Below are 288,358 nucleotides of genomic sequence, written 5' to 3' on the forward strand. Positions count from 1 at the left end.
ATTACAAATTTTGGGGTGCTTTTTCTCTCATGTTCCTTTTGAAAATTAGAAACTTTAATCTAAACGTATATATTATTGGAAAATTTTAATTTTCAATTTTTTTTACTGCCTAATTGTGAATATTTTCCTCCAGCCCCTGTAGGGTTAAAATGCTCATTATACCCCTAGATTAATTCTTTAAGGTGTGTAGTTTCCAAAATGGGGTCACTTATGGGGGTTTTCAGGATACCAGACTTCTAAATCCATTTAAAAAAAGAACTGGTCCCTAAAAAAATCAGTTTTGGAAACTTTCACGAAAATGTGATAATTTGCTGATAAATTTCTAAGCCCCATAACACCCTAAAAAAGTAAAATATGTTTACCAAATTATGCCAGAATAAAGAAGACATATTGGTAATGTGACTTAGTAACTTATTTATGTGCTACGACTTTCTTTTTTTAGAAGCAGAGAATTTCAAAGTTCATAAAATGCATTTTTTTAATTTTTCATGATATTTTTATGTTTTTCACAAAAAACACACAAAGTAGTGACCAAATTTTGCCACTAACATAAAGTGCCATATGTGACGAAAAAACAACCTCAGAATCGCTAGCATACGTTAAAGCATCACTGAGCTATAAGAGCATAAAGTGAGACAGGTCAGATTTTGAAAAATTAGCCTGGTCATTAAGGCCCAAACTAACTGCAGCATGAAGGGGTTAATATCATTTCTGACATACAGACATACTCCTCCTCCCCTTCTGCCCACTCGGTCCCTTCTGAACAATGCAAAGCCCTGAATATTGACAGCCCAGTCATGTGAGGAGTCCAGCCATGTCTCAGTCACACCAACCACATCAATGGACTCCTCCAGAACCAAGGCCTCCTGCTCCCCCATCTTGCTGGCTAGACTTCTGGCATTAGTAACCATACACTTTATATTACCATCGTGTTTAACCGCTTCATTATAAGAAATTGTATCTGAATTGTAGCTGAAAGAAAACATCATGGTGGTCTGGGCCGGATGGAGAGGAAAAGGGGAAGTGACGCTTCAGATCAAAGAAGACGTCACCTGTGAGTTGTTTCTTTTGTATTTTTTAGAACATTATTCAATAGGGGTGCCCTGGGGTAAAATAAAAGGTTAGCCATAATACTCACACTGCTTCTCCCTAGCAAAATCCCCCTATTAACTGATCCATGTGTTTCTACATGTTCAAAAATCATTGGCCACTGGCTGTGCATCGCTGCGTTTAATAGTGATGTGCGACTGATGGCTGATCGAGCCTTATAATAGGCTCTGTAAGCGAGCGCCCATCTAGCAGAATGGCGCTACTTACCTGGGATATCACATTATGTAATATGGCCCTAACACAGTAGGTAAGAAAGCAGAGAAAGTGCTGGGTTCTCACTTTGCGTTATTAACACAAACACAACGTGAGAACACTGAGCCCTCCCCTCTCCTGTCTTTAGGGCCTGGCATCTTCCTCTGCACTGCAGCCTCTTGTGACCATCACGTGCACAACAGAGGAGGATGCTAAGCCACACTGCCAGGAGTGAGAAGGGATCTGTGCTTAGTCGCCTACAGTAAGCGGGCATCTGTATAGATCACGGTATAGGTTTTTTGTTGGGGGGGGGGTGGGAGGGGGCCCCTCAACAAGATTGTCGCCCTGGGCCTCCACCAACCTTAATCCGGCCCTGGCTGAGCGGCCTGTCAGCTCAGACAGGCTGTATCGGGAAGCATTCAGAGTGCAGGAGAAGACCAGGAATATTTTACATGTTTGGGCAAGGGCTGCACGGACATCGCTAATGATGTCCGTTCAACCCTTGCTAAATGTTTATTGGTCCGTGTAATAGGCTCAGTTAACAGCGCCAATCTAGCCGATCGGCGCTGGTTTAGAATATTCATCTGGTCGTTATTGGCCAGCACAATAGCACCCTAACCGTATCCCATCTTGTATCCAGGCTAGAGGCAACCAATAGGGTATTAGAGAATTCTTTCAATGGTAGCATCTCCCAATAAACTTACCATTTTCCTTTAACACTGCAATCGTTTAAATATAGCATTATTACTTTCACTCATATGAAGTTTTTGTCAATGTCTATCTATCTAAGCCATTTTGACTACGTAAAAGGGGGAGTTCAGAGGGTTTGCAACGCTTTCACATGTATCAGATTTGGGAAAGAATATCAATTGAGCACAAAACATGATACCTACCTGTAGCCTGTAACCTGTACACTGGGAGCTACTGTGCACACCATGACCTTGCGCTATATTTGCTCCTCGCTAGAACATCATCTAATGTGACTCACCGTTCAGATGAGTCTGCGTCAACGCTGCAGAAAGTTGTGTATTCTCGTTTCTGTTCCCTCGAATGTTATTTGACTTTTTACCATTAATTGTCTGCTGGGGATTGGGAATTGTCAAAACAAAGTTTTTTTGCCACATTCCAGTATGATTAAGTACATGATTAGGCAAACGCAGTAACATCTGTGCCGAGCTTATTGCTATATAAGCACTACCATGGCTTCTACAACATATGGTTATAATAAAGCTGATTATTTCTTTTAAGTGTAATTAAAACTTATTTTCTTTAGTTCTATGTACATTGTGAAAAAGGATCAAGCAGCGCTGATGTCTTATTTTGTCCTTCTAATTCAGCTGATCCGATTATGCCATCATGTGATGTACGGGTTAGCTTTTGTTTTTTCCTTTATGGGAAACCATATGTTTTGATGATTATATTGACTCACGTCGGTCCTATATTGAAGACTATTACTACAATGTCTTCTTACTGGAGGTGGCTCCTTACTGTGTGACCTTACTATTAAGGTTGCTGACCGGAGATGAGTGAACCTCAGGTTTGTCCGAACCCGCACGCTCTGCATTCGATAACTGGTGGCTGAAGAAGTTGGTTGCAGCCCTAGGGAGTCCTGGAAATCATGGATAAAGCCTAAAGGTTGTATCTATGTTTTCTAAACACCTTTAGCATGGAACGATGGCTAATGACTGCGTAAGGAAACTTTATACATACCTCTCCACATTCCCGGTGTTCTCCTAGCTTCTGCCCACTCCCCAAAGCCATCGCTGGAACTTCAAAGCCGGTCCCTGGAGTGACAGGCCGCTCAGCCAATCACTGCACTGGTAAGTAAAAAGCTTTGTTATTTTCTATATGCAGCAAGGATTGCATGGACATCACTAACAATGTCTGTGCAGACCTTACTGCACAATAGTCGAGCCATGTAACAGGCTTTGAAAGCAATATGGAATATAAGGCCGTGTAAAACAGCCCTTAGGGCAGCATCCAAATTCTTCAGCAACCGGAAATCAAATGCAGAGTGCTTGGGCTCAGACAAACCTGAGCATGCTCGAGGTTCGCTCACCTTTACAACATAGTCCAAAGTCATAACACTGAACCCTTAGACGACCAATGATATACCAGCACGGCATGGTGGCTCCTGTCACTATCCCATCAGTGTGACTGCAGGGGTCCTGATCAATCACCATGACTGCAGGATGTACACTGTTTACCTCCATGCTGTCAGTTCCCTGATTTTCTCATAGAGTCTGCCTCTGTCAGGCTCTATGAGAAGATCACAGATAACACTGATCAATGCATGCATTAAGTCCCAGGGAAACTTAAAAAGTGTAAAACAAATAAAATAAAATAAAAATAAGTTTGCCATAACACCTCCCATCAGATTAGGTCTACATTTTATTCTCCAGCAGGAAAAGGACCCCAAACATCCACCCGATGTCACTCAGAACTATCATGAGTGTATAGAAGATCAGGGAGTTCTGGATGTGATGATATGAACCCCCAGACTCTGATCTTATTATCATCATCCAGTCTGTCTGGGATTACATGAAGGGACAGTGCTTTACTTTTTTCAGAAATCTTAGGCTATTGTTCACACTAAGTGCAAAAGACAACAGTTTTTGCAGCAATTTAATTTACTTTAATGCAATGTAAGTCCAATGCACACGGTGCAAAAAATGATGGATGCTGTCTGCATGGATGTCAAAATAATGATCATGATGATTATTTTCGGACATCTTTTGTAAACACCAGTCATTTTTTCACCTTCCTTTCACTGTTTTAAATTGAATTTACTATTAAATTCAATGGATTTTTCAATTAAAGAGACACATCCAAAGGCTGATCAGTCCACCTGAACTAGAATAATGTACCAACAGCCATCATTGTACTGACGGGTGGCCAAACAGCAAAATGACGGACATCATTTTTTCTTTTCAAAAACAGAATAAACATAGTGGGAACATTGCCTAATTTTGACATGTCCTTCAGAATCTATATACATTATAAACTAAATTCATTACACGTTGCATGTTGTAGCATAGAACTTGCACCATACTGTCTCTGTGAGGCCCCCTAGTGGTGTGTCTGTGCTTCTCACTCTATTATAATCATGTGACACAAGACATAAGACAAAAATACTGGATCTGACTATGAGCCCAATGTCCCCATATGAGTGAAGACTACAGAGAACAATTCTTTCTATCAACTCCATACTGAATATTAAGAGACACATAATTAATATTTCATCCCCCTCTGTCTGCAGCATCAGCCCCTCAGATGCTTTATAGCGCAGTGAGAGGAGATGAGATCTCATTGCAAGAACTACATAAATATCCCAGGAAATAAAATGGGATACATATTAGCCGTTCTGTAGCCAAGGATAAATAACTCGCCGGGAATATTATTTCTCCGCGCCGGGTAATTAGGAGCTCTGCTTATGTTCTTATAGCAAAGTATCAGAATAGCAAATTATGGCTGACAATGTTTTACATTATGCGAGAACATAACAATGTATATTAACCAAATAAAATATAATTAAGCTGCCAGAAATGACTAGAAGTGGAAACCGTATTGAAGTGTGAAGTGCCATGCGCTGTAATGGATGGCAGCGACATGCATCCGACTAAATATTAGTGTAAGAATCAAGCTTGTCACTTCAACCCTAAAGAAATGGGATGTTTTTCTCCCTTTTTTTTCTAGTCTAGGAATAACAGATGTAGCTGAGCTGAGCTTGTAATTTAACTCCTTGATGTCACATGGTAATTTACTCTTAAGGACTCTTAGGGTGCTTTCACTAGCAAAGATTTTTCCTCCGTGGGGCGGCTACAAGTGAGCTGCGATCAGGGGGATCGGCAGCTGGTTTGCTGCGTGGTTCTACGGCATGAGAAATCGAGCAGATAGGCTGCATGAATGATGCTTGTATCGCTTGTGCAGTCCTGGAAACTGACAGCACAGATATGTATATAGGATATACATATATCTGTGCTGTCACTTACCAGATCACACAGCAGTCTATACTTCCCAGCCACAATGCTTTTGATCCGGTTTCTGTCTCTCTGGTCCTTGCGCTGGATGCATCTTCAGGCCCCATCTGCTCTGGCTGTCAATCATTCTGGAGGAGGCGTGGCCTGTAAGGAGGCATGTAAGATCACAGACAGCAAGGCTGTATACACTGCTGCCTGCGATCTGGAAACTGACAACACGGATATATACATATCTGTGCTGTCAGTTTCTCTGTCTTTCTTGACCACACAAACCCCTGTTTACACAGGAAGATGTGTGGCAAATCAAGTTTTTAGTTTGGGCGCCTGTCGCAAAAGCCCTGTACTGTAGAGTAAAGTGGTAATGAAGTTGTATTCTAATGTATTACCACAAGATGTCACTATGTCTTATTATGTATGTTGCACAGCTGTAGTAAGTCAAGAGTTACTGTTGTATTTTGTGATTCTGTTCACCAATGAGAGATGCTCTTCTCTTTCTACCTATCTCTATTCTCTTCTCTTCTATGCACTCTCTTTCCCACCACTCACAGAAGCTGTTACACACACCCTGTAGAAAGTAGTCACATGACAAAAGAAAACAAGCGGGGCGCCTTCTAGTGCAGCAAGTCAAGGTCAAATAGTAAGAGTTCAAGTGGCGGTTAACAAATGTATGCTCACCTGGATGGGTTGTACATAATCTAGGCACAACACTATTGAGAACTCAGGTAACACCACAGCCAGCTCCAGGTGCCTCACAGACAAGCCGAGAGGTGTGAACAATGGTAAACAAGCAGACTCTCAGCAGCGACCAACTGGGATAGGGAAAGCCTTCCAATGAGCCCGATGCAGGTGTCAGAACATCCAGGAAAACCTGCTTGTCTACCAAGTAGTCACATGGAGAGAGGAAGTGTAGGACCAATTAAGTTAGTTCTTTTCTGATTCTCAGTGGAGCAAGACACACCGATCAGGCATCCCTGATGAACTTAGACAGGAGCCTGGCTCTGCCAGGTTCCCTGTCCGGGACAGACCAGCTGTGTTAGTTGACACGTATGGAGAACTTTCTTTCTTTCTAAAAGCTACACTTAAAGTCAAGATGCAGTGCTAAACACTTAAAGGAGGACAAGTTATAGAACACCTCAACCCACGCCGTGAACCTCTCTATACAGTGCAGGGCAGTATCCTAAAAGCAGAGGAACTGACCCGGATAGAGCTTTCCATAGCCAAGGCCTTTGTACTCTATCTCGCAGCGCTGGTGACACCGGAAAATGCTCGGAAACTTTGCTCAACTCAGGTAACCAAAACTGGGACTTGTGTCACCAATGTAGGATGGGTACCCCGACACTGCAGGGCCGAAGGTGGTTTATAATGACAAAGGTCGAAACACAGGCACAAGTATTCTTCTCTTCTCAAGTATCTTCAAGTATCTCTTCTTACAAGTTCCGGCAGAGCACAATAAAATTGGGTTGGGGCTCTCCCGACCAACTCTACTCAACCAAACCAGCACTGCTATTCTACCTCACCACTTCAGCATCTCTCAACACAGATTCAGTGAACGCAAGTCTGTATGCCAAAAGTCACTTATCATCTTATTACCCTGTATTATAAGACTTGTCATTTTATTTATTCTACTGGGAATCAGTGATCATTGCACCAGCACCCATTTACAATGGCTACACCGTCCTTTTCCCCTTTCTGTGGGTGGCGGTACCTACAGTCCTGGTGGGTCTTCTCTCCAATCCGGACCACCGAGATAAGAGCCTAAGGAACCCATCACAGCCCGGCAGGTCACCGACCATTGGGGATTAATATAGCAAGCCACACACTAAAAGCAGGTACAACCCCATACCTGTGTGCTGAGTTAGCACTGGTGGCACAAGAGAACTCTAACTGGCTGAGCTATATTCCAACCACCGACATAACATCATCCCGTCGTTTGGGTACCACACAAACCGGTGCACCCACCACACACTGCCCCACCCCCAGAATGCTGATCCAGCTGCCCCCGAATGGCCCTCTCCACTGATGTTTATTAGAAAGGGTCAGCCAGCCAGGGGTGGATCGGTGCACTGGGGGTGAGGCAGTGCTCCTTACCGGACAGTGGCCTACATTAAAACTGCTTGGTGGTGTCACCTACAGTGCTATATCTATGCCACTGTATGCCAAATAAAAGAAGCCAGATCTGTACACTGGTACTGTATACTCATCTTAGCTACATCTGTAAGGCCATCAAATATCAGGGGCACAAGAACAACACATATGTTTTAAGACAACATATATCTATAAACCTATTTCTAAGATGTCAGGGTTAGATACAGTGGATGGGCTCTGTGTATGGTAACATCGTTCTAAAATGCAGTTACCATATAAAATTCTAATACTAGCCCTATATAGTACAGTTACTTCTCTGTTGTTTTCTCTAAATACCATTGTTATGAATGTCAGCAGCAATGGGTAGAATAGACAGAAAGACATGGACAGTGAGCCCTGCTGTTCCCGCCCACTGTCCTTGCCTACTTGCCACGGACAGCCCCATGCAGCTGTGGACAGCCACGAGGATAGTCCCTGCTCTGGTATAGGTGATACAAAAAACACGGACAGACAAGCAAACACAATAGATCAGTGTGGATACTAAAAAAAAGATACTAAACCCATGAAGTCTCAGCCAGTACAGACACGGCTTAATGTGTCCATCAATCACATGACTGCCCTCTCTGTGAGCACAGATGACCTGGGAAACACGGGACTTCCTGTGTTTAGACTCTTCTGGAAAAAAAAAAGAATCAGAACACAGGAAGTACCGTGGTTTCCATGATAACTAAAAAATAATAATAATAATAATAATGAATATAAATTACAAACTTGCTTTCTATCACATCTACTGCTGATTTAGGTTTTGAAAACCTTTGCAAACAGTTATCAGCTAAGTTGCAGGTATCATTTGTTTTATCTCCTAGTCAGCTATTTGCACATTTCTGCAGATCTGAGTTAGATATAAAGCTGACACATTCCCTTTAAGCCAGAAATCCGCTGCAATGGGAATCTGGGCACTGGGCAAAAATATAGATTTGGGCCCTAAATGCCCCATGTTAGCAACACCCTTGTGTAAAACTTTATGTTATTGCAAATGCAAGATATCTGTATAAAGTAAAGTTTGGCCAAGACATGTCAGCCACTAAACCCTTTAAGGGTGTGTTCACACATACAGGATCTGCAGCAGATTTGATGGCACAGATTTGAAGCTGCAGATTTGCTTTGAATCAGCAACTTCAAATCAGCGCCATCAAATCTTCTGCTAATCCTGTATGTGTGAATGCACCCTTAGGGTAGCTTCACACACACACACACACACACACACACACCGTATGGCAGCTGATTTTCCGCAACGGATCCGCAGCAGATCTGCAGCTGATTTGATCTAAATTACTGAACACAGCATCAAATCTGCACCATCAAATCTATTGCAGATGTGCTGTGGATCTGCTGCAGATCTGGTGTGTTTGAAGGCACCCTAAGGGAATGTTTACACTAACTATATTGCTGCAGGTTTCACGAGTTTTGCTGTAAAATCCACTGCAAATCTGATTACCCTTAAAGTCTATTGTACTCTATTCTCAAATTTCTCATTTTCATTCCACCACTAGAATGGAGTCTGTAGTCGTGTAAAACTTACAATACTGTGCTGCTGTTACATTAAAAAACAATAAAGAAGCCATTCTTAGAGCTCGGCCACACTAGCGTTTTTCTTAGTTTCTAACGGGTCCGTCCATATTAATTTAACGGGTGAGCATAAACTGATGAGCAGACTGATGCAAACTGATTGCAAAATGTTCATCTTTTTTTAATGGTCCGTTTGTATTTTGACTTGCTTTGCATCAGTTTGCATCCGTTTGCATCAGTCAGCATCCGTTTTTCTATCAGTTTATTTTTCTTCTTTGGTTTCTTGCTGCTTCTGCACATGCTTAGTGTATAAACGGATGAAAACAAACGGATGCGAACGGAAATACCTGCAGTTTAGATCCGTCCTCATTGACTACAATGTAAAAAAAAAACGGAAGTGCACTTTCCGTTCGTGATCCGTTTTCTTAAACGGAAAGAAAAATACTGCAAACATAATTTTTTTCTCCGTTCAAAAAAACGGATCTTGAACGGATTGCATGCAAATGGAGCACTATTAGGGCAAACGGAGCACACTAATATATCATGGAAATTTATGGGGATTTTACGGATCCGCCAGTTTCTGTTTTGCTTACTCCAAAACAGAAAAGGTAGATGGAATGGTGCCGGATGGTCAAATGCTGATGTGAAAGTAGCCTTACCTGTCCATTCTCCTCTGGTGCCCTCCTGCAGCATCTCCAGGTCCCCTGCTCAGTGATGGCCTGCTCAGCCAATCGCTGGCTGTGGCGGGAAGAGCAGTGATTGGCTGAACAGGCCATCACTGAGCAAAGGACTTGGAGACATTGCAGGAGGATACCAGGAGAGCCTGTCTTCTATCTATCTATCTATCTATCTATCTATCTATCTATCTATCTATCTATCTATCTATCCATCTATCTATCTTTTGCAACAGCTGGAGGGCTGCAAGTTTCCCTTCCCTGTTGTAAATCTTCATATTATCCTAAGGGTCCTAGGCATGCCTCCCCCTCTTTAGTTGTCCCCCCCCCCCCCCCCACACACCTTTAATCTGCCCACATGCTGATTTACATGGTGTATACACAACCATGGTACTTATGTATATTTGCCTAATACAGAAGAATGCTGGCAGTGCGGCAAGAGAAAATACAAGGTCAGTTAATTGTAATATTAAACATATGTGTGGTTGCTTAAATTTATATATTTAGCTTGAAAGTCACAATTGAAGAAACACTTTCCACATGTCGAGGGCGGTGTGTACAAATCCCTAAATGCAGGGAAAACATTGGCTACAAATTCCTTACATGACGTAGATATAAAGCCTGCAGCATTGAGTGTTTACAAGCCATGTACAGATAACCTGGTCACTGACTATTCCTAATAAATAATAATATGGAGAGATGGAGCCACTTCTCATTCTCAGTTTTAAAGGGGTTGTTCATTCTTTCGCATGTTGTGTGTAATCATAACATTAATTGTGTCTGTCCCGTTGTTGTCAGAGAGTAAAAACCTTCTCAAGTCTGAGAAATGTCCCTTATCTTGTATGATGTATAGAGGTGAGAAAACTTGCTAAAGGTTTTCCAGGCAGTCCTCAGGTTGCATCCACCTTCTCCAGGCAGCAGGATTCAAACACCAATCGTTTGTGTTCTTGCCAACAGGAACTTTCGGCAAGTTCGCTCATCTCATCCTCGACTGTTAGCAACTTACCTGACTTTGCATCAGCAGCGGTCTCCTGTGCTCAGGGCGCGCGGACAAGACGCCGCTGATGGTAATCTGTACACTGACCTATTTCTCTGCTCAGGTTGCCTCTGTTGTGTTCTCTGGCAATTGCAGGGTTAACCTTGGTTTGGCTTGCATTCTGTGACAGGCAGGTTTGCTCCCAGTGTGTGTGTGTATGTGTTTCAGGTGTCTCTGGTTGGAGATTAGGGGCTGGGCCAATCCTGTCCTGAACCAGATTCCTGGTTCCTCATATAAGACAGTCTGTGTCTGCAGGAGTTGCTGGGTATTTTGGTGTGTATCAGCTCCCTGGTTTGTATTGTCTCCTGTTTCTGACCTTTTGGCTTCCTGGACCTTCCTTGTTTGCTGCTTGCCCTGATCTTCTGCCTGTGTTCTGATCTTGCTTTTGCCTTGTGACTCTGTACCTCTGCTACCTGACAGTGTATGACCCGGATTGCTGACCTTTCTTTATTGTGTTTTGTTTGTCTTGTTTTGTCTTGTGTTTCACCTACTCAGTGTAGGGAACGTCTCCAAGTTACCCGCTGTCATCTAGGGCAGATTGTGGTAAGTAGGCAGGGGCATTGGATTGGGTCAGTTCAGGGCTCACTTGTCTGTGTCTCTGCTCTTGTACCTGACTAGTCATTACATCGACTTCCTGCAATACATGAAGCAGCTGCTAAGTATGGGAAGATTTTTAAATAGAAGTAAATTATAAATCTATATAACTTTCTGCAACCAGTTGACTTAAAAGAAAAGTATTTTTTGCCAGAGTACCCCTTTTAATTGCACTAAAATGGCTTAACCATGGCAGCTACATTAGTAGGACTATTAGGGCTCATTTGCAGTGAGAACTGCAAAAAAAAACACAGCAAAAAAAGGGGCTTTTTAATGTCACATTGCTTTCTATGGGTGAAGCCATTGTTTTAAGGGTTTCTGCATGCTCTTACGCTGCATAACCCCAGGCCAATAAAGCCTGCTAAACACCAGCAGAAAGCTGCATGTAGGTTCCTGTGTTTCCACCCCTAGCGAGCTGCGTCTCTGCCCCAGGGTTTTTCCACCCCTGGGGAGCTGCGTCTCTGCTCTTGTGTTTTTCCACCCCTGGCAAGCTGCATCTCTGACTGTGTTTTTCCGCCCCTGGGGAGCTGCATCTCTGCCCCTGTGTTTTTCCGCCTCTGGGGAGCTGCATCTCTGCCCCTGTGTTTTTCCGCCTCTGGGGAGCTGTATCTCTGCTCCTGTGTTTTTCTGCCTCTGGGGAGCTGCATCTCTGCCCCTTTGTTTTTCCGCCTCTGGGAAGATGCATCTCTGCCCCTGTGTTTTTCCGCCCCTGGGAAGTTGCCTCTCTGCTCCTGTGTTTTTCCGCCCCTGGTGAGCTGCATCTCTGCTCCTGTGTTTTTCCGCCCCTGCTGAGCTGCATCTGTGCTCCTGTGTTTTTCCACCCCTGGGGAGATGCGTCTCTGTCCCTGTGTTTTTCCACCCCTGGGAAGATGCATTTCTGCTCCTGTGTTTTTCCGCCCCTGGGGAGATGCGTCTCTGCGCCTGTGTTTTTCCGCCCCTGGGAAACTGCATCTCTGCTCCTGTGTTTTTCCGCCCCTGGGGAGCTGCATCTCTGCTCCTGTGTTTTTCCGCCCCTGGGGAGCTGCGTCTCTGCCCCTGTGTTTTTTCCCACCTGGGGAGCTGCATCTCTGCTCCTGTGTTTTTCCGCCCCTTGAAAGCTGCATCACTGCTCCTGTGTTTTTCCGCCCCTTGCGAACTGCTTCTCTGTCCTTGTGTTTTTCCGCCCCTGGGAAGCTTCGTCTCTGCTCCTGTGTTTTTCCGCCCCTGGGGAGCTGCGTCTCTGCCCCTGTGTTTTTTCCCACCTGGGGAGATGCGTCTCTGCTCCTCTGTTTTTCCACCACTGAGTAGATGCGTCTCTGCCCCTGTGTTTTTCCGCCCCTGGGGAGCTGTGTCTTTGCCCCAGTGTTTCAGTCCTTGGATGAAAGTGAAACTAGAGTAGAGGAAAGTATGGCAACCGGTTGGCAGCGAGGTGCAGGTGCTAGTCAGCGAGCTGCTTACTTGGTGTCTGGGCATGCTCGGGTCCCTATAGGGTGGCCTAAGAAGGAGGAGGATATGTCACCATGGCCCTTTCCACCACTGCCCAGCTACAGGGAGGCTGTCAAATCTGGCTGGAAGTTGCACAGGATCCTTCAGCATCATGCTGAAAAGCTGGATCCGGCACGGATGTTGAACTAAGGGACTGCAGACTAGTAATTTGTAGAGAGGCCCGCCCAGATGCCTCAGAGCATGCAGAAAGCCGTGACTAGTTATGGACTGGACACCGCCCAGATGACTAGTTCCCCCCTGTCTTCATGCCAGAATAAAACTATGTTTTTCGCTGAAGTCCACATACCAATAAAGACACAGTACATGGTAGGGAAGCTGTGTACAATTTAGTATTTAGTGCAGCTGAGAGCTATATAGTGCTAATTGGTTCCCTTTGAGAAAGTTAAAGGGTATGGCTTTCTGAGAGACCTTCTACATGGATGTACCCTGTTTGTTGGTAGGCTGCAGCAATCACCTGGCCAGGTGTGCTGACACTGGAGCCTTCTTCTGTCCCCATGGAGTCAGAGGACAGGGACTAAGAATATCTCCTGCGCCATTGTCAAGCTCTGGTTGAGACACTTGAGGGCCTGGGTCTGACACCTATGTGCCTGGTCATTACGCCACCTATGTGGCAGTATAACTGTCTGTTGTTATGGTGGGTGTTTAGTTTTGTTAGGATTTAGTGTCTTTTATAAAGAATCATATTTGGCAAATATTTTTTAACACATTTCACGAAAATTCTCAAAAACTTGAGCCAATCTGGCAAAACTGATGACATATTCAGAATCAGCACCCCAAAGTTACCCTAAATTCGTTGAAATATCTTTGGCCCAAAAATGCTGTTGACCTGTGTAATAGATTGATTGATAGATAGATAGATACTGTAGATAGATAGATACTGTAGATAGATAGATAGATAGATAGGAGATAGATAATAGATTGATAGATAGATGATAGATAGATAGATAGGAGATAGATAATAGATTGATAGATAGATAGATATTTTTTCATTATCTATTGCATCCAGTTTCCTTGGCTTTGCGTGATTGTCAATGTCTGTAATGTTTGCAATGCTATTGGTTGAAAGTATAGTCCTGTACCTATGGGCCAGCTTGAATCTTATGTCTATGGCCATGTTATAACAAGAGGAAACATTTTCAGATATAATGAAAGGATTTACCACTGTATACAGGTATATACATCAAAGAAGGGATTTGCATATTTAACAAGCAATTAAAAGAGAGACACTTACCTGACATGTCCTGTATACTATTACAATTTTAGCAATTAAGGTATAACACTCATATAATATAATATTGTGCTACTGGGGATGTTACTTTTTTCCACAAATGCCCAAATATGCATAAATGGTAAAGCAGAGTGCTGGTTACAGTCCTTATGTTCTTTCTATAGATCTCTAGAGGACTTTTATAATAGACAATACAAGTACAGCGCTCCCTGCAGAGCTACATAAGAAAACACTATTATCATTCTGCTTCTGGAGACACAGTGTGGGATCACTTCCTTATAAAATAATTATGCAGAGAGAGGAACTCATTTACATAGTGTGGCCTGGTCCTTTGTCTTATCACTTGTGTTAGAAAGGGAAAGGGCAATAGAAAAGAGAGAAAGGATACATATGAGAGATAGATAGATAGATAGATAGGTAGATAGATAGATGATTGATTGAAAGACAGATAGATAGATAGGAGATAGATAGATAGATGATTGATAGACAGATAGATAGATAGATAGATAGATAGATAGATAGATAAATAGATATATAGGAGATAGATGTAGATAGATGATAGATAGATAGATAGATAGATAGATAGATAGATAGATAGATAGATATGAGATAAAGATAGATAGATAGATAGATAATAGGAGATAGATAGACAGATAGATAGATAGATAGACAGATAGATAGATAGATAAATAGATAGATAGGAGATAGATAGATAGGAGATAGAAGATAGATAGATAGATGATAGATAGATAGATAGATAGATAGATAGATAGATAGATAGATAGATAGGAGATAGATAGATAGGAGATAGATAGATAGGAGATAGATAGATAGGAGATAGATAGATAGATAGATAGATAGATGAATAGATAGGAGATAGATAAATAGATAGATGATAGATAGATAGATAGATAGATAGATAGATAGATAGATGGGAGATAGATAGATAGATAGATAGGAGATAGATAGATAGATAGACAGAGTGATAGATAGATAGAGAGATAGATAGATAGATAGATAGATAGATACATAGATAGATAAATAGATAGATAGGAGATAGATAGATAGATAGATAGATAGACAATAGAAAATTCTGCAGCACACCAGCTCAAGTGTAAAAAATATGTTTTGTTTGTTGCAAAAGTGCAAAAAATAGAAGATGCGACGTTTCGATCTTCTCACAAGATCATTATGAAGCATAGTGGGAGGTTACAATTGGTGCCATTTTATAGTTACCAAATTACCATATTCAGTAGTGACATCATGTGATTTACATATCATAACAAATAAAATAAATACATATATACATAATATACAGTGCATTTGAAAGCATAATCATGTTCATCAATATCCTGTTATCACAGGAAATAAAGTGCAAAGTGCCGATCTGTGACGTGTACAGTGCACAAAGTGCAAACAGGCTTAATAATGATGCAAAATAGTTCATATGAATTGAGGGGAGGGCGCAGGACACACTCACCACCATTGATGATTGATAAAGATCTGTAGCACATGTTGGAGTAATGGAAGAGTATGACGCCGGCTTGGCGTGGGGCAGGAGGCAGTGCGCATGCGTAAAATAAGTCACGCCTCCTCCATAGGCAGTTCATTGGAAGCTTGAAGTTTGCCGTCACCTACGTAACGGTGCGTGTTAAAAACTGTCCCGGGTCCCACGGCAGCTCATTGGTAAGGTTCCCCGACGGTTAACGGAACAGAGCCACGGCTTGGATCAGAACGACCCCGCTGCTACTCTACCCGCTGCTCCCGTCCTCCACATCTCTGTAGTAGACAGGGGCACACCTGCTGCATACTAGTGCTGCTTGCTGGAGGGTCCCCGACTTGAAGGGTTAATAAAGGGTTAAAAACTCCTGGTGCTACGAAAGGTGGTATTGAATAATAGTTGTGCGTTCCAGCAGCCTCACGATCTAAGTAAGAAAAGAAGAAAAAATATAAGAATGAATATATACATTATATACAAAACACCTCGGGATATCAACTGAAAGAGGACAGGGGAAGATAGTTCAGTTGCACATTTTTTGATTTACCTTGAATTCAATATTTAATCCTAGGGGTTTGAGTGTCTGTAATTCATATATCCAGAAAAGTTCTTTTTTTAATAGTATGTTCAGACAATCACCTCCCCTCTTGAGAGGCGGGACGTGATCGATTAGCATGAATTTAAGGTCTCGTTCTGAATGACCCTTTTCAAAAAAATGATTGGAAACTGGAAGATCTTGTCTTATTTTACGAATAGTCTATCGGTGGTGATTTATGCGAGTCTTAAAGTCGCATTTTGTTTCTCCTACGTACAGTAATAGGCATGGGCACCAAAGGACGTACACTACGTATTCTGAACTACATATCAGGTAATGCTTCAGGGTGTATGTTTTCTGTGTCCTGAATTTGAAGTAAGAAATCACTGGTGTATGCATGATCTAGCACATGTGGCATGTTGTCTCAAGACATGGACTAAAAAGATGGAAATTTGGCTGGTTATTGAGCCCCTCCCTGATACGATAGGTCGGTCAGGGGGGTTTTCAATGCACTTGTGTATTTTAGGTAACAAGTAAATTAATGGTGTTACAGGATAGAGGACAGTAAGAAATGACTGCAAATCCAAATCTATGACATTATCACTATAAGCTGATTCAAGACAAACCGTAATCTTTTTTGTAATTTCCCATTTAGGGTCGTATGTCATGGAACGATATACAGTCACATCAGACAACTGTCTCTCTGCCTCCTGCAAGTAAGTGACACGGTCAATTACCACTACTGCACCACCCTTATCCGCAGGTTTTACCACTAGTGTGTTGTTGTTGTTGTAGATAGATAGATAGATAGATAGGAGATAGATAGATAGATAGATAGATAGATAGATAGGAGATAGATAGATAGATAGAATAGATATATAGGAGATAGATAATAGATAAATAGATAGATAGATAGATAGATGATAGATAATAGATAGATTAAGTAGAGCTATAGAGCAGGATAGATAGATAGATAGATAGATAGATAGATAATATATATATAGGAGATAGATGTAGATAGATAGATAGATAGATAGATAGATAGGGTCCATTTACACAGAAAGATTTAAAGCCAAAGTCAGGAATATATTTGAAAACATGAGAAATCTCAGGCTTTCCTTTATGACCTGTTCCCTGTTTATAGTCTGTTTCTGCCTTTGGCTTCAAACTTTGGCATATAATCCTTTTGTGTAAATGGACCCATAGATAGATAGATAGATAGATAGATAGATAAATAGATAGATTAATGGTAAAATAAATCCCAGGTAAATATTTTAAACCAACACTCTAAATAATAAATACATAAATTGAATAAATACATAAAATTGAAAGTTAAAAAGGGGCATGGAATTTTGGCAATTTTATTAAACATTGTTTAAACACTAAAGTTTAAGGGAATCTATAAGCAGGCTAGGGTAATGCCCAGATTTACACATTGTATGGAGCTGGCAGTGTGTGCTGTGTATATTGTGTAGTGGCCCTGCAGTGTTACTGCCACTGAAGTGAATGGGAGCTGAGCTGCAGCATACAGTCATTACATAAGGCTTCCTGCTTTATGTATTGTGTACACCTGGGGTACCAGCTGATTTATGGAGGTGCAGACTGCTTTGAGAGCTGGGTTTAATTTAGTTAGTTGAAGTGACTGTCTATCTGCATGTTACTGGCTATGTTATGGCTGTCATTACAGAATGCTCTTATGATGCAACTCCTGTCTCATGTCCTGATATTTATGCCATAGAGGGGACCCCCTTATTGGTAAGAGAAACAACAACCAGAAATAGGCGGCACTACAGGTCCCAGCTATCCTATTGCCTATTACCCGTAAATAGCAGCAAAACCGGAGGTGCTAGTTTCAATGTGCATCAGTAATTGAAATATACAATAACAAAGAAGGAAGTTGAAACTGCACTCACCGTGAAAAATGTCTTCATCTTTATTAGTTTTTCATGATGAAATCGGATAAGTGCGGACACAGTGCAGATAGTGCGGCGGCAGACGCCAGGGAGGTAAGGTGACAGGCTGTTTCATGCCCTTCCGGCGCTTCTACGGACCATCCTCCTTTCAGACGTCATCACGTAACTTAAATACACTCGCTAATTGTGACGTCAGTGACATGTGAGTAACAAAAACACATAAAGTATATACAATTAAAAACAGAGTGATACTACAACTAATGCGTTACCAAAAGAGGCTACGATCTACTCTTTCATTTAAACCTCCCGGACCCTCTGCTTCTGTACGGATAATCCATGCCAGTTCAGTTTTTAATAAATTTTTATGTCTATCTTGCCCTGCTTTCGCATATTCTCTTTCTATGCCTGCAAAAGTTAGAACAGAGGGATCGTTATTATGGCTTTCTTTCATATGGTTGATTAACCTAGTAGCTCCCATACCGGTTTTAAGAGAGTAAATGTGCTCTCTGAATCGGGTGCACATTGCTCTCTTTGTTTGGCCGATATAAAAGCGGCCACACGGACAACGGATGCAGTAGATGACATGATTTGTTTTGAAACAAATAAAATCTTTAATGTTTATATTTATAGCATTTAGGCAGAGGTTGGTACTTTTTATCAACGCAGGACACCACCTACAGGAACCGCATCTGAAGTTTCCTTTTAACTCATTCTTCAGCCAGTTTTCTTTTTTTGTGGTGAACTTGCTATGAATAAGACTATCTTTTAGGTTAGTACTTCTTCTGAATGTTACAAATGGCTTATTTTCTACCCATTCTCCAAGACTTGAATCCCCCTCAAGCAGACTCCAGTGTTTGTTTATTACACTACGGATTTGTGGGGCCATGGGTGACAGTCTGAAAGAAAAAGCAAACCTACTATCCTTACTCGCTCTCTTGCGTTTAGAGGTACTAGTAAGAAGTGTTCTTCTGTCTTTCATTTTTGCTTTGAGACACGCCTCGTCCAGCAAGGGTTTAGGATAGCCTCTCTGTAGCAGGCGTAGAGTAAGATCGGCCGCCTGCCTCAGAAAGGATTCCATACTGCTATTTATTCGGCGTAGCCTCAAGTATTGGCCATATGGAACAGCTTTTTTAGTGGCCTCAGTATGATAATTTTTGTAGTGGAGGAGGGTGTTACATGAGGTGGGTTTTCTGAACCCCTGTGTCTCTAGATTATTCCCATTTTTACTGACCATAACATCTAGGAATTCCAATTTCTCTAATTCTATCTTATACGTAAATAGCATATTCATGGTGTTGTTATCATTTAGTGCATGCACAAACCCACTGAAGTCTTCCTCCGTCCCTGTCCAGATTATAAATACGTCGTCCACAAAACGCACGTATTTATAGATGAATTTGAAAAAATAATTAGAAACGGAAAAAAAAATATTTCATTTCAAAAACTGCCAGAAATAGATTGGCCACACTGCAAGCCACCGGAGTGCCCATGGCAACTCCGGAGACTTGCAGGAACCACTGCCCATCAAACTGAAACACGTTATTCATCAAAATCAGCTCCAATGCTTCACATATGAACTGTATGTACTCTTCACTTTTATCTGTTTTTTCAAGCAACATTCTAATGCCCTATATGGCCAGTCCCTGTGGGATCCGGGTATATAAAGATTCAACATCAATTGATGCCAACAGGAAATTTTCCTCACATGCACAGTCCTCCAGGACGCCCAACTAATAAAGATGAAGACATTTTTTACGGTGAGTGCAGTTTCAACTTCCTTCTTTGTTATTGTATATTTCAATTACTGATGCACATTGAAACTAGCACCTCCGGTTTTGCTGCTATTTACGGGTAATAGGCAATAGGATAGCTGGGACCTGTAGTGCCGCCTATTTCTGGTTGTTGTCTACATTTTTGCTTTCTTATGCTATGGATGGTTGAGCGCACAGGAGACACAACTTATCCCAAGACTGCCTTTTAACCCATTGTGAAATGGACGCACAAGAAGTCCTAATGGACGTTGTAGCAGCTGATACAAATATGGACATTGCTCTAGGTGCAGGGCGAGCAGACGCCAGTGAATATTTTAAAACATGTGATACTAGTGACCCACTACAACTGATGAGCACAAAGCAGCTCGAATATAGGATCCAAATGTTGGCGGAGAAAGAGATGCGTCTTTTTTGGACAATACACTCTGTACTAGGGTACCAAGAGGTTTAAGATGTTATAAAGAAGCCTCCCAGTTCACTGATGATCCAGAATTTATGACTGAATGGACTGATTTGCATTTGGAACATTCCATGAAAATCATGAAATTAGTAAAAACAAGAAATGAAAAAGAGTATGCAAAAGTAATCGGGCTAAAATGGAATTAAAAACACGGATGACGGAGGAGCAACAAAAAAACTTTTTTGCTAAACTGGAAAAACGATTGACCGCTTTACAAGTGACTATAAAGGAACAGAAAAGAGACAAATACTTAAGAGATAAGACAGACTATGAGACAGACAGAGTATTTGAAAAGAAGAAGACAAATAAAAAACAACGAAAAAATAAACCTAATGCCCGCTCACGTAGTGAATTCTGGACAACGGATTCCGACTCAAGTGCATTGGATCCAGGGACAACGCAACAAAATCAACCACAAGCAACCACACAACAAATCCCCCCTTTAGGCGGAGGACACGAAGGGGAGGAAGAAAGAAGAAAAAAGCAATATGGAAATTGGAGGGGGAAAAGGAAAACTGTGTCTTGGAGACATTAGATACTAACACCATTAACATTGTAAATTTATCAGATCTAGTCCTGGATGATGCCATGATTTCTGTCCTCTCGAGGGGTTTAAACTTTTGTCTCCCTGAACCCTTCGACTTGACAGAATTTGAATGGGACTTATTTCTATCTCTGCGTAAACTGAACTTAAAGAAATTTTTCTCTGATAAAAGTAATTCCAATGTGTTAAAATGTGAAGGAGAAATACAATCCAGAATTGGCCCTCTGGGTTTTATCTCACCTGTTTTGGATAGTGAACAAGAAAGGGAATGCATTAGGATAATGGCAGAACTAGCCGGTGAACTTAACCCTATTACCCCCCTAGAAAAGAATGAAGTGTTCAGCAGAGGAGTGAAATCCAACTTTTCTCCCCCCATTTTGCCTGGTAGCAATTTAGATGTCCTTCATAAAAGAATTTTGGCCGATGTAAAAGCCTTGATCTATCCTGATATTCCATATAACCTAAATAAAGAGGAATGGAAGGCTTTACAAGTTTACAAGTGCTGAAAAAACGTGAGGACATCATAATAAAAGGTGCAGATAAGGGGGGAGGGATTTTCCTAATGCAAAAAGAATATTATGTAAATGAAGCAATGCGCCAGTTAAACAATACGGCAAATTACCAACGTCTTTCAGCAGATCCATGAAACAAAATCCATATGAAGCTACAAACCTTCTTACGTAAACAGGTAGAAAGGAAGATTATCTCAGATAATACTGCACGCAAATTATTCCCATCTAACTTTAAAGCCCCTTGCTGGTATTTCTTGCCAAAAGTTCACAAAAACATGCACAGTCCTCCAGGCCGCCCAATTGTGTCAGGCGTGGGCTCTGTATTAGAGCCGCTTTCACGCTATATTGATTGGCTACTTATCCCCTTGTTAGAGGGGGTCCCCTCCTTGGTAAAAGACACTACCAAATTTTTGGGCGTCCTGGAGGACTGTGCATGTGAGGAACATTTCCTGTTGGCATCAATTGATGTCGAATTTTTATATACCCGGATCCCACAGGGACTGGCCATAGAGGGTATTAGAATGTTGCTTGAAAAAACAGATAAAAGTGAAGAGTACATACAGTTCATATGTGAAGCATTGGAGCTGATTTTGATGAATAACGTGTTTCAGTTTGATGGGCAGTGGTTCCTGCAAGTCTCCGGAGTTGCCATGGGCACTCCGGTGGCTTGCAGTGTGGCCAATCTATTTCTGGCACTTTTTGAAATGAAATATGTTTTTTCCGTTTCTAATTATTTTTTCAAATTCATCTATAAATACGTGCGTTTTGTGGACGACGTATTTATAATCTGGACAGGGACGGAGGAAGACTTCAGTGGGTTTGTGCATGCACTAAATGATAACAACACCATGAATATGCTATTTACGTATAAGGTAGAATTAGAGAAATTGGAATTCCTAGATGTTATGGTCAGTAAAAATGGGAATAATCTAGAGACACAGGGGTTCAGAAAACCCACCTCATGTAACACCCTCCTCCACTACAAAAGTTATCATACTGAGGCCACTAAAAAAGCTGTTCCATATGGCCAATACTTGAGGCTACGCCGAATAAATAGCAGTATGGAATCCTTTCTGAGGCAGGCGGACGATCTTACTCTACGCCTGCTACAGAGAGGCTATCCTAAACCCTTGCTGGACGAGGCGTGTCTCAAAGCAAAAATGAAAGACAGAAGAACACTTCTTACTAGTACCTCTAAACGCAAGAGAGCGAGTAAGGATAGTAGGTTTGCTTTTTTCTTTCAGACTGTCACCCATGGCCCCACAAATCCGTAGTGTAATAAACAAACACTGGAGTCTGCTTGAGGGGGATTCAAGTCTTGGAGAATGGGTAGAAAATAAGCCATTTGTAACATTCAGAAGAAGTACTAACCTAAAAGATAGTCTTATTCATAGCAAGTTCACCACAAAAAAAGAAAACTGGCTGAAGAATGAGTTAAAAGGAGACTTCAGATGCGGTTCCTGTAGGTGGTGTCCTGCGTTGATAAAAAGTACCAACCTCTGCCTAAATGGTATAAATATAAACATTAAAGATTTTATTTGTTGCAAAACAAATCATGTCATCTACTGCATCCGTTGTCCGTGTGGCCGCTTTTATATCGGCCAAACAAAGAGAGCAATGTGCACCCGATTCAGAGAGCACATTTACTCTCTTAAAACCGGTATGGGAGCTACTAGGTTAATCAACCATATGAAAGAAAGCCATAATAACGATCCCTCTGTTCTAACTTTTGCAGGCATAGAAAGAGAATATGCGAAAGCAGGGCAAGATAGACATAAAAATTTATTAAAAACTGAACTGGCATGGATTATCCGTACAGAAGCAGAGGGTCCGGGAGGTTTAAATGAAAGAGTAGATCGTAGCCTCTTTTGGTAACGCATTAGTTGTAGTATCACTCTGTTTTTAATTGTATATACTTTATGTGTTTTTGTTACTCACATGTCACTGACGTCACAATTAGCGAGTGTATTTAAGTTACGTGATGATGTCTGAAAGGAGGATGGTCCGTAGAAGCGCCGGAAGGGTGTGAAACAGCCTGTCACCTTACCTCCCTGGCGTCTGCCGCCGCACTATCTGCACTGTGTCCGCACTTATCCGATTTCATTATGAAAAACTAATAAAGATGAAGACATTTTTTATGGTGAGTGCAGTTTCAACTTCCTTGTTTGTTATTGTATATGTTGTCCAGTATGTCTCCGTCCTAGTCATGCTGGCAGAAGCTAGGATAGTGTATTTAATGGACTTTAAAAATATGTTATTTGAAAGAAAATGAATAAAACATCATGCATTGCATTAGACATATACAATACATTAGATATAATTTTTTATAATTATAAGAAAAAAAACTAAAACAAAAAATTAAAAATATAAAAAAATGATAATCATTAAAATTTGTATTCTTTATATTACTTTTACTGATGCTTTTTAGTTGAGTTATGGATGTTTGTTTTCTTTCTCATAAATTCAATAATAAAAGTAAACAATTAGAATTATATGGAGTAATTTATAAAGTACCAACTAAATGAAACCTTAAAATAAATGATTAAAAATCCTAATCAGTACAAATTTCAGGTCAATTAGATTCATAATAGGCTGAGGCTGTTTCGTTCCATGTTACCAGTTCATTTCTGTCGTGTTTTTCTTTCTGCTGAAAAAAATAAATAAATAAATAATTTTAGCTGAAAATAAATTAAAATTATATAGCTAAAAATGAAATAAAATTATATTTAATGGCTTTTAAAAAAAACTGAGATCCATGAATTAGAACATCATCCAATTAAATGGAACATTTCAACAGCCAATTCTGATTAAATTATTATATTAATATATATTATATTAGTAAAAAGTAGTAAAAAAAACAAAACAACAAAACAACAAAACATAAAATACTTTCTCGTTTCCAGCCATTTGGACAAAAAATACATTTTGTTTTTGTATATTCCATATATACAGTTTTTTTTCTCTGGCGAATTAAGAAAATAAACACCCCCTATAGGGTAAAAAATTTAATAGATATTGATCTGAAAATAAAATGATGTTTACTTCCTTTTATTAACCAAGCACAGGAGCATCTTACCCTGCTATCTCCACAAGAGTTACTATGGCAATACCTGAGAAAGGATTTTTGATAATTAATTGCTTGGCTCTCCATGTAGACATTGAACGCTTAGTCAAGGATATCCATTTAAGACAGAAAAGGGAGAAAATAAAAAATATTAAATAAATGCATTTTGAAAAAAACCTCTTTAAACTAATGTTCCTCAGTGAAACCATGAATTACACCGGCAGAATGTTTGAGCCAATATCTATCCTATATTGACGTAAGGGAGCTAAAGACACTATATTGTACCATTACAGACATATAAAATAGATCCTATATAAGGAGCAGGCCTTTTTATAACCCAACATCCCAATGACTTATAGACGAGACGTAACTACTTTAAAGTCTACAACATTAAATCGCTTGATTGGATTTTACCAATTAGCAATTGAACTATCATTAACCTATGGCTTTACTGAGACATTATACCACCGGTGAGATGCGTTAAAGCTGTGGCCGCCTCCTGAATTGAAAAAAATTGGCCACATTTTTTTGCAAGGTTTGTCAGGTGAGTTGTAAAGAATTAAAGAAATTTAAAGTGGTACTCCAGCCCTTTTTTGTATAAATTGCTGCCCTATAATAAAGATCCTTACACGTCCACAGGATCCTACTGAATCTTGGGGTCCCTCACTCACTGCAGCTGCCACCACATTAGAGGTGGAGCCATCTCGGCATTGACAGCCTGCTTAGCCAATCACAGACTCTAGCAGGATAGCACCTTGGCCAGTGATTGGTTGAACAGGCTGTCAGTGGTGGTGAATGTGATCAGCGGGGGACTTAAAGATGTCACAGGAGGGCCACAAGGGAGCATGTTTAGGTAAGTATAGGATGTTTATTATAATCTATATAAGGACAGCAGTATATAAAAAAATGTTGAAGGGCCAGAGTACCCCTTTAAAGTATGATTTAAAGTTATAAATGCAATTTTAAAACACTGTGAAGCCCAACTATGTCAAAGGTTTTCAGTCACATGCTTCTCCTGCCTTGTTCTAGTGATAGGTGGAAGTCCTAACTAGAGATGATCGAACAGGGGAAAATTTTAGGTTCTATAGAACTCGAACCTTGTCAAACCTTCTGCATTTGATTCCCGATGCCTTCCCGGTCCGTGGGGAAGGAGGAGACAGCCCGGGTACCTCCTGGAATTCCGGGATATAGCCTAGGTAATAGGCTGTATTCTGGAATTCCAGGCAGTACCCGGGCTGTCTCCTCCTTCCCCATGGACCGGGAAGCCATCGGGAATCAAATGCAGAAGGTTTGTCAAGGTTCGAGTTCTATAGAACCTAAAATTTTCCCCTGTTGAATCATCTCTAGTCCCAACCCCATCAAAATTTTTCACGTGTCAATTTTTTTTTGTGTCAGACATGTTAAACAACCACATATGACAAAGTTCTTGGCTGCTATTAAGAAGTAACAAACTTTCAGGGTGTTCTTACACATTCAGGTTTTCAGATGCTATTTTGAAGCTAAAACTAGGAATAAATTCAAAGAAATCGAGAGATGTAATATTTGTCTTTTATACTGTCCTTCCAATTATAATCCACACCTGTAGGGAAAGGGGCCACCGGGTTTCCAGCTGATACATCATTATCAAAATAGCAGGTGTAGATTTCATTTTCAGTCTTTAGATACGACCTAGATGTGCCAGAATTATTGACGATGATCTATTCACCAAAAAATAATATTAAAAAATAAAAAAACAAAACAAGTGGAAGCACATACATACATATAAACATATGCATCCAACCTCATATGGTCAATAAATTACTTGATTAAATGATTATGCTTGTCATGATTCATTTTGTTTGCCTGTGAATTATGTCTAGTTTTGTTTTTTTTGTTTATTGATTTCTACTGTGTTTTGTGGTCAGTGATTTAACAAAATAATGTGTATACTGTATGTGTTTGGTTTTGCCTCTTTGTATGTGCTTCCTCTTTCTTTTAGTAAATCGATTGGCCTAAAGTTATCAAGATGTGAAAAATACAAACTGGTGTAACCACAGCTCAGCTTCCGTTTTACCAGAGCTGAACAATGAGTTGGGATTTGGGCCATCTTTATAAGATGGGAATATCCATATAGGCTGAAAAAAATTGGGCGTTGGAAAAATTTGCTAAAGAAAAACCCTGCACTGGTCCAGAAAGACTGTTGTTGTGAATTGCATTATAAGTAGAGATGAGCGAATCGCCCATCTAAACGAAGAGAAGTGCTTCATTTGATCAGTGCTCCGCTCATCAAGTTGGCTGCCTTTCAGCGCTGCTCCACTCCCTGCTACTCTACCCTGGGTGCTGGGGAAAAGCTGGATCCAATCCTGGGAAACGGGGAGAAGTTTCACAGGATTGGATTCAGCTTTTCCCAGCATCCTGGTAGTAGCAGAGCAGCACTGAAAGGTTGGTGGCCTGATGAGCGGAGCGCTGATCAAACAAAGTGCTTTGCTTTGTTTAGTTGAGCAATTCGCTCATCTCTAATTATAAGTTTGTTCACCGCCATCTTGTTTGCAATAGTTTTGCAACTTGCAACCAAGACTTCCAGTCTACTGTCATTTTCCACTTTAACTCTAAAGACTTGCCACCTTCCACTAGCCAGGAGACATTACACATGGTATGCTCTTGGGGAACTACTAGTACCAACGTGCCAAGTGCAAAACCTTCTTTAATGCACCATCTCTAGCAGTGTGGGAAGTTTAATGGAAAGGGTCTCAGCCACTGTGAATATCATAACCAGACAATTACAGAAGACAACCTTTCCCATCCTCCTGCTAAGTAGCAATTGAGCCCAGTCACTTTACATTGCCCACGAGAGATTCTATGTGAGGAGGGACTGGCAGGGTCTACTACTATGGGCTGTATTACACGGGACAATTATCGGTTGTAAAATCGTTGGATTGTTTGCATATAAACGATAATTGTTTAGTGTAATATCAGGCAGCAATTAAACGACCAACAAGCAATCGTTGATCGTTTGATAGAATCTGGACCTATTTTCATCGTTGATCTTTACAAATCGTTCGAACATCGTTCAGTGTATTAACACGTTGTTTAGTCGTTCCCTGGTAGGGTGAACAATTTAAGATCGCTCATCATAGCGGTTGATTGAGAACCCCTTCAAGACCGAGACATAGCGCTTTTATTTTTTCCACCTACAGGGCTGGTTGAGGTGTCATTTTATGCACCATAATCTCTAGTTTTTATTAATATCAATTTTTATCGCTTTTTTTTCTGATATATAATTTTATTTATTTATTTTTTAGAAATATTTTTTGTTTTATAATGGGCAATGCGGTATGTTAAACTTTTATGGGGGGGGGTTATAAGGTTTTTTTAATACTTTTGAAAACTTTTTTATTTAATACACTTTTTTTTTTCACTGTAAAACATGCAATCATGCAATGGAGATAGCCCCGTGATCAAGCTGCCACGCGAAACGTGCGTTGGGGAGGGAGAGGAGCCATAGCCACCGGACATCAGGTATACGTAGCACCTTGCACTTACACTTTATTGAAGCTGGGCACTTTATTTTGTTAGAAGTCTACAACATACACTTATGTGATTGTGGCATTGGAGTCCATGTTAGTGGTACTAGTCTATGGATTGCACTTGCACTTTATTCAGTTTTCCTCCAATGCTGCCTATTGCTTCCAATATACTATAATGGTCCAGGTGTAAGCTGTGGTTTATTTATGTCATCTCTGCACATCTACTTTTAATAAGTCTCTTATGTATTTGTTATCAATTGAATAAAGGAATATTTATATTTAATAGTTGTTTTATATATATTTTTTGGTGTGGGCCATTTCTGTAGGATTCACACAAAACATGCAATCATTAGATTGCATGTACTGATCTATGCTATGGCAAAGAATAGTATAGATTAGTGTTATCAGCAATCTATGCATAGAGCCTGCCTGAGAGCAGACTCTATGCATGGATGGCCGATCCGACAGGATGAAGGTAAGAGGCTTCCCCTGCCCGTCGGTACAAGCGATCGTGACCCTTGCAGCCATGCAGCCATTCCTGATCACTCAGTCACAGGAACTTATCCTTTCACCCAGTACCTTAAACATCGCAGCTGCCTGTCATTATGCTGGGCTCCCGGAACACTGATGTGTGCGGGGCGGCTTTTACTGCAGTGGTCCCGCACACATCAAATCCCTTCACAGTCAGGAATGTATATATATATATATATATATATATATATATATATATATACATACATTCATTCCTACTGCACGGGGTATGTGCAGTAGGAACGTTTATATACCGATTACTGACGTGAAGGGGTTAATCACTGAAAAATCTTCCAGTGATGAAGAGACTAACCTAAGAACAGCTGTCCATTTAACCAGTGTAATTTATAGATGTATTTTTTTTTTTTTTTTAAGAACTTCAATTCTACAGTCATTATGGACCCCAAAGAGGAGCCAGTTTGAGGATATAGTAAAGCATTGACTCAATCTAAATTCCTTCAGTTTTGTATATAATTCCAATGAACGAGAGTGCACTAGTTCAGGACAAGAACTTCTCCCCTTTGTTCCTCTTTCTGTATATATAACATTTGTTCCATAGGTACATGAGACATAATACAAAGCTTTCATTATTAGTGCATACCCTCTTGGTTTATAAGTGACCTAGCTGGATATACGGATTTATCATTGAGTGATGTTTCTTTTTCTCTTCTACTTAATTGCGGTTATTAGGGCCCACCTGATGCCAGCTACAATAATGTTACCGCCATAGAAGAGCGCATTCAGCAAACCTATGTGAGCCATAAGATTCTGCTGTCTGACATTGATGAACACAGGCAAAAAATTGTGTGGCAAACCTTTTTATTTTGGGAGAATTGGAGTCACCCAACAGGTAAAGGTAAACTAAAAACGTGACCTTGTAAAGGAATGTTTTTTACAGCGGTGCTTACAAGAAGCAGAGATATTAAATCGATATACAAAAATGAAAGGTTCTTGTTCCAGCAAATAAAATGTTTTTTTTTTTTTTTTACATTTCTCTAATATAAATGTATTAAAGTGAATAACATTGCCTTTCTTTTTTTTTCTTTTTACATTAGTGCAAGGCCCTTTTTTTTTCAATGCCACCGATTTTTCACAACCAGTGCCGCTCGCTGCTGCCGCTATTCCATGTGGCAGCAGGGAGCGGGTGAGTCGGGGGGGGGGGGGGGGCAGGGAACTGCGGGGGGGCTGCCCGGGGGATTGCTGATTGTCCGGGCAGCCCATAGGATACAGCAGCGTCTGCTGCCGACGCTCCTATTCCACGAAGCGATGGCAGCAGATCATTGCTGTATCAGTCGTTTGTCTTTCAAAATATTTGAAGGACAAACGACGCAACGATAAGCCAACATGAACGATGTCGGCTGATCGTTGCTGTCAATTCCACGGGACAATTATCAGCCGTAACGGCCGATATCGGCCGAATACGCCGATGATCGTTCAGTGGAATAGGGCCTTTAGTTTTAGCCCTAGTGGTGAGAATGAAAACTGCAAGATATCAGGATTATTTTATTTTATAGATAGAAAAATGAAAAAATTAAAAAGAAAGTCACCAAAAATTCGTAAAAAATATGTTTAACATAAAAACATTATTAAAACAACAAGTCATTTTCTAATCACACCTTCCCTTTAAAGCTATAAACTGAAATACAGTTCAAAACTAAGGACCAATTCTTATCTGCACGAGTATCTATACACAGTATGAGGTCTTTTATGTTAAATTTAAACCCTGGTTAAATAGACAAGACATACACTGAAGCAGTTGCAAAATTTCTTAATGTATTTTGTACAGTCTGCAATGCGACAATGCGTTGTGGCAGGGTGATGCTGCTCTATTAACCTTCAGATTATCCAGCCTTCTAATGCATGTTTATTTCTTGCAAATTTTAAGGTTGACTTTAGCAAACCATACAGTCATAATAAAGGTGAAACACCGTATGACCGTAGGATCACTATAAAGACGCTCAAAAACATTGATTCAAGTGCATGCAAACATAACGTCCAAAAAAGTGATTATTGAAGCATTAACGCACCGCAGGGGTTTGGGTATTACACTATCAACTAATCCCACCATTAGAGGGCTAATGAGGCATGAAACACAGGGGGGATAACTTGTGAAATCAAGTGAGACTGTCTTGGCTGGTTGGGATCACATAGAAACTTGTAATTCCTTCTATCCACACTTCCACACGCCAGGCTTAGTAACTCAATGGTGTTGAACTTTTGCCAACAATCTGTAAGTCTGGTAAATTCAGGCACAAAAAAGAAAATATATAAGAATTATAAAAAAAAAAAAATCTAGATGTTAGAAATAGTAATCTGCTTAGTAGAACAAATGGTTAAAAACATTAGTAAAATTAGTAAAAATTAGTAAAAAAAACCAAAACAAATGTTATAGGTTCATATTTACAGATGATATAATGTACAATCGTTAGTTGTGTTGTGTCTCATATACTTTACCGTAATATCTCGGTATTCCATAGTGCTGTCATAAAGCTGCAGTATATTGGAGCCACACCTATCTCAGGTACAAGGGTTCTGCCACAATTATCTATGGTGGGACGCCCTGATAAGTTTGGGTGATTGATACTATACTATTTTTTTGTATATTTTTGTAACATTTATTTCACACTACCTTTTTTTTTTACATATGTTTTGCAAAAAAGGGAGGGAAAACGGATGAATTTTTGTGCATCCGTTTTGATCTGTTTTTCTTTAATTATTAAAAAAAAAAAAAACTGATCAAAACGCAACGTTTTTTTTACGTACTCAAAAATGTAGCTGACTTTATTTTTGTGTATGTTAAAAAAATGGATGTTTTTTCTTTTTTTTTTTTTTTTGGAAGTCAATGGAAAAACGGATCAAAAGGTATGCACACAAATGTTTTTTTTGCAAGGCAGGTCATAGACATGTCATAGATACAGGAACAACCATGTGCAATTTATAGTGCTGGCAGAGGTTACCGTTACCTCTGCAACCTTGTGAAGCCTTATACACACCCCATAGGCTGCCTCCCTTTTCTTATTTATTTACATGGGGCCATGCTTCTTCTTTAGGAGACTGCCATAATAATATAGAGAGTTCTATAGACCATGAGAAAGGTAGATCTCCTCCAGAAGCAGGAGAGCTGGATCTCTATTCCCATCAATTGGAGGTAGTGTCCTTCTAAGCAAATGCTTGGCCGTTTAGGGCCCTATTCCACCGGACGATTATCGTTCAGATTATCATGAAATCGTTCGAATCTAAACGATAATCGTTCGGTTGAAATGCAGTTAACAATTAACGACCGAACGAGAAGTCGTTGATCGCTTTATAGAACCTGGACCTATTTCTATCGTTGCTCGTTTGCAAAACGTTCGCAAATTGTTTGCATTGAATAAGAGGTCGTTCGGTCGTTCGCAGTAGATACGAACGCAATAGCGAAGAAATAGCGAAGAAAAAACGATCGCAGATACGATCATAAGTAACGATTATCGTTCCATGGAAATGAGTGAACGTTTTCAGGTCTTTTGCAATAGCGGTCGTTTGAGATTGTTAATCGTTAACGATTATGCGAACGATAATCGTCTGGTGGAATAGGGCCCTTGGAGAGTCTTGAAGTGTGGATAGGGAAGATCAGCCAAACCATTACCTTGTCTATGAGACCCCTTTGGGTGATCTCCCCAATATTACCCCCACTCAGACCCACATCAAAAGCCTCTTACCCAGCCACTCAGCACCCTGCACTGTAATCACTAGCGCCAAGCATCCATAGACTTTTGGAGGAGATTCTGGTTGACTGATAATACCTAGTCTGCTAACTTTAATAGGTGGTCCGAGAGAACCAACACTTTTCCTCCTTGGAGGAAATCAACTTTTTTACAGGAGGCTGCATGCTTGTTTCATTCCCCCTTAGGAATGAAAGATGGAATGATTCCCTGGTCACAACTGTAATTGACAAGATATTCCTAACCTACTGTACAGTTATTTATTATATATGTATATATTGTTAATTATTGTTTGATGTCTGTTCTTTATGTAAGGCTAAACAACTTGACCGCTTTATACCAAACTTGGCACATAGGTAAGACAGTGACTTTGGAAGGTTTTAGACCTGGATCCAACTGTCTAGGACCTACTATTCTTGGAATATTCTCAAAAAATTAAACAGCAAAGCAAAAACTTGGGTAATTGTGCCAGTAATTTAATATATGTGATCTTTTTATATTGATGGTTTCATTTCTTTTATATAACACCAACTTTTTCCCCTACAGTTCATTGTATGTACTCAATCATTCAGTCCAACCCACTTGAAGCCCCATCACTCAGTCTGACAATATCCCACCATGCAATGCATGACAATGACTAAAGATAAATCACACCATTCGTTCATAAGGACAATGTTGTTTTTGAATAGGAGGTGTCCTATATAACAGAGTAGTATAGCAATTGCCGGATTACTCCTGTCACATGTTTCCTGTACCTGTTTGAAGGTTATAGATGAGCAAGTCTCAGTTTAGTTGAACATTAACTCAATAGACTCTGTGCTGTGGGACTGCAGGGACCCCATATGCCATATGCATAATGCTTAAGGCTAATGCTCAAGACTTCTGGGGGAACATCTGCATGGTTTATATGTTTTCCTTAGTTTTTATGGGCTTTGCTTTATCTCTATGAAACAAATGAAAAAAAAAAAAAAAAAAAAATAAGTTTTGCCGTGGCAAAATTCCTGGAATATTTGTTGTATTTGTTGTATTCCTGGAAAATTGTATTTTAAAATGGAAAACTATAGAACATATAGAATTGTACAAAATATTGATTATTTAATTCAATGGTTTTACTATAATCACTTTTTCATGTTCATGCATGCCTAAGACCCAATGTATATAATCCTATTTAAAAAATAAAATATAAAAAATAATATTATATATATATATATATATATATATATATATATATATATATATATATATATATCATATTTGAAATGCATATTTCACACCTCCAAAACACCATGATAATAAATTTACGTAGGCCTATGTATAACACCATATAAAAATACAGAGGTATACAAAGAGCTACAAGAGTATATCTGACCAATATTTTATCCATTCACATTGTTTTTATACAGTGATATGGCTCCCCACAGTGCACTATGGGGCCCACAATACATTTCTGAGCTTGGTACTGTGTCACAGACAGAAATCTACACCGTCGTCTTCATGGGGCCTCTTCCTAATAATGACCTGTGTGGGATTATTTCCCATCTCCCATAGCTCTTCTGAAGGCCTGATAGAAGCTGTAGGCTGGAAGCCAATCTTCTGTATACTGCTGCCTGTTCCGTAGGACAAGAGCAGATGACTTATTAACGGATTAAATCAACAATTCCTAGATATATATCAGAAAAGTTTACTTGAGATACTTCTCCATATATTTGACCCGATTCTCTTTGGAATCATGCTGACATGGATTAGCAGGAGATTGCCTCAGCCCAGTAAATGCTGCCCGTCTACATGTTACCCTTAGGTCTTTCTTTGTTTTACTTTAGCCCCCGCTGCAGACTCCGCTCGGAATCCCGCCTGCCTCAGGGTTTCAATGGGATGCCAATGGGATTCCATCTGGAAGCTCTATCCAGAGATCCTGTATGGCTCATTGATAGTGATGAGTGGATTTGCCGAACTGTTTGGGTTTGGCAGTGTTTGACGAACGTTCAACATTTGATTTCGGGTGGCTGGAGAAGTTTGATGCCACCCAGGAAAGTCCTGGAAAACATGAATACAGCCATAGCCCTAGGGCAGCATCCAACTTTTCCAGTTGCCTTATATAGTAAAGTTCTCTTAGTTACCCATAGCAACCATTCACAGATCACTATCCCCCTATATGCAGCTTTGTTTCATAACCTGTTGCCCTTGGTTAAAGGGGTACTCCAGCTAAAAGCTTTTTCTCACTAATTGAAACACATTACAAAGTTATATAACTGTGTAATATGCTTCAATCACCTATCTTCCCCCCTTCACTATCTTTTCCCCCCTAAATTCCCCACCAGGAAGTGAAGGAAACTCATTCTTACCTAATGACTGTTGACCCCAGGCTTTTCTGTGGCAGCCATTTTGTGACAATGACATCATCAAGAGGGAGGCGGGTCTAAGCCCTGTTAGGCCAGCCTTCCTTTGTCAGATGACTCAGGTTGCTCAGCTTTGATCTGCTGAACAAGATGTAAGCCATCTAACAGTTTTACAGAGTCAGTTAGATATCACAGGAGACAAATGCATCATGGGAAACCCCAAACCAGGAAGTAAAGAAAAAATGAAGCCATCAACTGGAGTTTCAAGGACCTGCAAATAGTGGGAAATTTAAACGGAGACAGACTCTGGAGGGATGGTAAATGTAAAAACTATGTTTATGATTGATTTTTTTAATCAGCGCCAGAGTATCCCTTTAAGTCCCCCCAAACATCCTACCTTGGGACGCTCATGCTCAGTTTAATTGCAGTCACCTGATCTGTCCCATTAGTACTGGCAGTTGATCTTCACTTCCTGTGCAGCAAAGGGGATTGCGGGAAAGTGTCTGCACTGTTGGTCACAGTACAGAGAGGAAGCACAGGCATGATGGGAATTGTAGTTTTGCAACAGCTAGAGGGCTGAGGGTTCCCCATCCCTGGTCTATAGTGAGAAATCCAGGTTCTGTTTGGGGTCCAACAGTGGGTGGGTTACATAGTACAGAGGACTCGATGGTAAGCGCTTCAATGCTGCTTTTGCTATATAGCGAGACTCTGCCCCCTGCTGGTGTAATGATTTGGGGAGCCATCACATGACGGTTGGTCGCCCCTAGTAGTGTTACAAGATACATTAACAGCTCAGTGTTATGTACGGGACATCCTATAGCCATGTATATGTTGCCTCTCTATATGTTGCAGGCTGACATTGTTTAGCAGGATAATGCTCGCCCACATATAGCAAAGGTTTCCCATGAACGTCTCCAGCAGATCCCAACATTTCCGTGGCCTGTCTGGTCACCATACAGTATATTTTACCAATTGAATCCTTATATGATCGGCAGGAACACCACATCTGGTAACATATGATAGGAGTGTGTAAGATCTGCAGGCCCAGCTGTAACATCTATGGGTAAATGTGCTGCAGGAGGCCAGGAACCTGCATATCTCAATGTATCTTGTATCCAGGCTAGAGGTGGCCAGACAGGGTACTAGAGCCTCCTTTCAATTGTACAGTTTCCCCAGTAATCTCGACCCCCTCCCCAATATTGTGATCACTTACATTCAGTATATCATCATTACAACACACATAGAAAGTTTCATTCAATCGCCGTAACTCTGACATCACTTAAAGAAGTTGTTTACCCATTTTTCTTTCAAATCAACTGGTGCCAGAAAGTGCCAGGGATTTGTAATTTACTTCAGTTAAGAAATCTCGTCTTCCAGCACTTATCAGCTGCTGCATGTTCGCAGGAAGTGGTATCCTTTCCAGTCTGGAGAGCAGGAGAGTTTCTCTATGGGGATTTGCTACTGCTCTGGACAGTTCCTGACATGGACAGAGGTGGCAGCAGAGAGCATTGTGTCAGACTGGAAAAAATACACTATACAATAGAAGTAAATTACAAAGCTGTATTCAGTGTATCTAGTATCTCCTCTCACATCAATCTAAACATATATATATATATATAATATCTCTTACCATGGCATAACATGGACATCTGTCCTTATGTCCCAGCATACAGTACACAGTGCTACAATATGTCATTATGTCGATGTTTTCACAAACTTCATGAAGTTTCCGCAACAGACGGAAAGTGTCAGTCGCTACGTCACACCGTGTTTACTAGTTTTAATCCGTTCTAAGAGCCGGATTTGTTCCATCTAGGAAAGCATATTGAGCGTGTTATTCAAACCTGGCCAGGAATGCAATGAATGGTCGGAATGCTGAATTGTGTTAGAGATCCAGTCATCACATTCCATCCTGCTATGACCCCGCCGCACTTTTCATTTCTGATATAATGTGTAACGTCACTCTAAAGCTCCACAGTGGTCTGGCATCTGCATTGGCCGTGCTAGAATTTCCTAGCTGCACCTAGCATTACAATGGCAAGTATGGGAAGGAGTGGACAGCAGTCAGATGTAAACTATCTTGCTGTCAGTATTTCCAGCAGCTGTCAATCACTGCACAAGACACCCCTGAGGGCCAAAGTCACTCACTCTAAAGGCTTGTCATCCTGATAGAGGCTTCACAGCGGGAAGCATTGTGGGACAGGTTACCTGTCAATTCGAGTTCTCCCAGATCTACAGCTATAGACTTTGACTTAAACAAACAAGCAGGGAGGTTGGAAGCCATTCTTGAGAAGCACACTTGGAATTTGCCAGTCAATCGGACAGAAGAACAATACGTAGAACAATGGAATTAGCATCCAATTTGTATCAAATCCCCATAGGTTCAAGCCAAAACCATGTTATCCCTCTTGCTCACTGCAAGCTAGAGAAAAACTAAGCCGTGTAATTCTGAAGCTTCTGACAAAGACGTGTTATCCCAAACTCCTCTAAGGAGATTACAATGGTCTCGGGTTGTTCAGCTCACGGACACCTCTTTTCTCTTCCCCCTTCAGATGCTTGATTGACAATACCCTGGGAGATGTCACTTGACTTGTATCCACCATTGTCCAGCCCCATTGCATGAGAGCTCCGTCCTGTGTTGTTTTTCAGGTGTTCCACATAGTTGTCATGGAATGGGAGCAGGGATCACATTGCTAACATCTCAACACCAGTTGGTGTCTGTTAAAAAAAGGGGGACAACAAAAATCATTTACAATTCCATTAGGTAAAAAAGACACAAAAACTCAAAAAACAGCATGTGTGGAATGTCCGTGTAATAATGCAATTGACAGTTTTCCTCTGTTTTCCTGATGGCACAATGCTTTCTTTGACGGCCTATGAAAGGGGGGCATTGTGGGACGTGACTAGTGGCACTGCATACATTTGTGAATGTTCTGCATAACTTGGATTCTATTTAATGCCATAGTTATAAAATATCCCGTCAAACTCCTTTACCCATTGACCAAGGGGCGCTGGTGTATGGAGACCTAGTGAACTTACCCAATGTGAAGTACAGTGCTAATCATTATCTGCTATTACACTGAATGCCATTGAGTTCTGCATGTGCGCCTTTCTCAAACATATATTTTCATACATGCATTCCCGACGGGTCAGTGCACAATGGTTGCATTGTCTTTCAGTAGTGATACATGTTGGGATCAAATGGCGCTGGGTTTTAACGTTTGCACAATGAATAATTGGCTAAAAATCAGTTTTATGAACAAAATGTTAAATATCAGCTATTAAATATATATAAAGTGGGGAATAACCTGGAATGATCTTATAAAGCTGCATAAGGCACACATTCTTCTTTATACTGCATACAGATCTCAGCTGCTGCACAGCAGCTTTTTGAAGAAGATTTCAGAATTTGTCGGTTACTGATTAATTAACACAAACCGCTTCCTAAGGGTATGTACACACTACTGAATCCTGACGGAAAACCCGTTGCAGATTCCACAGCTCGCAACCGCTCGCAGACTCTGGCAGCCGCACGCATTTCCGCCCGTGCCAAAGACTCCATTCTATGCACAGGCGAATTCCACCGTCCATCCAAAGAATGAACAGGTTCATTCTTTGGACAGACGGTGGAATCTGCCCATACATAGAAATGCGGAAATATGTGCGGCTGCCAGAGTCCACGAGTTGGACAAAGCAATTTTCCGTTTTCACCAATTAACGATTAACAATTGCAAACAGGTGCTCCCAAGTCAGAGACGAACTGGCTTCGTAGCTCCATCATAGGTAATTTTCGATGTAGCGGCTGTAAGGCCTGTGCATACATGAGACGCACTAAAACTAACGTGGCGTCAGCTACAGGCCAAACGTTCCAGATACGTGAGTTTGTCAATTGTCGCTCAAGGGGTTTGGTGTACCTGGCTCAGTGTACCTGCCCCAAGGACTACATTGGAAAAACTGTCCGCGAATTCAGGAGACGAGGGTGTGAACACATCAATGACGTTAAAAACGCCAAGAACACCCCCGTTGCCCGCCATATGAGGGAGGCACACGGGGGTGATACCACCCAACTTAGCTTTGCGGCGTTGGAGGTCGTTCGACCGTCAATTAGGAAAGGAGACTTTGATAGGAGACTTCTCCAGAAGGAGAGTCAGTGGATCTTCAAGTGTAGATCCACGTCTCCGAATGGATTGAATGAGGCATTGTCTTATGCATGCTTCATCTGATCCACCTGCCTACAGTCATCAGGACCAAGTTTGGGTCCTTCACATATTTATTCTGTATTGACCTGATTATAGACCTAAATGTCCTGCTTGGTATCAGCACGGGAATGTGCCACCAGAAATTAATTATTAAGCCCAAACTCCTAGGTTGGATGGGCTAGGACTATCTAACAGCGCATCTGGGTGGTAGCTTTTTATATACCACCCCTCTATATTTTGTGAGTTACCGCTTTTACATTATTCACATTGTCCGTTTTATTATGCGTTATGTTCTCAATTGGTTATTTGATACCATAATGTTTTTCCAATACCTTTTGCCTCCCGCTGAGTATTTTCTCCTTCCCCCGCTTACAGCTGTGGACTGTATTAAACCGACTAATCATTTTCGGATAGACAGTGCCCTCATGGGAGGGAAGGGGTGCTTAGAGTAACATTTGTACAAACCAGGAAGGTGTAGGTGTAATCGCCATCTGTTGGGAATCGTGTCGCCGTTTTGTAGGACGCCATTTTGTTGGTTATACACGGTATCAAAGTGGATAGTATGGCGTTCCTACGTCATATAAGGGGCGTATCGGCCCTGAGAACGCATCCGCTGTATGGCGGCACCGCGAGCCCACCCCCCTCTTGGATCACGTAGTTGAGGGGAGGATCGGTCCGGGATTTGTGACCAATCAGGTGGGTCTTTGAGAGATCTCGTGATACGAGACACCGCCCACTTACGTATACGGGAGGGCGGTACCTCCCTTTAAAAACAGCGCGGGAAGAACATAGAGCTGTAGACGCATTACCATCATCCGGCGTCTATCATGTCCATGCGGTGATTTCTGACTGCGGACGATTATCAACTTCCTATTATCGGGTCTCCTGACGATTTAGGATTGAAACGCGTTGAGACCGTGAGACCGACACCTGGGGGAAATCGATGAGTATAAGAGCCTGTATTGGCCACCCTATTTTACCCAGATGTATCAGTGATGTTTATCATCTGTCTATCAAGGACTTGTGGTTATGCCAGTATGTTGGACGGCTAGGAATGATGTCTCCTAAGTTATGTTAATGCATCCTGAGAGATGCGGGTATCTATCTATGAGACATAACAAATGTACTTAGTCTTTAGGGGTAATTGTGTGAGTGCAGAGCCCCGAGTGTCAGTCCACACCACTGACTTATCGGCACCATCCCTGTGTACCTGGACCGTGCGATCTGGTAATGTGGCAGCTTGCCATGTCGCTGTAGGTTCCAGGTAGGGCTTTGTTTGAGCAATTTCGGAGTACTTTAGTGGTTTATAGACTGAGTGTGCCCTCACTCCTGACCTACTGGAGTTCATAGCTTCATCTTTTTGGGTTTCACACTAGTTTTGTTTTGTATTGTATGATTCAAGACACACATACCCCCATATCTAGGAGACACGTTGATCCACACCTCTAGGGATATACAAAGCTTTGTATCTGGCTGGATGTCCACATTTCATCACCTGTGTGTGTATGTGTGATCCTACCTTTTTCCCTGCTCCCTATGACTCACACTTGGTGAGATTATACCCATGTCTCCCCTTTTTTTTTTTTTTTGAGTAGGTACTATCTATATCACTAGTACATATCAGCTTAGACAGCCAATATCTAGTGAGACAGCCTAGCTCATCAATCAGCACAGGGTTACGCAGGAGTATAGGTTAGGTTCCAGAGCGGGGCCGTCCTTATCAGGGCGTCCACTCCGCCTAGGGCAGGGTATAGAGGGAGAAGGGAGTATAGGGTGCACTAGGTCCTGCCCCTCATCTTTAACCCGAGCCCCTTCCTGACACCCGGACCCACATATCATTGGGGTACACACATCAGGAATCGCCCTAGCGTACCAACCATTGCTTGGCATATATGTGTCTACTGCAACCATTGTGGAGCAGTTTTGTTATTATATTGTTAGTAGTTTATGTATGTAATTTTTTAGCGGATAATTAATAAAAGGTAAATTTTAAAATTCCCTTTCTTTTGGTAGCTTTTGGGAATGACATGCAATCATTCAATATAATACATGGAACGATAGTCCTTAGTTAAGATCCCCATTGCAATTGTAATTACGATTGTTTATGTGGTGTCCCACCAGGGGTGTTTCTTGTCTTACACCTGTCGCAAAAACTTTATACTCCAAAGTAAGGTGGTGATGAAGTTGTATATGAGTTTCGCCACCAGATGTCACTATGTATAAAATTGTATGTATTGCACAGCTGTAGTCATTATAGAGTTACTGTTATTGTTAGGTGATTCTGTGTACCAGTGGAGATGCTTCTTCCATTTCTACCTATCTCTGTTCTCCTTTCTCTGCGCACTCTCTTCTTCACCACTCACAGGGACCCTTACACACCCAGTAGAAAGTAGCCACATGGGGAGAGGAAGTGTAGCGTCAACCAGTCAAGTTAGTTTCCCTCTCATTCTCTGAGGAGTAGGACACACACAGACCAGGCATCCCTGCTGTACTTAGCCAGGGCCTGGCTCTGCCAGGTTCCCTGTCCGGGACAGACAAGCTGTGGAGTAGTCAGAGACACACATGTATGGAGAACTTAGAGACTTTCCTTTCTACAACTATAACTGCAAACACTATGCAGTATTAAGCCACTAAAGAAGGACAAGAGATCACCCCAGCCCATGCTGTGAACATCTCTTAACAGTGCAGGGCGGTATCCTAAGGCAGAGGAACTGTCCCGACAGAGTAAAGCTACCGTAATCAAGGTCTATGTACTCTCGCAGCACAGGTGAAACCGGGACACACTCGGACACTTAGCTTCACCCAGGTAACATTGTCTGGGGCTTGTGTCACCCTCACAGGACAGGGCAGGAGGTGGTTTAGTAAACACAGGTACAGGTATTCTCTTCTCAAATCTTCTTCTCTTCAGTACTCTTCTCTCGAATGGAGCTGAATTGTAATACCACACACAACCTGAGGACAAGTGTGGCGCTGTTTTGGCAAGAAAGTACCTGTGCTTTTTTTTAATCCGAGATAATGCCCTTAACCTTATCAACTATATAACTGTGTAACATTTGTTTTTTTTATCAAGTTCACTTACCCCGTTCTAGTGACGGGTAGAAGCAGCCACATGTTTAAGACTGGGATACCCCTTTAGTTCTTGGGGACTATAAGATAGATATCCCTCCCCTAGGACAGGCCATCAATGAGTGGAGCCACACTAATCTCGAGACGGTCCCCTTCATTGTTTATATAGATTCCTAAGCTTGTCCATATGGATGCCTATGACTGGTAATACTAATTATATAGCCTTTCCTGTCTGGAGCCCAGGAAAGCTGGATGACAATGCGAGCGATTGACATACATCCGTCTTAGAAGCGGATATAACTAAGAAAACATTCAAGAGAATTCATCATGGCTTTGCAGAAGAACACATGTCAAGGAGTTTTGTAGTTTGATAGATAATGATGTCATGGAACACAAGGTTATTGAGTTTTTTCTGTGGAAATACCTTTTAGACTCCTACGTAGCTTCTATTCACTGCGACGGTCACAAATCTTTATATAGGTCTCTCTCCATGTCATACTGTCTGTATAAGACTGAATAAGACAGTGATGTCTCAGCTGCAGACAGAAGTATGAGTCCCTGAAGAGCGGCTCTCACTTGTAATGGAATTTATATCTGCAAAGTTTCTGGGACCGGAATAGCTTTCTATAGGGATTTGGAGGGAATGAGTGAGAAGATATAATAATAAGAATACACTGTGTCTCAAGAACCTCACCAGAATGATAGGTCGGACTTGGCTTGTTGTTTTCCAACCTTCAGTAATAATTGAAATAAGAAGTATACGTTCAATGATATAATGGTCCTAATGTTACCACGTGTAGACTAGCTTAGGATAGTTACCCAAATTAAAGGATGCACAGACAACAAGAAGGGGCATCTGATTCCTATTAGGGGCTTAGCATTCAGTTCTGTGGTTTATTTTGGCGGAATGACAACAAATGGAGTGAGAGTAGGGAGTTTAGGCGTTAAGGCTATATGTACACAGTTACACATTTAAAAAAAGTTTTTAAAGATTTTGGGGGAGATTTATCAAACATGGTGTAAAGTGAAGCTGGCTCAGTGGCCCCTAGCAACCAATCAGATTCCACCTTTCATTTTCCAAAGAGTCTGTGAGGAATTAAATCTGATTGGTTGCTAGGGGCAACTGAGCCAGTTTCACTTTACACCATGTTTGATAAATCTCCCCCTTTCTCTGTGGGTCCTTATTAAAAAATTTTTTTTTACTGTTTTAAAACTTCTGTAACCAGTAAAGTAAAGTAATTCTCTACCCGGGTCCTGCATTGTCTGCTGTGGCGCCCAGGGCTGTTGCCCTAGGCACTAAACCTGAAGACACCCCATCTTTACGCACCTATTGGCGATACCAGACCTGACCAATACCACCATACCCCCCACCCCCCTGGAAAAGACACCAGATTTACTGGCAAGTCTGAACGGGAGGAGGGAAACTAAAAAAATTAAAACAAAAAAAACTGTTTTTTTTCTGTCCCCCTGCTCCCTGGTGCTGCCCCCCTGCAAGGTGCTACCCTAGGCACCGGACCACGGGTGCCTAGTGGTAAATACGGCCCTGGTGGCGCCCGGAACACCTCCCCGCACTCTCAAAAATACCGCTCTGCAGAAGCCTGTTTTGCCTACCAGCTCTGGCGCCGCCTGCAGGGTGACGTCACAGTTACCCAACGACGTCCCTGGACACCACGGGGCTGCATCACTGGCCAGATGATGGTGTAACAGCTGTTGTGTTGCATATGTGATTTCTTGACTGGCAGAAAGCTCTGCCAGTCAGGGTTTATGCTGTACATGTGTTTTTGGGGATCAGGGGCCCAGTCCAATTCCACATAGTCCACTATGACATTAAGTCTAGCTTTACCCTTAGCAAGCTATTATGCATTATTTTGTGTGTTACCTTTGGCTATCTGACTCCTGCACCTCTACCCTGACTATCCTGGTTCTGCGGTTCTGCACCTGCTACTTTACCCAACTATCCCATTTGCCTCAGTTGTTGTACCTTTGCTGTCCTTTGGTTTTGTCCCAGCTACCTGACTGTGCGCTATTGTGTTTTGTCTGTCTTGTCCTCGTTCTGTGTACCACTTTATCTAAGTTAAGCACCGTCACCATAGTTGTCCGTAGCCGCCTAGGGCTGATAGAGGCAAATCGGGGTGCTCGATCACGCTCAATGTTTGACCGAACACCTCATGGTACATCAAGAGATGAAATATGCAAACATTAGAAATAAAAAATGTAATAGGTTAACCAGGCACCGTCCACTCTGCCAAGCAAGAAGCACCTGGTTAAATACCTGAGTCTCCCATTAATTTAATAAGGTTTGTTGCTCGAGTTGGGCACATTGAAAAATGCTGATGAGTAATTAGTAACGGGCACATATCTGTTAAAGGGGCATTCCCATTATAGTTTGCTATTCCCTATCCATAGCATGAGGTATAAGAAGCTAATTGTCAAGGGTCTTACTGTCGTTTTCAGTGCCAATCCCGAGATTTAAAGGAGAGGTCAGCGCACTTGCATTTCTGCTCATGTTTTTTTCATTCTTTATGGGTCTGCTGAACATTTCTGAGCTCAGACGGCTGTATACCTTTAAAAGTCATGGACACCTTTGTGGCTAGGTTCATACACCTTAAGGCTAGGTTCACACTATGTAAGTGCCGCGGAAATCACGACCGTTGTTACAACATCCGTGATTCCTTTGGCACTTACGTAGTGCTGCAGCCTGAGAGAATACCGTCCGGAGTGTATACACATAGTATACACTCCGTCCGGGATCCCTAATGGCGCCCTAGAAAACTGACATGTCAGTTTTCTGTGGCCGCTATTCACTGAATAGCGGCTGCAGAAAACCCTGTCAGTTCACACAATAGAGCGAGCAGCTCTGGCCGCTCGCTCTATTGTGTGCTGTGGGAGATTCTGATGCGGGCGCAAAGGGATGCACCCGCATCAGAACTCTGCTGCCCGAAAGTTCATCCGGCCGGTACTGCAGTACCAGCCGGGATGATCTTTTCAGAGACTGGCCGTTCCGTGACCCGTGACCGGGACTTTGCAAAAATAGGTGGAGAATTTTTATTACTTGGATGGCCCCCATCAATTACCGCTGTTGTTCTATACCGTGTGTACACTGCTGGCCCATTAACCATTGACTTCAAAGGAGCACATTATTGAAAATACGGCCGTATTTATGTCTCAAAATTATGGTCACATTTTGCTTTTATTTTACAGTGTGTGAATATATTCTGAATGTATTTTTTAGTCTTGCATTGTTCGGGTCTTTATTAAAAATGATGCATACTTTCTCTTCTGCAACCTCTTTATTTTCCCATATAGTGCTGCTGCTGTCTTTGGGCCCTTTTTGCCCATATGTTTATTTCTACATATTAGCACCCTCTCAAGCAGGTATACGAATACTTCAATCAGCCAGTTATCCCCAATACTGTGAATAGGGAATATGTATTTTTTTACATTTAGGTCTTAATTGCTATATAAAATTATATTTTCACATTCATGTTATTTCTGTTTCTTACATGTGAAAAATACTTATTCTAACCATCTACATTTACAACAGGAAGTCCGGCCACACTACTAGATCTATGTTTACACCTATAGTGATCTGCAAAATGTAACGTGAGCAAATACTCTATCTCCTCCTGTCACATTTTCTTTCAGTGAATTGGGAATAAAAAAACTTGGGTAGAAGGAATGTGTTCTGGGAAAAAACATCCTTGGACCCTGTTTCATTTCACATTATAGTAGTTATATTTAGACTCTGTATAGTTATCACATTATACTTGGAACTGCCATTTGCTTACTATATGTTGATATTAAAGGGATATTCTGCTTAAACATAACATTTCATATGACATGGAGAGAAAGGAGCTGCTGCACATCACACCTATGGCTGACACTAATGCCACTCGGCTATATCCAAAAACCAACGTCAGGATGTTGGTATATAATTTGATCAAACCATATTGCCCCATATACCACGTCTCCTGGTTCACATGGGTCCCAACACCAACGCCACACTGTGTAGTTCAGCGACCACTAACCCCTCAAAGCATGCACAAACAGGGAACGGAGGCCATGGAATGGCCCTGCAACCCAAATGTCACAGGACCAAACCCAAAGTGCCCCCCCCAAAACCCAGCAGGCACCACCGGCGGAGAAAGCTGCCGCCAAACAACACAAGTATGAATATGGTCATGTACTCATTACCATCATGTACCATTACTGCTGCAGATAGAATGGGAAAGATAGGAGGTACTGACATATGAGCACAGGTGTATTCTGCTAATTTGGGTCATGTGGGTCTTATGAAGAGAAATGCCAACTGCTCAGAGGGAGAAAAATAAAATTCGACATGGAGAGAAAGGAGCTGCTGCACATCACACCAATGGCTGACACTAATGCCACTCGGCTATACCCAAAAACCATTTCATATGTTGCTGCCCATGGTAAGACTAATAATTCATTCTATACCTGTTATTATCTATTCAGTCTCCTTCCCCCAGTTCTCAGCTGCTGCTTTCTGCTGAAGACACAACTGTAAACTGTATCTGAGTTTTCCTCTCCGTCTCCCCCTCCTTCCCCCTCCCCTTTGAGACAGCTGATGTAAACAAGTCCCTGGCATGGTTTATCTGCAACTTTGTAGCTTCTTTGTAATGTTGGGAGGGATAATCTGATGTCAAGTTGCTGATGAACTCACTGTGAATAACCCTCCCCCCATTGCAAAGTTGCAGATAGGGACTTTTTTACATCAGCTGTCTCGGAAAGGAGGGAGGAGGAGAGGGAGACAGATAGAAAAACTTACACAGTTTTTGGGGTATTTAGCAGAAAGCAGCAGCTCAGAACTGGGGGAATGAGACTGAATAGATAATAAAGAAGCTACAAAGTTGCAGATAAACCCTACCAGGGACCAGAGTGCTCCATCCATGCTGTGTGGCTTTTACTGGGTTCTGGGTTATCCCCAGGTTGTGTGTGATATTATACAGTAATTTAACTCCATTCACTTCATTGGAACTGAACTGCAAAACCACAGAGGGGGCAAGGGCCCTTCATTTTGAAATAGGTAGAGGTGGAACCAGCATCTATTGGACATTCATGTGCACCTTATGGACTTTCCTGTGGTTAGGTCATACATATACCAGATGGAAAAAACCCTTTAGTCCTTAGGTTTAACATAATCTCAGTGTCAATAAGAGATGCTTTACGGTAATTAACAAGCCCATTTTACTGTATCATTGTTACTGCTCTACGGTATACAGTATACAATATATGAAGATATATTTCCTTGAAAATAAGACATCTCCTGAAAACGAGACCTAGTAGAGGATTTGTTGAACTGTAAAATATAAGGCCTTTCCCGAAAGTAAGACCTAGCAAAGTTTTTGTTTGGACACATGCCCACCGAACAGTACACCAGGGCATACAACTATGATTCTTTGTAGCCCGTCGCTGTTGTCCCCCTACCTTCACTGTCTGTTACAGAGCATCTGCATGCAGGGCATAAAGACTGTCACCTGTTGCCAACCCAGTTGTCCCCTACCGCCAGATGTAGAGCTGCACCCAGTCTACCGTTATCCTGTCGCCAGCTACCATACCGTACACTGTCCCTGCTGTGCTGTATGAGTGGAATTTGGTGAGCTCCCCCTGGTGGCTGGAAGCCGCCATATTGTACATTCTGCCCCTGCATGTGACATGTGAATTATTCTTCATGGAAAAATAAGACACTCCCTGAAAATAAGACCTAGCACATCTTTGGGAGCAAAAATTAATATAAGACACAATACTTTTGGAGAAACACGATAGATAGATAGATAGATAGATAGATAGATAGATAGATAGATAGATAGATTCATGGATGTATAATTATATTGACCAGTAGCTTATAACAGTGATAACTACAATTTACTGAATGCATTTAGCTGCATCTATAGCTGTTGCCACTGTTTGAATTGTTGTTATACATATATCTAATTCTTTCCCATTTGCTTGGGGCATCTCACATGACATTCCCAAATATGGTCTCACACTACAAGGCCGTTCTTATTGCTTGCAGTGACATAACAGCAAAGGAATTATAACAATATAAATAGAAGCAGTTTGCACTGTGAAACATTAAGATGCTCCAAAAAGCACAGACATAATAAAATGCATTAAAAAAAAACAACAACTCATAGAGAGAGGACAAAGCTATGACTATTCATCATGCCACACTGCAGTCACTCTCCATGTGCTATCAAGATAAAGAGATGATACATGGACGATGAGGATGGGAGTTTGTGTCTGGGCTGTGTAGAGTATACAGTAATGCACACAGCAACATAAATAAGATGGGAAGAAATAGGAAATACTGAAAAGCATTGCAGTATATCAGATCTTGAGGACTGAAGGATTGACACAGAGAAGTCAGACAGCAGAAAGCCTCTGGCTTCTTCTGACACAAAAAGGAATGGCGTTCCAGGATTTCAGAGCCCCCCTCGGCCTCTGGGCCCCATAGCATCTGCTGCACTGCCTATGGCATTAAATATGCCCCTGTTTCTGTCATACACAGCTGAAGCTACTAAGTGCTGCAGATGTATTAGAGCTTTATCAGTCACTTTATACAATGCATTTAGCCAAGCTCATAACTGAGCATTTGCAGTCTTCTTTTAAAGTTTTTTTTTTTTTTTTTTTAATTTGGTCCTATAAATAGCAGATAGCAGGGCTGTGTTTAAAGGGGTACTCCGGCACTTAAAAACTTGTTAATACTTGAAGCTTGATATTGTGCTGCCCTTATATAAAACATAATAAACATCTTATTCTTAAAGGGCAACTCCAACGAAAATTCCTAGTACTTATCAGCTGCTGTATGTCCTACATATCTATGTCTACGACAAACAGCAGCTGATAAGTACTGTAAGATTTGAGATTTTTTTTTAAAGCTTTCTCGGCCAATCACTGTTTGCAGTGCTGTCCCGTCTCAGTCAGTGATTGGCTAAGCGGACTGTCGCTGCAGAAATCGCAGAAGTGGAAGTAGCTGTTTATGTTTTATTTAAGAACAAGACATCAAAAGTTTTTAAGTGCCGGAGAACCCCTTTAATGTGGAACAGGTCCTCCATTGCAAACGACAATCTTTTTCCCCTGTGTGTAAAGCTACTGCTGCAGCCGTGGCTGGTATGCTCCGTGAGCTGCACAGTAGATCTATACTGTGCTGCTGGGAACCATATCAGCACAATCATGCTAATTGGTTCCCTGATTAAAGGGGTTGGACACTTTATAGTAAAATAGTTCAGTGTACAGTATTAGTAACTGTACTCACTGCATATACTGACAGCAGTTCCCTATATACCTCATAGACCTGAAATCAGACTCCAGGTTGTGCTGTCCTGCTCTGTGGTTATTCTGTCCATAAGATGGCTGACATAGAGGAGCATGTGACCATGCCCCGCCCCCCAGTGTCAACCACTGAGCCTGTATACGCTTATGGAGGACACTGGGGGGGGGGGGGGCATGCTCACATGCTCCTCCATGTTGGCCATCTTATGGACAGACTCACCACAGAGCAGAACAGCACAGCCTGGAGGAGATTTTAGCTCAATGTGGTACACAGGGAGCTGCTGTCAATAAGGGCTGCAAGTACAGTTAATAATCCTGTACACTGAACTATTTTACTATAAAGTGGCAAACCCCTTTAATAAGCCACCCACACATGCCATCTATTGTACTGTATAATATATTTTAAAAAGTTATTATTCTTGGAGAATGTATTACAATAGTGCTCTAAAACCAAGCATAAACTTTGATGTCACTGGAGAATCTTTGCTTATATTACATGGGGGTCGCTGAACATATGTAGATGTGATTGAGAAATGTATTTAACAGGGGTAAATCACATAAATCGATGTTAAACTAAAATGCCTCATAGATGTCCTTGTCTGTAAGCAGTGATAGTAGATGGCGGATCAGCCGGCTTGTTCTGATCATCTGGTTGTTGCAGTGGATGATATCATTGCATGAAAATTGTAAATGAGGGGCTTATTAGGATAGAACTGAGGACGGGGCAGAGAAATCTCATTTCAAAGTAATCTTCTCCTCTAAAACAGGGAAAGAAAGCAAGGGTGTACTATAGGGTAATAACATAATAACAAGCAGGAGGGGAAAGGGTGAGCTCAATGTGAACACTACGTCTACCAGCGTATGTATGGCACTCAAGCAGTCAAACTCTCTTCTGTTCAACGCCAAAGCCAGGGGGTACCGGATTGCTCAAACAATCCAGTACAGAGTTCTCTGTGGCGATGCAGTGTCTCAAGTTATCCCTTGATGCAGGCGGATGTAATATTAAGAGCTACTTTATTCAGTGTCTCTCAGTAACACAACGCATTTCGGGGTTCAAAGACACCTTTCTCAAGTGTACAAGATGGCATAACATGTTTTGGGGTACTAAGACCCCTTTCTTAAGTGTTCAAGGTGGCATGAGGCGTTTCGGGGTAATAGTTCCCCTTTCTCAGGTGTACAAGATGGCATGGCGTGTTTTTGGGTACTAGGATCCCTTTATCAAGTGTACAAGATGTCTTGTGCACTTAGAAAGGAGTCCTAGTACTCTGAAACGTGTCATACTATCTTGTGTACTTTAAAAAGGGGTCATAGTATCCCAATACGCATTATGCCACCTTGAACACTAAAGAAAGGGGTCCTAGTCCCCTGAAATGGGTCATGCCATCTTGTACACTAGAGAAAGGGGTCATAGTACCCCAAAACACGTCATGCTGTCTTGTACACTCAAGAAAGGGGTCTTGTACCCCAAAATGTGTTATGCCATCTTGTACACCTGAGAAAAGGGGTCCTAGTACCCTGAAATGCGCTCTATTCTTTAGACCTATAGTACTGAATCTTCTATGAACTCCTCTGTATAAAAGAATTCTTTTTCATGAGATCTATGCCACATGTGCTGTCAAAGTAAATGTGTTTTTATTCTTTTACTGAATGTTCTTGACTTTTTCTCACTGGTAACAGGTGCTGCGTAATATAACCAACATGAAAGCTGTTGAGTAGCTTAAAGGTGTATTCCAATCTCTTTCCATTACAAGCTGATCAACAGCTGTCTGACTGCTGGGACCCTCACTCATCCTAAGGACAGAGGTGAAATGTGCCCAGAATGAACAGAGTACAGCACACTTGTGCAGCCATTCATTCTCTAATAGGCTTCCAAAGCACTGAGCTCTGCGCCCAGTACAGTCTAAAGCCAATATTGTTCCTGCTCAGAGTCCCATCAGTTTAAACTCCACCAATCCGCTTGTTTTCCCATATCCTGATCATAGGGGATAACTTCTTGAGATAGGAAACAGCACCGCTCTTGTCTCTAGTTTGGGTTCAAGTTCTGTAACTCCATTCTATGGAAATGAATGAAGCTTAAAGGGGTTATCCAGCGCTACAAAAACATGGCCACTTTCTTCCAGAGACAGCCCCACTCTTGTCTCCAGCTTGGGTGGGATTTTGCTGCTCAGTTCCATCGAAATGAATGAAGCTTAATTGCAAACCGGACCTGAACTGGAGACAAGAGTCGTGTTGTCTATGAAAGAAAGTGGCCATGTTTTTGTAGCGCTGGATAACCCCTTTAAACTTGATATGCACTTAAAAGGGTTTTCCAGAATTAGAAAAAAACACAACTTCTAGTGATAAGCGAATAGTGAGATATTCGAATATTCGATATTCGTACTAATATCCCGTGAATATTCGATCGAATATTCAATCCCATTAAAGTCTATGGGAACAAGTATTCGATTAGTGAAAAACATCTATTTGACCATTTGGAGGGTGAAACCGGAAGCTTGGGGATTTGAACGCTTATTGAATATTTATCGAATATTCGCTGAATATTTATAGAATATTCGTACCAATATCGAATATTCGAACATCTCACTATTCGATCGAGTATCTATTCGATCGAACAGTATTCGCTCATCACTAACAACTTCCAGGTTGTTTGTGCCAATACAATTGAGCCTCTTTCACTTTAGTAAAACCGAGCTGAAAACCCCACACCCAAACTAAGGACAAGAGTGGCGCTGTTCCTGGAAATGTTTTTGTAAACCTGGATAGGTTTATTCCAGCATTATTTCTTTTCAAAAGTAGGGCTGCCTTAAAAATAAAAAAAGCATACTCAACTGCCCTGAACCCCCACCATTGCTCTGGACTGGGTTCATTCCTCTTTGCTGCTTCTTGCTTTTTCTGATGTGACAACTCCAGCTTAAACTGTTACTGAGACTTGTTACCGCTGTGTCCCATCACTGGCTGAGTGGGCACTTTCTGCTGGGTCAGCACATCATAGTAAGCAGGCAACAGCAGTGAGCAGTGAGAACCAGCTGCAGGGGACTGAGGCATGTGAGTATGCTTTCTTTTTTTAATTTCAAATAGACCCTCACTTTTAGATCTATTTCAGTGAATGAATATTCTTTTTTTGCCAAGTTTATATTATATATATATATATATATATATATATATATATATATATCTGTGTGTGTTATTACATTGTCTTATACTTATTAAAGAATTAAAAAAGTGAAGTAATTGCTGTTGCTCTGTTAATAGGAATATAGATACATGCTCCTGGAGAAAGGGCAGAAAATCCATACAGTTACCCTATTGTGAACATACTGAGCTAGCAGAGCTGAAGATGTAGCAGGTTTGAGGACAATGCGATAGAGCCATAAAATATAATGAGATGTTTTAAATCATATACTCAGCTCTGCTACATCTGTTCTTGCATAGCAAAATAGCTGAAGGATCAGCTCTATACATAGCCAGAGGGTCATTATCACTGAAGTATAAGGGCAATGTTTTGTAATGTTTTCTATAGAAGTAATTTCTCATTTCTATTTCTTTTCTAGAAATGCCGTTCCCAGTGAGCAGGAAATCCATCTAAACCTATTAAACAAAACAACAGCATAAAATATTAACACACCAACTACAGGCCGATCTCCCTCTTGAACTCAGACTTTAAAATCTTCACCAAAATATTGGCCACTAGACTAGGTTATTGGCTACCCTCCCTCGTGAATGCAGATCAGGTTGGGTTTGTGTCCGGCAGACAGGGTGGGGACAATACCAGACGGGCCATTGACATTATCGATGCAGTCAACCAGCAGTCAGAGAGGGCAGTGCTTCTTAGTCTGGATGCAGAAAAGGCCTTTGATCGCCTTGGCTGGCCGTTTATGTTTGAGACCCTAAAACGCTTTGGTCTTAGGGGACCCTTTCTGACTGCAATTGAGGCATTATATTCGACCCCTACTGCAGCTATTAAATTCCCCCATATGTTGTCTAGAACCTTTCCAATTCTGAATGGCACCCGACAGGGCTGCCCGCTGTCGCCCTTATTATTTGTTCTATGCATCGAGCCCCTGGCGGCGGCGGTTCGCAATTGCCCCGATATACGTGGGGTGTCGGTTAGAGGCAAGGAATTCAAAATTATGCTTTTTGCCGATGATGTCCTCCTCACCCTGTCTGACCCCGTCACGACCCTCCCTGTCTTACGCGACCTCCTCACTAGATTTGGAGTCCTATCAGGCTATAAAGTTAACACCACTAAATCAGAAGCCATGCCCTTAAATCTGCCTGCCCACCAGGTCACACATCTGCGCTCTGTATTTAAATTTAAATGGACTACATCTTCCCTTAAATATTTAGGCATTCAACTGACACCCTCGTACACTACCCTGTACTCAGCTAACTTCCCCGCTCTATTTAGGGACATCAGAACTCTCCTCTCTAAATGGACCTCCCACTTTATATCTCTCCTGGGTAGGGTCGCCTCGGTGAAAATGACCATATTGCCCAAATTGCTTTACTACTTTGAAACTCTTCCTGTAAGAGTACCTCTCTCAGAACTCAAGGCCCTTCAGAGGGATATTTTTAAATTTATCTGGTCATCAAAACGGCACCGCATACCTAAGTCGGTAATGATGAGTAGTAAGACGCAAGGCGGGCTGGCAGTTCCGAACATACTCCATTATTACTGGGCGACCCACCTGCGACAGATTCTTGCCTGGTCAAAGTACTTGGCCTACAAGAGATGGGTGGAAATTGAGAAGATCTGGCTGGCCCCATTTCACCCCAACTCATTTTTGTGGCACTCCTCCCCCCCCCCCCTCCGCACATCTCAACCTACTGGGGCCTATCCGCTTTACCCTGCATATCTGGTCTTCCTGCTATTCTAAATTTGGGCTCATCTCTAAAGCCTCTCCTCTACACTCCTTTCTTCTTTTCCCTAACTTTCAGCCGAGTTTACAGTCCCATCCTGTTAAACTGTGGGGTTCGAAAAAACTTTTCCAATTCGCTGACATTGTAGACCCACTCACTCGCACTCTCCTTCCATTTGACAGGCTCGTGGATAGGGCGGAGCTACCGTCTTCAGAGGGGTTTATGTATTTGCAGATACGACATTTTATGATGTCCCGCCTGGGAACCCTCACGGTGACCAAACCCTCAGCGTTTGAACAACTGGTGAGGTGTAATACCTCCACTGCTGGATTAATTTCAGATATTTATAGTATCCTCAATTCCCCTGTGGGTGATTCCCAGGTTGGTCATGCGTATATGTCCCGTTGGGAGACGTGGTTGGGCAGGCAGCTTCCACCAGAATGCTGGAATGTGATTTGGGAAAGGGCAGCAAAATCCTCTATATGTACCACCTATAAAGAATCGCAATATAAACTGATGATGTTCTGGTACCACACGCCAGAACTGCTCAATAGGCTGAATGCTTCTATCTCCCCGACGTGCTGGAGATGCCTTGGTGCAATTGGTTCACTTTTCCATATTTTCTGGGAATGTCCTCTTATTGAGCAGTTCTGGAGGGATGTCTGTGGTATGGCCACTACAATCTTCCACACAGAGATCCCCAGAGACCCTGCTATATGTTTGCTCAATCTCTTCCCCAAAACTTTACGGAAGAAACAATCCAAATTATTACTAACCATTTTGACTGCTGCTAAATCGCTGATTGCGAGGGGATGGAAACAGGTCTCGCCCCCCTCTATGAACTGTTTTATTGCTAGAATGCAGGAACTGCGCTCCCTAGAAAAACTGACTGCCTCTCTAAACAATAAGATGGAAATGTTTGACTCAGTATGGACCATGTGGGACTCTTACCTCACCTCTCTTACGACCGCCGATGGAATACCCTGACAGTCTACTTCACCCCTTTTCCCCTCCTTCCTATGTATCTCCTGTCTTGTGATTTGTTGCTATGTGTTATCAGTGTACCTTATTTTCGAGCGGATTACCTTGTTGGATCCGCCCGTTCTTGGCTAATACTGTTTTGTAATCCTCCAGCCGTGTTTCGGCCCTGGTATTTTTACGATGGTTGCAGAAACTACATATATTCCAACTGTTACAGACTATTGTTGCAATTGCTCTATGTCTGCATTACCTCTCTGGGCTGAGGTAAAAGCCTTACCATGTGTGTGCTTTTGTGTTTCATGGAAAAATGTCAAAATCTTTAATAAAAATTACAGTTATAAAAAAAAAAAAAATATTAACACAATAATTAGTAGGAAAGTTTATCTCCATGCTGATAACAATAGAAATAAAAGTAACTAATATAACCACAAGGAATGAGTTTCTAGCACCACCCAGTGACTATAGTGGTGTACTGCAGCATGCACTTTTTTCAAATACAAAACTCCGGTGTTCTATTTTACAGAGTATTATAGTGTCTTTGTTGTCCTGTTGTAGATGCCAGGGTGATTCTCTGGGGTTGATGCTCCTGCATCCTGAATGTAGATGTAAACTGTAGTAGCTAAAACAACGGATCTGTCAGCACCTGCTCTCTTCTTCTGCAGCTCTAGTCGACATCACTTTGTTCCACTTTAAGTCTGTGTTCACACAGTGTATATTTTAAGACAAGAACCGCCATTGTTGGCTATAAAAAGAATGTCCGTCCTTGCCTGTACTAAGCAATGGCCGTTGTTTGGTACGGCCGCAATAGTAATTGACATGTCAATTATTTCCGGCCACTAGAGAGTAAACAACAGCCATTGTTCACACTTTGTTCACAAAATGTATGTTTTAAATAAATGTACCATTAGGAATATTGCTTTTTTTACATAGTAGCAGATTGGTGCTGGTGTGGGGCTCTAGGTGGTCCGATCCTTTTTTTAAAACACTGTCTGGATCCTGCGCTTGTCACCCTTCTTTGGGCGGAAAGATAGGGGGAGATTTATCAAACTGGTGTAACGTAGAATTGTCTTAGTTGCCCCTAGCAACCAGTCAGATTCCACTTCTCATTCCTCACAGACTCTTTGAAAAATGAAAGGTGGAATCTGATTGGTTGCTAGGGGCAACTGAGCCAGTTTCACTTTACACCATGTTTGATCAATCTCCCTATCAGTGTACAAATTCACAATCCTGACTTTGCCAGGTATGGTGAGAAGAATAATGGCTAAGCATAAGTAAATGCACAATTGTTTAATGTGTAAAAGAACAGCAAGTCTGTAACAATCTAGGGGCAACATCTCAGTACAAAGTTGATAAACTGCAAAGTAAACTTTAAAGGGGTTATCCAGTGACAATCTTTTTCTTTCAAATCAACTGGCTTTAGAAAGTTATATAGATTTGATATGTACTTCTATTTAAAAAATATCAAGTCTTCCCATACTTATCAGCTGTTGTATGTCCAGCAGGAAATCTTGTTTTCTTTTCAGTCTGACACAATGCTCTCTGCTGCCACCTCTGTCTGAGACAGGAATTGTCCAAAGCAGCAGCAAATTCCCATAGAAAACCTCTCCTGATCTGGACAGTTCCTGACAGTGACAGAGGTGGCAGCAGAGAGCACTGTATCAGACTAAAAAGAAAACAACATTTTCTGCAGGACATGCAGCAGCTAATAAGTATGGGAAGATTTTTAAATAGAAGTAAATTTAAAATCTGTGAACTTTCTGAAACCAGTTGATTTGGGAGGACTCCTCTCTGTTTGCAGCTTAAGGGAAGGATATTATACAGAACGTGAGAGTATAGGGTGAAGAAGGAGAGAATCACATGATGTGCCCTTTATTGTCTCATTTGAATATGTATAATTCTCTAAACATTTTAGGATAGAAGATACTTATATTTCAGGTGTTAGGCTGTCTAGGATCCCTAATACTTAATCCAGGTGGGAAAGCTGCTCATCTCTCCTATAGAGGTTGCAGGGAAAAAAATGTACTACTACAATGAAGCCCAGCACAAGGGAAATACAGGGGTCTCAATCAGGGGATTACCTTGTATGAGGTCCGTATTCCCCATTAAAACAAAAAGGACACTTCAAAAAGCAAAGAAACTGGTTTATATAGTAATATCCTTTCTACGTGTGATCAGCAGCTTATTCCTATTGCATTGCATATCCTAGAGTGCCACCTAGTGGCCATATAGATTATATTCTTTAAAAGGACAGACAGATTTTAGCATTTATGTATTTTGAGTTTCTTAATAGTAATTTTGGCTTATAATACATATAACACTTTTCACACCATTTTACTGAATTTTATTACACTGCTTATGATTTAGATTTTTTTTTTTTTCTGGTTTTATGTAATTCCGAAGCATTGTAAACGTTCTGGTGTTTCAACTTCTCTCATGTCAAAAATGTTTGCTCTTGTCTTATAAAACATTTAATGGAATTTTTTTTTTTTTAGCAAGTGGTGTGTGTGTGGTGTGTGTGGTGTGTGTGTGTGTGTGTGTGTGTGTGTGTGTGTGGTGTGTGTGTGTGTGTGGGGGGGGGGGGGGGGGGGGGGAATAAAAGAAAGTATTTGCTCTTACCTCTCCTGCTCCAGAACTGGTGACTGCACACCACTGCTCTGGTCCCTGGGTAGGACCAACTAGGTTTGTGAGCATTTGATTTTTTTAGCTCTTGGGCAGAATACCCCTTTAATGTAGCCATATAGAAAGTAGACAGCTATAGCCAGAGGATTATACAGATAGTCACTTGTTTATCATGAAGTTGTTATGGTTCATGAATAGAGATGAGCGAAACGGGTTTGGGTTCCAGTCCATCCGAACCCGAACGTTCGGTATTTGATTAGCGGTGACTGCTGAACTTGGATAAAGCCCTAAGGTTGTCTGGAAAACATGGATACAGCCAATGACTATATCCATGATTTCCACATAGCCTTAGGGCTCTATCCAACTTCAGCAGCCACCGCTGAAGTTGGGTTCGGATCGACTTGAGCATGCTTGAGGTTCGCTCATCTCTATTCATGAATTGTTGAAATGTAGCTTTCCGTAATACCTGGCATTAGTGGTATTATCTGGTCATGTTTTGGCGGTATTACATAGTCATAGCCAAAACAAAGCCTAAAACCCACAGAGAAAAAGTTTTAGATAGGGGGTCTGGGGCGGGGCCAGGGAGTGAGGTGCTGCAGGTCCAGGGCACGGATGCTCTAGGCCCCACCTTATTGAATAAAATGTGTTTTTAAGCATAATGCTGTCCCTAGGAAAAAGGCAGATTCCGGGACCGGACATGGCATGATGAAGGCTACAAAACCGTATCGGCAGTTTGGGGTGGGTGGTGTCCGATACAGATTCACTTTAAATGTTCTCATAGTCTTAGAACAAGTAAGAAGGTGGAATTCCCTTTGGTAACAGGTCCTGTTCGGACACCAATCAGGCAGGAGATAACTTTGTTCACGCTTCTGCTTGTTTATATACTTGGACCTATCTCTTTTTTCTATGTGTTAAAAAATGATTCCGATAGCAGGTGCAGCCAACAAAAGGGCAACATGTCAGTAGTCAATGGTGGGCTGGAGATCTGAGGAGGATGGGAGAGAGAACCAATAGTCACTTTGTCTAAGAGTCCTATTATACAGCAGCTCAATCGATAATGTAAATGAGTGCCAAACTGCTAGATCGGTGCTCGTGTACTGATGATAGTAAAGCCCTAAACAGCTCTACATTACCTCTCCACGGTCCTGGTCTCCATTCTTCTGCTTTCACTCCTGGCGCCTCGGCTGCAGCTTCAGAGCAGCCTCTCTTAGCTGCCCGGCCACTCAGCCAATCACTAGCTGGGACTGTCACAGAGACCAGTAATATATATCAGTTTATTAAATCATTAGCCGTTTGGATGTCAAGACCCAATTGTTTAGGGACAGACGTAAAGACATAATCAGCGGACGATTGTTGTCACCAGTTGATCGTTGTCTTTATTACACAGAGTGATAATGGGCAGAATTGGCCTGATTAGGTCGATTATCGCTCTGTGTAATAAGTCCGTTAGGCTGGGTCCACACTACGTTTTTGCTATAAGTTTTTTTCATCCGTTTTTGCAAAAGAACGTATGCAAAGCGGATGGAAAAAATGGATGTATTTGTGTGCATGCGTTTTGATCCATTATATGCGTTTTTGACTTCCATTATAAAAAAATCAGATCAAAACACATCCGTTTTTTATAATGTACACAAAAACGTAGCTGACCTTACTTTTGTGTACGTAAAAAAAACCGGATGCATTTTGATCTGTTTTTTTTTATAATGAAAGTCAATGAAAAAAACGGATCAAAATGGATGCGCACAAATGCATCCGTTTTTTCCATCCATTTTGCATAAGTTTTTTTTTTTGCAAAAACGGATGAAAAAAAACATATAGCAAAAATGTAGTGTAAACCCAGCCTAACTCTGACTCGAGTTAAACCTTTGGCATCAAGTCCCTCAATAAAGGGACTGCTCAGGGAAACCATGCCACCATTGTGATAAATAAAGTGACTGTAGCTCCATCTGGCATCCCTGGGAAAGCAAAACATATGGTATGGATCTACCGCCTAATAATTTATCTAATATGTGTCAACACCGCAAACTCTGAACTTCTTCGCCTTATTTGCCTCTAGAGACAATCGACACTTTAATTTAATCAGTACAGCAATGCTATGTTATTTATATGTACAATCCTCTGTTTTTTCCTACTGTGTAATATATTATTCTGCATTATGCATTATCTCTTTCAATTTTTATGACTTTAGTAACAAGATTAAATACCTGAAAGCTTAATACTGTACATTTTCTCTTTTGACTATTTGCAGTTTCCAATAAAAGAAAACCACTGCAGGTTTAGGCTGACATCTAGTGGACATCTTTAATATTACCTTGTAAAATTTGCAAAAAATTTTTTTTTAAGCTTAATAATAATAATAATAATAATAATAATAATAATAATTTTTTTATTTATATAGCGCCAACAGATTCCGCAGCACTTTACAATTCTGGAGGTACATACATAGACAAAAAATCGACATTACAGAGATACATATAATTATCCATACATGAGGAGTGAGGTCCCTGCTCGCATGCATGAGCTTACATACTATCAGGAGGGGGTGCGAGACAAAATGGCAGAGGGGCAAAGTGCATCGTTGTTCTTATGGTCCAGCCATCTTTATAAATAAGGCAGAACTTATGTTTTCAGTAAACATTAAGGGTACGTTCACACTTACCGGATCTGCAGCAGATTTCATTTAAATAACTGAACACAGCATCAAATCTGCTGCGGATCCTGTAGGTGTGAACGCATCCTTACATAGAATAAATCAATGATATATAATGTATGTGTTTGTTACTTCTGTAGTTATAATTAAAGTGTCACTGTCATTAAAAATAAAAATAACAAAATAAAAAATTTAAAATGTCATCTGGCGTGTGAAAATTGATTAATTGGGTTGTGTGTTGTATATACCATCCTAAGTAAAAAGTAAAGGAACAGTAGGTGAGAAGCAGGGCTGTGCAATCCTGATTCCAGATAACCATAGAACAGTGTCCGTTTAGCAGGAGCTACAGTAACACAGTGCAGACCAGATTCAGAATCATTTTTCCGATATAATAACAAGCAGAATCCAACAATCCCAAGGTGGAAGGAGCAGACTTTTTAACCAGTTTCTGTCACTTACTGTGGGTTTTTGCTGAGCCTTGTAGATCCACAGAAAGACCCTCACAGTAGTGCAGAAGAGTGGTCTTCCAGAAGCGTCCGCCTGTTAAAGGGACAATGCAGAGAAAATACAATAGCAGTAAGAAAATATAATGACATTTTAACCCTTAGAGCAGTGATTTTCAACTTTTTTGAGCCGCTGCACACATTTTATACTTAAAAAATCCGGGGGCACACCACCAACCAAAATGGCACAAAACAACACTAAAACAGTACATATTATACATATAGTTAATAATATAGATTATAAATGTATTTATACTCAGTGTGAAACCTGGGCCTGTTTTCTTCTCCCCCCTGTGCTTCTCTCCACCATACTTCTCCCCCCTGCTTCTCTCATGTGCTTCTCTCCACCATACTTCTCCCCCCTGCCTCTCTCCTGTGCTTCTCTCCACCATACTTCTCCCCCCTGCTTCTCTCCTGTGCTTCTCTCCTGTGCTTCTCTCCCGTGCTTCTCTCCACCATACTTCTCCCCCATGCTTCTCTCCACCATACTTCTCCCCCATGCTTCTCTCCACCATACTTCTCCCCCCTGCTTCTCTCCTGTGCTTCTCTCCCCCATGCTTCTCTCCACCATACTTCTCCCCCTGCTTCTCTCCTGTGCTTCTCTCCACCATACTTCTCCCCCCTGCTTCTCTCCTGTGCTTCTCTCCCCCCTGATTCTCTCCTGTGCTTCTCTCCCCCATGCTTCTCTCCTGTGCTTCTCTACCCCATGCTTCTCTCCTGTGCTTCTCTCCCCCATGCTTCTCTCCTGTGCTTCTCTCCACCATGCTTCTCCCCGATGCTTCTCTCCTGTGCTTCTCTCCCCCATGCTTCTCTCCTGTGCTTCTCTCCACCATACTTCTCCCCCCTGCTTCTCTCCACCATACTTCTCCCCCCTGCTTCTCTCCTGTGCTTCTCTCCCCCATGCTTCTCGCCTGTGCTTCTCTCCACCATACTTCTCCCCCATGCTTTTCTCCTGTGCTTCTCTCCCCCATGCTTCTCTCCTGTGCTTCTCTCCCCCATGCTTCTCTCCTGTGCTTCTCTAACCCATGCTTCTCCCCTGTGCTTCTCTCCACCATCCTTCTCTCCTGTGCTTTTCTCCACCATACTTCTCCCCCTGCTTCTCTCCCCCATGCTTCTCTCCACCATGCTTCTCTCCACCATGCTTCTCTCCTGTGCTTCTCTCCACCATACTTCTCCCCCCTGCTTCTCTCCTGTGCTTCTCTCCCCCCTGCTTCTCTCCTGTACTTCTCTCCCCCATGCTTCTCTCCTGTGCTTCTCTCCCCCATGCTTCTCTCTACCAAACTTCTCTCCCCCCTGCTTCTCTCCGCTGTTTCTCTCCCCCATCCCCAGGTTTCTCCCCCCCCCCCCTCCTCCTCACCTCCTCCGAGATGGTCGCCGCTGCTGTCCGCCTAACCTACTGGCCACCCGTAGGGCCCGGACGTGCTCCTCCAATCAGCAGAGACTGGGAGCGTGGTGCGGTGCTGCGCACCACGCAACCGCCCACATTATAATCTGCCACTGATCGCTGCGCATTGCCAGGGAACAAAACACAGGGGCACCATAGTTTGGGGAACTTTCCCTGCGGCACACCCGAACAAGTGTCGTGGCACACTGGTTGAAAATCACTGCCTTAGAGGACCGGGCCAATTTAAATTTTTGCTTTTTGTTTTTTCCTCCTTGTGCTTTAAAGGCCATAGCACTTGCATTTTTCACCTAGAAACCCACAAGCCCTTATTTTTTGTGCCATTAATTGTTCTTTGTACTATGACAGGCTGAATTTGTTCATAAAGTACTCTTCAAAAGCAGAAAAAAAATTCAATGTGTGGTGAAATTTTTTTTTTTGTTTACAAACTGACTTGTTATATATGTTCCTCAAGTCGTTATGATTACAACGATATGTAACATGTATAACTTTTATTTTATTTGATGGCTTTTAAAAAAATTCAAACCATTGTTAAATACAGTGGTACCTTGGTTTAAGAGTAACTTGGATTAAGAGCGTTTTGATTTAAGAGCTCAGAGTTTTTCAAAATTGTGACTTGGTGTAAGAGCATTGCTTTGGTTTAAGAGCTCCCTGTACTGGGTGGGAGGGGGAGTGGGGGAGGGGCATGGTCTGCATAGCGGGGTCTATAGCACTGTACTCTGACCCAGAAAGTCTCCCTCACCTTCCAAATCATGGCTGATCCACTTCAGGCTGGGGCTTACATCAGGGGACAGGACTGTGGAGGTAATCTCTCCATAGCTGTAACCCCTCTCTGAACCGGACAGAGAGTGCTGCATGTATGTGCCCACATCTGCCCTGCTCATTCCTTCATGCTCCCTGCAATCTCTGTCAGCCCTTGTGTTTCCCATCCTCTCCATTCCTGCTATTATGTGTCTGCACTTACACCTATACCCACTGCTATAATATTTCTGCACTTACACTCATCTATACCCACTGCTATAATGTTTCTGCACTTACACTCAGCTATACACACTGCTGCTATAATGTGCCTGCACTTACACTCAGCCATTCAAACTGCTATATAAAGTTTCTTCCACTGTCCTCCTGCACAGCCCTGTGATTCTCACTTCCTGATTGGTCCATGCTTAACACATCCCTTCACCATTGCTATCATGTGACCACACAGACCTCTGACAGCAGCCCTGCTTCTCTATTCTAGCCTGTTGTACTACGCTACTGCATTGTGGGGATCTGCATCTCCGTTCTGTATCTACAAACTGCTGCTGTGTTATCAGGTTTATGCAGTTACTATACATTATACACCACATGCTGATTGCTATACTGTACAGTAACTTATAATATCACAGATTCAGCTGTTTCTCATTGTTTGTTTTATCTGTTACATGTTATTCAGAAAAAAAAAATCATCATTTTGGGGTGTGGAACCAATTGTCTGCATATCAGTGATTTCTTATGAGAAGATTTGCTTTAGTTTAAGAGTGGATTTGGATTACAAGCGCGGTCCCAGAAATTATGCTCGTAATCCAAGGAGACTTGCCCTTTGGGAGTCTGGCAATCGGCATACTGCTTCCAGCTCCGGTTTCTGGCAGTTAAGAGGTTATAAGTGCCTTTGAGTTACTGCAAGTTTTAATAAATTCTGTGGCCAATCACCGTCCAGCAAAAAGTTAACAGTTGTCTGTCGTTATTCAAGGTATTTACTGGGCACACACTGCACTACACTTTGGGTGGGTTCCGCCTGTCTGCATGCTCTGTCACCTTTGACCTATTCAGATATCTTTCAATAGTGGAGGAGGCAATTTTTTATGGTGTTATCTTTCAAAGTAATGCTGTAAAAAAACACACACTTTTCTGCAGCCTCTTTATTGCATTACAGACAGAACAGGAAGTCTCAGCGTAATCCTAAAGGGGTTGTCCGGAATTTTTTCAATAAACTAGCACCTAGAGCATGACCCCTCTGCCTGTGTTTTCTTTACTTCCTGTGATGTTGCATTCCCTTTCTGTTTCCTGTTCCTGCCAGTGAGGGAACAGTGAGTCATCAGGTGGGAGGGGTTACACATCCACATTTCTTTAGCCACACCCCTGCAGGAGGAGCTAACATCTGAGCCCAGTAGAAACTGCAGCAGTAAGGGCAGCATGACATGGAGGAGCCCAGAAGCTGATAGCTATGTTGTGGGGGCACAGAGGTTAGCCATGTTGTGGGGGGGGGGGGCACAGAGGTTAGCCATGTTGTGGGGGGCACAGAGGTTAGCCATGTTGTGGGGGGCACAGAGGTTAGCCATGTTGTGTATGGCACAGAGGTAAGCCATGTTGTGGGGGGCACAGAGGTTAGCAATGTTGTGGGGGGCACAGAGGTTAGCCATGTTGTAGGAGCACAGAGGTAAGCCATGTTGTGGGGGGCACAGAGGTTAGCCATGTTGTGGGGGACACAGAGGTTAGCCATTTTGTGGGGGGCACAGAGGTTAGCCATGTTGTGGGACGCAAAGAGGTTAGCCATGTTGTAGGTGGCACAGAGGTTAGCCATGTTGTGGGGGGCACAGAGGTTAGCCATGTTGTGGGAGGCACAGAGGTTAGCCATGTTGTGGATGGCACAGAGGTTGACCATGTTGTGGAAGGCACAGAGGTTAGCCATGTTGTGGGGGGCACAGAGGTTAGCCATGTTGTGGGGGGCACAGAGGTTAGCCATGTTGTGGGGGGCACAGAGGTTAGCAATGTTGTGGGGTGCACAGAGGTTACCCATGTTGTGGATGGCACAGAGGTTAACCATGTTGTGGGGGGCACAGAGGTTAGCCATGTTGTGGGGGGCACAGAGGTTAGCCATGTTGTGGGGGGCACAGAGGTTAGCCATGTTGTAGGTGGCACAGAGGTTAGCCATGTTGTAGGTAGCACAGAGGTTAGCCATGTTGTGGGGGGCACAGAGGTTAGCCATGTTGTGGGGGGCACAGAGGTTAGCCATGTTGTGGGGGTACAGAGGTTAGCCATGTTGTGGGGGCACAGAAGTTAGCCATGTTGTAGGGGCACAGAGGTAAGCCATGTTGTGGGGGGCACAGAGGTTAGCAATATTGTGGGGGGCACAGATGTTAGCCATGTTGTGGGGGGCACAGAGTTTAGCCATGTTGTAGGTGGCACAGAGGTTAGCCATGTTGTGGATGGCACAGAGGTTAACCATGTTGTTTGGGGCACAGAGGTTAGCCATGTTGTGGGGGGCACAGAGTTTAGCCATGTTGTTTGGGGCACAGAGGTTAGCCATGTTGTTTGGGGCACAGAGGTTAGCCATGTTGTTTGGGGCACAGAGGTTAGCCATGTTGTGGGGGCACAGAGGTTAGCCATGTTGTGGGGGGCATAAAGGTTAGCCATGTTGTGGATAGCTCAGAGGTTAGCCATGTTGTGGATGGCACAGAGGTTAGCCATATTGTGGATGGCACAGAGGTTAGCCATGTTGTGGGGGCACAGAGGTTAGCCATGTTGTGGATGGCACAGAGGTTAGCCATGTTGTGGAGGGCACAGAGGTTAGCCATGTTGTGGGGGGCACAGAGGTTAGCCATGTTGTGGGGGGCACAGAGGTTAGCCATGTTGTAGGTGGCACAGAGGTTAGCCATGTTGTAGGTGGCACAGAGGTTAGCCATGTTGTGGGGGGCACAGAGGTTAGCCATGTTGTGGGGGGCACAGAGGTTAGCCATGTTGTGGGGGTACAGAGGTTAGCCATGTTGTGGGGGTACAGAGGTTAGCCATGTTGTGGGGGTACAGAGGTTAGCCATGTTGTGGGGGCACAGAAGTTAGCCATGTTGTAGGGGCACAGAGGTAAGCCATGTTGTGGGGGGCACAGAGGTTAGCAATATTGTGGGGGGCACAGATGTTAGCCATGTTGTGGGGGGCACAGAGGTTAGCCATGTTGTAGGTGGCACAGAGGTTAGCCATGTTGTGGATGGCACAGAGGTTAACCATGTTGTTTGGGGCACAGAGGTTAGCCATGTTGTGGGGGGCACAGAGTTTAGCCATGTTGTTTGGGGCACAGAGGTTAGCCATGTTGTTTGGGGCACAGAGGTTAGCCATGTTGTTTGGGGCACAGAGGTTAGCCATGTTGTGGGGGCACAGAGGTTAGCCATGTTGTGGGGGGCATAAAGGTTAGCCATGTTGTGGATAGCTCAGAGGTTAGCCATGTTGTGGGGGCACAGAGGTTAGCCATATTGTGGATGGCACAGAGGTTAGCCATGTTGTGGAGGGCACAGAGGTTAGCCATGTTGTGGATGGCACAGAGGTTAGCCATGTTGTGGAGGGCACAGAGGTTAGCCATGTTGTGGATGGCACAGAGGTTAGCCATGTTGTGGGAGGCACAGAGGTTAGCCATGTTGTGGATGGCACAGAGGTTAGCCATATTGTGGATGGCACAGAGGTTAGCCATGTTGTGGGGGCACAGAGGTTAGCCATGTTGTGGATGGCACAGAGGTTAGCCATGCTGTGGGGGGCACAAAGGTTAGCCATGTTGTGGATAGCTCAGAGGTTAGCCATGTTGTGGCTGGCAGACACAGAGCCACCATGCTGGTCAAAAGACACTTGTAGGAAGACAGACATTTCATGCCTATAATTAGAGTAGGCGGAGCTAGATTAAGAGATGAGGGGGTGGGGCTATAGGCTTGCAGAGCTGTGATGTCACTGCTGACCCCTGTGACCTTGAAGTCCTTTATGTAAACAAACACAAATTCAAAAAGCAGCAACAGAGGAGGCGGCCGGGGACACAGAGACGAAAAATAGAGAAACAACTAAGGAAAAGAGACAAATTAATTATTCCCTTTTCCAATAAGAAAGAGTGAGTGACCATACTGCAAACTGCATATATTTGAAATTCTTAAAAAAAACATGTTTAACCCTTAGGGGACACAGCCAGTTTTCATTTTTGCGTTTTCGTTTTTCCCTCCTCGTGTATATAAGGCCATAGCGCCTGCATTTTTCCACCTAGAGACCCAAATGAGCCCTTATTTTTTGCGCAACTAATTGTCCTTTGCTAAGGCAGATGTAATTTTTGCCTAAAATGTGCCGGGAAACCAGAAAAAAATTATATGTGTGGTGAAATTGAAAAAAAAAACGCATTTCTTTTATTTGGGGGAAATGTGTTTTTACGCCATTCGCCCTGGGGTAAAACTGACTTGTTATGCATGTTCCTCAAGTCGTTACGATTAAAACGATATGTAACATGTATAACTTATATTGTATCTGATGGCCTGTATAAAATTCAAACCGTTGTTAACCAATATACGTTCCTTAAAATCGCTCCATTCCCGGGCTTATAGCGCTTTTATCCTTTGGTCTATGGGTCTGTGTGAGGTGTCATTTTTTGCGCCATGATGTGATCTTTCTATCGGTACCTTGATTGCGCATATATGACTTTTTGATCGCTTTTTATTACAATTATTCTGGATTTGATGCGACCAAAAATGCGCAATTTTGCACTTTGGGATTTTTTTGTGCTGACGCCGTTTACCGTGTGAGATCAGGAATGTGATTAATTAATAGTTCGGGCGATTACGCACGCGGCGATAGCAAACATGTTTGTTTATTAATTTATTTATTTATTTTTATTTATAAAATGGGGAAAGGGGGGTGATTCAGACTTTTATTAGGGGAGGGGGTTTTGTGTTATTAAAAATACTTTTTTCTTTTACTTTAGACATATACTAGAAGCCCCCCTGGGGGGCTTCTAGTATATGCACTCTGATCTCTCATAGAGATCCATGCAGTATAGTTATACTGCATGAATCCATGAGATCGGTGTTCTATTACTTTTGGCTGCTGCAGCCAAAAGCAATAGAATGCCGAGCCGGGATCAGCGCCATTACGGAGCAGACCCCGGCCCGGTATGGATGCAGGGATCGCCCCCCCGCAATCGCGCCGCAGGGGGGCGATCCCCCCACTAGACCACCAGGGATGTATAACCGCAAGTATTTAGAAGCAGCTGTCAACTTTGACAGCTGCTTCTAAGTACTTAATTAGCGGGCACGGCGATCGGACCGTGCCCGCTAATAGCCGCGAGCCCGGGCTACTCGCGGCACCCGGGATCGCGGCAGTTCAGAGGGTGGTCGCCGCGCGACCCCCCTCTGAACTCCCATAGCGGCACGAGGACGTTAAATAACGTCCTGGTGCAGCTATGGGTTAAGGGTGCGTTCACATGTATAGAATGATGGTACAGATTTGAAGGTGCAGATTCAAAGCAAACCATATCTGGGCCATCAAAGATCTACAGATCCTGCACGTGTGAACGCACGTAACATAGCAACTTGATTTCAACAATAGATATTTTTCCTGATGACACATTTCCTTTATTATGACTGCTGATATATACATATATATATATATATATATATATATATATATATATATTAGTGGTGCCTTGGGTTACGAGCATAATTCGTTCTGGGACCATGCTTGTAATCCAAATCTACTCTTAAACCAAAGCAAATTTTCAAATTTTCATAACATGTAAAACATATGAAACAAACATTTATAAACAGCTGATGTCATATTATAAGTTATTGTACAGTATAGCTATCAGCATGTGGTGTATAATGTATAGTAAGTGCATAAACATGATAACACAGCTGCAGATCCCCATAATGCAGTAGCGTAGTACAACAAACTAGAATAGAGAAGCAGGGCTGCTGTCAGAGGTCTGTGTGGTCACATGACAGCAATGGGGAAGGGGTGTGTGTCCAGCATTGACCAATCAAGACTGACAGACTACAGGGGGCATGAAGGAATGAGCAGGGCAGATGTGGGCACATACATGCAGCACTCTCTGTCCGGGGAGAGAGGGGTTACACCTATGGAGAGATTACCCCCACAGTCCTGTCCCCTGATGTAAGCCCCAGCCTGAAGTAGATCTGCTATGATTTGGAAGGTGAGGGAGACTTCCTGGGTCAGAGTACAGTGCTGTGGACCAACCTGTGGACCAACCTCCCACTCAGTACAGGGAGCTCTTAAACCAAAGCAATGCTCTTAAACCAAGTCACAACTGTGAGCTCTTAAACCAAAATGCTCTTAAACCAAGTTACTCTTAAACCAAGGTACCACTGTATATATATGAGACACAAGAGTGACAGCCCGCTCAGCCAATCATGGCTTGGGCACTGTCCCTACTCAGTCAGTCAGTGATTGTTAGGGCTGAGTGGGCTGTCACTTTCTGCTTAGCTAATCACTGACTGACTGAGGAGGGACAGTGGCCCTAAAAAAATCTCAAGTCTTCCAGTACATATCAGCTGCTGTATGTTCTGCAGGAAGCGGTCTACTTTCCAGTCTGGAGAGCAGGAGAAGGTTTCTGTGGGGATTTGCTACTACTATGGACAGTTCCTGGCATGGACAGAGGTGGCAGAAGAAAGCACTGTGTCAGACTAGAGATGATACACCACTTACTGCAGGGCATACAGCAGCTGATAAGTACTGGAAGACTGGAGATTTTTAAATAGAAGTAAATTAAAAATCTTTATAACTTTCTGACACCAGTTGATTTGAAAGAAAAACCAAACAAAACAAAAACGCCTCCTTATCCTGTTCTCAAGCATCTTCCCTCTCCCTGCAAAACTCTCCCTGACTTTTACCTATTGGTTACAACTCTGAATCTGGTCCCTGAGCTAGCTTCAAGTCTATGGAGGGAGGAGGAAGGAGGAGGGTGATAGGACGGGGAGTGCAGAGAGGGAGAGAAAGACAGCTTGAATAGTAGATATCTGCTGCAAAATGCTATATACAGTGGTCCCTCAACATATGATATTTATTGGTTCCAGGGCAACCATTGTATGTTAAAACCATTGTATGTTTTGACCAAAATTCTATGGGGACCTGGCCCAGGTAAAGAGCAGCACAGGACATGTAGTATCACACTATACTCAGAGAATCACTAGTAGACAGCCAATGTCAGTGTGTAATGAAGGTCACACAGCTTTCCCAGAATCCTGTATGTCAGTGTTTAATGGAGGTCACACAGCTTTCCCAGAATCCTGTATGTCAGTGTAATGGAGGTCACCCAGCTCTCCCAGTATCCTGTATGTAAGTGTAATGGAGGTCACACAGCTCTCTAAGTATCCTGTATGTCAGTGTAATGGAGGTCACCCAGCTCTCCCAGTATCCTGTATGTCAGTGTAATGGAGGTCACCCAGCTTTCCCAGTATCCTGTATGTCAGTGTAATGGAGGTCACCCAGCTCTCCCAGTATCCTGTATGTCAGTGTAATGGAGGTCACACCTTGCAGACTTTACTGCACCAAGCAGCAGAATTACTATAGTTTAGGACCTTATAGGAGGGAAAAGGAAAGGAAGTTGCTGGATAAGTGCGGAGCCTGAGATGTTTGTCTGGCAGGTTCTGAAGTGACGAATTGTAGCTGCGAGAAATCATCATGGTGGTCCGGTTGGAGAGGAAAAGGAAAATGACGCCTCAGAACAAAGAAAACGTCACCTGTGAGCCCCTGTATGCTTTGTTTCTTTGGCCTAGTTTAAAGGCCTTTGTGAAAATTTCTTAAAATTTAATAAAAATTTATGAAAATAAATAAATAAAAACTTCGGTTCGGTTCAATCTTAAATTGTCATTTGAGCAGAAAACCGAAAATGATGGATTGTCAGATATGTCTCATACTGGGCACCAACAGCACCCGAGGGACATCATTGACTTATATTGGGATCTGTTATCTTCCATTGTGATGTCTATTGTTTTGATGGAAAGAACAGAGATGCATGTTGTGATCTTCTTTCCTTCAAATATTGTTTTTTGTTTATGCCATGGTAAACTTTCTCCTGTTCTCATTACTTTCACTTGAGCTAAAAGATATCTATAGGGGGGCCGAAAAGTTAGCAAGTGTGAGTAAACTTTCATGTTGCCTTAATGGTCAGGAGTAGAGTTGAGTAAACTTTGGGCATGCTAGAGTACATCCAAACCAGAGTGTGCAGCATTTGATTACCGATGGCTGCTGAAGTTGGATGCAGCCCTAGCTGCCTGGAAAACATGGATACAGCCATAGGCCATAGCTGTGTACATGTTTTCCTCTATTCACACATCAGTATATTTTTCAATCCGCAAATTTGAGTTTGCATTTTTTTTATCCCCAATTATCTCCAAAATTCCATTCGTAATTTTTCAGCAAAAATGAAAGAGTGTACATAATAATAAATTAGTCACTATTTGCGGGTTGCGGATCTGTATTTCTTGTGGATCGTATTTGCAAAAATACAGATGTCAGAGAGTTCTATTGGTGTGTCTGTGGAGGAATTTCAGTCCACACTAAGGCTTGTCCTTTTTTTCACGCCCCTGTACACACCTACGGAGGTGTGAATGGGGCCATTGAAATACATCAATCCTATTTTCTGTCCGTAATTGAATATCGGTAATTGCGGACAGAATTCCGAATGTGTGTTAAAGACCTTAGGGTTGCATCCAACTTCACTAGCCACCGCTCAACAAATGTTGCACGCTCGGATTTGGACAAACTCAGGCATGCTCGAAGTTCGCTCATCTCTAGTCAGGAGTATGGATCTGCACCTAATTTTAATTTTGACTGGAATTACCCTTTAAAGGTTAGCCCTACTAATTGTCTTTAAAGAATTGTAGGCAAAGATCCCTAATCCTTCATTAGGGAAAACAGTTTAATGAAGATTAAATGAGACTATGCCAAGAAACAGATGTCAGGTCTTAATGATACGTTCAAGGGATTGAAGTCGGTGGTAACATAATCTATCACATTGGAATCATTGTGACATCCAGAGTCCCTGGCAGAGGATTTACTGTACATGATCCATAGTGTCTTCCTCCACGCTAATAACAATGTTTATTTTGGTAGCTGGAGATACGTCGCAGCAGCAGGTGATATCTCTAATGTGCAATTATTTCCCTGAACATTTTTTTCGTATTCTACAAAATCTCTAATTATTTCCGGAACTGATTGTGCGGAATGGAAGAAAGATGACTGACACTTGTCTCTTACCACCAAACATCCCGTAATTTCTGCTAATTACTGACAAATTAGAGAAGAACAAAAGCTCTATTATTAGATCTTGTCACTCTGTGACTGGCACAGACGGTGATGGATGTCATTTACCTGTAATAAAGTACAAGATCGTCTCTTTGTGCAAAACTTGAACTTTAGTCCAGCCTGTTACGTTTGTAACCTCAGGTAACACAATGATTGTAGGGCTGCACATGGTTCTTTGTTGTCCATGTGATCCGCTGTTGGGGAATTGCCTGTAGAGTGTTGGGCATCAGCCACATCATGACGATTGTACTTGTTATGCTGATGCAGTCAGGAAATTTTTAATGGTTTTAAGGGTTTGTTCACACTCTGCGGATCTGAGGGTGCAGATTTCAGCTATTTATTTATATTGCTTAAATCTGCATCATTAAATCTTCGCATAAAGTCACAGATATAAAATTTGCTGCATGTTAAAGGGGAAATATCAGCAAGCTACAATAATCTAACCTGCTGATGCGCACAGGCACGAAGGAGGAAGGTATGTCTCTTACCTTCCTCCTCTGCATCGTTCCTCTGCATTTAGTAGTTGAATCCACGGCCTGGGGCATTAAGAATACAGTCTCACTCCCATTGCACCAAGCCGACCCGCTGCTTCTAATTGATACTGGTATTGAACCAGCCGGTGGGCTCTGGTGTTTTGGGGCGACTTGTCACGGTCCCTGGTGTTATAGCATGCTTAGTTATGCTCTAACAGCTGCCTAGGTTGTAATAGTACACAGGCTAAGGTAAGTATATAGATATACATATAAGTGCATTTGAATAAGCAAAACAATAAAAATATATAGTAAAAAAATTTCCCTTTTTTTAAAACAGCTGTAAAGAAAAAAAGAAAAAGTTCTGCTTTTTCACACAGCTCTCTGACACAATTGTTGCACGTCAGGGATCAAGTTAACCATGGCTCCAACTCATGGTAAGCCTGGCTACATCTGTATATGTACAAAAAAATAGATTCGACATGAGTACAACTTACATGGCAAAAACAAACTGTATGATGCTAGCTCAGCTGCTGAGCTTGCTTCATAGTTCAGCTGGACCCACTGGTGTACCGCTACGTCATGGGTCCTTAAGTGACAGCCTCTTATCATGTATCGGTTCGTCATGGGTCCTTAAAGGGAATCTGTCAGCTTGTGGGCCCTACTTAAGGTGCTGACAGTGTGATGTAGCTGGCAGTCCCCTAGTAAGCATGGTTACTTTTGGTAATATTCCATGCAGTGTATTACGCACAATCTCACATCTCCTACTGTACTAAAAAGGCAAAGAGAAGTTGTTTATGCCACACTCTGTCACACCTCACCACTTCTTCCTCCTCCCTCTCCTTCATAAATAATTAAAGCTGTCCGGCCTCCTGCTGGCTCAGCTGTCAGCCAGTGTCTCTGATTGCAGATCAGTCCTCTGTAGGCAGGTTATATCTAAAAGAAACACTAAAATTTTTGTTTAATCTTTGCGGTCTAGAGGTAGCTCCCCTGTCTAGAGACCTTTCAGGAGTTCATTCTCTGGTTCAAATCCCCTGATGGGAATTAAATATAGGTCTTTATTTTTTTTCTTTTTTCCCTCATTATTGTATAATTTTTAAGCCTATGTTCACACACAGTATTTTTGTTTAGTATTTTGGTCAGTATTTTGCAACCAAAACCAGGAGTGGATTGAAAACATAGAAAGGCTATAGAAACACTGTTGAAATTGAGTGGATGGCCGTTGTTTTAAAATAACAGTAATTATTTGTTATTAAGTGGCTGCCATCCTCTCAATTTCAACAGCATGTGAACATAGCCTTTCTGTGATTTCAATCCACTCCTGACAAAGTACCAGTGCAAATAAAATGTCAACTTTTCTGTCAACTAGCTTTGATTAGTTACGGCCTGGTCTCTGCCCTGATGACTAGCTCCCGCCTCTCTCCCTGCCTCAGGAACCGCAATAAAAGTGATTTTTTTTTTTTAAATATACAGATGCCACTAAATACAACACAGATATGGTAGGAGAGCTGCATAGCAGCACTATTTGGTGCAGCTGGGAGCTATATCAGCACAAGCATACTGATTGGTTCCCTTTAAAGTATAATTGTCATTTAAACTTTTTTTTGCGGAAATAGTACAAGTGATTTTAAGAAACTCCTCTGTTTAAGGTTTTATCAGGCAAAAAAAAGCCTCTTTCTGTACTCATAAAGCGGTTTCCCAGCCCCCCCCCTCCTTATTTCTTAACTGTGCATTATCAGGCAACCGTCTTCATTACAGAGAAGTAAAGTGAAGACGGGTACTGCTGTGTCCATTATAACCTATGGAGAGGGAGGGGCTGAGATTGATGAGTGAGCAGGAAGGGCAGACAAGCAACTGTACAATTTGGAGACTGTCTGGGCACATAAAATGCTGGATTCACAAGTCAGAAAGGTTAGTGCTAGTCTGGGATCTTAATGAGAGATGATTGCAGGATGTTGTTTTGTACAGCCATGCTTTTCTCCTCTCCGTACTCACTCATCTCCTCTCCATACTCACTCATCCCTCTTGACCTCTCCCATCTCCATAGAGCATAATGGACACAGAAATCCTGCTTCTTCTGAAGTTAGGGGGGAGGTAGGAAAACAGCTTTTTGAATACAGAAGGAAACTTTTTTGCTTAATAAAACCTATTACAGAGTTTACTAAAATGCACTATTGATGTAAAATTGTACTATTGATATTTATTGATTTCTGAAAAATGACATTTAAATGACCGTTACGCTTTAAGCATTTGTCACAGTTACTAGGTGTGATATCACAGCACTATACCTGAATGAACAATTAGCCATGTCACAGTGATTCCCAAGGTTGTGTTGTAGAAAAGGATGGTGGGCAGTAGTTTGATGTAAAGGGCACATCTATAAACAATTCCTACACATCTTTGCATATCAGTAGGATATACTAACACTTCATTATAAAAACCTCTTTAACGTTCCCCCGATCCACTTACGTCTTCATTACTATCCCTATAGGATCAATGATTATTATTTATCATCGTGAAGTTGAAACATAGTTAAATTGGAGGTCGTAGATATCTCTTACTATTTGTTAAAGTAATTGGTATGATAATTAAAACCCATGGGAGAAATCTGCCTGCCTTTAAGATACTTTTATCTAATGTCACCAAGCCTTGGGAAAATAGACCTGCCCTTTCCCAGTCAAAGTCATGGTATAAAGGGGAAATGCCATTAGGTTTTTTTTACCCGGCTTTTGATCCTATAACAAGAAAGAAGCAAGGCCACTGCGCAGAGCATATACCTTAATATATTAAAAGACGCTAATAAAGCGTTTCTTGCCTTTAATCTCAAATTTGCTCTTTCAAACTTCACATTCAGCGGAATTTATTCAAAAATGTACAAAATGCCTCAAACCATGTTAAATATGCATTAGATAGGCACAGTGGAAATCATATTCATAGGGATAATAATAATGTCATGTAATCACTCAGTAGGTTATCAGGAGTCAGCTCTGTGCAGTCCCCTTCACCCTGGCTCCAGATGGTCCTAATAAGTGCTGTGTTTCATCTGTACTTAAACTCCTACAGGTGTCTCGCTCTGAGCTCTGTGAGCCTCAGGCATCAGGACTATTCAGTGTATTATTATATGTAATACGGACATGCAGAGAAAGGAGCTGTTGCACCTCACACCTTGGCTGACACTAATGCCTCTCGGCTACATTTAAAGACCAACGCCAGGGTGTTGGTATATAATATGATCCAACCATATTGCCTCATATACCACGTGCAGGTCCCCTGGAGTCCCTACACTAAATCAACACTGTGTCGGTCAGCGACCGCCAACCCCGCAAAGCAAGCGCAACCAGAGTAGGGAGGCCACGGAATATCTATATCATAAAAATGAAAGTCTATCTGTCTGTCTGTCCTTCTATCTGTCTGTCTGTCCCATATAGACTTCCAAACGCCTGAACCGTTTGACCCCAAATTTGGCCCACAGATACATTGGGTGCCCGGGAAGGTTTAAGCGAAGGTCCCGTCCCCACCAGATGTACAGGAGGGGAGGGGGAGGGGGAGGGGGAAGAGCGGCCCCATAGAGATGAATTGGAAAATCTCCACACTGCACACACATAATTAGCTGCAGCTGCCCAGAGAAAACGGCAGTTGGGAGCCTTAGCAACCAATAGGATTACTGCTTTCATTTTCACAGGGAGTTGTGGTTGCTAGGGAAGCTGCCTCACAATAGATCCACAGAAATAAGTGGTAGACCCCCTACTCCATCTATACAGTACATGTATACAGAACTCCCTACTCCATCTATACAGTACATGTATACAGGACCCCCTACTCCATCTATACAGTACATGTATACAGGACCCCCTACTCCATCTATACAGTACCCCCTACTCCATCTATACAGTACATGTATACAGGGCCCCCTACTCCATCTATACAGTACATGTATACAGGAACCCCTACTCCATCTATACAGTACATGTATACAGGAACCCCTACTCCATCTATGCAGTACATGTATACAGGGCCCCCTACTCCATCTATACAGTACATGTATACAGAACTCCCTACTCCATCTATACAGTACATGTATACAGGACTCCCTACTCCATCTATACAGTACATGTATACAGGACCCCCTACTCCATCTATACAGTACCCCCTACTCCATCTATACAGTACATGTATACAGGACTCCCTACTCCATCTATACAGTACATGTATAAAGGGCCCCCTACTCCATCTATACAGTACATGTATACAGAAACCCCTACTCCATCTATACAGTACATGTATACAGGGCCCCCTACTCCATCTATACAGTACATGTATACAGGACCCCCTACTCCATCTATACAGTACATGTATACAGGACCCCCTACTCCATCTATACAGTACATGTATACAGGACCCCCTACTCCATCTATACAGTACATGTATACAGGACCCCCTACTCCATCTATACAGTACATGTATAAAGGACCCCTTACTCCATCTATACAGTACATGTATACAGGACCCCCTACTCCATTTATACAGTACATGTATACAGGACCCCCTACTCCATCTATACAGTACATGTATACAGAACTTCCTACTCCATCTATACAGTACATGTATACAGAACTCCCTACTCCATCTATACAGTACATGTATACAGGACCCCCTACTCCATCTATACAGTACATGTATACAGAACTCCCTACTCCATCTATACAGTACATGTGTACAGGATCCCCTACTCCATCTATACAGTACATGTACACAGGACCCCCTACTCCATCTATACTGTACATGTATACAGGACCCCCTACTCCATCTATACAGTACCCCCTACTCCATCTATACAGTACATGTATACAGGGCCCCCTACTCCATCTATACAGTACATGTATACAGGAACCCCTACTCCATCTATACAGTACATGTATACAGGACCCCCTACTCCATCTATACAGTACATGTATACAGGGCCCCCTACTCCATCTATACAGTAAATGTATACAGGACCCCCTACTCCATCTATACAGTACATGTATACAGGATCCCCTACTCCATCTATACAGTACATGTATACAGGACCCCCTACTCCATCTATACAGTACCCCCTACTCCATCTATACAGTACCCCCTACTCCATCTATACAGTACATGTATACAGGGCCTCCTACTCCATCTATACAATACATGTATACAGGACCCCCTACTCCATCTATACAGTACATGTATACAGGACCCCCTACTCCATCTATACAGTACATGTATACAGGACCCCCTACTCCATCTATACAGTACATGTATACAGGGCCCCCTACTCCATCTATACAGTACATGTATACAGGACCCCCTACTCCATCTATACAGTACATGTATACAGGGCCCCCTACTCCATCTATACAGTACATGTATACAGGACCCCCTACTCCATCTATACAGTACATGTATACAGGACCCCTTACTCCATCTATACAGTACATGTATACAGGACCCCCTACTCCATCTATACAGTACATGTATACATGACCCCCTACTCCATCTATACAGTACATGTATACAGGGCCCCCTACTCCATCTATACAGTACATGTATACAGGATCCCCTACTCCATCTATACAGTACATGTATACAGGACCCCCTACTCCATCTATACAGTACATGTATACAGGACATTAAAGGTATACAGGACCCCCTACTCCTACTATACAGTACATGTATACAGGGCAGTATTACCAGCTGCTGCTGCCATAAGTGCTAAACCTGAGGACACTCCATCCTCACTCACCAATTAGCATCAGGATTGGTAGGTAATAGCTCCAGACGTTACATTTAACACCGCCACACCAGAACTGACCAATACCGTCATACTGTGACTGGATAACATCGTCATACCAGACCTGACCAATACCGTCATTCTGTGACTGGATAACACCATCATACCAGACCTGACCAATACCGCCATACTGTGACTGGATAACAATGCCATACCAGACCTGACCAATACCGCCATTCTGTGACTGGATAACACCACCATACCAGACCTGACCAATACCGCCATACTGTGACTGGATAACACTGCCACACCAGACCTGACCAATACCGGCACACTGTGACTGGATAGCACTGCCATACCAGACCTGACCAATACTGCCATACTGTGACTGGATAACACTGCCACACCAGAACTGACCAATACCGCCATACTGTGACTGGATAACACTGCCACACCAGACCTGACCAATACCGCTTTACTGTGACTGGATAACACTGTCATGTCAGACCTGACCAATACCGCCATACTGTGACTGGATAACACCGCCACACCAGACCTGACCAATACCACCATACTGTAACTGGATAACACTGCCATACCAGACCCGACCAATACCACTATACTGTGACTGGATAACACCGTCATACCATACCAAATAACACCGCCACACCAGACCTGACCAATACCGCCACACTGTGACTGGATAACACTGCCATACCAGACCTGACCAATACCACCATACTGTGACTGGATAATGCCTCCATACCACACCTGACCAATACCGCCGCACTGTGACTGGATAACACTGCCATACAAGACCTGACCAATACCGCCATACTGTGACTGGAGAACACTGCCACACCAGACCTGACCAATACCACCATACTGTGACTGGATAACACTGCCACAGCACCTCCACAAATTCTATACTACAGGTATACAGAACCCCAAACTATACACTACAGGTATTCAGGACCCCAAAACTATACACTACAGGTATACAGGAACTCCACCAACTATATACTACAGGTATACAGGACCCTCATACTATACACTACAGGTAAACAGGACCCCCGAATTATATACTTCAGGTATACAAGACCTCCACCAACTCTATACTACAGGTATACAGCACCTCCACCAACTCTATACTACAGGTATACAGGACCCCGTATACACACTGACACTTTATACCCGGGCAGCGCCGGGTACATTTTCTAGTACAGTATATAATAAGGATCAGATACTGACAGCAGATAGCCAAAATGTTAGGATTGGGACAGGGAGACACAAGGACAGGTGAGCCCTGAAGCTGGCACCCGCCCCACTGCCCCTACCTGCTTGCCTCAGATGCTCTAGCAGCAAACGGACAACTTGCAGGCAGTCCCTGATCTTACTAAAGTGGATACACAGAACAATACAAGACAATACACACACAATAAGGAAAAGTCAGAGAACCAAGTCAAAACCAGCCGAGCAATGAAGTACCAAGTCGTGTCCAAGGGGATAGTCAAATAGTCAAAACCAGAGGTCAGGTAACCAGAATATGAAATGCAGGGAATGCTAGCTCAAGTATCACTAGACAAGCCAGGAACTTTCACAGGCAAGGCATAGTAGACAGCTTAAACACACACAACACCTATGCTGCTCTGCCAGGGGAGTGGAACTCTGGCCTCTGCTACAACACAGAATAGCAGAGCCGAGTTGGTAAAAAACACAAGAAGCAGTCCAGCTGCTATGGGCGCCGACGTCGCGCCCGTAGCAATTGGCCTGAGCGATTATGTATGCTTTGACCGCATGCATTGGCGGTGTCAGGAGTCGAACGCATGGCCCGAGTCCTAACAGAACCCCCCCCCCCCCTGAGGAGGGGCCTCCAGACCCTCACTAAAACCTCCAGGCTTAGCTGGATGTTCTAAATGAAATTTTTTTAATTAGATCAGGGGCATGGAGATCCCGAGCAGTTACCCATGTGCGCTCCTCTGGACCATACCCCTTCCAGTGTACCAGATACTGAATGGTCCTGCGGATCTTTCTTGAGTCAAGAATTCTTTCTATCTCATACTGTAATTCACCTTGGACCACAACTGGAAGGGTAGGAGGACAAGTGACTGTAGGTGGAGTGTATTTCTTGAGGAGGTTTTTATGGAATACTGGATGGACCTTTAGTGCTCGGGGTAACTGTAACCTATAGGAGACTGGATTAATTATTTCTATAATGGGAAACGGACCGATATAACGTGGAGCAAACTTAGCTGAAAGAACCCTTAGACGTAAGTTTTTGGTGGACAACCACACCCTTTCCCCTACTAGATACTGGGGACCAGGACGACGTTTACGATTGGCATACTGAACTTGTTTTTGTTGGGAAACGGTTAGAGTCGCAAGATTCTCCGCCCAAACTGTGCACGGTTTTTTGGTGAGTTCCGCAGTAAAAGTGAAGTGTGACTCTTGATTGGGGACTGAAGTAAAGCGAGGATGATAACCATAGTTAGAATAGAAGGGGGTTTGCTGTGTGGATGTGTTGACATGGTTGTTTAGAGCAAACTCAGCCATGGGTAGATATTGAGACCAGGTACCTTGATTATCTGAAACATAACATCTTAAATATTGCTCGAGTGACTGATTGGTACGCTCAGTTTGACCATTAGTTTCTGGGTGGAACGCAGAGGAAAATGAAAAGGAAATTTTTAATAACTCACAAAAAGCCCCCCAGAACCTGGAGACAAACTGAACTCCTCGGTCCGAGATGATGTTAGAAGGTACTCCATGTAGACGGAGGACATGACGAGCAAACAGTTTAGCAAGGGTTTTAGCAGTAGGTACAGTAGTTTCTTTAAAGCAACAAGATGACACATTTTGCTAAAACGATCAACAATAACCCAGATAACAGTTTTACCCTGTGAAGGGGGAAGATCAGTTATGAAGTCCATTGACAGATGGGACCATGGGCGACCCGGTAGCGGCAGAGGATGGAGCAGACCCTCTGGCAGAGACCTCGGGGTTTTAGCTCGGGCACATGTCTCGCAGAATCTGACATACTCTCGTACATCCCTCTGCCACGAAGGCCACCAACAAGAACGAGACAATAAATAGCCAGTCCCGGCTATGCCAGGATGACCAGCCAATACCGATGAATGAAATTCCTTAAGCACTGCCAATCTGAGGTGTACAGGGACAAACAGTTTATCATTGGGTAACTCAGCAGGTGCGTGATCTTGGGATTTCAAGATTTCCTCTTTTAAATCAACTGACATACTAGCAAGTACTATGCCTGGAGGTAAGATATTTTCTGGTTCCACCTCAGGCACGTTACAAACACCAAAGCTTCGGGACAAGGCATCTGCCTTAGTATTTTTGGACCCTGGACAGTATGTTACCACAAAATTAAAACGGGTAAAGAACAATGCCCAACGAGACTGATGCGGATTTAGCCTTTTAGCATTGTCCAAGTACAACGAGTTCTTATGGTCAGTTAATACAGTTATTTGATGTCTTGCGCCTTCCAGGAAATGTCTCCACTCCTCAAAGGCCCATTTGATGGCCAACAATTCCCAGTTTCCAATGTCGTAGTTGGCCTCGGAAGTGGAGAATTTCCTGGAAAAGTATGCCACAGGTCTTAAATTGGTATATGGCTCTCTTCCCTGAGAAAGCACCGCCCCAACACCAGATTCTGAAGCATCCACCTCAACAACAAACGGACTGTCCAAGTTAGGATGCACCAAGACAGGGGCTGAAGCAAATCTCTCTTTTAACTGAGAAAAAGCTTGTTCTGCTTCTGGAGACCAAGAAGCTGGATTCGCTCCCTTCTTAGTTAACTCAGTCAATGGCTTAACTATCAATGAGAAATTACGAATACATTTTCTATAAATGTTGTCAAAGCCTAAAAACCTTTGAACCTCCTTCAGTGTAGTAGGTTGTGCCCACTCTAGCACTGCTTTTACCTTACTAGGGTCCATTAGTATTGCATCTGGGGTGAGGATATACCCCAAGAAGCCTATTTCCTTAACCCCAAAAAGACATTTTGAATATTTGGCACACAGAGAGTTTTTTTCTGAGCCTGGATAACACCTCACGAACATGCTTCTGGTGGGACGGCCAGTCTGGTGAGTAAATGAGGATATCATCCAGGTATACTACTACAAATTGACCAAACAAATCACGAAAAATGTCATTTACAAATCTTTGGAAAACCGCTGGAGCATTACTTAGGCCGAAAGGCATCACAAGATATTCAAAATGCCCTTCGGGAGTGTTAAAAGCGGTTTTCCACTCATCACCTTCCCTGATCCTGATTAAATTATATGCCCCCCGAAGGTCTATCTTCGAGAACCAATGGGCACCTACTACCTGGTTAAGGAGATCAGGAATCAAGGGAAGGGGATGCTGATCTTTAATGGTTATTTTATTTAGTTCCCTGTAATCAATGCAGGGGCGTAATCCGCCATCCTTCTTTTCCACAAAGAAGAACCCAGCTCCCATGGGCGATACAGACGGCCGAATGTGACCCTTCCTCAAACTGTCCTGTATGTATTGGCGCATCGACTCTCGCTCCGGGGGAGTCAGGTTAAAGATCCGTCCTTTAGGAAACCTGGCCCCGGACACAAGATTGATGGCGCAATCATACGGACGGTGCGGAGGCAAGGCGTCAGCAACAGTCTCATCAAACACATCCTGAAAATCATCAATAAATTCAGGTAGAACCAACAAATCAGAAACTGAACATAGGGACGGACAGACTTGAGTCATGTGGGACTCACAAGAACTACCCCATTTGACTAATTCAGACGACCTCCAGCTAAAAACTGGATTGTGGAGCCGTAACCATGTTAACCCTAGAATTACGTCTGCAGCAAGTTTGTCCATCACAAAAAAACTTATCTGTTCATGATGGAGACATCCAACCCCCATGGACACCTCAGGGGTACGAAATTTAATATTACCTCCACTTAAAGGGGCAGAATTAGCACCTGACACAGCAAATGGGTAACATAATGGAATCAGCTTCAACCCAAAAGACTCAGCAACTGAAGCATGAATAAAACTCATACATAGCCCCTGTACTCCTATCATCACTTTGCACCCCTACACAGTATACTATTCCCTTCTACTAAGGTCTGTTCATGTACCTTGTGCAGAACAGTCTCAGACACAGATGTGAACCTATCCTAACATCAGGGGCGGACATAGACTTAGACATAGGGCCCCTGTGCAAACAATTTGCCTGCCCCCCCCCCTAAGTAAACCAGTAGGGGCGCAGTATATGTAGAAGTAGAAGTCTATATAGAAGTATATGTAGTGCAATCAACCCCGTCCCCCAGCCCGTGCCTATGTAGCAGGTGAACTCTTTAGTTACCATCCATCCCGTTCCCATCTGCCTCCCTTCCTCCCTGTGCTGCCCACTTATGTGCCTTCCTTCCCATGTTGCCCGCTCATGGGCCTGGCAGGCCCCTCCATTGTCCTGGGCCCCTGTGCAGCTGAACCAGCTGCACAAGTCATATGTCTGCCACTGCCTAACATGTAAAGATATAAAGTATTATACATACCCCAGCAAGTAATGGATGAGGGAGCCTATCTCTTAGGCTAGGGCCGGGAACATGGCTGCCATCTTGAAAGCCACTAATAACAAAGAAAGCTGCTTTGTGTTCAGCTTCAGCTCTGATAGACCCCTCTTACCCATTACTTGTTGGGGTATTTAAAAACTGTATGTTATTTCACTTTTTATTTCTGAAATAAAAGTGTTCCCTGAGACTTTTGACTTAGTTTGTATATAAAAAGTAACTGCAACAATATAAGCACTTTCTACAACACAAATGTGGTGGCCTTCCATTATGTCTATATAGCGGACATGTGGGAGATAGATAGATAGAACACAGTGTACTTATACTGACATATACCATCCCCCATGTATTCATAATACATAGGGTTAAATAGGGTTATTAGCTGTGAGGCAGGAGACAGCAGTCAGTCACTTAACATAATTCACTGCTTTTCAGAGCCACTGTCTCTCTCCTTTGACAGGTCTGGGATCTGAGTGCTGAATACAGCTCAGCCTTATATCAGAGCACTTCAGGCTGTTCAGTCTTTAAAGAATCCACTGTTTGTATGTCTTGCAGCTGAAGACTGGCTTGGCTGACCACAAGTATAGGCAAAAATACAATAAATGCTGCTGAATGTGTATTTTATCAGCACAGGAGAGGTATAGGGGGAGAGGGGGGCTCTTTAAAAATGTATGGCGTGGTATTGTATAGCAAAGAAAGCATTAAATATGCATCAACTAAGTACAAAGGCCTGAAGAATGAATACTGTTACAGAAGAGAGGTATAGTCTAGTTGTAGTGATGGACAGGTTGACCTACAGGGTTAGGAACGAAAGGTTAGTAAAGAAACATTCTGTGTTAAAAATAATTCCAATGTTCGTGGATTGGAAACAGGAAAACGGTGGCACGTTTCCTTTGCTTCCCCTGCCTTTGGTTGCTAAATCTTAAAGGGTATCTGTCACTATGGTGCTATCCTCAGACCGGCATGCAGTTTAGTTCCTGTACATGTGACCAATGCCAGGAGAGTTTCCATCCCCTGATCTGGAGGGACAGGTGCTTATACATTCTAAAGAGCATCTCTGCATAAACATATCAGTGCTTTGCTGTCCACATGGGCTGATCCTGTCTCTTTTAAAGTGGTCTAATAGTTTTTATAAAAAAAAATATATATAAAAAAAATAATAATACATTAAAACATTTGAACATTTTTTGTTTTGTGTTATGTTCAGTCAACCACAGGTGCCTCCGCTCTACCCTTCTTACACTCCCTCACCCTTACTTACTGTCACACAACCCTATATAGGATAGGGGTCTTCTTGTCATAAGGGGAGTTGTAGTTAGTTGGAGAGTTAGTTAGTTCTAGTGTGGAGTTTAAGACAACCAGTATGCAGTGCTAAACACTAGAGGTGGGTAACCGGACACTAGGACCAACCCTTGTCAGGACAGTCACCCCCTAAGGAAAGGCAGAGGAACTGATCCCCAGTAAAGCAAAGAAGCACTAAGCCAAAGAACTTTACTGACACTAGGCTATACTAATTGGGATAATTTTTATTAATTACCTCCACCCAGAGACAAAGACCTGGGACTTGTGCTACCTGACTTGGCTGTCTCTGAACTAGTGTAGGCAGAAGGCGGTCAGATATCTAAAGACATATCTAAATGTTAGTAGGCAAAGTTCTACACAAGCTTTTTTTCTTTCTATCTCAAGTCTACCTCAAGTGTCTATTGTATTATTGATTTTTGCACTTAGCATTTGTAAGCAGTATTGTTGTATCTGGAATTGCACCAAAGCTTTTTAGGTAAAGTTAAACCACTGGTTAAGTTGGGACTCTTGCCATCTCTTGCGCTGCATCCTGCACCTCACACCAGTTCTACCAAGGACAGGTGCCCGGAGGTGGGTACTACCAATCCTTGCCACTGTGACAAGTTGCCCCAAAACACCAGAGCCCCCTAGCTGCACACAACATCAGCAACCAGCACCCCGGGCAATGGTATATGTGCAAATGTTCACTTCACCCCCTTGTCATGTTACAAGGACTGGTCTATCGGCTGATGTGTGTAACAGCAAACTACACAAGATCAGCCATTGTGTATGGAATAGATGAGAGATAAAATAAAGTTAGTCAGTCTGTAAATAAAATAACTTCATGTTTGCACATTGAAAGTTTACAGTTCACCATATGATTGACAGAAAAGTCATGAAGACGCTGCACAATTACTGCTCCGAGACATTGCTCCCGAGCTCTCAAGACACAAGAACATTTATTTAATTACTCAACAATCAATCTGTAAAAGCAATACAAAAATGTTGACCTTTCCAAAGTAAATGTCAACATCAATATTTGTTCTTTATTTAATGTAAAACATTGCTGTGAATGCGAAACCCAAATACCTGTCAGAGAACAATGGTAAAACAGTGCGCCTTGTGAGTTACATAATACAATAACATTAGTATAGAACACACAGTGTTATTCTGCTGCGAGACTGCCTGTCAAATCCATGAAAAAAACACCATAATCTGAACAGAGTTGATTTTTCTAGACTTGATCTGATAAAAATATCATCTTTTGCAACCAAAACAGCTCTGACCCATAATGGTCATCCACCTTCAATAACTGACGGCCAAGTGATCGTTCAGCTGTCAGTTAAATCTCCCGTCCAACACCCGCCCTCCTCATACACAGTAACTTTCGTCATAGACAAGTACTCTCGCTGTGGCTTATCTCTTTCTCAACAAAGGAGTTGACTCTGATATCATCTGTGGGGGTTCATGATGGTCTCACATATCTTAGACTGATGGCTGAATCCACCACGAGTAGAGGGTTCACCCATCAATAGTATAAAGTGAATGGGGGGCCTTTATAAAGGTATCCTGTGATGTTTGGCACCAAGACATTAGGTTCAAATATGTGCCCACTCAAGAGCATTAGCCAAATGTGCCCCTACATTAGTGTGTCTATTCCAAGGGCCCTTCTTCGTTGTCCTTTTTAGTTGACCCTTTAGTATCTTCTCCCTAAGCGCTTTCTTGTGAGTCTACCCCCAGCTGCCTCTTCTCCCCACTGTGGCTATTATAGGTACAACTGAGAAATTATCGTAGGCACCATTGGGATCACTTTTATCGTTCGGCTTAACTTAGTCAACCTATTCTAATGTTTGTTTCCTTATATATGCTACGAATTAACATAGGCCTCTAAGGTGCCACTGTGCTGTGTGTAAGTCATTGTAAAGTTGTAGGGTTAATGTCAGTTCAGTATTCCTACAGTATGAGGAAGAAACTTGCAACCAACAGAAAAATACACGATCCTGCAATTTTACCATCAATAATCATCAACAATACTCTAGCAGATAGCATCTCATAGTGGTGCACATTAAATGGAGTTCCTGACATGCTCTAAACAATGGTTCCACCTATTTTTTAGATGCTGTTTGGCATTATTTCCTTGCAACTGTGAAGGCTAGGAAAGCCAAAAAAAAAAATAGCATCATGTTCCTGGAAGCAATCCATGAATATAATTCCCTTGTGAATGGTGTATTGTCCTGCTGAAAGTGTCCTTCTGCCATCGGGTAAACAGCTGCAATGTCCAAATATTAATCCACAATTATAAGTGAACCCAAGCCAGTCTATAGTACACCACCTTGACCAGCCAACCCACCATCTAGAAAGTATTCATGCTGCTTGTACCAACCCCCCCAGTTTTCAGCGGAATGGACAACATTTTTGCTCCAGTTTTTACACCCTTTTACTCACTGGAGCCTTTGCCTTTCTTTTTTCCTTACTCAACAAAAGGGAAGTGCAAAAAGAGTCAGTGGAGCTTCATTTACCAGTCTTGAGACATAGGACTAGTCAGATATCCCTCCAGGGAAGGAGTGTCTTCTGGAAAAAGACCACCAAAACCACCATAATAAGTGCCCTTTTAATCAATATCCAGCTCAATTTGTGAGTCTAAGGATATGACAAGAGTAGGGATGGTCCAAACTCTCCGAGGTTCGGGTTCGTATGAACCCGAACACTTGGCATCAGATTCCCGCTGTCTTCCACCTCCGTGGAGAGGGTGGATACAGTGGGAGGACTGCCTGGAAAACTGGGATACAGCCTATGGCTATGGCTGTACCCCAGTTATCCAGGCGGTCCGCCCGCTGCACGAAGCGGGCAGACAGCGGAAATCATTACCGAGAGTTCGGATTCGTACAAACCCGAACCGAACTCGGTTTGGACCATCCCTAGACAAGAGAAAACCAAAGCCAGGTATCCATCCACAGACAGCTGTTTCAGGGTGTTGCCCCTCATCAGTGTGGATTAGGATTCTGTCTAGGAGGAAGCCATGCCTAGTAAAGCCATACGGGAAACAGATCTTTTGCTGGTCTCCCTGCGATTAGTGATCTGTTTACAGTATGGCTTTATGGATTTCTTGTTCTCCAGTGTATTCAGGCCTGTAAATTCTGCAAAGGTACCCTCTACACAGTGGTTGGAGAAGTGCTACTTGCTGATGTGCCTTGCTGACTCTTGTTTGGTCTTCTCTGATACTTTTGAGGGACTAGCTTCTCCATGCAACCCCAGGGCCTCTACAACTGAATGGTAGATGAGAGTTGGAACTTCATAGCCATGAGTATAGGTTATTCCTTCTATTCAAGGCTTATTGCAACTGTAGCCAAGGTTGTCAGAGTCCCCTCAACAGTGTGCCTTGCGTAATTAGAAAGCCCATCTCCTCTCCTAGAAGCCTCCTAGCCTTATCTCAAGTCTAAACTTCTATCCAAAACCTAACAGAGAATGCAAAAATGTAATCTAGACTAGCAAAAGTGTATCTCTATTCAATCCCATCTGCTAAAACAATATTTAAAAAAAAAAAAACTCACTTAAAGGGAAACGCTGGCAAAGCTTCCTCTCTGGAAACGCACTGTGTAAAAAATGCTCTGTACTGTTTCTTTTAGAAATCTGCCAAGTAAGTGTTGCTGGTTAAGTTACTCTGGACTGTGCCTGTTTATCCTGCACCACTACCCTGCAGAGAGAATACTGGGACAACCTTTTAACAGATGTGTGTTGGGACCTAGGTAGGGCTACTACCACTCTGAGTGCCGCAACGGTATCGTACCATCAGCCTTTACAAGTAACACCTAGTATCCCTGGGTTTTCACAGACCCTCATAAGGTTTTTGAAATGCAGGTCCTGACTTGTTTAGCGCTAATGACCATGTATCACTGTACTGGGTAAAAGCCCACAAGGGCCCTATAATGGTATTCATATTGTTTGTCATCCCAACTGATATCCATTTAAAATATTTAGTAATTTTCTAGAAAAAGACATTACCTAGGCTGAGATTTACAGGTTATTTTTAAGTTTGGAGGAAATGATCTTTAATTTTCGAATTCTGACTAAATCAATACTGAACATTAAGTTATTGTTTCCTATGAAGATTCCTCTCGCTGGAGTTATAGCCAGTCATAATTCACATTTATCTGCGTCTGCTATCTCTGCTTCTCCATAGGCCCATTAGGCTCCAGAGTATCAGACAGGGAGATTAGAACTGCAGAGATAAGGCACCATCATTGTTTCACGGAGAGAACATATTACCTTGTAAAAGGGCAGAAACTATTTTTTCCCTGAAACATTTTTCATTTATTTAATAAAAATTGAGATGTTTATTAAACTGTTTAATAATGGATGGGTATGAAATAGCCATCTCCCTATATTCTCAGCAAAAATATTTCTTTAATTTCATAAGGCTACATCATATTTTGGATCTACAAGATGAAGCTTTTTTTTTTTTTTAAATAATAATAATAATTTTGCATAACCACCTTTTTCACAGTTGTATAAGGGTTTGGTTTTCACAGGAAACTATATTTTTTAATGCTGCTGTTGAAGTAAAATCATCGGGAGTGGGGGCATGGAGGGGTGGACAAGTGGGTTGAAAATAATAAACAAGTAAATTCACCTCTCTTAGTGCCTTGTAGCATTGCTCCCAGGTCCCATCACAGTGGCCGAGGTCCTGCAGCTCTGCTAGCTGTAATGTCACATCCCTGGCTTATCCGCTCAGCCAATCAGTGACTGGGGCAGGACACCACCCAGTCCCTAACTGGCTGAGCAGACAATCGCTCAGCTGCGCACTGACTTTGAATGCTCACGGTGAGGCGCGGGGGAGAGGTTGCTGTTTTTGTTGCTCTCCCCCCTGGCTCAGCTATTACGGTGGTGTGGTAGCTGTGTGGGTCACTTGGGACTAGGGGGATAATACAAGCCCCATGCCTTGTTATCTCGGTTGAGCAGACTCCTGGGGTTTCCCAGATGTCCAGCGCTTCGCAGTGAAATACATAGACGATCCATACTTTTGTTCCACTGGGGTCAGTTCCAGTGACTCTGGAGGTAACTGCCCTGCACAGTTTAGAGACGTTTACTGCGTAGGTAAGGTGATCCCTGTTAGGCTAAGGTGATCCCTGTTAGGCTTCTCTCCTCTTGTAAAAGCTTGTTATTTGTTATTTGCTTGTTATTTGCTTAGCTGTGTCCCTGTTAAAGGACCTGGCCAAAGCCATGTCCTGCCATAGCTTCTCCAGTGACTTGTGTGTCTAGCTCTTTCTCTCACTGAAACTCCAACTAGACTGACAAACCACTACCACCAGGAACTAGGTTTTAACCTCAGGGGTTTATCTAAAGCTGTCTGTAATTGGTGGGCTATGTGTGCGTAGACAAGAGAGCGAAAGGGATAGGTTAGAGAAAAGAAGGGAAAGCACCTGCACCTGTGAGTGGTCAGTAAGGCAACACATGACACAAAACAGTTAACCCCTGGAGGACTTTAGCTGTGCATAAGGTGGGTTACACAAAACAACAGTAGTGACACCTAGTGGGAAAAAAAGCAGATAGCTCATCCCACTTGTGCAAGCCCAAGATAGTAACCTTACTCTGGTGCAACAGAACTTAGGGTCCCATACTGGGTCACTACAACGTTACTGATGGAAGAGCTGGGTACATGACATACTTGGTTTCCAGCAGAAGATGACAGCCGGCTGCTGTAAATGGCACCCGGGAGCGGCGCAGCGGAGGCACAGGGATGGGTGAGTATACTTGTTTATTATTTTATCTCAGTACTGGAGAGTATCAACTTCAAATAGTAGCTGGAATCCATTGGGGCTAGCCTCTGGTACCTTCTCCCTTTTGGCCCTGATTAATGTGTCTCTATTTGGGTACAGGGAGAGATTTAGACATCAAAGCTGTGAGGATGGGGAGAAGATGGCCGCAATATCTTGGGGCCCTGTTTATAGCCAGCTCTATAACTATGATCCTTGTCGATCAGATGATTGAAGTATTTACCACACTCTTGCGAGTCCCGTGCCTCTTCTTTTTTTACCAGGTATAGCTCTGTGGACTGCAACTCATCACAATAGTCTCTTTAATCACCCAATCGGCAGGTGAGATGGGAGTTACATACTTTTTCTTGCAACTTCATCTACAGTAAGAGTTAGTTTATATTCTGTGTGTCCATGCAAGCCCAGAGGCTATAAACCCAAAATGGTATGCCTGTTCTCTCTACAATAGTCTAGTATCCACTCTGGATCGCTTACTGTACAAACATATTAATTCAGACCTTGAGTAGTCTGTCATTATTTTCCTTTGGTCCTTCTTTCTGAATGATCTATGGTAAGACATTGTACACATAAACTGCCACACGCTGCTTGTGAACTCTATGGCTGTTCTACAAACGACAAAATGTCACCCTTGATATTGCTTTGACTGCCAAAAAAAGCATCTCTCTTTGTGCTTACCGTAATTTCAAAATCAGACAGCTGTAGATTGGGAGTTTATAATACATTTCATTATATGGTAGGAAGGCGAACAGGTAGGAAGGCTAACAAACAAACGCGTAAATGGAAGCAAATGATTCACGCGGCTCACTCAGGGTGTATAATTCAGTCTCCCGCTAACATAAATAGTCAGATTGAGGTGCTCCCAGCCGGAGCTGTGTATTTATCCTAGCTTGTCTGGGCACATCTGTGTTTCCCGGTTCATGAAATATTAATACTTATTGATTGTTTCCTTATTTATTTATTTCATTAGTTGTTGCACCGAGTCATTCAGCAAAGCATTTTACTGCAAATCCCTGTGCGGCGCTGGGTATAAATTTACAATAGGATAATGACGCTGGCTCCACAGATGACTTGCAAATCAAACTTGTAATCAGAGAGCGGTTCTATATTTCAGAGGAAGCGACTAATGCCAAGCTGCGGTGTATAAAACATAAAGCAGAATTAAACGTCAGGAGGTGGACTGTTTTGGTTGACTGCGGGGCCTCTGGGTTCTGAGTTTCACAGTTTTGGTAGAAATTTATCGGAACTCTAATTACATAAAGAATTAGAGTGACAAAAAGTAAGAGTTTGAATTTAATGGACTTTACTTTTTGAAAAGCTTTTCTGGGGATTAAAGGAAAAGTCCGGGGTTGGCTGTAGCAGAGTCCGGAGCGGAGAGCAGCAGAGCCCAGCGCTGGAGACAAGGAGGCAGGTGCAGGTTGTTATTTTCAGCCACCTGCTCCCCGGCTCTTTTGAAAAAAAAAAAGGGCTGATCCCGGACCTCTCCTTTAAATGGGTTTTACAGAATTAGAAAACATGTAGTAGCTGCTCCCCCCCCCCCCCAATATATAGCGCCATACTTGTTTATGAGCTAGAGCTATATTGGGCAATACCCCGACAGGAGGATTCCCCTTAGATCCTCCAGGACTCATAAATACTCAGGTATTAGCAATCAACTTTACTGCATTCGCAATGGCCAAAGAGAGAAATAAGCAAGACTCGTAGGCTTGCAGACTATCATTCAGTCTAAATTATAAATCTACTCTTCTCACCATAGATTGCCTCCAACTGCATGAACCTTCTTCAGCCACCGGTAATCAAATGCAGAGCTTTTGGGTTTGGAGGAACCCGAGCATGCTCGAGATTTCTATTGGCATTTCTATTGGCTGTACAGGAGCCTCCTGAATGTATCCAGACAAATAATGCCAAGAGAGAAACAAATCAAACATGTAGAATTTCAACTTCTTGGCTATTTTAGAGCTCCAGAGATGTCTGGTGGTAGCTTAACTCTTAGGGTATGTGCACACTAAGGAACCCGGGTGGATCACCTGCCATCCCCACCTGTGCCATAGACTCCATTTTACGGTCAGGCAGATTCTGCTCCTGCCTTCCGTCTGAAGAATAAACAGGTTCATTCTTTGGGTGGATGGCGGAATCTGCCTGTGCATAGAATGGAGTCTATGGCACAGGCGGAGCTGCCCACGGCCACGAGTGGGGGTGAGCTACGGAATCTGCGGCAGGAGATTCCCCTGGGTTCCATAGTGTGCACATACCCTGACTCCACTGCCTGTTACTGGCTTGAGACAGCTACTAAAGGTGTACAGCCACCATGTAAGGAGGGGGATGTTGCCTTCTCTAGAGTAGACCCCTCTCTCTGCCGGTATTTATCTTTGTATCTGCGCCCTGCTCAAATCGCATTTTGTAAATGTTTTTTTTTTTCTGTCAAATTTATGACCAGGTCTGTACTCTAGAGCTAAACACAAAAAGAAAACTAATTATGTTTCTGTGTTTGAGTTAGCAATTACATTCAGTGTAGCACACGGATAGTTTGCTTATTACAGACGAGATAGGAGTTGAACCTTATGACCGTTCTACAGAGATAAGATAAAAATTATTTGGTGTCCAATAGTAGAGAACATGGGAAATCAGACTTTCTTATCTGGATGCAATCAAGGTAAGTAAAAAAATACAATACATGAGATTATTAATCAGTGTCTCGCATTTGATGAATTATATTATTTGTGTTTTTATTAAAAGGAATACATAAACGACATTCTCTTTTCCCGCCATGTGGGTCTGTTCTATTTTTTTTCCTTTTTTTTAATCTTTGCTTCTTGTCTGGTATCTTGTTTGTTTTATCACTAATAAAACAAAGTAACAAGAACCGGGCAGAAAACAATGAGAAACAGCTAAAGCTTCTACTTTTCTTTTTCTTTTATAATGTCTAGCCTTAATATTTATTGTTTTTAATAATTTCTTTGTTTTAAGGAGACAGTAAGAGCCCTATTACACAAGGCAATAATTGACTGAAGAGTCAATGATCATCGGGTGATTGTTTCTTCAGGTCCAGATCTAAAATCAATGCCCTCCAACCGCGCATCGTTACGAGTAGTAGCCATGAGCAGCTGGCGGCTGCTGATTGAATACACAGTTAATACATTACCTGTCCACATTCCTGGTCTCCGCATGTGTCCTGGCACCGAGTGCTGCAGTTTTAGAGTGGCCTGTCTGAGCTGACAGGCTCCTTATCCAATCACTGACTGCAGCGGTCTCGATCAGTGATTGGCTGTCAGGTCAGACAGGATGCTCTGAAGCTATAGCCGCAGGATCTGGAAGCATACAGGGTGCGGGAGAAGATCAGGAGTGTGGACAGGTATTGTATGAACAGTTTGGGCAAGGGCTGCACGGACATCGCTAACAATGTCTGTGCAGCCCTTGTTAAACGATTATTGGGCTGGGATCTAGCAGATGGGTGCTTATTTACAATATTGATCTGGCTGCCATCGGTCCATGTAATAGGACCCTAACCTTACAATGAATTTGATTACTTGTCCTTTTAGACAGACAGATAGGAGGCAAAGGCTCAATCAGTCATGGGGCCATTTGATTTTTCTTTAGTGGTCGCATTCTTCCGTGTGATGCGAGGCCGAAATAACCAATAAGCTTGCTTATTCAGTAGCTGGGTATTTTACCCTGGCAGATCATTGGGCATAAGCCTAGCTAGTAATACTCATTGGCCTGTGTAAAAGGGTCCCTAGTTTATGTTATGAATGTCAGATTAGTGATGGGCTGACACCTGACAACCCTACCAATCACCTGATTGACAGGATATACAGCTAAACAGTTATTGTGTAGTTCTCTTTCTCGGTTAAAGCAGCTCAATTCTCATTCACTTTAAACTGGTTTTCTAGGCACTAAAAAGTGAACATGGCTGGAAGCAGTTGGATCCATTCACTGTGTAGTGGTAGTAATGTGTAACTGCAGCTCAGCTCTCATTCACTTTAAACAGGATAGATCATCAACCACTGATCAGTGAGGTGCTGGCACCCTGCACCCATCTGTCAGCATCCCAGTATCAGCTGTTCAGCACCCACACCTCACAGTGAATGGGGCCATAAGCAGATCCTTCTACTGTGCAGCGGTGGCATATTAAAAAATATATATTAAAAAATACTATAATATTGGAAAATTTGCATAAAAATTATGATATGGTCAAAATACTCACTTGCCTAAAAATTGCGCACACCGTGTCAACTGGGGTATATGTCAAGTAAAAGCAATGGGGGCAGGGAATTATTTATCTAATTTATCATGATTTACACCTGCTAACATATAGATAAATGATTACTATATACATGTTGGAAAGTGGTTACATAAGTAGTAATATATAAAAATTACCATAAAATACAATAAAAATGGAAAAGAAAAAAGACTTTCTTGATCACTACTGTAATTTAAGTTTCTGCATTTAATGTGTGAAACTTAACAGCACGACACCTCCCTGACTTTTCAGCAATCTCTTTTAATGATCACTAATCAATACCAAGAAACCGGAGCAAAAACGACACATTACTCATACATTATATCTCAGTGAGACATTTATCTTTATTAAAAACGCAAACATTTCAATTAAAACTAAATCATTTCAATGATATCTGGCCTATTAATTAGTGATGATTGCAATTACTCTATGACAAAGCGGCATATTGTGATTGAATGTTATGTCTGTGATCAATCACTGTCCATCATCCTTTCATTAGAATCAATTTATATGGCGTAACATTATTGCCCAGTATGGTACAATTCTCATTGGGTTGGAAAATTCTATCTATTGGAATAAGTTGTTAAAGCCTGGAGTGAAAGTATCTATCTATCTATCTATCTATCTATCTATCTATCTATTTTTCTATCTATCCATCTATCTCCTATCTATATATGTACTTGCGTTCGGCCCCGGCATTGTCCAGTCACTTTCCTTCTCTGCTGGGTTTCACTGCCTGTCATGCGGCTTCTGCTTTTTTTTCTTCAGTTCCAGTTCTAGCCTGTAGGGTGTGCACAGTAGAAACTTCTGCTATTTAAAGGGACAGTGCACATGCCCACAGCCTGTTGCATTCCTATCCCAGCTCTGTAATACCTGCTTAAAGGGAATCTGTCTAGGACCTGACCTGTCAGTGTGCTTTAGGTGGCAGTCCCCTATTGAGAATGTTTACTTTGGCTAATGTTTCCATGGAGGCAGTGGTCAACAATATAAAATCTCCTACTGTAAAGCAAGAGTCAAAGAGGAGTTGTGGTATATCACCTGTGCCGCACTCTGGCATGCCTCACCACTCTTTCCTCCTACCTCTTCTCTATAAATAATCTCTGAGGCCTGGCCTCTTGTGAGTTTGTGCCATATTTCTGGTCCATGCATGTAACACTTGTGGCTATGATGATAGCGAATACAGGAGGTGCACAGCCTCTGACATCAGCATCACATGGTCAAACTAAGAAGATGGAGTGAGCACTCAGGAGGCCGGGCAGCAGAGATTATTCGTAAAGAAGAGGAAGGAGCATGGCATGAAAGCTACACTACACTGCGGTAACATGCCCAGTAGGGGACTGCCACCTAAAGCAGTCAGTACCTTGCTTCAGGGCAGAAAGATGACATCTTTACCCTCCCCTTGGTGCCTCAGAGTTTTCATTATTCCATAGAATACAGGTTTGCTGAATCTGTTCCTAAATACAGTGTATGATGTCTACCTATGTACCTAACTGACTGTTCAAAGCCAAAAAGGCGTGAACGATTATCAGCCTCACTTGGCCAATTAATTATCAGTCATGCCGATAATCATTCAGTGTAAAAGGGTAATGATCAGCTGACATGTAATATGTTGGCTGATTGTTGTCTTTCAACATGTTGAAATATCATGATGAGTCTGATGTGTGTTGCTATGTGGAACAGGAGTGTCGGCAGCACACCACCGCTGACTTCTTTGGGGAGCCCGAACGATCTAAGGATCAATTGGTCGGCCTCCTCCTGCTGCTTCCTGCTCACTGTCTGTGCGTGTAATACCACACAGAGACAATGCTTATGAAGCAATCTGGGATTCTACTGTATATCAGTCAAGTTTCCACAGATATTTTTCATTGTTTTACATGTTCTGACTGCAATAATTTTTTTTGTCTACAGAGCTGTTTGTTGGCTTGCTTTTCTTGTGGTGCACTGTTATGCTTATTGCTACTCTTTTGGATAGTTGTGACTTTTTGATCACTTTTTCAAAAATTTTTAGGATATATATAATTTTTTAATTTAGAGAGTTTGCTATGGGGTATAAATAACATAGGGCCACATCGATCAAAGCTCCCCCTTAGCCCACTTCATACTCATTTCTCAACATTAGTATGTACTTGCACATCAAATTTCAGGAAAAAACACAAAAATTATATATATATATATATATATATATATATATATATATATATATATATTTATATTATTATTATTATTATTATATAGTCACCTACCATGGTCTCTTTGGGGTCCTCCTAAGGCAACTTCTTTTTCTCCCTCCATGAAATCTTAAAGGTGATTTCCAGTGATCCCATACAAAAGATAAAATGCACAAAAAGCATAAAGGTGCACTTGCCTGTCCCCCCACTTATTGACACCTTTCCCACTTGTTTATGCTGCTCCTAGCCCCATATTCAAACTTTTAGAAATGATCCCAGTTTTACATCACGGCACCCATTCAGGAAACTACATATCCCAGCATGCATTGCACCACAGAGCCAACTGCCTGGTACCTGTCCGTTTTGTAGTATCTGCCCACCATTGGCTCAATCTGCTTCGGCTTTGTGCAATATAACAGTATCTATCTTTCTGTCTATATATTTGTCTACATAGATAGATTAGCAAAAGTGAGAGAGCGAGAGAGAGAGATATGAAACAACAGTGTCTCCTTTCCCCTATACTACTCAGGAGAGGCTGTTGTTTCCCGGCCCTTGGCCAGGTGATCACTGTGTGATGCCAGTTGTGGGTGAGGTTCCAGATGAGAGGAACAAAAGTGACAGAGATCACTTAAGTCAGGATGTGCTGCAGACAAAAGGCCCTATTCATGTAATAGAAACCTATATTATGGGTGGGGATTGAACAGGGTTAAAGCTTTCTTAACCGGAGTTCCTCTTAAGTAGGATTTTATCAAGGTTTTGAATTGGTAATTTAAGGGCCCACTAGTTCTTTACATTACTCATTGCACTTTGCATCAGAGAGCCTTGATTTTTTAAATGACTATAAAAACCACACCCAGTAGAGGGCAGCCTAGAGATTACCCACATTAAAAGCACTGAAACTGATTGAAATGTGATTTAGTTTAGTTATAGATTTAAAGAGGCTGGAATTGCTAAAAATGATTTGCACTTCTATACTACATTTTTTTTTTAATAGATGGAAAACAATATATACCTTGATATGGATTGATGGAAATCCATTTGGCACTCCTGGAATATTTTAAAGGATGTAATATTGATGGGAAGGAACAAATGGCCTGTTATATGAGATGAAGTAGGCAACTGGCCAGGCTTTCAGTATTAGCATTACACAATGACAACTCTGGTATACTCATCCAAAATTATATTAGTTTCTCTTAGTCATGAAACACATTGATTTAATTTTAGAAAGCCGCGGTTTGTAATGCTCCGACACAAATACGCATCGGCGAGAACATTTTTGTTCATTTTCTTGACACCATATTATATTGAAGAAATCTAATATCAATCATTTTGCCATTAACCTCCTGTGCAATGCTTATCGAGTTTCCATGCAGCATTAAGCCTTGTCAAATGACTAAACCAAGTGTACTGCCCATTATCATAAGATGGTTCTGCAAAGGTCATTCATCTCCGCGATTGTGTTGTCATAAGTTTTAGGTTATTGGCATATTTTATCATATATTTCATTTGTCTAAGTTTAGTCTAGTGGTTTCCTTGATGTTAACCTTATTGTGTAGAAACTTTTAACTACCTGGAGTGTTTATAGCAGATTGATACTACTGATGGGCTAGGCAAGGCATGTACACTATCATATGTGCATGGTGAGTGCCTGAAAATCATTGAACTGCTCTAAGGGCACGTTCACACTATGGAATCCTCAGGAATAACATCCCGCAGATTCCGCCGCTCGCCCCCACACGCTCCCGCTTGACTCTCTGCCTTACTGTCAACTCTTTGGGCGGATGGCGGAATTTTCCCGAGCATAGAATGGAGTCTATGGCACGGGCGGAGAGTCAAGGGCGAGGGACGGAATCCATGGGATGTTATCTGAGTTGATTCTGTAGTGTGAACGCACTCAAATTCTGCCAGAGCTGAATAGGCAAAGAATTTCAAACAAAAAACTTTTTTCTTCAATTCCTCGCTCATTCCCCAAACTGAATCCCCTGTGTTGGTAAAACTACCCTGTGTATATATCTGTATGTGTACAAGAAACCCATCATATAATGTAGTAATACTGACTGACATATTTCTCATCACTTTGTTACCTATAAATATAATATAGTGATCCCTCAACTTACAATGGCCTCAAGATACAATATTTTCAACATACAATGTTCCTTTCTGGACCATCATAACCTGAGACCAGATTCAACATACAATGCTACAGAGAGTCCAGATCTGCGGAACATGTAAAAAAGACTAGCTGATCGACCAAAGAAAGCCGCCATTTTTCTGGTAAAACCCCAGTATTAGTGAAGTAAGTGCATGTACTGGTTGGCTGTCTGGTATCTTCTCTCAATACAGTGTGAACTTACTTGTCCTGCACTGCTGTGTGTGTCTAGTATCTCCTCTGTACAGTATAATGTGATACTACATGTCCTGTACTGCTGTGTGTGTCTAGTATCTCCTCTGTACAGTATAATGTGATACTACATGTCCTGTACTGCTGTGTGTGTCTAGTATCTCCTCTGTACAGTATAATGTGATACTACATGTCCTGTACTGCTGTGTGTCTAGTATCTCCTCTGTACAGTATAATGTGATACTACATGTCCTGCACTGCTGTGTGTGTCTAGTATCTCCTCTGTACAGTATAATGTGATACTACATGTCCTGTACTGCTGTGTGTGTCTAGTATCTCCTCTGTACAGTATAATGTGATACTACATGTCCTGTACTGCTGTGTGTCTAGTATCTCCTCTGTACAGTATAATGTGATACTACATGTCCTGTACTGCTGTGTGTGTCTAGTATCTCCTCTGTACAGTATAATGTGATACTACATGTCCTGTACTGCTGTGTGTGTCTAGTATCTCTTCTGTACAGTATAATGTGATACTACATGTCCTGCACTGCTCTTTGCAGCTCTTTCTGACTGTTATATGTAAGGACTTGCTGTATCCATATTAGTTATCTGCTTATTTTTCTTTAAATTTAGAACCAATTACCAGTTTTCCATAGAGTTTTGGTCTCAACATACAATGGTTTCAACATACAATGGTCGTCCTGAAACCAATTAATATCGTATGTTGAGGGACCACTTTATTAGGTTTCTTCTACAAACTATAGTGCTTTTGAAATCACTGTTTTACAAGTCTTAAGTTTAAAGGAGAACTGCCACAGAATAATAAACAAACTAAACTTACCTATCCCCGTGCCCCTTACCGCTGTTCCCAGGTCCAGCTAATGGGCGTCAGTGACCTTAAGCTCTCCTAGTTGTAGCGTCACATACCTACGGTAGCTGAGTGTTTGCCCCTCAGCCAATCAGTGGCTGGGCCATGGTGTTGCAGCTGGAAGAGCCGGAAGTAATCTTTGGCTTGAAACTGGGTACGTCACATACCAGATTTCCAGCCGAAGATGACTTCCAGCGGAGGTCAGCGGGACCAAGGAACAGCACAATGGAGGCATGGAGACAGGGGAGTTTAGGTTGATTATTATTTTCCCGCTACCCCCGCCTTCCTCACTTTTTAAATTTGGTGGGACTTCTCCTTTAAAGGGGTTTTCCTGCGATGAAGCTTAAATAAATGTATTTTCTTCTGCTTCTAGTGCAACCTGTCTACTCTGTTGTCTTCATTGCCTTATTTGTTGGCTACTGTATATCCTTTAACGGATTTCCTTTTCCGACTGTACACTCTAGCTGGGCATTTCCCCCAGTTCTGAACTTCTGCTTTCAGCTGGAGGCACAGAAAACTGTGTGTGAGTTGTTCACTCCGTCTCACTCTGATTTCCTACCTCCACCCTACCTGCCAAGATGGCTCATGTAAGCAGCCTCCCTGGATGCCTGTCTCTGCACTCTGTATTGCCGGGAAAGTTAATCACAGTGAGATCAAGTTCCTGGTGACCTCAGATTTATCCTACTGGCATTACAGATTGCACACAGGATGCTGGGTCCCAGGGTGTCAGAGATGTGGTTTACATGAGCCATCTTTTAAGTGAGGGGGAGGAGGGGGTTCTAAATGGAGACAGAATGAACAGCTCACTTGTATAGTTTTCTGTGTCCTTAGCAGAAAGCAGCAGTTTAGAATTGGGGGAAGGATATTAAAAAGATAATAAGTATGGAACAAATTTTTAGTCTACAACAGAGGGAATGATTCAACATGTATTTTACCTAACCAGAAGATCCCTTAAGTGTGCCTTCACACGTACCAGATCGCAGCGGATTTCACACAGGTAATGTATGCTCCGGGCTGCAGGCGGTGGGGGGTTACAGGTGCCAGGCAATATATCCGCAGCGGAATGAAAATTCTGCTACGGATATGTAACTCCATTGAACTTCCCACTACCTGGATTTGCAGCGGATTTCGCTGCAAACTCACAGCGTGAAATCCGCTGCCAATCCGGTACGTGTGAAGGCCCCCTTAATATGAAATAAAATTACTTTTAGAAGTTATCGCTTACTGCACCTTATTTTTATTCTTTTTTTTCATGAAGACAACCCTACTTCATGTACCCTATTAGAGCATATGAATAGGAAGCAGGAGCGTAACTAGAAATGGAGGGGCCCCATAATAAACTTTTGATTGCACCCTCCCCCCCCGGCTGACCACTAAACCTTCAAGTGTAGTCATAACTTCATAACTGCACTCATCAGGAGGGCTTGCAATTAAAGGGACATTTGCAGAACCCAAGAATCCTGCTTGGCCACTGAGTGCTACAAATGATGACGGCCCAGTGTATTGCAGGAGCGAGCCACGGGCCCCCTGATGCCTTGGGCCCCATAGCAGCTGCGCCCCTGATTAAAAGGAATGCCATTCTTCTGAATGACCACCATGTAATACTAAAGTTCTCCATTAGTGACCACTGCAGTGGTTTTAGCTGTTTGACCTCAACTTTTTGAAGAGCTTGTCTAAGATATGAGTTTCCCTTTAAAAGGGAACTCGGATTAAGAGAGATTAAATCTTTTTCAATCACCACCCATAATCTAATCTGGTTTGTAATAGGTATTATATGAATTGGGACATTTGTCTGCACTGTCCTGTACTCCTCTGCTTTGTCTCACAGGTACCTGTTTACTCTATTATTCATAACCATATGAAAGTCTAAGGAAATCCTGGTGTTGTATATTTTTTGACTACTGTATTACTCATTGTGATGGATTCTTTATTTGTAATACTGATGCATCTTCAGTGGTTTGTCTTATGCTCCAGACTCATGTAAGATTTAGATGACACAGGCGTGTTCTGCTTTTGGATTTAGCTCCAAAATGCATGCGGATGACTATATCTATGTATAATATTAACCAACAGAGTTACAGTCCATGGAAATATGTCTAGTATTGATTTTAATTGTAGCTGTTCTGTAACCCCTGACTATTTACATTGTTATGGATTATGCGTATTCACATGTCCTGATCCTGTTGTGTATACTTGCTTCATGTACTTTATAGAGATTGCCTTGTTCATGGCAATCTACAATCTACATTGATCTGGAATTGAACAGTCATTTCTGAAAATAAAATGATCAGCGAATATCTGAACTGTAGCAATAAATAATTCACTTTGCATGGATTTAAAGGGAATCTGTCATCTGGAAATTCAGTACCAAAGAGCTGACAGTGTTACATAGGACTTGAGGAAAGGACACAGATTATCTTTCATTTATCCGTCACTGACTGAATTCTGCTAATAAAATGCTGTTTTATGATGCAGTGCACTTTGCACTTTAGAGCGCTGAATCCATAGACCGCACCTCTTTAGCAGTTTACAACAGCATAAAACAGCATTTTATTATCAGATTACAGTCACAGATAGAGAAAGGAGATATATTCTGGGTATCCTTTCCCCAAGACCTATGTAACCATGTCAGCACATTGTTACTCAATTTCCAGCTAACAACTTATTATAGTATAATAAATGCTTTTATTTGTAATAATGCTTTTATTGTATAGCACACACAGATTCCGCAGCACTTTACATAGTTACATAGTATTTTTTGAGCCAAATTAAGGGTAGCTCCACACGTACAAGATCCACTGCGGATTTCACACTGCGATTTGCAGCGAAATCCACTGCAGATCCGAGTATAGTGAAGTTCTATGGGGTCCCATACCCGCAGTAGAATTTTCATTCCGCTGCAGATATGGGACCCGGACCCTTTAACCCCCCCCCCTCCCGGCTTGAAGCATACATTACCTGTTCGGTGCTGCGGCTGAATGAAGCTCCCCTTCCCTCGCTCACCAGCCAATTAGTGCTGCTGTGCACTGATTGGCTGATGAGGAGCGAGGGGATCCGGGAGCTTCACACAGCAGCGGTGGCGAGCAGGTAATGTATGCTCCGGGCCGGGGGCTGCCCTGGAGCATACATCACCTGCTCCAGGCTCTTTCTTGCTTCGGAGCCTTCCAGCATCTCCGGGGGTCAGCCAATCAATGCGCTGCAACGGGGAAGCCCACTGACCGCCGGGAGATGCTGGGAGGCCCTGAAGCAAACAGGAGCCTGGGGCAGGTGATGTATGCTCTGGGCTGAGGCTGCGGGGGTTAAAGGGGCCAGGTTTTATATGTAACCCATAGATCTTCACACTACATGGATCCGCAGCAGATTTACTCTTCAAGTCCCCTTGAGATTTTTGAGCCATTTTAAGGTATTGTGGTATACTTGAAAGGCAGAAATTAAACCAGTTCTTAAAACCATCTAATGTATAGAAAGCTTACTGTATATTAGGATTAGAAGAGTATCTTGCAGGTAGATGAGTAGTAGGCCTGGACCTACTTGCATAGCCGGGCCTATTAACTGCTAGGATGTGAGTTTTTTTTTTTTTACTGTAAAATTGCCTCCCTCCTACATCTAATATGCAAAAAACACTGCAGAGACACCATCACGTGTCAGTGAGCTAGCTAGACCTTCCTCCGGGATAGAACAACCAAGCCAAGCAATGTCTCCAGTCAAGGAAGCCAAGGAAACCTTGCTTGGGTGGTTTCCTTGACTGGAGACATTCCTTGGCTTGGTTGTTCTATCCCGGAGGAAGGTCTGGCTAGCTCACTGACATTGAGACACATGATGTCAAGACATGTGATGGTGTCTCTGTGGTGTTTTGCTTGATCTCCCTGAGGTCAACCAGCGTCCTTTTTCCCTCCTACATCTGACATAGACATAGTGGATTACTGTGTTGGGACAAGGACCCACTAGCTTCCTTCCCAGCCACAAGCATTTGGGCTTTCTGTCTACAAGACTAGACACAGGAGTGATTTGGTGACTTTGTAACACCTACCTGCACTATGCCACTTACAGTGCAGTCCCTATTAGTGGCTCAATTTTAATGTGAAGAGGGCACTTAAGGGGTACCTTTTATGTGTGGAGACTTTAACACTGCACTTAAAGCGAATGTACCTGATGGTACATTCACTTTAAGTGTTGCTCATGAATAGAACAGCTCCAGCACAGGGAATTCGGTGCTGCTGCTCAGTTCCCGCACACAGCGCTGGTCCAATACAGAGCACTGGCCCAGGCTGAACCGCTGGAGACAGACTGGCCCCCAGTTTAAAGAAACCCCCTGCCCCTCTGTGACCCGGCTCCATTAGAATGAATGGAGCCGCATTATAGAGGGGCAGGGGTTCTCCCGCCGGCGGGCTGGCTGTCCCGCCTTCGGTTCTTCAGCCCGGGTCACTGCTTGATAATAAAGCGACGCTGTGTGCGGGAAATGAGCCGCAGTTAAAAATAAGAACTGCGGCACTGGCTTCCCTGTGCTGGTGCTGTTCTATTCATGTGCAACACTTAAAGCGAATGTACCCTCAGGGAAGGGAATAGGGAACTTTATACTGTGGCTGTATAGGGGCAGACACTGTTATTCAGATAAGACCACAAAGAGGCACTATTGCAGTGTTTCAGAACCTGTGCATCACTGCTGTATATACATATATGTAGGTCAGCACTGTTGTTATGTGTAATACAGGGCAATCTGTGGATGATGCAACTAATTGTTTTCTTTCATAGCAAGCACATGCTGAAGGAGCTGCGGGGGTTAAGTGTATATGTGAGAGATTGTACAGTATATGATTGAAAGGAAGGTTGCCAGTAAAAGTTTCCCTCCAGTTCTAACCAATCCTGTACTGGACTAGCTCAGGCTGCTCTCCACCAATAGAGAGCCCCCTTATAGTCTATAAGTAGAGGTGGAGAGAGGCCTGTGCTCAGATTAGAACTAGACTAGCTCAGATTAGTGCAGTGTGGAGAGGCAAACAGATGGTCCAAAGTGGTTGGAGAAGTGTTGTATGCCAATGTACCCTGCTGTTTCCTGCTCAGTTTCCTTAGGATAAGTTAATATACAAGCTCTGCCTAGTCATGCAAACCTGGGACCTGTACTACTGGACTTGTACCTGGCCACCATTGATGGATCATTCATAACCGTGAGTACAGGTTTTCATTTTTATTCAAAAGTATCACAACTGTAACCAAAGAGGGAGATTTATCAAACTGTTGTAAAGTAGTTGCCCCTAGCAACCAATCAGATTCCCCCTTTAATTTTTCGAAGAATCTGTGAGGAACGAAAGGGGGATTCTGATTGGTTGCTAGGGGCAACTAAGGCAATTCTACTTAACACCAGTTTGATAAAACTCCCCCAAAGTCTTCAAAATCTCCCCAGCAGAGAGCTGTGCTTATTGAACAGGTCCCCTCCTGTTAGTTTTCTCACCTCAATTACAAGTCTTCTTACTGAAAATCGGAGACTTTCCCAGACACCTCAAGTATTGTCTATTTTCAGACTAACTGCTAACGCAGGATTCTCCCATTACTGCAAGTGTCAGAACTTGCCTGTTTAGCTGCAGTTGTGCATTCTGCCAGCTTGCCGCTACACCTAGGGAAACATTCTGCCAGAGACTTCTGGGGTAACAGGTGTACAGCCACTCTGGGCAGGGATTGTGTCACATGGGGTAATAGGACGGCCAATCATCTGCGCGGCGGTGTCTGGGCACTCTTTATAAACCTCCCTGGATCACTCAGCTTAGCTTTAATTAGAAATACTAATCAGCTGCTGTATGTCCTGCAGGAAGTGGTATTCTTTCTAGTCTGGAAAGCAGGAAAGTTTTCTCTGGGGATTTGCTACTGCTCTGGACAGTTCCTGACATGGACACAGATGGCAGCAGAGAGCACTGTGTCAGACTGGAGAGAATGCACCACTTCCTGCAGGACAAATAGCAGCTGATAAGTACTGGAAACCTTAAAGGGAACTAATCAGCCCAATCGGGCTGATATGGTTCCCTGAACCGCTGTATACAGCTTCTGCAGCAGCCGCGGCACGTACTGGCCTCTCTGACTGTCAATCATCCCTCGGAGCGCGCTGACAGGCAAAGAGCGGTGACAAGATACGCCCAGGTGACTTCTTCCCCGCCTGTGCCTGTCATGCGCCCGGGGGATTAAACTGCTTTTTATCGGGTATACAGCTACTGCTGCAGCTGCGGCCGGTACGTCCCTGTACGTGCTGTAGGAGTTGTATACAGCAGTTCAGAGAACCATATCAGCCCGACTGGGATTTTTTAATAGAAGTAAATTACAAATAACTAGTGAACGACCCCTTTAAGACCCAATTTGTGCTTTATGTATCATAGGTAAGCGAGTATTTCCAGCTACAATCATTTGGCCAAGATACAGACATGGCATCTATTTATCAGTATGAAGAAATCTATCCAGCTCTCATGGTTTCATAGACACACACAGCCTATTCCTCTTCCTTTGCAAAATTCCTGATTTAACATAGACGTCAATCTAACAGGGATGACTTGTAGTCTGTAAAATCTGAAACGGGGCCAATCCTATACAGTAATATAAGTTATACCATCTGTCATTTATAATAATAATGATGTTTCTGGCTGAGGCATCAGGGCCGAGCTGTGACAATGTCACCTATATGTTCATATGTCAGGCAAGAAAATGCCCCAATATTCTAAGTAGAGCTTCCCATTGATTTTATCTCCTTTCATCCTTCTACATTATGGTTCCCCGCAGCCGTGTGTATGTGAGCCGGGGAAAATGGCTACCTTCCAAAAGTTTATTTTTTGTAACTCTTATAATAGGCATAAAGAAACTTAAAATGCATATGAAAAGCAGTCTTGTGGATGACACAACACATTATTTAAGCCTTTGTAGAACTGTATAAAGTTTATGATTCACTGCTTCTTTTCTCATTATTGTCACACTTCAGTACTGTGATATCATTACATTTAAATTCTGCCTGGCTTCCTTCATGTTTCTAGCAAAGCCACTAATCCAGTTCACTGCCACCATGAATTTATCAGATCTGTCTTTTTGGCATTCAGAGACACAGCGAAACCATCACTGATTGGTTCTGACCACCAGAGGGCGATATTGTCAATGTAATGTGATACTAAGACGGGGAAAAAATACATATTACAATCACAGATGTTCTTCTAATCATTATTTAGGGTTCTCTTTCTAGACTGCCAGCTATGTCAGTCATTGCTCCTTTATATTACAAGCACCAGAAGCCATGGCTTCATATCATTTATACGGGACGAGTGCATGCGGTTATTTTCACATTTAGCTTCACAGTTCACGCTATCTCTTGACAGAATGAGAACACGTTTTGTTTTTTTTTTAATCTTTTTGACGTTTCCCATTTTATTTTATTTTTTAAGCACAAATAATTCTGTTTGCAGCTGATATGTACATTTATGCATGAGTATCTTACAAGGTATACATTACAATAGATACCTGTATGTCATGTATTGGGTGCTAGGGTTTTAGGCTATTATTATCATATATAAAGGAATTTATGCAGATACAACATATTCCATAGACTGTGAATAGTGAGATGTGCATACAGAACATAGTCCTATATGCCATAAAGCCAAAAGGAAAGAGGAAAGAAAAGGGAAAATGAAGACATTATCAATGACATATTATGGGGTAGACCTCCTCCTCCTTGTGTGACATTGTACATTTGCTGTTTTTTTTTATTGCTCTTCTATGTTTGTATTGGGCCATGTAATGTTGTGCAACCCATGGAATTTTTTTCACCTGTAGTTGTAAGGACTGTGGACCTAAATCATATTACCGCCATGCTTTGTCAGGAAATAAGATGGAGTCAACAACAGCGAGGGGGCCTTACACTAAAAGTGACTGTGACCAATTTGGTGCAGAATTCTGAGCCACAGGGCTAGGAGTAGGGGGCATAGGAAAGTGCTTAAAAGCATGGAGTTTGGCTGAAGTAGAAGTGAGAGAAGCTTCACAGAGCCTGTTATCTGCTGTAAGATTGCTGGTGTAAGCTAGAGGTTGGACCCTGGATCTTAAAGAGAATGATTCTAACTGCTGATAGCCCCGATTGCACAGGAGACGCTGAGGATGCAGGTATGTCTCTTACTTTAGTTTTCGGTACTGTTGCCATGTACTTAGTCATTTATTCCACGTTGCGGTAAAACCGCTAGAGGCACTGCCCCGCCTCCATAGTTCTCATCCAGTGGCGGGCTGTATCAGTGCTATGGGGGTGGGGCAATGCTCCTAACAGTCTTACTGGACTGAGAAGTAAACTACGAAGTGCATGGGAGCAGCGCCGAGGATGAAGGTAAGAGACATACCTTCACCCTTGGTGTCTTCTGAACAATAGGGGATAACCTGCTGATAGTTCCCCTTAAAAGGGAGCATTTTCAGCTGCAAATATTATCCCTCTTAATGAACCCGGCCTGCTTGCACTTCCTGCTTTGGGTGGAGGGCGGGCACCTTTACAGGTATTGGCTGCTCTGGCCAGCATTGTTGTGCCCCTCTGCTGTTCCTTCTGCTATTGTACGTTTAGCTCTGCTATTCTGTGCGGGGCTCTGCTATGCCAAGTCCCATCCTGACAGCCTCACAAGGCAGGGAGTGTGAAGATTAGTTACTATACATAAGGTGGTTGGTCAGGAAAGCCCGAGCAGTGAGGGAGAGAGTCATCAGCCCGGCCATGCTGATAACAAAGAGAGGTGGTCGGGAACCTAGACAACAGCTGTAAATATTGCCTAGCAGGGAGGCAAACATAATAAGGTAAATAGAACCAATTACAAAGTTTCTTAACTTTTAACAACCAACTGTTTTAGATATAGTTGTTGTGATGAGAATATCCCTTTAGGATACAGACACGACGGATCCGCTCTGGATCCCAGCCCTGTAATGTCTATGGCCGGACATACTGGCAGCGTGATTGTCCTGTTAACCCCTGGCCGGCTGGAGCTTATACATTACCTGCTCCGTGATCAGGCTTGCTTCAGGTTGCATCCGGCTTGCTGTCAATCAGTGTGCTGCGGGGAGGTCCCGCTGCGAGTATGTCTGCCCATAGACGTTAGAGGGCAGGGATCCTCCGAGGATCTCACTGCGGATCCGTTGTGTGTGTTTGTACCCTTAAGGATCATAGCACTGTATACAGCAGGGTTGTCAAACTCAAATACACAGTGGGCCAAAGTAAAAAAATTGGAGAAAGTCGCGGGCCAACCATGATATTTAATGAGGATTGCATGCAGCGTTTCTAGCACTGCCTATCCTAAAGTAAATGTCTCCACATGGTAGTTACCCATTATATCCCTCAAGCAGTAGGTAATCCCATAATTGTGCCCCATGTATTAGCTCCCCCATAGTGCCCCACATACTAGCCAGGCCTAATATTAGAGACCTACATAGTAGCCAGCCCTTTCAATACTGTCTTATATAGTAGCCAGCCCCCAATAGTGTCTCGTATAGTAGCCAGCCCTTTCAAAAGTGCCCAATATGGTAGCCAGCCCTCCCCAATAGTGCCTTATATAGAAGTCAGTCACTAAAATAGTCTCTCTTATATAGGAGCCAGCCCTCCCAATAGTGTCTTATATAGTAGCCAGTCTTCCCAATAGTGTCTTATATAGTAGCCAGCCCTCCCCAATAGTCTCTTATTTAGAAGCCAGTCCCTAAAATAGTCTCTTATACAATACCACCCCTCCCCCATAGTTTTATATATTAGCCAGCTCTCTCCAATAGTCTTAGAAAGTCGCCAGATCTCCCAATAGTCTCTTATATAGAAGCCAGCCCTCCCCAATAGTCTCTTATATAGTAGCCAGCCCCCCAAATAGTCTCTTATATAGAAGCCAGCCCTCCAAATTGTCTCTTATATAGTAGCCAGTCCAAGCGGCTGTCCGGACCACCCATATTATAATCTGCTGCAACGTCAGGTGGGCCAGATTTAATGCTGAAATGGAATAGAATGGCGGGCCAAAAATATTGGCACTGTGGGCCAGAGTTTGACATGACTTGTATACAGTAAGGCCTCTGAGGTGTCTTTAAGAAAAAGCCTCTTTAATGTTTAACAGCATTCGTTCTTATTTGGCCATACTTTTAGCAGCCATTTTGTAGGCTACTGCATTGTTATTCCATTCAAGTCAACAGAGCAATGTTGCAGTACTTTGCACTGCTTCTACTAACGGCATGGTGATGGAAGGACTAGCCTATCGCTGAATAAGTCCAAAAACTTGAAATTCAGATTACATGTGTATCCATAGACACTATGGGGAAGATTTATCAAACATGGTGTTAAGAGAAACTGGCTTAGTTGCCCCTAGCAACCAATCAGATTCCACCAAAGAGTCTGTGAGGAATGAAAGGTGGAATCTGATTGGTTGCTAGGGGCAACTAAGACAATTCTACTTTACACCAGCTTGATAAATCTCCCCCTAAAATTTGTGGAAGGACTGGAAAACATTGAAGAACCAGTTTATACAGTAAATAGAAATAAAATATAGATGTAAATGAGGCTTTACTGACCATAGCTTATAATTTATTGTTGTGTTATTGAGGTTGCTTACAAGTCCCCCCCCCCCCACACTAAAGTTGCAGGCATTCCCAGGGTTTGATTTCACAAGACCATAGGGTTCTATAATGATAACCTTAAGGTCAGCGTTAGAAAAACATGTCCGCTTTCTTTCAGAGACAGCATCACTGTTGTCTCCAGTTCCGGTGTGGTTTGCAATTAACCCCTAGATGTCCCAGGATGTAACTGTACGTCCTGGCATGGCTAGGGGAGTTCAAAGGAGGGCCGAGCGGCGAACCCGCTCTGAACCACCACTATATTCAGCCCGGGACCGTGGCTATTAGCGGGCACGCTCAGATCGCCGAATTAGCGGATGCAGCTGTTGAACTTTTCCCCCATACCTGGTGGTCTAGTGGCGCCCCCCCCCCCCCCCCCGTGACATGATCTGGCCGGTGGTCCACACCATAGTGGCTCTCATCCCGGCTTGGTAATCTATTGCTTTTTGCTGCAGCAGCCGAGAGCATTAGAGCACCGATCTCATAGAACTACATCATTGTGTATTTATACTAGATTTACATAATAGTGTACTTATACTAGATCTACATCATAGTGTACTTATACTAGATCTACATCATAGTGTACTTATACTAGATCTACATCATAGTGTACTTATTAATAAAAAATCCTCCAATAAAAGTCTGAATCACGCTCATTTTATAAATAAAAATAAATAAACATGTTTGGTATAGCCGAACTATTAAACTATCATATTCCTGATCTCGCACAGTACACGGTGTAAGCGCCTATAAAATCTAAAAGTGCAAAATTGTGCATTTCTTGTCGCACTTAATCCAGAAAAATTGTGATAAAAAGCGATTAAAAAGTCGCATATACGCAAACAAGGTACCAATAGAGAGAACACATCATGGCGCAAAAAATGACACCTCAGACAGCTCCATAGACCAAAGGATAAAAGCGTTATAAGCATGGTAATACAGCAATTTTAAGGAACATATATATTTTTTAAAAGGTTTTAATTTTTTAAAAGCCATCAAATAAAATAAAAGTTACACAAGTTACATATCGTCGTAATCGTTTTGACTTGAGGAACATAGATAACATGTCAGGGCAAACGGTATAAAAACAACCCCCCCCCCCCCCCCCCCCAAATAAAAGAAAATTTTTTTTTTTTTTTCAATTTCACCACACACCTAGGCAAAAATGCCATCTGCCATTGCAAAGTACAATTAGTGGCGCCAAGGGCTCATCTGGGTCTCTAGGTGGAAAAATGCACCCGCTATGGCCTTATATACACGAGGAGGATAAAACGAAAGCCCCAAAATTTTAATTGGCCAGGTCTTCTAAGGGTTAGAGCTGGTGTGGGGTCCTTTTTTGAACCGTTGCCAGTTTCCCTCACTGGGCGCCAGTCTATTCCTGAGCCCTGGCCCAGCATGAAGCATTGGGGGCAGGCCTGCTGGCCCCCAGTGTAACTATCCCCCCTCCCCTCTGTAACATGGCTCTATTAGAATCAATGAAGCCAAACCACATAGGGGAAGGGGTTTTGTCACATTGGGGACCAGCAGGCTCGCCCCCAGTGTCCCGGGGCGGGACGGTGGTCGGGAATAGACTGGAGCCGAGTGAAGGAAGCTTCATTCTCTTTAATGGAATTGAGTTGACAAACCTACACCCAAACTGGAGACAAGAGACACGTTGTCTATGGAAGAAAGCAGACATGTTTTTCTAACACTGGATAAACCCTTTAACCTAAAAGAGCTAAATTGAAAAGTAATGAAGAGGTCACAGTGCCCATTCATTTTTGCGGCACCTTCATGGCTTTTCCCTGCACTTTGGCGGTCTCACCTACTGGCTGCACAGGGAATTACAACTGGCCCCTTCCTGTTGAATACAACTGTAGTGTACCAGAAAACTGCATAGCTGAATAAACACTCTGATCCTTTAATATTCAGGATGGGAAAGATTCCTAAGGCCAAACCACCCCAATAACCAATTATAAAGTTAGCAATATGCAGTCACATCATGAGATGGTAATAAACTTTGCTTTTTATAACCGTCATTGAAAGTAGAATAAAAACACAATAAAACCAAGTTCCTGTCTTTCCGATGCACATTGTAAAAGCCAAGTGATTGACTTTCATATACATAGCAAAAACTTCAATAGACTCAATTAACTAAGTCCCTTATCTTGTCAATTAATTTATTAGTGAGAACGCCAAACAACGTTGTTGTAATAAATGAATTTCAAACAAATATATTACCTGTCATCCTCCCCGCGAATGGAGCTCCGGGTTCACGTCTATTCAACCTTACGGTATAATTTAAACTGATAATAGGTGTCTGTCATGCATCATATAATTTGCATAACTTATTGTTCCATCTTCATTGAGATCATTATGACAATTAGATGGGGGAAAAGAATTCTATTCGTTGTAAATTAAAAGATACATAGCAAAAATTGGATAGAAAAGTGTGAACTAGACATAAGCAGCAGGAGGGCCGCTCCATGGTTGGTGCTACAGATTTTTTTCATGGAGGAAGACGCAACACTATGAATTAGTAATTGTGTAATAAGGTAGATAAGGTAAAGACATTGCCATGGTTACTGGCTATTGTCTAATGATACACTGCAGGGACATGGCAATACGTAAAAGGTGTGCTAAAAAACAGGCTTCTTTTGAAACCTTTGATGTACATTTCATCAGATTTGATGGGAAGAATAATGTTTTATGAAGCACAATACTTCATATAACAATGGGAGATGCCATGATGGAACCCCAATGAAGCACCATTGTCAATAGAGTTCTGCAGGAGATGCCATGATGGAACCCCAAACATTGTGAGTTAAAAGAGTTCTGCAGGAGATGCCATGATGGAACCCCAATGGAGGACCATTTTCAAAAGAGTTCTGCAGGAGATGCCATGATGGAACCCCAATGGAGGACCATTGTCAATAGAGTTCTGCAGGAGATGCCATGATGGAACCCCAATGGAGGACCATTGTCAATAGAGTTCTGCAGGAGATGCCATGATGGAACCCCAATGGAGGACCATTGTCAATAGAATTCTGCAGGAGATGCCATGATGGAACCCCAATGGAGGACCATTTTCTAAAGAGTTCTGCAGGAGATGCCATGATGGAACCCCAATGGAGGACCATTTTCTAAAGAGTTCTGCAGGAGATGCCATGATGGAACCCCGATGGAGGACCATTGTCAATAGAGTTCTGCAGGAGATACCATGATGGAACCCCAATGGCGGACCATTGTCAATAGAGTTCTGCAGGAGATGCCATGATGGAACCCCAAACATTGTGAGTTAATAGAGTTCTGCAGGAGATGGTGATATTAATTGTGCATCTGATCTGGGATCACTGTCATTACTCCGGTCCTGTCTGTTTTGGCAAATACATGTCATGCCCATGAAATAATAATTTTGGAACATCCTTTCTTCTAGCTCTGTGATGTACCACCCTCTGTTATTCTTACTAGAGATGTAGGGCTCAATAGACAACTGGGTGTTACCAGTTGGGGGCGTGTCCTTACACATGCATGTCAGCTCTGATTGGATACTGTTTTAACAGTGTAGAGACACGCCCCAAATGGTAACACTGAATCGGTACTTGAGTTACATAGTTACATAGTTAATACGGTTGAAAAAAGACACATGTCCATCAAGTTCGACCAAGGAGGGGATGGATACAGGGAAGGGGGAGGGGTGATAGGTTCTATACATATGCATCTATATTATTTTGCTCTAAGAACTTGTCTAGCCCTGTTTTGAAGCCCTCTACTGTTTTTGCTGTAACCAGATCCTGTGGTAGACTGTTCCACAGATTCACAGTTCTCATGGTAAAGAAGGCTTGTCGCCTCCGGAGATTGAACCTTTTTTCTCCAGGCGGAGGCAGTGCCCTCTTGTCCTTTGAGGGGGTTTTACCTGGAACATCTTTTCCCCATATCTCTTGTAGGGGCCATTTATATATTAAAATAAGTTAATCATATCTCCCCTTAAACGTCTCTTCTCCAGACTAAACAAATGTAATTCTTTTAATCTCTCCTCATAACTAAGATGCTCCATTCCCCTTATTAGTTTAGTTGCCCGTCTTAGTACCCTCTCCAGCTCTAGAACATCCTTTTTATGAATCGGGTTCCAAAACTGGACGGCATACTCCAGATGGGGCCGCACCAAAGCTTTATAAAGCGGTAATATTATATCCCTGTCCCGAGAGTCCATGCCTGTTTTAATGCATGACAATATCCTGCTGGCCTTAGAAGCAGCTGACTGACATTGTGTGCTGTTCTGTAGTCTATTATCTACAAGTACACCCAGATCCTTCTCCATCAGTGACTCTCCCAGAGTAACTCCCCCTAGGACATATGATGCATGCGGGTTATTAGTACCCAGGTGCATAACTTTACATTTATCCACATTGAACCTCATTTGCCAAGTGGACGCCCAAACACTCAGTGTGTCTAAGTCATCCTGTAGCATCTGCACATCCTCCATAGACTGTACTGTACTACAAAGCTTGGTGTCATCTGCAAAGATAGAAACATTGCTGTTAATTCCATTCTCAATATCATTAATAAACAAGTTAAACAGAAGAGGGCCCAGTACTGACCCTTGGGGTACACCACTTATTACACCACTTATATTTTTCTAGTAAGAACAGGAATGGCACTACACAGAGCTATAAGAGAAGTTATTTCATGGGCATCACATGTATTTGCAAAACAGACTGGGAGTGGTAATGGGTCAACGTTTTTTGGCCGGACCTCCTGCATATGTAATGTGTATGGGAGTGTACCCTATAATGTGAATGTGATGTCTCCTGGGGATTCTTTTAGGGCTTATTCCACTTTTCCCATGGGAAATACATGCAGGCTTGGTCCAGTCTGTATGAAGAATTCAGAAGTAATACCTACTGGCTAAACAAGTGTTCTTTTGATGTGAAGGAGGTGAAGGAGGCGAGATCCGTTTCAAGTCCGCTCAGATCCCACCTCTGTCACTAACTGGCTAAGCGGAGCAGAGACGTATCGTCTCGGGCCCGCGTCAGACACCAGAAAGCGGCAGGGAACCGGGGACCAAGGCGGAGCGATGCGGGACCCGCCACTGGAATCGGGGAGGTGAGTGGACGTCTCCCTCAGCCACCTCCTCCCCGGTCGCAGCAAAAAAGTGCCCCCCCACTGGAGTACCCTTTTAAAGTAAACCTGTTAGCAGCTTTTTTGCTAGCCAAACAAATCAATAGGGATTCTTTCCCCGATTTCAGAGCTATAACTCTTATTTCAGTCTGTTGCTCCAGTGCTCAGATACTGTATAAGCTTTAGAAATGTTAAGAGTGAATTAAGAGCTGTAGCTCCCGACTCTGGGTAAGGCTGGGTTCACACTATGTTTTTTTCATCCGTTTTTACAAAAAATGCATGCATTTGTGGGCATTAAAAAACATCTGTTTTTTTTATCATACACAAAAAAGTGGTCGACCACATTTTTGTGTACGTTAAAAAAATAAATAAAAAAAAAATAAAAAAGAGGCGTTTTAATCTGTTTTTAGTTTATAATGGATGTCGATGAAAAAATAGATAAAAATGGATGCATTTGTTTTCTCATCCATTTTTCGTGGTTACTGGTGTCATGTTTCGACACTGTGTACACCAAACATCTGGAAAGTATAGAGCAAATACAACATGGATAAGAATAGTCATAAAATGCATGCCTCACTTTCTGGTGCAGAATTTTGGTGGAAGGGTGTACCCGCCAAAGCAGGTAAAGAGAACAATAACATCTAACATGTCAGGTTGATGGTACATTAGTCCAGCTGAACATTACAGGACATAGGGATTTTGCCCACAAGGCAAGTCTACAGATCAGCAGTTAACTCACAATCTGCACAGCTAAAGAGTTCAATGATTCAATTCTGCTGCCTGCAGCCATGACTGAGGAGACCTTAGGGATGTGCAGCATACAACATACATTTGACTCAATAAAAGTATCAGTATGCAGAAGGCTCCCAAGCTCCCTCTGGTGACAGATAGAATTTTGTCATTTATTATTCCCATGTCTGTGCAAGTTTTTCAATTTAGCAGAAAATCTAAACTCTGAAATCATGAAATAAATCAGCACAGAATGTGAGATATAAAAATCGTGGAACTATAAAATGAACATTCACTTTAAAGGGATTGTCTAGAAGAATTAATCTTTATTTTTTTTAAGAGATTGGCTGGTTTAAAACATGAAATAACAGTTTTGCCACTCACCGATCACCTGCCACTGCCAATCCAATGCTGCCCGCTACCTCACTAATCTCCGCTTTCTGGTACTATTTACGGTATTCATTTCCTCTATTGGCCATGCCATGTATATAGGACGAACAGGAGAGATAACCGTTGGCCAAATGATTGTTCGACCAACAATTATTGAAGGTGTATGGATACCTTAAGACACAGTGGAAATGCCTTTACAGTAAACCACTTGACACACTGATGATCTGCCTCAGCCAGTAATAGGGGTATTCCCATCTCAACTAATGTAGTGAAAGAGGTACTCCGGCAAAAATCTTTTTCTTTCAAATGAACTGGTTCCAGTAAGTTATAAAGATTTGTAATTTACTTCTATTTAAAAGTCTTAAGTCTTCCCATACTTATCAGCTGCTGTATGTCCTTCAGGAAGTGGTGTATTCTTTCCAGTCCGACACAGTGCTCTCTGCTGCCACCCTTGTCCGAGACATGAACTGTCCAGGGCATGAAAGGTTTTCTATGGGGATTTGCTACTGCTCTGGACAGTTCCTGACATGAACAGAGGTGGCAGCAGAGAGCACTGTGTCAGACTGGAAAGAATACACCACTTCCTGCCGGACATACATCAGCTGATAAGTATGGGAACACTTGAGATTTTTAAACAGAAGTAAATTACAAGTCTATATAACTTTCTAAAACCAGTTTATTTAGAAAAAAAAAAAGATTTTCGTTGGAAGGTACAACATTTTGTTTACAAGTGGAGATTGGGAGCAGGTTTGTGGGTTACTCTCCCTTTAAGAATACTTAGTGGCACTACTTAGCAAAAGGTCAATGACTTTTGGAGCCTTTAGGACACTTGAGTATCTCTGACTTAGGGCAGCATAGGGGTAAGGTTGCATTAGAGAGAAGTGATATGACGGACTACTATGAGGGGGACTGTCCATACAGTACTGTACTCTGCTAAAGAGGGTTCTTACAATCTTAGGTCAGTTACGGTGACTTTAGAGACTTGATAAGAGAGAGAGAACTAGTACTTTCTGCAGTTGATCCATTAAACTGTGACGTATGCAGAACGGCACGTCCAATAGTATCTGTCCCTAGTGTGTTACTAGGAAAATCTGACCTTTGACCTTTGGCCAATAGGACTCAGCGAAAGCAGCGAGGCACAGAAAATGCAGCTTTTCTCTAAGTAAAGATTTGATTTAAAGGGATTATCCAAGATTAGGGGTAAAAAAAAGACTATTTTCTTGCAAACAGCACCATCCCTGTCCTCAGGTTCTGAGTGGTATTACAATTTTGCATCATTCATTCAATTGAATTGACCTGTAAAACCCACACCCAAAGTGAGTACAAGAGTGGGGCTGTTTCTGAAAGAAAGCGACCATGTTTTTGTCACCCTTTTAGTTCTATTTCTCCAGATACTAGAGCATTTCATACTGTAGGACTTACAGTACATATCTGCCTCCTAACAAATCCTAATATTATCTACAGCACCGACCTTATAGTGTCTCCTGCATCTCATTTATGAGCCAAGAACTCAATCTTCTGTCCACATGAACGGAGACATTTCCTCCCGTATACAAATAGCGGTTTGTTAGTCAGATAATCGTTCTATATTTGTTTTATTCCGCAGAATGATTCCAGGATACGGATGATACATTTGTGTCAGCAAGGAAACGGTATTACTCCACTTTCTGTCATTTCCACTGGTGTCTGCATAAACTTTAAACGTATTTAAGTCCTGTGTCTTTGATGCAAATGTAGTTACCATAAATTCATATTCAAATGATCTCCTTGCGCCAAACACGGCAAAGCAAAAAATGAAAAATAAGCAGAAAATGATACATGCAATTATAGCGTGTGGCTCAAGTAATTTGAGCTCATTTTATTGATCTATAGATCCATGTTCAAAATAACATTCTCAAGCAAATGAAGCAAAGCAGAAAGAGGAGAGAGTTGTGTAATGATTTATAGCTGAAATGACTATGTATATTAGCCTAATGTCAGCGTATACGTTCTCAGCTATAGCACATACTTTTAATGCAATGATACAATTTAAAGTGATATTCCACTCAATGAGAAAAGCGATTTGGAGAAAATTTCTTTTCACGCCGTTTCAGCCATGGGTGAAATTCCTATTAGTGCACTATATATAAGGCCAAATTCCTATTCGTAATTCCCTTTCACACTATATATATGGCCCAATGTATATAAACACCTCACCTGATGGTATCCTAACTAGAGATGAGCGAACCGGGTTCGGGTTCGAGTCGATCCGTACCCGAACGTTCGGTATTTGATTAGCTGGGGCTGCTGAGCTTGGATAAAGCTCTAAGGTTGTCTGGAAAACATGGATACAGCCAATGACTATATCCATGTTTTCCACATAGCCTTAGGGCTTTATCCAAGTTCAGCAGCCACCGCTAATCAAATGCCGAAAGTTCGGGTTCGGATGGACTCGAGCATGCTCGAGGTTCGCTTATCTCTAATCCTTACCTAAAGTCCATTTTACATGGGGCGATCTCCTGGAGCAAGCGAGCACAAACCGGTAAAATCAGAGTTTGTTCGATCCTGGTTCTCCGCTCGTTGACGGTCCTATTACACACGCAAACAGAGAGTGGATAAGTGCAGGGGAGGAAGAGGTGGCATGGGGAGCTGTGGGGGTGGGGGGGGGACTCCACTCCTGATCTTAAGGTCGTCTGGGGAGCCCATAGGAGATAGCGGTGGTCTGCTGTTCCTATTACGGGAAGCGACAGCAAAAGATTGTTGCTAAGTTGTTCGTCTTTCAACATTTTAAAAGACAGCGATCAGCCGACACTGTTCATGGCAGCTAATCATTGCCTTCTATTACAAGAACAGATTGTCGGCCATAATGGCCGATAATCTTTTCTTGTAATAGGGCCCTAATAATTCAGGTGCTTCAGCTACACCCATCGTGGATAGGAAAATAAAATTAACTAACCACGCAGTAAAGGTCCTATTACAATAAGCGACTATTGTCTGTATTCGGCCGATATCGGCCGGTATGGAAGATAATCGCTTTGTGTAATAGTGCATGATGTAATAATGTGTAATAATACATGATGTTGACTGATTGTTGTCTTACAACAGGCTGAAACACAAATGATCAGCCTAGCAATGATCTGCTGCCGTAGCTACGTGTAACAGGAGCGGTGGCAGCAGACTGCCGCTATCTCCTATGGGCTGCTCGGACGATCTGATGATTACCCAGGAAGCCCCCCCCCCCCCCCCCCGCAGCTCTCCGCACTCCCCATGCAGCATTTAGCTGCGCACGGAGGGTGGAGAATGAGGAGCTTACCTAACAGGTCGGCACCTGCTTGCTCCTCTGAATCGGCCTGTGTAATAGAGCCTTAATTTGATTTCCATAAACAAATTATAAAAGTTAGTGGTGGGGATCATATGGAGAACTCAATGATTTCAAACATAGCACTAAGGAGAATGCTTTAGCAGACTTCAATCCATTCCAGAATTCTATTTATTGCATAAATGTACAAAGATTTTTGCAATTGTGTACAGCTGGGATTCCTCTTAAAGGAACTGGCCAGTTTCTAAAAAAATTCATAAGCATAAACTGATAGTAATGTTATGGCTCCTACTTACAGTGACGATCTCCTGTTATGCCTCACTTATGAAAAATATGGATCTCCTCCCACCTGTCACCCTGTCCTTTCCGGCACTTGCAATTAGCTATTCCATCCATCGGATGGCCGAGCACATGAGCATGCTTCTCTCCATTGCACCTGTATATGCCTATGAAGTATGCTAAGGGAGCACCATGATCACATGCTCCTTCATGATTGGCCATCTTATGGACAGTATCTCCATTTTCAAGTGCCAGGAGAGATGGGGTTACAGGGGGGAGGATTGTCTTATTTAGAGTGGAGCACAGCAGGAGCTTCTCACTGTAAGTAGGAGCCATAATATTACTAATAAAGGGAGAAAAAAAATCTACTTTTTAAAATCAACTGGTGTTAGAAATTTATATAAATTTGTAACCACATGCACAATACAAAGCATTTCAGCTGTCCCGAAAAAGTCCCGAAAAAGTTCACAAAAAAGGGGAATCATCAGAGAGACAGAAGGAGGGGGGGGGGGCAAAGTATTCTCAAGTGTATTGCATCTCTTGATTCACTCCTCCGAAAAATCATCTGAAAGCTAAGATTCAAGCCAGAGGGTAAAAAAATTAGGAGAGCAAGGACAATAAGAAAATTTCAATGACAAAGACGAGCTGGAGTCAACATTTTTTTTTTTTTAAATGAAAGGACTATCTGCCATCTGACCAGCCCCGAGTCCCCTGCTGAGCTCCAGGATCTCCTGTGCAGCTGACGTCATGACCTGGCTGATTGACAGTCTGCTCAGCCAGTCAGTGACTGGGGCTGGACATTTCTCCAGTCACTGATTGGCTAAGTGAGCTGTCCATCAGCCGGGTCGGGTATTTTTCCCCCGAGTCGTGACGTCATCACAAATGTCTTCCAGCGGGGCTCTGAGATTGGTCAGGCAGTGCATCACGGGCACAGGGTTTCAGGGTTTGCGATTTCAATGAAGCACACTGAAGATGAAGATCCAGCCCTGGGGTGTGCTGAAAGAAAAGAAAGATGGAGAAAGAGCGGCTGCAGGCCTAGGTTACAGATGCTCTAGGACCCCCTCATTGACACAGTGCCACGCCAAGCTGCCAAAATGAAATTTGTTTTTATCTTGAATACCAACCTCATGAAACAGGCAGAAGCTTGAGACCGGGCATGTCTTGAAGACAACAAAATTGTACTGGCAGTTGTGTGTGTGTGTGTGTATGTGTGTGTGGGCTTATATGGCAGTACAGATCCGCCTTAAAGCTAAGTCTAAGAGCTTCTCATAGCAGATAAACAAAGTGCCCGGTGAGAAGGGGGAGCTATTTCCCCTCACTAGCTTTCAGGAGAGGGAGGTAGGGATGAGACATGACAGCCCTAAACCTGAACCCATACACTGACCCTACCTACTTGCCTACAACCACAAAAAGGAGAGTCAACAAGCCAAAGTCAAAACCAAACGGGCAACGCAGTGCAAAATCAGAAAACAATCTGATAGTCAAAGGTCAGACGAGAGGTCAGGTAACAGGTGGAGCAAGCAGAGGAATTAGAAACGAGGATCGCAGGAATAGACAGGGTATGAACCTTTAAAAGCCAGCTGAGAAGGACTGGATCAGCTTTCTTTTATGAGGATCAAGAGCCCTGTCAAGATCTCCATTGGACCGGCGCTCTGATTCTCAAGGTTCCGGCCAGGCAAAGGAAAATGTCAATCAAAAAGACTTGCTCAGCTGGAGCAATTAAGTCTAGCAGAGCTCAGTGTAACTTCTGCATTGCCGCAAGGTGAGAAGCAAGCGGGTGTGTCACACAAAAGTAAAAACAGGCCCAGTTCACACCAGGCTACTGCACATTCCTGACACTAGCCTTATGCTAGGAAGATATAATAAGGTAGTGGCTGGAGTTTCTCCTTAACTTTATTGAACACTTACTAACTTGTGATAATATATGCAAACTTTTATAAAAAAAAAATATACAAACATAATTTATTATTATTGGTATTATCATCATTATTTTCTAGTCATTATTCCATCTCCTTTCTTAAAATCCAAACTTCCTTCCAATTAGAGACATGTTTGTACGGCGGTATGACTCTCCATACCGAGCGTAGCTGAGGAATCTACACTGTCGGGTGCTTTCACTCCTTCCTTTCTTCTTACCAGCAATTGTCTGTCACTGTTTGTTATATACTTGTTTAGAAAATATGAATAACTCAGCTAATTAATGTAGAAGCGAGACGTGTATATCAGGACTGAGTATAATGAAGTATTTTAGGGCTCAGACACAAAAGGAATACACAGGGTATGAATTATCGTAGATTGAGCGCGTACTGCTACCAACGTAGATAAAACTGAGCCGTCTTCTCTCCTTGTCAATAAACTGGATGCCGTTGTAAATTCATTATGCTACGAGGCTACAACACGTATCGGCTTAAAGAGGACTCAGTTTAATCAAGCTCAGATTTGTTTATCGCGCCATTGTCAAAAAGTTCTTAAGGAAATGTCTCAATTAAAGATAAAGCTAGTATAATTTATTATATTGTTGCCATTTCTGTATGGAAGTTGACCATTGTTTAAACCAAGTTTAGTGATATCCTTTTGCCAAGAGAATGAAGGAAGTTTTAGCTAATAGCTTACATTTAGTGAAGATGTTCATTTTATATCCATTTTGAAACTGTTGTTGTATAAAAATGATGAAATTGCTCAAAATAAAAATAAAGGAACAGTTAAAAACCATAGTATTATACCAAGTCAAATAAAGGGAAAAAAAAGTTTTTAAATCAAATGGTAAAGTATTTTTTTAAAACTCAGGCCTTCCAGTAGTTATCAGTTGCAGTATATCCTGCAGTAGGTGGAGTTTTCCTTCCTGTCTTACACAGTGCTCTCTACTGCCACCTTTGTCCGTGTCAGGAACTGTCCAGAGCTGGAGAGGTTAGCTATGGAGATTTGCTCCTGCTCTGGCCAGTTCCTGACATGGACAGAGGCGGCAGCAGAGAGGACTGTGTCAGACAGGAAAGAGTACACCACTTCATGCAGGACATACAGCAGCAGATAAGTACAAAAAGACTTGAGATTTATAAATAAAAGTCATTTACATGAAGGGAATGGGTGGGTTACAGGACCAGGACAGGTTATCAAGCTTGGGGTTATTTACTCTAGAAAAAAGACGTCTTAGGGGCGATCTGATCACAATGTACAAATATATGAATGGACAGTACAGAGATCTTTGTAGTGATCTTTTTACTCCTAGGTCTGTAACCATGACAAGGGGGCATCCTCTACGTCTAGAGGAAAGAAGATTTCATCATCAGCATCGACGCGGGTTCTTTACTGTACGAGCGGTAAGACTGTGAACACTCTGCCACATGATATTGTCATGGCTGATTCATTAATTAAGGTCAAGGGAGGCCTGGATGCTTTTCTTGAACAATATAATATTACAGGTTATGGGCATTAGATTTCCGGTGATACGTTGATCCAGGGATTATTCTGATTGCCATTGGAGTCAGGAAGGATATTTTTCCCTGTGATGGGGCAATTGTCATAAGGGCTTTTGCCTTACCCTCGATCAACAAAGTAGAGTTTCTCTAGGTTAACCTGATGGACTCTTGTCTTCTTTCAACCTTACTAACTATGTTCCTATGTAAGGCTATGTTCACATTACGTAAGTACCGTAGTAACCACGGCCGTTGTGACAACACATAGTATAAACTCCGTCCGGGATCCCTAGCAACGCCGCAAGAAACTGACATGTCAGTTTTCTGCGGCCGCTATTCAATGAAAGTCCTGTCAGTTCACACAATAGAGCATGCGGCTCCGGCCGCATGCTCCATTGTGTGCCGCAGGGAATTCGGATGTGGGCACGCGCGGATGCTCCCGCATCTAAATTCCGTGGCAGTAAAGATCATCCGTCCGGTACTGCAGTACCGGCCGGGATGATCTTCTCAGACTTCCCGGACGGGTCACAGAACGGCCGGGCCATGGAAGGGCCGGTGTCTTAAAAAGTGGGAACATAGCCTAAGTCGGTATCATTTTCTTTTTCCCCTCTGTATTATTTTTTTCCCTCTGGTGTACCACTTTTAACATAACACAGCCCATCACAGCCCAGCACCATAAGCCTTGATAGCCATTCACCATAAAATAACAGAATTGGTCTGCCCAAGTTTATTCATAAATATCACATACACACATAGTCTGGAGGTTTGAATACCATGAGGTTTGGTGGTGGATCAGTGATGGTCTGGGGAAGCACAATGAAGAAGTACTATGATAAATCTGCAATTTTCCCTGCATTTACACTTCTAAAACATTTCAGTGTCCACATGATAGCCAATAATACCCCGACTACTGTTTGGTACCAAGATGAAATCCTCAGAGCCATTTCCAGAACTTATAAAGTAGACCCTGGGTTTCTCTTGATGAAGAACAATGCCGAACCTTAACGTGTACCTGTCGTTATAACTTTCAAAACCTAATAATGGAAAACACGGCACTTCCTGTGTTCTGACTCTTTATTTTCCCAAAGAGTCTAAACAAAGGAAGTCCAGGGTTTCCCAGGTCATCTGCGCTCACAAAGAAGGCAGTCATGTGATTGATGGACACATTGAGCTGTGACTCTCTGTACTGGCTATGACTGTTTATTTAATCAGCACAAGACTAAAAATCTTCAGGAGACTGTACCTGGATACAGTAAGTATTGCTGTTATATAGCTGCCTTTTGGAGACTAGACCTGGCTACAGTAGTATAGATGTTATATAGCAGTCTTCAGGAGACTGGACCTGGATACAGTAAATATAGCTGCCTTTAGGAGACTGGACCTGGATACAGTAAATATAGCTGCCTTTAGGAGACTGGACCTGGATACAGTAAGTATAGCTGTTATATAGCTGCCTTCAGGAGACTGGACCTGGATATCTGGTAAGTATAGCTGTTATATAGCTGCCTTCAGGAGACAGGACCTGGATACAAGTAAGTATAGCTTTTATATAGCAGCCTTAAGGAGACTGGACCTGGATACAAGTAAGTATAGCTGTTACATAGCTGCCTTCAGGAGACTGGACCTGGATACAAATAAGTATAGCTTTGTTTTACAACATGATAACCACAACAACAAAAAATCAATGTATTTTACAAATTTGCTTTATATCACACCTACCATTGATTTAGACTTTGAAAGTTATAATGACAGGTACACTTTAAGTCCCTAGAGTGTGTAGGTAGTAGAATGGTCCTCAAGTTGCATCAAAACCACAAAGTAGTGTCACAGACTGTTCAGAAGCCTTACTAATGCCTGTGCACAAGCTGACATTGACAGATCTGTGGTTAGTTCTTTAATATGTTTGGAACAAGTTCAAGGCTTACTTGAAGGGTGGTTCATTTACTTTGCACTTTCTTAAAGTGGTGTTCTGGGTATTACTATTTATTTATTTTCTGGAACATGATTTGTCAGGAACTGCAGGGCTGCACAAGTCCTGTTCCTGGCACAGTTACATACTGCTAGAGCTGCTGCAAGCTGCGTTAGTGATACAGAGTCTCCCTTAATGTCTATTGCATACATTACTGTTGGTGAAGAAGCTTGTGTCACTAGTGCTGAAGCTGCGTGGCAGTGATAAATGTCAGTCACAGGCCAATGAGATTAGCAGATGACCTTGTTCTCTAGGCGGCATGGTCCCTGCAATATGGCCCTATGTCTCCGCATGCATTCTGGTTGCATCCTCAAAAAGATACATCACCCCCTCCCCATCCCCTACCAATATAACAGTATTATAATATCTTCATGTAAAATAATTGAAATGAATGTGACAAGATTTGCGCTGTTTTTGTAAAAACACGTTTTGCCCTAATTGTTGATGACTGATTTTGATATTTGTCATGGAGTGTAAATGCTAAGAACACTTAGGTTAATGAAGTAAAATTCTGAATTATACAGTAGGTTTGTGCTGTTCTATGTAAATTGCTTCTCGCATAGAATTTCACCATGAAAATAGTCTTTGTTAAATATTTACCACTCTTATAACTACATAGAAATTGTACAATTACAGAATACAAACCGCGTGACCTCTGAGTTATCTGCCCTTTGTCTACATATTCCTCATTATATATTGTGACACTGAATATTTTCAGGGTGTTAAACAAAATGTGATATTAGATGAAAGGAATATGAGAAAACACATAACATGGTATTTCAAGTGTATATTGTATTTAGTGAACAAATGTTTGCTATGATTATAAAAACAGAAGCTTAGAAAGGGAAGCGGAAAAAAAACAAAACAGAAATGTCTTCCTACTTTTTCTGTAAAATGTGCAAAAGCTGACTTTATTCTAAGGGCCCTATTCCATCAGATGATTATTGTTCGCATAATTGTTAACGATTAAAGATCTCAAACGACCGCTATTGCGAAAGACCTGAAAACGTTCACTCATTTCCATGGAACGATAATCGTTACGTATGATCGTAATTGCGATCGTTTTTTCTTCGCTATTGCGTTCGTATCTATTGTGAACGACCGAACGATGTCTTATTTAATGCGAACGATTTGCGAACGAGCAACGCTAAAAATAGGTCCAGGTCTTATAAAGCGATCAACGATTTCTCGTTCGATCGTTGATCGTTAACTGCATTTCAACCGAACAATTATCGTTTAGATTCAAACAATTTAACGGTAATCTGAACGATAATCGTCCGGTGGAATAGGGCCCTAAGTGTTGTCATATTTGCTCTATATAACATTTTTTATACCAGTTTTATTTTATTAAACCATGTCCTCTTTTGTTAGGCCTCCAGCTGCTATAGTATAGTAACTAGAGATAAGCAAATCATTTGAAAATTCGTTTCGCAAAGTTCGCGAATATTCGCACGAATTCACGAGCATTCCCGAATTACATACAAATGAATTTCATTAAAAATAGTGGCGAGCGAACATGTTTGTAAATGTTCGTATGTTCAAAAGAACAAAAGAATGCAATACGTTACTGCAAGACACACTGAAGCCAAACCAGGCACCCTCTTCTTTGCCGAGCAGGGGACACCGGGTTAAATGCTTAAGTCTCCCCTTGCTCTCAATTGGTTTGTTACTCAAGTTAAGCACTCAAGCATTTTAGTGCTTGCTCAACACAAGTCACTACACATGTATGGTAAAGGCAATAGGTCCCATGGATTTATGGTAATAATTACTTAGACCCTCTTATGAGTTATAAAACCAATGTTCTTACTGTGTCTTCCTCAGTGCTTTCCATTACTGTAAAAAATAGAACTGTCCCCATAGGCTGCATGCCCATTGCCTTTAAGTAGGTATTGGGACTGGATACAGCCACAACTAGTTCCATGCATGCTCCGGCCTCGGCATGCTGGTGAATACTCTGTTGCTGCTCGGCTTCACAGAAATATCGCGTCTGTGTCATAGCCTCTTATCCTTGGCGAGTTTGAAGCTGTGAGGTATATTACTATTAATTCACATGAAAGCTTTCCCTCAAGAGCCTGTTATTAAATATGAAAGTTATAAAGAGGGGTCCTGTTAGGACATAGGAGGGGTTATCCCACAATCAAAACCTATCCCCTATGTATAGTATATGGTATAACTAACTAATAGAGATGAACGAACCTCGAGCATGCTCGAGTCCATCCGAACCCGAACGTTCGGCATTTGATTAGCTGGGGCTGCTGAACTTGGATAAAGCTCTAAGGTTGTCTGGAAAACATGGATACAGCCAATGACTATATCCATGTTTTCCACATAGCCTTAGGGCTTTATCCAACTTCAGCAGCCACCACTAATCAAATGTCGAACGATCGGGTTCTGATGGACTCGAGCATGCTCCAGGTTCGCTCATCTCTACTAACTAACTATAATAATCTGCCTGCTGGGAAACTCACCAATCCGAAATATGAGGGAAAAAATAAACGGAACGCTCCATCTAAGCACCACCTATAGATATTGGATAACTTTGGCTTTTGGGATAACAAGGCGGCAGGTGTTTTTTTTTAATATCTATATGATTGATGCAGGATTCTGAATAGATTGACATCCATTACATCTTGAGAAGGTTCTTTGACTCCATCAAATCACGTCCATCTTTAGATGGAGAAGAAGACTTGGACATTGGACAGTGACAGATTGTACATCTGGAAGGGGACACATATTTATTCATAGCACGGTAACTATCTCAGATTTCAATGTTTTTATTAAAAAAAAAAATCTTGGGGAATTAATGGTGACATACTATACACTTTTTGAATACGCTGTAATTTTAGTGTAGGCCTCAAACAGTCACAAAGAATTTGTACTTTGCAGCAAAGAAACAGAACTGATACAAGGTAAAATATCAGTGTTAATTTATAAAAAGAAGAAAAGTAAAGGAAACAAAGAGTTAATAGCCACATACTGTAACAACCCACCCACCTCACTCAGTTGTCTCAATTAGTCTATTGTTTTTCTTGAGGACAGTCAGGAAACTATAAAAAAAAGTAGAATAGATGTAATAGTTTAGGAAGTGATATGTTCATTAAATTTCCTAGATGTTTTTAGGTACTTTCTGGACGCTTTTATATAACGTTCCACCACGGCGCCTGGTCTCTTCGCTACATTATGACATCTTGCAATTCCAATAGAACTCCCTTAATTAGTGCAGCCCAATAGTGTGAAATGTAGTTAGAGTCTTAAGAGATGCAACTTTTACTCTACAGATTTCCATGTCACTCGCACAGGCGTTATCAGTGCTTGTGTGAAACTTTGGGTTGTCAAGTAGGACTTTAAAAGTGTGAAAAGGTCACAAGCTTCTTTGTGTCAAATCACAACTGTCAAGATTATTGACTTAAAAAGTTTTAATGATGTAAAGACTCTTTTTGTTTTTCCTTTACAGTTTCTTATCCTGACTTTTAGGAGACGCACAACAATTACATTGGTGGTTCAGCTGTGTAGAGTTGGTCATAATTAGTGATGATAAAGGTGCCTCATAGATTTTAAAGCAGAAGCTTCTAGAGATTATATACTATGTATTATATTATGTAGTGGAGCTAATATTGTCATTTAATCAACTTAAGGTCTCCATACACCTTGTACATTTGTCAGCTGTTGTTGCCAGTGGCAGCATGTTCGGCCGCCTTTGTTAGGTGTAGGGTCCTCTCGGCTGTCCACCCACAGATGACGTTGGTGGAGGTTGGACATGATGGAAAATAACCGCCTAATCCCTTTGTTCTTGAAATCATAAACTGAAGTCTCAGCTGTCTGGCTGCGGCCTACAAGGAAGTGTTTCTTTCAGATATAAACTGCCTACAGAGGACTGATCTGCAATCAGATATACTGGCTGACAGCTGAGCAAGCAGGAGGCCAGGCAGTATTGATTTTTCATGAAGAAGAGAGAGGAGTGGAGAGGTGTGCCAGAGTGTGGTACGAACAACTCCTCTTTGCCTCTTCAGTACAGTAGGAGACCTGAGATTGTGCATAATCCACTGCACGGAAGATTACCAAAAGTCCCCGTGCTCACTAGGGGACTGCTAGCTACAGCACTCTGTCAGCACCTTAGGTAGGGCCCAGGAGCTGACAGATTCCCTTTAAGCTTTGGCTGTCCAGGCATGATGGGAATTGTTAGTTTGCTATAGCTGGAGGGCCAAAGGTTCTAGAACAAGTGCTTTATCTACTTCCTGTCTTCACCTTCCATCAGCTTCATCAGAGTAGAAGAATAGTAGTAGTGAATTACTGCAGCCATTTATTTCCACCCTGCCTGCTGATGTCACCTGCAGGAACATATAAACAGCTAAAATTACTGGAATATCTTAGTAAATTAGCTGAAAATATTTTCATACACAATATTCGGGAATAAAGAGTTAAAGGGGCACTATGGGGAGTAATAATATTTTACATTTGTTTTAACAATATTACATCATTTTGTAATATATCATCAATAAAATACATTTTTTTTTATTTATTTATTTATACACTGTTCTACATTGAGTGGCAGCAGGAAGAAACCATGGCATGGACAGACTTGCAGCCCTTTTAGTCAATGTATATTGTAGATTATGTAGATAAATAAAAGTAATACACTTAGTTTAATGATATATAGCGGTGACTTGGAGTACGAGTATAATTTGTTCCGGGACTGTGCTTGTAATCCAAATTCACTCTTAAACCAAAGCAAATTTTCCCATAAGAAATCATAGAAATGCAGAAAATTGGTTCCATACCCCCAAAATAATGATTTTTTTTATTCTGAATAACATGTAGAACAGATGAAACAAACAATGAGAAACAGCTGAATATCAGAGGTGTAGCTAGGATTCACAGGGTCCCATAGCAAAAAATTTTAAGGGGCCCCTCTCCCCAAACACAACACAAAGCGCTGCATATATATATATATATATATATATGTATATATACTTTACTGCTGGTGTACTGATAACCCCTAACCTCTGCAAGGAGCTCTGCACATTTTTCTTTCCTACTTTATTGCTCAGCTGGAGAGCAGAGGTCAGGGGTTATCAGAGCAGTGGAACAGAGATCTCTGTCTTCTGCTTGTTAACCCTTTTTTGTGTTGCAGCATGTGAGTAAACATTGGGTCACTTACACATTGCAATACATAAGTGGTTAAGCAGAAGGAGACATGCCCTCACCTTCTCCCCCGGGCCCCCCTCCTGCAAGGGCCCCATAGCAACTGCCTACCCTGCCTCTATGGTAGCTACGCCCATGCTGAATATGTGATATTATAAGTTACTGTACAGTATAGCATGTGGAGTATAATGTATAGTAAGTGCATAATCATGATAGAACAGCAGCAGTTTGTAGATACAGGATAGAACTGCAGATCCCCATAATGCAGTAGCATAGTACAACAGGCTAGAATAAAGAAGCAGGGCTGCTGTCAGAGGTCTGAGTGGTAACAAGACAGCAATGGGGAAGGGTGTGTGTGTTCAGCATGGACCAATCAGGAGATGAGAATCACAGAGCTGTGCAGGAGGACAGTGACAGAAACTTTTCTATATAGCAGTGTGTATAGATGAGTGTAAGTGCTGGCACATTATAGCAGCAGTGTATATAGCTGAGTGTAAGTGCAGGTAGATTATAGAAGGAATGGAGGTGATGGGAAACACAAGGACTGACAGAGACTGCAGGGAGCTTGAAGGAATGAGCAGGGTAGATGTAAGCACATTATGCAGCACTATCGGTCCGGGGAGAGAGGGGTTACAGCTATGAAGAGATTACCCCTACAGTCTTGTCCCCTGATGTAAGCCCCAGCCTGAAATGGATGTGCTATGATTTGGAAGGTGAGGGAAATGCCCGGATTGGTAATCTGTTGGACCGGGCAAATGCCAGCTGGGCCAACACTATTTTCAATCTGTGGGCCATCAGTCCCACTGCATGTGCTGTTCACTAACCCGCTCTGCCAGACAGCCCCCGTTCCACCCCCCGCACGCACTTAGGGGCCGCTCTGCCCCTCTAAAATTCCCTCTGTGTAACAGACGCGCCACAGGCACGTCTGCTACAGCCCACCCCTGACGGCTGACATCACTTCCTTGACGCGCCGCAGAGGATCCTGTGGGGCACAGTAAAAGACACCACCGGGAGCAGGGACAGCAGGAAGATGCTGCTGCTGGTGAGCGATGTGGCAGGTAAATATGTTTTGTTTTTGTTTTTTTCCCACATGGGGGCTGAACAGCAGGCGCTGCATATTATACATGGGGATGTTACATGGGAAGAGGGGGGGGGCAGGCTTTTCTATATGGGCATAGTACAAAGTGGGGGGGACTTTTTATATATGGGAATGTTACAAGGAGTGGGAAGAGCTATTTTATATGAGACTTATATTACAAAGCGGGAGGGAGTATTGTGTATGGGAATATTACGCAGGAGGAAGGGACTTGTTTATATGGAAATTTTACAAAAGAGGGGCTTATTCTCTATGGGGATGTTACAAAGGGGGGGGGGCATTTTATATGGGGATGTTACAAGGGGGGGGCTTTATATGGGGATGTTACAAAAAGGCGGGATTTTTTTATGAGGATGTTACAAAGGCATTTTACAGGGTGCTTTATATGGGGACGTTACAGGGGGGGCTTTATATGGGGATGTTACAAGGGGGGCTTAATATAGGGATGTTACGGGGGGGCTTTATGTAGGGATGTTACGGGGGGGCCTTTATATGGGAATGTTACAAGGGGGGCTTTATATGGGGATGTTACAAGGGGGAGGCTTTATTTGGGGATGTTACAGTGTGGGGGGGGGCTTTATATGAGGATGTTACAGGGTGGGGGGCTTTATATGAGGATGTTACAGGGTGGGGGGCTTTATATGGGGATGTTACAGGGTGGGGGGCTTTATATGAGGATGTTACAGGGTGGGGGGCTTTATATGGGGATGTTACAGGGCGGGGGGGCTTTATATGGGATGTTACAGGGCGGGGGGGCTTTATATGGGATGTTACAGGGGGAGCTATTTTATATAGGGATGTTACAAGGGGGACTTTATATGGGGATGTTACAAAGGGGGGAGTTACAAACTGGGCCTAACTGCCTATATGGGGGCACAGAAGTAGCAAGGTTACTGTGTGAAGAAATACCCTTGGGGAGTTCGTATATAGATGTGGATGATGCTGCAGCAAGGAGCTTTAAATGTTTTTTTAGTAGATCATGCTGGAGAAGTCTTCATGATAGTCGAGCATGAAAACGTCACTTGCATTTCATGCAGAGAAGAAAAGAAGGTGCCTCTTGTGAGTCACTGGATGTAATTGCACTATAGTCACTCCATTTATAATAATTCTTTTCATTACCAGCTAAAGTGTCACAACAACAGCCGCAGCACCGCTATGTATATCAATCACCCCCCTCCCACCCAGTACAGGGAGCTCTTAAACCAAAGCAATGCTCTTAAACCAAGTTACAATCTTGAAAAACTGTGAGCTCTTCTTGCAAAATGCTGCACTGCAAAGTAATGTAACTTTATGAAAGCAATTTATATTGTTTCATTTGTAACTCTTTGGAGTACCCCTTTAATTTAACAGTTCTGTTCAGGATTTTTATCTCCTGTCCATATTGAAAAGCATTTACAGTACATAGTGGAAAGAGTATTTCTCACGGTGGAGGACCTGTCCAACTCTGCATTATTAATATTTTTTTTTCTTTATGGGGTCACTGCTGTTATATTAAATACTTAATACAAACTTAATACCAACAGATTTTTAATGTTTTGCCAAAGAACCCCTTTAACCTTCGTATAACTATGTACAACCAATGTGGTGTCAAAGTGTTAAATGGCAAAATCATTCACAAAATATTTGTATACTTCATCCTTGGTTCTGAAATATACTTTGGCAAACCTATTCCAACAAAGGAAGCGACTGACCATCAATCATATCATACGTTTCCCGTGTTGTCGGTACATAATAAGTTTAATACTGCTGTGCGGTAACAACATAGGGCTCAAATATATATCATTACCTAAGCAGAGATGGGAAAGCGGGCTGTGATTACATGTAGTAATGAGTTCATTAATAAACCATCAATGTTCTTTTCTTAGTGAACCAGTGAAGAGAACCGATAACCTTGGCTGGATGTACAGTTTCATATAGAGAATTTGCATCTGCTAATGTCCTCTCCTCTTCTTTTACATTTTACATTGTGAGTTCTTAGAATTGTCCTTTGATTCCTGTTAAGTGTCAGAACGTCAGAAAATATGAAACTAATGCCCCCGAGCCATTACATCACTACTTATATGTTATAATGACCTGCCCTAATAGACTGCTCAGGGAGTGCTAAGGGTTAAATGTAGCTTTAAGAGTAATTTTTTTTTTTTATACCAATTCTTGAAAAAAAAAAAAAAAAAAGTGGCATGTTTCTTATAACATATTCGGTAAGTTAAGAATACATAGAAGAGTGATGGAAAGGAACATGACTGCAGGAGCACAATCAGGGCCGGCTCCAGGTTTTTTAGGGCTCTTGGGCGACAGAGGCTCAGCGGGCCGCTCATCCATCTCTCCATCCACTATGCACAATCACTTGAGACACCACTAACATACACAAACATACATTACTGACATACACACAAGACTGACACTCATTACTGACACACATTATTGAGACACACACACACATTACTGACTGACACGCACATATATATACACACACACACACACACATTATTGACTGACACACACACATTACTGACTGACACAAACACATTACTGATTGACACACACACATTACTGACACACAATATTGACTGACACACACACAAACACACATTACTGATACACACGCACACACACACACACACATTACTGACACACACACACACACACACACACACAGCACTTACAGCTCAGTCTTCTCCCTCTACCTCTATGTCAGGCCGATCGCCACACTGTAGTATTGAGGACCTGCAGGTCATGTGATCAGGTCCTTCATCCCTCTCTCTCTCTCTCTCTCTCTCTCTCTCTCTCTCTCTTTGCAGGACTCTTACAGGTCCTGCTGTTTCTCTTTTCTGATGTTTAGTGCTCAGGCTAAACATCAGAACACCGGGCCCCTCTCCCTCTCTCGGCCCCTTGAGGCACTGGGGCTCCAGCAGGTAAGCCCTGTGCTGATGCTGGCCCTGAGCACAATACACAGGTTTAGTTACAGTTTGTAGCCATGGAGACACATGTGTTAGCATAGATGTTGTGTACACAAGGGAGAGCTGCAAAGCATCACTGAGCACCAATGACAACTATTCCCACGTCCCATATTTTATGGGCCCTACAGATGGGGAAGCCCTGTAATGGAGTTTTTCCCCATCTGGCATGATCATACATCATGCCACAAACGGGGAAACTGTTTCAATCTCTGTGGCATCGTAATGACAGTGCCCTCCTTATTAATACACGGGAGTACAGAGAAAGGTACAGTGTAAAGGTGACAGAGGTACACACAATACCTGCTGCTTACTCAGCATCCACTCCCTGTAGATTGACCTCTTTAAAGGTTACTGAGCATGCCCAGAAGCCTTTTCCATCTTAAAGTGAAAGGTCCTATATGTTGTTGCCTGTGGTCCACTGGGCTGTAGAGCATATCTACAAGTTTAGATAGCACAAGCAAGATGGCAATGTACAAAATAATTACAATTAGAAAATAGAGATTAGAAAAAAACTATGTTTCTGTATTTGATTCTAATCAGTAAAAATAATCTAGAAGATACAATCTCTTTAAGGCCATGTTCACACATGGCACAAACAGTGCCCGTTGTGTGACACGGCCATGTCACAGAACGGCCACTGTCTGAGATGTTAACCCTGGCCAATACTGCAGTATCGGATAGGTGAACATCACTTCATCTTAATTTGAATACGGGGCACATTTGGGTGTCAGAGCCGTACTTTACATTGTGTGCATAGCCTATTTTGTGTGGCCGGTGCTCACTGAATAACGGCTGCACAAGATAGACCTGTCAATAAAAAGCAGCCGTTGTTTCAATAATAACCGTTATTTATTTAAAATATAGTAGTGTGAACGTGGCCTGAAGGGGTACTCCGGCAAAAATGTTTTTCATTTAAATTAACTGGTGTTAGAAAGTTATAAAGGTTTGTAATTTACATTTATCTAAAAATCTCCAGTCTTCCAGTCTGCTGCATGTCCTGCAGGAAGTGGTGTATTCTTCCCAGTGTGACACAGTGCTCTCTGCTCCCACCTCTGTCCATGACAGGAACTGTCCACAGCAGGAGCAAATCCCCATAGAAAATCTCTCCTGACATGGACAGAGGTAGCAAGTTGGCAACAGAGAGTACTGTGTCAGACTGAAAAATAAATAAATAAAACATTTCCTGCATGACATACAGCAGCTGATAAGTACTGGAAGACTGGAGATTTTTAAATAGAAGTAAATTACAAATCTATATAACAGAAAAAAAATGTACTCATCTGTCATGATCCACTGCCTCTGTGCGGATGGTGCTCTGTCCCTGCTGCATACTACTTCCTGGAGGAAGTGGTTGCTCTATCGATTAGTGGCCACAGCATGATCTACCTGAGCTAGGGATGAGCTGAGAAAGCACTTCCTCATGCTGAGACCTAGACAAAGTTTTGAGCACTTTTGGAGGAAGGAACATAGGACAATCACAGCACACATTAAACATGGAAGTCCCTAGACAACTCTTTTAAATATTTTTATGCCTGTAATAAGACTAAATAAATTATGTCAACCCTGTACTTGCAAAATATCCCCATGCATATAGGCATCTTGTATATACAGTATGTGGCTATGTTCACACTACATAAGTTCAGTGGAAATCACGGCCGTGAATTCCACTGAACTTACGTTGTGCTGCAGGCTGAAGGGATCCAGGCCAGAGTGTATACACATAGTATACACTCCGGCCGGGATCCCTAGCGTCGCCAGGAAAAACTGACATGTCAGTTTTCAGTGGCCGCTATTTAGTGAACAGCTGCTGCAGAAAACCCTGTCAGTGCACACAATGGAGCGAGTGGCTCTGGCCGCACGCTCCATAGTGTGCAGTGGGGAGTTCTAATACGGGCGCGCACTGATGCGCCTGCATCAGAACCCAGCGGCGCAAAAGATCATCCAGCCAGTTCTGCAGTACCGGCTGGATGATCTTTTCTGAGACTGGCCGTTCCGTGACCCGGCTGGGTCACGAAACGGCCGGTCTCTTACAGTGTGTGAACATAGCCTGTAGGTGTGTACAATAATTGAGTTTGAGGCTATGTTCACAGACAGTATTTTGGTCAGTACTATTCGACCAACACCAGGAGTGGGTTGAAAACACAGAAACTGTGACAATCTTTCCATTATCATTTATCTCTGTAAGTTTCGTTCCTGATTTTGGCTCCAAATACTGCCTAAAATACTATGTATCAACACAGCAGCACTAGGTATGCTATGCATGTAGAATAACAACAGAACAGACTGAAGAGACAGTAACCAATTATGACATAACAAGACATAAGTAACTACACAGCTGCCAATCATCTCCAATCAGATACCTGGTAGTGTAAGCAATGGTGGCAACAAAGCCATGGCCAGTACATTATAGACATTAGAGGGCTAGTCTGACCCCTGGACATTAGTCTTTAAATCTATCACTTAGCAGCTTTCCAAGCACCTTATAGTACAGTAGTTATGTTTTTCTATACTTGGAGCACTAAGATTCACTAAGCCGTGATTAAAACAGGTTGGCTTAACGGCACCTCATAGGAGGATATTCTAGGCCGGCTAACACTTGCCACTCCCCTAAGTATCCTGTATGTGCTAACAGGTAAGAGGCAGCTCACATTAACTGCTCATCTACAGTGAACGTGATTGGTCAAAGCCTTCACAGAACTGCTGGATGTACTGCAGCTTAGTGTACTATACAAAGACAAGGAGTCCAAGCTGCTGCACATAGACAAGGCAGTTGGGTTCTTAAATCTTGGTCAGGAGCCAAATTAAAAACGATTCTGACAGATTTACTTAATCAGAGCAAATATAAACAAATATTGGGATCTTGTTTATGTCTACTGATCTATTTCCTATAATAGGTAATTATGTAGGAAAAGTACAAACAATTTTAAGAAACTCTATGATAGGTTTTATTAGACAAAAAGAGCCTTCTGTACTCAAAAAGCTCTTTTGGAGCCTCCCCTCCCCCATCCCACTTCTTATGTGTTCATTATGAGGCTAAGTTGTCTTCATTACGGGTTCTGCTGTGTCCATTAAAACCTATAGAGAGGGAAGTGCTAAGGGGGAATGAATGAGCAGGAAAAGATGACAAGCAGCTTTAGAGTTTGGAGACTGTCTGGGTATAGACCATAGACCATAATGAGAAAGGTGGCAGGATGGGAGAGGCTGCAAAACAGGTTCTTTTTTTAATAAAGAACGAAACTCTTCTGCTTATTGCAACCTTTTACAGACCCTCTTAAAATTGCTTGTACTATTGATACTTATTGATTTCTGATAAATGACATTTAAATGTCAGTTACGCTTTAAAGCAAAACAATAAAAAAAAATTAGAAGTGTAAACATCATTCAAGTATTCATCATGTATATTATTTAGCTTTGGTAAAGCATAGCATAAGAACTATGTTTTTTAAAGGCCAGTAACAATAGCTGACAACAGTGTGACTGAGATAAATGAGACTGTGAATGGTAGCACTGATAGGTGACACAGCTCAAACTCCCTCTCCTTCAGTAAGAAACATTGACCCTGGTGAAGGTCACTAGGCAGCCTGGCATAATAATTCACGGCACGTGCTCCCTGAGTTACCGAGCTGTTAACATCAAAATTATTAGGGTATAAAAAACAAAACAAAAACAAAAAAAAAGAAAACAAATAATTTCATAGAATTTAACAGAAGCAAAAGGTTAAACATTGCTAAGGTTCTTGTGTGCCTTGTTATTTCAGGTATGATGCTTCGACAGGCACATGGTATTCTGCAAAGTGATTGTTTCAGTGTTTTTTTACAGCCTGTAGGTTTGCAGAAAGAGAGGCTCATACCTCCCAACGATAAGGTTCGTGAAATAGACGGCAGGTACAGAACCATACCAAAAATAATTTTTCTGCCTTACTAGTAGCCTTACAATCCAGCTAGAGGGTGCACACAGTATTGTGTATATTAGCAGCTGCTCAACTGCAAATACAGCGAGAGCTATGCGTCCCACCATAGAAAGCTTCTGTTGCATGACCTACCCAGCAGAAAGTATTGATGTAAGGGACATGAGCTGGATTTAGGATCGCTGCAGTGGTATCCTTTCTCGTAGAAGTTTATTTCAACAAGGCATTTTGAGAATCTCAACCTTCCCTTTATCAGTTAGTGATACTGACCTGGTATGTTGTTGCCTTGTTGTCTTATTTAAATAAACTTCTTTGAGAAGGAATACCAGTGTAGCTCTTTTATATACAGCTCATGTTACTTGCATCAATACTTGTATCAGGAGCATATAGGAGTATTCCAGGAAAAAACAATCGATTGGACAATGAATATCCAAAGAAATCAATATTTGCAAAATAAACTATTTGGCTGTAGTACCCTGGAGACATTGCTACTCCGGCAATGGAGCCACCTGCTTTCAGCTTTGTTCTCAGTGTACTGAGGGTGACAGACAGCTGATCAGTGGGGGTGCTGGGTGTTGGCACAATGTCAGTCATCTATTAGCTTATCCTATATAGCTTATCCAGTTTTATCAATTGTTTGTTTTTTTCTGGAAAATCCTTTTATTTTTTTTTCAGATGCCAAGGGATTAATAGCCTCACTACCCCTATTAAGTAATTTCCCTTTAAAGAGAAACAAATGTAACCTGCTGATAGCTCCCTATTAAATGGGGAGCTAAGGATGAAGGTATGTCTCTTACCTTCATCCTTGGTGCCATTTCCGTGTAGTTTTTAATTTAGGAAGTCTAGTGTAGTCTAATTTCAAACAGAGGGGAGAGAAGACCTGTTCTCCAGAGCTAGACCTTACCTCCAGGGAAGCCAGAGATATCGGAGTCTAAACCCTTACCTATGCCGTGGATTTTTCTAGTTTCAGGACAATTAAAGGGGAGGAACACTAAGGCTGTACCGCAGTAGAGCACAGTGCAAGTTAGCCGCTCTCTACTGACTTCCGCTCTGCTCAGTAGAAAGGATACTACTAGCCAGCTCCACCCAATGACAAAGACCTGGGACTCATACTGCCCCATTAGTACGGATATCCGACACTGAGGGGCCGAAGGTGGTTAGGTGAGATATTTGAGACTCAACTATATGAACTGTATGAAGACTTTCTTCAAGAAACTATTTAGACACTTCACCACATCCTGGCACTCACTCACTACTCACTACATTAGGCAAGGGACCCTCCTATCTGGTCTTTGACACCTACTATTGTTATTCTCTTCTATCAACTCATATTCTATCAGTACCTGAGCACTGTTTGTTACTACTCTTGCACTAAAGATACCTTTTCTAAGTAAAATTAAATGTTGTTTAAAGTGCGACTCTGTCATCTATGCCGTAGCACCTGTACCTAAACTCCGCACCTCACATTAGTCCTAACCAAGGTCAGGTTGCCGTGAGTCTAGAAGTTGGTGTTACCACTCCTGACCACTGTGACAAGTACCCCCCAAAACTCCAGAGCCCACCAGCAGGTTCTATACCAGTGCCAGCAACCTGGGCCGCAGCATTTAGAAAGGGCGCTCTGGGGGCGGGGCAGTGGCCCAAACAGCCAGACACCGGATTACATTTAGGCTGGGTTCACACTACGTATATTTCAGTCAGTATTGTGGTCCTCATATTGCAACCAAAACAAGGAGTGGATTGAAAACACAGAAAGGATCTGTTCACACAATGTTGAAATTGAGTGGATGGCCGCCATTTAATGGTAAATATTTGCTGTTATTTTAAAACAACGGCTGTTATATTGAAATAATGGCAGCTATTTACTGTTATATGGCGGCCATCCACTCAATTTCAACATTGTGTGATCATAGCCCCTCTGGGTTTTTAATCCACTCCTGGTTTTGGTTGCAATATGAGGACCACAATACTGACTGAAATATATGTAGTGTGAACCCAGCCTAAAACTGCATGGAAATGCTTGCCAAGGGTTGAGGTAAGAGACATACCTTCATCCTCAGCGCCTCCCTGCGCAATAGGAAGCTATCAGCAGGTTAGATTCATCTAACCTGCTAAATAGTTCCCCTTTAAGTGTTTTGCTAGTGTTGTGCTTGGAATATGCACAACCACAATGGGTGAGTGGTCTTTTTCTTTCTCCCCACCCCTAACACTGTTTGTTAGGTTAACAATCTACAAGTGCTATTTATCACAACAACATCATTCAAATTGAACATAACTAATAGCCAGACTATTAGACTTGGCACATGGTCCTGTCCGTTACCTCATGCCTGCTGCGGGTTGCACTGTGCTTTGGTCATCCTTTCACTATCCTACTTTTTCTTGCGTTTGTCTTCTGGCAGGTTCTCACCTGCCCCAGCTGGCTTCCTGGGCAATTGGGCTCCCTCTAGTGGCAGCTGTACGACTGTTCATATGTATTTATAGACTCATCACACAGGTTCTAGTGAATTCTAGGATGATTATGTGAGAGTATTTATAGACATTAGACGGCTCTAATCTGTGGAATGCACCATTTGCTTGTACACTGCTCTTTCCCTGCAATAAAGCATCTTATTATGCTCTACATTGGTGAGTTGCCGTTGTTCATCTACCATATTACTATGTGCATTGGACTTTCACCTTCAGCAGCGAGCACCACCAATGCGGTCAGGTGTCTCACAAGAAGCTGTGCTGTAAGGAGCGCTGGATCGTAGTGCCTGCCCTCTTGTCTTCTTAGCTTTATTTATAGACATCACCTCCAGACCTCTGTGCTCAGTTGTTGGTGTGTTTCAGTCAGCAAACCACATTTTTGTTTCCTGACATCGGTCGCTTTTCAGCTACTTTGCGACCTTCTGGCCCTTTGGATCTTGTTTAATTTGTAGTTCTCTGCTCAACTACAGTCTAAACATGAGCATTTTCCAAATAAAAAAATACTACAGCACTTCCCCTGGAGATCCTCTGGTCATCCGTCCTTATATAATAGTAGAGAAAACAGATGCAATAGTTACCAGTCCCAGTGTCCTAATAGGACAACATAGTCCAAATCCAAAATCTTGGTAACAGCATCTCAAATAGGTGGAGGGAGAGAAAAAAGGATCATTTTATTCCAGCATGGCACACATAGCGATGTTTAAACCTTAATGGTCTTTTTCAAGCATGTCGTATGAGCATTTGGCGGAAATCTATTAAAGGGAACATAGCCACTTTTAGGTAGCCATATACATTAGACCAAAGTTGTTTTCAACATTAACAAATGATCGTTAATTTAAAGTGAGCAACAAAGTGCTTTAAGCCGTGCGCCATTCAGTCAGAGAAGGAGACTGTTGGCTCTGTTCCCAGTGCCCACAGATATAGTCATCACTATTTGTATTGCAGTGGCGCATTGCTGGCTTAGGGTCCTATTACACAGAGCAATTTGTAACGATCAACGACTAACGATAAACGATTGCAAACAAGATTGTTTATCGTTAACCTGAAATCATTCACCATATTACATATAACGATAATCGTTAGTTGCGATCGTTACTACGATCGTTATTGCAATTGTTTCTATGATCGTTTAATCCTTTTGATCCCAGCAAAACAATGAACAGTGTGCTATTACACTGAACGATTAGTGAAAAAACGCGGAACTTGAGCGAACGAATGTGGAATTACAGCGAACGATTAACGATAATTATAGGTTCAGATCTAAATCAACTATCAACAACATTTTCCGATCGTTGCCTGCAATTACACAGAACAATTATTATTATTATTATACAATAATTATTATTCGAACAATTTAACGATTTTTCACACGATAATCGTCCCGTGTAATAGGGCCCTTACTGTCAGTAGATCTGCTGGGCCAGGTGTTCTTTGTCCGGGCCATCTATAGGATGTGGATCAGGGCCGACTCCATACCACTGACTGATCACAGACACTTAAAGTGACTGTACCACCAGGCCCAGGCTGAAGCACTGGAGGCGGGCCGACCCACCCCCAGTGGGAAGAAACCCCAGCCCCTCCATGACGTGACTCCATTAGAATCAATGGAACCCTATCATAGAGGGGCAGGGGGTTCCTCCCACTAAGGGTGGGTCGGCACGCTTCCAGTGCTTCTGCCTGGGCCTGGTGGTACAGTCACTTTAATGATATGAACTTTACTGACACATAATACTGACTCACACACAGCACTTACAGCTCAGTCTTCTCCCTCTTCCTCTCTGCGAATCTGTATACTGTAGTATTGAAGACCTGTGGGTCATGTGATCAGGTTCTTCATCCCTCTCTCTTCAGGACACTGACAAATCCTGTTCTTTCTCTGTCTTCTGGTGTTCAGCCTCAGGGTCGGCTCCAGGTTTTTGTGGGCCCTTGGAACCTCTGTGGGCCCCTTTTCAGAACAAATCATGTGGCAACAATAAAGCAGCAGGTCTAGTAATAGATGGTCCCCTCTGCATTTTCCCCCCGTAGAGGGCTTCCTCTGCATTGTCCCCCCATAGATGGCCACCTCTGCATTGTCCCCCCATAAACGGCCTCCTCTGTATTGTCCTCTTATAGATGTTCCCCTCAGCACTGCCCCCTTATAGATGTCCCCATCAGCATTGTCCCCCTCATAGATGTCCTTCTCAGCATTATCTCCCTCATAGATGCCCCCCTCAGTATTGGCCCCCTCAGCATTGTCCCCCTCATAGATCCCCCCCTCAGTATTGTCCCCCTCATAGATGGCCCCCTCAGCATTGTCCACCTCATAGATGGCCCCCTCAGCATTGTCTCTCTTATAGATGGCCCCCTTAGCATTGTCCCCCTTATGTGCAATCTAGAGTAAAAAATAAAATAAAAACCACTCACCTACCAACTCACTCCCCTGTTGCTGAAGATCTCCCCGCAGGTGGTCTCTTCTCTTCTCCAGCACTATCAGTGCGTGTTACGGACGCTGCCTATGATGGAAGTCCTGGCCAGCTGTGCGCAGTCAGTTGTGTGTGCCCTGGACGGCGACACATCCGGTAGGGCCAACAGGACCTCACTCAGCAATGATCTATATTCGATCATTGCTGAGTAAACAACTGGGGAATTGGGCCCCGGCACTTGCCTGATTGTGCCGGGTGCTGATGCCAGCCCTGTTCAGCCCGCACTACTGCGTGCAGGCAGAACATCAGAACAATGGCCCCTTCACCCTCTCTCAGCCCCTGGAGGCGATAAGGCCCCGACACTTGCCCAGGTAAGCCTTGAGCTGTTGCCGGCCCTGAGTGGACACAGAACAGAATGTGAGTGTCAATGCTATGTGTTTGGAGTATGTCTCATTCCTCAATAGTATGAACAGTACACTACAGAAGTAAGGACCTCTATTTTTAATGGGAATCCTGGCACCTTCTTCCATGGTGTCCGGCGAAGGGTTACTCCGGCAAAGCTACTTTGTAGGAGCTCAGCCGCTGGAAGTCTGACATCGCGGCACGGCTTTGTTCCGGAGTATCTCTTTATCATTGATGTGGTCATAATTCAGTTCAGAATATTGTATATTTGTATAGCACTAACAGATTCTTAAGTGCCTAAAATAAACAAAATGCATTTAAAAAGTATTAAGAAAATCCCTACATAATGTGAATGCCACTTCCCACAATACATTGGCCTTGGAACAAATGTATCCCTTGTGAACAGCTATAATGGCCAATATAATCTAAAATGTGAATACATACATCATAGAAAAGTTTGTTTAATGTTTGTTCCACCATCAAGCAACTTCTACGTAACATGCGCAGCCACCTGTAGCGTGAACGCCACCTAATCCCAGCAATGACAGCCCTTAAATTACCTGTCACAAACCTTTTAAAAGTTTTCTAATTAAGACACTGTTACAATTATCTTTATTTCTAACACAAACGATTCCACCAGATTTCTTTATCCATTCTTCATTATCTTCACACAAGTTATCAGCCCAAGAGAAAAAAAACAAAAAAACTAACAAACAGATAAATATTTAAAATGCTGTTATAAAATGAAGTGCACAGAAAAGGTTAATAATGGCTTTCACCTCAATTTCTTTTCCTCATGGTAAAAAAACTGACCTTTCTTATCTTGACATATGAAGGCGGAGATCAATGTCTATCACAGCTTGTAAACTGATAAGAAGCCTTGCCTATACTTTGTTGATAGTAAACAAGCATTCAAACAGAATGTGGATGTGTTTGTCCTGTAGGGGATTTTACACCAGACATGGTCTCTTTGTTGAATGCGTAAAGGGTTACTTAGCTTTCTTTACACGAGTCTATGGAAGAAAAGAAAAAAAAAAAACACAAAAAGAAAAAAAAATATATAAAAAACTTTTTGTTTTCCCCAGCGTTTTCCCCAGTCTGACAAAATGTTATGTTGCTATGTCAACTGCTTGTAATTTATACCTTTCTTATTTCTCCTGACTTTCTATTTGTGCGAGAAGTAAAATTCACTCTTTTCCTCGGCGACGTAGAGCAAATAAAACAGTGTCTTAGTCTTGCATGGAAAGTAAATTAGGTTTTTTTGGGGGGTGGACAGCGACTTCAAGATGAAGGGTTTGTTTTATGTTGTCTTTTAAAATAATGTTGAATCTTCTTTCGCTGTGTGCCTCCTAAATGCAGAAATATAAAATCTCAGTGTTCTGCCGATGCATTCTTTGATCCAGAAAGATTTCGCACACAACATTTCCTCCATTGTTCTTGGCTGTCTTCTGGAAATGTAATTTTTGCTGTGACAACCGGCAAAATAGGATGTGTGGAAGGCGCTGCAAACATAAAATACCTTATTAATATTTACAGGGACCTCCGTGTAACAAGGGCAGGAGCCTTCCATTGTCTGCAATTAACAGAATTTAGCTGTGCCGTAATTTCCACGGTGACCCCGGGGGTCGCAGGTTTAACATGTGACGTCATAATACTTATAAAAAATGTATAGGTTGATATTAAAAAGTTCCATTTATGTATGGAGGTGCCGCATATCGGATAAAAGAAGTTGCAAGGGTTATCTCGTCTTTTTATTGAATTCTGTACATATTGCAGCTGGAAAGGTAACGTAAAAGCAATTTCTATTCATCTTATGTATACATAAATATAGATAGTGTTTAAGAATGTTGCATTTGTAAAACATTTATGGGAGTCCCATGGGAGAACATTAGATTTCCCCACATAATGTAGGAGTGAGAAAGAATATATATTTAAAGCAGACCTGTGTTTTTTTTTTTTTTTTTTTTTTTTTACAAAACTGCATGGTTTTGTTGGATTAACCCTTTGGAGTGATGTAATATTATTTTTGGACTCTGCTGTTATTGAGTCTCCTCTATAGTGTACAGGCATTTCCCATTGTTCCCATTTCAGGGAGTGGGACCAAAGCTGATATTTTGCCAGTACTATACACACACAGGTACTTCCTCACTTACTTCTTTGGCCATAACAAAGTGCAATTGACTGAAGGGGCTGGCACAGTACAGTACTAGGCTATGTTCGGTTTTTGAAAAGATCATCCCAGCTGGTATCTTTGCAGCCGCGGAGTTGTGATGTGGGCGCATCCGTGCGCGCCCGCATCAGAACTCCTCACAGCACACTATGGAGCGAGCGTCTGTGTGCTCCACAGTGTACACTGACATGTCAGTTGTTTGCAGCACCACTAGGGATCCCGGCCGGAGCGTATACCATGTGTATACGCTCTGGCCGGGATCCCATAGAAAGCAAGGTAACGTAGATAACGTACAATCGTTGTACAACCGTGGTTTTACAAAAATATACGTTGTGTGAACATAGCCCTAGAAGGCATGTGGAAGGAGAGAGAAGCTGTTACTGATGCACTGTATTTAGTGGCTATGTAAGCAGAAAGGAAAAAACAGCAGCAGGATCACATCAAAGAAAGGGTTACACTAAGCCCTGAGCTGCTCCTGTCATTGCTGCTTTAGGTGCATTTCTACCTATACAAAAACTAGCTGCCTTGATTTTCATATTGGTCATATATGAGAAGAAATTCATATATGAGAATAAATCCTTGATTTACCTTTGTGAGACATCTTCTGCAAGTAGACTGGCTCAGCCTGCAGGTACACAGCCCATCTTTTGACAGGCTCTTTTTCGCTCTCCTGTTGACAGCAGTCTCCACACCTGTCTGTTGCTGCAGACAGATTTTCTCAGAAAACTGGCAGTGAGGACAAATTGCAGAGACGTGAGCCACCTAGTGGCCAAACCTTTACAGCTGTTGTCTGAGGTAAGGAGTAATTTTTGGTTAATAAAGTGGCTTTTAAATATGTCAGGAATCACCTAGGCTATAAAGGGAAGTTGTTTGAAACAGTCAATGACCATGTACACCTTCTCCATGTCAGTATATAGAAAATAAGGTCTTCTGGATTCACGTTGAGTTTTTAGAACACTATTTCATGTAGTTCTCAAGGTAAAATTAGACACAAGAGGAGGATAAAATTTAAAAAAGATATAGACCTAGGTTGGCCGTACACATTACATAGGCGTCAGTCAAACCTAATAATTTTGACAGGTCCGACCCACCATTTAACAGCAGATGTTGCAGCAGAAAAAGATCAGGCGTGTTAGAATTCAACTACCTGATAGGTCAGACACCAGCAGAGGAGTCTGGCAGCGGCTTCCTATAAATTACACATGCATGCCCAGATGGGCCGAGCATGTTTGTATCTCTTCTGATAGTAGATCAGAAGAGATATTGGTTAGCTAAACAAGCATAATGCTGCCTCCATTCATGCATACAGACTGCAAAAAAACTACAAAACTACAAAAAAAATGAAGACTCAAATCTGTAGACATAAAAAATGCCAATGCCATAATTCAAAGTGGAATCATTGCGACTTCTAGGTTGCAGCCACTTGTGGGTTGTGACGCAACTTTATTCACTTACATTAGCTGCAATGCAGCATTATCCTTGTGGTGCAACACAGTAATCTTTTAACCCTATTCATAATGGGGAATTACTTTTCACCCTTGTTGCAACAATATTTTACCTCTGTAACACTATTACATGCTAGAATGGCCTTGGTGGAATCCAGAATGTAAGTCAAGGAAACAGCTTTCCTTTGCCAGTCTTATTCCCTTACCCTCATGAACATTGTCATCTCAAGTGTCATATACAGAACTTTTCACCTCCCTCCGATTTTAATCAGTCTAAAGCGCCCACGTATATCCTCTGTTTCCTGTGTTGAAGGTAAGGGGTAGTTTACCAAAAAAATATTTTCTTTAAAGGGGTAGTGCGGCTCTAAACAATTATTCACAAAATAACACATATTACAAAGTTATACAACTTTGTAATGTATGTTATGTATGTGAATGGCCCCCTTCCCCGTGTTCCCCCCCACCCACGCTAGACCCGGAAGTGTGGTGCAGTATACTCACCGCATCTCGTGTCGACCCCCGTCCGCCATCTTGGGACAATGACGTCGTCTTCGGGAGGCCGAACCGCTCCATCCGTCTCTCATGCTGGCCCCCCTCTGCCGCATCATCAGCAGCTCAGCCGCGATTGGCTGAGAATAACTGTGCTCAGCCAATCGCGGCTGAGCACAGTTATGACACGACAGAGGGGGGCCGGCACGAGGGGCGGATGGAGCGGTTCGGCCGGCCTCCCGAAGACAACGTCATTGTCCCAAGATGGCGGACGGGGGTCGACACGAGATGCGGTGAGTATAATGCACCACACTTCCGGGTCTAGCGTGGGTGGGGGGGGAACACGGGGAAGAGGGCCATTCACATACATAACATACATTACAAAGTTGTATAACTTTGTAATGTGTGTTATTTTGTGAATAATTGTTTAGCGCCGCACTACCCCTTTAAAATCAACTGTTGACAGAAAGTGCCAGAGATTGGTAATTTAATTCTATTTAAAAAAAAATCTCAAGTCTTTCAGTACTCTTCAGCTGCTTTATGTCCTGCAGGAAGTGGTGTATTCTTTCAAGTCTGAAGAGTAGAAGAGGGTTTTTTTTTGGTGGGGGGGAGGAGATTTGCTACTGCTCTGGGCAGTTCCTGACATGGACAGAGGTGGCAGCAGAGAGAACTGTGTCCGGCTGGAAAGAATACACTACTTCTTGCAGGATTCACAGCAGCTGATAAGTACTGGAAGACTTGTAATTTCATGTAGAAGTAATTTACAAATCTCTGCCACTCGTTGATTTGAAAGAAAAAATAAAACAACCTCCTTGAAAGGTGGGAAACCCCCTAAAATTTCTTCTAACAACATTGTATATATCAGAATATAATCCTTTGTTTACTGTGCGCTTAATCTTCTCTATGTGCAGAACACAGAACGGAGCTTATCAGCAGGTTGAAGGTATCTAATTTCAAGTCTTGTTACCCTTGATTCCTATGTAAACAGCATGCGATAAACAAGTCGTCTCTAAACACAGTGTAACGTGTTTAGATTCGCTTGTATTTATCTGGTAAGGAAGGATACAGACTGTATCTTCTTTGATTTATGAGTCGGAATCAGCTGTCAATCATACGTCACCGAGGCAGCATGTATGTACTCATGCAGTTCATTATGATATATGGTTTATTCCAGCTTGAGGGACTCGAGGAACTGCGGATGACACTTTGGTTTTTATTTGACGATGATGTTAGGCTTCATAGAAAGTTGATGTAAAACTAAAACCCATTTTCTTACTTTAAAACAGCCCTTATTAAAAGGCTTAGACGTAAGGGTGTTGGGCTTGCTACTTTCCTCCTGCACACATTCCTACAGTAATATAACCGAGGCTTTAATTAAATAAAATGTATCAGTAGAGACCGCGCATGCAGCTTTCATTACTCTGTCTAGACCAGATTGCTAAATTCTAATATCTGTCTAGTTGCTTTGCATTACAGCATATCATTACTGTTTGTATTCTTCTGCCAGAGATTATGTAAAACACCTTGCATCCTCAGGTATAGAGTTTCCTTTTATATTTATTTACTTTATATTTTTATTATACTTGAGGATGTTGTGTTTATAGGGGTCAGACTACACTATTGTCTCCTGAAACGTATATGACGCATATGAAACCAAACCATGGCTCCAGTGGACTATGAGTGATCTATTAGTCTATGCACAGGATGATGAAGCCAAATCACTGGCCTTAGAGAACATCTTGTTTACAGTGATGTCATTGGGGCACTTCTGTGGAGGAGTCCTGGCAGGTCATTTTTTGAAATGGGTCGGAAAACCACTTTATTCACTGGTTAAGACTAGAGATGAGTGAATAGTGAAATATTCGATTCGAATAGCTCCTGATATTTGACTATTAAAACAAATATCGAATCCCATTATAGTCTATGGGAGAAAATTCCTTGGGACCTGGAAATCAAGATTCGACCACTAGGAGGTCACCAATTGCACAATGAAACCCCAGGAAATTATGTCAATGCCTCTGAAATGCATATGGGACAGCAGGGGAAGCATGCCTGGGTACATGAACGTAAAGTGTACCTTTTGGTCTAGCAGTACTTGCCTACATACTGTATTAGGTGGTGTGAAATATTAGCATATGTTTGTTTCTTGTTTATTCAGTACACTTGTGAAATACAATTGTTTGCAACTATAGACTCCAAACACAATATAACCGCTTTGTATAATGGAAAAAAAATACTCGGACAACTTATTTACTCTACATTAGCGTGGATAGAAAGCCAAATTTTGAGCAGACGAAAATTTATCATGCAGCCATTTAAATCACAAAAAGCAAAGTTGGTGTGGGGATTACTTTAACCGGCAGTAGAGTCTCTCTCCCCATGCTGTTTAGCCAAACAGCAGTCCTTTTATTTTTTGAGGCAATGGAAAAACCTGGAATACGTGGGAGCAGTCGTCTCACCCGTCGCTTAGACTGCTCCAGTAAAGCCGAACCCGGATCAGCTGTGGAAACAGCCGATGCATTTAATAAAAGTGTCAATAACCTATAATTACTGTCTAAAGCTATCGGTTCACTTCACCAAGGCCAGGCACCTCAGGGACACATACCTGTCCTCTAAAATGACAAATAGTATCTTCTCACAAGGCCCATGAGGTGAGCCCTCAAAAAATTAGCTTGAGGCCCATAAGGTTAGCCCATGAAAAATTAGCTTGAGGCCCATGAGGGGAGCACTCAAAAACATTGTATAGAGGCCTATAAAGTGAGCCCTCAAAAAAATTGCATTGAGGACTATGAACTTTGGCCCATGAGGTGAGCCCTCAAAAAAATTGTAAAAAGGCCTGTGAACTTTGGCCCATGAGGTGAGCCCTCAAAAAGTTGTAAAAAGGCCTGTGAACTTTGGCCCATGAGGTGAACCTTCAAAAAAATTGTATAGAGGCCTATGAACTTTGGCCCATGAGGTGAGCCAAAAATTGCGTTTCCAAAAGCCTTAACGGCAACATCTTCATGGCCAGCAATTTGGAGATGTAGCGGTTTAAGGCTTTGGCAGAGGGGTGAGTAGAGGCGTACTTACGCCTGCAATTAAATGCCTGACTGATGGACAATTGCTGTGAAGAGGCGCATGACGGTGCAGGCGAAGGAGCATACGCAGGCAAAGGGGAAGGTGAAGAAGGCACCAAAATGGCCAAAGCACAGGCAGATAGCGAGATGTCCCTGCTGGCGGTCTGGACTGTAGCGCTAGCAGTGAGAACAGGGAAAGAGTCAGCCGTGGCAACGCTGGGCGCAGGTTCTCCTGCGTTTGTTCTTACCCACTGAGCCCAGTGATTTGCTTCCAGGTGACGCCGCATGGCCGAGGTGGTCAAGTTGCTCTTCTCAGAGCCTCTACTCAGTTTGGAGTGACATAACGTGCACACCGCTCTCAGCTTGTCAGCCTCGCAAACATAAAAAAAAACCACATCAAAGAACTACGTGACCTCAAGGGGGAGCTTGGCGTGACTGGCTGCTTTGGGGAAAAGCTTTGGCCCTGGTGACTCTGGCCTGCCTTCGCTAACTTGTCTGTCCTCTACCTCTGGACATCCCTCTGCCTCTTTGTGCCTTTTTTGGTGCGAGACGGGCCTCCACACCTCCACTACTTTCCTCACTGGACATCACCCCTTTCCAGGTCGGGTTGTCCGCTTCATCGTCAAGACCCTCTTCCTCTATCTCCTCACTCTGCTTCTCCTCCTGCACACTGGGCATGTCAATAGTTTGGCTTAATGACGATTGGGTCTCCTCATTGTCAGTCCGCACGACTTCAAGTTGCTGGTCCACAACAACAAACTGGATATGGCGAATGCTCCAGATTTTGTGCATCGCTACAGATAAAATCCTCTGGTAGCTCCTGGGATTCATCAAGTATTTAAACACTGTCCAATTGGGGAAAAGGATTTGAAAAGAGCTCCTCAGAGTGGTCAAGGGTGGGATGACTAGGATGGACTAATTGTGCAGGTTTTGAGACATTAATATTAGACTCTTGGCTAGCCTCTAGACTGGAGTGAGTGGATAAATGACTGAAAGCACTCTCCGCCATCCATCTAGCACTTGGTCACGCTGATCGGGCCTCGACAGTTGTGTACCCCACCCCTTGCACAACTGTGCTATAAAGCCAGGGATGGTGGATGCGTGCGAGACTGGACATTCCTCTAAAGCACGCGCTGTATCCCCAATCACTTGACCGTGGCTTGAAACCCCAGAAGCTTTTCCGCGTCCCTCTCCTCTTTGCTTTGCGCTACATATTGTAGTAGTTGTTTAACTTTTTTCAATACAATTTAGCTGTACCAGATAGTTTTTTAAATTTATCCCACACTAACAGTATACAGCCGTATAATGGATATAGAAATGTTTTTACAACAATAGACATAAAGGGCTGGTCAACGCCTTCACAGGACGCAGACTGCGCAAATCTGTATAAGCAAGATAGGTATTATCCCACACACACAGTATAAAGCTATATACAGGATATAGAATTGTTTTTACAACAATAGAAATAAAGGACTGGTCAACGCCTTCATTGGATGCAGACTGCACAAATCTGTAGGAGCAAGATAACAGCTATTCTCCCACACACACAGTATGCATCTGTATACACTATCAGTGGGTATACACACTGCCTGTCTCACAACAGCTTATACAGTGTATACACACTGCCTGTCTCACAACAACTTACACAGTGTATACACACTGCCTGTCTCACAACAGCTTATACAGTGTATACACACTGCCTGCCTCACGACAGCTTATAGGCTACGTTCACACTACGTATCTTTCCGGTCGTAGTGCGAACCGCGAATGTACGCACGTAGTTTTGAGGTTGATACGTTCGCTTGAAAGTATATGATATACGCCCGCACAATGCACACTACGTATGAGCTTTCGGCCGGATCGTATACAGCGCCGTGAAAAATGAACAAGACCATTGTTTGAGGACGGAAATGTTCCAATTCACGGCCGTGGATTTCCATGCGGTCCCGTATTTCACCCAAATTGAATTTGATTTTTAGATCCAAAAGGTTCTGTGTGTTTTATTGGGCTGGGCGAAGATTTCCAAGTAAATGACCTGTTTCAGATCGCTTCAAAACAAGCTAGGGAAACATAACTGTACTACGGGCGTATGTTCGCGGTTCGCACGCATTTTCGCAATCCGTCCGCATGTCTATTTCTCCCACAGCCATACTTTCAGCCACACATGTACGGCTGCGTACGAACTATGGCCGGACTCATACGTAGTGTGAACATAGCCATACAGTGTATACACACTGCCTGCCTCACAACAGCTTATACAGTGTATACACACTGCCTTTCTCACAACTGCTTATACAGTGTATACACAGTGCCTGTCTCACAAGCTTAGTGTATACACACTGCCTGTCTCACAACGGCTTATACAGTGTATACACACTGCCTGTCTCACAACAGCTTGTAAATCTTAAATATTCATGTATCCCAGGAATCAATGCACCTAGGACTTCACTGCATTGAGTGCTTTAACCAGCAGCTGACAGTGTTATCTTTGGCTGGTCTCCCTGAGATTAATGATTTTTCTTACAGATTTTGGAAGCCAAAGTCAGGAATGGATTTGAAAACAGGAGAAATCTCAGTCTTTGCTTTAATACCTGATCCCTCTTCATGGTCTGTTCCTGGCTTTGGCTTAAAAATCTGTCAGATAAATCTCTCTGTGTAAAAGCACCATTAGTCTCTGCCTGCTTGTGGGTTCTGTTTCTTTGTTACTTCTGATTCCTGCTCAGTATCTTCTATCTCCCTTTGATCTCTTGCTGCCTGCCCCTGACCTTATTGGCTGTTATTTGATTACACCTATTGGATCCTGATTTTGTTCTTTTGCTACCCGGATTGCTGATTATTCTTATTGTGTTTGTTCATCTTGCTTTGTGTTTTGTTTAACGTATCCAGCCCAGGGACTGCTGCCTAGTTGCCCGCTGCCGCTTAGGGCGCCGTGATAATTGCTCTGTGTAAAACACCCTAAACCTGCTGGTTTCTGGCTACTATTCCCTGCCAAAGCCCTGCCTTACTGCCTGATACTAGTCATTAAACTACATGCTGCATACAATAGTGACAGCAGTTTCCAGGGAATTGTTCAAAAGCTTTCTATACTGTCAGAGTCCTGCTTGATATTATTTCTAGTATATTTAGCATGGGGGCAGGAGAGAGTGACTCCTATGAGCCGGACTCTCATTCTATAATGGTATGTTCACACTGAGCAAAACAGGCAGAATCCCGCAGTAAAACTCCCCACCGCGGAATCCCGCCTGCCTCAGTGTCACACAGTGTCTTTATGGGATGGCTCGCGCACATCCACTCAAAGAATTGATGGCGAAAGTCAAGGCACGCGAGCCATCCTATAGAGACACTGTATGACACTGAGGCAGGCGGGATTCCACATCTTTTAACTGTGAACGGGCCCTAATATATATTATTGGGTGACCAATGCTTGATTCTGTCTTGCCCCTTACTAAGCTTAATTTTGCAGCCTGTTTCTTTTCACTTATCCATGTTTTAGTCCCCTGATGAACTTTTTATTATAACAGGGGAAACATGTCAGGACTTTTTGTACCCTATGATTCCAGTGTGAGAATAAGTTCACAAATCAACAGAAAGGGGCAATTTTGTAGCTTCTTCTGCATCAACACTATGAGATTTTAGGTTTGCCTTAATGGATCAGCATCTTTTTTTCTACCATTCAATTACCTAATTATGTAATAAACCATAGATAGTCCCTGTTGACAGATGGGCGATATCTCAAATGTTTTAAAAAAATAAATTAACGTTTTAGCATGAGGTTAAAACTCACAACAAGTTCTGATGGACTGCAGCAGCCTTGAAGTTTTTGATTCCCATTCATCCTAAGGAGAAAATAAGTTAAAAGTACAAAACATTTCATAGAGGAAGAATACTTTGGAAGTGACAAAACTCTTTCTTTTATCTACTGCGGCTACAATGTTGCCAAATGACCCATCGGTAAATTGTGAGACCTTCACAACACTGTAAAGCCCTGTTGAAATGATGGAGAAAAATAGAGAGGGTCCATCTGCAGAGCTCACACCAGTAGATTTTTATAAACAGCATTTTAATTCATCGATCCCTCCAGTTCTTCACGCTTTTAGGGGGTTTCATAACAAAAGCGCTCTACAAGAAATATTGTCAACATTTAACAGATGAGACAGGTCACTGCCACAAATAAACCTTCATGTTTTCCTCCATTGTGTCCAGACAATTTGTCACAGCGGGTTCATATCTACAAGGTGTTTAAAAATTGAAACCGTACTAGTAATGTACTTGCAGCATGTGTCAGCATCCGTGCTGTATAAAATATATCAATTTCTCGGCGTCTTCTCAGAAAACAGGGATAAAAATTGCCACCGTTTCTTGTCATTTTGCTCAGAGTGCTGGTTTATAATTTCACTGCTGGAAATGCAAGAAAATACAGCACTTGGTTGTCAGCGGAGTCACCGGGCAGCTTATTCCATTCCATTTTATTACACTGTAGAGAATAATATTATATAGATAATAATATAGAAAATAATATAGATAAATACTGGAAAATGTCTGTTCAAAAGGATTCTTCACTTAATTTTTGTTTTGTTTATACAAAAAATAAGTCAAACATGAATATGACAAAAATGATGGAAAATGTAATTTTCCCATTTTTCTTATTTAAAAGTGGACTCCGGAGAAGAAACATAGTGCTCTCTGCTGCCACCTTTGTCCATGACAGGTACTGTTTAAAGCAGTGGAGGTTTTCAATGGGGATTTGCCACTGCTCTGCATAGTTCCTGACATGAACAGAGGTGGCAGCAGAGAGCACTGTGTCAGACTGGAGAGATGGAGAGAAAACATCACTTCTTAGAGGACATACAGCAGCTGATAAGTACTGGAAGACTTGAAAATTTTAAAGAGAAGTCATTTGCAAACCTGTATAACTTTCTGATACCAGCTGATTTAAAAACTTTTTTTCCCTCCAGGGTACCCCTTTAAAATTTGGCAAATATACTGCTCATAGTCACGAGGATATTTTAATAGTAATTTACCATCAAGTAATGATTTACGGTTCTAGATTTGAGTAATTTCCCCCATTGAGTGTTGTTTTATTTATTTATTTTTACTAAATTATCATTTATTTACAAAGAGAGTAAGTACTTCAATCTGCCCCTCCCCCCTCAAGAAACAAACAAACAAACAAACAAACAAAAAACACTTATACCTTGGGATAGCTGCTTTTAATCCAAGATCTGTCCTGGGGTCCGTTCGGCAGGTGATGCAGTTTTTGTCCTAAAAAACAACTTTTACGTTTGCAGCCCTATGTAAAATTGGCGTGGCCTAGAGTGTCTGTGTCTATGCCTTCGACATCTCTCTGTTATTCTTCGCCACCATTCTCACCATTAGGAATGCCCCTGGACAGGATTTCTCCTATTAGTCACCTGTCTGAACCCTGCACATGTGCTGGATCGTTAAGGCCCATGTGCAGTGCTTAGACAAGTGATGAATATGAGAAATCCTGCCTTGGGCAATTCTAATGTTAAAAATGGCAGGGAGGAGGGACGAAGAGGTGGTGCAGGCCTAGGGCACAGACACTCTAGGCTACGGCAATTTGACACAGGTCTGCCAGTATAAAAGTTGCCTTTTAGGACAGTTACTGCTTCACCTGCCTAACGGAGCCCAGGACGGATCTTGGATTAAAAGTAGCTATCTGAAGGTACAAGCGGTTGGGGCAGATTGTGAGAACAGAGTTGCTTTAAAGCGACTCTGTACCCACAATCTGACCCCCCCAAACCACCTGTACCTTCGGAGAGCTACTTTTAATTTAAGAACTGTCCTGTGGTCCATTTGGCAGGTGGTGCAGTTATTGTCCAAAAAACAACTTTTAAACTTACAACCCCGTGCCCTACAGGAGTATCTGTGCCCTAACTTTACACCACCCCTCTGTCCCTCCTCCCCACCCTCTTCTAATGCATACACAATCTAGGCCACACCCGTAGGGCACGGGGCTGCCAATTTAAAAGTAAATTTTTAGCACAATAACTGCATCATCTGCAGTCATGACCGCAGGACAGATCTTGGATTAAAAGCAGCTATCTGAAGGTACAAGTGGTTTGGGGGGGGGGGGGGGTTCAGATTGTGGGTACAGAGTCGCTTTAAGTCTTTTCTAATATGTTTTATGCCTAACACCCTTCACTATTTTTGTTGCCCATCTTTGGCCCAATTCTTTTTCTTCAATCTCTTTTTTTAGGTGAGGTCTCCAGAACTAGACACAATATTCTACTCTTTCTTACAGCGGATTTGTAGCAGAATTGTCTGTGACTCTCCCATTTATTTGAATGAGGCTTTTAGAAATTTGGATTTATACAATCGATTTTCAGTCAGACATTTTACAACAGATTTGGTGAGTGAGAATATCTATCAGATTTTACTGCTACTTTTAGCACCAGTTCTTACCATATTTCAGTTACCAAAAATGCTGTGCAGGTGTTTTTCCCCACACAAAAAAGACACATTTGGACATGATGAAAAGACACAGGAACTTCTTAAATATGGTTCTGGTTTCTAATTAATATCAGAAAACTGTTAATACATACATAGCTGTGCAAAAACTACAATTGTTTGTGTGAATTTTTTTATGGTGTCTGTTAAAACCAACAATGATTATATTCATTACAATGGCTACAAAGACAATAGAACCCATGTTTTACTGGAAAAGAAGACAAAATAGAATATTTGTCAAATATGTTAAATTTCTATGGTAGGAAATACCGTATATCAGTTCATTCCCATATACTCACAGTAAAAAACATTAAAATTAATTATGTGACTTGATCTTTCACAGTATGTGCTAAATTCTTATTAGGTGAGTAAAGCCAAAGATACTGGAAAAAAAGTTGTGATCTATTAACATAATGTGTTAGGTATCCTGCCGAGGTGATATAGACCTTATGCACATGATTAACTCAAGTGTAAATAAATTGTGCAAAAGTCTATAACAATCTACTTTGTGTCAAGACTTTACAAAACCTCTGAACACAGGATGGGAAATATTGGTAGAATAAAAAAATATTTGTCTATTAATTCACATTTTTAAATTTAAAGGTGTTGGCCACCTTATAGTTAATTTGGTCAGCATACAGTATTAGTACGTGTACTCACTGTATATACTGAGAGCAGCTCCCTGTGTATCTCATAGAACTAAAATCCGGCTCCCCTCCTCCAAGCTGTGCTGCCCTGCTCTGTGGTGTTTCTGTCCATAAAATGGCCAACATGGAGGAGCATGTGACCATGCCCCCCCCCCCCCAATGTCTACCACTGAGCCTGTATATGTCTATGTCTATGTATATGTATATGGGGGACACTGGGGGCGGGGCATGGTCATGTCAGCCATCTTATGGACAGACTCACCACAGACAGCACAGCCTGGAGGAGGGGAATCTGATTTTTGCTCTATGAAGTACATAGGGAGTCAGTAGGTAATGTGAGTACACTTACTTATACTATACACAAAACTATTTTACTATAAAGTGGACAACCCCTTTAATAAAATAAATTGTCAGATTTGAATATGTTTACTTAAAGGGGTGTTCCCACATTAAAATGTATGGTATATGCACATGAATGTCTGTTACATGCATGTTCTAAAACTGGAACCTGTCCGTCTGGAGATCTAACCCACTACGGCCTGTTTCCTGATCGAAATATGGTCAGGAAGCCAAAAACAGCTAAATAGGTTGTTTCATGTAGTTTATGTAACTCCCATAGATATTAATAGGAACAGTTTAGTACCAAACTGGAGTTGTGGAAACAATGGAAATAGCAAAGTCTGCATTGTTAAGCTGTTTACCCAACTCCCATTAATGTCCCTAGATGGTACACAAACTGTGTTAAACAGCCAGTTAAGCAATTTTTGACTTCTCAACCAACCCTGGCAGTGGGATAAGGCCCTTTAATATATAGATATGAGTAGGTTTTAGAAGTGGGATCTACATCCTTCAAACATTTACGCCATGCTCTGATATAAGATAAATGGTTGGATAGAAATACTCCTTTACCATCCTTCACTCACAGGACTCACAGTTATTTATAAGTTGCACTGAATTCTTTTTGCAAAAAAACTTTAAAAAGCATTCTGATTTGTTGCTGTTGTTGTTTTTTTCCCGCCAGTATAATACCTGAGAACCTGCAGAAACAAAAGGCTCCAAAGAGTTGTATGTAGGGCCTAAGACCCCTTTTACACATCTGATTATTCTGTCCACAATAGTGCACCCGCAAATGCGGACACAATAAGGACCCACTCATGTCCATGGCCCCATACACACATCCATATGTGTAAATTAAACACTGTTTTTGTATGTATTGTCCTGGCTCTGATTTTCAATAAAAAATGAGGGCAACACTGGAGCTAGAATCCCAATTAATATACTCTAGAAATATAGATTGTCTTCAGAAAAATCCCACTTGGTCCTTGCCCTTATATTTTCTTTCTTATTCCCTCAGGAGAGATGTATGTTTATCCTTTTTTTATTGGAATCTTGCCATATCAACACTTATTCTATACCAATACATGGATATTAAGAATGTGGTGTGTGCATATGGGATGCTAACAAAATTGGCAATAATATTTGATGCAGATCACTATATATATATATATATATATATATATATATATATATATATATATATATATAATTTGACAAGTGCAGCCCTTATGCTGTCCCATGCCGACTGTCTATGCCTATTTGCCTCAAAGGTGACACGCGATAACTTGGAGCCGTCCCCTACACTAATATAAGTGGAACAGGACACCAGACAAATACGAGGAGAACTTGAGACAAATAAAAGACAAGTACAAATATATACAATGGTGGGTGGTTAGCAAGCTAGGGTAAAACAAGGAAAGACAAATACTTGTATGAAGTCAATGAGGCAAACCACAGTGAAAAAAAACAGAGGACAAAGATACAGACCAAATCAGGAGACATGTGTTTACATGTGTTTACATAGTCAGGGACACAAGTAAGAAAATCAGGATAGCTATCACAGGGAAGGAAGCGAGTATAGACATATATGTAGACTAAGTACACACTATAGCAGGTCTTAGAGGTGATTGGGGCAGACAGACAATAACGTAGGCAGGAGAATAGGGCTGTCAATCACCGGCAAGGCAAAGAGGTAACCATGAGGGTGCTGGTAGAATTCACTTCAGAAAATGCAGGGTGTTAACCAGAATTCAATTAGACCAGGGCAGAATCCACCCATGTTCACACTTGAAATGGTGGAGATGAGCAGCACGCCGGCTGCTCACAATATTATTGTTATTCTAAAAATGGATTGTACACAACACCATAACCATACAAAACTTCTAATTTTCCTTTCACTGAGAAATAATTCAGCCCGTCGGTGGACCATTCCTAGGCAAAGGAGGAGGAAGGCCGTGTAATAAGAACTGAAAAGAGTCTTAGACCTTCAATCCTAATAATCTCATGTGATGAAGAAAGTACTGAGGAAATCAGACAGAAAGCAATTAAAGTGTGATAACTGTGGTAATTCCCTAAGAATTTAAATTACATTCTGTCTATTGTTTTTATCTGTTAAAAAGAACAAGAAATGTTGGGAAAATATTTGTTTCAAGAAGTGAATGGGCTATTTAAATCAGAGAGCTGCTATGGAGGCTCCAGACAAAGACAGGTAAACAATGTAAAAGTGTAATGAAGTTCATTACAAAGAAACACTTAAAAGACAAACAAAAAGAAGCAAAAGCAGCAAAACAACATGCAAAGTATTGAAATGTTTTAACCAAGATAAATATGTTATTTTTGAAAGTCTTCTTCAGATAAATTGTGCGCTTGGAAGAACAGTATTTAAGATAAGCCATACCATCTCAGACAATGTATTTGCAATTATTATATATGCACTGATTGGCCATAACATTAAAACCATTAATAGATCATTGCTTATCTTATGACAATGGCTAATGATGAGCGAGTAATATTCGATTGAATTGAGGACTTAAAAAAAAAAAAAAAGCTTTAAGGGTACAAACCCACTTGACGTATTTGCTGCGTGAATCAGTCTTAAAAATAAGCAGGCAAAACGCAGGTTGGCTTTATACGATTGTTCTGCGTTAAAATACGCAATTGCGTATTTTTGAAGCGTGAAGCTTGTTGTTAGCAAAGCATCAGTTGTTAACCTGTGCGAAAAACGCATGTAGCTTCATGCTTCAAAAATACGCAATTGCGTATTTTAACAACTTATGCTTTGCTAACAACAAGCTTCACGCTTCAAAAATACGCAATTGCGTATTTTAACACAGAACAATCGTATAAAGCCAACCTGCATTTTGCCTGCTTATTTTTAAGACTGATTCACGCAGCAAATACGTCACGTGGGTTTGTACCCTAACTCTGATTTGCTGGCTAAACCATGTGACCTCCTGATTTGTTTCATATTTGTTTCACTTGCTGATTGGAGCTAGAGAGGGAGAGACTGTATACCAGGAAGAGTTAGAAAGCAGAGATTTAGAAGGTGTTTTGAGACAGTGTGTTCAGGCAGGCAGGCAGTGTGAGTAATGGGCTGTAGTGTATCTACTGTAGAGATAGGGTATATAGCTGTATACTGTGAGTGTGCCATAACAAAAAGGATGTTTGCTACTACTGATTTGCGCACTGTGCTTCCTATAAAGAATTTGAATGCCTTTTTCTATTTGACATTCTAAAAAAATTACATCACACACACACACACACACACACACACACACACAAAGGGGTGCATGATAAAGTTTCTTTTGCTTACTATTTGGCTTTCTGTCCATGCTAATGTAGAGGAAAGAAGTTTTCCAAGTATTTTTTCATTATACAAAGCCAAAGCAGTTATATTGTGTTTGGAGTGTATTGTAGACAAGCTGTGATAGTGGTGTAATACGCATAGTCGAATATTGGGGGCTATTCAAATTAAATTTTGCATTTTCGAATATTTCACTATTCGCTCATCTCTAACAATGACCCCAGTAAAGGGGTGATATTATTAGGCAGCAAGTAATCGGTCACTTCTTGATGTTCTTAAAGTATTTTTTGCTAATGAAAGAAAAGAGACTTCATCAAGGGGAACATTTGTCTGGCTAGACTAATGAATTAGAGCACATCCAAAAAAAGAGATCTTGTGGCGTACATCCAGCATGCAGTTGGCAGTACTTACCAAAGTGGCACAAAAAAGGACAACAGGTAAACCACAGACATGGCCAAAGGCACCCCAGGCTCATGAATGCACATGGGGAATGACGACTAACCCATCTGGCCTCATACTGACAGTCCCCATACTGACATGTGTCTACTACAGATCTCATCTATTACACAGAACGATAATCGGACGAATGGGCCCTATCCGGCCGATTAGCGCTCCGTGTAATAAACACAACGATCAGCTGATGACAACGATCATCGGCTGATCGTTGATATAGGTTTGGGCCTATAAATGTCTGGCGCCGACTGCGCATCACTACATGTAATAGCGGTGCCCAGCCAGCGGCTGACGATTTCCAAACGGTACTCTGCTTCTCCCCGATTCCTGCGCTCCAGCTTAAGAGCGGCCTGTCTGAGCTGACAAGCTGCTAATCCAATCACTGGCCGTTCAGAAGCTGGAGCGCACAAGACCGGGGGAGAAGCAGAGCGCAAGAGGAACCCTGCAGCATGGATAGGTAATGTATACAGTTTAAGCAAGGGCTGCAAGGACATCAGTAACGATGTCCATGCAGCCCTTGTTAAACAATTATTGGGCCGTTTAATAGGTCAAGTAAACGAGCGCTGATCTAGCAGATTGGCACTCATTTACAGTTATTATCGGGCCCCCATCGGCCCGTGTAATAGTACCCTAATAGGGGCTTAAGGCCTCAAGCCCAACACAGAACAACAGTTTCTCTAGATCCTCCTAGTTAAGATAAGGCCCTTTAATAACTTGCCTTATCATAAATACAATGCAAATAGTAAGAAGACAGCACGTGCACACAAAAAGCTGTGCCTCCAATTAATACTTTATTTGCAAAAACAATAAAAAAAAAAAAAAGAAAAGAAAAGAAATCCAAAACTGAGCAGTGTATGGGAGACAAGCCTCCTTACATGACCATATACAGTGTTAAAAACACTTAAAATATACTTGACTTGTAACCCACTTGCACCCAAGTCAGGTTTCCCCACAAACTGACCCCTAGCACAACATGGATCACTAATGAGAGGATAAAATATGTGCAAAAAATGATAAATAATGCGGTAAATGCTCCAAAAAGATAGAAAAAGTCGGTATGTTACCATGTGTGAGATGATGGGGCGTCAGTAGTCACACACCAGATCCACACTGGTCCTTGCAGAATGTTATCACACTGTCAATATAAGGAAGTTAAAGGGGTAGTTCAGAAAAGTGTATTTTTTCTTTCAAATCATTTGGGCAGGTTGTACAATGTAGGTGGCAAGATGTCAACTTTATGCTCAAGAGTTTGTTAATATGAGGCTGAGGGCACAGGAATCAGTTCACATCCCCTTAAAGCGTAACTGTCATTTCAGGGCCATTTTTTTTGAAAACATTAAATATCAATAGTACAAGCAATTTTAAGAAACTCTGTAATAGGTTTTATAAACCAAAAGAGTTTCCTTCTTGACTGAAAAAGCAATCTCACAGCCTCCCCCCTCACTTGAGAAGAAGCAGGATTTCTGTGTCCATTATGTGGCTATGGAGAGGGGAGGGGCTGTTCGGAGTGACTGAACACTGAGCAGTCCTGCAAAGCACAACACCCTGCAATCTTCTCTCAGTAAGTTCATAGATAAGCACTGACCTTTCTGACCACAGAATCCTGCGTTTTAGGTGCCCAGACAGTCTACAAACAGCTGACCTTCATGTCACCTCTTCCTGCTCCCTCATCTCCCTCAGCCCCTCCCCCCTCCATAAGGATAGAATGGAGAGAGCAGAGCCCGTCTTCACTGGCTTCTCTGTAATGAAGACCTGTTTGCCTGATAATGCACAGATAAGAAGTCAGGGGGGAGGCTGGGAGATTGCTTCTTGAGTACAGAAGGAGGCTTTTTTGGCTGATAAAACCTATTACAGAGTTTTTTAAAATCGCTTATATTACTGATTTCTGCAATAAAAAAAAAAATATGACAGTTACACTTTAACTTTTCAAGGTATAATTTAACGAGAACACATAGCAACAAAAGAAAATCAGTACTAAAGTCAGAGCACCCAAGGCTACAAAACCTTATAAAAACTCAATACCCCAGGTGCGGGAAAACACAGCTATGAGTCTGGGATAAGTTTCCTTTTATGAGTAGAATAGAGGGAGGGCTAGTCTTCTGTTCATACAGTATACAGAAATAATTCAAATAACAAGACATTTTTATTAACAATTTTTTTTATTGACAAAGCCAATTTAGTGTTGAGATGCCAAGAATGTCAACAGAACAATATATACAGCCCATAGGCAATGCATTACAGTAGTAGGTCCACATGGACAATACTCGGGGTCCTTGTGTAAATTGCAGTCACGTCGCATTAGAGTCTTTTCCAGAGGAAATTGCTCATTTAAATGTGGCCTAACGCTCAGCTGTTCCAAACAAGCCCTCCATAGGTCCACAAGGCATTGCTTTATTAAACACTATTATGCCTTATTCTGAGAGGTTCCTTTACAATAGCCCCTTAAAAAAAATGCGATCACATCGTTTATTTGGTAATTTCACGGTAATCACTTTATGATAAATTCTGCTGAGATTTCCAGGATCTTTTTTCTTAGTAATTTTATGTGCAATTACTTTTCATTCTTCACAACATAAATAGCTGTGTAATTACCACATGTTCACAAAATACTTGGTTATTTCTTTGCATTCTGAGAATCTGAAAGCTCGATTATGAGAAGTATCATCTCCTTGGTGCGCAAATTTTCGGCGGCTGAGTCGCAGCTATGGTCTTGGCTTAATGCTGCATTTCCTATAATTAGCTGGTATGGGTTGTGGTTATGATGCCAGTCATAGCTTTATGGCAATTAGAAAATATCACAAAACCATACTGAGGTTGGACCATCATTAACTAAATGTAAGAATTTTTTTCATTAGTTTCAGCCAGCTGCAGGAACATACAATATCCGGAGGTATAATGTGAAGCTCCTCAGGCAAAATAATAGGGGGCCATGTGTCATTTATAATATAGGTGTTTTCTTATGTGGCAGAGGGGATTTGGGATCTCCTGTGCACATTCTATAGGGATACTCTGGCACAAGAAAACTTACAAGAGGCAATATGGTTAGATCAAATTATATACTAACTTCTGATGTTGGTTTTTAATGTAGCTGAACAAGCTTTAGTATCAACCATGGGTGCAATGTGCAGCTATTTCTGTGTTCTCCAGTCTTGTGCAGAAAACTTTTTATATATTGCAGTTATATAGAACATAATATAGATGTTATTCTTACCATACCACACAACCCCAGTGTCCTCTTGTGGCATCTCCCGGTCCCCTCACAATCCCACCGCTACTTATGAGATCTTGGCATCCGATCACTGACTGAGACGGGACAGCACCGCAACCATTGATTGGCTGAGCTGGCTGTCACTGCAGAGATTAGTCCGTCTCAGAAGGGGACCCGGAGATAATGTAGGAGGACACCCGAGGAGCACGGTGAGGTACGAATACCATTTTCATATAGATAGGTATATCTATCCTAAGATAATAAGAAAGATCTTTTCTGATCACAGTCTTCTATGTTTGAATCTTCTACTGCTTGAAAAAGGCTATAATGCCGAAATCTTGATCTTTTGGAAGTGCTGTCTCCATTGCTCTTTTGGATAATCTTCTATTTTATAATTTTCTATATAACTGCTGGAGAAATCCCACACCGGAATACCCCTTTAGTGTTCACATTTCTCCACAGAACCACTGTCTGAAACTCCATTTATTTCAAAAGAAAATAAAAAAAAAAAAAAAAAAAAAAAAAAAAAAATATATATATATATATATATATATATATATATATATATATATATATATATATATCGCTATTTTATTTTTCATTCAGTTAAAATCCTCTAAAGAAAAAGGCACAAGGAAGAAACTGAATGGACCACATTAAAGTGAATAGTAGCTTCCAGGAATAATTGGTGTCCAGTGTGCAGCAGACGAGTTTGGCTCCATCTCCGGTGTCAAAAAGATCCCAAACAAAACCTGCTGCGCAGATCTCCTAATGGGTGCCCCAGTACGCCTAAAGGTCTTACCGGACCACGGATCACTCAACTAAGTGCACTGGAATGCGTTGAGGAGGAAAGTAAGAGACATACCTTCCTCCTCTGTGTCTCCTGTTCAATAGGGCCAATCAACAGGTTAGATTTGCCTAACCTGCTGATAGTTCGGCTCTTATGCCACAAGGTGTACCAGATTGTGGCACATGATCCTCTAGAACAGGGATTGTCAGCCACAATCTGGTGCACCTTCTACTGTTGGCCAAGAAACCATATAGTAAGCCGGCAGTGTACAAACCAATGACGGCTCAGTTTTGTGCAGGGCACAGATTCATTTGATCGGGTGTGCCCAGACCAAGAAATCCATATGCATAAACCATCCCTGTCTTACAATATTAGTAATTAAGTGGCCATACCATCATTACCATTTAATGTAGTTGTACAAGGAGCAGATGATGACTCCTTTGGGACAAAGTCCTTTGGGTCAGAGGCAGTCAGTAGCTCTATTAATACCCCTCCCACGGGACTTATGTCGAAGAGGAAGAGGGAGCCTCTTTACAGGTATCAGTGTAGAGTCCAGTGATGGTGCCCCCCCCCCCCCATTAACAGCTATCTGGATGATAACCAGGTTGAAGACAAATATTTAGTGGATTTTTATATTTTGCATGATAAAGTTCTCTAATAGCTGTACATCCACTTTAATAGGTTTTATTAATATACTTTACTGTGATGTCCTTGGGTTAGAAAATAATAAATCGGATTGTTTATTGCACAATGACTAGTATAACAATATAACTTTGTAAACCACAAGCACTGCAAAAACGTATAAAATTAGCCCCGGTAAACATTCATTATCCATTTTTCGAAACTACAATCTTTATAGCAAACTTGAATTGATAGGTTAAATGTAATCAGTGTGGAAAGAACAGCACAACACTCCACTAATTGAAGATGGATTGCACTCACCTCGGTTTGAAGCCACTCTTCAGGTCTGATTAAAAGTTTCCTTTGTACAATGTAATTTATTACTGTAGAGTTTGCTAGCTGCCATTTCAAGATATGAATGAGCATGTGGAGCGCTAGGACACAGGAAACTTTTTGTTTTTCAGATAAAATAGAAAAGTTAATGTCTGTGTTAGATATGAATTGTAAGAAAAAAGCTCCTTTGAAAAGGAAGTGTATACAACTTTTTAATACTATTTCTTTTAATAAAACATAAAATTATCAAGCTTAATTATAATTTGTTTTCAATGTTTTTTCTTATTATTTTTAAAATATTATTATTATGATTATGATTATTATATTTGTTTATTATTATTATTATTATTATTATTATTTATTAGTTCTACAAAGGACTGCCATATATATTGGCAACTGTTGCTCTATGACATACACAGTTGCTATACAGAAAGTTAGGGTTGTGAGCTAACCCTCTGTCCTATCCTAAAGCTGGATTGGTTGAGAATGGTGTATTGTTTTTAGTATCTACAGTGTATCTGGTGTGGGATCCCCTCCCACAAAAACATCCTGTTGCTACCGCTGAGATGATGTTGTGGTTGCTGCTTCTAAGGCCGGGTTTTATATTCATACAGCTATCTGGTGGCATTTCCCTCCGAAGGGAAATGCATCTTTGAACTGTTCCTATTGTTTTCAATGGGACAGGTAAAATCATCCAGCATGTTAATAACGCCTAAGCTGCCCCTACTGGTGGCTAAAAGTAATGTTCTTATTCATGTCTATGACTGTGTGAAGGGATACAGGGGACATGGAGCTATATAGTATGATAAAAAAGCACATTTTCAACCCCTTATAAGGATATTAGTAACACTACATTTTAACTATGTGTTTTCCTTGCTGATACAGATGTAGCATATGCACCGTGGTGCCACAATGGGAGAAAGGATTAGTTTGGTCCCCCAGTCGGTCATCTGGTACGGTGTTGTGGTAGCTGAGGGGGTCTAGGGTCACTTGGGCACTTGTCACGATAGCCTGGACTGGTGTTGAACCCACCCCAGACAGTTTAGTACCACAGCAGCACAGTAAGAAAAGATAGCCCAAGTGTACAGGTGTGTATGTAGGTGTGGGGCCAGAGTCCAACAGTTTACTTGGGAGAATGTAGTGCAATACAAAGAAAGTACTTTGATAGCAACACAGTCAATCTTGCAAGTTACTTGAGGAAGAAAGTGCTAGGCAGTAGAGAGAGTGAAAAGAACAGTTGCCAGAGGGGCCTCGTCCAATGTAGAAGTGTACTCTGCCCGAACAGAAGAGGTGTGTAAAAGAAGAAAATAGAGAATACTCGTACTCATCAATAACTTCTAGTTAAACTGCCTCTTGCCTCCTAGTTGGGATCTACCCATCCTAGGTGGAAATAAGAGCCCCAGTCTTTGTTTTTGGGGCTAAGCAGACTCCCTAGACTTCCCAGTTGTCCTGCACTGCGCAGTGGAATACGTAGACTTTTCGTGCCTTTGTTCCACTGGGGTCAGTACCTATGACAGCTGAGGTAACTGCCCAGCACTTTTGGAGAGGTTCACAGCATGGACAAGGTGTTCCCTTTGCGGCTTCTCTCCCCCTGTAGAGTTCTAGCACTGCATAGTGGTTCTGTTGCTCATAGGAAAGAAACTGGCTTGCTTATAAAGCACAGGAGAAGTGGGTAACGGCAATGTCCACTCACCAGTTTTCAGGAGACCACCGCTGAAAGAAATCTCTCAGACACCTCCGTGGAGTTAGCAGTGGGCAATGCGGCACTTGCTTATTAATCCATGCTACTTTATTAGGCCATAATCATAGAAGACAATAAAAAACTATAAAAACTAGGCAACGAACGTTTCACGCTTAATTGCGCTTCATCAAAGCCTTTACATAATATCCTCCACCTGGTCCCTTTTTATGGACCTACTTAAAGGTACAAATACACCCAACATTTATGTGCAAGAAAAAACCCCGAAAAACTTTACCATTTATGACACAAAGGTACTAGTGTAAAGTAGTTACAACATATATATCAGTAAGCAAGCTCATTATTTATATATAAAAGTTAACATCTGAGCGTTCCTTTAAACCCAGGTGTCCCAGCACTCCAGTCCTTTTAATAAATTCCATTTCTTTCTGTAACAGTAGTCTATGTCGATTACCTCCTGTCTTTAATGGTTCTACCTTGTGCAATTCCATAAACTTCATGTCTGAAACGTCACCTTTATGTACAGTGCGTATGTGATTTGTAAGTTGGGGACACCATTTTCCCATTATTACAGATCTCTGATGTTCAACAAATCTTCAACACATAGGTCTAATAGTTTTTCCTATGTAAAAGCAACCACAAGTACATATTATTGTGCAAACCACATATGCTGTCTGGCATGTAATGAAACTGTTCATTGTTATTTCCAATCCCTCTAACTGTATCCATTTTACTTTGTTAGGGTATGTTCACATTGAGTAATACAAGAGGAATTCCGCGGCGGAACCCCGTCTGTCTCAGTGTCCCATAGCCTGTCTATGGGAGAGCGCGCGCTCCTTTGCAGCCGTCGCTCTCCGCTCAAAGTAGTGACATGTCACTTCTTTGAGCGGAGAGCAGTGGCAACGGGGGAGCGTACGCTCTCCCATAGATGGACTATGACACACTGAGATAGGCAGGATTCCGCAAAGAACTTTTCCGCCTGTTTTACTTAGTGTGAACATACCCTTAAGGTTATTACATTGATTGCAGTGGCCACATCTGTGATTGCCGACTGGTAATGGCTTGCTTATTTGTGTTCCTGTCAGAGGACCTGGCCAAAGCCAGGCCCTGGCTTGGCTCCTGCAGAGACCTGTGTGTAGTGCTCCCTCTCACACTTAATACAGACTACAGACTAACTCCTCCCACCAGCAATTAAGTTCTTCCTACAGGAGTCTGTCTAACCCTGCTTGTGATTGGTGGGGCTATGTGGGTAGAGAGAAAAAGAGAAAACAATAGGATGAAGAAAGGAGGGAAAGCACCTGCACATGGTTGAAGATAAACACATGGCATACAATAGTTAACCCTTGGAAAACTTCATCTGTGCATTGAAGAGACCTCAAACAAACACAGACACCTAGTGGAAAAGACACTAACTGCAGTGAATACCTCAACCCACTTGTGTGAACCCGATGGAGTTTACTTACTCAGGTGCAATAAAGACTTAGGGGCCTGTACTGGGTCACTACATATATGCCAAGGGTAGCCTGGTGGTGCAACGTCAAGATAAAACAGTGGGCTAGTGGCTGTGAGGTGAACAGTAAATCATACAGTACTGGTAGCAGTGCGCTCACTCACTACATATGCACTTGCCCCCTACCCAATGAATAAACTGTAGTGAGTGACATAAAATACTGTATGCATTGCAAATCATTACTTCTGGGTACAGGGAGCTGGATGAGGGGACTCTCCACTCTTGTCCATACATTGATAGTGTAGCGCACCATGGAAACAAACTAGCGTGCTGCTAATCTGTACATTTGTCAGGGTGGGGTAGATAGGGACAAGACACGACAGTAAGCCCTGAAACTGAACCCACCAACTGTCCCTACCTACTTGCCACGCACGGCCCTAATTGGCCGGGGACAACCACAGAGTCGGTCCCTACGCTGAGTAGATGAACACACAGAACGGAGATGGACAAACAAAACACAATGGAGGATAGTCAGCTAGCCAAGTCAAAACCAAACGGACAAGGCAGTACAAAATCAGAAAGAGAGCGGATAGTCAGATGTCAAGCAAGAGGTCAGAACACGGGCAGAGCAATAGCAAGGGTGTGAGGACAGGGAACGCTAGGAAAGAAGCAGGGGGGCTAGGACTAGTGTGAACTAATAGCCAGCAGGGAAATGAGGAGCTGGCTGCCTTTTATCCAGGATCAGAGACTAGGTCCAGCAGCTGATTGGACCAGCCCTGATCCCAGCACCAAGCTCAGCTGGACAGACCTAGCAGTGCAGTAACCCTTGCACTGCCAGAAGTCTGACAGGCAAGGCAGGTGTGGCTGAAAAGTAAAACACAATTCAGTGCAAACAACAGACAAACTCAGCGCCTCCTCGGCTGCCTGGCACAGACCGAGGAGCGCAAAGTAACATTCCTAACAACATTACTCAAAAACCTGTGATGGTGTCAAAATGGAGCTGCTACTGCTCAAGGATTTTTGGCATAACACAAGTATATATATCCTATAATCATATCTCCCATCATATTTTTCACAGTCATCTTTTTTGCGAAACAAAACCCTATAATTGCTGTTTACAACCCCTCTTCTAAAACACCATTTGACATCTTACAACCCGGTAAAGAGAACGGAATAACCGCTACCTACCATGTAGTAAAGATTCCGCAAAACGTCAAATTTCAAAAATTTATGAAACCCTGAAATTGTTGCTCTATTCTTTCATACATATTCTATTTTCATTAACGAATGAAACCTGCAAAAAAGAAGCGAACGCCTGCACAATTCAAGCAGTTACCTAAGATCATTCCCTAATACCTTACTACGCTGGTAGAAGCACATCATAAGCTGAGTTTTACTTCATTTTTTTTTACATTTTGTTTTTATTCCAACTGCAAGGTAATAAAAGCTGATTACACACTTCATCCCTGCAGCTGTTACAATATTACATCAATCTAGTGTCTTTGCTATATAGCCCATCCAGAAAGTAGAAGTGTTTTGCTAATTTATGCCGCTTGTGTTACTATTCTTTATTTTTTTTCTACTACTATATTCTGTATATACCATTTAATGGCCATTTTAAGTTGTCATTTGGCAGCGTTCCTTCTTTCCGTCATTACGACGGTTGCTTTACAATTAGATAATGTAAGAGTTCTATAGGAACGAAGCCGCTTTCAAGCACGGAGGGGAAGAAAGTAGCATCGGTGGATGACTTTCATCAATAGCGTCATTAGATAAGAAGAATATGGCTAATAAGAACAATTACGGATTGGAATTTATTAAGAAGGCGTTGATCTGTATGCCGGCAGCAATTTGTCATTGCATGCAAGTCCCGGAGTAATGATGTCTTACACGTCGAGAGAGACAATCCCGGGGTGTCACATTCCAATAACTGCACAGTTCCGCGCTCCGAGATGATAAACACAAATCAGAATATGTTAGCTCTCAATTTGCTTCCAAAGAGCATTCAGCAGCGCAGACCTCACAGAAATCCCTTTTGTCAGCTGCTATGAAAAGTAACACAGACGGCCAAGCATATTAATAAACGGAGGATTTTCTTTAGTACTTAAAGTGAGCCACTAGTGAGGAGAGGGCTATTTAATGCATGGCCAAGCAGCAGACATTTCCCTGTTTATAACGTTAATGTGTTGCTGCTCTCGCTTACAAGTGGGTCAGTTTGCCGGCTTTATTTGCGCCGGAGAGGTGTTTTTTTTGCTTAGAGTGCTACAACCTTGAGACTACGCGATCGGTTAAGAGTCTCTAAATGTCATCAAGGATTTTTCTGACAGATCCAAAGAAGAAATAGAAACAATCGCTTCCCATAGTTATTGAAGGCAGTAACTCAACCACCAATCCATATAGACTGGAGGGTAGGGTTCCCCATTCTAGTAATTGATGGAGCTCTCAGCTATCGGACATTTATCACCTATATTGCCTTTAAAGCGTGGCTGTCAAATAAATGAACTGTCATGAGTTGAAGTTCAGACCTGCAATCATAAGACATAGACAGGTGCCGCGTAATTCCCTCCCTGGCCAGCCACAAGATCCAACCGATTTTCTCCATTAACTTTAATGGAGCAAACCAATAGGATTTGAGTGAGAGTCGGGAAAGTGAGTGTGCAGGACATACAGCAGCTAATAAGAACTGGAAGACTTGAGACTTTTAAATAGAAATAATTTAGAAATCTATATAACTCTGGTACCAGTTGATGTAAAAAAAATAATAAAAAAATAATTTTATATATATATATATATATATATATATATATATATATATATACGGGTGAATAAACTTGCACCTACCTATTCACTTGATTGGAGTGCCGTCTACCTGCTTTTGATCTTCTATATAAGTATATATTGCCGGAGTACCCCTTTAAGAGCGCTGCCGCATGCTTCAACTGTTTATATCTTTATTTGCGGGGAGTCTTGAGTTAAGCCTCCTTTCACACATGCAAAAATGTGTTCAGAATGTGGACCTATTGATTTCTATGGCCCAATACACACATCTATATATGTTATAGATCTGTGTTGGGGCTGGTATCCGTTCCCCCAAAAAAGGGTTAATCCATTGTACGCCGCCTAGTAATGACACTAATGGCCTATTCTGAATGCTAATGCGGACTTTTGCAGTCAGTTACTGATGTGAATCCATACACCTTCAATAACTGACGGCCTGGATAACCTATTTAAAGGGGTACTCTCTTCAGAGACATTTATTGCATATTGATAGTATATGTAATAAGGGTCTAATATGCAGAGGTTTTAGCTTCTGAGACATCTGGAGCCTATGAGACCAGGAACGTGTTCAGTGCAGACCTGGGCAGCGCACATGAGGCAACTGCCTCAGGGTCACCTTAACTATACCTACACAACTCTCTTCATCATCTGTAGAATTAGTTTTGAGACTACTGTAATATTCCCTTCAAAATGGTGATATCAGCTGCCAGCTAAGGTTTTAGAAAACAGAGCCAGTCTCATTACTCCCTTTTTTCCCATATTCTACTTTGTTTTAAATAGATTACAGGTAAATCTCTGGTATAGCCCAGGAGAATCATCAGCGAGCTTCGTGCTATCCCTATGAGGGTCCTTCATTCTTTCTAAAGAGGAGGAAACTTTTCAAAGGTTCGGTTTTGCAGGTTTGCCAATCTTTAATGTAAAGTTTGGGATTGTGCTGAATTGAACTTTAACGAATTGCACTAAAACAGCTAAATGCCTGCTCGCTCCCGCAAGCCCATCTTCTCCAAACTCTTTTTTTCGGTGACAGTCCATTCAGTTGATCACTGGCTTATCACTGGGTGCTGTCCGTCTCAGTCAGTTTTGCCTATAGAGTGACAGCCAGCTCAGCCTACCGGTGATTGAGTGACCGGGCTGAAGACTCAGAAGACCAGAGAAGGACACTGGGGAAGCAGGGAGAGGTGAGAAAACCCTTGTTATTGTTTTATGTTATATGCGGCCGCCATCTTGCTGAACTTGCTCTGAAGTTGGTTTGGCTGCAAAGTTCAAAACAAACCTGGGCTCAGCAGGCTTGGTTTGCTCATCTCCAATTCTTTCTTAAAGATTCAAGTTCTGTAATGATTCATTCTAATAAGCCTTAGAAACATGTGGACTTCCAGCACTAAATAAGGGAACCTTGGAGATAAAGTACATTTGGCTTTGTGAAATTTTTGTAGTTTATAAGGAGCGCTACATAGAAAACTAAGCAGAATACTGTGGATTAGATTTATTAAGAAGGTGAGAATTACATCCAATCTACACACCTTAAACTTTCCCAGCATGTGTCCTGCCTGTCCATACTCTCCCGAATCTTTTTCCAAGTCTTCGGCCAAACCCTTTATTATCTTATCTCCTAAGAAAAACTCCAACCCTCCCTTACTAGAAATGACTGGTCTACTCTCCTCATTACTAAGTCTTACTTCCCTCCCCCCTGTCGTGCTCTCATCCTCTCTTTTTTGATATAGGAAATGCAGTACATGATTATTACAGCAACAATAGTTGGAGATAACTCCTCGCGACCCCATCTGGCAGCAATATGAAGAAAACTTCCAATTATATCTCCAGTAGAAGTCGCCTGCTGAGCAGGGGTCAATATTTCTTCTCCACAGTGTGTCACCTACAAGGGTGGGATATTGATTCTAGTTCATTACAGCTCAGCAGCATATTCAGTGCCTCAGGGGAAGAAGCTGTTGGCATGATCCTTTACTATTTCCTCAATTCTGAAACATGTAGACTGGGAACATCCGGCCACTCATAAGCCAAATATGTCAGGTGGGATGGCAATGTCCCAAAGTCACGTAATTCTCCTTCCTTCATCCAGGTGCACAGGTTATTGTCACCCAGTAACAAAGGGAACAATATCGAACTTATACCTCTTCTCTAAAAGGATGACCTTAGCAGATGATGGGCACTATGGTGTATGTGTAAGCCTTAGACATATTGTATGAAGACCTACACAAGTGAGGATGAGTAGATTCTAAAAAAAAGCTATTCATTTTGGACACAAAAGCTTTGGTCCAATATTTCCGCTATTTCCTAGACTGTGTGTTTTACCCCTATAGACACTAACACAAGAAAGAAAGTAAGTGTCTGATCAGGAGAGAGTTCTAACATTGAGACCTTCTGGGATTTGGACAGAGCGCTACATTTGACTTTCTTCTTTACTCCCATAGACAAAGAACTGATCAGTGGCTGAATCTGCATACTACAGCTACATTAGCCGCCCCCCCCCCCCCATGATCAAACATTTATCCCTTGTCCTGTTGATAGAGGTGGTAAACTCCTTTAAATGATCATTGTTATTTCAAATAAGTTCCCTCCATTTCGTAGCCTATATGATTCCTAACATATTTAGCAAAAATGACTCCATATTACAGAAAAAAAGGTCTTAACTCTTAGCCACTAGGTGTCTCACCCCTGCAGAAGCTCAGCAAGTGGATAAACTCAAGCAGCTCAAAACAGCCGATAATCATTCCGTGTAAGAGGGCTTTTAACTTTCTTTTCCAGAGGGTCCGTGCTTGAAAGGTAAATCAAGGCTGTCCCTTGCGTAAATACCTGTGTTCCTACTAATGCATGTACACAGTGTTGCCTCCTAAATCTAAATGTGAACCTAGGTCTGTTATCATCGCTATCATTAGCAGTAGTTCAGTTCTTGGTGTTATCCTTTTCTTGCTGTGCTTCTGTTGCATCTTTTCTTCCTGCATACCCATTGCATCAATAACTAACTCCCACATGCTATCTATAGTAAAGTACTGTAAATCCTCTAATAGAACAGTGCTAGCCTGTTTAGTCTAGTGTCCAGCACTATGTCATACCATAACAAATATATATATACTGCTCTGTGATTGGCCAATGAAGTAAGGAAGTCCAAGCATACTACTGACAAACAGCCCAGCTCTAGGCTCACCTCCTGAAAGCAAGAGAATTGCAAGCTTTTCACAGTGAAGGGTGCTCTTGAGGCCTCAAGAACAGCAGTAAAAGCACTAAAGCCAACCTAAGGGGTTAATATAATGAAACTGAGCAGGTTTTCAAAAACCTTTTGAATGTACAGGTAACTTTTAAAGGTGGATGGTATAAAATGGTCTAAAATATGTCACTGTGATCCCTGGATGTCACCCAGAGTAACAGTAAGAGAAATTGCTGTGACACTATGTCATTTTTGTGATAGTATAAGATGTCACACTCCAATAGCAGCGTGTCATGTAGTAAAACTCACAGTCAAGCCCTTTTCTACATTTCAATAAGGCAGTGGGTCATTGAGCACACATCGCACCATCAGAGCCGGAGCAGTTTTCATAATGCGACAGATGATCGTGTTTAACTGCATTTAGTTTCAGAATGAAGAATCACTTAGGTTATAGATCGCTGTATAACACTTTAGCATTTCAAATCTAAAGGCAACAAAAAGACTAAAATTTACAACATAAATAAATGCTGAGTTTAGTTTGCAAAAGGGAAGGAAACCCAGTTGCACAGCTTAATAAAAGAGAATGGGGCCTAAAGATGAGGGAACTAATCAGCAATTATATTACATGGTTCTAGATTAGCTAACAGGATGGGGTCGAAGGTCCTGCAATTACTGGAGGCTAAAATAGCACAAAGGTATTATTGATTTCTGTTATCATGTTGCATATTGTTCTGTGCAGGGCGTAATAATGACTCCAAATACATGCAGGGTCGTTTTAATACATTGGTGGGCCCGCTGCACAGCCCTCAAGAGTGGGCCCCTTCCCTTTTTGACACCCCCCCCAACCCAGCGTTATCAGAATCAGTGCTACACACACAGAATAATTCCCCAAACTGTATTAAGAGCCCCAATACATACGGTAGTTACCTTATAACTTTTTTAAAGATATCACCAATAATACCATTACAAAATACTGCCACACCATGTCCACTATCACTACAACCCTATAGCAGAGTGCAGTTACATCCATTTACTAACAGGGGGCGTGTTCTCTGATCAGTCTTTCACCTTTTCTTTCTCTCCATCCAACGTGGGCCATCCTGAAGTCTTCCCTCGGCTGTGAATCTTCTCTCCGGAATCTGCAAGAGAAACATTTTAGGCTTCAACACATACAGTAGTTACCCCCCTCTGTGCCCCTGTATAGTAGTTACACCCCCTCTGTGCCCCTATATAGTAGTTACGCCCCTACGTTACTCGAGCACCAACATCACAATAGGAGAGCGGCCTCTTGTGACCTCAGGCAAGGCAAGGCCCTTTATTTGCGCCTTGATCTCTAGATTTTATTAATATCATATTGTTGTAAAAGAAATTTTTTTATCGGTTATTATTTTTTTTCTTATAATCATCAATCCTGGTGTTTTTTCCTCCCCGTTTACAGGGTTCACCGTGTGGGAAGAATAATGTTATATTTTAATAGATCAAAAATTCCGCACGCTACAATATATTATATGGTTATTATTATTATTTTTTAAAAAAATATTTTTTATAATGGGTAAGAGGGTATTTTAAACTTTTATTGAGGGGGGTTTATAAGGTTTTTTTTAAATACTTTTTAAAAACTTTTTTTTATTACACTTTGAAAAAAAAACACTTTTAAACACTTTAAAACATGCAATCATTAGATTGCATATACTAATCTATGCTAGACCATAGCATAGCATAGATCAGTGTTATTGGCAATCTATGCATAAAGCCTGCCTGAGAGCACACTCTATACATAGAATGCCAATCCGAATGACCCCCGCATGTTGGTACAAGCTAAAGGGACCCCCGCAGCCATCCCCATCAGTCAGTGAAAGGAGCTTGTCCTGTCACTGACTACCTTAAACGCTGCAATCACTATAGATAGGGGTGTTTAAGGGGTTAATGACAAGCAGCTGTGGGACTACAGCTGCCTGTCATTATCTTCGGCTCCCCGGACACTGATGTGTGCAGGAATGCTTTCACTGCAGCGGTCCTGCACACATCAAAAGCCCTTGAAGTCAGGAACGTATTTATATACTTCATGGAGTAGGTGCAGCAGGAATGTATATCTACGTATTGCTTACGTGAAAGGGTTAATGATGTTCAATCATACATAGTTTACATTAAGGCATAGTCATAAATATGGTAAATAACCAAACTTCAAAACTTGCAAAACATATACGCCCAAGGTACAGGTCATATACAGTATCTTATACAAGATTAAAAAAAAAAAAAAAAAGAATGAAAGTATATAACACAGGAACTTCACATATGACTTGATAAGTTATTGAACCTCATACAGTATATGATATGTTTGTTTATTTTTTCATAAGGTAAGGCCCTTATAAGAAACAAAGGCAAAAAAATCTGTAACTGTTAACTCTGATGAATAAAATAGCAATCATACAAATGACAAATCTGTGTACTAAGTACATTGATGCTTTCTTCCTGAAGAAACAGACTCAATATTGTGATATGGTCTAAGCAATCTTAAGTGCTCCTAAAGTAAGATACCATTTTGACTGGGTAAAAGGTTTCATAGCCGCAACAATCTCCATATGGTCACAATTTTTTGACAGTTTTTCTGTGTTTTTAGGAACCTCTTTACGGTCCAATCGAAATATCTTCGTAAGAAGTGCAAACCGTATTGCTTCTTTTGAACATAATCAATATTTTGTGCCACTACAAAATATGTACCAGAACCCTTGAGTACCATAGGCCATTCACTCTCAACACAAATAGGTGTCAGACTTTTTGAGTACTCTAAGGATACAGGTCATCCTATCCTGCTTTTTTCTAACACTTTTCTTGATGCTTTCTCATTTCAGTGTAAATTACTAAAGACATCTAGAGATGAGCGAACCTCAAGCATGCTTGAGTCCATCCGAACCCGAACTTTCGGCATTTGATTAGCGGTGGCTGCTGAAGTTGGATAAAGTCCTAAGGCTATCTGGAAAACATGGATATAGTCATTGGCTGTATCCATGTTTTCCAGACAACCTTAGATCTTTATCCAAGTTCAGCAGCCGCCACTAATCAAATGCTGAACGTTTGGGTTCGGATGGACTCGAACCCGAACTCGGTTCGCTCATCTCTAAAGTGAGTCCCTGTAAAGTGAGTCTTTACTATGTGATTTCAGGTTTATTGTGAATATGCGCATAGAAGTCTATGGCAAAAAAACAGCAATTTTTTGTGGACACAGGGCCTGCTGCATTAAAAAAAAGCTGCAAACTCTTAAAAATATGGCACGCTGTCCTAAAAAAACACAGCAGGAAAAAACATCCTGCAGGTAACATTTGGCCACAGCGTTTTTTTTTTTTTTTAAACAAATACTCTGAGTCCAGCCTAAAAGGGAAGCCTACACAAAAGCCCCTGGTATTATGTAATATGCTGCCCTAGTGTGACTTTTTGATGTAAAAGGTTTATTCCAATACTTATTAGTAGGGATGGTCCGAACCTGCCGAGGTTCGGGTTCGTATCTGGCCGCGTTAGGGTCTGCCCGCTCCGTGGACTATGGCTATGGCTGTATCCCAGTTTTCCAGGCGGTCCTCCCGCTGGATCCGCCCACTCCACGGAGCGGGCAGAAAGCGGGAATCATTACCGAGGGTTCGGGTTCGTACGAACCCGAACTGAACTCGGTTCAGACCATCCCTACTTATTAGGCCATTCAGTGCACTGGGCATGGAGTTTAACTCGTTGATGCACCCCTTGGAGTGTCATCCACTGCAGAAAGGCAGTCTCAGTATTTATTAGGGGGTCTTAGAGGAGCATGTCGACGGTTGTTTCAGTGCACTGAGGAGTTTTACACCCAGTGCACTGAACTAGCTCAGTAACGCTTTGGTAAAGCTAATATTACATTAAAAAAGTGCACAAAAGTGCCATATTATAGGCACCTATGTAAGGCCCCCTATTAGTCTGTATCAGAAGGTAAGGTTCCCTATCTAGCTGACCACTATGAGGCCACAGCCACACATTTTTTATGCTCTATTGTGTAGCCAATACAGTACATTATTAAGAACAAGGCTCTTTGTCACCCATAGCAACCAATCACAGCTCAACATTCAAATATTAATGAGCTGTAGTGCAATGAAAGTTGAGCTGTGATTGGTTGTCAAAAAGAGTAATAATAATAATAATAATAATAATAATAATAATAATAATAATAATAAAACACACAATTTCATCCTGGTGACATCATTGGACCTTTTGTTTCCTGCTGTCATATTTTTGTGTTTTGTATTTTAGTGCTGAGATATGGTTTTGTGCACTATCCCCATGTCGTGACATCACTGTGTGCATCCTTTCCGAATAGTGACATCATTGTCTCTACCTATGACTTATGCAGGCACTATGACATCATCATGGGAACAATCTCAATACTGTTATATCACTGGGATGCCACTTTGTGCAATGTGTTTGGACAGTGACATCACTTTTTCTACATGTTATAATATAAAGAAGCTCTAGGACATAATTGAAGGAATTATTTCAATACAGTGTGTATGATGATGGCAAAATGACCTGGTGACTATGACATTACCAATTAAAGGGGAACTATCAGTTTTTAGTTAGTTTTTAGCTCAGGCCCTCAGCCAGCCCACTTCAGTCATTATCATCAGAAAGGAGCGGGACGGTGGGAATTGGCCCTATGGGGGCACCCAGTGCTCCTAACAGGCCCCCCCCAAAAAATGCTCCTAACGGTCTTACCGCACCATGTAGTTAAAAACTAACTGCATGGTAACAGCACCAAGGAGGAAGGTAACAGACCAACTCGGTGTCTCCTGCGCAATAAGGACATATCAGCAGGTTAGATTCGCTTAACCTTCTGAAAGTTCCCCTTTAAATTATCCTAATGCTGTGCTACCTCTGTGTGTGTTGCCCCTTGCACTGTGACATCACTGTGTGAAATATTTTCATGCTATGACATCACTCTTCAGAGTGGAGACCAAAATAATCACAAGATTTTTACGTTTAGAGCAGACTGATAGAACTGGTCATGTAGAGTAAGACCCCATTGCTTGAAGCCCCCAGTAAACTGTTCCATCCTTTCCGAAAACAGATTTGTAATTCAGAAGTCTGAGAGCAGTAAAAGCAAGCTTACTGTTTACTCCCCAACATTGCCTGAAACAGTTCGCAAATTAACAGATAGTTAATTTAGCAAGATGTGACTAAACTAATTAATAGAGAATATCTAGGGACTGAAAGTGAGAAGAGAAAATTACTTATTCTTATTTGTTGCATAAGCAAAAATAAAAATCTCACAAATGTATGATACCATGGCCAACAGAATGGGTACCATGCTGCAGAAGTATGACATCCCTTATAGCATGGGTCTCCAAACTGCGGCCCTCCAGCTGTTGCAAAACTACATTTCCCATCATGCCTGGACAGGCAAATCCAAAGCTTTAGCTGTCCAAGCATGATGGGAGTTGTGGTTTCGAAACAGCTGGAGGGCCGCAGTTTGGAGACCCATGCCTTATAGTATCCTAGAGATTGTTAAGCAAACATCAGAAAAGTGTCCCTTGCCAGGAAAGGATGGATACAGCCTGAGGCTATGTTCACACTACGTAAGTACCGTAGTGATCACGGCTGTTGTTGATCACGGTCGTGATTACCCTGGTACTTACGTTGTGCTGCAGGCTGAGGGAATCCCAGGCTGGAGTGTATACACATAGTATACACTCCAACCGGGATCCCTAGTGGCACTGCAAGAAACTGACATGTCAGTTTTCTGCGGCCGCTATTCATTAAATAGAGGCCGCAGAAAACCCTGTCAGTTCACACAATGGAGCGCGCGGTTATGCGCTTACTATACATCTAACACCACATGCTGATTGCTATAATGTACAGTAATTTTATGGGGTGTGGAACCAATTGTCTGCATTATAATAATTTCTTATGGGAAACGGTATAATGATTTCTTATGGGAAACGAATGATGCTCGTAAACCAAGGTACATATATATATATATATATATATATATATATATATATATATATATATATAAATATATATATATATATAAATATATATATAAATATATATATATATATATATATATATTTACAAATTCAATAATTAAAAGAATAAAATATTTTATTTATTCCCAAAGTTTGAATTTAAGTCTATGAATAATGTATTCTGCTTTGCAGCATCGAATCTCTAAGCCAGTCTGCCATTTTTAATATTGAAAGGTTTCGTGTCAGGTTGTGTGGCCATAACTTTAAAATAAAAACTCCCATCTTTCCGTGCAGCAATTATACAAGTGGACGGTAATGTATTCACCACCACGATTCCTCTTATCCCCCAGATAATATCGACACGCAGTAAAAAAATAATAATAAAACTATCTTTCTACAAATTAGAGTCAGGGACTTAGGGAACGAGCGGTAAAAGTATAATATGTAAAACATAGCCGCGTGCGACAAACATTTTTGTTGGATAAATACAGAGATTAGAACGGAACCAGTGATTAATGGAAGATCACTTTACTGGGAAAATTAAGGAATAGGAAAATAATCCTAAAATAATTACATCCGTTAATTAAGATAATTCACCAGTGAACACTTTCCTATCCTGAATGAGCTCAGAAGTGACATCCTCATCTTTTAGACAGTCTAGCTGTAGGATGTTGAAGACTATATTTAGCTTCTTTTATATTAGCTGCTTCCCCTTACATTCGGATTTTGTGAATGTTGAGATGCATGTTGGTTACTGAATGGGGTTTCTAGTATCTGGATTTTTTTTTTTTTCATGCATGTGCCTAGGTGTGTTATGATGGTATATGGAATCACTATTAGTCAGTATTGCTGAACTGTTGCAACTCTGCATGATACTTTAAAGCAGGGATATTCTCAGAGAGTCTGGGAAGATGGCAATCCCTTCTATCAACCCGCCACCCCTGTCCCTTTAGACTAACTCTAGGGCAGCAACTGGGCGACAGTCCTTAGCCTAACTAAAGATACGGGGAGGTAAACAGAACACACAGACAGGGTTAATACTAATAGGTCAGACAGTCCAAGTTGGCAACAGGAGGTAATGTCAAAGTCCAAATCAGCAAGCAAAGAGTTAACCAAGTCCAGTCCAAGGTCAAGCACAAGAGGTAACGCAGTACAGAAGGGTAAGTCAGAGGCAAAGTCCATAGCAGGGTCTAATCACAAGCAATACAAATAGATCACACTGGTATAGCTGGAGACCAAACATACACTGGCAACTCCAGGGTGTAAACCACCAGCCTAAATGCTGACAGAACTCCCGCCCCAGCCGCGGATAGGAGCAAGGAGTCTGACAGCTGTGATGGAGACCAATAGCAGCCAGGGGGCCCTCCACTGTACTCTGAATGGAGCAAGCCTCAAGAGCAGCAGCAACACCTGAAAGCTTAACCCCACGAGCACCAGAGAGGAATAAGGAGAAGGCAAGACGCTGGGTGTCGGCTCCCTGGCAGCACAGTATGAAGTGTGAATAAGGTCAGGGAGAGATTGGGCGTCGCCTGGTTCTTCCAGCCGAATATATATATATATATATATATATATATATATATATATATATGTATATATATATATATATATGTATATATACACACACACCTCTCAACCTCAGACCCTCCAGCTGTTGCTGAAACTACAATTCCCATCATGCCTGGACAGCAAAAGTGAAGCTTTGACTGCCTAGGCATGATGGGAATTTTGGATAGAACGAAGTCTTACACGGGAATTGGGCCGCGGTTAAAAAAATGGACTACAGCACCGGCTTCCCTGTGCCGGCACCGATCTATCCATGGCTCATGTTAAAGCGAATGTACCTGATGGTACATTCACTTTAAACAGGGTCTCAATAAAGATTTAGAACTTGAAACCACATTAAGGCCATGTTCACACAATGTACTATTTTTAAAACCAGCGGACGCTCTTTTCAGCCAGGATCTCTGTTCCATGAACAGCGACCATTAATAATCTTTAATGCACACGTGAATTCGGTATGTTCATCCGTGGTGTGTATGGAAATCAATGCCTAACTGGCTTCCAGACACGCCCCGAATGGGCCGTTTGGAAATAAATGTTCCTGTGGCTGTCAGAGCTCTGGACAATTTTTGGCCAGCATAACAATGGCTGTTGGCAAGCAATAGCCCTTGAACAGTGTCAAATACCAGCCACTGTTTTACATGTTCCTGTGGCCGATATTACCATATGAGTCGCAGGAACATTCTTTTATTTTAATTTGAAAGCGGGCACATCTAGGTGTGCCTGCAATCCAATTAACCATTGAAGTCTATACAATGTACAGCCATCAGAACGGCCATACATGGTTTTAACAAAGAGGGGACAACAGCCATTGTACCTACATTACCAGCCATAAATAATTGAAAATTAATAGGGGAACATTGACCATTGTTCAATACAGGGTGTGACACAGTGCTCTCTGCTGCCACCTCTGTCCATGTTAGGAACTGTCCAGAGCAGTAGCACATCCCTATAGAAAACCTCTCCTGCTCTCCAGACTGGAAAGAATACATCGCTTCCTGCAGGATGTACAGCAGCTTATAAGTACTGAGAGACTTGGATATTTAAATAGAAGTAAATTACAAATCTTCAGCACTTTCTGGCACCAGTTGATTTGGGAAAAAATAAAAAATAAAAAATTGGTGAACAACCCCTTTAAGGCTGGTGATATGGTGTAAAGCCACCCATGACTGGTGGTTCATTCTACATGAAAATGATAATGTTCCCATTAACCCTTTCACGACCTGGGATCATTGATACCTCAATGCCCAGGTCGTGATTTTACATCAGCTTATGGGATCATAAAGATTCCATAAGCTGATGTCCCCTAACTCTGCCGCCTCTCCGATGTCCCCTGCCGCTGTTACTATCTTATAACAGAGGCAGGGGAGAGAGGGGAGGAGGCAGAGCTCACAGGCGCGCGTTCCATCCTCCCTCCTGTCCCCCGCCGGCCTCCGTAGAAAGAAACCAGAAGCCTGAGGCTTCCGGTTTCTATGGCTACCATCGGACACCGTTTCTATGGCTACCGATGGACACCGGAGAGAAAGTTCTCCCTCAGCAGAGGGAGAATTGTCTCTCCAGGGCCCCATAGATACTGTGGTCGTGCTGACCACAGTATTTATAGGGTTAACTCCAGTGCTGAGAGTTCCGGCAGGTCCCTGGCTATCACTGATAGCCGGGACCCACCGCGGATGACACAGGCGTAGCTCCTACACCTGTGTCATCCTCTGCAGTAAATTCACGTCCCTGCAGCACCAGGCATAGGCTGCAGCGACGTGAATTTACTGTGCAGCGACGGGAGGGGGTTAATTTCAGTAAAAAGTTTAATTCTGTCTGGTCATTGTTGCTCCTGCACCCCTTACATCTCTGCAGTACTTCATGTTCCTTGTTCCTCTTTATCTGTGCCAGGAATAGCTACTGCCATGAACACCCGGAAAGGGTAGCACCACTTTATTTTCTGTACACTGTGTACTATACAAAACCCTAAAGAAACTCCTGACCTCAATAGAAAGTAATTTACACTGTTTAGCATGTCTTATATATATATATATATACATATATATATATATATATATATATATATATATATATATATACACACTATATATATATATACTTACTTTATCCGGGTTAGTCATTATTTTCTTTACTCCACACTTTGTATTATATTGGGTTGACGTTTTGGGGTCTTTGGAACCAATTATTAGTTTTCCATAGAGTTTTGGTCTCAGGTTACAATATTCCCACTTAACAATGGTAGTTCTGGAACCAATTAAAATGATAACTTGAGGGAGCACTGTACTGAAATGTCTGTAAGTGTTCTAAAAATGTGTTTCTACAGCATAGACATTGAGGGAAATCAGTACGTTCCTTGCAAATATTTTACCTCACTTATAACTTTCCATAAAACTTTGAGCATTAATATTCTTCACACACTGCATTTCTAAAAACACAAATTTCAATCAATAGCAGCATAAAAAAAAAAGAAAAAAAAAGTTGATGTAATCTCCAAGCAGTACACTCAATCCTCTTGTGTGTTTACCGGAATATTGCATATCACGGGGACAAACGACGTAAAGCACAGTGTGAGGGACAACATCCCAATATCTAGAGATAGCAAGAGATTGCAGAGCAAATGGAGATATAGTAAATATTAAATTTAAAATGTAACAGGAATTTGTTTAAAAGTTTCTTGATGTCACTACTACTACTACTACTACTATTTATATCAACAAAAATAATAATAATAACAATAATAATGCATATATACTGTACTAGAAAATGCACCCGACGCTGCCCGGGTATAAAGTGTCAGTGTGTATAGGGGGTCCTGTATACCTGTAGTGTAGAGTTGGTGGAGGTGCTGTATACCTGTAGTATATTGTTGGTGGAGGTCTTGTATACCTGAAGTATATAGTTCGGGAGTCCTGTATACCTGTAGTGTATAGTTTGAGGGTCCTGTATACCTGTAGTATATAGTTGGTGGAGTTCCTGTATAACTGTAGTGTATAGTTTTGGGGTCCTGAATACCTGTAGTGTATAGTTTGGGGTTCTGTATACCTGTAGTATAGAGTTGGTGGAGGTGCTGTGGCAGTGTTATCCAGTCACAGTATGGTGGTATTGGTCAGGTCTGGTATGGCAGTGTTATCCAGTCACAGTGTTGCGGTATTTGTCAGCTGTGGTATGGCAGTGTTATCCAGTCACAGTATGGTGGTACTGGTCAGGTCTGGTATGGCAGTGTTATCCAGTCACAGTGTGCCGCCATTGGTCAGGTGTGGTATGGTGGTGTTATCCAGTCACAGTATGGTGGTATTGATCAGGTCTGGTATGGCAATGTTATCCAGTCACAGTATGGTGGTATTGGTCAGGTCTGGCATAGTGGTGTTATCCCGTCACAGTATGGCTGTATTGGTCAGGTCTGGTATGGCGGTATTGGTCAGGTCTGGTATGGCGGTGTTATCCAGTCACAGTATGGGGAATTGGTCAGGTCTGGTGTGGTGGTGTTATCCAGTCATAGTATGGCAGTGTTATCCAATCACAGTGTGGTGGTATTGGTCAGGTCTGGTGTGTCAGTGTTATCCAGTCACAGTATGGTGGTATTGGTCAGGTCTGGTATGGCAGTTTTACCCAGTCACAGTGTGGTGGTATTGGTCAGGTCTGGTATGGCAGTGTTATCCAGTCACAGTGTGGCGGTATTGGTCAGGTCTGGTGTGGCGGTGTTATTTGGTATGGTATGACGGTGTTATCCAGTCACAGTATGGTGGTATTTGTTGGATCTGGTATGGCAGTGTTATCCAGTCACAGTATGGTGGTATTGGTCAGGTCTGGTGTGGCGGTGTTATCCAATCACAGTATGGTGGTATTGGTCGGGTCTGGTATGGCAGTGTTATCCAGTCACAGTATTGTGGTATTGGTCAGGTCTGGTGTGGCGGTGTTATCCAGTCACAGTATGGCGGTATTGGTCAGGTCTGATATGACAGTGTTATCCAGTCACAGTAAGGCGGTATTGGTCAGGTCTTGTGTGGCGGTGTTATCCAGTCACAGTATGGCGGTATTGGTCAGGTCTGGTATGGAGTTGTTATCCAGTCACATTATGGTCGTATTGGTCAGGTCTGGTATGGCAGTGTTATCCATTCAAAGTATGGGAGTATTGGTCAGGTCTGGTATGACAGTGTTATCCAGTCACAGTGTGGCAGTATTGGTCAGGTCTGAAGTGGTGGTGTTATTTGGTATGGTATGACGGTGTTATCCAGACACAGTATGGTGGTATTGGTCAGGTATGGTATGGCAGTGTTATCCAGTCACAGCATGGTAGTATTAGTCAGGTCTGGTATGGCGGTGTTATCCAGTCACAGAATGGCGGTATTGGTCAGGTCTGGTGTGGCGGTGTTAAATGTGATGTCGGGAGCTATTACCTACCAATCCTGATGCTAATTGGTGAGTGAGGATGGGGTGTCCTCAGGTTTAGCGCTTAGGGCAGCAGTAGCTGGTAATACTGCCCTGTATACATGTACTGTATAGTAGGAGTAGGGGGTCCTGTATACCTGTACTGTCCTGTATACATGTACTGTATAGATGGAGTAGGGGGTCCTGTATACATGTACTGTATAGATGGAGTAGGGGGTCCTGTATACATGTACTGTATAGATGGAGTAGGGGTTCCTGTATGCATGTACTGTATAGATGGAGTAGGGGGACCTGTACTGTATAGATGGAGTAGGGGGCCCTGCATACATGTACTGTATAGATGGAGTAGGGGGTCCTGCATACATGTACTGTATAGATGGAGTAGGGGGCCCTGTAAACATGTACTGTATAGATGGAGTAGGGGTTCCTGTATACATGTACTGTATAGATGGAGTAGGGGGTCCTGTATACATGTACTGTATAGATGGAGTAGGGGGCCCTGTATACATGTACTGTTAAGATGGAGTAGGGGGCCCTGTATACATGTACTGTTAAGATGGAGTAGGGGGTCCTGTATACATGTACTATATAGATGGAGTAGGGGATCCTGTATACATGTACTGTACAGATGGAGTAGGGGGTCCTGTATATACATGTACTGTATAGATGGAGTAGGGGCTCCTGTATATACATGTACTGTATAGATGGAGTAGGGGCTCCTGTATATACATGTACTGTATAGATGGAGTAGGGGGTTCTGTATACATGTACTGTATAGATGGAGTAGGGGGTCCTGTATATATGTACTGTATAGATGGAGTAGAGGGTCCTGTATACATGTACTGTATAGATGGAGTAGGGGGTCTACCACTTATATCTGTGGATCTATTGTGAGGCAGCTTCCCTAGCAACCACAACTCCCTGTGAAAAATGTAAGCAGTAATCCTATTGGTTGCTAAGGCTCTCAACTGCCGTTTTCTCTGGGCAGCTGCAGCTAATTATGTGTGTGCAGTGTGGAGATTTTCCCATTCATCTCTATGGGGCTCCGCTCTTCCCCCTCCCCCTCCCCCTCCCCTCCTGTACATCTGGCGGGGACGGGACCTTCGCTTAAACCTTCCCAGGCACCAAATGTATCTGTGTGTCAAATTTGGGGTCAAACGGTTCAGGCGTTTGGAAGTCTATATGGGACAGACGGACAGACAGACAGACAGACAGACAGACTTTGATTTTTATGATATAGATATTGTTTTTTTTTACTTATTACATATAGCTTTGTACCCACAATCGGTCCCTCCCAAACCACTTGTACCTTCGGATAGCTGCTTTTAATTCAAGATCTGTCCTGGGGTCCGTTTTGCAGGTGATGCAGTTATTGTCCTAAAAAACAACTTTTAAACTTGCAGCCCTGTGTCAAATTGCTGTGGCCTAGAGTGTCTGAACCCTAGGCCTGCACCACCTCTCCGTCCCTTCTCTCCGCCCTCCTCATCATTAGGAATGCCCAAGGGTAGCATTTTTCCTATTCATCACCTGTCTGAACACTACACAGGTGCCTTAATGATTCAACACATGTGAAGTGTTCAAACAGATGATGAATAGGAGAAATCCTGCCTGGGGCATTCCTTATGGTGAAGAGGGTGGGGAGGAGGGACAGAGGAATGTGCCAGACTAATGCACAGACAATCTAGGCCACAGTAGTTTTACACAGGGCTGCAAATTTAAAAGTTGTTTTTTAGGACAATAACTGCATCACCTGCCGAACGGACCCCAGGACAGATCTTGGATTAGAAACAGCTATCTGAAGGTACAAGTGGTTTTGAGGGGGCAGATTGCTGTTCTGATTGAATTTGGTCTGGTTTCTTGGATTTGCATAGAAGAAATAGAGTCAGAATTTATAAGGTGACTCATTTAGGTGCCATATTTCGATATGGTTTCTCCCCTCTATTTTTCTTTTATGACCCTCAGTAGTGGTTCTTGCCCACCGTTACCAATGGAGTTCCTCTTGGGAGGAGCAACCTGCACAGTTTCTTTTCCCCCAGTTGCAAGGGGGATGGGACCAACCAGGGGTGCACTTCTCTGTAAAAACTCCAGGAATGAGATACATGGCCTGCCTTTGTGGTGTGTACTCTCTTGGAACCTAGACAGTGTTTATATTGAGCCTTGTTAAAACATTGAATTTTAATTGGGCGCGGTCATTAAGAAAGGTCATAGGATCATGTCAAAAATATTGTTGTTTTACCATCATCAGTAACACTCTGTAGCCCAAATCACTCCCCAGTGATCTCCATCCAGGCATTATAAGACTGTGGGGCCGCTTATGGAGAATGATCTCCTCGCTCATTCTTCTCATTGGTGGGCTGATTGCTGATCAGCATTGAAACCCTGACTGAACAAAAGTTTTGACACTTGTCTATGACATATGTTTCTTGATGACAGGCATGTTTTGTTGTATTTTTATGGGCTGTAAGTATGTTGTTGTAGAATGAAAAATCTCTCTATCCTCTCTATCATCTGTGCTTAATGTTTATTATGCATTCTCCTATGAAATATTGGACATAGGTGAAAAAAAGATGGCTTAGCATTATATATATATATATATATATATATATATATATATATATATATATATTCTAAATGTATTCTATTCTTTCCTGATTTTATTTTCCTATTACTTGTGAGGGCCCAAAAGACGCCTCTACCGCATAAGTACTATAAACAGCATATGGCTGATATGGAACCTTGTTACTGATTTTTCCTTGGGGGGCAATACAGAATATTTTTCATGAAGCGCTGTGTGATAAGCACAGAGCTCTCTGTTCACTGTTATAGGATGATGATGTCTACAATGTAGCATAAGTTTCATCACTTCATTTTCAATGCAACAAATAAGTTATTATTGACGCGTTAGTTGTCAGATTCACACAAACAGGTAGCCAAGGGTAGGAGGCTGAACATAATGCACTTTAAGGCTTCACAATAAGTTAAGGTAAAGATTTTATATTTGTTATTTTTCTGTATAGAAATAAAATTTACAATTTGTAGAAGGTGCAATAGGCCTTGTGCTTATAAGGGGCTTTTAAATTCCTCTGAGACCACACAGTGTTGTTAGATTTTGAACTTCTTGGACTTGATGTGTTATTTCAATTTTGTAAGTAAGAAGCTCATTATTATCCTCCAAGTGTTTACCTCTTAATGACGGAGCCAATTTTCGTTTTGGCATTTTCGTTTTTCCCTTCTTGTGTTAAAAAGCCATAGCACATGCATTTTTTCACCTCCAGACCCAAATGAGCCCTTATTTTTTGCAACACTAATTGTATTTTGCAATGAAAGAGTTATTTTTTGCATAAAATATGCTGCAAAACCAGAAAAAAATTATATGTGTGGTGAAATTGGGAAAAAACAAAAACGCAATTCTTTTTCTTTTGGTGGTGGTGGTGGGGGGACTTTGTTTTTACACCGTTTGTCCTATGGAAAAACTGACATGTCAATGTCATATATGTTCCTTAGCTTGGTGAATTTAAAACAATTTGCATCTTCCATAACTTTTATATTATTTGAAAATAAAACCTTTTACAGAAAATAAATGTTCCTTAAAATTGCTCTATTAATATGCTTATAACGCTTTTATCCTTTGGTCTATGGGCTGATTAATGTCATTTTTTGCGCCATGCTGTGTTCTTTCTATCGGTACTTTGATTGCGTATATGCGATTTTTTGATAGCTTTTTATTACAATTTTTCTGGATTTGAGGCGACCAAAAATGCTTAATTTTTGCACTTTGGCGGGTCTTTGCGCTTACGCCATTTACCTTGCGAGATCATGAATGTGATAAATTAATAGTTTGCACGATTATGCATGCGGCGATACCAAACATGTTTGTTTATTTATTTATTTTTATTTATAAAATGGTAAAAGGGGGGTGATTCAGACTTTTATTAGGGGAGGGGGCTTTTTATTAATGAAAACACTTTTACTTTTTCACTTACACAGCAATTAGAAGCCCCCTGGGGGACTTCTATATGCACAGCACTGATCTCCCATAGAGATCAGTGTAGTTGTATTACACATCGGTGCTCTATTGCTATGGCCTGCTGCAGACCAATGCAATAGAATACTGAGCCAGGATCAGCGTCATTCTGACGCTGAGGCCCGGCCTGGTAAGATGAAGGGATTCCCTCTCCGTGACCACCATTAGACCCCAGGGAATGCCACATAGAAGATTGTTAACGGTCTTAATTAGCGGGAGAGGCGATCGCCCGCTCCCGCTAATAGCCGTGGTCCCGTGCTGCAGATAGTAGTCGGGATCGCGGCAGTTCAGAGTAAACTCCTTTTGCAGATGGATGACGTACCCTTACATCATACGTCCTCAAGAGGTTAATAAGGATATAAGAAATAGAAGCTGAGAAAGTAGGGAAAAAGAAAAAAATAAACAACTAATGGCAGATAAAGAAAGAGTCACTGAACATTACTACACTCACTGCAGCAGTTTCTCTCCTTGCCTCTCCACATGGTGATTGCCGCTCTGTGCTCCTATAAAATAGTTAGGCCCTTTTTGTTCTCCCATATAGTAATTAGTCCCCCTCTGTTCCACTATATAGTAGTTAGGCCCCTTTTGTGCTCCCATTTAGAAGTTAGACATCCTTTGAGCTTCCATTTAATAGTTACACCCCCTCTAAGATTCCATGTAGTTAGGCCTCTCTGTGTAGGCAGGCCTCCAGTAGACAGTATCCCCATGTAGTAACCAACCCCCAAGTAGTTAATATCCCCCTGGTAGTTATTCCCCCAGTAAAGCTGCCAACCATGTGGGTAATCCCACATGTTTTTTTTTTTCCCAATAGGCAGACCCCTATATGTAGGCATCCTGCCTGTATGTAATCCCTAAGTAGGCAGTCCCCCTACATGTTAGCACCCACCCCTGCAGGTAACCTTATAGTAGACAGTACCCCCATCATGCTCCAGTAGGTAGCTCTTTCCCCATGTTAGCTTTTCCCCTGTGATTCCCCAGTTGGCATCCCTTATCCTCTCACCGACAAGGTAGCTAGTTCCTCCACTTATAGTATCCCACAATTTTTGCTTTCCCCTATAGCAGACAAAAAAAACAGAAGGTGCAAGGGCTTACCTTATATACTCCTCCCAGCGTACACACAGTAACACCTGCTCTGTAGATATTAAAAAGTGAGGATCTTAGAAAACTATTTGATCAAACAGAGTGTACCATGTCGCCACGTTAAGGCGTCCTCGAGACATGGTCCCTACTCTAGCATTTTCACACTAGCAATGGCCTCTCTTTGGCTGAATAAGCCTACAACTGGGTAGATAGGAGCCAAATGATCTCTTTATATAGCACCCTTGGGACATGGGTGGAGTGCAGGCCAACAGGAGGTAGCCACACCCCCCACATTCAACAGAAAAAAAAGGAAAAAATTGGCCGCACATCGGCTGCACCTTCTGTTTGTTTGTTTTTTTGTCTGTACTTTAGCCACAAGCAGTGTGCAACCTGCAGTGGGAACAGAGTCATAGATGTGCGGCCAATTTTTCCTTTTTTTTCCCTATAGCAGTCATGTCAAACTCTGGCCCGCAGTGCCATTAATTTTGACCCGCTCAGCTTTTCCATTGCTGTATTAAATCTCGCCCACCTGACAGTGCAGCAGATTATAATATGAGTGCTCCGGACAGCCGCTCGGACTGGCTACTATATAAGAGACTATTTGGAGGGCTAGCTACTATATAAGAGACTATTTGGAGGGCTGGCTACTATTTAAGAGACTATTGGGGAGGGCTGGCTACTTTATGAGACTATTGGAGAGGGCTGGCTATTTTATAAAACTATGGGGAAAGGCTGGCTACTATATAAGAGATTATTTTAGGAACTGTCTTCTATATAAGAGACTATTGGGAGGACTGGCCACTATATAAGAGACTATTTGGAGGGCTGGATACTATATAAGACACTATTGGGGAGGGCTGGCTTCTACATAAGAGACTATTGGGAGATCTGGCTACTTTCTAAGACTATTCTAGAGAGCTGGCTATTTTCCTGCGATATATAAAACTATGGGGGAGGGGTGGTATTGTAAAAGAGACTAGTTTATGAACTGGTTTCTATATAAGAAACTATTGGGGAGGGCTGGCTACTATATAAGAGACTATTTTAGGGACTGACTTCTATATAAGACACTATTGGGGAGGGCTGGCTACTAAATAGGACACTATTGGGAGGGCTGGCTACTATAGAAGACACTATTGGGGAGGGCTGGCTACTAAATAGGGCACTATTGGGAGGGCTGGCTACTATATTGGCCACTATTGAAAGGGCTGGCTACTAAATAAGACACTATTGAAAGGGATGGCTACTATGTGGGGCTCTAATAGTAGGCCTGGCTAGTATGTGGGGTACTATGGGGGGAAAGGCTACTACATGTGGCACAATTATGGGATTGCCTACTGCTTGAGGGATATAATGGGTAACTACCATGTGGGGACATTTACTTTAGGATAGGCAGTGCTGGGAACGCTGCACGCTGCTCTGACAGTGCCAGAAACATTGCATGCACTCTTCATTAAATATTAAGGTTGGCCCACGACTTTCTCTATTTTTTTTTTTATTTTGGCCCACTGTGTATTTGAGTTTGACACCCCTGCCCTATAGGTAATACCCCTTGGTAGTCTGCAAGCACCCATTCCTCCCTGGTAGCTTGCAAGAGAGCAGTCTCTTGTGACCAGAGGCAGAATGCTGCCTGCAGCCACAAGAGTTATTGGCAGTGTGTGGAGCCTATGTCTCCTCACTCTGTCAATGACAGCACCACATGATTTAAAGGGCAAGTCCAGGCACAGTATTCCCCCCCCCCTCCATCAAAATAGCGGGGGAGGAGGTGGCTTAAGATCACAATATGCACTTATCTCCCCAGCTCCGCTGTTGGGGTCCTCTGTCCTTCATTCTAGTTCCCAATCCCCCAGTCGCTTCCTGGTCTACAGAGGGAACTTGCGATGTGATGTGTCATGCCCGTTCATGTGTCATGTCAATCCAGTCAGTGGTCATAGTGGAGTCCCAACTCATGGGAGGTAATGTTCAGACACCTTTTTTATGGCTGTTTTGATAAAAAAAAAAATCTGTGCCTGGTCTTCTCCATGAACTCTTTTAACAGTTAAAGAGCAAGGCACAGCACCTGGTGGCCCTTTAAACAACAGGGGATGCTGCCTGAGGCCAAAACCTTTAAGTTAGAGAGAGATGAAGGAAAGAAAGAAAAGGAATGGAAGAGATTGTACCTGTAAAAAAAAGTTACAATGTGAAGTACTAGACGCACCAAAGGGATGTTGTCTAAACTTCCCTCTGTATTGTCATTATCTCCTTAAGTACATATACTTTCCTGTTTATTAAAAGAAATGACAGGATCTCCAGTATATCATAGATGGGATAGTAACACTATGACTGTATAATGCATAAATCAAGGTGAAGTGTCAGCAGTTTGCTGTTCAATTGATAATGCGGGGCTTTGAACATATGCCATCTGCAATTTGTCAAGCTACTTTGCCCCTATTTATTCCCATAAGAATTCATTTTGGAAATTGCAGGAGTTAGGATGAAGTTACACAATGCAGCATTACAAAGAAATATATCAAGCCGAGCTGTCATCTCTCTGCCTTTCCTGTGTGTCAGAATGCCCTCAAGGTATATAGTGTTTAGAAATATAATAGCCTTAAGAAATATATTTATGAGCATCACTTAGAGAATTGAGTTGAATAATTTTAGTTCGCATTCAGTGGCATTAAAGCGAAAAGCTTGTTCATAGCTTCAGCCTGCCTTCAAGAATAGAATGGGAAGTGATGTTCTCAAAGAGGAATTTAGCATTTCTTTATCCGAAAAAAGGGAAGGGTTGTGCTTGGCAAGATGTCCATGTATATGAAAAGTAAAGGAGGACAGCTGAGAATAATTTTATACAATAATGTAGATAACTATTATGTAGTATCTTCCCCCCCCCATGTTGGATAGAATGATGGATAATAAAACCCCCCCCCCCCCCCCCCTCCGCCGTCAAGCACTTAGGGTCCTATTAGCCAAAAAATTTTTTAACGATTAACAAGATTGTTAATTATTAATGTAATTTGGCTCATTCTGTAGGAAGGAGTCCAGTGGGCGGTGTCACTCAATGACTTTTTAGCCTGGAAACATCAGAGATTTCAATCAATAAATTACAAGTTATACTGAATCTTTTCCCATAAAGCTATAAATCAATCTGCGCAGCTCCTTCTGCTCTATAACATAATGCCAAAAGCTTAGGTATCATTCTCATGGTGACAGGTTGCCTTTAATAATTATCATGATCATTAGTAACACTTTATTGTGAACAGGACTAGGCTGCATTACTACTAAAAATAACATGGTGCTCTATTTACAAGTTAGAGCTAATGTAAACACCTAAGAGACTGCTTAAGCTGTGGCCTCTTATCCAGATGACCAACCGAGATACCCCCGCTAATCTAATATTGATGGCTTATCCTGAGGATAGGCCATCAATTTTTAAAGGCTGGATAACTTCTATAAGCTTTCCTGGACAGCATGTTTTATTGATTTTCTGGGAAGGGGGGTCAGCTGCTGTACCTATGTGTTTTCATTGATTGGAACATGCATTTAAGTTTATATTTTGTACTTAGTCTCTAATCTTTTTTTTTTGTTGTAATTGTCTGTCTTGTTCAAGATTATAACCTGTAAGATTGTAACTTTTCATAAGCATTGAAGATTGCAGTTTGCAGAGAAAACAACCACTCACATACCAATCGATATAAATTATTGAACTGTACATGGTAAAAAAAAACATTTATATGTAATAACCATTGAAATTGGAATTATATACATTAGATACATTCTTTTGTGTTATTACATTTATTTCAGAAAGGACTGGACGAAACGTGCCACTGGGATGCACAGTAACTGGCCTGTGTGTGGGGGGCTGTCACATTGATGGTTATATACATTGTGTCAGGTACCCTCTTGTATTACTTCTGGTTAATCAATAGGAATAGAAGAGACAAAGAGAATAAACTTGTTTTTAAATCCATACACCAAGCCGTAGCAAGGGCAGGATGTTTCCTCTGCCCCGTCCCTTGTCGTGTCTCGGCCTTAAGGGTCCTATTACACAGGCCGATGGGCCCCAATATTAACTGTAAACGAGCGCAGATCTGCTAGATCGGTGTTTGTTTACTGGGCCTATTACACGTCCCGATAATCGTTTAACTAGGGCTGCATGGACATTGTTACCGATACCCTTGCAGCCCTTATTAAACTATACCATACATTACCTATCCATGGTCCAGTGCTCCTCTCGTGGTCCGCTTCTCCCCGGGTCCCACACACTGCAGCTTCAGAGCGGCCTGTCTTAACTGACAGGCCGCACAACCAATCACTGCCCGTGGCGGTCCTGGCCTGTGATTGGCTGAGCGGCCTGTCAGCTAAGACAGGATGCTCTCAAGCTGCAGCGTGCCGTACCTGGGGAGAAGAAGAGTGCAGGAGGAGCCCTGGACCATGGATAGGTAATGTAGTTACTTTGCTACTTGTCAGCCACCAACTGCGCACTGCTTTTATACGTAGCGGTGCGCGGTCAGTGGCCGACAATTATAGGTCCAAACCTATATCAACAATCAGCCGATGACAACGATCATCGGCTGATCGCTGTGTTTATTACATGGAACGATAATCGGCTGGATAGGGCCGATTCGGCAGATTATCGTTCCGTGTAATAGGGCCCTAAGTCAGCTTTGGAGGACCATCAGCAAGAGAGCTTCTGTAAAGCTTAGCACTCTCCCCCCCCCCCCCCCCTCCTCCCCCAGGGGCTCAGCCACTGTACTGAAAATATTTTTGTGGAATTTCAGGACAGTGATTTAAAGGCAGCATTGGGATTCCAGGGATTTCTAGGCCACAAAACAATCAGGAGAGCACAGGAGTGGCAGCCTATGATCAAAGTAAGGGATTGTATTGCATGCCACTGAAAGAAGAGAGCTTAGGAGAGGATAACTTTGTCCCAGACTACGATGATGCGGTAGCAGACCCCGCGTGGAATCTTGGTTCCCACATATCATCAAAATCATCATCAAGGCATAGTGATGCATTATTTCCACTTAGCGCTGGGTGCCATTCACAGCTCGTCGGTCCAGGGGAAAAAGTGGGAGGGGTACAGCGTCAACTAGTCATCAGATTGGTGTTCAGGAAGGCACAGGCGCTTGAGGGGTACCCCTAGGCAACAGCGGGACTTAACAACAGTCTAGCTGTGGGCCTGCTACAAAGAACTCCCCACTGCGATCAGTGTTATGGCAGTTTTTCAGACCATAATGCTATCTGTAGCAGGGCCGTAGCTAGGGAAGGGGCAAGGGGGGCAGCTGCCCCGGGCGCCGAGACCAGGGGGGGCGCCATCACAGGGAGCAGAGAGAGGATGACAGTGGATGAGGCAGCCTGGAAGCCTCCTGCCCTCTGTTAGTGTGAGGAGACAGGGGACGATTTTACTTCATCAAAAGAGGTACAGTATTTCCCATACTTTCCTGTCTCCTGGCTGTTGATTAGCTATAATTTGCGCAAAATCGCTGCGTTTTTACCACAATTTTGCGTAAATCAGGGCTAAACAGCATCCAGGAAACAGTACAGCAAAGAGATGGTGAAGGACCTTGACATGTGACTATGATGTCACCGCAGGTCCTGCATGTACACTGCACTAAGGAGGAGGAAGAAAGAAGATACAGGTGTGTGGGAAGGGGAGGAACAGGGGGTCCATCATGTCTGGACAGCCAAAGTTTTAGCTTTGTCCATGTATGATGGGAGTTGTAGTTTTGCAACAGCTGGGGAGGCAAGGTTCCCTACACCAATCTATAAAGCACCTGTACCTGTCATTTTTCTAAATTATTTATATTTTGAATTTGGTGATGGCATACCTTACTGGAGGTATTACTGCTGTTGTCTCCGCTGCTGAGTGGAGTTGATGGAACCTCGAGAAATCCTAGGTTCTATAGAACTCAAACATTCACGAACCTGCTGCATTAGATTTCTGATACCTTCCCGGTCCGTGGGGAAGGAGGAGACTGCCCGGGTACCGCCTGGAATTCCGGGATTCAGCCTAGGTAATAGCCGGGCACTCTCCTCCTTCCCCACGGACCGGTAAGGCATCAGCAATCTAATGTGGCAGGTTTGTGAATGTTCGAGTTCAATCGAACCTAGGATTCCCGAGGTTTGATCGACTCTGGGTGTCACACTGGAGATAGATCAGGAAGTTTTGCCTCCTAATTCACAGGTACAAACAGCAGGGAGCAGAGACAAAGACGCCTCCTCAGGTACAGACAGCAGGGAGCGGAGACAACAACGCCTCCACAGATACAGACAGCAGGTTGCGGAGACAACGGCGCCTCCTCAGGAACAGACAGCAGGGAGGGGAGACAACGGCGCCTCCGTTGAGGTACTTAGGGACAAAATTTTAAATGGGAACATCCCAGGTACACAGTAAATATCTAAACTATCGCTCACCAAAACTTCATAAAAAAATATATAAATATAGATATATTTATATATACATGGGCCCCCCTGTGCTTACTGCGCATAAAAGGGGGGGGGGCAAATTAAATCTTTGCCCCGGGTGCAAGAGAGCCTAGCTACACCTCTGATCTGTAGAATCTATAACCATAAAGTGGGTTGGTATTTGGGTTCAAACCCAGGTACTGTTTCTATGCGTCAGCACATGGAACGCAACCACCCCATTACCTGGAAGAACTGGGACCCCCACGACACTTGCCTGTAAACAACAACGTCCGCAGCTACCATCGTGCAGCCCCATCACTGAAAGTCAAGATTATGCAGCATGGCTTATAAGCAGTAGGTCTCTTACATCTACCTCTGCCTCCCCCATCTGTTTCAGGGGGAAAAACTTGCCACTGCTGAGACAAGAGCCGCTGTTAGAAGTCATCAGAATAAGACAGCACTATGCCAGTACCCACCCTAAGGCAAAGATGATAAGTGGACAACTGGCTAAGTTGATTGCCTCTATCTATCTGTCTGTCTGTCTGTCTGTCTATCTATCTATCTATAATACAAAAATAAACTTACCATATCTTAATTTAACAACATTATAAAAATTAACAAAACTCAATGAAACACATCATAAGATAAAAGCGGTAAAAGCGGTCCATCCCCAAACTCATTCCTCCCCACTAACAATCTACAGTATATCTACAATATATCCCCCAAAAATTTTAACTTTCCAGGATGTAGTCAACAATCCCCACCTGGCTGGTATTCCCCTTACCACTAGGTGTTACAGAGAGCTGCAACCTTCAGCCAATCTGGTTGGGATCACTACTCCAACGAGCCTGTGTTCCACTTAGACCGCCTTGTGTGCAACTTCGGCTGTTAACAATGGCCATACCCTTACAAGGGTCTGACTTTTAAGCAGGTTTTGATTTTTTTTCTTTAAGAGGTAGCCAAATAAATTATTTATATTGGGGATAGTGCCACTATTGGTGCCTCAATAGATGGAAGGGCTTGAATACTTTATTGTACAGGGGTTGGGAGGGGTTTGATGGGGATTGGAATTTGTTTTGTAATATTTTTGTTGTGTGTGTTTTACAGTACAGTAAACCTTTACATGGACCGACTATCCAGTAATCGAATAAACAGGAACTCCACTGAGCAGAACGACTGGGTTAAATTCACCTACAGAACCCACAGACTGGTTACACTGGAGACTGGCTTCACGTCACCCACACCCGGGGATACCACTTAGGTTAACTGCACCCACAGACTGGATCCACTGGACACTTGCTACACAGCACTGACACACTGGAATACCAATTAGGTTAACTGCACCCACAACACCCACAGACTGGATTCACTGGACATTGGCTTTACAGCACTCACACATTGGGATACAACTTAAGTTAACTGCAATTACAGACAGGTTTTACTGGAGACTAGCTTTACAGCACCTACACACTGGGATACCAATGGGTATATTTCCCCACAACACCCACAGACCGGTTTTATTGGACACTGGCTTCATGGCACCCACACACACTGGGATACCAGTTAGGTTAACTGCACCCACAGACTGGATTTAGTGGACACTGGCTTCACTTCTCCCACACACTGGGATAACTTCGCTCACAGCACCGACAGACACCCACCCACCCACAATGGACTCTCCTATCCTCTCCTACTTTTTCCCTATAAATCTCTCTTTTTCTTCTTGTCTTTCACTAAATGCCTGCTGTTATTCCTCTCTCCCATCCCATACTATTTATAGAGTGTGAGGGGTGCATGCTGACATTAGTGGGAGATGTGCATGCAATTGGACAGGTGCAAGGGATTAAGGTAGAGGTAAGTGAAAGTACTGTAACTAAACATGTGCTTCATCGCTGTGGCCATCATATTTAACTAATTTCTTAACAAGTCACTAAAAAACAAAACTAATTGACAGCATGATTCACAGTGAATCTCTACTAGAAGGTATCAGGTTGCTAGATGGCACCAGGTTGCTAGAGGGTACTGGTTTTACTAAAGGGTACCAGGTTGCTAGAGGATATCCAGTTGGCAAACAGAGGGAACCAGGTTGCTAGAGGGTACCAGATTGCTAGAGGGTATCAGGTTGCTATAGGATATTGGGTTGCTATAAGGTATCGGGATGCTTTAGGGTTCAAGGTTGGTAGAGGTTGCCGGGTTCCTAGAAAGTACCTAGTCATTAGAGGATACCAGGTTGCTCTGTATTTTGCTCTTATTTTTGTTTATCATAAGGTGATTGTGTTCACTATGGAGCTGACCCAATATTTATACACAGGTTATTATTGTTATTAATAACATTTACTGGATTATGGTATATACTGTAGGTAGTTTTGCATTTCCATACAAGCCTCACTGGAAGGATAATATTAATGTAAAATGTCAATTCAATATAGTAAAGTGAGTGCCCATTAAAGAATCATTCCTGGTCTTCTAAGATCAATAGTTTAGCTACACACAATTCTCAAGTATGAATTTTGCAAGTTTCTTATATAAAAGTAAAATCTAAAAAGACCTGACCTGTTAACCTTACTGTCCTGATTTCAACAAGGCTAACAAGGCTAATACAATAAAATCAGGTCATTATCTGGATCTACTGATATACATAGATGTTACCACACCTATGGTAACTACTACAGTATTGGTAATATAGGGTGATTTTTATAAATTTAGAACTTATATGATAGGTCAGAAAGATTCTATTGTGCAAGGGAAAATCCCAATCCTCACATAAAACTCTCACGCTGCTCACATTATCGGTGATGATGACTGTTCAATCACTGCACAATGTTTCGGTACTATATAAAGAATACCACTCAAAATGATCAATAGTCAATAATTTTCAATGCAGTGATAAAAAGCTACAAAGGGAATTCTTCCATTCTCATCCTCAATTCTGATTAACGCTATAATTTATATCTTTATAGTTGCCAGGATTCCTTTTCTTCAAATACAGAGCTTGAAATCACCTGTATAGACAGTTTTGTGTTGTATATTCTTTACTGTTAACCATTTTGATACCATGTTGTATGTTTTTTTTTTTACCTGTATATGACATACGTTATTTTGTTCGAGCATTAGGATTACTTCCTTGTAAAAATGGTGAGCCTGGTTGTTACCCTCCTGAAAAACTGTGCGTGAGAGCCTATTGAAACCTTGTTAACAATTGTGAATAAGATCCTGTTGTCACCCTGTTAAAGATTGTGGGTAAGATCCTAATGTGACCCTCTTAAAAATTCTGGACGAGAGCTTTTTTTGACCCCATTAAAAATTGTGGGCTAGAGCCTGTTGTGATCCTCCTTAAAATTGTGGGTAAGAGCCTGGTCTGACCCTCCTTAAAATTGCAGGTAAGAGCCTGATGTTACCCTCTCACAAATTTTGTGGGTCAGAGCCTGTTGTGAACATCTAAAAAATTGTGTGGGCCAGAGCCTAATGGGAATCTCTCAAAAATGGTGGGCGAGGGGGGCGGGTGCAAGATGCGAAGCAGTGGTGTGACCCTCAGATGCTCATTGAACAGCATGGCCTTCATCCCAGCTATTTGGGTGTTTTACTGACATGTGCCGGCACGTGCTGGCAGGGGTGGATCCCCTGCTGATCTTCACACACACAGTTTGCAAAAGACAAATCGTTTGTCTTCAGCACTTTCATCAATGTAATGCCTCATGGCAGAAGACCTTCCCCTCTGCAAGCCGATGCTCCATGGAACACTTGTGGGACCACTTGGTATGACCAGCCTTTTCCCTCTGGCCACACCACCGCCTCTTGCAGCTGGTGCTGCAGATCCCTCCCCCTCTGAAATACTGGGTGAAGTTGGATCATCAGTCTGACTAGTTGCTTCCTGGTCCTCCCCCTCCTCACTACCCTGAGACAGTGGAAGTTAAACGGGGGATCAGTGGACACAATCTCTTCTGTTGCCCCCTGAACCACTGCTCTGCATTTCAAAGTGGAATACTGTGTGTCCCTAATTGGGGCGGGGTCCAGGGATCTTGCATAAGCCATGTTATTGTTCTCCCTCAGTAGCAGGCTCCGTTTCAATATGCCCAGGTCCATGGTTTGTGCCCACACCTTCATTAGTATGCCCATCTGGAGTCTATCATCTATGGTATTCAACACCACACTGTATTTGTTTGAATATAGAGTATTTTTAAGTACCGTGATACTCAAGCAATTAGTGAGCTTGAACTAGTATATTCACTCTTTTCTAATAGATTATAGATCAAAGCTAGATAATAATAATCTGCAATAGATATATGAAAGAGAGGAAGAAAAAATTAGGAGATAGAAAGGTACATGAAGAGAAAAAAGATTGTGTTTTAGTAGATGACTGGATAGTAGTACCACTCAGTCAGAGAAGAGACAGGGAAGACACAGACAGTCGACCATGCAGTAGTTCCCGCCCACTGTCCCTGCCTACTTGCCACTATCAGCCTTAGGTGGCTGCGAACAACTGGGCGACTGTCCCTGACCTAAAGGACAAGTGCCATGAAAAACTTTTTCCCAGTAATTGAAGCACATTACAAAGTTATATAACTCTGTAATATGCTTTAATCACTTATCTGCCTCCCTTCCCTGTCTTTTCCCCCCTCCACCAGGAAGTGTCCTATCTCACACAGACCTGATTACTGTCGTCACCGTCACCAGGCAGCTCCTTCTTGTGAGGATGAGTCATCAGCAGGAGGGCTGCTCTAGGTCCTGTTACACCAGCCTCCCCCTCCCCCTCCTTGTCAGGTGACTCTGCTTGCTCAGCTTATCTTCTCTAGTGACATGACTCCTTCACTGAGTCCACGGCAGCAGGAGAGAGGGTATGAGGGGAGGGGGGAGCTGCCTATGTGCCGGAGTCAGTCTGAGGGAAGATAAGCATGACATGTGACAAGTGATGGCTTGCAGTTGTTCAGCCAATGGGAGCTGAGCAAGCCTGTCACCTGACAAGGCAGGGGAGGGGGGAGGCTGGTGTAACAGGAGAAGGAGCTGAGAGAAGAGCATGGTGACGGTGACGACAGTAATCGGGTCTGTGTGAGTCAGGACACTTCCTGGTGGGGGGTGGAGGGGGGAAAAGACAGGGAAGGGAGGCAGATAGGTGATTGAAGCATATTACAGAGTTATATAACTTTGTAATGTGCTTCAATTACTGGTAAAAAGTTTTTCATGGCACTTGTCCTTTAATGTACGTCACACACATAACGGAGACAAGACAGAGACACAATAATGGAGGGTCAGGAAGCCAGGTCAAAACCAGAAGACAGGGAAGGAACAAAATCTGAGGCAAACGAATAGTCAGGTCACGTAGCAAATGGTCAGGGAAGGGCAGAAGGCAATGATAGTCAGATAGCAATTACAGGGTGTCATAAAAGCCAAAGGAAACCTACAGGAAAACAAAAAGGAGCTGTGCTAGCAATGAAGTATCCCCACCTAATATCTAGCCAGGGGAATACACACTGGAAAAGCTTTATAGGAGACCAGGGGTCTGGTCCAGAATATAATTGGACCAGTCCCCTGATCTCCCACCACAGACAGCTGCAAACTTAACACACTGACTGGCAGGAGACCTGTAAGGGTCCTATTACACCAACAGATTATCTGACAGATTTTTGTAAGCCAAAACCAGGAGTGGATTTAAAAAGAGGAGAAATCTTAGTCTTTCCTGTTCTCTGTTTATACTCCATTCCTGGCTTTGGCTCAAAATAATAATCTGTTGGTGTAATAGGTCTCTCAGTCATAGAATACCAAAACTGAACCAAGTTCACTCCAAAGTGGCCAGAAGGAACTCTGCAGAGCAGACATGGATGGGGCAGGTGAGTTAATAAGTAAAGGGCCCTATTACACCAACAAATTATCTGATTTTTTTAAGCCAAAGCCAAGAATGGATTTCAAAAGAGGAGAAATTTGTTGGTGTAATAGGGGCCTTAGGCAGTGTTCAGACTGAGCAAACAACACACACAACAAACAATAACTCATGGCCAAAAAAGTAATCTTTGCCACAGAGGTCGTAATTTCCCTTAGACAGATGTCTTATCAGGCACGGGCATGACAGATAAATAGATTGAAATAAATTGATAGACAAATGGATATTAGGAGGTGTGATAGAACAGATAGATAGATAGGTTTAAAAAGAAATAAGATAAGATAGATACACTGTATTTATTACTGTATATAAATTGTATTTCACTAGTATTTTATATACTTAAAACAATTATAATTTGTAAATAATTTATTTATTTTTATTTTTTTTTTTGGGGGGGGGGGCGGTCGGCAAGAACTTAATACAGAGCAGAGCCATTATTGAAGCTCTGGGACCCCCACCAGAAGTTATTTACCCCTGAGTCCTGATGATGTCACAACTATGGGCGAAAATTGCTTCCCAGCTGATGGATTGCCTGCTCAGCCAATCAGTGACTGCCACTGCATCCTGCCCCAGCAACTGATTGGCTGAGCGAGCAGTCAGTTACCAGGTTGTGACATCTGCTGGGAGAAGATCCTGGAGCAGTGATCTGACGCTAGAGAAGCACGGAGAGGTAAGTTAACCGTGTTTTTTATGTTCCCCTTTGTCTTTTTTTTTTTTTTTTAAGTCCCCTCGCAGGACTTCTTCTTTAAGGAAATAAAATGTTGCTGTTCAACAAGTGGGTGGACTATGCAAAGTTCCCTTTTCACTACTTTGCCTTTTGTTCTTCTGCGATCAATTTCTATTTTTTCTAAATAGATAGATAGATAGATAGATAGATAGATAGATAGATATGATCATATTTCTTTATCCATATTGTATCCTAGCTCTTTGAATTCGCATTTACTGTACTGGAAAGCCGCCCCCTTACTAAATGAAGCATACTGTATCAGTACACGGCTTCAGTACCAGCCACATGGGATCTCTAGCAATAAGTTGCTGTCACATTGTATCATAATCTCATGACACTGTTTAGATGTGTAATAATACTTTTATTAAAGGTCCTGACTTGTGTGTACAGAGGGATTTTTATTGATTATCCAGTTAAACTTTTACGACTCGGTAATTACTCAGTAAAACTGTTCTGATTAATCTTCCAGCTCCCGACCGGCAAACATTTATGATGGCCACAATTAATGGGCAGCGCCTTTCTGAGAACAGGTTTGTTGGACTATGATGCATGCAGTGGTAATGGTTTAGATCAGTAACACCAGGCACAAATTCATGTTTGCTTCCCTTTCCAAGCAGTAATATCACATTTATATATTAGAGCAGCAAATCTGTAAAAATACAGGTTTAATATGCAACGGAAAAAGACTAGATAAGATGAGACTCCGGCTTTATATTGTTTTTAGGTCCAATATTATATGCTGGTACATTTATCTTTATCATACTGTAGCCCTGTTTTTCTTATACAGATCTCCAAATCCTCTATCATTGATTGTTTTTATTTACATTTGCTTATATAGCAGCAAAATATTGTTTATATTTTGTACATATTATATGTTGCAGTCTCCTGATCTGTCCCATTAGTACTGGAAGTTGGTCTTCATTGCACATGCAGGCGGGGGGTGGGGGTAGGGATGTTTGCACTGTTGCGTCACAGCAGAGTCACAGTTCAGAGAAGAAACCAGGAAGTAAAAAGCTCTATGGGGAGAAGAACAGTAAAGGGATATAAGGCATTGTACCTTATCTTACCTCATTTATTTTTTGCTAATAGATTGCTTTGTATTACAACTTTATTTAAAAAAGAAAAAAAAGTAGGGTTTTTTTTTATTTCTTTATGTATGTACCTCCAGAGCTGGCAGCAATAAGGGGCAATATGGCCCCTCTACTGCCACCACTGTTTGTGTTGGGAACTGCAGGGCTATAATCTATGCAGTTCCCAATCTCCTGTTGTGTTTTAGTGCTGCTGCACAGTGCTAAACAGAGAAGGATACCAGCCCCCTGTGTACTGTATATTCTCCAGAGAAAAACATTATTATTATTATTATTATTATTATTATTATTATTATTATTATTATTATTATTATTATTATTAATAAATCATAGTACTTATCAGCTGCTGTTTGTCCTGCAAGAACTGATATTTTCTTTCCCCTACTGCCTCCTCTGTCCATGACATGAACTGTCCATAGCAGTAGAGGTTTGTTGTGGGGATTTTCTACTGTCAATGACAGAGGTGGCATAGGAGGAGCATTAGCAAATCCCAACAGCAATCCTCTACTGCTTTGGAGAGTTCCTCTCACAGACAAAGGCGGCAGCATGGAACACTGTGCCAGACTGGAAAGAATCCACAACTTCCTGCAGTTTGATTTTTTTTTTTTTTTTTTTTTTCATTTTTATTTTAATTTAAGTAGTTTACAATTCTGTATAGCTTTCTGGCACCAGTTAAGTAGATTTTTTTTTATTATTTTTAATTGATTTTGTCATAGTCTACTGTTTGTTTTGTTAAAAGACACTTTTCACTATTATTGGACCAGGACAAATGCTACAGTAAAATAGAGGGGTGGGAGGTTTTCATCTGTAATTATGTATTTAATTTTTTTTTTCATAGTCTGTTCCTTAGAAAAGACCACTGGGAGACAGACTTTGATATTTCTATTTTATTCATATTCCTTAACTTTTGCGTTTCCCTTTGTAATAATTCTCTAAAAACGAAAACTTTCTCCTTTCACCAACACAGAAAAGCTAACAAAAGTAATTATTATATACTTACAGAAACTTATTAACAAGCAACATAATTAATCAAGTTGATATGAAAAGAAACACACCAGGGGTATCTTACTAAAGGGCAGAATGGATAGGAAGATAAGTCGTGGAAATACAGATAAAGATAAAATGTTTTACTAATGCTCAAATTAGATTAGAAGTTTTCTGTGCAAGACGTTAACGCCAAATTGCAAACTAACGAAACCTCCATAATGTAAAGGCAGCACTTCTGATGTTTTAAGGATATGTAAGTGCTCGATTACTATAGCAAACGGGCGCCAATCTGCTTGATCAGAGCTTGTTTACTGAGCCTATTACAAGGCTCGGTTGTCATGCAATGTCATTGAAGATGTCTGTGCAGCCCTTGCTTTTAGGCTGGGTTCACACTACGTATATTTCAGTCAGTATTGTGTTCCTCATATTGCAGCCAAAACCAGGAGTGGATTGAAAACACAGAAAGGCTCTGTCTACACAATGTTGAAATTAAGTAGATGGCCGTTATTTAATGGCAAATATTTGCTGTTATTTTAAAACAACGGCTGTTATATTGAAATATTGGCAGTTATTTACCGTTATATGGCGGCCATCCACTCAATTTCACCATTGTGTGAACAGATCCTTTCTGTGTTTTCAATCCACTCCTGGTTTTGGTTGCAATATGAGGACCACAATACTGACTGAAATATACGTAGTGTGAACCCAGCCTATAAGTGAAGTTCATACGTTACCTCTCCATGCTCCACGGTGTTCTCTTAGCTTCTGCCTGCTGTCTGCATTGTTCGGTGGAGCTGTTCATTGAAGTGATAGGTTGCTCAGTAAATCACTGGTTGCGACAGACCCAGTGATTGGCTGAGCAGCCTGTCACTTTAGTGACTGACTCTGAAGTGGAACTGGTGGCTGTGGGGAGCAGTGAAAAGCCAGGAAGACACCAGGGAGCGTGGAGAGGTTATTTTATTTACAGATTCATCAGCCATCGGTGGCGAATTAGATGTAGTGACGAGCAGTCGACAACCAAAAGACACGATCAGCGGACAGCCTCTCCTGCCAAGAACCCGCAGTATATACGAGCCAGCACTCTGGAGTCCACTCTCAACGTATTTCTATTGTACTCAATGCAATGTTTTAATTATTACATTCTGTAAATGGAAAATATAAGAAAGAAAGGTAACATTTAAAGGGGTTATTGCAAGATTAACCAGCTATCCACAGAAGAGGTGTCTGATTGGGACACCTCTGGGTGTGGGAGTACAAAACTGGGAGTGGGAGTTACGCACATGCGTACAGATTATCAGACGCAAAGTATAAATCACACAGTTGCGTACGTTCGCAATTTCAAATATGTTCAAAAATGATCGTAACAACCATTCCGATCATCAAACATCAAAATTGTTCGTGATCGGTGAACATACGGACATTTATAAACATGTTTGTTCATCACTAGTAGTTATCTTCAGCCATTTCATAGCACAAAAGTGGAGTGACAACTGAGCATGCAACCCACATTCTTGGCCATTGGACATGGAAATATATCTTTAGACCTCTTTCACAACGGTTTTTTTTGTGTTTAATTACTTGTTTTGTGTTTTTGTATTTTTTAGCATTGTAAATTATCGGATTTATTAGTCATGTAATTTAAGGATTTCTCTTCCAAGAAAAAAAAACACTACAAAAAAAAATAAAAAATAGCTGTAGTGCAATTTATTCCACATTATTTCCGCTAGAGATGAGCGAGAACTAAAATGCTCGGGTGTTCGATACTAGAGATGAATATTTCCCAATGCTTGGTTGCTCATTTCGAGTAACGAACCCCGTTGTAGTCAATAGGAAACTTAAGCATTTTTGCTGGGGACCAAAGCTCTGCACAGGGAAGGTTGCGTGAAAACCTGGAAACCTCAGAAAATGATGGAAACAACACGGAAATGAACAGGAAACAGCAGGGGCAGCATGCATGAATGCTTCTGGGGATGGCTAATCACAATATTATGCCAAATTATGGGCTCCCGGCTCTCCCCCCCCCCCCCCCCCCCCCCCCATGTTCCTGTACCTCCTCCCTCGCTCCAACTTCTGTTCACTGTCGGGCCAATAAACTCCTGGGCTTATTGATTTCCATCAGGGGTCAAAGTACAGCCTTGGGCACACTGATGCAGTAGCTGTACTTTGCTGATCCCTGTCTCTCTCACAATGTCAGTAACAGGACAAATTGACTACTGACAGCTGCACTACAAGTCCAAGCCAGCAGCCAAGAGTAGCAAATATATATATATATATATATATATATATATATATACAAGCCAAAAAGACAGAAATGGCTGCACATCGCACCCATGGCTGACACGAAAGCTTATTCAGCTATATTTAAAACCGACCATATTGCCTTATGTACCACGTGCAGGTCTTCTGATACACATGAGTCCCTAACCAAAAAACATCACTGTGCCGGTCAGCGACCACAATCCCCGCAAAACATGCGCAAGCAGAGAAGGGGGACCACAGATGGCCCTGCAACCCCATTGTCACAGGACCAGACCCCACAGGTGCCACCGTCGGAAAAAGTGGACGCCAAGCAACACAAGTGTGAACAAGCTCTTACCTCTCTCTCCATTCCTCTGCAGGTAGAATGGGAGAATACTAGGAGATCCTCCCCTTATGTACACAGGTGCTTTCTGCTAATTTGGATCACATGGGTCTTACAAAGCACGAGTGCTAGCCACAATGAAAAAAGGGACAGAATACATAAAATATGCACAAGCCAAAAAGACAGAAATGGCTGCACATCGCACCCATGGCTGACACGAAAGCTTATTCAGCTACATTTAAAACCAACAACAGAAGTTAGTATATAATTTGGCCAAACCATATTGCCTCATGTACCACGTGCAGGTCTTCTGATACACATGAGTCCCTAACCAAAAAACATCACTGTGCCGGTCAGCGACCACAATCTCCACAAAACGTGTGCAAGCAGAGAAGGGGGGCCACGGAATGGCCCTGCAACCCCATTGTCACAGGACCAGACCCTAAAGGCCCCCCCCAGACCCCACAGGTGCCACCGTCGGAAAAAGTGGACGCCAAGCAACACAAGCGTGAACAAGCTCTTACCTCTCTCTCCATTCCTCTGTAGGTAGAATGGGAGAAACTAGGAGATCCTCCCCTTATGTACACAGGGGCTTCCTGCTAATTTGGATCACATGGGTCTTACAAAGCACGAGTGCTAGCCACAATGAAAAAAGGGACAGAATACATAAAATATGCACAAGCCAAAAAGACAGAAATGGCTGCACATCGCACCCATGGCTGACACAAAAGCTTATTCAGCTACATTTAAAACCAACAACAACTTTGCGGGGTTGGTGGTCGCTGACCGACACGGTGTGGAGTTAGCGTAGGGACCCGTGTGGACCAGAGGACCTGCGCGGTGGTACATGGGGCAATATGGCTTGATCAATTCATATACAGACACTCTGGTGTTGATTTTTAATATAGGCCTAGCGGCATTAGTATCAGCCATAGATGGGATGTGCAGCCGTTTCATTCTCTCCAGGTCATATATATAGTAAACAAAAGGTTCCACAGCACTCGAAGAAGTCGGGGTGCCAGCCAAAACACCTGGGTCCAAGGTGTGGGGGTATAGAAATCCAATGAAGGTAGCACACCCAATAGTGGTAAACGGTGATTTATTAAAGCTCGTGCAACAAAAGCGCCGTTTCGGTTCAATCTATATGAACCATTCTCAAGCCAGTGAACACACTCCCAGTTTCCTGGGTATTTATATGCAATAGTACACACATGTGAATTAAACAATCAATATATAAATTAAGTGAAAAAATGCAAAATGTATGAATAATATGTATAAAGCACACATAATATGAGGAAATATATTCCATATACTTAGTGAACAAATCGTGATCAAAATCGTGAACTGTAGAAAACATTATTATTACTCATTAATCAACAATCTGAACACCTGATGAATAATGCTCACCAAAGTCGCAGGATAAACAAGATGCGTGTTTGCCGGCTGCACATTGCTGTGGAACGCAAAACCAGGAAGTACGCAACAGCGTGCGTGTCAGTGTGGGTTGCGCATGCGCGAGGTCAACCTGCGGCAATAAAACTAATAACCAACCCAAAGCCACATACTAGCGTAATAAAAGTAAATAATAGAAGAATAATAAAGGTACTATGAAAATGATAAAAACATAAGAATAACAAGAAAATGGATAACTTGAGATAACTTCATGGGTCAGTAGAGACATCCAGAGTTCACAGCAAAAAAACGCATGCATACCGCTCAGTGTGGGTTCACACTGAGCCAACTTAATACCTAAAGCAATCGGGGCCACCTATTAACACAGATAAAGTAATACACCTCCGGGTGGAAAACCGTATGCGGCGTGGGAGCTGACGTCACTGCAGCTGACCACACTAGAGTCCAGTGGGGGCGCCATATGGAAAAACAAGCTCAATCACACAACTCCGTGTCTCATGTAACTATCTGACCACTTTATTGTTGTTAGATAAACGCACATGCAAAATAAATAGTACTGAATAAATGAATATTGGATGAATATGAAATAAGAAATAAAAAGTATAAAAAAAGAAAAGAAAAAAGAAAAAATGAAGAAAAATAAAAGAAAAAGAAAACGCTTAGTTCAGTGGCTGGGTATCATGATGTCAATGTCAACAAATGGCAGCTCGTGAATAATGGATCAAAGATGGAGGTCAGTCCACAGGGAATATGGTGAGCAGAAGACATCAGGCTTCACAGAAAGGGCTTGAGTAAAATCTGAAAATAATGAAAAAACAAAATAAGTGTCAAGTACATCCATACAATGACATATATGAGTTAATAGATACAAAAGATATTAGTGTGTTCACAACTGTTTATAGTTTAGGAGATGCAACCGACAGCACCGATCGGACCCGAGGAGGGCTCCACCAACCTACATATGCTTAAATGCAATATCTTGGTAAAATCTTAAAGTCTACGTTCAGGCTGTTAGGCTTGAGTGAGTTGAGTCTGTGTATCCATGATAATTCTCTCTTTTTCAGCATAGCTAAGCGATCACCCCCACGAGGAGGAGGAGGTATGTGATCGATCAGCATGCATTTTAGGTCACGCTCAGAGTGATTAGCATCGGAAAAGTGCTTGGGAACGGGTAGGTCTTGACGACCTGTACAAATTGTATATCGGTGTTGTGTTAGGCGCGTTTTTGCATCATATGTTGTTTCACCCACGTACAAAAGATTGCACAGGCACCATAGGAGATATACAACCCATTCGGAATTGCATGTGAGGAAGAATCTAATGTCGTACGTGGCACCTGTGGAGGGAATGCAAAAAGTTCGACCTTGTATGTAACGACAATTTACGCAATTGAGACAAGGATAACACCCTACAGTTTTAGGTCCAAGGAAAGTGTAAGAACTAGGGCCAGTGGGATGTTGAACTTCTGTTTTGACCAAGTGGTCTTGTAGATTCCTAGCCCTGCGATATGACAAGAGGGGTCTTTGTTGAAATTCAGCTATTGATGGAAAGATGTTACTGATGATGGGCCAATGTTTAATGATAACCTTCGCAATAGAGGGGCTCATGGAGTGATATGTGGACACAAAAGGGATACGGTTACTTTGTCGTGATCTCAATGTGGGACCTAGTAGTGTTTGCCGTTCCATGGTCAACACACTTGACATCTGTTCCGAAACTAATCCTCTGGGGTAACCCCGTTGGAGGAAGTTCCTGGACATAGTAGTCAAAGTGTTCTCAACCAAAGTAGGATCACTGATGATGCGCTTAGCCCGCAGTAGCTGGCTTTTAGGCAGGCTATGCTTCATATTAGGTGGGTGATTAGAGCCATATTGTAGAAGTGTGTTGCGATCTGTCGGTTTGGTATACAATTTGGTGTGTAGTAAACCATCTTTCTTATATACCACTGTATCCAAGAAAACAACCTGGTCCTTAGAGAAACTCAAGCAAAATTGAATGTTGGGGTCCATATTGTTAAGAAATGTGACAGTAGTTCAGTCTCAGATCCAGTCCACACGAGGAAGACGTCGTCTTTGTATCACCACCAGCCACGGAGGTGCCGGGCATGGTGGGACACATAGACGAAGTCCTCCTCGAGTGCCTCTACGTACAGGTTAGCGTACGCAGGTGCCATATTAGAACCCATCGCCGTTCCCATTAATTGGACATAGTACTGGCGATCAAAAGAAAAAAATTACAGGTGAGTACCATCTCTATGAGTTCCAGTATAAATGCACAGTATGTATCAGATAGATCTAAAGAATGAAGTACTCGACGCATGACCCTCAAACCCTGTCATGCTGTATCGACGTATAAAGACTAGCGATGTCCATGGATGCCAGAATGGTGTTGTCATCAACATGGACATCGCTAATCATGTAGAGAAAATCAGACGTATCACGTAAATAAGCAGACATTTGTAATATCTTAGGTTGTAGGAGCTTATCGATGAAAGTGGCTACCTGACTTAGCAAGGAGCCCCTTCCTGACACAATAGGGCGGCCAGGCGGGTCTTGAAGACCCTTGTGTATTTTAGGGAGCAGGTATAAGCGTGGTGTTTTCGGGTATTCCACCCACAGGTATTCATGTAGCTTGCTGTCAATCAGTTTTTGACTAAGTGCCTCATCCAAAATTGTTTTAAGTCTGGTTTTGTATTGTGGGGTGGGGTCCTGTGTTACAGGTAAAATATATGATTTGAAAATTTTAGGCCCTTAGATGGACTGTTGGGTTCTTTGTGTCGGAATTCTGCCTAGCCGCACACTAATTCCCTGCCTTACACTCTCCCTGACAGACAGCAGCTCTCTCCCTATGCTCATTCAGCCTGTGTCTGTAGCGAGCATCAGGGGACCTGATTCTAATATGCCCAGGTCATCTGATCTGGCCAGCCAATCGCTGCTATCGACATGTAGGGTTCCCACGTGATACTACGAGCTCCCAAAGGCTCTCCTGCATGATGATTGGCTGAAAAAAAGCCACCAAACATGTGGGAAGAAGAAGATGCCATTGTCTCGAGTATTGCGAGATGCTCTTCCGAGTAACGAGCGCCATCGAGTACCATAATACTTGAACGAGTACCAAGCTCGGACGAGCATGCTCACTCATCTCTAATTTCCACATTTCCTATCTAGATAATATCTTCCCACAGACTTCTTTAGTCCCCCAAAATTCTCATAAAAACTTCAGGAAAAATGGTACTGAAAATATGACATGTTTCCAATGCTATTTTTGATGATAACCTTACAAAAATTTCATGGGGGATGAAAATATAATTTCCAATTTCCACTTTAATTTAGGACTTATAGTACTTTTGGAAGCAAAGTCCTCTATCTCCCCAGGAAGTGAGTTTTAATTAGGGGTAAAAAGGCTTAATGCAAGAACTCGGAACAAAAATTAGAACAACATGAAATATAAATGACCCGAAGTATAATGGTCAGAGAACTTGTGTTAACCAACAGTATTTAGCGCCAAGCTTTATTTGTGTGAAGGGAGCAGAAGCCTTAAAGTTTCTCTGCTAGACGCGTGAATCTGTGGGTTAATGACTTCCAAAGTTTAAATCAAGAGTGAAATAGCTCATTAGAATAATTGGGACTATCCCTGACAACTTGTGTGAAGCTAAACAGAAAACAGTCAGGCATAGCAAAGCTGCTCAGCTTGATGCATCCTCAATGCCTTTTCTCAGGTTCTTTAATATTGCACAAAAGTAACATCCTGGAAAGCTTTACACACCGTGCCACCTACTTCAAGAAAATAATGGAACAAATCACATCTGTTTCTTTTCCCGGTGCACGTTGGGAAGAGAATCGGAGCTGAGATATCTCTTCTGAGCTGTTGTGGGTGATGCCTCAAGAATATGCAATGAACTCTGGAATGTAATGGTCTATGTAACCTCAGGAACTGTCAAATCGGAGGCTTCACCAGAGTGATGAGTCCTTTATGGAACATTTTCTCGCAACTTCAGTTTAAATCATAAACAACTTAAAAGAAAGGCGATACGAGCACAATCGCTTTTCATGTTTTATTTTCAGCTTAATGTTCCTCTTTTACCTGTGAAGAGGGGAGCAAAACAATGACTCAAAGGTACAGCTTAAAAAAATAAGATTGAAAGTAACAAAAAGTTACAACACTAAAAAAAGACACTTGTCTATTGCATTGAGCAACCATGAACAGTGGGGATGGTCAGACTTAAAGGGGTTGGAAAGGCAGAATATGGGAAGCAGTGCAAGAGCTAGGGAGGTAAGTGTGTGATATCTTTTTCACCCACCCCTTTGGCCCGGCTTTTCGAAAAAGGGTCCTGGCTGTTCAACCCCTTTCAAGGCGTGGCTTTTTTTTCCTTTCATAAACAATGCTACTCATGTCCATGAGCTATGTCTGCTTTTAACCCTTAGGGGACACAGCCAGTTTTCATTTTTGCGCTTTCGTTTTTCCCTCCTCGTGTATATAAGGCCATAGTGCCTGCATTTTTCCACCTAGAGACCCAAATGAGCCCTTATTTTTTGCGCAACTAATTGTACTTTGCTATGGCAGATGTAATTTTTGCCTAAAATGTGCCGGGAAACCAGAAAAAAATTATATGTGTGGTGAAATTGAAAAAAAAAGTTTTTTTTTTTTTCTTATTGGGGGGGGGGGGGGGGGTTGTTTTTACTCCGTTCGCCCTAGGGTAAAACTAACTTGTTATATATGTTCCTTAAGTTGTTACGATTACAACGATATGTAACATGTATAACTTTTATTTGATTTGATGGCTTGTAAAAAATTGAAACCTTTTAAAGAAAATATATGTTCCTTAAAAGCGCTCCATTCCCAGGCTTATAGCGCTTTTATCCTTTGGTCAATGGGTCTGTGTGAGGTGTCATTTTTTGCGCCATGATGTGATCTTTCTATCGGTACCTTGATTGCGCATATACGACTTTTTGATTGCTTTTTATTACAATTATTCTAGATTTGATGCGACCAAAAATGCGCAATTTTGCACTTTGGGATTTTTTTGCGCTTACGCCATTTACCGTGTGAGATCAGGAATGTGATTAATTAATAGTTCGGGCGATTACGCACGCGGTGATAGCAAACATGTTATTTATTTATTTTTATTTATAAAATGGGGAAAGGGGGGCTGATTCAGACTTTTATTAGGGGAGGGGTTTTTGTGTTATTAAAAATACATTTTTCTTTTACTTTACACATATACTAGAAGCCCCCCTGGGGGACTTCTAGTATATGCACTCTGATCTCTCATAGAGATCCATGCAGTATAGTTATACTGCATGAATCCATGAGATCAGTGTTCTACTGCTTTTGGCTGCTGCAGCCAAAAGCAATAGAATGCCAAGCTGGGATCAGCGCCATTACGGCACAGACCCTGGCCCGGGATGGATGCGGGGATCGCCGCGGGGGAGGGAGGGGCATCCCCCCACTAGACCACCAGAGATGGAGATGAGCAAGTATTTAGAAGCAGCTGTCAATTTTGACAGCTGCTTCTAAGTACTTAATTAGCGGGCACGGCGATCGGACCGTGCCCCCTAATAGCCGCGATCCCGGGCTACATGCGGCACCCGGGATCGCGGCGCGACCCCCCTCTGAACTCCCATAGCGGCACGAGGACGTTCAGTAACGTCCTGGTGCAGCTATGGGTTAAAGCTCAGCCAAGATCAAGTGAATGACGAAACAGATTGACAAAATCCACCAACCTTAGATTAATGTATAGGACCCGGTCAGTTGGGAGTTGGCTTATATAAACTAGCCCACTCATTCCCCAGACCTGAATCCAGTTGAGCACATCTGGGACATCAGGTCTCGTTCCATCCACCAACGTCACGTTGCACCACAAGATGCAGTCCTCCTCTCCTAATTCCAGTAGGATTAACACGCACAGTTACTTGGGAGTAGCTGCGTTTGTTAATCCTGCTGGAATTGGTAGAGAAGGACTGCATCTTGTTACAGCCCTGGCGTGGGGTTTGCAGGAAGGCTGCACACTGGTTCCCTTCTTGAGTATACACATGGAGAGTTGTGCCTCGATCTTGCACAACTCAGCCAGGTAAGAGGGGACATGGTTTCACTCCGTTACAGGAATTTTATCCATTGTATTGCATCTGTTCCTGCACATGGAGCACTGTCTTTGTTCTCTTTTACTCCATCGTTGCACCACAGGCTGTCCAAGAATTGACTGATGCTTGAGCAGTGTATTAAAAGTGTTATTCATGTTAAAAAAAAAAAAAAAGAAGAAGAAGAAATGTCTCCAAGTACATTAAAATAACAAATTAGCACTAAATCACTAATTGCCCACTAATCGCTCATTTAGGGTCTGTCTGCACTGTGGTCTGCCTTCTGAAGTTTCATGTCAGGTACTAACCTCTTTAAAGGGAACCTGTCACTTTACACCACGCTTGATATATCTCCACCTAAATGTTAAATATGATTTGAGCGAAAAAAGGAAATAGGGCGATAATACGATTATATACTTTTTATACAGCTCCCTGGAATTCTCAAGGTTCCCTTTCAGGACCTTACATAATGGGGCACAATTACTTTTCTGGTTTAGGCTATGTTCAGACTTTGTAAGAGACCAGCCGTTCCATGACACGACTGCGTTACGGAATGGCCAGTCTCAGAAAAGATCATCAGGACTTCTTCTTTAACCCCTTCAGGGGTGGGCTAATTTTTGTTTTTGCACTTAGTTTTTTTCCTCCTTATGTTTAAAAGGCCATAGCCCTTGCATTTTTTCACCTACAGACCAATATGAGCTCTTATTTTTTGCAGCACCAATAGTACTTTGCCATGTCAAAGTGTGGTGGACGAATAAAAAGTCCCCCCCCCCTCTTCGGGGGGAGGGGGGGGCATATATAAACCTTTTGGTGTGTTGTAAAACTGACATTATCTATGTTCAGTATGTAGTAAGTCAGTACAATTACCCAACTTATTTAACTTATTTTATTTTACTAATTAAAAAAAAAAAAGGTGTAAACATTTTAAAAATTAATAGATGCATTTAAAATTATGATCCTTATTTTGTTTTTAATTTTTGGTCTATGGGGCTATTTGATGCGTCATTTTTTGATCTTTATTTCGCCTGAAACTGGAACATGCCAAGTAGTACTAAACAGATGCTGGGGGGGAAATGGCAAAAGGTTTTAATTCTTGTTGTTCTCAGGGAAGATAAAGCATTGGCAGAGGTGTCTGTAACAGTGTTTCCACCACATCCCCTCCACTGGCTCTTCTGATGATGTGGGGGCCCGGCTATGAGATTTAAAGAGGCAGTGCATCCTTAATTGGTTGTTGCACTAATACACTTCCCTATAAATTTCTGTCCTTGCCCTAACCTCCCTGTTGGAGCCCCTACATTTCTACCTTTACAATTGTAGTCCCAGCTCTCCTGCTCATGATTTCTGCCCATGATTCCTGAGTCCTGTCCTTGAATCCTGCCTAAGATATCTGCTGTATTCCTGCCTGCTGCTCCACCTATGTGTCTCTGACTGCTCCTCGCCCGCTAACGCCAGGAAGCCATGCAAGGGATAGCGACCTAGGGGTTGCCTGCCACAGAAAATTCAACCCACTTTGTGGCGGGCACTGGTGAAAAACGGCTCCTTAGACTCTGCTCTCTGGTGCGGCTTACACCATCGCTAGCGGAAGTTCAGTGGGTTTACCACTCCAGCCATTATGTTATTTTCCCCAATGCTCATTTCCTGTGATTCCACAACTCAGATCTATGCCTTCCAAGACGAGGAGGAGATGGGTGTATACCACAATCATTGCATTTGAACGAAACCATGCCCACACACGCCATGTCAATGTCACCAAGCTATGCATGGGCACCCTTCATATCTTGGAAAGAATGTTTTCAGTACAAATCACTGATGAGTACCAGGAAACAGGAGGCTTCAGCCTTCTTATACTCCTGGACAACCCCTTTAATCCTCTGGGCTTTCATTGTTGTGTTGTTATATAGGCAATCTAACAAATTCACAAGCCCAGCTGCCTCTTTTTCCATCGCTGTAAACATTTGGCTGGAAACGAAGACAATCTCATCAAAGGTAACATTCAGTTTAACTCTCTGCAACATGCACAATAGGTCTGTAAAGAAAAAACCTGGTAAACAATACCTTTCATATGAAAATGTCCACTAAATCTACATTTTCTCTCGCAAGGTACCCGTCATTAACCCTAAATGATCAGCAATTTTGTTTCTGGTCTCAGTCATAGATGCAAATACAAAATTTCCATTATCCTAAATACATTGCCAGTCTGCTCTGCAGAAATTGAATAGTTCAAGGCATTAGGTTTGGCTAGGAAATCAAAGAACCCCTGTTGCGCCACAACAACTAAAATGTGAGTCACGGCTGCAGTAACCACATTGCAGCCTAAGCTTTAATTGCCTCTAAATTAACAAAGAAGTGCAATACGTTTTACTGTGAAAGACGGAAGTGGCTTTCATTCCTGCTGTTACACAGCAATGCTAAGGCTTCCTTTTAACATGCTTTTAATTCTGCAAGTTTTAAATGCTACCTCCGACCGACATATTCATATTGTAATAGGTCCACTAAGTCGTCCATCATTTGGTAAACTATTCAGTTAGGTTTCAGAAAGCTCAGCCTTTTATTCCATTTACCCTTAATTATAGATTTAAGGAAAAAAAGCAAAACGCTATCTATCTTATTCAAATTCTGCGAAATAAAAGAAGTTATATATTTACTATTTTGTGGGTAATTATTAGCTTTCTGCTTTTTACTGTTTTTGTAATAACAGGCCTTATTGTGAGTTATTTCGGCTTTTGTTCTTGAATAGGCGACTTTTAATTAAAGGTGCGGTACAATAAATCTTATGTTGACTCGTCGGCGGAGCATAATGATTTGTTGTTCGGCATTATATTTCGAGTACTAGAGGGTTTAAAATATATTATTGATTGCCCAAAATAACCTCAGCAAAAAGGAGAACATAATACCAGGGAAAAAAACAGCAACTATATTACTTTGCACTTAGGCTCTAGGCTGTGTTTTTAGACTTTACTGTCATTGCCTTATTTTATAAGATACTAAGCCTCTAATAGAAGGCTTTGGCTTCTCAAAACACATCCTAGTCTTGTGTGAGCCAAGATGGAAGAACTGAATAATGTCGCTAAGACTCTTGCTTATCGTTATAGTACAGTACAAGCTTTCTTCTTTACCAGGAGATTAGTTTATTCATTGCTTTTCAAAATAAAATTTAAATTGGCTTTTATATCAACTGGTACACCATGTTAAATTTCCATAGATGTTTTAGGTTACTATGTAGAAGGAAAGATTCACTACTCCCAATGCACCAGAATTATGGCTCAAAGAGTAGGGGGAAAAAATGGGCCTCTGGTATTTTTACAGTCGCATTATATGGACATGTGACTGTGAAAATGCACTTTCTGTGCACAGCTGAAGGAGGGAAAAGGGTTAACTTGTGGGTTTTACTGTTGTTGTTCTGTCTAATCACTAGCTTGGATGCCTCACTCTGTCTTCAACTATCATACACTTACCCCTTACTCCTTCTAGCACTTTCCCGGCCAAAAGGTTAGTCCTGGTCACTGCTATTTAGAGTTAGAGTTCCTGGTGGGAGCGTCACTTCAGGTCTTTGTTGGAGAGAGGCGGAAGTTTTGTTAGAGACTTTGAGAAAACAACTATACAGTGCTAAAGTCAAAGGTAGGTTTAACTGTCACCTGGGTTCAATCTTGCCTACTCAAGGGATCGGAACTAGTTAGGACTGGGCAAAGGTAGGATTAGTCTCCAGTGCAGCAAAACCCACAAAGCTGAAATACTCCATCTTGCCTCGCCTCCTCATGTAATCTTGAGAGGTTAGCTTCACCCAGTTATTCAAGCCTTGAGCTCATACTACCAAACCAGACACTTGCTGAACTTGTTTGTCAAAAGGTGGTCATCTTTTTCACTTCTTATTCTTAACCATGATTACAACAATCTTCTTCTTCTACACAAAGCCACTACAAAACATCCCGGCAGAGGCAAAGTCGCCAAGGCAAGCCCCTAACCAACTCAATTTCCCTAACCTACTCAACTCAGCTATTCTTCTCAACCTATTATCTACACCTCCAACACCCAAGCTAAACGCTGTGTGTGTTTGTGCATGTCATGTGTTTATTTGTGTTAGTGCTATATATGTATACATTAGAGGTGAGCGAACCTCGAGCATGCTCGAGTCGATCCGAACCCGAACTTTCGGCATTTGATTAGCGGTGGCTGCTGAAGTTGGATAAAACCCTAAGGCTATGTGGGAATCATGGATATAGTCATTGGCTGTATCCATATTTTCCAGACAACCTTAGAGCTTTATCCAACTTCAGCAGCCACCGCTAATCAAATGCCGATCGTTCGGGTTCGGATGGACTCGAACCCGGTTCGCTCATCTCTAGTGTACATATGTTTGTGTGTGTGTGTGTGTAATCTGTATGTATTTTATCTGTGATATGTTTGTGTGTGAATAGTTGTGTTTGTATGTATACAGTGGTACATTATACTGCCACTTGAAAATGGCGGTTACCTCGCCGAAACGTCGTGCTATGCTGTGTTGCACCTTTTGTATGCTTTGAATTTTGCAAATAAATCATCTTTTTTTTTCCCTTCATTGTTTACCTATTGACTAAGGTTTGTGGTCTGAACCAAGTCTGCTTGGCACGCGCCTATCTTGGACTTGTAGTGCCACTACAGCCATCTATCTATCTCCTATCTATCGATCTATCTATCTACTGTATATTGTAAATCTAACTATGCTATACATACAATAAATTGTGATGTCTATTATTCTGAAAATTAAATAAATAAATCAACAAAATAATGTTCAATGTACTTTGATACCCAAAAGAAAGTGATGAGATGAGAAAGTTATTTGATTTTAAATGATTGTGTCTCTTTGTGATTTGTGATGCTCTTTCCCTCTGGAATCTTTATTTCAAATGAATTATGCTGACATGAAATTTCCAGAACTTAAAAAGGCTAAAATTTACTGAATAGCGGCTCCATCACCTTTCATAGCACAAATGTAAGGCTCTTGTCATTCTTAAAACAGGTGAGCCTTCCAATTTTCAATAACTAAGGATATGCCATTTCTTAGATTTTTTTTATGTTTAGTTTAGTGAATTTTTTTACTGCTCCTTTCTTTCCATTTCTTCACACCTTTCTGACTACAGGATTCAAATTCCACCTCATAATTATTCCAGAGAAGTCACATCTGCTTTAGAGAATGCATCATTATATTGCTTGATATGACACATTCGGGCTGAATTGACATTTTAGGAACTACGTTTTATGCTGTAAAGATTTTTTCCTATAAGAAAAGTTTGAAAAGACATAAAAGAGACTTTTTGCAGAATAAAGGTATTTACTTATCCAAAATGTTTTTATCATCCTTTGAACTCGCCGTGTAAAATTACTACTAAAATCACAGATATTTACTGAAAAATCATTGCTATACAGGGTTATAAAATTGATTCTACTGATTTGTTGTACTTTCCATTCCTATTCAGATTAATGCAAAAACTAGAGTTGATCAACACATTCAAGTCTGTGTACAGGTGCACACAGCCATAGTGACACCACACAAAAACACTAAAGCACTCTGCAAATGCTAAAATCTACTGTGTTCTACTATGCATGTAAAAAATTCTGATGAAAATATATGAGCCCACCTCCCCCGCCAAGACAATCTTATTGAAGGAAAAATCTGGCAAAATTTTTTATTAACGTATTGCATCGCCCCCAAAAGTTATACAAATCACCAATATACATGTATTACGGGAAATGCTTATAAAGTGCTTTTTTCCCTGCACTTACTACTGCATCAAGGCTTCCCTTCCTGGATAACATGGTGATGTCACTTCCTGGATAAAATGGTGATGTCACTTCCTGGATAAAGTGGTGATGTCACGACCCGACTCCCACAGCTGTGCGGGCTGTGGCTGCTGGAGAGGATGATGGCAGAGGGATGCTCAGTGTCCCCCCAGTGCCCTGTGTCTCTCAGTGTCCCCCTGCCATCATCCTCTCCAGCAGCCACAGCCCACACAGCTCTGGGAGTCTGGGCATGACACCACCATGTTATCCAGGAAGTGACATCACCATGTTATCCAGGAAGTGAAGCCTTGATGCAGTAGTAAATGCAGGGAAAAAAGGACCTTATAAGCATTTCCCGTAATAAGTGTATATTGTTGATTTGTATAACTTTTGGGGGGCAATACAATACTTTAATACCTTTAATACTTTAATACCTTTGTGTGGACATCTAGGGAAGAATTAAGTTTGTGGTTATGAGGTTACTGTTCTTACAAGAAGGTAAGTGGCTATACTATATGTGCTTCCTACTTATTAAATAGATTCCACAGATCCCTAGTGTATGGTCTCACTGAAAGTACATATAGAGCAGTTCTTAGTTCTGTACACCGCCACTGAACTCCTATGTAAGTGGAGATGCTACACAGTACACTGCCTTGAACTCCTATATACTGTAAGTGGAAATGCTATACAATACACTGCCAATGAACTCCTATGTATGTGGAGATGCTATACACCACCACTGAACTCCTATGTAAGTGAAGATGCTATAAAATACACTGCTACTGAACTTCTATGTAAGTGGAGATGCTATACAGTACACTGCCACTGAACTCCTATGTAAGTGGAGATGTTATACAGTACACTACCACTGAACTCCTATGTAAGTGGAGATGCTATACACCGCCAATGAACTCCTATGTAAGTGGAGATGCTATACACTGCCACTGAACTCCTATGTAAGTGGAGATGCCATACACTGCCAATGAACTCCTATGTTAGTGGAGATGCTATACACCGCCACTTAACTTCTATGTAAGTGGAGATGCTATACATTACACTGCCACTGAACTTCTATGTAAGTGGAGATGCTATACAGTACACTGCCACTGAACTTCTATGTAAGTGGAGATGCTATACAGTACACTCTCACTGACCTTCTATGTAAGTGGAGATGCTATACAGTACACTGCCACTGAACTTCTATGTAAGTGGAGATGCTATACAGTACACTGTCACTGACCTTCTATGTAAGTGGAGATGCTATACAGTACACTGTCACTGACCTTCTATGTAAGTGGAGATGCTATAAAATACACTGCTACTGAACTTCTATGTAAGTGGAGATGCTATACAGTACACTGCCACTGAACTTCTATGTAAGTGAAGATGCTATACAGTACACTGTCACTGAACTCCTATGTAAGTGGAGATATCATACACCGCCACTGAACTTCTATGTAAGTGGAGATGCTATAAAGTACACTGTCACTGAACTCCTATGTAAGTGGAGATGCTATACACTGCCATGAACTCCTTTGTAAGGGGAGATGGTATACACTGCCACTGAACTCCTATGTCAGTGTGGATGCTATATAATACATTGCCACTGAACTCCTACAGTATGTAAGTAGAGATGCTATACAGTACACTGCCACTGAACTCCTATGTAAGTGGAGATGCCATACACCGCCACTGAACTCCTATGTAAGTGGAGATACTATACACCACCTTTGAATTCCTATGTAAGTGGAGATGCTATACACCGCCACTGAACTTCTATGTAAGTGGAGATGCTGTACACCGCCACTGAACTCCTATGTAAGTGGAGATGCTATACACCGCCACTGAACTCCTATGTAAGTGGAGATGCTATAAAGTACACTGCCACTGAACTTCTATGTAAGTGGAGATGCTATACAGTACACTATCACTGAACTCCTATGTAAGTGGGGATGCTATACACTGCCACTAAACTTCTATGTAAGTGGAGATGCTATACACCGCCACTGAACTCCTATGTAAGTGGGGATGCCATACAGTACACTGCCACTGAACTTCTATGTAAGTGGAGATGCTATACAGTACACTGCCACTGAACCTCTATGTAAGTGGAGATGCTATAAAGTACACTGCCACTAAACCTCTATGTAAGTGGAAATGCTATACACCGCCACTGAACTCCTATGTAAGTGGAGATGCTATACACCGCCACTGAACTTCTATGTAAGTGGAGATGCTATACACCGCCACTGAACTTCTAAGTAACTGGAGATGCTATACACCGCCACTGAACTTCTATGTAAGTGGAGATGCTATACACCGCCACTGAACTTCTATGTAAGTGGAGATGCTATACACTGCCACTGAACTCCTATGTAAGTGGGGATGCTATACAGTACACTGCCACTGAACTCCTATGTAAGTGGAGATGCCATACAGTACACTTCCACTGAACTCCTATGTAAGTGGAGATGCTATACAGTACATTGCCACTGAACTTCTATGTAAGGGGAGATGCTATACACCGTCACGGAACTCCTATGTAAGTGGAGATGCTATACACTGCCACTGAACTTCTATGTAAGTGGAGATGCTATACACCGCCACTGAACTTCTATGTAAGTGGAGATGCTATACACCGCCTCTGAACTTCTATGTAAGTGGGGATGCTATACAGTACACTGCCACTGAATTTCTATGTAAGTGGAGATGCTATACAGTACACTGCCACTGAACTCCTATGTAAGTGGGGATGCTATACACCGCCACTGAACTTCTATGTAAGTGGGGATGCTATACACTGCCACCTAGTTATATAGTATGGTTAGTTACATACTATAGTTGAAAGGTTTACAGTTTTTATACAGAAACCTTGTTGTCACTATCAAATTAACATTTCTTACTCTTGGGAATCAATTACCCCCCCCCCTTCCCCCATTTTGATTTGGTTTTACATGGAACAGCTTTTCACTATACGTTTTCTATGGGCAATTAATATACGTGTATAAGTTAATCATGTTCCCCCTTAGACGTCTCTTCTCAGGACTAAACAAAGACTAATTCTTTTACAAGACCCTGTTGAAAACAAGAGCATATTTACCTGACCTCCCAGCTGATGTCTGAAAGGAAGTGATAAACTCATTCTTTTCCTGCGTGATGAGTGCCTGTTAATTCCATACAAATAGTTCCATTGTGTGTATTTATACGCCAGCACTCCTCAGGTGTATGGACTATCTCACTCTCATGACTAGTATAGATGTCACTAGGTCACTTATTTGCATGCTGGTCTTGCATTTAACTACAAAACATGCCTTGATACTGTAATTTGTTATACTCTCTCACTAAATGTATACATTGTGTTTGTCTATATGTGAACACACAATGATTTTTATAGCAAGTCATCATATTGAGTTGAACTGGTTTAAAAAATGCGATCAACCAATGCCAGAAAGGCCATGTTCACACAACGTTTTTTCAGCTTCGTTTAAAATGATGTCTGTCATTTTAAGTCTAAAATAACGGACGTCATTTAGCTGTCTGGCCTTTCCTAAGTGCAATGACGACTGTTATAAAGTCCATTGAATTTGACAGTTAAAAATGGAGAAAGAACAGTGAAAAGAGAAAAACTGTGTGAACAACTAATAAAAATGTCTGCTGCTTGCAAAATATGTCAGAAAATAATAATCCATAACGCCCATTATTCAATACATTGTGTGCATTGGATGTCCGTCTATCCATTGACTTCAATGCATTGCCATTGCAGTCAGTTAAATCATGGCAAAAATGGCCGTTATTTTAAATATCGAAATGGGACGCCTTTTCTCTATTTTTGACGTTGTGCGAACATAGCCGAAGTTGTACAGATTTTTAAATGACTTCTATTATAGGAGTGACGTATTCTTCCCAGTCTGACACAATGCTCTCTACTGCCACCTCTGTCCATGTCAGAAACTGTGTACAGTGGTAGCAAATTCCCATAAAAAAAAAAAAAAAAAACAACCTGTACTGCTTTGGACGGTTCCTGACATAGACAGAGGTGGCAGCAGAGAGCACTTTGACAAAGAATACACAACTTCCTGCAGGACATACAGCAGCTGATAAGTACTGGAAGACAGTGCTTCAAATTTACAACTTTTTGACACCAGTTAATTAAAAAACATTCCCCCCCCCCTCTGGAGTACCCCTTTTAACTAAACTAAAAGAGGTTAAGGGCGGACACATCTGTGGTTTCCCATTGATTTTTGAAAGAAGATTTGGAGTTAGGATCCATATTCTTTAGTCATTCTACTTTGTCTTCCAGACAATCTTGTCTTGTCTATTCTTCTCGATATTTCTAGGTGGGTTAGTTTAGTTTTAAAATTTGTACCTTACATAACCTACTGTATACAAAGAGGCACTGCTCAGATACATTTGATAAGATATAATCAAACTGGACAGACAATAATGTAACCGCTCTGATCCTTGATACTGTCCTCTTTTGTTGTCAAATGTGTTAAAAGGGGGCAAGTGGTTAGATGAATGTGGATAGGTAGGTAGCTAAATAGAGATAGATGGATGGATAGATAGAAAGAGATAGAGAGGATAGATGGAGAAATAGATGGATCGAGGGATAAAGACAGAAGGAAAGATAGAGAGATGGATGGATAGAGAGATATGGATGGAAGGATAAATGTGGAGATGGAGAGATGGTTGGATGGAGAGATAGAGTTAGAAGGACACATCAAGCGATAGATGGACGGCAAGAGAGAGAAGGATAGATGGAGAAATAAAGATAGAAGGATAGATAGAGAGATGGATGGATAGAGAGATATCGATGGAAGGATAAATGTGGAGATGGAGAGATGGATGGATGGATGGATGGAGAGATAGAGTTAGAAGGACACATCAAGCGATAGATGGACGGCAAGAGAGAGAAGGATAGATGGAGAAATAGATGGATCGAGGGATAAAGATATAAGGATAGATAGAGAGATGGATGGATAGAGAGCTTTCGATGGAAGGATAAATGTGAAGATGGAGAGATGGATGGATGGAGAGATAGAGTTAGAAGGACACATCAAGCGATAGATGGATGGCAAAAGAGAGAAGGATAGATAAAGAGAGAGAGGAATGGATAAATGGAGGGAGAAAGAGGGAGAAGGATAGATGAGAGATAGATGAATGGGGAGAGAGAGATAGTATAAAGATGGAAAAGATTAGATAGATAGATAGATAGATAGATAGATAGATAATAGATAGATAGATAGATAGATATGAAATAGATAGATTGATAGATAGATAGATAGATAGATAGATAGATAGATAGATAGATAGATAGCGATTTCCATCAGGGTTGACAATAAAGTATTACTAGTGTTTCTGAGGAATGTTCTTAATTGAGATTTATTTGTCTTTTAACAAGTAGTCGGGCAGTGTAGCCTAGCTGCACAGTAGCCTTACTGCTTCATACAGATGCTGATTAAAATGTTCATTGAAGTGGGAAACAATGAGAGAGAACTGTCTCTATCTCTCAACTCACATCTCCAGCACTTCATTAGAGAAAGTTTCCAGTAGCCTGAAGGTAACCCCGCAGTCCTCCAACAACTCAGAGGAAATCACGACAACAGGACTCAGAAAAGTCTGCTATTATGTAGATTAGTACAGATTTCTCGACTGCCTCAAGTTACATCTAAGGTTCATCTGTCTATTTCAAAAGTATTTGGAAAATGGCTTCACACAATTTTCTCTAAAACAGCAAAGCTGCGCAATCTTTTCTACCCAAAGAACAACCTAATTAGACGACTTCACCTCCAGGGAGGATATCTGTAACAATTTGTGAATAAACAAGACTGACATTTTATTTTAACTACATCCTCCGCCACGTCCTCGACATGCACAGTCCAATACTTAAGAGGTTTTTGTGTTAGCAGTCGGTGTTTTACGCTGTAAATGTTATGGTAATGAATTAAAGCTAAACTCGGCAGTCACAATGCTTCTCGGCCCGGTAACGATTCCCTTGCTAGGTCTCATTGATTCAATAGAGATCTGGACATTATCCCGCAATTAATGCAAAGTTTTGGGAACAACTTGATATTTAAAAATTCACAGCAAATTTTCTTGTTTGTAAAAGTTTTGGCCTCTTCGTGTTGCCAGGTAATAAGCAAGGAATTAGAAATCTTGGTAGAACGCAAAGGAGTAAACAATTATTTCATGATTTGCTTCATTGTTTGTTCGTTGTCGATGAACTTTTTGAACTGTTGGGAATCTTGTTGCCATGTCATTAACTCCGAGTCAAGTGTAATTACAGACACAGGATTACTGCCTAAGCTATTCAATGGATTTTCTTGTGTATTTAAATGAGATTTAACATGGCTATGACATGAAAATAGACCAAGCAGTGACATGTTTACCTAATTCTGTGTAATTCCCGCAGGGCTCGTACCTATCTGTCATTTTTTGATAGCAAATCAAAGTCTTTCTGTTTTCCTTACGTGTTCAGTGAAAAAGAATCTTTCATCCTGATCAGCTCACCTGTAACCAGTCCAATGCACGAACACATTGCAATGAAGACTTTATAAAAAGCATTTTTCTCGTTCATAGACATGAAAAGAATTTCCAATCTCCAAGAATTTCCAAAAATCACCCAACTTTTTGAATCATTCAAACCTTTATCAATGACAGGAATATTCAATGGGTTATCTCCCTAAGCTACCTGGGAGTAGGGAGGATTGGTGTTACTGGCTGTTATATATTGGATAAATCCAACAGATAACAGCTTATTACAACAGGTGTCATCTTCTGTATAGGATAAAAGCTGGCAAACCTGGGATACGTCCAAAATTCGGTCTTTATTAAATCTTTACATGCAAAATAACAAACTCAGGGACAGAAGCTTAAACGATTCGGTCTCTCGACCTTACGCATAAGCTATGAGTAAGGTTGATAGACTGAAACGCATCAGTTGTGTCGCTGAGTTTCTTATTTTGCAAGTAAAGATTTAATAAAGACCGAATTTTGGCCGTATCTCAGAATATCCGGCTTTTATCCTATCGTTTGTTGGTGAAGCTTGCACTGCCATGCACCGGGCGGGTGAACTGCCATCTTCTGTATAGCTGTATAATACTTCCTGTATAATTAAAGGAGTATTTCCTTCTCAGATAGTAATCCTCCATTCTATGGATAGGGTATAAGAAGCTGATAACTGGGGATCTGAACGCTGGGACCCCCACCAATCCTAAAAAAAAAAAAAGAGATGAAAGTGGTCCCACAATAAATTGACTAAAATAAAGTATACATAGGCAGATAATACTTCCCTACATTGACCATATAGTGGTAGATACCAGCTCTACAGAAGCCCAGACGGCCATGAATACTACATCCAGTTACCACTTGTGTCTGAGTCCGTTTGGCTACCCCATTCTTTAGCACACACCCCTCTATTCTCCACCCTCTACCCAAACTTTCACTGTAATAATACCACCCTGTGTTTGCTGCTGTACCCCAGTAGGTAATAAAGGGCTCCAGTAGATAGTAACGTCACACACAGTCCTAGCAGTTTGACGTGGCAATAACAGTGATAAGAGCCTTTCTGTATAACAGTGATAATGCCCCTTCACAGTAACAGGGACCCTCCCTAGTGTCCCCTTCTGTGTCTACACATGGTAAGGCCATGTTAACACAAGGCATGAACATTGGCCGCTGTTTAACAAAGCCTGGTGTTTGACGTGTCAAACAACCGGCAATGTCTCAGATGTTCACCCGGCCGATACTGCAGTTGGAAAGGGCTCTTAAGGGAGGCTATAATGACTTAAATGCCCTGCTGAACATGTTCTTGTCCCCCAAATGCATGACCATGGCCATTAGGGAGTATCGCCACATTAGTGTCAGTACCCATAGTTCCCCAAGAAAACATTGCCTGGAGATCCATACTGGCCGGACAGCTTGCTTTCAACCTTTAGGCCATGTTCACACAATGTATAGTTTGTATAAATTACGGCCATTGTTGCAAATTATACAACCATACCTTGTCTGTGAACAAATGGAATCCCTGCCGGAGACTATACACACAATACACGCTCCGGACGGGATTTTATCCGGCCACAGAAAAAAACATGTCAGTTTTCTGCAGTTTTCTGCTATTCATTGAATAGCGGCTGCAGAGAACCTGTCAGTTCATGAAATGGAGCTTGCGGGTCCGGCCGCACGCTCCTTTGTGTGCAGCGTTGAAATGGGATCAAGGTGTACGCAGGAGCAAACGCCAGCATCTGAATTCAGCAGAAATGAAGATCATCCAGCCGGTACTGCAGTACTGCGGGATGATCTTCAGTAACACCAGCCGTTCTGTGATCCGGTTGGGTCACAGAACGGCCGGTGTTACATGCTATGTGAACATGGCCTTAGCCCGTTTGTGGTCTTCTTGTGGTAAATGATTTCCATGCACCTGGGCATGCATATGATATGAAATAAATTATGAATATTCAGACCAGGTCACAGTCTGAACCATTTTGTGCAACCATGCAACCTCATTTGCAATAAGCTATACAATCACTTGTGTGTTCTGACAATATTTTATTTCTGACTACAGTATTTTCAGCAATTTATGCTGATGACTAAACCAAAATGACTAGACTTGCTTCTCATGCCCATCAATGAGGCTGAGCACCCATGACTCTTTACACTCTTTCCTCCCGTGGAAAACTTACAGTATACTACCACTCTACACTGGGACCATGCCACAACTTTTTGTACAAATATTGATATTCCAAAGAAATATGAACTTGTGACTGGTCATAATAAAGTCACCTATAAAATATTTCTACTAGAGATTTTTCTGTAAGTAAAATAGCCTTGGAGCCTGACAATAGCAATGCATTTTATATGTTTAGCAATACACAATTTACAAATAAAACCTGATAATTCTCCATTAAATTATAGAAAATAATTGGAGGATTTTTCCATGGTTAACAAGCCAAAAATCCTTTCTGTATTGGGCTGTTACTGGTCCGTTAACAATGCAGTGATTTCCTGAGCACATTGTTGCCTGATAAATTGATGGAGGGACTGTGGTGTTTGGTAACAACTATAAATGTGATTCACTTGCAGCCTTCTATCTACTGAGTAATTAGGGCTCATACGGAGAGGTGTCGAGGGAGCACTGAGGGATGGAAGAAAGTCTGGAGATAAATCTTATTCCTGTTCATGTTAAACATTATGGCAGCCTGAAAGTTCTGAGGGACTTATGAAACTTAGAGCTGATAGGATTTTTTTATTAACTTTTTTTTTTTTTTTTTTTTACATTTTAACTAATACAAATAAACCTATATTGCTGCAGATTAGAGAAAATATTATTATTATTTTTTTTGGCTTAACAAAAGTTATTCTGAAGTGTGTTCATAACCTTTGTCTTGTTATATTTAATAGATCTCATGCACTTTATTTTGTTTTTGGGACATTGTAACACATTTACCTGTAATAAAACATGTAAATATGAAACTATTATCTTGATGCGGCTGCTGTGCCTGCTTCTCTTAATAAAAAAGTTTTATTGCCAATTCTATATCAGAGAGTGGTGTGCTGTATTTTTTAATTTCTAATATTTTAAAGAAATGTTAAACCTAGATATTTTTTTAAAATGTTGCAGAGAACAGTGGAGTTAGTGTCCTGCTGAACTGTTCCATTTTAATCTTGAGAATGGAAAAAGGCATGGAGATTGGAGAAATGGAATGGCCCCATTGCTTGGATTACAGGGTCACTGTTTTTGGAATCATAGGTGGCCCTATCCCATATGTACTGTGCATAACTTATCAAGATTGGAATACCCCTTTAAAGAAAATTTCTTTATATACAGATGTGCTCTTTCTTAATTTTTTTTTCTGGTAATTTGAATAATGCGTTTAAAGTGTTTCTGGTGAACTTGATGCCTGCAATTGCCGGCATCCGAACAGAGATCTAATATGCCTTGCAGATACATTTTTTCATTCTAATGTTTGTATATTTCCTTTAAACATCCCTTTATAGTATGAAATATACAAAAAATTGAATGGAAAAATGCAATAAGTAGCAATAGCCAAACTTACCTGTCCTCTCCCTTCCCAATGCCTTCTGGCTTCGGCTGCGGTCCCCTGCTCACCGGCTGCACACTCAGCCAATCACTGCGCTGTCCAACTGGAGCCAGTGATTGGCTGAACGGGCTGTCACTAAGCAGGGGACCAGAGTTAGCGAGCATATGGAGGAGCTCATACCGGTAAGTATGGCTGCTTTGGAAACTATTTAACTGTCCACGCTAGTGTAGTGAAACAATATGTCAGTACAGTAGTGCAAGTATTTAAAAAGCACCTTTAACTCGATTGAGCTTTACGATGCTTGATCAAGCACCTTGTTTGACCAACTAAACTTGCTCAAGTTATAATACAAAGTTATCATTCAAATCTATATAATATGTCTATTGGTGATGTATTATGGATCAATAAAACACAATGACTCTATGAAACTGAACATAGCCATGATCATAAGTTAACATTTAATCCAGCTCTAACAATTCGGAAATAAAATGATATCGATGCAATTTACTAATATTTGCAACAAAGTAACTTTAAAAATACAGGGAACATCATAAATCAAAGAAAAAATAAAACGTGTAAAAAAAATCTCTGGAGAAATGATTATCCTTCAAAATACAATAGTTTATTATGGAGGATGTGTTTCCCATTTTACAGTTAATAAGAGCCAGTTGGAATTTCTGAAACCACAGCAACAAAAGCCACGGCACCCATAACTAATCATTCCGTGAAAATATTAGTTTAGCTATTTATTTTTACTTTTCTTTCTTTTGCTCATTTTTACTGAATTTTCAGAAAAATCCAATTACAAAGCTGACACCATGCCGCCAGTGTAATTTGCACTTAGAAGATACTGAGTAATGAATTAAAAATCTAAAAAGTAGGCAAAATTGAGCTTTATAGGGAGCAAGGGGGTTTTAAAAACATTGAAGTCATCGAGTTAAGTAGCTCGCTTGATTGTGATAAATGGTACTTATCTGCTCCCAATTTCTGTTACTATTATTCCATACGCGTGATTACTGCAGAATAATTGGATGATTTTAGATGCTGTCTTCCAGAAAGGAAAACTCAGGAGAGATAAGGGAGAATGCTGATTAAGTGTACTCCATCTCCGCTTGACTACTATTGGGCTGCGTAAAGATCAGCCAGCTACGTTTCCAAATAGACGCGATACATCTTTCTGCCAGGAACTTCCATCTCTCCTGACAATTGGCTGAGTGTCCATTTTAGAATTATGACAGCTATCACTGAATTCTATGTAGCTGTAAAAGAACACCAACTTTTAAGATATTATTCAGAAAAGTCTTGCCAGACACTTTGTACCGTGGAGCATAAAATGTGATAAAATTATGAAACGCTGTTATAGCTGCCATTGACTGTAAAAAAAGACGAGATAATAATTGTACATTGTATAACATTTCAGACATTTCATACAATAGAATGAAGAGTTGAACAGATACATAGGAGAGAGATAGATAGATAGATAGATAGATAGATAGATAGATAGATAGATAGATAGATAGATAGATATTAGGGTCCATTTAGACAGAAAGATTATCTCACAGTCTATCTGCCAAAGATTTGAAGCCAAAGTCAGGAATGGATTTGAAAATCTAAAGCTTTCCTTTATGACCTGATCCCTGTTTATAGTCCATTCCTGGCTTTGGTTTCAAATCTTTGGCAGATAATCTATCAGATAATCTTTCTGTGTAAATGGACCCTTAAAGAGACATGTTAATGGATAAATAGGAGATAGATAGATAATAAAGAGATAGGTGGATTGATAAATAGGAGATAGATAGATAGATAGATAGATAGATAGATAGATAGATAGTCTGCAAAAATCCGCAGCACTCCAACATATGGTAAGAAGATTTATTCCATTAACACAGGTACAGAAAATTAGCAACGTTTCAACTCTCTCTCAGAGTCATTCTCAAGCCTTGAGAATGACTCTGAGAGAGAGTTGAAACGTTGCTAATTTTCTGTACCTGTGTTAATGGAATAAATCTTCTTACCATATGTTGGAGTGCTGCAGATTTTTGCGGACTGTGTTTGGGATCCCCGGCCAAGGGACTTTCTTCGCTAGCACCCACTCCTTTGTTTTTGGATGTGCGGCTTTCTTCTGTGCTAGATAGATAGATAGAATCATTAAGGTTGATGCATCTCGTGTTTGCCACACTAGTTACTTACCTGTTCACACTGTGGTTTGATGGAATAAAAGAACCAAGAATTTTTTCACCTGTAGTGCTGAGTTTGATTATATATTTGTAAGCTCATGTTCAGAGCAATCTGCGGGCACCAAATTACTGCTTGAGCAGTGCTGCTTCAGTATTTGGATTTTTTAGAAAGAAAGAAAGAAAGAAAGATAGATAGATAGATAGATAAATTGATAAATTGATAATAGATCATAGATATATAGACACATAATAAAGAGATAGATAGATTGATAATAGATCATAGATAGTTAGATGTGCGATGTCACACTTGACAAAGTTCCAAAGTCATTGACGTGACCCGAGTTGATGAATGCATCGGCGTCTACTGTAATATGTATGACACCTCTGTATGCAAAGATCGGCATAGCTTTTTGTTTGGGATAAAAGTGCCCTTTGTCAAAATGTGGCCCAAAATATAACATTATGGTCCCCTCAGATAACTGTAGATTTCTAAGCAAGTTTAGAGGCCCCAGTATTAGGGAAAGGGCAATTGTTTTTTCTTTTGACCATTTCGACCCTTTTGTCGAGCTTTGACTCCAACCAAAGCTACAGTACTTCACTCTGCAGCTGTTTTACTGGTGTTTGCAAAGCAGATGTGATCAAAGAAACAGTAGACCTCCAGAAACTCAGAAACTTGGGTCCCAGAATCCTCTACTAGACATGCACCAACAATCATGGTACCATGGGCTCTGGACTGTATGGAAAAAGTGGACTCTCTTTATGCCAGAATATTAAAGTCTTTTATCACCAAATATTTAAAATTTTGCGCAGATTTACATTTGAAAATGCTACAAATTTTAATTTGTGTAAGGGTACTAGTACACAAAGTGATTGTTGGCCGCACGTGGCGGATTACTGGCCTCTCCAGCCAATAATAGTTACGTATAATAGTTCATGCAGAAAGGCAAAGATCATCCAACATGCACAATGTCGGCTGATCATTACTTTTCTGTGTGAACCAAAATCCCAATAATGGTAGCTATGGTCTGTAACCCCACGTAAAAGGAGTGGCGGCAGACCAGCAATATCTTCTATGGGTTACCTGGACAATCTAAAGATCTGTGCAGCCCCCCCCCCCCCAGCTCCCCACAGCCCCACGCTCCTCCTTGTTCGCTGTCAGTGCATGTAATAGCACTGATAGCGAGTGAGTAACGCCTTCCTTTAAAATATCTTGAAAAAAAGTGAAGAAGGCCATCAAAACTTCCCCTTTTTTGCCACACCTTTATGATGCTGTTTTTTTAGTATGTTTGATACAATAAATTGAAAGTTTCTTTTACCTACCTGGAAGTGCTGTGGATTATTTTTAAATAAATAGATAAAAAGATAGATAGATAGATAGATAGATAGATAGATAGATAGATAGATAGATAGATAGATAATCGAGTGTCTTTAATCAATGGTCCCAATTTAGAATGGAATTATTTTTCCCACTAATAAGCACTGTCCTCATTGACTTCTACAACCCAACATCCATAGTTACAGCAATGTTGTGTTATTTGTATTCCTTTAGTTTGACATTACCAATCCTGTTCTGGAATAGGTCTCATCAGTAAGGACTGGACAGTAATAACCTTCCTACATCAAGTCCATTCATTTGAGGTGGATGGCCCATTCCCCAGAGAACCTTGCACCTGACTTTAGTGTCAAAATGAGTCTACATCCCTACTAGTTACTGGGATTTATATTGGTTACTTGCGGATTGGAACAGACATGAGTCAAGTTAATTTGACACGGTGAAACTTTCAATACTGGGATGGTTTTGACTTTTAATATTCCTGTCAAGCTATTTGCAGATGGTAAAGCACAGATGTTCTACTTGTCAATGAAATAACATTAGTAAACAGCATAAAGAAAATAATTCCCATGATTCACTCTGCAGCATAACAAAACAAATACATTTTGCCCATTGTGACTTAGTATATTATTGAATTTTCATTTTTTAGCTGTTAAAGGGAATCCAGATTTGCATATTGAGAATAACATTCTTATATAGCAAAAATGACAGCTCAAGTTTTATTCTTTATTTTTTGCTGTTGTTCTCTTGTAACTGAAAGTTTATTGATGCAAAAATAAAAACAGGGAAAGTTTTGTAGACAGATAATGAATTTCTATAATGATAATAAAAAAAGGGCCAGCTTTAGATTGGGATTATGTTTGTTGTTTATTCCAAAAATTGCCTTGCTCTTAGTACATTGTGGAATCCCTCCTCAGAAATACTGTACCTCCTTATAGTAAATGAATCATCTATTCAATTTATTACATTATTTATTCCATTTTTGCCTTTTGTAGTAGTCTGCAGAATATGTATTGTTCAGGTAGCAAGTTTCATTTTGTCAACTAGATGGAAAAGGACATGTTCTGACTGTAGTATAGTGTCATAAGGTGTGCCCTGTTTATTGGGTGCTGTAGTAAAATTAATCTTAATTGTACGTATAGATATGGCCAGCGCCTATTTCACAAGTGGCATAGTACATTATACCACCTGATATTTTTTTCTAAATAGCCGGGGAGGGGGTGGTTGAACCATACTAACCATACTAAAGGCTGAAACGTCACAGCCTGGGTCCCCGGTCAGTGGACCCCAGCAGTGAAGCCAGGGAGGTAAGTGCATGTAGTTAGGTTCAGCCACAACCTCCCCAGCTTTTTGATAAAAATGTCAGGCACCTGATATCTCCTTTAATTATTAGGAAAGCATGCTTTGTAGGGAGCAGGGGTATCTTTCTTTGTTAGATGGTTCTGCTCCCTAGCATATTTTCCTTTGCATCCTAAGTGCAAGGACAGAAAGCTAGGGATGCTGCATACCTAGCTTACTGGTATTTAGTAACCTGAGTTGGGTACTGTTTGATTGCTTACCTACTACTGCCTAATGACACAGGCTTCCTGGGCAAAAAAACAAAAACAAAACAACTGGCTTTGGATAAGCAAGTAACCAATTTTTCCATAACCACCAGTCACTAACCAAGAGGCAGCAGCCTCGTATTACCAGGATGGAAAAGGCCATATATTTTGGTCCTTGTAAGCATTATAATATCAGCCTGCCCTTTTCCAGAATGAAAATGATTCAAAGACGTTCTCCTTAATAACAAGGATGAGCAATGCACACTATTCCTCTCCATTATGTGCGTGTGCTCAGTAGTCATCAATGTTTATGTGCACCAGCTCCCTCTGCCCAGCAGATGCTGATTGAAAGTTTTCTATCTATACTGTATATATATATATATATATATATATATATATATATATATATATATATATATATATTGTGTACAGGCAGTCCGCTGTCAGCAGCTGGAGAGTGGAGGAAACCCATTCTCCTGCATCAGAAGAACAGCTGAGCAAAACAATGTACATAATATACTGTTCTGTTAAGCATTTCTGTCACTCGTTTATACTGCCCTCATACAGTATAAGGCAACATAAACCTAGTGAACGATTCCTTATTAAATAACATATACTCTGATTTTCATTTGTTTCAAGGTGATGAATGTTTCTGATTAACTGTTTTATAACAAACAATACAAATAAATGAACTCGATCCTTACTGCATCCATGTAATCAAAGTAATGTAAGCTACATTGGAATGAAGTAGGTTAATAAAGAATGAGCAGAGCCTACCTTGCAGTGTTACCTTGGAAAACAGTAGGGTACTGTATGTAGAAGCCGCACTTCAGGATGATATACGATCACCTCTTCAGAGCAATCATCAGGCTTTTACATTCTTCTCTAGTTAATACTTAATTAACAAATGAACATATCTCTAATTATCACTGGGAAATTCCATCAAGGAATGTTGACTGTTGATTGCACCTCTTCAAATTAATTCCATTGACAGCTCCTTCAATGAGACGTACAAGGGAATTTTTACAATATTGTTCAGAAAAATACATGAACAGACTGACTTTTAGTTTACTGAATGATATAAAATAAACTATATAACAAGTAAACTCTGGTATAAATGTATTACAATTCATATAAAGCATGATATAAATAAATGTTAAATATCATGGCCCACACATGTTCTTCACTAGCCTAATTTCTAAACTCAATACATCCTGGCTGTAAGATTAACAGTTTTTTTTACAACAACACGATTTCCTGACCTTCTGTCGTTAAATGTAAACACTGGGTGAATAAATAATAATAAAAAAAAATTGAAAAATCTGGTTTGCCCATAGTCTATATCACACCTGATTTAATTATAACAGAGCTTATTAGGAAAGTAAATCTGTGCAGGGATTCGTTCCTAAGAGCAATCAATTTTTTGTGATTTTTTTTTTATTTATTTAGTTATTTATTTCGTTTTTAGTTAGTTATTTATTGATTTAGTTTTTATTTATTTCTCCTGCTGTGTTCTTCTATGTGAGGAGACTTAGTGACAGTTCTGATGGCATGTCACGTTATTTTGGTAATTTGGCTTCAGAAGTACATTGGTCCCTCAACTTACAATGGCTTTGGGTTACGATATATACAATGGTTATTTTTGCACCATCATAACTTTAGACCAGATCCAACATACAGATAGTCAGTCAGACAGGATCTGCGGCACATGTGAATAACTAGATGATCAACCAATAAAAGTGGCCATTTTACTGGTAAAACCCCAGTACTACTAGGGTGCGTGCAGTAATTGGCTGTCTAGTAGCACCTCTCCGGAGTACAGTGTGATACTACATTTCCTGTACTGCTCTTTACCTGGGCCAGGATGAGTTGCTCCTTTGAGCAATAGTTAAGCACGGCTTAATTTTTTAAGACCCTATACAATCTGTTCTCATTTTGAGATGACATTTTAGGAGATTCAGAACCAATTACCAATTTTCCATAGTTATAGTCTCAACATACAATGGTTTCAACATACAATCGTCGTCCCGGAATCAATTAATATTGATAAAGTGTATCTGCCCTTTGAAAATAGGCTACCGATTCACTGAGTTTCCAATATGCTATGTCAGCAGAAATGCTTAAAAAAACAAAAGCAGTGAAAGGGTACTAAGCATTCATTCTGAGAAGCGACTAGGGGGAAGAGATTACATTGCAGCTCTGTGAAAATACAGAAGTAGGTACACTGATTCTAATTCTGATTCTGATTCTAAGTCTACATGGGGCAGCTTTATAGATGATGAGAGGGAAGCCTTGATTTACCTTTTAGGAACAATGTATATCATCCTTAGCAAGAACACAGGTTCAGCATACAGATACACAGCCTCTCTCTCTCTCTCTCTCTCTCTCTCTCTCTCTCTCTCTCTCTCTCTCTCCCCTCTCTCTCTCTCATGCACATAAGACATGCCAAGCCAAGGGCAGGAGGTCTAGTGAAATAATTGACACTCAAGGCCATTAAAATAGCCCCTTCATTTATAGGATGAAAAAAATGAACCCAACCCTTTTTTAAAGTTTAGACTAAAAACTTTACCAACTCATTAGACTTTTACATGGAAAATTGTAAGGTGACCCTTCCTGGTACTACTAAAATGATTGGTCATACCAATGTTAACATTAGTTTTGGTTTAACACCTGAGATGCTATCAGAAAGCAATGCTTGGTACTACCATGCTGTTTATAGCCATATGCACTTGTTCTTCTTTTAGGCCATCAAATTTTTGCCCCTTTGTTTCTATATTTCTGTATATAGGGGTGCCTGGTACTGATATTGATACATTCTGTGTTCCTGATCATTATAAATAGAGCCGGAGATGTGTTCTCGCACAAATGCTGATTCACATGGAAAAAATTCTATACATAGATTATGTGAGATACAATACATCAATAAAAATGTCTGAATTACCTGCTATTGCTATGAAAAAAAGAAGAAGAATAGAACATTGATAAACATGCTTAGATGTGGAGAAAAACACAAGGTCACAATATTTATAGCACACTTTTATTAATTCAACAGATACTTACAGAATCCTTTCTGCCTTTTAACGTTGTTGACTTAATGATGTATACTTAGCATATTTACCAATAATGTATCTATTAATATGCTGTCTATGCCAGATAGTTGTCTGCATCCAGCTGTCACATCTGGTGTCGCTTCCTGAATCAGCCAAGGCACATGGATAATGACCAAAAACACTGGCTATGTTCACACAACGTCAATTTTGATATTTAGGAAAACGCATTGAAGTCAGTGGAAAGATGTATTGAATGTATTGAATAACGGACATCTTTACAGCGGACGTCAAAATAATGAACATGACAATTAACAGCAGACGTTTCTTTTTAGTTGTTCTAACACAGTTTTTCTATTTTCACCGTTCTTTCTCCATTTTTACTATTAAATTCAATGGACTTTTCAATTAAAACACACCCAAAGGCCAATTAGTAATTCAAAACTAGAATAATGTACCAACAGCCGTCATTACACTAAGGGGAGGCCAGACAGCTAAATGGCGTCCATTATTTTAGACTCGAAATAACGAATGTAATTTTAAACAGAGCTGAAAAAAACATTGTGTGAACATAGCTTCAGGTTGTGGAGAAATCATAATTTAAAAAATGTTATGGAACAGGACTTCAAGTAATCAGGATGTTTCCAGCCACCTTAAGTCTTGATTCACACATTCCATGCATGGACCGCATATACGGACAATGTACTACAAACGGGACTTCAGAACTCCCGGCCTCCTCACATGAGCTTTGAAATAGTTAAATTTTCATGCTACTCTATTGACACAGACAATTTATGAATAAATGAGAAATTAGAGAATGGTCCTACAGCTGCTTTCATACAAACCATGTCTAATTTTTGCATTGTCTTAATGAAGATATAAGTCCAAGTTTAAAGATTGTGTCCCATACTGATAACCATGATGTACTGAACTGGGATTTGATGGTTATTACTGTTTCCTTCCAGCCTTGTGTTTTAAAATCATCTATTCAATGACAATGTTTGTATATATCCCCTTTAATTCAATCATTTTCCTGGGTGCATTGACTTCCATTGCAAAAAAAACCACATCAAAATGCATCTTTTTTAGCCTATACATAACATGGCCGACCACGCTTTTGATCCGTTGCATTTTGATCCTTTTTTTTATAGTGGAAGTCAATGAATAAAAAAAGTAATGGAAAAAATGGACCAAAACAGATGCTCACAAATACAAAGTTTTTCCCCGTTTTTTGCAAACAAAATGGTTGAAAAATGGACTTCCAAAGATGCAGTATGAACCAAGCCTTATAGTCAGGATGTATGAAGTTTTTTTATGTTCTCCTCTTGTTTGCATGGGTTCAATTTCTGTACTCTTTCTCCCACACTGATAGGTTAATTTGGAATTTATATTGTGAGCCCAGATGGGGCCAAGGGCCGACAGCCTTTATTTGTACAGCACTATAGAAATAAAGACATTATTATTACAGTCCAAAGACATGCTGGTAGGTGTCTTGATATGGGACCAGGAAGACAAATGACAGGTGCGGCCCTTAAGCTAGTGCCCACCCTGCTGTCCCTGCCTACTTGCCTCAAACCCTAATGGCAGAGGACAATTGGTCGGCGGTCCCTAATTCTTTCTAAGAGTGAACATGGAACAAAAGACAAGACAAATGCAACACAGTACAGCAAGGTCAGAGGTCCAAGTCAGCAACAAGAGGGCAGCGCAAAACAAAATGTAAACCAGGGGAATAGTCGAAGTCCAAAAGCCAGAAGTCAGAATAGCAGGTACACAAATGCCAGATGGAACGCTAGTTCAAAACACACTAGTAAACTAGGCTCTATCACAGGCAATGTATGGCAGATAGGGGAGAATACTTATGGGGCCTGGAGACCCAGCCCCAGTCATGATTGGGGCTGAGACTCCATCCCCATGACTCACATGAAGGCCTGTTGGTGGTGTTGGCTAGCCGTTGGCCAGAGACTAATGGGGGCCGTGGTGCTGAGCCGGGGGCAGGTTGGCCCCGGCCAATGCAGAACTTAAAACGCCTCTGCGCCCCTAGCAACCTGGCCGGCAGCTAGGGGTGCCATGGGCGCACCCTCAGCGACAAGCCAGGACGGTCAGTAGGGACGCCGCCGGCGCTGCCAGGGGGGGCAGTGCACAAGAGCTTTGGCAGTGCCAAGAGCTGAGCGTGCGGCCCAGCTCCTGACAGTAGGTCAATTCTCTATTCTAGAAATTGGCTTTGTGTATCATCCCTACTATGGTACTAATACTGAATTGCAGCAAAAGATGTCAGTAGTATATGAGCAACAGGAAATCCAATTTCAGTACATTAAGACCTGCATATACTACAATCTTCTTATATACAATAATATACAATTGCCGACAGCTTCCACTGCAGTCTGCATTCCGTTTAATGGACTTGGAGTGAAATGAAAGTTATTATCTGCCATTTCAATGCTTTATTATCACAGTGCTTCCAACATTAGAAGTCTATTACCAAATTGCCGTATACAGTAGGCAGTTTCTTAATACATAAAAAAAGTTCACCAAAGGTGAGGCCACATTGTACATTAATAATGGCCGGAACGGGTCACACACACGTCTTTTTGCAAAAAAAAAGAATATACAATGAGGTGTTTTATATTTCATTTCCGATAAAACGAAGACCTTCAGAATGTAGAGACTGCATTTAAATGTTTAATTTTTGTCCTCCTTAAATTCAATTAACTTTCCCCTTTTTCATTATTTCCTATTTCCAATAAATTATGAACCATGCCGAACTAAGAAGTCACTGCAAATTCACAATCAGTACAAAATGTATTGCTGGTGTGACAGCATGCCCTACCATGTAATCATATGCTGTATCAATTATTCAATAGCTCTTTCAAGAAGAATTCTTTATTTACTCTAATGGATGGTACTTTGTGACAGTTGTCTTGGTTATCTCAGCAATCTTTCTTTTTATACTTCACTATAGTTTTTTTTTTCTCCTTCTCCTTCCTTTCCTTCCATAAAATGTATTACAAAAGAATCTACATTTTAACACTCCAGACGTTCAACTCTTTGTGATATTAGCTTATAAAGCAAAGAGAGCGTTTGACATAAGAAAGGAGATTATCACAAATAGAACGGTATAATTTTTTTTTTTTCCCGCTCAAATTGAGATTTCTAAAGCATTTTAATTTTAATGTCTTTACACGTCTTAATGTCGGGCCAAAGCAAAGACAGGGCTTATTTTATTAATAGCATTATAAAAGTAAATTACCTAGCACTGAAGTGCAACCGATGAATTTTGAAATGTACAATACAGGCTGAAGTGGGTCCGTAAATACCGGCATACACTTTTATTTCAGTAAAATAGACCATTGGCAGATGGGAAACATATTCATTGTATATGTATGTATAGTGTGTTTTGTAAAAGCTTCAATACAATGCACTGCAAAAGTACTATAGTTAGTGTATTGGTTCTCAACTACATACAGTATAACCATTAACAACTATTGAATGGCAATTCCTATTATTTGGCATACTCTTTTACTAGAATAATTATTACATATTAAATATTAAATACTCAAAGTAACCGTAACATGGCTTTCTCTCTCTCTCTTTAACCCCTTCATGTCCACAATATGTATGCTCCAATGTGAATGGTCCCGCACACATCAGTAGGTAGGGGTAAGTCACTTATCTCGATCCTTTCGGATCTTCGATCAGTGCATAGAGTCTGCTCTCATGCAGACTCTATGTACAGATCACTGAGAATACTTATGAATGCTATATCCCCTTAGTAATTTGTAAAAAAAAAAAAAAAAAAAGTTGTATAACATAAAAAAAACCAATAAAAATGCTCCAATAAACATGTATTTTCTCTTCTTTCCCATTATACAAATAAAAATATTAAAATACAATATCAAAATTTTTCTCTTACACCAATATGATACAAAAAAAAAAACCTAGAGAACATGGCGCAAAAAAAATTACACCCCACTTAGCAACATGTCAGAAGTGTATATTAGTCGGGGTCCGGCTGCTGAGAACCCCGCCAATCTCTAGAACGAAGGGGCAGAGTGCGTGGAAGTGCACACTCTGCCCCTTCATCACTGCTAATACAAGCAGTCTATAGATTTCAGCTCCCTGTAGCAGAGATAAGGGGAACGGCAGCCCCTTCATTCTAGCAATCGGCGGGGTTCTCAGCAGCCGGACCCTGACCGATCAGCACTTCTGACATGCTGCTATGACATTTTTTGACATTATCATTTGTAAAAATGATAGTTACACTTTAAACCCTAGCAAATCATTTTGCAAATCCATTTGCAGCTATAGATAATATTTGGTGAAGATTATAAAATTTTAAGTTACACTTCAGTCACTCTGAGTGTTTACTCAATGTGCCAAATAAGGCTGGGTTCACACTGCGTTTTTGCAATCCGTTTTTTGAAAAAAAACGGATGAATTTGTGTGCATCCGTTTTGATCCTATTGACTCCTATTGTAAAAAAAACGGATCAAAACGGATCAGTTTTTTCTGACGGACACAAAAACTACTTTTGTGTCCGTTAAAAAAAAACGGATCCCTTTTGAGCCAAATATTTTTACAATGGAAGTCAATGGAAAAACGGATCAAAACAGATGCACACAAATGCATCCGTTTTTTCATCTGTTTTTTCTTTAAAAAAACGGATGAAAAAAAAACGGATTACAAAAACGCAGTGTGAACCCAGCCTAATAATGACTTAGAGCAATCTAACCACGTTTTATTAGAAGAAATAGAGGTAATACCACACACACACATACACACACAGATCCCAACCTGAAAAAGGGCAAATGTTCAGGAGGAAAAAAATGATATGTGTTTGCTTGTTTTTTAAATGTCAGGGAAATTCCTGCATTGAGGTACATTGTCTAATTACAGTAGAAGGGCCTTGAATCTCCAAATTTCAACCATTGGACTTGAATCTGACTGCTGAATCCAATTTGAACCTACACATTCGCTGGGCTGAGCAAGGGGGCACCAGTTGAGAAGATATGTAGGGTTTCAATAATCTAGTGAGTGTATGAAGCAATGCATGGAGCTTTGGTGGGGAACCTTCAGCCCTCCAGCTATAACTTTGGCTGCCCAGGCATGATGGGAATTGTAGTTTTGCAACAGCTGGAGGGCTGAAGGTTCCCCATCCCTGGCATAGAGCATCGCACCTTACCGTCAGGCGGCCATACATTTGCTGGACCTCTGCCTTGCCCATGCCTTGTGCACAAGAACAGGGACTTCTGCTTTCGATGGGAATCCCTCCTCCTGTCCAGGACACCTTATTCTGATAGCTCCCAGAAAATGAGTGACCGCACACATTCAGAGTCGCTGCTCCTGTGCTCAATTTGCCCAAAAATTCAGAGCTCCATCCATTCCATTGGAATAGATTCACTGATCTCTAGTTGCAGTCACTTTGCTTAAATCACTGCGGCTACATTAGTAAACAAATCATGTGCTAAAGTGCTGAATGAAGGCGATAGGTTATGTAGTGTAGTGTACATGGTACAGACTCTGTTGAATGCTAAGCTTCGGGTCATTATTTATTTAAGATTTAATTGTGATTTAATAATACAAGATGGATGCTTTTTTGCTCACCCTCTTTGTGATAATCAATGTTAATAATACTGTTTAAAGAGTGATATATTGCTCCTCTATGAACAAGGGCTAGCATAAATTTAGTTAAGAGCAATTAACATGCCTTACCGCAGTATAATTTAGTGCACTTTAAAAATAAAATACAATTAAAGTTAATAAGCTATAGATTAGATTTAGGGAGTCATCTATTAAACAAGTCCATGCAAGCAACATATTATATATAAAGAGGTTGTTTTTCAAAATCAGATAGCTAAAACTAGGACACTGGTGCAGGCATTATCTTTCCGACTTATCCAGTACAAGTTAGCGTAGGATTTCTTGAATAAAAACTTAAAATAATGCCTTTTGACGTCTCTCGATATATCTCGCCTTTTTACTTTACTAAATTGGTGTGGAATCCTATCATGTTCTTGAAAATTAGCTTTGATGAGCACTGAGACCACTTTTGTGCTACTTGGATTCTACTGTAACAAGTGACTCGAAAAACTCAATGGCTGCTTGCTTTTGTTAATTTGTACTTGGCCTTCTTATTCAGATCTGTGTGGAAGTCCCAGTGTTATAAGAAATAAAATAAAATAAAATGGTGTCATACAATGTTTTTTTTTAGTGATGGGCTGAAGTCATAGGGAAAAAAAGTTCACTATACACTGATGTTACATTGCACTAAACAATTTACCAAAATGATATACTGTATTTAACCCCTTGACAACATGTACCATACATCTACAGAAGTGTGTTCAAGCAACAACAAAAAAACAAGTATGGAGTTACCATCAATGATGATCATTAGAGCCCCATTATTAGACCCCCATCATTTTTCCTATTGTTAAAATGTATACTTTGCACAATAGTCATTTTTCTAAATTAATTTTCTTTTGTATTTGGTACCAGAATAGCTTATTGACCATCTGTTCTTGCTCTCTGCTGCATATCACTGTGCATTAGTGGATGGATTTCTCACTCCACAGCACTTGTCTCCAAAAAGCTGGTCCTAGCATAATGTAACTCTACAGCGCTTGGTCGTATGTTGGAGACTGGTATTATAGAGGTAGAGTAATAGTCATTTTTCATAGAAGCACTGTAGGTATACTTTAAAAGGGTTGTCCACAGCAGAAGATGGCTGAAGTTTTATGCAGCCCAATGTTGCAGGCCATTTAAAAGGGGTTATCCAGTGCTACAAAAACATGGCCACTTTTCCCCCACTCTTGTCTGCAGGTCAGGTGCAGTTTGCAGTTAAGCTCCATTTACTTCAATGGAACTGAGTTTCAAACCTTACCCAATCTGGAGACAAGCTGAGGATAATGACAGGCCGCTGCCTGTCATTAACCCCTTTAACGCTGCAATCAAAAGCGATTGCATCGTTTAGGAAGTCAGTGAAGTTGAGCACCTGTTACTGACTGATCGGGACCTAAGGGGTCCCGATCATTTATACCGATGGGCAGGGGTAAGCCACTTACCTCCATCCTGTCGAATAGACCATCTGTAGATAGAGCACAGATCAGTATATGCAATCTAATGATAGCATGTTTAACTGTAAAATAAAAGTTTTAAAAAAGTGTAATTAAAAAGGTTTTTGAAAATATAAAAAAAACTTAGAATGCCCCCTTGCCGTCCTTGCCCATTATAAAAATATGAGGAAAACATAATATAAAAACATATTGCATATTGTAGAGTGCGGGATTGTCTGATCTATTAAAATATAACACTATTGTTCCCGCACAGTGAACCGCATAAACGGGGAAAAAAGACAAAAAACACCAGGAATGCTGATATTTTTTGAAAATTATATATCAGAAAAAAAAATTATAAAAAGCAATCAAAATTTTCTTTTACACCAATATGATACTAATAAAAACTAGAGATCATAGCACAAACAAATTACACCCCAACCAGCCCTGTAGGTGGAAAAATAAAAGCACTAAGGCTCTTAGAAGGTGAGGAGGAACATTGAAATCATTTGACCCAGACATCCTGGCACCATTCACCTTGATCATGAAGAGGTTATCTATGCGATTATGAGAATGTTTTCATGTGACATATTGTACTTTAGGTCAGTGATAAATTTTGGCCAATGGTCGTGCAATTTTCTTGTGAAAAATGCTCACATTTCATGAAAAAGTTTTTGTAACTTAAAAATTTCTGACATCATCGTGCAGGTTTAATTGTGTGATATGGGTAATTTTTCGGCATTGCATCGTAATCTGCTTGTCATAGGCAAAGCTGATCAGGCTATGCTTTAAGCCATCCTCTGTTCCCAGGACAACCCCATGTCTAAAGTCAACAGATGCATTCTGATGCTGTTCCCATCAGTGGGCATATCCCTCATATTTTCCAGGTTTGGTGCATGGTTGCAGTCCTGATGCTGCACCCCCTCCTACCCAAATACTTCGGATTTGCACGAACCCAAACAATCAGAATTTAAATACAACTGCTTTGAGATAGTGGATGCAGCCTTAGGACTGTCTAGAAAATATGGAAAAAGTCTATGGCAGTATCTATGTTTTGCAGGCAGATCTTCTCCGGGCAGCAGGATTAAAATGCTGATAATTCATCAAGTTTCTGGAAGCTCGCTCATGCAGACCAAGTAGAATATGTTGCTTCATTCCTACTGTACATTCACTCATCTATAATCAGGAAGGAAACAAATCCACATCACTAAAATATTGGATTCAACTGATTTGCTTATCTTTTCTTATAGTTTTCACCATCTCTTCCTATGCAAACGCATTTCAGAAGTTGTCCTTATTATATCCACACGCTGCCATTTCCTGTGACTGGTTAATTAGTCGGCTATTACATCTCGGCACATTCTTAGGCATTTGGCTTCGTGGCCGGTCTGGTCCCAGGTAATTTGCTCACATGCTGCTGTATTGCAGAACTTTCATTTCTTCTTCTGCTCAAATTGTGATATTAGCTTAGATAAATGCGCTAATGAAATGTTCTCTGACTTAATTGCTTTGTGATGAGCCGAGAGAAGTGAATATTAATTAATAACGACTAATAAACCATGCAGCGGCACACCGTCCGGTCCAGCTCAATGCATTCTCTCACTGGTTGTCCAAATTAAAATTTGAATATAAATGACTCTGGACTGGGAAAAAAAAATTACTTGATGGAGAAGTCTAGCATTTATCTTTTTATTATTTGGCAGGCAGGGGCAGGGGGAAACTAAATACAGAATCCTAACTTACCTCTCCATGTGCCCGCACTGTGTGGCTACACGAGCTCCAGGACCCCAGCTGGAAGGAGTCCTGATAATGGAACGACGAGGGGGAAAATGCCTTCCCGGCTGATGGATGGCATGCTCAGCCAATCAGTGACTGTAGCAGTGTCCCACCCCAGTCACTGATTGGCTAAGCGGGCAGTCAATCAACTGGGTCACAACGTCTGCTTAGAGAAGATCCCGGAGCGCAACAGGGGTCCCAGAGTGGCAATCCAGAGCTGTAGAGACATGGGGAGAAGTGAGTTAACATGGTTTTTTTATGTTCCCCCTCTGCCCGGCCTTTTTTTTTTTTTTTTTTTTTTTTTTTTTAATCCTCTTGCTGGACTTTGCCTTTACAAAAGAAAATTAAAGTATTTGTTTCTTTAAATCTCACAAATCCAACTTACAAAGACAAGTAAAGTTGGTAACTTTCATACATTAATTTGCTTGGAACATTTTGTTCTTCTTCCATTCCGGCAGCTTCCTGTCTGATATTCATAGGGATTAGATGTGATGGTATTTGGCAGTTTAGTTAGCTAGAGATGCAATACATCTTTACAGCTTCACTTCAGCTACAGTTGCCTCCTAATTAATATTACTTGTTTCTCGGCAGAGCTTGCTTCTAAATGGTGGGATTGAACTATTTATATTGAAAAACACAGTAATATCTAGGGAATGCCGCACACTGTCAACTCACAATTTACTTTATATTTTTACGCTTACGTTTTTAACATCTACTCAACATATTCCTCTCCAATTGCTTTCCCAGATAACAGCGTTCATTGAGTGTTTAGACATATTTGCCGTTGCTGCTCTTGGATGCGTGCCATTTTAAATAACACTACAATTATTATATATTTCCTAAACGAGGAGCTTTGAGCACTGATAATGAGAAAAATCTAATTAAAAATTAAATTTGCGTATATACCGCAATCATTAGCGCACCTATAAGTAATGGCCATGAAATTGATATAATTCTATTTATTAAGTAATGAATGTAATGATATCATTATATAAAAAAGTATACCCCCTTCCTATAATTGCTGATGATAAGCTATAGGACTGTAGCAGGAGCTAGGACACACTGGGTAGTGGCCGGTGTATATATTGTCAATTAATTAGTGGCCTGGATGCCTACTCATCAGTAATGATCGTTATGTGGGCAAAAATTTTTTTTAAAGAGTTTTGTCCCTTCATCGTAAAATGATGTTCGTTTAGTAAAATGATTTTTATATGGCTGTCTGTTACAGGTATCCATTTGAACCCCGCTGAGAACGGTATGCTGATATGTTGTATAGCAGTGGGTGACATTCAATTCAACAGTCTGGAAAAAGTTTAAGAGCTTGTGACTTGGTTTGTGTTTCGTTTGTTTTCTGCTGGTATGCACTAATTTAATGGGACTCAGTAGTGTAGAAGACTTTGCTATTGAGCTCTGATAAATTACCATATTCCAGTGTAAAGGAGCCCAAACAAAGTCACTGTTAAGCCCATTAAAATGAACCGCCGCGGTCCCGATTGCCACATGTAGCCCAGGACTGCGGCAATTAGCAGGCACGGTCCGATCGCCATGCCCCCTAATTAAGAATTCAGATGCAGCTGTCAAAGCTTAGCTGCAGCAGCCGAAAGCAATCCAGTGCCTATTTCATTAATCTATGCTGTATAACTATACAGCATAGATCTCAATGAGAGATCAGTGTGCTTATACTAGAAGTCCCCCAGGGGGAATAACCCTACCCCAGGGGGAATAACCCTAACCCCAGGGGGGCTTCTAGTATATGTGTAAAAAAAAAAGCCCCCTCCCTTAATAAAAGTTTGAATCACCCCCCTTTTTCCATGTTATAAATAAAAATAAATAAATAAATAAACATGTTTGGTATGGCCGCGTTTGTAATCGCCAGAACTATTAATTTATCACATTCAATGTAAAAACAAATACCCCCCAAATAAACAGAATGCATTTTTTTTCTTCAATTTCACCACACATTTATTTTTTTTTTGCTTTTGCAGTGTACTTTATGAAAAAATTAAGCCTGTCATTGCAAAGTACATTTAGTGGCACAAAAAATAAGGGCTCATGTGGGTCTCTAGGTGAAAAAATGCAACTGCTATGGCCTTTTAAGCACAAGGAAGAAAAAAAAAAGAAGTGCAAAAAAATCGAAATTGGCTCTGTCTTTAAGGGGTTAAAGAAGTCCTGCCAGACCCATTTTTTAGAAAATGCTGGGGAGGAGGAGGATAAAGCAAATAACATGCTCTTACCTGCCCTGCTTCAGTACTGGTGGCCGCATACCCCTGCTCCAATCCCCGGGTCCCCAGCTGCTTCCTGTTCTGAGCGGGCACTTGAGTCATGATGTGTCAGGTGGTAATAGGCTGTAATAGGGTCCTGCCTAGCTGGCTGAGCGGACCTTACATGTTATGACCCGGGTTCCCACTTAAAACTAGGAAGCGACTGGGGACCCTGGGACCAGAGCTGCAGGATGCAGTCACCGGCACTAGAGCGGGGGTGGTAGGAGCATGTTATTTCTTTTCTCTTTCCCCTTCTCAGCACTAAAAAAATGGGTCTGGCCAATTTCCCTTATAGTGGCACTGTTAAGAAATGTCAATGGATTGACTTTCATTAAAGTCAAGGGGAGACTCAAGCATTTTTGCAGGAGACTCAAGTTCGGTAGAGGGAAGGTCGTGTGAAAACCTGTCAACCTCAGAAATTGATGGAAACACAATGGAAATGGACAAAAAATTTATGCATGCCTCTGAGGCTGCCTAATGGAACCATTATGCCTAATTGTGTGCAACAGCCTGGTTAAAACAGAGGAAGGCATATGGACCACCCAAAAACTCACATGGCACAGCATGGCAGTAAGAACACAGGGTACCATTAAAACAGAGGTAGCATATCATGAACCAGCCAAAAGTTTAGCCTGACACAGCATGGCAGTGAGGACAGAGTGAACAAGGTAGAAGCGGTAGCCAGTCAGGCTTCCAAAAATTATACCTAGCTTGGCAAAGAGCACGCAGAGAACCATTAAAAGTGAGTGAGGAAGCTAGTGAGACTCCCAAAAATTAGGCCAGACACTGCATGGCATTGAGCACACATAGAACCATTAAAAGTGAGTGAGGAAGCTAGTGAGCCTCCCAAAAATTAGGCCAGACACTGTATGGCATTGAGCACACAGAGAATCATTAAAAGTGAGTGAGGAAGCAAGTGAGCCCACCCAAAAATTGGAGTGAGTCCAGGGGCTTGGATATTTAGTGGACATGAACCCAGGTGCTGACAGCTAACTGGCTAGGCCAGCTTTCAGTCACCATCAAGGGTACACCTGATGCCTCTCGACCGGGGGTGGTGAGGCCCCGGCCCCGGCTAGACAAAAAAAATAAAATAAATAAAACAGCTGGCTGGTTGGCGGGGGCGCGATTGGCGGGCCCCCGGCAACCAGTCCCGTTCCTCCGCAGACGTAGTGTGACATCAGAGCATGGCAGTGAGGACACAGAGAACCATTAGAAGTGAGTGAGGAAGCATATGAGCCTCCCAATAATTAGGCCAGACCCTGCATGGTGGAAGAAGACTTGGCAGTTGGCTGAGAATCGAAGGAAGAGGAGGAAGAGGAGGAAGAGGAGGAGGAGGAGAGGAGATACCAAGAATTTTCATGTTGAGCTGCTTTTCCTGGGTGGACAGTTGAATTCATGTGAAATCCAGGCTTTGTTCATTTTTATAAACGTCAGCCTGTCAGCGCTGTCAGTTGACAGGCGGGTGCGCTTATCAGTGATGATGGCACCAGCTGCAATAAAAACCCGCTCTGACAATACGCTTGCGGCAGGGTAGGCCAGCACGTTCGAGGCATAAAGCGCCAGTTCGGGACAAGTATCCCGCTTTGAAACCCAGTAGTTGTAGGAAGCAGAGTGATTGTTAAGGATGTTGATATGGTCAGCAAGGTACTCCCTCACCATCTTCCTGAAGGCTTCCCCCCTACTCTGTCTAGACTGGGGACAGTTGACATAGTCTTGCTGGGGTGCCATGAAACTGTCAAAGGCCTTGGAGAGTGTTCCCCTGCCCCTTGACAAGCTGCCGGCTCCACCGCTCCTCTCCCCTGCTCTTTGGCTCACAGAACTACGTCCTCTGGCGCTAGTGGTGTCAGATGGGAAGTATATTTTCAGCTTCTACACCAGGGCCTGTTGATATTGATTCACTATCATACTGTGTTCCTCGGCAGGAATGAGAGTGGAAAAGTTGTGTTTGTACCGAGGGTCCAGGAGGGTGAACACCCAGTAATCTGTGTTGTCAAAAATTATTTTAACCCGAGGGTCACTGGAAAGACAGCCTAACATAAAGTCAGCCATGTGCGCTAGGGTCCCAACACGCAAAAACTCCCTCTTCTGACTAGCCTCAATTTCCTCCTCCTCCTCCTCCTCCTCTTCAGGCCATACACGCTCAACAACTAAGGATTGAGCACCGGTACCCTCTTCAGTGGTGGCAGTTGTCTGCTCCTCTTCTTCATCATCCTCATCCTCTACTTCATGGTGAGAAACTGACGTCAGGGACAGGGCAGGGCTATCTAGCAGCGGCTGTTCTTCACCCGTCTCCTGAGACGAAGGCAAAGTGTCAGACTTCAGGCTGAGCAGGGAGGATTTAAGCAGACAGAGCAGTGGGATGGTGAGGCTGATGATGGCGGCATCACCACTGACCATCTGTGTTGACTCCTCAAAGGGGCCCAGTACCTGAGAGAGAGCAGACATCCACGTCCACTCCTCATTGTAGATTTGAGGTAGCTGACTGACCTGACATCTGGCATTCCACAATGGCTCTGTGTTGCTGGTAAACCCTGGCTACCATCTGGAAGGTGGAATGCCACCTCGTGGGCACGTCGCACAGCAGTCTGTGAGCCGGCAGTTGCAAGCGCCTTTGCACTGCCCTAAGGGTGGCAGCATCCATGGTTGACTTGTGGAAATGCGCACAGATGCGCCGCACCTTGGTGAGCTAGTCAGCCAAATTGGAGTAGGTCTTAAGGAACCGCTGCACCACTAGGTTGAACACATGGGCCAGGCATGGTACATGTGTGAGGCTGCCGAGTTGCAGAGCCGCCACCAGGTTTCGACCGTTGTCACACACAACCATGCCTGATTTGAGGCTCCGTGGCGCAAGCCAAAAATCTGACTGCGCCGTGATGCACTGCAACAGCTCCTGGGCCGTGTGCCTCTTGTCGCCTAAGCTCAGCAGTTTCAACACCGCCTGTTGGCGCTTGCCCACCGCACTGCTGATGCTACGAAATGGAGGCGAAGTGCTCGTGGAGAGAAATAGAGAGGAGGAGGAGGAGGAAGAAGAATAGGATAAAGAGGTGTACAACTCATGAGAGACTGCGACTGAGGTAGGCCCCGCAAACCTCAGTGTGGGCAGCACATGAGCGGAACCAGTGTCAGACTCTGTCCCAGCCTCCACTAAGTTGACCCAATGTGCCGTCAGGGAGATATAGTGTCCCTGCCTGCCAGCACTTGTCCACGTGTCCGTGGTTAGGTGGACCTTGTTGCTGACCGTGTTGGTCATGGCACGATGATGTTATCCAACATGTGCTGGTGTAGGGCTGGGACAGCACACCATGAAAAGTAGTAGCGGCTGGGGACAGAGTACCAAGGGACAGCCACCGCCATTAGGTTCCATGTCTCTACCAGCCGATAAGGCAGCATCTCCAAGCTCAGAAGTTTGCCTATGTGCACATTTAGGGCTTGTGCATGCGGGTGAGTGGCAGTGTATTTGCGCTTCCGTTCAAAGGTCTGCTGCAGAGACACTTGAACGCTGCGCTTGGACACCTTGCTGGAGGGTGTGGAGCATAGTGGAGGTGAAGGGGTGCGTGTAGGGCGAGAGGCCCTCGTGCCTGGGGCCTGGACGGGGGAACTGACAAAGCCAGCATGTGACACAGGGGAAGGAGCATGTGTGCGACTTGCAGTCACTGAACGACCTTGGTTCCACTGAGTGGGGTATTTAGAACTCATATGCCTGCGCATGCTAGTAGTGGTTAGGCTGGTGGTGGTGGCTCCCCTGGTGATCCTGGCGTGGCACACGTTGCACACTACAGTCCGTCGATCATCCGCACTTTCTTTAAAAAACCTCCAGACTTGGGAACATCTAGCCATGGCCACGGGAGTTTGACTCTGTGAAACAGGTGCTGATCTACTAGCTCTGCCCCTGCTTTTCCCTCTGCCCACCCCTCTTCCTCTTCCAACCGGTACTGTGGGTGAACTTGCCTCCCCCTCAGAAGCACGGTCTTCACTCGGCTTATCTACCCTGCTCGGGTCAGTTACCTCGTCCTCATCCACCAGCTCTTCTTCCATTTCCTCACTCTCCTCCTCACTTTGAGTTACATCCATGACAACAACCTCACTGTCTGACAACCTGGTCTCATCGTCATCATCAGACACCTCTTCCAACCCCGCTTGCAAGTCCCCACTCTCTTCACCCACTGACTGCGTGACCTGCATAGTTTGGGCATCGGGACAGATCGACTACTCCGGTTGCTCTGACTCAGGGAAGGGTCCAGAAAAGAGTTCCTGGGATCATGGTGGTGGATCTGAATCCCCTCTTTCCCTGGAGGGGTCAGGCTGTGGGGAAGGAGGCTGAGCTTATGAAGCAAGGGTTCCACTCCCTTGGGTAGCGTGGCTGGACTGCGTGGTGGATAAGTTACTGGACACATTATCCGCTATCCACGTGATCACCTGTTCACACTGCTGCAGTTTCAATATCGGTCTACCATGAGACCCCGTAAGTTGGGCAAAGATGCTAGGGAGTGGACGTCTGCGGTGTGCCACTGCTACCTCCTCAACAGATGCTGCTGTGTCAACCTGCCTTAACCACGGCCTCCGGCAACGGCATCACTTGGAACCCCATGCCCTCATCCTCGACCCTTACCCCTGGGGTTCACCATTTTATGGACACTGCACAGTATGGAACTTAGATAGGCCTTGCGCATAAAGTACAGAAATCAGGAAAAATACTTGTAGTACCCACTGTTTTTTTGGGGCTGTACGGTACAATCTGGTAGTGACTGGACCTAGACACACTCTCTGACACAACCTTTACTCTGTGAAAGCAGTTGTGATGTGATTGAAATTAGATAGGCCTTGCGTATGAAATACAGAAATCAGGAAAAATACTTGTGCTCCCACAAGTTTTTTGGGGGTCTGTACGGTACAGTCTGGTGGTGGCTGGACCTAGACACATGCTGGGATACCCCCTTACAATGAGCAGTGAAGTTTTAGGCAGGTGTACTACAAATCCCAGCAATACAGTGTAGTACCCACTAGTTTAGGGGGGGGCTGTACGGTACAAACTGGTAGTGGCTGGACCTAGATACACACTCTGTTATACCCCCTTACAATGTGCAGTGAAGTTCTATGCAGGTGTACTACAAATCCCAGCAATACAGTGTAGTACCCACTAGTTTAGGGGTGGCTGTACGGTACAATCTGGTAGTGGCTGGACCTAGACACACTCTCTGACACCCCCGTCCAATGAGCAGTGCAAAGTTCTATGCAGGTGTGCTACAAATCCCAGCAATCCAATGTAGTGCAGTATCACCACCAGCCCAAAAATCAAAAAAGAGTACACTGAGCACTTCCTAGGGGTCTGTATGCAACACCTAATGTCCCCTTTCTGCCAGCAGCCGATCACCACAGTGCGCTGCTGAAATCGTGGTAGCAGCACTGCAAGTCCCAGCCAGCAGTCTGTAGTAATACTATTAAAAAACCATTTGAAGCCCTGTTTGAAGGGCTGTTTGTTTGTATCGCTAGTATTCCCTGCCTACTGGAACGCTAAATCCTACTCTGGCGCTCTCCCTGACCAGCAGCAGCTCTGTCCCTAATCTCTCACAGCATGCGTCTGAAGCGAGTACTGCCGGCTGTGCGTTTTATATGGCAGGGTCATCTGATCTGGCCAGCCAATCGCTGCTATCGACATGTATGGGTCCCACGTCATCGCAGGATGTACCAAAGAGTCTCCTGCATGTTTATTGGCTGAGAAATAGTGCCCAAACTTACAGAAAATGGATGATGAGATTTTCTCCAGTATCGCGAGATGCTCGTCCAAGTAACCAGTACCATCGAGTACCCTAATACTCAATCGAGTTTCAAGCTCGGACGTGCATGCTCGCTCATCTCTAATTACGTTGTATTATAATTTTTATTTTAAATGCTGTATAATATTCTCTTCACTTAGTGTTAGGAACCGGTGACACCAGACACACAGAGACAGTGAGCCCTGAGCTCAGCCCCTCCCACTGTCTCTACCTAATTGCCGCAATCTGCCCTAAAATGGCAGCGGACAACTTGGCGGCGATCCCTGGCCTGGATACTTGGGACACAAAGACAAGACAGACAGACAAAACACAATAAAGAATAGTCGACAGTCCGGGTCACAACAATCAGGCAGCACAGTACAAAATCACAATCCTATAATCAGAGTCAACAAACAAGCGATATGGTCAGGGGCAGGCAGCTAGCAAGGATAGTCAGAACACAAAGCAGTAGTCAGGAGATGCAAAGAAACAGAATCCACAAGCAGGCAGAGACTAAGTCAATAACCAGCAATGATATCCCAGATTGAGGAAGTTATATAGGAGGCCAGGGTTCTGATCCAGAACATAATTGGACCATCCCCCTGATCTCCAAGCACAGACAGCTGAGAACAAAACAGATCCACTGGCAGGAAGACCTGTCAGTCACAGCAGAACCAAAACACAGATTAACCCTGACATGGCCAGACAGAACTCAGCAGGTGAAGTCGGGTGTGTCTCCCAACCCAGGTGAACAATAAACCAGAGTTCACACACAGCAAAACAAAACACAGAAACAGGATACAAGAAAATCAGTGCCTTCTCGGCCGAACAGCACAAGCCGAGGGGCGCATAATGCTCTGCAGAGATACCATCCTGACACTTAGCCATTTCCATTGAGTCGTAGCAGTGAGGGGCAACATGGCCCCCCCTGATGCCACCAACATTTGAGTCAGAAACTATAGGGCTTGGACAGCCGATCCCCTGTGCTGATCTAGTGGTGCTGTACAGTGCTATGCAGAGCAGGGTTCCATTCCCTCTATCTACTGTATAATCTTAAATATAGTACCTATAATCTTAAATATAGTACCCAGTATTCCATTTTGTATAGTGCAGTATGGCAGTGCTTCATCAGAGCAGGGGATCAGGAAGAGCAGGGGATCAGGAAGAGCAGGGGTAAGGCAGCTCTGCAGTTCTCGACACAAAGATTAGTGGCAGCAAAGGGGCCCATTTCGCCCCTTACTGCTGCCAGTCAATAAAAGGGTTATGTAAAGAAAAAGCTTTACATTTATAGTAAATTTATATTACAAAGTAATCTAACTTTATTATATCAAATACTGTACCCCTCTAACTTGATGTCCCCTACAAGTATAACTATATTATTTTAGACTGGGATACCCCTTAAGCTTATCTAAGCAAAAGGTAAGCATGGACGCATCTGCAATAAATATCACAGATTTAACATCATTTTGATATCTCATATTATTTGTTGTTAAAATAATTTAACAAGTGGGGATTGATTTTTTATTGAATGGTTAACGTAGATGCATCTTATATAAATCGAATATTTCATTTGTGTGAGAAACGATTCAATGTGACAAATATTAAATGTCAAAATTCAAAAGAGGTCAAATCCTTTTATCACAGCTCAGTAAGTAGAGGACAGTTGTGAAACGCTGATATTCAGAAAATGAAATTTATGAATTAAAGAGGTATTCCAGAAAAAATAAACTTTTCCCCCGGCCGATCTCCATATCGGACCCCGGCTTCTGTATTATGAATAGAGTCATGGGTACGGCATGTGACACACAACTCTATTCGTTTCTACGGAGCAATTGAAAGAGCCGAGTATACCGGAAGACTGCTGTACTCGCCTCTTTCCATTGACTCCATACGAATGAGTAGAGCCATTTGTCACATGCCATACCCATGACTCTTTTCATAATACAGAAGGCGGGGCCAGATAGGGCAATCGGCAGGGGGGTACGGAGGTTGAACCTTCATTTCCCCTATGCTCTAGATAGAGGGAAAGTTTTTTTTTTCCCCTGGAATACTCCTTTAACTAAAAGTGTAAATTATTGTTGAAAATGTTTACATTACTTCTGGGTGTAAAATATTCAAGCAGAGCGTCTAGTAAACGTGTACTTTATAGGTTGAACTTTATTTTATTTATCTTTCATCAATAACTTTTCATTTCAGCCTATTTACAAAAAACCTATTTCCTTTTTGGACAAAAGTACTATAATAAGTAAAATTATAACCAAAACATCCTGATTACTTCTATTAACCAATAATAGCCCATTGACAATATCCTCCTGAGAGTGAGCCTATATCCTATGATAAATACTTTTACCCACTCAACACAAAGTACACTCTCTTGAAAAGCTAAGCTGTAATTTGCGACACAAATCTCCAATATTTGAGAGGAAATCTCTCTTTCCATTTATGTTTGAGAAGCTGAAATATCATACCAATCAATAACAGCCTATGTGATGCCCCGCAGTTTGCTATCTTTCAGCAGTTTGCGCCACACAGACATCGGAGGAAACTAATTCAAGGCTGTACAGTTCAAATAGTCTGATTGTTTTAGAAAACTACACTGTCAAATTACCACTCAGAGCAGGAAACTAATAGTAATGCTGGTGGAAAATAGAAAAAAAACCTCATAGCTGTAACAGGATTTTGTTTTTCACCTGGAACTTGGGGAATTTTTATGATATATGAAAGTAGCCAATAAGATTAAAGGGAAGATTCATTTTAACCACTTGCACCCCAGCCATACATATATGTATGTTCCTATTGCCCGTTCCCTGCACAGTAGGAACTTATTTATATGTTCCTGTAGTGAAGGGGCTTTCAATGTGTGTGGGGTTGCTCCAGTGTGAGCGGTCCTGCATATATCAATGTCGTTGTGACATGATAAGCACCTGTGTGGGTTCTGATCACTTACACTGACAGGCGGGGGTAAGCCACTTACCTCTGTTCCGTCGGGTCGGCGCTCTGTGCCATCCAATGGCATAGCATTCATCAGCATATGCAATCTGAGCTTTGCATATATAAGTCCCCTAAGGGGACTAATAAAATGTTTATAAAACAAAACAATGTATTTTTAAAAAACCCTTATAAAATAAACCTCCAATAAACATTTAAATGACCTCCTTTGCCATTATACAAAAATCTAAAACAAAGAAAATAAACATTATCGTAGCATGTGGAATTGTCCACTCTATTAAAATATAACAATATTGTACCCCCACATAGCATAAACAGAAAGAGAAAAAAACACACACCAGGAATTTTTTTTATTATACTGTATATCATATATATATATTTTTTTTAAAAGCAATAAAAATGTTTCTTTTACCCTAGTATGCTACCAATAAAAACTAGAGATTATGGCGCAAAGAATGACCCTCAAACCATCCCTGTAGGTGGAAAAATAAAAGTGTTATGGCTCTTAGAAGGCGAGGAGGAACATTGCTTCAATTTGACCTGGACATCTGGGCATCAATGACCTCAGTCATGAAGGGGTTAATAGGTTAGATTCTATACACTACTCTGTGGTACTCTGGAGGGAAGTCTTCCAGTACTTATCTGCTGTATGCCCTGCAAGAAATGGTGTATTCTTTTTAGTCTGAGGGTATGTACACACTACGGAATACAAGTTCCTCTTGTCCCATAGACTCAATGATATTCGCCAGAGAATTTGCCGGCAAATATCATTGAGTCTATGGGGTCTGCGGAACCTCAAGTGGAGGTTGAGCGGCGGCATCTGCTTGAAGTCTCTGCATGTGCTCTGTAGTGTGCATGTGCCCTTACATGGTAATCTCTGCTGACACCTCTGTCCCTGACATGAACTGTCCAGAGCAGGAACAAATCCCCATAGAAAACATCTCCGGCTTTGGACAGTTCCTGACATGGACAGAGGTGGCAGCAGAGAGCAGTGTGTCGGACTGGAATGAATACACTACTTCCTGCAGGACATACAGCAGCTGATAAGAACTGGAAGGTTTGTGAATTTTAAATAGAAGTAATATACAAATCTGTATAACTGCCTGATACCAGTTGATTAAAAAAAAATATTACATTATGTTTCCCCTTGCCCCTGCCTGCACAAGAGTTTGTATTTTCACCAGACTTCTCCTTTAACCTCTTTTTGACCCATGACATACCTCATACGTCATGGCGCCGTTAAGGGAGTTCAGAGAGGCTCTACGGCGTCCACAACCCCGCTCTGACCCACTGCGATCCCAGCTGCTTTCTGCAGCCCGGGACCGCGGTTATTAGCAGGCCGATCGCCGTGCCCTTTAATTAGGACATTTTAGAACATGCTGATACCGCCTTGGCAATCAATGTATCAGTGCTCTATTAAGTATACTACACTGATCTAGATAATAGATCAGTGTAGTTGTATTAGAAGTCCCCCAGGGGGACCTCTAATTACTGTATATGTTAAAAAAAAAGTCTGAATCACCCCCCTTTTCCTGTTTAATAAAAATAAATAAACAAACATACTTGGTATCACCGCATGTATAATCGCCAGAACAATTAAATTATGATATTACTGATCCTGCATGGTAAAAAAAATTCCAAATAGCAAAACTATGCATTTTTGGTCGCATCAAAGCCAGAAAAATTGTAATAAAAAGTGATCAACAAGATGCATGTATACAAAAAAAGGTATAGATGGAAAGTACAGCTTATGGCGCAAAAAATTACATCTTACATAGCCCCATAGACCAAAGAATAAAAGCCTTATAAGGATGGTCCTAGAGAAATTTTAAGGAACATTTAGCTTTTTTTTTTTTTTATTCAAATGTTTTTAAAAAGTTGTCAAATAAAATAAAAGTTATGCAAGTTACATATCGTTGTAATCGTACCGATTTGGGCAACATATATAACATGTCAGTTTTAACATGGAGTGAACGGAGTAAACCCCCCCCCCCCCCCAAAAAAAAAAAAAAAAAAAAAAAAAGTGTTTTATTTTCAATTACACCTTGCATATCATTATTTTTCTACTTTTGCAGCATATGTTATGCAAAAATGAAGTCTGTCATTGCAAAGTACAATGAAAATAATCCATGGAAATAATTGGCATGTCAAAGGGTTTCAAAGCTGCAACAAAAGTTGTTTGACACTTACAGCAACGACCGAACAACGGCTGTTGTTTGTGCATAGTGTGAACATAGCCTTACTGTGCCAGGCATAGAATATCTGACCCAGCAAATGTAGTGAGTGGGTAGTGATGCATAGAGCATTGCCATTCACCTCCGGGTCACCTTATACACTTTCTGGACCGAGTACAAATCACATGTATCATAGGTAACACCTACCAGGCTGAATGGCTCCAGTTGTATATTGTGTTATTGCTCTGTACTAACTATTGCTATACACTGAGGGGACACCATGTGGTGCATGGATAAACTACTATGTCCTGTATGGAGAAAGTGTGGTCTTGTCTATCAAGGAAAGACAGCAATTCACGTGTCTGAGTAGCATCTCCATGAGCCTGTGTTATGATCCGTCAGGTATCTGAGTGAAAGACACAGACAAGTGAGCAATGAGCTGGCACCCACACCTGTGTCCCTGTCTACTTACCCAGTTTGTCCTAAACAACAGTAGGTATCTTGGCCATGGACCCTAGTCCAAACAAAACACAATGAGAAATAGTACCCAAAACAAGAAAAAATGCTGGACATCTAATACAAGGGTGACCCTTGATAAAGCAGAATGCACCTGAAACATGCGTTGGGTAAGGTGGAGGCAGGAGGCATTATACCAGCTACAGGCCTGGTCACACTTATTGTATCTGTTTACATTGTGCGGGACCATGGTGCACTGTGCACTTTATTACTACATTGTTAGACTATTTAGTGTGTTAGCCCTGCCTTTTCGTGTATGCTTCTATACATGTTTATTTATACACATTTGTGTCCTGTGCCACTGTCTTGGATTTTATATGTAGCCTCGTTTTAGGCACTTTACTTGTATATGGTGATCTGCCTCCTGTAAGATTTGTCTCCCTGTCACATGCATGTTCTTTTTTTTTCTTTTTATGTATATAATCATTGTAACAAAGATCACACAAGGAAAGTCATACGATATGGGTCAAACACGGACAGGTAGCGGAGTTGCAAAATCAGGTCAAGAAACAAACAGAGGTCAGAATAACAGAGTCAAAACCAAGAGGTAGAGCTGAGTACATTGCAGGAAAAATGCTGCAATAACCAGTGAGGAACTGGGAAATACTTATAGTGAACCAGTAGTCATGTCAACAACTCATTGGCCCAGCCTCCTGATCCCACAAACCAACACCTGAGCAAGTGCACACCGACTAGGAGCAGTGTTAACTCCAAGTTGGCCAGAACATACAGCTAAACGGGAGGGACTGAACAACCCAGAACAAAACAGGCCAGTGTTCAGACAGGGCTATGAACACTGCACAAGAAACACAAGATCTAGAAAATCAGCACCTTCCCGGCTCTTCTGCATGGGCTGGAGGGGTGCACTGAGCTCCACACAGGCACAGACCTGACGGTACCCCCCTTTTATGAGGGGCCACCAGATCCTCACAGGACGCCACCTCAATCTAGATCTTGCTATATGTCTCTAAATTATCAAAAGAGGAGTCCAGAGGATGGACAACAGACTCGCTAACAGGACAGGCAGAAGAACATTTAAAACTAACGTCAGACAGAGGAAAAACATGTTTAGCAGGAGTTGTCCGGCGAAAATCTTTTTCTTTCAAATCATCTGGTTTCAGAAAGTTGTATAGATTTGTAAGAGATTTGCTGGCTGTATGTCCTGCAGAAAATGTTGTTTTCTTTTCAGTCTGACACAGTGCTCTCTACTGCCACCTCTGTCCATTTCAGGAACTGTCCAGAACAGTAGCAAATCCCCATAGAAAACCTCTCCTGCAGAGAGCACTGTGTTAGACTGGAAAGAAAACATTTCCTGCAGAACATACATCAACTGATCAGTATAGGAAGACTTGATATTCTTAAACTGAAGTAAATTTCGAATCAATATAGCTTGGAAATAATAATAATAATAATAATAATAATAATAATAATAATAATATAATAGCCCAGAACGGTATTTATTCTCAGGTGTCTGGAAATGTATTGTTGCTATTGGCAACCTTAGACAGTCTGTATTAGGGCCTATGCATTTGCTGCTCTTCCTTAGCTCTCTTATAGTGATATTGTTTTCTGTTATGTATTTATTCAATATGTTGTTGTGTATTAATCGCTAATAATACAAGTGTTGAGCTTGATCAGTGCTCCTCTCCTGCAACCTATCACACTCTAGTGATTGGCCAGGGGAAAGCTAGCTCCGCCCTCCTACCCAGAGGGGCTGTGCTGTCTTGTCAGTGTCAGCTGGTAGTCTGGCATTGTCAGAGTCACATCTAACCTCCCTACGTCACCTCAGTAATCCTGTCAGACTCCACCTTCAACCCCCTAACCTGTTTCCAGTCAGAAATAAGGACTAATACGTGTCTTCTAAGTCTCAGCAGGACATCCTCTGTATTTATTAGTGCCTGCTGTCGGATTGGTGAAGTGATAGAGGGTCTCCCATTCACTGTCCACATCTTCCTGGTTTCCAAGTCAGTATGTCCATGCGTCTTCCTCCTACATGATAGTGAGCGTCGACAGCGTCAAGTCTCTTCAGTAACTTCAAGTACCTATTCACACTTATCCTTATAAAGGCAGAAAGCTATAAAGTCTCTGGAACAGGTCTGTCTACTTGAAAATCCTATTTATCCACCAAGTCTAAGCTATAGTAACCAAGGTAACCCTCCCCCTGAAGCAAAGGACTCTGATCAAGCCAACAGTTTACCATCATCAGATGCCCCTGTATTGGATTGTATATAGTTATCCTTCAAGTAAAGTCTTGATAAACTTTCACCGCTATTGTGTGAAGACTTCTATTAAAAATTATATGTCCCTGTGTGTATGCTTAAGAAGACAAGGGCCCCAGCACCCTCGGACCCCACCGTGACAGGAAGGTTTCAGAAGGTGAGAAGGTTGCACTACACCACCCAGCAACACAATACCCTCAGCATATTACAATAATACCACCAAAGGGACATTATAATTTTTCTTGGCATCACGCATTGGACACTATAATAATAAGATTTTCGCTGGATAACCCCTTTAACATATTGATTTTGCCAGAGGGTGCCTGTGCGCCCAGGTGACTTTCCCGGGAGTCACCTCAATGCCAATGATCCAGGTGATGGCTTTTGTGCCGCTGGGGACGTTTGTGGCAGAAACTGATGTGATGGCCACTGTCACCACAGTAATAACAGATATTGCGTTTCTTGAAATCCCTGAAATTGCATGGGCTCTTTCTCGTAGAGTTTAGGGGAAAAAAAGGTCTATCAACTGGAATAGTGGCATTAATTTTAGAGAGATCATAGCTAGGGTATGTGCTGACTACGGAATCTGTGGGGATAACTTACAGAGGATTCCATCACTCACTCCGGGCATTCCTGCTTGGGGTTCCGTAGGCTCCATTCTATGCTGAGACAGATTCCGCTGCCATCTGCCCAAAGATTTGACATGTCGAATTGACAATATTGACTATTTTATCATTTGATAATAATTGTAAACTTGTTGCCAGATATTTGGGTCAGCTCAAGAAATTTAAGTTGTATCAAAATTAAAAAAAGAAATATAATATGGATCATGGCACAATATGGGACAGTGTTCTTGATCATTTATGATATAATCTGCAAAAATTATACAACAGATGGGTACATTTTGAAGCCCAGACTTGGCATCCTCTAAAATCCAAGTAATAAAATAAAAAAAGAAAGAAATTAAAAAAAATAAAAAATAAAAAAGTTTTTTTTTTTTTTTTTTTTTTAAATGTGGTTTATTAGGCTAAAAATATTAACCATTTTGTATTAAGATAAACTGCAGCACACTATGATAAATTTAATGACATTTTTGTTTCTTTCTCTGTGGGAGGATTCTGCCCTCTTCTTTTTGTTTTGATGTGATATGATATATACAGTATGTGTGCTTACACAACCACATTTCCTCATTGTCTAGGGTTAAAAGGTAAATTCACCAAAAAATGCAATTATAAAGATAGTAAAATATGCATCAGGATAAAAATATAATTTAAATATTATAATCAAAGAGCCTGTCTAGTGTCTCTTTACTTTCTTCACGTTCCTGATCCCCACTGTTCTTCTGCTGCTTGCAGGTGCTGATTTGAGATGCACAATTCAAGCATGTTCAAGTTTAGTCATTCAGCATTTGAATACTGGTGGCTGAAGAAGTTGGATGCAGCCCTACTGAGTCCTGGGAAACAGGAATACAGCCATAGGTTTTCCCATACTCCAAAGGAGTGCACCCAACTTCTTTAGCCACTGGTATTCAAATGCCAAATGATCGGACTCGAGTATGCTTGAGTTGTGCTCATCTCTAGTGTTGATGCTGCCACTGCAGAGAGGGGGACCTTTGGACAGGAGCATAGCTAAAGGGTTATGAGTCCCGATAAAAACACTTGACTGGGCCCCTCTTCCTGTTTATGGTCTTATAGATATGCTGTCTCCAATACATAAAACCCACTCACAAAGAAAGCTAACTGTGGGCCCCTGTAAACTTCAGTATCTATGCCGGCCTGGAGCCATAATGCTAATTACCCTGGTGATAGCTATAATCAGTAAAACCAATCTAGATACTAAAGAGTTAAAATAATTGTTAACTAGTCATGAGCGAGTACTAAAATGCTCGGGTGCTCGTTACTCGAGATGAATATCTCCAGATACTAGAGTGCTCGTTTCGAGTATTGAACCCCATTGAAGTCAATGGGAAACTTGAGCATTTTTGCAGCGGATCCAAGTTCGTTAGAGGGAAGGTCGTGTGAAAACCTGTCAACCTCAGAAAAGGATGGAAACACAACGGAAATGGACAGGAAACAGCAGGGGCAGCATGTATGGATGCCTCTGAGGCTGCCTAATCACACCATGATGCCAAATTCTGGGCAACAGCCTTGTTAAAACAGAGGTAGGCATATGAACCACCCAAAAACTCAGTCTGACACAACATGGCAGTGAGAACACAGGGAGCCATTATAACAGAGGTAGCATATGATGAACCACTCAAAAACTTTGCTGGACACAGCATGACGGTGAGGACACTAAGAACCATTAAAAACAGAGGAGGCATATGAACCACCCCAAAATTTAGCCTGACACAGCATGGCGGTGAGGACAGAGTGACCAAGGTAAAAGTGAGCACACAGAGAACAATTAAAAGTGAATGAGGAAGCAAGTGAGCCTCCCTAAAAAATTGGAGTGAGGCCAGGGGCTGGTATTTATAGTGGATACAAACCTAGATGCTGACAGCTAACTGGCTAGGCTAGTGAACTTAGATATGCCTTGCGTAAGAAATCAGAAAATATAGTAGAGGGCCCACTAGTTTTTAGAGGGCTATGGGATACAATCTGTTGGTGGATGCACCTATACACACTCTGTGACACCCCCTTTACACTGAGCAAGCAGTAGTAAACTTACTACTTGCGTAAGAAATACAGAAATCAGAAAATATAGTACAGCGCCCACTAGTTTCTAGGGGGCTGTGGGATACAATCTGTTGGTGGCTGCACCTATATACACTCTGTGACACTGTCTTTACACTGAACAAGCAGTAGTGAACTAAGATATGCCTTGTGTAAGAAATACAGAAATCAGAAAATATAGTAGAGGTCCCAATAAAATAGTACTGAGCACTTCTTAGGGGTCTGTATGCAACACCTAATGTCCCCTTTCTGCCAGCAGCAGCTGTGCTGCTGAAATCGTGGTAGCTGCACTGCAAGTCCCAGCCAGCAGTCTGTAGTAATACAATTTAAAAACAATTTGAAGCCCTTACAAGGGCTGTTTGGTTGTTTCACTAGTATTCCCTGCCTACTGGAACTCTAATTCCCTCCCTAACGCTCTCCCTGACCAGCAGCAGCTCTGTCCCTAATCTCTTCCAGCATGGATGTGCACTAAGCCTCGGTGGCCAAGATTCTTATATGGCAGGGTCATCTGATCTGGCCAACAAATCGCTGCTATTTACATGTATGGGTCCCACGTGATCGCAGGATGTACCAAAGAGTCTCCTGCATGTTTATTGGCTGAGAAATAGCGCCAAAACTTACAGGAAATGGATGATGAGATTTTCTCAAGTATCGCGAGATGCTCATCCGAGTAACTAGTACCATTGCGTACCCTAATAATCGAACGAGTACCAAGCTCGGACGAGCATGTTCGCTCATCACTATTGCTAACCCTTGTTGGGAAACAGCATAGGCACATATTGTTAAGGCCCTTTAAAATGGTTGATTATTGGCAAAGAGCGCTGCTAGAAAATCAATAATCAACCTGTGTAAGGGTCCATTTACATAGAAAGATTATCTGACAGATTATCTGCCAAAGATTTGAAGCTAAAGCCAGGAATGGATGGAGAAGAAATCCAGGAATAGATTTGAAAAGAGGAGAAATCTTAGGCTTTCCTTTATGACCTGATCTCAGTTTATATTCTGTTTTTGGCTTTGGCTTCAAATCTTTAGCAGATAATCTGTCAGATAATCTTTCTGTTTAAATGGACCCTTAATTTGTCAGCAATCAGTCAAAATATTGCATCTTTTGTGCAGGTAGCAAAATTTATCGCTATAGGGCACACAACTCCCTATGTAGACAGGGGATGTGCAGCCGATAGCAATACATTTAAATAACAACATAAACAATACAGTGCCCTTTCATCCAGCCTGTCTTCGCAATTTATCATGCTCTTGCTGCAAATAGCTCCAATCTCGCTGATTGGCATTCACTTATGTCCATGCATGGCCTCATATCAGACCGTGTAAAAGGAAGGCGTTAATACGCAGTTCTAATCTCTTCTCTTGCAGTCTCTTGTTTATTGACTTCACTTCTCTGACCTTTAGGCTATGTTCACACACCGTATGAGACCGGCCGTTCCGTGACCCCGTCCGGGTCACAGAACGGCTGGTCTCTGGCCGGATCATCTCGGCCGGTACTTAAGTACCTGCCGGATGATCTTTCTGGCCGCAGAGCTCTGATGTGGGCGCATCAGCGCCCGCATCAGAGTTTCCCATAGCGTACTGTGAAGCGAGTGGCCGGAGCCGCTCACTTCACTGTGTGAACTGACAGGGCTTTCTGCGGCCGGAATTCACTAAATTCCGGCCGCAGAAAACTGACTTGTCAGTTATTTGCGGCCCCCGAATGGGATCCCGGCCGGAGCGTATACAATGTGTATACGCTCTGGCCGGGATCCCATAAAGAAAAAGGCATTGTCCCACCGCGCCACAAGTACAGCCGTTGTTGCCATCGGCAACAACGGCCGTACTTTTATGTAGAGTGAACATAGTCTTAACCTGTGTGACACCTCTTCCCCTGTCAGTGCCCCTGCATATACCGCTGTACACTGCTGAGCATTGGAGGTGAATTTTAGTAGGACAAATAAACAGTTAACCTCAAATAGGTCAGGGGGGTCTAAGCCCTAGATATATGGGCCTGGTTGCAGCTGCTTATCCTGTACCCTTTATAGCTAGAGGTGCTCGGCTGTCATGGTAACCGATTGGCACCTTTAGATTGCTTTGCAGGGGTTCCAACCAGACCCCAGACATATAGGGCACCTCTCAACCAACCTTACAAATGCCACAAACTATTATTTATAGAATTTGAGGGGTTAAATGACCAGATTGAGTGTGATTGCTGATGTTGGTCCGTGATGGTGAGTCTCGACTGCTGATATGAATGAAACAAACACAGCTCCAGAGATCGCTTCATACAGCCCCCTCCCATATCCGCTAATATATAGATCACTGGGGTGCCGGGAGAACCCGCCAGGGGTGCCGCGGGAACCCAGTGGGAAATGTAACACTGTTGCTTTAATATCGACCGCAGCTTCTAGGGATATACCGATCAGTTTGTTGTTCCATCGGCTCACACAGTTGAGCAGAATGTCCTGCTCCTACATTACATCCCATAGGCCGCCGGCACTTAATGTCAGCAGCAAATGGGACTCCGGGATGTGACCTCTCCGGCAGGTGTGATGATGTGACGTCATCACGCCTGCAGGAGGTTCCGTCCCCACCAGTGACGTAGCTAAAGGGGTCGCAGCGGTCGCCATGGCGACCGGGCCCCTACGCTAGGGGGGCCCGCACGGCCCCCCCTTGCCACTTGTCTCTGAGCATCCCGAGATGCTGCGGCCACGCAGCTTCTCGGGATGCAGACATCGCTTTGATGTTCCGCCCGCACAGTGAGCATCCGCCCAAAGAATTGACATGTCTTTTTTCGTGCGGATTCCTCACCTTATACAGTATGTGCACCTGTCCAGGGGTAAGAGGTAAAGCCTTTGACAGTAGACTCTGATCCTGTATGAACCTGATTGCAATCCGAATCACATCTGATGGCTCAAACAAATTCTAACCTTAATAAATTTTGTGTGTGTCAGTCTGGATTCTAGAGAGTAACTGTAATTACTGTAGATCACTTTGTCAATTTTGGACTTTACTTTGATTTATTGGTCTATTTTTTTGTCATTGCCATAAAAGTCTAAACAAGTCACTGACGGTTCAAGCTGTTAATTTATAAAATAACAAAAAAGTTATTATTTTTTTTAATTCCTTTTACTAGGTACTATTATCTATAGTTATCTTCCTCTCCTACCCTCTCCAGCCCACAAATTCTGCTGCTTAAGAATTTTTCACAGAACATTGTGTTGTGTTTGCTATTAAAAAAAGACTAATGCCAACACATTAATCCTTATTATATCACTGCTTAAAATGCCGACACGATGAATACAAAACAACATTTCACTGTATGCGCATTGTTGGACTATTGAACAGACACATAGCTATTCACTATTCACTGGAGAGTCTAATACTCCAATGCCGGATCTGAAACACAGAGCATTGTGCAGTAAAGCAATGAGCACATGAATCTATTGTCCTTAAAACAGTGATCTAGACATGAAGGATGTGACTTACAAGCTATAACAGGCCAAATTACTTACAAAGCACGCCGGGATTATTTTAGCCATCCACTCACGGAAAATATTAACATTCCGCACCTGATCCTAGGGTCAAAAACAATTAATCAGTGTAGTAGTATTTGCCAGGCTGTAGGCTGGGAGCAGGATGAAGTAGTAGATAAAATTGCCTTACAAAGTTTGTTTTGAGAGATTTAAAGTTAGCAGTGTTAATTGACATCATTACAGTCCAATTGTCAGATTTATTAGCTCCTGTCTGTGAAAAACAGGGAGGGAGAAAAACGAGAAGGGTGACAAGATCTACAGTACGTACGTGATCAGCCTCTTGGATGTGCGGCTGAAATTCATCAATCTCCCTGCAGGGGGAGCAAAAACACAGCAAATCCAAAGAAGTAAGTTTCTGACTTGTACTTTCAATAACTTTCTGTCACTTTACTGTTCTTTTGTGGCTGTAGAGATGGAGGGGGGGAAATAAGAAGCAACATCTTTAAGCCGCTAACAGAAACCAAGTGCAAATTTTGATAAACACTTTGCGGTGTTCATAAAACAATTCTTGACATATCATTTGTTTGCATTTTGCATGTATTGATTATTGCATTCTACCAGTATCCTTTCAGGTGGAACCATATAAAAGACGAATAAAAAGGATTACACATCTCATTGCATCAACTGTTACTGGAGATACTGTATCGGTTTATGAAGACAAATATTAAGATAAAGGTCATTAAGGAATACGCGGAGACACTGGGTTAGTGAGGGGGAACGGGAAGCCGGAGATTGAGCTGAATGTAGAAGTAAGATGCTGAATCTCGGCTTTACAGTTTGTGTTATAAAGTACAGGGTGTGGATGTATTTGTATAAAATGGAATTATTTTTTCTTTTTTTACATTGTCAATAGATCATTTTAAACCATCAGCTATCACTCTAGTCTCCACCCTCACAGTAAACAGCTAGGGGGGGATTACACCGTACTAGAATTCACAAAAAATTTTTGCAATACAAAAAAAAAAAAAAAAGTTGTTTTTTTTTCCTTTGTACAAAGAGGTGCAAAAACTTGCTTTACGTGATACAGCATGCTTAGTGGTTGCATACACACTTGATGGGATAACATTTTTGAACTTCGGGGACAATAAACTTTACCCAATTTAAATATAGTGGTCTTTATACTGGGAAGTTGCACCACAAAGTCTTCCAGAAGATTAGGTGGCACTCAGGATGCCAACAGCTCATGTCTAAGCCAATAGTGCTGCTATAGGTCTCCTAGAGTCTATTCTATGCCACAGACTACCCTGACTGGGCATTACACCAGATACATGTCTATCTTAATTCAGTGCTTCCATTGTTCCTTACAACTAGTAAGTTGCTCTTTCCTTTAGGAATAGTATTAGATCACCTGTGGCTGTGAGCTAATAATTGATCATGCCAATCACTGTATTTCATTAAAGGGGTTATCCAGCGCTACAAAAACATGGCCACTTTTGCTCTGCTCTTGTCTCCAGTTCAGGTATGGTTTGCAATTAAGCTCCATTTACTTCAATGGAACTGAGTTTCAAAACCCCACCCAAACTGGAGACAACAGTAGGGGGAAAGTGGCCATGTTTTTGTAGCGCTGGATAACCCTTTTAACCATGCCATATTATTTTCAGCACAGGTCAAGCCTTTGCAAGAGAGTACAGAGTTATGCAACCTTAGTGCAACAACATAATAACCTTGTACCCTTCACACATTACATTACCTTATACACATGTCCAGTGATTTTTAAGGACTGTGATTTAAGCCTGCTAGCTAGATGATCCGTGATCCGTGAAAAACCATCCGTGATTGCATCTGTTTTTTACACCCATGTTCATTGATGTACATCACATCACCACAGTATGTATTCCACCTTGTGTAGGCATCATGCTGAGCCTTGGTGTCCCCTCTATGGAATGCTGGCCCTTGTAGCCCCCCTGTCTATGGCATGCTAGGACTTGTGGTTCCACAATGGCTGCAGAGGTGTTAATTGACTATGGAAGACATCCTATATATCCTACAAAACCAAGCACTCCATCACAGGGATGATAAAACATGGTGGGATTTATAGTCCTCCACAATGAGCATGTGGTTTTTATGGTGACAGAACTACAAGCAGCACTACATGGCACAAAGCTGCTGATAGAGAACAACAGAACCACCAGGTAAACAGGTTGTCCTAATATTTGTAGCCAAACTATAATGGTACTTTTACACGGGACGACTGATCGTTCGTTTTTGCACGATAACGGTCGAATTTGAACGATTATCGTACGTGTAAACGCAGCGAACGATCAAACGACCAGCAAAAAAATCGTTCATTTTGATATTTCAACATGTTCTCAAATCATCGTTGATCGTACGCAAAAAATTCGCAGATCGTTCCTTGTAAACATTCTTTCAGCGATTTCACCTATGTGTGAGATAGGCTTAAACCATCGCATAGCGAATTTTCCGTACGATGTATAGTTCCGTCTAAACGCTGATCGTTATAAAAAACATTGTTCATTCAAAATCGTTAATCGTGCGATCGGGCGAATTATCGCACCGTGTAAAAGTACCGTTAGTCCCAGCATGAAACACTCCTGGTGAGATGATGACAAAACATGCAATAGCCTGAAGTTCTCTAACAGCTCACAGACTGTAAATGAACTACCAGTCCCAGCAGTTAAATCTTACAGGGCACACTGGGATTTGTAGCTCCCCGACGGCTGTGTGGCATCGGGTTACTGTGTCAGTATATAAGTGACAAGGCCTGGGAGGGGGGCGTCCCAGGCTGCTGTCCTCACCAAGTAGCAGGTTTGGGCTTCTGGACAGCCTCAACCCCCCCCCCCCCCCCCCAACGACGGAGCCGGCATGTCACCGGCCAGCATACACATTAAATTACATAGTCCACTGTTGCCTTCTTCTACCGAGGCGCAAATGCCTGTGTTCCCCCGTTGCTTCCTTCTCCCACCTCCCAGCGCACGAGTGATGTAACTCATGCTGGGGAGCTGGGAGAAGGAAGCAATGGGGCACTATGCAAGTCATGGTAAATGTGAATGCTGGCATGGATTTTGCGCTGCCATCTCTGCAGCCAGGGGGTATGAGTTGAAGATAGAATGTCGATGTGCTAACAGGTCTCCCTACACCCCCAGGAGCATCCTTGGAATCAGTAAAAAACAGAGATCATAGAGAGTTCTATTTTTTGCGGCATGGATTGCGGTGTGAATCGCGGCATGGATCATGTAGATAGATGAATTGAACTGAATGGGCCCTAAAATTGTCTGTTGTCACTGATCCATGACCACGGACAATTTCATGGGATGTGTTAATAAGACCTAACTCTCTCCATTCTAAACATATTTGTCGTCACTATTTGGTATTATTTGGTACTTTCTATGCTTGCTTTTTAGCTAGACACTCTTTTTAGCCTTTGACCAGACTGTTAAACGGGTTATCCAGCACTACAAAAACATGGCCACTTTCCCCCCTCTCTTGTCTCCAGATTGGGTGGGGTTTCAAACTCTGTTCCATTGAAGTTAATGAAGCTGAATTGCAAACTGCACCTGAACTGGAGACAAGAGAGAGGGAAAAGTGGCCATGTTTTTGTAGCTCTGGATAACCCCTTTAATTAGTCCTCTAGACAAGCCAGACTGAGGAGATTCTCCATCTACCATACAGTCTCTAGCTCACATACATTAAAACTCATTCTTTCTAGTAAGTCCTTTGATATACACTATCACTTATCTCTCTGGTCCTGACACTAGCTTAAATAGTTTTCCCTCAGGCTTCTGTTACTGCTTCAGCTTACTAGCTTGCTCCTTGGTGGGTGAACACAGGTCCATTTTTCTGCTCTCTCTTTCAAATTAAGTTTGTCTCCCTTCTCATTTACCCTTAAAAAAAAAAAATTATATATATATATATATATATATATATATATATATATATATATATATATATTTATCACGCTTAGGCCTTAAAAGGACTGTCACCTTCTCATCTTACAGGACACATGCAGTACGCACACATAGACACCTATAGACTACAAGTAGATAGCCTATCCCACACTGTAAGGGTGCGTTCACAAAGGTTTCGGTTTTGCAGCTCTTTTCCATTGAAGTGAATGGAGCTAAATTGTGATATCACATACCTGCTGTTTTTGCAAGAAAGCTTTGCTTCTTCTAATCCTGGACAACCCTTTTAAGTTCTTGCCTCAGGACAATTACCTTGCTCAAAGAAGTCCATGATTCTTATACTGTACAGTTGTGTGCAAACACTTGCCAGCCCAGTTGCCAGCCCTGCCTCCATGTTGTTTTAAAGTCATTGTGGCTAAATGCTCTCTCTTCTGATTTTAAATTGCCTACATTGCACTACACATTCCAGTACAGTACCTCAATGAGGGCACTGACTAGAAGTATATCAGAAGCCCTTCACTACTACATGTTAGAGGGTGGCCTGGCAGTGTTCTCCCTCAATCCCTTCCCTTGGCTGATAAATGCCTGCCACAGTGTTCTTTAGACCCCTTAGCAAGTCTAGAGGTCATCCAACCACATTTTGGCAACTCTCTGTGTACTCTCTAGGACAATAGAGTCCATACATGTTCACAGAAGCAAAGAAAACCATGAGAGTGCACTCACCTTATAAAACTTCTCCTTTATGGAATTATTTTATGCAGTCCATACAATCGGTGATAGCTGGAACGCCGGCACCTTCTATGAGCGTGGCAGCTGTTTCGTGTAATCAATACACTTCCTCTAGACTTCAGAGGAAGTGTATTGATTATTGATTACACAAAAGAGCTGTCACGCTCATGGAAGGTGCAGACATTCAAGCTATCACCGTTTGTATGGACTGCATAAAATAATTCAATAAAGGAAAAGTTTTATTGGGTGAGTGCACTCTTTGCTCGTTTGTATATATTTATATAGTTTAGATACACATCACAATATTAGGCCATGTTCAGACCCTGTAAAAGACCGGCCGTTCCATGACCCGGCCGGGTCACGGAACGGAAGGTCTCAGGGAAGATTATCCCGGCCGGTACTGCAGTAGCACCACAAAGTTCTGATGGTGGCTCATCTGTGTGTGCCCGCATCAGAACTCCTCACAGCACACAATGGAGCGCGCGGCCGGAGCCGCTCACTCCATTGTGTGAACTGACAGGGTTTTTTGCGGCGCCGCTAGGGATGTCAGTCTGACATATTCAGTTTTCTGTGGCTAGGGATCCCGGCCGGAGTGTAAACAATGACCATTGATCAGAAAGTCATCTAGAGCTGAGATTCCCATATTAAAACAATGTTGGCTTATCTATAGAGGGGAACTCAACCTGCCTGATGACCAGTCCAGATTGCATTTAGGGGGACTTGAGTTTTACTGAATGTAAAAGGCGGTGACTCGAGATGAGTATGACTCGCTTGGCATTTAAAAATCAGTGATTGACAAAGTTTGATGCCCTAGGGAGTGCTGGAAAACATGGATACAGCCTATGGCCTATGGCTGATTGTTATGATTTTATCACATTTCATGTAATTTATTAATAGTTATTAGTCAATTATGGATTTATTGTCTATATATATATATATATATATATATATATATATATATATATATATACATTTTTAGCATGTTTACACCTCATTTATTCTCATTCACACACTTATCAATCAATATACATATATATTTTAGAATACTTTTTATGATGTGTATTCACGTACATTCACATTTATTTATTCTCACACACATTGTAATCACCATATTATTTACATGTAATTAGCAATAGTAATTATACAACTATTATTTTCCTTATCACTCTGTGAAAAAGCATAGTCGAAACAGTGGGTGGAGGACTGCACTGTGACTTACAGTATATGCACAACAAGAGAACATTCTCTTTATATTCAAGTCAGTATATGCCTTATTTAAAGGTGTACTCTGGGTGGAAGGGCTTTTTTTAGCTATAGCTAAGAAGGGGGTGGATGAAGGCAACAACATTCACTTACCTCCCTGGTTCGAGCGCTGGGTCCTACATCAGGTTACTCCAGTCTGCGGTGCCCGGCCGCTTCCTGGCCTTGACGTGACCTGAGATGCGACATTTTCAGCCCGCTAAGCCATTCAGTGCTAAATGGCTGAGTTGGCTGTTAACATCACGTCTCAAGCCACGTCACAGGGCAGGAAGCGGCTGGGCACCACAGACCGGAGCAGCGTGATGTAGGACCTGATGCAAGTGGACATCAGGGACATCCATCCCCTCCCTAGTCAAAGCTAGCTCTTTAAGTACCTGTTGCCATTAATATGTTTTTACTTCTGCATTATATATTGTTATGTTGATCTGGGAAGTTCATTTGTACTGTATGTTGATGTTATTACTACAGTAGCAGAACTGAACATAAATGATATTGGGCACTTGCTGCATTGGCACTTCAGTCTTATTATTGAATTTTGATACATTGTAGGCTGGGTTCACACACAGTATATTTCAGTCAGTATTGTGGTCCTTATATTGCAACCAAAACCAGGAGTGGATTAAAAACACAGAAAAGCTCTGTTCACACAATGTTAAAATTGAGTGGATGGCCGCCATATAACAGTAAATAACGGCCATTATTTCAATACTACAGCCGTTGTTTTAAAATAACAGCAAATATTTGCCATTAAACGGCGGCCATCCACTCAATTTTTTAACATTGTGTGAACAGAGCCTTTCTGTGTTTTCAATCCACTCCTGGTTTTGGTTGCAATATTAGGACCACAATACTGACTGAAATATACGTAGTGTGAACCCAGCCTATTACATGGGAACTTCACTGCAATACAAGTTAATAGCTTAGTAGGTGCAGGTATAGGTTGTGCTTGAAGCAAAGTGAAGAAGGTAATATAAGAAGAAGTGTAGCTTTAGTTGGTTCAGGTTTAGGGACTGTCTTGGTAACCTTGCCTAAGTAGTACAGTACTCTGCTGGGATAGTGTGAAAAGTGACTTAGTGTTGCAGAAGGAGAAATCCTTGTACTCAGGGTTCAAAGAAATGAACTGTAAAAAAGACTGCCTTTTGCCAAACCAGCCCAGAGAATGTCAGTTTCAGTAGCACGAGTGCCAGGTTTGAACTACTGGGCGAACCTAACGCCTGAAGATTACCCAAGAAGGTCAATCAGGTACCAGTGGGATACTTCGGCTCAGGCCCTTTGTCCCACTGAAGATCAATCCTTAGCTTTGTAGATTGTCCTGACTGAGAGGAATCCTAGGCAAAGGCAAGGTTGACCCAGGTGACAGTTACCCCTCCCTTGGGTTTAGTAGTGTATCTTCCCTTGAAAAGACTTTCTGAAAAAAAAAAATAAATAAATAAATAAATGTGTCTCTGTCTCCAACTCCACTACTGACAAGAAGACCAAAAGACCATACAGGGCCATGTCCTAAGCCAGACCTGGCTGTAGACTGCAGCAGCAACTCTCTCTCTCTCTCTTTCTGTGTCTCCTCACTAAAGCTGACTAGACAAAAAGACCCCCCCACCAGGAACTACAATTTTATATAGGGGTAACCTGGTCTAACCATCGGCAGGTACTATTTAAGATCAAACTCAGCAAAACCTCTGTTAAAGGGGTTATCCAACTGAGAAAAACATGTCCACTTTCTTCCAGAAACAGCACCCCTCTTGCCCTCAGATTGGTTCTGGTCTTCCAGCTCAGTTCCACTGGAGTGAATAGAGCAGACTTGTCATATAGCAGACAACCTGGGGACAAGGGTGGTGCTGTTTGTGCAAGAAAGTAGCTGGAAATCCATTTTGTGGTCAATACACAGAAGACACAGGTAATCTATATTTTTTTATTGTGACATGTGTGGACAATATAGTAAGATAATACAGAGAACATTAAACATAAAAGCTCCAGTAAATATATGCTAAATGCAGCAATATCAGAACAATGCCAGCACGTTCATTATCTACGTCTCCTAGAAATAAAAGCTTCGGTAAAATCTGAAAGAAAATAGACGATTCTCGGTCTACAGTAGAACAAATGCCCCATAGCTGTGTAACCCATAGTAACTGGCTGAATTGCAGGGGAGTCTAGTGACTGGTTACTATACTGTAGCTTACGCCATGCAATGTGTGCTATTAGTAGCATGTTATTAAGTAAGCCTCAGCATAAACAAGTAAAGCGAAATGACATTCATCATATAATGAGCAGACGCGCAGCGGGGAGAAGCACAGCTTTAAATATTATACTTTTTATTTTCACTGCAGAGAGTATGGGCTGAGTATGGCACATTGTAAGAACGCGTCATCCTACCCAGATTGCTGCGCTAATAACAGGAAAAGAAAGATGTTTGAAGACCTGCTATTAAGTTGTCATGGTTCTGCAGATAATAACATCTCCTTACCATCCATGTGTTAATTGTGTCACATTCTAAACTGAACAGGATCTAAGTATTCCTTTAATTTCCATCCAATTATATCTATTTTCTGACATATTTGTATGTATAGCGCAGCATCCCTATAAGCATCCGGGCTCAATTACCAACAAGTGACAACATCAAGATACCTTGAAAGTCCGGCCAGTAAACAAACTTCCATGGAGTTACCCATTAAGTGACATTGTCTGTGTATGTTATTATGTTTGTGCATTAGTAAATGGAAGGATATGTTAGCTGGCCACATTTATATAAAATGTCTGTGTTTAAGGACTATGTCTGGCTCGGAAAAAAAGAACTGTCTGATTTCATGGGGTTTCCTTGCCAGCCCATCAGCAGTCTAAAAGATGCATTTATAGTTTACTGATGAAAAAAGTTCTCTGACTGTTAACTGGAATGACCCTGTTAATACAAAGGCATTAGAGAGCTAGAGTATACAATTCTTACTGAGGTTTTCATAGAGTCTTTCAATGATAGAGATGGATAAACTAAAGAACATGCAATGAATGCTTATAACTTATTCCGTAAAATAAAAATAAATAAATAAATAAAATATCTATCTATCTTCTATCTATCTATCTATCTATCTATCTATCTATCTATCTATCTATCTATCTATCTCCTATCTATCTATCTATCTCCTATCTATCTATCTATCTATCTATCTATCTGTCTGTCTGTCTGTCTGTCTGTCCGTCCGTCTATCTATCTATCTATCTATCTATCTATCTATCTATCTATCTATCTATCTATCTCACAGCAATCACTGAGCACAGGGAGATCAGTGAAAATAAAATCCAATGAAGTACTCACTCAAAAGCCTCCATTGATATATATATTGCTCCCTATAAAATTAAATATGCAAAAAAGAGGTCCGTGAAGGCTCAGTTGCGAGTCACAAAACACAGCAATAGCCAGATATCCCTCCAGGGAACTATTTCAGGTTAAGGATAAACAATTTAGTTTGTGATCGTTTATCGTAAAAATAATAACTAATAGGACCCTAAAAGCCCCTATTACACAAGGTGATCTCCAGGAGCAAGTGAGCGCTGACCTATCAGGTCAGAGCTCGCTTGCTCCTTGTCCCCTGTTTGCTGACGGCTGTTACACACACCAACAGTGAGCGGGTAGGTGAGCGGGTAAGTGCACGGGGGGTCTGCGGTGAGATGCGGGGGGCTCATAGGAGATAACACTATTAACACGGTGCGATGGCAGACGATTGTTGCAATGCTCCTCATTTGTCATTCAACATGTTGAAAGACATTAAAAGACAACAATCAGCCTGCATTGTGCATGGCGGCTGCTCGTTGCCTTCTATTGCACAGAGTAATTATTTGTCCGTAATGGCGATAATCAGCCAAATACGGATGATAATCACTTTGTGTAATAGGGCCTTAAAGGTGGACACATATAAAATATTATGTTAGGTTCATGAATGGGGGGCACCATTATGTTAAGAGGGTCACAAATGGGGTATTTTTTCTATGAGACACACTGAGGCTGCACTTCTATTTTGACCGGGCACTCTTACTTTTACAGGGAGAACAGATTAAGCACCATTACTTTATGGAGAAGTCACAAAGGTAGGTTATTATTACCATGAGAATACAGGATGACAAGTGGGAAGTGTTAATGTGTGCAAGACACAAAGTGGGCAACAACTTTGTGGGGCCAAAAAGGTGTAATAAAATAAAACTGCAGCATGTAAATGCATGCATACAGTATGTACATGCTGACGATTACCGGTTGCTTATGAAGTAAGCATTCTTGATATACCTCACTATAGATTAGGGGTAGGGAACCTTGACCCTCCAGCTGTTGCAAAACTACCACCCCCATCATGCCTGGAAAACCGAAGCTAAAGCTTTGTCTGTCCAGGCATGATGGTAGTTGTAGTTTTGCAACAGCTGGACCTCTGCTATAGACAGTCCATTCCTTTATCTGAGTAAAAAGCTTTTTTTATTTTCTTCCTACAGTGTCAGAGGGGCAGTAGCAGATTATAACAGGTCCGTTTTGGTCGGTAGGCCGGGGCCCTGAACTCCTGGGGGGCCTATGGCTGCCTAAACAGTAAAAAAATTTTTAAAGCATGAGATGGCGAGTGACGAGAATTAACTTTTATATGGCTGCCTAAACAGACTTGTGCTTTCAGTGGTGTACTCTCTCCTGGCTACAGTTCTGCCATGTTTTGCAAAAAAAAAAAAAAATGCTGGTCCTGTACAGTCTACATATGGAGGAGGAATACTAAAGCTACACGTATATGGAAAAGGGACAAGGAGGACAATCAGCGAAGAGAGGGGTACAAGGTGACCAGTCTGGGTTGGGGGCAGAGTGATACAGGGTGACCAGTCTAGGATAGGGCAGGAGGATACAGAGTAACCAGTCTGGGGTGGATGCAGGAGGATACAGGGTGAACAGTCTGGGGTGGGGGATACAGGGTGATTAGTGCAGGGTGGGGACATGATACATGGTGCCCAGTCTAGAATGGGAGCAGAAGGATACAGGGTGACCAGTCCAGGGTGGGGGCAGGAGGATACTGGGTGACCAGTCTGGGGTCGGGGCAGGAGGATACAGGGGGACCAGTGTGGGGTGGGGGGCAGGAAGATACAGGGTGACCAGTCTGGCTGGGGGCAGAAGGGTACAGGGTGACCAGTCTGGGGTGGGGGCAGGATGATACAGGGTCTGAATTAGTTTTTAAGTACCAGTGTCTGTATTAAGGGGTCTGGTTGATGTCTGGAATAATGTTGTGAATTGAATTGGGAGTGAGGGGGTAGTACATTATTTTAATTGTTAACCCCTTGATGACACCAGCCACCAGCCTTGCACCATAGAATAACATTACACTGGGGCTCAGGCTGGAAATGGATCAGGAAGTTCTGTCTCCTAATTCATACGTACCAACAGCAGGGAGCAGATATTTAGGCACCAAATTCAAAATGGAATTCAGAAAAGTGAGCGCAGTGCTGCCTAATAATTTTTCATGAAACTTTACAGGTACATGGTGAATATGACATTATCTATCACATACTATGAACACCACGCTAGTGCTGCCATAGTTACAGTGGGGTGGGGGGGCCCAAGCTTAGTGAACAGCCCGGGGCCTATGGTAAAGTTAATTTGCCCCTGCAGAGGCAGGTCTGTGATACTACTGGAACCTGCCCTGCCCTCCAGACACCACTGTGTCTTCAGGCTGTCTTCGCCTCCTCGCTGAATGATTGACAGCCGGCTCACCTTTGGCTATGTTAAAATCTCACACAGCGGAAGTTGAGCTATTAATCATTCATTAAAAAGTCGGACGGTATTCTGGAGACAAGACCAGTGGCCAGAGGGCAGAGCAGTCGCCAACAATATCACAGACCCGCCTCTTTGACACTGCCAGTGCATAATAAACAAAGCTTTATACATAGATAAAGAAGCGGACAACTGAATAAAAGGTAGTATCAAAAAGTTTGCGTCATAAGTAACCGGAGACTGTCAGCAAGTATACAGTATATACTAATGGAAGCATTAAAAAAACAAAAACATTGTGGCTCAGTAGTTGCCCTGTTTCCCTTTCAGAAAAGAGCTCCTGGATTGCAATGTGTCCTAGGGCAATATTTGCATGGAGTTTATATGTTAATCCAAGTAAAAGGGAGTAATATTCATCTCTGTAAAACACTGCAGAATATGTTGGCGTTAAGGGGGGAAAAATAATATATATATATATATATATATATATATATATATATACTGTATGTGTGTGTGTGTGTGTGTGTGTGTGTGTGCACGCGCAAAACTAGTATATGGCACTACATGTGTGCATGATTCAGAGTATGATTTCCTATTCATAAACTAATTTGTGACATGTAATTATCACATCTCATAATTAATTGACACATCTTGTAATTGTAGTCATTTTTAATAAGGTATTTAGCATTTTAGTATTGTTTTCCTGATCTATTGCAGCATTATATTTGATATAAGGCATCATTATGTGTATGTAAAGTGACGGCTTTATTGTGTTCAATACGTGGTGACATTGTAGATGTGTTGGCATAGGGCAGCCTTGTTTTGTGTAAATAGTGTGTCTCAAATGCATAGTAGGCTTATAAACAAATTAAGGCTATGTTCACACTAAGTAAGTTCTACAGAAATCATGGCAATTGTTACAACGGCCGTGATTTCTGTGGTACTTACGTAATGCTGCAGAGAGAATCCTGTCTGGAGTGTATACACATAGTATACACTCCAGCTGGCATCCCTAGCAGCGGTGTAGAAAACTGACATGTCGGTTTTCTGCGGCCGCCATTCATTAAATAGCCGCCGTAGAAAACCCTGTCAGTTCACACAATGGAGCGCGCGGCTCCGGCCGCACGCTCTACTGTGTGCAGTTGGGGGTTCTGATGCGGATGCGAACGGATGCGCCCACATCAGAATCAGGATGATCTTTTCTGAGACCGGCCGTTCCGTGACCTGGCCGGGTCACAGAACGGCCGGTCTCATACTATGTGTTATCACAGCCTAGAACTGCAAGGTCAAATTCCATTGTTTGTAGTCTGTACTGTGGAGACACAGACACCAAATTATAAAATTTTATAAATAAATCTACTTGTTCCTTAAATCCAGTTACTTCTTTTTTCATTTTTGTTACATAGAAACAATTATTTCTCTATCTGATTTGGAAATAAAGTAGTGCAATGGCAATGGTAAAAAAAAATGAGAGTGCAGGTGCACAATGGGATAATAAAACATTGTTGAATAGTTAAACGAATGTATTATTGTTATAGTAATTAGTATAAGTTATTGTTATACTGTAATTTAATTAATTCTTGATTTCAAATAGAAATGGTAAAAGATGTGAACTATGTGAAAATTGAAAAGGGTTAGAGAAAGGCAAAAAACTATTTATCTGAATAGAAAGGCAAAAGAAGAAATAAATAAAATAAAAGCATTTGAACTACTAAAATAAAAAGACAATAAAGAGACACAAAAAAACTCTAAAAGAAATGATTACGTAAAAACAGATAAAAGCAGGACAGCTGTAGACAGACTCATTGACATTAAGAGTTTAAACAACCTTAAATTCACTCTAACCACGATCTGACCCCCCCCCCCCCAAAACCATTTGCACCTTCGGATAGCTGCTTTTAATCCAAGATCTGTCCAGGGGTCCATTCGGCAGGTGATGCAGTTATTGTCCTAAAAGAACAACTTTTAAACTTGCAGCCCCATGCCCAAATGGTTTTCAATTATATACAGTACAAAATACATTACCATAGCTACTAGAGATGAGCGAACCGGGTTCGGATTCGAGTAGACCAGGATGGAACACAGTAAGTGGGGCCAGGACACAGTTACTATTAATCTCTGTGTCTTTAAAAGTTAAATCAAGGACGCCCATTAATCTTAGCCCCACAGCAGCAGTTCAGTGCAATGCTTTCTTATGCTCTGCTTATATAGTACCCTTCAAAACCAGTGCACCAGTTACCACATCTTTATGTAATATCCCAGCACCAGGGCCGCACCAACCATGAGGCAAAGTGAGCACTTTGCCTCAGGCGGCACTTCCTCCATCCTGCAGGGGGCGACAGATTTCAGACAGTGCAGTCATCTCTGAAGTAACAGAGCACGGTACAGTACTTGCATCTATAGGAGCTACAGTACTACAGTACTACCAGTAAGTTCCTGGCAATCAGCAGGGGTTAGGAGGCAAGATGAGAAGAGGTAAGATGTGAAAGGTCAGTCTCCTCTGTGTAACTGATTAGGGCAGCCGTCAGCCAGTCATTCTGTCGGGGGAGGGAGGGAGAAGCGTGGTCTTCATTGCATTCTATCCTGGGCAGACATCTAATAGCAGATCAGGACAATAACAATCTCTATAGTCCTGTGGCCTCATCCTGTATAAGCACAACTAGAAGAACCCCTGGTTCCCCCTCACTTCTCTCCTTTGATGAAACACTGTATATGAGGTAGCCCCTGATTTTACAGATTTTCCGCATGAGATCAAGCATGACAAACCTGTACAGTGATGTTGTATTTCTGCAGTAATTCTGGTACTGTCTGCCTATAGCATAAATGTTACCCATATATGACCAGAAGAGCTGTGGATTAGGGATGGTCCGAACCCCAACTCTCGGCAATGGTTCCTGC

The sequence above is a fragment of the Dendropsophus ebraccatus genome, chromosome 11 (genome assembly GCF_027789765.1).
Source record: "Dendropsophus ebraccatus isolate aDenEbr1 chromosome 11, aDenEbr1.pat, whole genome shotgun sequence".
NCBI lineage: Eukaryota > Metazoa > Chordata > Amphibia > Anura > Hylidae > Dendropsophus > Dendropsophus ebraccatus.